We start from the raw sequence: 269,290 nt of genomic DNA, 5'->3' as shown, positions 1-269,290 counted from the left end.
GTTGGACTGTTTAAGTGAAGCAACGTTTGGTTCACTATACCACCTGTGTACCTCACTTATTACTTCTATAAATCGGTGTGCCACCGTTACAGGCACTGGCGTCACGAATCCAAAAGGGACCTTGCCCCAGGGACTCAAAATACCTGTAACATCCAGGGCACCTCATCCACCATCAGGCCTGGTCCCTACATACAGAGCGTGCCCCAGAGGAACTTGTGTCTACCTCTCCTTCACTGCCGCATGCCTGCCCAGGGTTCTCCAATACAGTGAGTAACCCTCGATTGCCCATAACCGTGACCTCACCATCGCAATACCCTGCAGGTCTGGCGTGCTGCATAAATTGGCGTCACGAACAGGATAACGAACATTCCTGCGCCATTGCGGATACAAGAACTGTGTGCTACTATTGCCATAAAGTGACCAAGTCCTAAATGCTTTATTAAAAATTGCTGGGCCAAAGAACTTTCATAATTTGCGGTGTGAAGATTATATTGCATGGACTGTTTGCTGCTTATTTAAGCCACCGCTTGCTGTCAGTGAATAGACAGCGATTTCGCCCACTTAACCCGAGGTGGAGTACAAGTGCGCCTTGTGGGACCGTTTGGCGCGAAAAAGAGGGCTTTGGCGCAAAAAGAACCAGGCGGAGTCATCACCCAGCCAGCAAGGAGGAAAAACGCCGCCCTGTCTGGAGGAAAAGTTGCCGCCTACCTGAGTTCCGGAGCTACGAGAGGCCGCGCCCACCTGCTGACGCTGTACGCAGGACGCTCAACGCCCGTAGCCACGCATCTCGCGAGACTTGGAGCGAGCACCACCGGAGTAAGTACAGACTTAAAACTTTTGCCGGCTCCTCCGATCACCTTACCGGAACCTTCCCGACCCCTGCCAGGGCACCGGAGGGAGCCCCGTTAGTGACAAAAGACTTTTCTGAAAAAAAAAAAGTTATTACCATTGCCGCTCCGGTCCGCTCCGCTACATTTAAAGGGCCATACCCACCTAGCAACGCCATGTCCACACCTGAGGAAATCGGACAGGTGGCCCCAGTCGTGCCTTCTGAAGTATCCACAGCCGACCCTAGGGCCCCTGCCACCGCGGCATCGCCAAGCCTGATGCCGCTAACTATGCCGTACTATTTTGGGGCCCCCTTGTTCCCACGCTATTCAGGGGAAGCCCATAAGTTAAAGGACTTTAGGGAGCAGATACTGGCCTTGTTCCGGCTTTATCCCATAACTGCGGAACAACAAATGGAGATCGCAGGGAAGTCATTTCGTGGCCCCGCTCTGAGAAGAGTAGCCTGGAACAGATCTTTGATCGCTTGGGCACCACACTTGAGGCCAGAACGGTGTCAGAAGTTAAAATGCGTTTCTTCAGCAGAAAACAGCAGCCTGGAGAGTCACTCCGCGATTTTGCCCTGTCCTTACAAGAGACACTGAGAGCTGTAGTCCAAGTGGATCCCAAAGAAGCTGAGGACCCTTAGAGAGCAGTTCATTGCGGGCATTAGTACTGAGAATTTAAAGGGCCAGCTACGGATGTTGTCAGCTCAACACCCCCACTGTACATTTTTGGATTTTAAGGAATTGGCCATCAGCATACTAGGCCAGAACCCTGCTCCAGGGCCAGCAGCCTTCCCAGAACCTCAGGCTTGCCAGCCAAAGACTGTTAATGTGGGACCTGCAGGAGTCAGTCAGGCCACCCAAGCTCCAGTCACAGATGTAGTGGCAGCATTAATGGAGCAAGTGAACCATCTTACTCTAAGCTTAGAGAAGGTGTGTAAGAAGATAGAGGAGTGGGAGAGACCATTGTTACTGGAGGATGAAGGCCCTTTTCCTCCAAGGCTCCCACCTGCCTATAGGGATGTATATCCAAAAGAACCTGATGGGCGACCGAGTTACCGGCCCAGAAGCAGAAAACAGCCTGTCTGCCACCACTGTAGGAAAAATGGACATACTGAATCAATGTGCTGGCAGTTACAACGGGCAACCCCTGAGGCAGAGGACCGCCCCTCGGGAGGTGGAACAGTAGGTCCAAAGGATCCAAGCTGGATGCCTAAGTATGTAGGATCCCGTCCAAAAATTTATATATGTATCAACGGGATACCCTTTGAAGCCCTCTTGGACACTGGGTCACAGGTCACCACCATTCAAAGGCCTGCCTTTGACAAGTTCTGGGATCCAAGTCTTCTCACCCAGCCACCAGAATCCTGGCTAGATATCATTGCCAGCAACGGTAAGCCAGTGAAAGTGCATGGGTATTGGGAACCTACCCTTCAGGTGGGAGAAGCCAACCTGCCACAGCAAGGCGTGATTGTGGTACAAGCAGGAGATAAAGGAGGACACCCTGTGATATTAGGGACTAACGTTCTAAAAAATTGTTACTCTGAAGTGCTTGACGCATTAAATCAAACTATATCTTCAGCCTCACCTGCTTCCAGAAGAGTTATTCAAAAGACTATTAGTGTGCTGTGTGCTCAACAAAGGTTCGCCAACAAGAAAGGAGAAATTTGTACTGTCCGGATCCGGGATAACCGGCCGGTAATTCTGCCTCCAAATTCCCAGATCATCCTGTGGTGCCGTGCTGTGTTAGGGATCCAGGGCCAGGACTATCAAGCCCTAGTGGAACCTATTCCCTTTGAAAATCACCCCTTTATACGGACTGCCAAGAGTCTGGTGACCGTGTCTCAAGGTAAAGTGCCTGTCCGTTTAATTAACTTTGGTGATCATCCCGTTACTCTCCTTAAACACTGCCCCGTTGCTCAGCTTTTCCAGGTGTCTTTCCAGGATGTGATCCGTCTGCCTGCCACGGAGGCGTTCCAGACCACACAGAGCAGCAGCACCCCTACAACATCCTGGTGGGAAGAACTACATGTGGGGGACGAATCCACCCCAAAGGAGCAGATAGAGGGAGTCCTGAAGCTGGTGAAGGAGCACCACCAGGCTTTCAGCAAGCACTCCACGGACTACGGAGAGGTCAGTGTAATCAAACACACCATACCCACTGGCTCTCATCCTCCTATTAAGGAGAGGCACAGACTCATACCGCCTACTACCTATCAGTCTGTGAAAGAGGTGATAAAAGACTCTAATATAATCCGGGACAGTCATAGTCCCTGGGCTGCGCCCCTAGTACTTGTCCGTAAAAAAGATGGCAGCATAAGGTTCTGTGTGGATTACAGAAAAATTAATCAAATCACCCACAAAGATGCATATCCATTGCCATGCATTGAAGAGTCCTTGACTGCCCTGGGGTCATCAGCCTATTTCTCCAGCTTGGACTTAACCAGTGGGTACTGGCAAGTACCCATGGCCCAAGAAGATCGAGAAAAGACTGCTTTCACGACACCTATGGGCCTGTTTGAATTCAATTATATGCCGTTTGGACTGTGTAACGCTCCAGGAACGTTCCAGAGGCTGATGGAACGTTGTTTAGGCCATAGGAATTTTGAGACTGTACTCTTATATCTGGATGACGTCATTGTATACTCCAAGACTTATGAGGACCATTTAAAGCAGTGGTCCCCAACCTTTTTTGCACCAAGGACCAGTTTCATGCCAGACAATTTTCCCAGGGACCAAGGATGGGGGGGGGGGGGGATGGGAGGTCTTGGGCGGGGCTTAGGGGGTGCTGGTCGGCGCTGACTGATTCACGCGCATAACAAAACACAAGGTGCATGTTAAAATACATAACTATTACATTTATTATTTAAATGTGACTCAAAACTGACTAGGGTCTCTGCTGCACTGGTCTCTGCTTCTCTGCTGCACTGGTCTCTGCTGCACTGGTCTCTGCTGCACTGGTCTCTGCTGCACTGGTCTCTGCTGCACTGGGCTCTGCTTCACTGGGCTCTGCTTCACTGGGCTCTGCTTCACTGGGCTCTGCTGCACTGGGCTCTGCTGCACTGGGCTCTGCTGCACTGGTCTCTGCTGCACTGGTCTCTGCTTCACTGGTCTCTGCTGCACTGGTCTCTGCTGCACTGCTGATATTTTCAAGGTGACATGGAAGAGGAACTGCAGGTCATTCTCTCGCTCACTCCCTCAAATACTATCTCAAACTGGAAAGCCGACAATCTCAACCCCCCCCCCCCCCCCCCCTACCTCGGGCCTTCATGTTCATTTCCATTGGTGGGGCAATGATACCTAACCAATCCCTCCCTCACTAGCCCTTTTCAGCTTTCTCATTGGTGGCAGTGGCTGGCCAGCATCACAGTTGGAAGCAAGGAACGCTCTCCTTCCGACCCGCTGTACAGCCGCACGCTGTGTGTGATATGCGCGTCGGGCACGCATGCGTCTGGCGCAGTGGCGTAACTAGAATTCTATGGGCCCCAGGGCAAACTTTGAAATATAGTTAGAAAGGGGGCGACTGACAAAACTTTGGCAATAATAACCATGAGCACCACCGTGCCCCTCATGTGGCCGACGTGGCACGGCGGTGCTCATGGTTATTATTGCCAAAGTTTTGTCAGTCGCCCCCTTTCTCACTATATTTCATTTTGCCCCCACTCCTATATATTTCATTTTTTGCCCCTCTCTGTATATATTTCATTTTCATTTTGCCCCCTCATTATTTGCTGCCCCTGCCCTCATATGGCCGGTGTGGCCCCCCCTTGCTGAATTTAGACATTAGTGCCAGTTATTATAATGTGATATGATATTAGAGCATTGCAGCAAATAATGAGGGGGCAAAATGAAAAGGAAATATATAGAGAATGGGGGAAAAATGAGTAGAGGGGGGGCACTGACAAAACTTTGGCAATAATAACCCGGTTATAATTGCCAATGTTTTGTCAGAGGCCCCCTCTCTACGTATATTTCATTTTGCCCCCATTCTCTATATATTTCCGTTTTTGCCCCTCATTATTTGCTGTTCCTGCCCTCATATGGCCGGTGCGGGCTACCCACTTTCTGAATTCAGACATTAGTGCCACTGATCATCATCTTCCCCCCGTACTTGCTCTGTACTTGCAGGCTGTGGCGGGCTTCAGTTCGGTGCGCAATCTCGTGGCTCTGCTTGCGGCGCACCGCCGTGTCATTCCAGCAGTGATCCCGCGAGACCCGCCGCAGGAGGTCACGGGTCTCGCGGGATTATGACAGGTTATAAAGCGCAGCGCAGGCGCACTTAAAATATAAGGAGGGCCCGACATCCGCACAAAAAAAAAAGCATTTGCGGGGCCGCGGGCCCTCCCCCCTGCCCGTCCCTGTCCTGGTGTCTCACCTCCTCTGTATTGCCGCGGCCCGGCAAACAATCTTCCAGGGCCCGGTCCTGGGCCGCGGCCCGGTGGTTGGGGACCACTGCTCTATGTAACATGGACCCCACAGAGCAGCATACAGCGACATGATGAGGGACTACACTGCGCAGTCCTGAGCGGCAGGGACTCTGCCTGAGATTGATCCAGTTTCCTATGTCTGTCTTGATCTCCTGTGCGCCGGAGTGAGATGCACCAGATATATGAAGAGGCAGATGACTCTTAATAAATGAGACACAGCTCAGGCCCTCCGTGCTCCAGAAACTGAGTTCTCCGCCCACTAGGAGCTGGATTAGACGTTATAATTTATACCGGTTTCTGGTGTAAATTATAGTAAATCTGGTGAAGGCTCCTCTCCTGCGCTTTTTGAGACACTTGAGAATATGGTCAGAAAGCACAAAGTTCGCATATTTTGGTACAAATACAGCATGTGCCATAATTTGCGCTTTTTACCACCATTATTGTACACAGATACACTTCATGATGTGTTTTTTTTTACAGGATTGGGATCCAAAAAGAAGAAAAATAATAATAAAATCAGGGAAGTGAAATATAAGAGGCTAATAATCTAGAGGACATAGAAACCATTGTAGATACTGAGCAGTTGGCAGGAAGCAACATGGCAGCCAGGCTGTGGTGATGTCACAGTGCAGTGATCTAGAACAGGTTCCTCTGTATGACATCACAATGTACAGGAACCTAGAAGACACCTCTGCACAGTCATCTCAGCGCCATTTTCTTTACTTTGGCTCTGGAAGAGTGAGCTAGGTTTAATTTCTAGTATTTGCTTCCTGTCCTTTTTTTCCCTTGATTTTTTTCCTCAAGGCCCAATAATATCAGGGCCACTTGAGGACATTTTCCTCAGATATAGACATCCGGCTCGGGAAACCAAACATGGGATCCCGGGAACTTCGTCAGCTGAACGCAGACAACAACGCGTGGCTCGGTCGGCCCGAGAACGAGGGTAAGTGACACATTGAAGAAAAGTTAGACAGTCTTTGCTTTCATTATCTGTAGTAGGGACAAGTAGTCTAAACTCCAACAGGACACATGGGTGCAACTATGTCATCTGCTGATAACCGAGATGTTAAAGGGTTGGACATTGAGAGGTTAAAGGGAGGAATTTATCACGTCCTGCATGTCTGACATTAAAAAAGTCCCAAAATAGGGATCTGAGACTTTTTGGAGCTTACTTGCACATATGTTTTGATACATTTTGCATTTTAACTCCACTCACTCAAGTGGGTGGGATGGTTAGCCTGTGTAACTGATTTAAGATAGATTCATCAATGGAGACTTTTTGAAGAAAAAAAAAAAGTCCCAAAATGTCTCAATCTTGTTCCAGTGAAGGGGGTACAGAAAGTAGAGGAACATCTCAAAACAGAAATGTTAGACTTAAAATGGCACCACATTTATCAACCATCTTGTGATATTTCATGAATTTGACCTAAACTACAAAACTGACTATAAAAAATTCCCCAGTAGTCTTTGTTGATGTTCTGCTCCATCTTCTACTTTATATGAGGTACGTCGTCTAGTTCGGCGGAGGTCCTGTACATAAGATGACAACTGATGGAGGGTCAAGTGACTAGACACATCAATCAGTCTCCTCCAAACAAATACATGGCACCTGACATCTGTACTTGCACCCCTGGGAGTTTAGTGCAGGTGCCGCTCATCACTGCTCCCATTGACTTCAATGACAATAGCAGTGACGAGCACTGGACTCTACAGTGTGGTTTCATCTGATTGGTGTGGGGTATCCAATTACTGCAAATCAGCTATATATAGCCTGTCCTGTGGATAGGCCATCACTTAAAAAAAGGCTGGACAACCTCTTTAACAGGAGCCAAAAAGTGACCAACTAAGTCACTATGTCCAGGCTACAACAGCAGAGACATGTAGACAGATACATATTGGATATATAGATAATTCTTCATATCCTCGCTCTTTTAGGTCAGACTATTACTCTACAAAGATTAAGATCAGCTCAGAGAAGAGCTCAAGACACACAACATCTTGATGTCTCTGGGTTCAGAGCTCCTCCGCGGCAATTAACATCTGCCAGGGAGAGAAGCCGCTCTCCAATAAGACCTGCAGCGGCCCAAGACCCCCGACCATCTGGGGGGAGCAGCTGGGGGAGTGCTGAGGCCATCACACCTGAATTCCACCATCCTCGGCCTATACCACCAAGCCGCAGGACCAGGGAGATCCAGCCACCCAGGAGGTCTCCAATACACACTGGAGAACGCCTGTATAACATCTTAATTCAGCTGCAGAGGATGGGCACCATGAGACCTCAGGCCATACCACCGCCAGAGCTCCCAACACCGGCTCCACTGGGTGTGCCCCACCAGCCTCCACCAAGCTGCAGGACCCAGCAAATTGGAGCTCTCCCCACAATTACCATCAAAGCGGAGGAGCCACAGTCATGTATAATCTGCCTGACTGATTTCACTAAGGGCGAGCAGGTGACATCTCTGCCTTGCGGCCACATTTACCATCACGCCTGCATCACTCAGTGGCTCCAGAACAACCGCAGCTGTCCCCTATGCCGCAGGGTCTGCTTTTAACTAAGCACAGAACATCTCCATCTTCTGTTACAAACCACCAAGACAGAACACAGCACGGTGCTCCGAGGGGGCGTGAAAACTGCTGTAAGAGTGTTTGGAGTTTGCCCAGGTAAGTGACTTTTACATAACGCAAAATATCCATAATTTTCCCACCAAATCCAGTTGTAGATTAAAAACATTTTTCTTCCATATACACACTGTATTTTATACTATAATAGAAAAGATCCACAGATGTCCTAACATTCTAACCATGTAGTAACAAAGACCTCATTAATAAAGGGGTATTCTGGAGCAACGAAAAGCCGGCCCCATGGGCTGTGAATGTCTGAGAAGAAATATAGAATATTACTCTCACCTTGTCGCTCCTGGTCCTTCGGTGCCCGTTCCCTCACTGCACTCCACTTCCGGCTTGTGTACTCAACACGACAGGAAATAGATGGGAATGTCGCTCCTCCAATCACTGCTGCAGCAATGACTGGCAGAGCGCCATTTCCTGCCATGTCAAGAACACAAGCAGGAAGTGGAGTGCAGCGGGGTCTGGACATCATCACATCGGTGAGGCGAGTATGACATCCTCGATTGTTGTCAAAGATTGCCAGCCCATCAGACCGGCTTTTCACTGTGTCGGAAAACCCTTTTACGCTCTGCTACATCTGTTCATATATATATTTGCTTTTCAGATTCCAACCTAGGAGAAGACTCCATATTGTTCACCATCCAACTCCATGCACAAAAACAGCAATGACAAGACTGATACGGGTGCAGCATCACAAAGGCTACAAATACCACCATGAGTCTTATTATTTTGTGGGTGGACTGCCAGCTAGACCCCCTGGCATCCCTTCCCTTTTGATGTCACAAAGACATGTTCTGGGGATGTAGCACCTGAGTCAGTCTCTGGACCTCCTGATCTGCAAAATTCTTATCTTCATTTCCTTGAAAAAAGACTCGTCAATACCAAATGCATCAGTGGAGAGAGCTGCAAGGCTGTCTTATGTCCTACTACCTGAAGAACATCACCTACAGGTGGGGGACACACTTCCACCCTCTGCATCTAGTAGGCCTACAAGACTTATCTGAACTGCATGGCTTCCTCCAGGCCTTGGGACCTGATATTGTTTCCTGCGACTGGTACCTGATCACGGGTATCCCTTCTCCAAGTTCCAAATTCTTACTCAACCCATCAGTGCCTGACATGGGAACTTGCAAATGGACCATAAGAGACCACGTAACATCTCTGGTCCACCTCCACTGGACTTTACTTCTTGATGAATAAATATTTCTGGTGACTTATCACACTTCTGCTCTTACATTCTTATTGATTAGCAAATGTTTTCTCGTTCTCAATCCTTTTGATCACAGCGAGCTGTTTTCCATTTTCCCCCACCAGGGTGGCAGAACTTGGTCCCTGTATTAAAGTGGTTGGCTGGTTTCCTATATTGGGGACCTACCAGCGAACGTCGGACCTCTTTGGCAATAATAACCCGGTTATAATTGCCAATGTTTTGTCAGAGGACCCCTCTCTACGTATATTTCATTTTGCCCCCATTCTCTATATATTTCAGTTTTTGCCCCTCATTATTTGCTGTCCCTGCCCTGCCCTCATATGGCCGGTGCGGGCTCCCCCCTTTCTGAATTCAGACATTAGTGCCACTGATCATCATCTGCCCACCCCCCCCCCCCCCCCGAACTTGCAGGCTGTGGCGGGATTCAGTTCGGTGCGCAATCCCGTGGCTCAGCAGTGATCCCGCGAGACCCGCCGCAGGAGGTCACGGGTCTCGCGGGATTATGACAGGTTATAAATCGCAGCGCAGGCGCACTCAAAATATAAGGAAGGCCCGGAATCCGCACAAAAAAAAAGCATTTGCAGGGCTGCGGGCCCTCCCCCCTGTCCGCCGCTGTCCTGGTGTCTCACCTCCTCTGTATTGCTGCGGCCCGGCAAACAATCTTCCAGGGCCCGGTCCTGGGCCGCAGCCCGGTGGTTGGGGACCACTGATTTAAAGCACCTGGGTGAGGTGTTTCAAGTTCTTGCTAAATATGGCCTCAAAATCAAGCCGTCCAAGTGCCACCTGCTGAAACCAGCGGTCAAATACCTTGGGCACGTTGTCAGTGCCGAAGGAGTACAACCTGATCTTGATAAACTTGCTGCTGTCCGCAACTGGCCTACTCCTACGACCGTGAAAGAGGTGAGAAGCTTTCTCAGTTTTTTGCAGGGTACTACAGGCGTTTCATCCCGCATTTCGCACAAATTGCGGATCCCATTCAGGAACTCCTGAGGGGGCATCCAAAGAAGAGCCCGAAAACTCCTATTCCTGTTGAATGGAACCAAGAATTGCCTTTCAACTCCTAAAGAAGAAGTTGACTGAACCCCCTGTTCTGGGTTACCCAGATTATCAGAAGCCATTCCACCTCTACACAGATGCCAGTAAAAGGGGCTTGGGGGCCGTGTTGGCTCAAGTGCAAGATAACAAAGAAAGGGTGATTGCCTACGCCAGCAGATCCCTGAAGGGAGCTGAAAAGAACGACCAGAACTACAGTTCTTTCAAGCTGGAATTTCTTGCCTTAGCGTGGGCTGTGACTGAAAAGTTCAAAGACTATCTCGCTGCCACACCATTTGTTGCCTTCACGGACAATAATCCCCTGGCGCATCTGAATACGGCCAAGTTAGGGGCACTGGAGCAAAGATGGGCCTCCCGCCTCGCCAACTATGACTTTGCTGTGAAATACCGGGCAGGCCGCTCCAACGATAACGCTGATGCTCTGTCGCGGCTTCCCACTACAGAGGCCCCAGATGAACTGAGAGATGCCTGGGAAGAAGTGGAAATGCCCGCGTTCTACAATAAATTTGCCCAGCAGGATAATATCCGTACTGAAGATCTCCCTGCTGCTGATCCTCCCTCATCAGATGGTCCTGAGTCCAGAGGCGATCAAGAAAGATGGATTAAGCTCCAGTCCGAAAGTAGAGTCCTCGGTGAACTGCTCGACTTCCTTACCAGTGGGAAAATCCCTGAGAGAATCCGCAGGAAGAGTGCAGACCCAGAACTAGTGAGACTGTAGAGACATCGCCACCAACTATTCCTTCAAAGAGGCCTGTTACTCAGAAGGAGTCTGGATCCAGTGTCCTGTGATAGAGTTTACCAAATTCTCCTGCCACGTCGGGATGCCAGCCTGGTACTGGATATGTACCACAACCAGTCCGGACACTTCGGTGTGCAAAAGACTGAGGCCACCATACGTAGAAGATTCTATTGGATTGGGATGAGAGAAGATATCGAGAAATGGTGCCGAGAATGCACTGCCTGTGCTGTGGGGCAAACTGAACGCCATGACCAGAGGGTGCCTCTCCATCCTATTGTAAGTACAGCTCCTTAAGACTCTCATTGAAATGCTGAGAGCAGTACCCCCTGATACGAGGGGTGATTGGCCTACTCTGTTGCCACAACTTATGTACACTTATAACAACACCATCCATTGTTCCACCGGTTACACCCCGTTCTATCTGATGTTTGGGCGACAAGGGAGATTACCTGCGGATCACTGCGGATGTGATCAACCCACTGCCCAGGACGGATTGGGTAGTGGAGCACCAAAGGCGTCTTCTTAATGCCAAGGAGATCGTGCAAGAACACATGGAAAATGTCCGGGAACGGCAGCAAAAAGACTATGACCAGACTGCCCATGCGGGACCCCTGGCTCTTGGAGACAAGGTATGGTTGAAAAACAATCACCACACCAGCAAGTTGGACAGCAAATGGGAAAGGATTCCCTACATTATTACTGCCATGCTGCAGCCCACATTTACCAGGTCTCCAGAGAAGGAAAAGGTCCCCAAGTCGTTCACAGGAACCGCCTCAAGCCCTGTATAGAAGGAGAACCAGCGGCAGAGGAGATGGAGCCTAAGCCTTCTGAGGATGAGTTGCCGGCTCCACCTATGGACCCTATGCAGGCTGTGGAGAACTTGATCCATGATAAAGAGCCGCTCCACTGGGCCCTCACGCCTTGGTTGAATTTACTTGTTCCTGCTCCCGTTCCTGTTAGTCCTCCGTCTCAGGACATCTTACCCCAGAGAGCTCCTGAAGTAGTTCCAGAGGCGGTGAGCTCCCCTGACCTTCCTGAGTCCAGGCAGGAAGAATCCCTGCCACTAAGGAGGTCCACTCGTTCTACCAGGGGGCACCCACCTGTGAGGTTTGGGGACTACATCATGGGCCCAGGTAGCCCCTCACGGGAAACCCCTGTTTAACCCTTTTGCAAGCCTGGGTACGGACTCGTGTGATCCTTTGAGCCTCCAAGGACTTATGGTTGTTTGCGTTTTTGTGGACTGTTTACATTTAAAGTTTATAATGGACTATCCTGGTATTATTGATACGCTGCACCAGGTCAGCGCCCCTGTTCCCTTACATTATCCTGAGAGAAGAGAACGACGCCCCTTTTCACCATTCCTTTCGGTGACACTGTTTGTTAACCTTTATATTGTTGCTGTGATAATTGCTGTGTATGCCTGTTCTCTATTTTGTCTTTCAGGCTGAAGTATCCAGCCGGGCAGGGCCCCTCCATGTTGCGCCGAGGACGGGCAACGTTATAGCGTGGTGGTATGTAGTGTCCCACTAGGTAAAGGTGGGCACTACACAAGGGTTAATGTGCCTTATTACATTTAATGTCATGTGTATGCATTTTTCCTATGTTAACTGGGTGTCAGGCCTGTCAGGGCGCAGTTTAGCCTCCCGGGCGTTAGAGAGCCCTGGTTATATATAGGTAGGCCCAGACAGGGGAGTGGCAGTGCATTCCAGGGGACTAGAGGAGTCACTTCGTCTACCTGAAGCTCCTGAGGCTAGGATTAGCTCAGTTGAGACACCCCAGTAGCAGGACAGGACCTCCTGAGAGAAACCTGCAGTTACCTTCAAGCCAAGTAAGGATATTTCCAGCCAAGATAAGTAAACTAATAGGCAGAGGAACTATAAAGCAAAGCAAGAATTAATACGGGAGGAAGATATACACTGCTCAAAAAAATAAAGGGAACACAAAAATAACACATCCTAGATCTGAGTTAATTAAATATTCTTCTGAAATACTTTGTTCTTTACATAGTTGAATGTGCTGACAACAAAATTACACAAAAATTAAAAAATGGAAATCAAATTTTTCAACCCATGGAGGTCTGGATTTGGAGTCAGACTCAAAATGAAAGTGGAAAAACACACTACAGGCTGATCCAACTTTGATGTAATGTCCTTAAAACAAGTCAAAATGAGGCTCAGTAGTGTGTGTGGCCTCCACGTGCCTGTATGACCTCCCTACAACGCCTGTGCGTGCTCCTGATGAGGTGGCGGACGGTCTCCTGAGGGATCTCCTCCCAGACCTGGACTAACGCATCTGCCAACTCCTGGACAGTCTGTGGTGCAACGTGACGTTGGTGGATAGAGCGAGACATGATGTCCCAGATGTGCTCAATTGGATTCAGGTCTGGGGAACGGGCGGGCCAGTCCATAGCATCAATGCCTTCGTCTTGCAGGAACTGCTGACACACTCCAGCCACATGAGGTCTAGCATTGTCTTGCATTAGGAGGAACCCAGGGCCAACCGCACCAGCATATGGTCTCACAAGGGGTCTGAGGATCTCATCTCGGTACCTAATGGCAGTCAGGCTACCTCTGGCGAGCACATGGAGGGCTGTGCGGCCCTCCAAAGAAATACCACCCCACTCCATTACTGACCCAATGCCAAACCGGTCATGCTGGAGGATGTTGCAGGCAGCAGAACGTTCTCCATGGCGTCTCCAGACTCTGTCACGTCTGTCAAATGTGCTCAGTGTGAACCTGCTTTCATCTGTGAAGAGCACAGGGCGCCAGTGGCGAATTTGCCAATCTTGGTGTTCTCTGGCAAATGCCAAACGTCCTGTACGGTGTTGGGCTGTAAGCACAACCCCCACCTGTGGACGTCGGGCCCTCATATCACCCTCATGGAGTCTGTTTCTGACCGTTTGAGCAGACACATGCACATTTGTGGCCTGCTGGAGGTCATTTTGCAGGGCTCTGGCAGTGCTCCTCCTGTTCCTCCTTGCACAAAGGCGGAGGTAGCGGTCCTGCTGCTGGGTTGTTGCCCTCCTACGGCCTCCTCCACGTTTCCTGATGTACTGGCCTGTCTCCTGGTAGCACCTCCATGCTCTGGACACTACGCTGACAGACACAGCAAACCTTCTTGCCACAGCTCGCATTGATGTGCCATCCTGGATAAGCTGCACTACCTGAGCCACTTGTGTGGGTTGTAGACTCCGTCTCATGCTACCACTAGAGTGAAAGCACCGCCAGCATTCAAAAGTGACCAAAACATCAGCCAGGAAGCATAGGAACTGAGAAGTGGTCTGTGTTCACCACCTGCAGAACCACTCCTTTATTGGGGGTGTCTTGCTAATTGCCTATAATTTCCACCTGTTGTCTATCCCATTTGCACAGCAGCATGTAAAATTGATTGTCACTCAGTGTTGCTTCCTAAGTGGACAGTTTGATTTCACAGAAGTGTGATTGACTTGGAGTTACATTGTGTTGTTTAAGTGTTCCCTTTATTTTTTTGAGCAGTGTATATTTACCAAGGATTTAAGCCAGCATTTAGGCATCCGGGCCTTGGGATAGAAACCAGACAGGAGTTCTAAAGAACAGTCTACACTATTTCTGAGGAGAAGGTACAACCTGATTCTGAGTGTGTTATGGATTTACCCTCTGATTATCTTGCATGATTAATACCTGCCATCCTGTGAAATAAGCCTGCTTGTGAAGCTTGTGATATAAAGGACTGCATTACCATCTTGATGTACAAAGTTGGACTGTTTAAGTAAAGCAACGTTTGGTTCACTATACCACCTGTGTACCTCACTTATTACTTCTATAAATCGGTGTGCCACCGTTACAGGCACTGGCGTCACGAATCCAAAAGGGACCTTGCCCCAGGCACTCAAAATACCTGTAACATCCAGGGCACCTCATCCACCATCAGGCCTGGTCCCTACATACAGAGCGTGCCCCAGAGGAACTTGTGTCTACCTCTCCTTCACTGCCGCATGCCTGCCCAGGGTTCTCCAATACAGTGAGTAACCCTCGATTGCCCATAACCGTGACCTCACCATCGCAATACCCTGCAGGTCTGGCATGCTGCACTTGCTTCAAGGCACGATAAGCCTGCCCCTTACCCCTCCTCTCTACATTGTGATGGACATCTTGCCGTGATGCCGGGACCGCGCTTTTCATGCGCCGTTCTGCCTATTACAGCGCGATCCCGGCTCCCTCACTCACCGCCTTCATTTTGCAGACTGCGCATGCGCCGTTCAGTTCCATCGCGCTTGCGCCCAGCCACCGTCGCTTGATTACTGGCTTGCGTTCTCCAGCACCTGAAGCCAGTGATCACGCTAAAGGCGAGAAGCGACGGCCGGGTGCAAGCACGATGGAACTGAGCGGCACATGAGCAGTCTGAAAAATGAAGGCGGTGAGTGAGGGAGCCGGGATTGTGCTGTAATAGGCGGCTATGCGCGAGAAGAGCACGGTCCCGGCATCACGGCAAGATGTCCATCACAATGTAGAGTGGAGGGGTAAGGGGCGGGCTTATCGTGCCTTGAAGCAAGGAGGCCGCTGCCCCCTTGACTTCAAGCCTGACTTAGAGAAGAAGCCAATAGACATTAAAACTGCGATTTTAACAAATATGAGGAGACAAAATAAGGAAAGAAAATCTTAGCAACACACTGGGGGATACTTTAAAACGCTTTGACTTATCCAGGCCATTCTGAGATTGTTTTTTCGTCACATATTATACTTCATGACACTGGTAAAATGAAGTAAAAAAAAATCATTTTTATTTATAAAAAAATACCAAATTTGCCCAAAAAAATTTGCAAATTTCCAAGTTTCAATTTCTCTACTTCTATAATACTGTACATAGTAATACCTACAAAAATAGTTATTACTTTACATTCCCCATATGTTTACTTCATGTTTGGATCATTTTGGGAATGAGATTTTATTTTTGGGGGATGTTACAAGGCTTAGAAGTTTAGAAGTAAATCTTGAAATTCTCAGAAATTTTCAAAAACCAACTTTTTAAGGACCAGTTCAGGTCTGAAGTCACTTTGTGAGGCTTACATAATAGAAACCACCCAAAAATGACCCCATTCTAGAAACTACACCCCTCAAGGTATTCAAAACAGATTTTACAAACTTTGTTAACCCTTTAGGTGTTCCACAATAATTAATGGAAAATAGAGATACAATTTCAAAATTTCACATTTTTGGCAAATTTTCCATTTTAATCAATTTTTTCCAGTTGCAAAGCAAGGGTTAACAGCCAAACAAAACTCAATATTTATGGCCCTGATTCTGTAGTTTACAGAAACACCCGATATGTGGTCGTAAACTGCAGTACGGGCACATGGCAGGGCACGCCATACGGTTTTTGGAAGGCAGATTTAGCTGGACTGGTTTTTCTCGCTTGTATCATTGGGGGACACAGGACCGTGGGTATAGCTGCTTGCTGCCACTAGGAGGCGACACTAGGCTGAAAAGTGATAACTCCTCCCCTGCCGGCTATACCCCTTCTATCCTGGAGAGAGCGCATCAGTTTTTAGCTTAGTGTCGTAGGAGGCAGACCTCCCTGCTTAGCAGGGTGGCTTTTTTAGATTTTCTGCATTTTGTTATTTTTCACAGATTTCATGGATGAAGCACAGGCACGCTTGCGTCCCTGTCTCCCTGGAAGGCTGGCCGGTGTTGCTTGTTCCACTTCAATTGCTAAACTTTCCCTTTAAGTACAAGGATAAGGTGTATTGTGCAACAATTCATTACTATTGATGCCCGTTAGGGCTAGATAACACCTATTGATCCTGTACCTACCAATAGCTAAGACATAACTTTTATTGATACTGCTGCTAATACTTAGGTAAGTGACTAACTAAATTAAATGGTTAAAACTTCCAGCAATCACTGGCCTTTCAATGTCGATTTGGAATACACTGTCAGGATGTCACCTGACCAGGGTTATATACTACTGTGTGATTCCACACTAGTGTCTAACTGGCTGCGCGCTGCCCCGGCTTCATTCGGGCCTTCCGATTTCTTTCCGGTCACGCTGTTTTTCTCCCGGCCCATGGGGCGGGCTTCCGCGGCCAGTGGGCACAGGCGGCCTCATTCTTGCACCGATCCAGGTACCGCTGTGTTCGGCTGGCGGTGAGTCCTGGTCAGCCTGCATAAAACTTTAGTTCACGGCTTTGCGGCCTTCTTACAGGCCATACAGGCCTGCCCTCCTCACAGACCGAGCTCTCTATGCCCAGGGCCTGTGTCTGTCACGGATAGTGGAGGATTTCTCACAGTTCCCAATCCGCCCTCCGGGGCTGTTTGTTTGATAATGCTCCAACTGTGCAAAATCCAGTGGAGTACATCTGAAGGATTCCCAATCCGCCCTCTGAGGCTGTTTGGTTGATGATGCTCCAACTGTGCAAATCCAGTGGAGTACATCTGAATGATTCCTAATCCGCCCTCCGGGCCATTTGATTGATAATGCTTCACCTGCAAAAATTCAGTGGAGTATATCTGAAGGTTTCCCAATCCGCCCTCTGAGGCCGTTTGGTTGATAGGGCTCCAACTGCGCATAGCTGGTGTAGAACAACTGAAATTTTTAAGACCTCTGGAAGTTCCCAATCCACCCTCCTGGGTCGTTTGGCTGATAGATCTCCGCCTGCGCAATCCAGTAAGTGGATCTTTAGGAGTTCCATTCCAACCCCGGGGTAGTTTGGTTGTTATGTCAATACCGGCGCGGCCTGCGACAGCCATGGGCTAGAGGCTGAGAGGTGGAACTGCGCACGAGCAGGGCATATTTCCTCCTGGCTCACCTTCGCACTCCCACCCTTCCTCCCTAGGATCACTCAAAACCTGCCCCCTGGAGAGGTTAGTTCCGGGGGAGGGGGGGGGGTTCAGTTATTCACATTCTGACATGAACCCTGTTCAATCTTCCTAGATTACGGTACTGGTGTATACATTACCTCCTTCCATATGCGGTATTCGCACTACTACTGGTTACAGTACTTACCTTTATGTACTACCTCCTTCCTTAGGTGGACTGACCACACTAGCACTGGTCTCAATGCCATCCATAGGTGTCCCCAGCTCCGTAGGTGGCGGAATTGCAGTTCCACTAGGCACAGTACTGTTTGTATGTATTAGTCTCTTGTATAGGTGGCATTATGGCATTCTCACTGCCGTTGCAGTGTTTACGTATACATTGCCTCCTTACTTGGGTGAAGTAATGGACACTTCCCGCCAGGTACTGAACTCGTTGCTGCTGTATGCGTTACCCCCTTCGGTAGGTGAGGTACTTGCACTACCTCAGGTTACAGTACTTGCTTAGGTCGAGTGATTGCTCTGCCACTGAGTGCAGTGCTTACCGTAGTCACCCCCCCCCCCTCCATAGGTGGGGTAATTACACTTCTGTGGATTGTGTTTCTGACTATCGCGCTACCCCCTTCCTTAACCAGAGGATCGCACTACCACTGGATGCTATTCCATCACTCATTTGCCATCACATGCTTCCTGTGGCATTACCCTCTACAAATGTTCCTTTTCGGGGGAATCACTAGCATTTTTTGCGTGCTATAATTTAACTTTGCCACGACACTAGATGCCTGGCTTCCTTCAAAGTGGTCCGTGTCAACAGTCGGTACCTCTTGTACCTGGTACTCTCCTTCTAGTGGCATATGGATACGGCCACGGGATTCTATGGCTACTTCCAGATTGTATCCTTCTGTTCTTCCGGCACGGGTTGGGGGCACGAAAGGGGGGTCTCCCAGCAACACTTATTTGTCCTAGAGACCCCCCATCCCCATGGGCATCCACCGTTCAGGTCAATCACATTATCCAGAATGCTGTGTTCACGATCCAGCAAGCAGAGTATTCCATTGACTATGGATTCTTGTTCACCACTCTTCCTTATCTAGGTGAGGGTGTTATGCTAGCACTCTGCAGTGACCACTACAAGGGGCTTTTCCTTCGCATGGAAAGTCTTCACGCTAGAGCTAGATGATCGTAATCGCTGTAGTGGGGCAGCCCTTCAGGTAAGGGTTCTACCCTACCACTGCTTCGGCGGTTGCTCCTGCTCAGCGCCCTTTTCATGTTACGCTGGCGGAGCATGCGGTAGCTCCTACTGCACAAGGGGTGTTTGCGTCACCATTACACGCTAGGGTTCCTGCTGCACAGCTTTTTTGTCAGGTGCCGGATTCTTCTGACACTGGAATCGGCGACCTCTATGGTGTGGCCTCCTCATCTGCTGGAGTATGGCATTAGCATTACTCTTGTGGCTTCCCTTGTATGGCCTCATCTTCAGGCGGAGTATTGCATTACCTATAGATTCTGTAGAGCGTCAGTCTCGGAGGCAATGGGCTTTAGCTCTGGCCTCTTTCTGGTTTACACTACCTACGAGTGCCTGTTGCTCTGGCAACTGTTGTCCTTCTGTCGTCAACTCAGGCGTGGCGATGGCGTAATTGCCATTGCTGATCAGCACCTACCTTCGAGTGCATTCTACTGGGTAGCTTAGTCCCTGCGACACTGGTCAACCACTAGGTTGCCGTTTTAAGAGGGACTTGGATTTTTAATGGTTGATGCCGTGACACCATCGGTGCTACCTCTCTTCTGATATGAATAATGTCTACGTCACCCCTAGCCAACGGTGGTCATTCTTTCACTGCTCATTCCAGTGGTGGACTGAGAGTCTCCCATGATGGCTAGAGCGTGTGTCCGTCACGCCTTTTCACCGCTATTAAGGGTTTTGTCCCTGGGAGGGAACACACTTTTCCTTCCCTGTCCCTCCTCGAGCTGGATAACTGTTCGCCTTCTCCTCTGTCTGGCTGACCAGTTGCCATGGGTCGTACGACTCTGGAAGCCCGTCTCCATTTTTTCCACGCACCCAGGGTTCCTCGGGTACGGTTGAGGTGTTGGACGTCGTATTCGCACTTCACCCGGCAAGAGTTTTTCTCTCATCTTTGTGCCACTCATCCACCTTTCCAGGCAGGGTTGACACATGGTGAATTTAGGGTCACTGACGGGGCTTCCCATCACCGATGATGCTCTCATTGGCGTTGCCTTTACCTTTCTCCGAGGTATTGGTTCTTTGGCCTGCAGTGGGAAGTTCCCGGCTCAGACGTTTTTTTCTCAGTGGTTTCTCAAGTAGCTTTCTCGCTAGAAATTTTACCACAAGCCCCTACAGCTGTAAGGACATTGGTCTACCAATATTCCGCTTCCTAGGGAGCGTTCTCTTGGCCAGAGGAGGATCCGGCGGACCTGGATTTTAGTTCTACTCCCACAGTTGCGGCCAGAAGCCAGCGTTTTGGTGGCAGTTTTCGGAGTTAATACGCCTTCTTGTTCGTACCTTTTTTCTTTTAGCAGGAACATAAGCAAGTGCTCCGCCCAGTATCCTCCAGAATCTTGGTCTTCCGGGCACACGTTCACCTAGTTTTACCGGGTGTCTTCCTACGGGCGGCTGCTGCTCCAGGCAGCAAGGTCTGGCAGGCGGCAGGCGGTTACGCGTCCTCGAGGCCGTTTTTTCTCCATGGGCGTGTGGTTTGGTTCCCTCCCCGTGGACTGCTTTAGGACGTCCCATGGTCCTGTGTCTCCCAATGATACAAGTGAGAAAACAAGATTTTTGTGAAACTCACCTGTAAAATCTCTTTCTCGCTTAGTTCATTGGGGGACACAGCTCCCACCCAGTAATTTCTGTTTGCCATAAATGCTGGCGTTGAGGAGCCGGTATGGCCCTCAGTTCTGGTTCGATCCGACTGGCATTGGTCAGTTATTGGTTGTTTGCCGTATGTTTTTTTCCTCCTACTCCTATTGCTTGGGCACAAACTGATGTGCTCTCTCCAGGCTAGAGGGGGTATAGCCGGCAGGGGAGGAGTTATTACTTTTCAGCCTAGTGTCGCCTTCTAGTGGCAGCAAGCAGCTATATCCACGGTCCTGTGTCCCCCCAATAAACTAAGCGAGAAAGAGATTTTACAGGTGAGTTTCACAAAAATCTCGTTTTTGACACCATGTCCCATTTGAAGCCCCCCTGATGCACCCCTAGAGTAGAAACTCCAAAAAAGTGACCCAATTTTAGAAACTACCGGATAGGGTGGAAGTTTTGTTGGTACTAATTTAGGGTACATATGATTTTTGGTTGCTCTATATTACACTTTTTGTGAGGCAAGGTAACAAGAAATAGCTGTTTTGGCACTTTTATTTTTTTTGGTAATTTAAAACATTTATCTGACAGGTTAGATCATGTGGTATTTTTATAGAGCAGGTTGTCACGGACGCGGCGATAGCTAATATGTATACTATTTTTTTTATTTATGTAAGTTTTCCACAATGATTTCATTTTTGAAACTAAAAAAATCATGTTTTAGTGTCTCCATAGTCTGAGAGCCATAGTTTTTTCAGTTTTTGGGCGATTATCTTGGGTAGGGTATGATTTTTACAGGATGAGATGACTGTATGATTAGTACTATTTTGGTGGGCATACGCCTTTTTGATCGCTTACTGTTGTACTTTTTGTTATGTAAGGTGACAAAAAATGGTTTATTTAGCACAGTTTTTATTTTTTACGGTGTTCATCTGAGGGGTTAGGTCATGTGATATGTTATAGAGCCGGTCGATACGGAAGCGGCGATACCTGATTTTTCTACCCCCCCCCCCCCCCCTATTTTTTACCAATTTTTTTTATTTATTTTTTCAATTAACTCTATTTTTTGTCCCACTTTGGGACTTCAACTTTTGGGGGTCTAATCCCTTTTACAATGCATTCCAATACTTCTGTATTGGAATGCATTGGCTGTATGAGTAATAGAATGTGTATTACTCATACAGCTTCCGGCCTGTGAGATCCAGGGGGCTGGATCTCACAGGCTTATCACCGGAAGGCAACTCAGATGCCTCAGGAAGGCATCGCGGCTGCCTTCCATGCCATCGGGCCCCCCCTACAGCCGCATGGGGACCCGATGGCACCGCTGCCCGCCGCATAAGGTAAAACCCGATGGCCCTCCCCTCGCATTTAGCCAATCTGCCTGCTCAGTGATTTCATCAGGCACCTTGTTCCGATCACCGTACGCCCTGTATCCTTAAGGACCAGGAAATCAGGGCCTACCGGTACGCCCTATGTCCTAAACAGGTTAAGGTACTGTGGTTGGTTTAATATGTGTTTTCCATGTGACAGGTTGACTTCAAACAAGTAACAGCACAAGTCCTAGAGGCCATCACGGCCTGCAAGATGTGTCTTACAGGGAAATTGGATGAAGTTAAGATTGATCTAGGCCTCTAGCATCAAGACATGCATAACTTGTGTGACAGAGTCCAACATACTGAAGAACGTATATCGCGCATAGAAGATGCAATGGCCACTGTTCCCAGATCTATATTCGAGCTTAATACTAAAGCAGAACTCTGGAAACAGAAAGCAGGTGACATAGAGAATAGTCTCCGGAGAAATAACATAAGAATCATTAGCTTGCCTGAAAGCGGAGGGCTGGACCCCAGATGAGTTTATAGAAAAGTGGATAAAAGTACTTTTCCCGGATGCAAACTTTTCTCTGGCCTTTGCAGTTGAAAGGGCTCACATAGTGCCAGCTAGACCTCCGCCACCTGGAGCCCCATGCTCACAAGATTTCTTAATTGCAAAGATAAAGATAAAATATTGGCTCTAGCCAGAAGACGACAAGAAATCAAATATGATAAAACCAGAGTTTCCATCTTTCCAGATTTTTCCATGGAACTGCAAAAACAACGTGCCATTTTCATGGATGTAAAATGGCAACTGAGAGAGGCCAACATACCATATTCCATGGGATATCCTACAAAATTAAGAGTGGTAGATGGAGCTAGAGCGGTCTTCTTTACCTCGCCTGGAGAAGTTGCTGAGTGGCTAGCTTTATGGCGACGATCACCAAGAAGAGGAAGCCATTGAAACTCTCTGCGGACTGGACATCAGATGGCGCCACTGGACTGGCTAGGCTAAGTTAAAATAGTTTTAAATATGACCTATTATAGCTTCCTGTTTGTGCTATTACATGTTTAACCACTTACTAAGGGCCACCTCAATCATACCTATGTACTTATTTAAATGGAGGTATCATAGTAGTTGCTGCAGCCTGCATGCCTCTGTCACACCATCACCAATGATGGAGGCATCCCGGTTTCACTGACCCAGAGTCTGGTATGAAAGAAGCTACACCAGACACAACGTACCTTCCATGTGTAATATATGGGTAAGGAGTACAGTTTGTATACCCAGTTTTCTAACCACGCACATTTTTAAAAAATTGCATTCTAAGAGCTATAACTTTTTTGTTTTTTCATCAATGTACTTGTATGAGGTCTTATTTTTTGCAGGACAAGTTAAAGTTTTTAATGCACCATTTTAAGTACATGTAATGATTGATTAAAGCAAGCTGTTTAGCTAAAATACCCTTTGTTTAGGTCAGTAAAAAGGCGTATTAGTGGTCACTAAGGGGTTAAGGTTGCTCAAACAATTCTGTTATAACTCATCACAGCCATTGCAGTATGTTTGACTCCTGATACTACATTTACACCTAGGATTCCATGGCTGAGTTAAAAATTCTTTCATGGACTGTTATGGGATTAGGCACTCCACAAAAAAGTTCAATGGTGCTCGCCTTTATTAGAAACTCCAACCCACAAATATTGTGTCTACAGGAGACACATCTTACACCTACTACATATATGGCCCTAAAGAAGCCTTGGGTACAATGGTCCGCACACTCCTGCCATTCTTCTACCTCAAGGGGGGGGGGTCTCTGCTAGTACATAAACAACTAAGATGGGAGGCAAAAGAACTGGTCATTGATACGGAAGGCAGATTTGTCTTTGTTCATGCTCTTATTGACGATGTACAGTATGTTTTACTGGGCGTCTATAACCCTCCCCCTGGTTCCATGCAGATCTTACACCTAGCAGCCATCTTTGCAGCCACTTAGCTACATGCTAAAGTAATCTGCATGGGAGACCTGAATATGATGTTGGATCCTGCGATTGACAGACTTACTGACATGGCAAGCCCATCAAATATAGGGTCTCCCTCGCAGCTGCAGAGATTCTTAACAGAATTTTGGTGGCATGATCTCTGGAGATCTAGATTTCCCCAGTCTAAAGTTTACTCCTGTCACAGTAGCAGTCACAACTCCTTAACTAGGATAGACTATTTACTAGGCAATGAACTCGTATTGTTAAACTTACGGTCCGTAACGTATTTGCCCAGAGGAATATCAGACCACTCGTCAATACTAGGCATACTCGTACGTAGTGCTCCCTCAATAATGTACAGAACAAACATACATCTGTTCTGGCTGAACCTCATGGGATCAACAGACAGGATTACATATCAACTACAAGAGTAAAAACACATGAAAATGAACAATACCACTTTTGCGGGACACATTAAAGGCGTTTTTACGCAGGGCACTACATTCTAGTATATCCTATATTAAAAGGGACACTAAACGCTCAGAAATGGAGCTGGAGTCACAGTGCACCACATTGGAACAGCAGTATATTAGTCACCCGACTGATGCCAATAGATCTGCATAGTTTTTTATGAAACAGAACTGGGAAATCAATCGGCTAAGGCCTCATGCACACGACAGTATTTTTTTAGCGGTCCGCAAAACGGGGTACCGTTGTTCCGTGATCCGTTTCCGTTTTTGTTTCCGTGTGTCTTCCGGTTTTTTTTTGCGGACATGACCTAACCAAAAAAATAAAAATAATAATCAATGTCATTTGAATATCCACACCCAGCAATATAGGTATATATGCTGGGCACATGATTTTTTTTTTGGTGGCCATTTTCTTTACTCTTCACAGGGTACAGAGTTTTCTGTTGGCTGCTTGGCTTTGCTGTCGTTGTATTCTCAGTTTTTTTCGTCTTGGGCCTCACCATGGCGGATGATTCAGAGGAAGAAGTTGTACTGCACTGGCTTGTTTCTCGTCGCTGGGGCCAGCGCTCCCTTTTGGATGAGGAACCGACTAGAAGGCGGCATTTTTGGGTCCATCCCATTGTGTCTCAACGCTACCGGAAAGGACACTTCCATAGCCTTTACAAAGATCTTCGTCTGCATCCTGAGAAGTTCTTTGCGTTCTGTCGGATGTCAGTGGGTACCTTTGATAGTATGCTGTCGTCTCTACGTACTGTCCTTACCTTCATGGACACCAATATGAGGCGCAGCATTACTAGTAGTCTGTTCTATAAGCACCATTGTTTTGTGGCGGCGGACAGAAAATAATCTGGAAGTGCCCCTCCCGAGACCAGGCTCTGGATCCGCCACAGGCATGACCGATTGGATTGGCCCTTCTTATGTAGCTCAATTGAAAGTAGTGGACATATTTAAATATCTAGGAGTCATAATCACTAAACGGCACCCTCAGGCGCTGTCACTTAATATAGGCCCACTAATTGAACACATACGGAACAAATTTAAAAACTGGCGTTCCTTACCTATCTCTGTGGCAGGACGCATTAATTGAAACAGACGGCACGGACGGTCTGGAAAGAGGCTAAATCATTGGCCAAATTCACAGAGGTTGTCTCAGATATACCTTCATGGGACAATCAGTCCTTACCAAACATACAGGTGGTGATGGAATCGGACAAATGGAAATTGGCAGAAACAAATACCCTAGGTGATATCTATGACCAAGGAATTATAATGACTTTCGAAGATTTGGCACAAAAGTATGACATACCACATCATTGGGATCATTATATGATAACATTCTTGAGGGAATCCCTGTTTATGGCACAGCCCTAATACACCAAACTTGACCATGTGGAAAATGCAGATATTTAAGATTACACTTAATCAGTAATTACTTTTCCATGAGCCCATGACAGCACCCTTGAGAGACCGCCTCCATCCAGGACAGGAAACAGGAACTTTCCTGGAGAGCTCTTAAGGAGGGGCACTGCAATTAACCACCAGTTAATTGCGAGAACTTGTCCTAGAAAACATCTAACATAAACTTTTTTTTATATATATACAGTGCTGCCCATAATTATTCATACCCCTGGCAAATTTTGACTTAGTTACTTTTATTCAACCAGCAACAAATTTTTTGACGGGAAATGACATAGGTGTCTCCCAAAAGATAATAAGACGATGTACAAGAGGCATTATTGTGGAAAAAAAAAGCATTTCTCAGCTTTTATTTACATTTGAGCAAAAAGTGTCCAGTCCAAAATTATTCATACCCTTCTCAATAATCAATAGAAAAGCCTTTATTGGCTATTACAGCAATCAAACGCTTCCTATAATTGCAGACCAGTTTTTTGCATGTCTCCACAGGTATTTTTGCCCATTCATCTTTAGCAATGAGCTCCAAATCTTTCAGGTTGGTGGGTCTTCTTGCCATCACTCTGATCTTTAGCTCCCTCCACAGATTCTCAATTGGATTCAAATCTGGACTCTGGCCGGGCCACTCCAAAACGTTAATGTTGTTGTCTGCTAACCATTTCTTTACCACTTTTGCTGTGTGTTTTGGGTCATTATCATGCTGAAATGTCCACTGGTGCCCAAGGCCAAGTTTCTCTGCAGACTGCCTGATGTTGTCGTTGAGAATCCTCATGTATTGCTCTTTTTTCATAATGCCGTTTACTGTGATTAGGTTCCCTGGTCCATTGGCTAAAAAAACACCCCCAAAGCATTAGGTTCCCACCACCATGTTTGACAGTGGGGATGGTGTTCTTTGGGTTGAAGGCTTCTCCTTTTTTTACGCCAAATGAAGGAAACATCATTGTGACCAAACAATTAAATTTTAGTTTCATCTGACCATAACACAGAAGACTAGAAGTCTTCTTCTTTGTCCAGATGAGCTTTTGCAGTGGCCAAGCGAGCTTTTGTATGCCTTATCTGGAGAAGTGGCGTCCTCCTTGGTCTGCATCCGTGGAACCCAGCAGTGTGCAGTGTCCGTTGGATTGTCTGCCTTGAGACATTGCCTCCAGCAGAGCCCAGATTCACCAGGATGGCCTTGGTGGTGATCCTTGGATTCTTTTTCACCTCTCTAACTATCCTCCTGGCCAGCACAGGTGTCACTTTTGGCTTCCGACCACGTCCTCTGAGATATTCCACAGTGCGGAACAGCTTGTATTTTTTTGCTCAAATGTAAATAAAAGCTGAGAATAATATATTTTTTTTCCACAATAATGCCTCTTGTACATCGTCTTATTATCTTTGGCAGACACCTATGTCATTTCCCGTAAAAAAAAATTACTTGCTGGTTGAATAAAGGTAACTAAGTCAAAATTTGCCAGGGGTATGAATAATTATGGGCAGCACTGTATATATATATATATATATATATATTTTTTTTTTTTACAGGCTGAAAGATAGGGTGGGAATAAATCCCTGGTGCTGTCATGGGCTCATGGAAAAGTGATTACCGGTAAGTGTAATCTTAAATTTCCCTTACGCCCATGACAGCACTCTTGAGAGACGACTAGAATAGTATTAGCTTAGGGGGGATTACTGCCTGGAGGACTTTTCTGCCAAAAGATAGCCAGTCTTTAGAGTCTAAATCTAACCTGTAGTGGCGAAAAGAAAAGTACATGGAGACTTCCAGGTAGCAGCTCTACAAATTTATTCCAGAGATGCATTAGCCCTCTCTGCCCACGAGGTAGAAATGGATCTGTTTGAGTGAGCACCAAAACCCAAAGGAGGAGTTCCCCCGCTGAGTAATAGGATAAGGTAATGGCAACCACTATCCATCTAGAAAGTGTTCTAGAAGCATTAAGACCTTTCTACCTCCAAATTGTACAAAAAGTCTAGAGGATTTTCTCCATTGACTAGTGGCTTTCAAGTATTCAGACAGACATTTTTTCGTCTAGACAATAGAGCCTCCTCTCTTTCTCGTTCTTTGGGGACTGAAACAAGGATGGAAGAACAATGTCTTGGGTTCTATGAAACAGGGAGACATCTTTAGGAAGAAAATAAGGATCTGGTTTAATGAGCACTCTATCCTCCAAGATGTTAGTATACGGAGGGGAGGCTGAAAAGGCAGAAATCTCCCCTATGCGCCTGGCAGAGGTAATTGCCACCAAAAAGGCGTTTTTAAACGACAAATTTTTAATAATCAAGTCCTGTATTGGTTCGAAAGGCGGCTCCATCATTCTAGTCAAAACTAGATTAAGATCCCATGGGGGAACTGAGGGTCTGATCACAGGTTTAATCCTACTAATTGCTTTAAATAATCTGTTAATCCATGGATGATTTGCAATTGGGAAATTAAAAAAAGGGCAGAAACTTGTACCTTAAGAGTGCTAGGTCTTAGGTTCTCATTGAGATCCCTTTGTAAAAAATCTAAAATTTAGAACTTAAGGGATCTACAGGGTTTTTTAGAAGTTTAAGAAAGTCTTCCATATTCTGAGGTAAATGGTAGAGGTTACTTTTTTCCTACAGGATAATAGGATAGATACAACTTCCTTAGATAAACCTCTGCGCTCTAGGATTTCCTTTCAAATACCAGGCTGTTAGATGAAGGTGTCTCACTTCTGGATGGAAGACAGGACCCTGAAACAACAGATCCTGCCTGTCCGGAAGAATCCAAGGATCTGTTAATGAAAGCTTCCTCAACCAGGTGAACCATGTTCTCCTTGGCCAGAAGGGGGCGATCAAAAGGATCCTGGTCTGTTCCTGCTTCAGCTTTTGTAACACTCTCGGAAGAAGCCTCAGTGGAGGGAAGACGTACAGAAGTTGATTCGGCCACGGAAGGGAGAAGGCGTCTATTCCTAATCTGAGAATCTTCCGGATTTAGGGAAAAGAATAGATTGCATTTTTTGTTTTCCCTGGTTGCAAACAGGTCTACTTGAGGACGGCCCCAGAGCTGAATTATCTGATTGAAAACTTCTTGGTTTAAACACAATTCTCCCTGGTCTAGAAGGTTTCTGCTTAGATAGTCTGCCAGCTTGTTTTCTGTTCCCTTTAAGTGTACTGCTTTGATAAAGGGAACATAGGGAATAATTAGGGAAAAAATGTTTGCGGTTAAGGACATAAGATTTTTTTTGATCTGGTCCCTCCTTGTCGGTTTATGTAAGATACCACTGTGGCATTGCCCGAGATGATTTTTATTCCCTTTCCTTAGACAGAGTTGAAGGATCCAGCCACCAGATTAAAGATTGTATTACCTGAGGGGTGAGAGGAAGTGGGGCATCCAATGGGGATAGTGATCCCCGCCACTCCTTTAGAATCTGCCATTGAAATGTTCTGGAGAAAAACTGGGCCCAATTGTCAGCGGGTAACATGGAGGTCATCTTGCCTAATACTGCCATTCCCTGTCTGATGGTTTGCTCTTTTGAGGCTACCAGGGACCGCACATCTCTTAATCGGGATATCTTGTGCTGAGGAACCAAACAACGTAGGTTTACTGAGTCCAGAATCAGTCCTAAAAATACACAACTTTGGGAAGGGGTCAGATTTGATTTTCCCCAGTTGATATGCCATCCTAGTTTTGTCAAAATCTGCAATACTTCTTGGATATGAGAGGTTAAAAGGTTTTCCGATTCTGCCACCACTAGAAGATCATCCAAATAAGGGATAACCAAAATGTCTCTTTCCCTTATGTAAGCCATAACCTCTGCCAACAACTTTGTAAAGAGCCTGGGGGCCTGAGATATTCCAAACGGAAGTGCTCTGTATTGTAGATGATGAACTTGGCCTTCCATGGAAACTTCCACCCTGAGATATTTTTGGAATTCTGCATGAATTGGGATGTGGTAATAGGCATCTTTTATGTCTATGGTGGCCATGACACAGTTTTTGAATAGCTGTTTTATTGCGGACTGTATAGATTCCATTCAGAATTTTTTAAATCTTTTTTTAACTGATTTAAGTCTCTCAGGTTTATGATCATTCTGAATGTTCCGTCTGGCGTGGGAACAAGGAAAAAGGGACAAATAAAACCCCCTCCCTTTCTCTGAGTCCGTCACAGGAACTAGAACCTCTTTCTCTAGGAATCCCTTATCCTTCCTATTTATGTTTTCTTGTTGGAAATTTTGTCTTTTGTCTCTATTGAAAATCTTTTTATTTCTACGAAAAAAACTGTTGTCTTTTGGGAGGTCTGGAGACAGGAAACCCTTTTTTGTTATCAGATGCCTTCTCTAGAAGGTCATCCAAAACCGGTCCAAAGTGATAATCTCCCTGGCACGGAATAGAGCAGAGTTTATTCTTTGAACCCGTGTCACCAGGCCATCCCTTAAGCCAAATAGCTCTACTTGCAGAATTAGATAGAGCCGCTGACCTTGCATTTCATTTTAATGCATCCGTGATGAAGTCTACTGCTTTAAGGATGGTGGGGAACACTGCTAATAATTGGTCTCTGGAGTTTTTTTTTTTTTTTATATATGGGACTCCAGTTCTTGTATCCATAGTTTTAACGACCTGGCAGTGGAAGTAGAGGCAATATTCAGTTAAAATGCCTGGGTAGAGGCTTCCCATACTTTTTTGAGGTAGACTTGGGCTCGTCTATCCATAGGATCGTTTGAGGCGCCGAGATCTTCAAATGGCAAAGCAGATTATTTAGATATCTTAGCGAGTGGGGCATCTAATTTAAGAGACCTATCCCAGCAGGAGGACTCAGCCTCTTCAAAGGGGTATTTTCTGTTTACATTGTTTGGAATAAAACATTTCTTGTCAGGTTTTTTCCATTCCTTCTGAATAAATTTTTTAATGTTTTCATTTAATGGAAATACTGTGTTTCCCCTGAAAATAAGACCTAGCCCTATTTTGCAGGGTTTTGGGAGTAGGGCTTAAATATAAGCCCTACTCCAAAAATAAGCCCTAGATAAATTTTATATTTATGGATGTGTGGGTGATTCAGTAGCTCAGGAGCGCTCACTAATGGCTCCTGAGCTGCCAGGGCGGGCAGGACCTCGGCACCGGAAATCTCCGCTCTCCCAGCTGATCGGAGGCAGCAGGAGTTACAGCAGTGCAGGCTGCAAGCACTTAGCCTTCAGTGAAGCTGCTAGCCAGCACATACATCGCGGCTGGCGGCTTCACTAAATGCAAAATTATGCCGGCAGCCGCGCTTCCATCTACCGTATGGGTACATCGCTCGTTCTAACAATGAGGCAGCAGCAGGATGTCCTTCTCTCTGCTGCCTGGAGCTGGAGGTGCTGATTGTTGGTGAGCGCGTCCTGCTCCCTCTCCCGCCTCCACAAATCAGCACCCTGTCATCTCTCTTGCCGGATCTCCCTGGTTTTTTGTTCAAGCATAAATGTGTGATTGTTGTTCATGGAGCCAAAATAAACCCTACCCAGATAATAAGCCCTAACCCTTTTTTCGGAAAAAAATATATGAGACCCTGTCTTATTTTCGGAGAAACACGGTACTCTTGATCTTTTGTGCCCCAGATCACCAAACATTATATCTTGGACATTTGTTCTCTAGATTCATCCACTTCTGGCTCTAATAGCCTTCAGCAGCGATTCCATATCCTCAGGGGAAAATAAAGGTCTACCCTTGGTTTCTTCATCTGAAGATGAGTTTGAACTCTCTAGGATTTCTCCTTGCTCGTTCTCGTCTGAAGAATCTGAATCAGATACCATGGCAGAGTGACCCTGTTTGCCAGAGACTGAAGAAGGGGTTAAACATTTTCATAGAATCCGAAACTTCAGATTTGACAATATCCTTAATGCTCTGAAGCAGAGATGGGGATTCCTCTTCTACCACCTTATCGACACAATGCTGACATAATAACTTAGACCAGGAAGTGGCGAGCTTTTTCTTGCATACAGCACACTCTTTGCCTCTGGTCTTTGTGGTAGCTTTCCTAGGGCCCTCTTTGACACTCTATGATTAAAAATAAGAGAACAAGCCCCTATTAGAAACCTAACAGAGGAAATATAAAAGCTGGGGATTGACCCCCTTACCCCACCAGGAGTACCGGTCTGGCTTCATGACCTTCCTGGACATCTGCGCGCTGACTACTCTCGTCCTCCAGTATAGTAGACAGGGAGAGAGCGTCTTCCATATGGGATACACCGTTGCTTGTAGGCTGGCCGCGCGCAGGTCATGCGGAACAAAACTCTCCTCCCGCCCGCTGCCTCTGTAAGTTGCCAGGCAGAGAAAGGCCCCGGACTTCCTGAACACCGCCAGGAAGATCCGGCGTGATAGCATCACCTCCTGGTAATTCTGGGACTGCCCAGGAACACCGGCCCGATATTGAATCCAGGACCCAGAAGGAGGACCCCAGACTTTGCAGGCGGCTCCTAGTGGATGCTTACGCCGCACCAGGTAACCCCTATTAAAAAAAAAGTGTCTTCAGGGGCTCCTGCAGCCTAAAATTTGCTCTTCACAAAATACCATCCTATCTATAGGACAGGAAACAGGAACTGGTGGTATAGGGACAGTGCCCCTTCTTAAGAGCTCTCCACGAAAGTTCCCGTTTCCTGTCCTGGATGGAGGCGGTCTCTCAAGGGTGCTGTCATGGGCGTAAGGGAAGAATCAGATTCTACCATATATAGTACTAGTATATAAACATCGCAATAAACCTCAAAAGTTTGATAGAGTTTGAGGCCTATGGTGTGGTGCAGCACAAACCATGTACTCAACCTCAAGATTGCGACAAGCTATATCGGCAGCTCGAGTTAATGTGGCTCAGTCGGTTTAGTAGGGATACCTGTACGGATCAAAATCTGCAATAAAATATCTCAGGGAATAGGAAATGGCTGACTTGAGAAAATGTTTAGACGATTGCTGTTCTTTTTCTCTTGTTTGTTTTAAGATCTGTCTGTATTAATGAGAAATGGAGCACATAGGTCTTCTGTCTTATTTTTCTACACTGTATTTGGCTACAAAAATGTATAAGATTGTTGTTGATTTACTTCTGTTAATCAAACAGTTAAAAAAAAAAAAAAGCGTTCCGTTTGGTTGCGTTCCCATCGTGGGCAGAATAACGCTGCAAGCAGCGTTTTTCTGTCCGCGATGTGGTATGGAGCAAGACGGATCCGTCCTGACACACAATGTAAGTCAATGGGGACAGATAATTTTTTTCTGACACAATAGAAAACGGATCCGTCCTCCATTGACTTTCAATGTTGTTCATGACGGATCCTTCATGGCTATATAAGACATAATACAACCGGATCCGTTCATGACGGATGCATGCGGTTGTATCAGTGTAATGGAAGCGTTTTTTGCAGATCCATGACAGATCTGCAAAATACGCTAGTGTGAAAGTAGCCTTATGCTGCAGGCTCAAAATACCTTTGTACACAACCTCACACATGATGTTCATCTGTAACCTGCACTTCATCCCACCTTCTTATTAGGGTCCATTCACACTTCCGTTTTTTTCTTTCCTGATCTGTTCCGTTTTTTGCGGAACAGATCAGGACCAGTTCTGGACCCATTCATTTTTAATGGGTCCTGGAAAAAAAAAAATCGGACAACACAATGTGTGCTGTCCGTTTCCGTTGTTCCGTTCCGCATGTCCGATTAAATATAAAACTTGTCCTATTCTTTTACGCAAAAATCAGATCCTGGTACAATACAAAGTCAATGGATCCGCAAAAAACTGAAGACATTCGGATGTCATTACGTATGTCATCCGTTTTATGCGGATTCCGTTCCTGGAAATTAAATTTTTATTTTATAAACTTTTATTCACTTTTTTTTTTCAATTTTTTTTTCAAAGAAATCCAAACAACTTTATTTGCTTATTGAAATTTATACATTTTTCCGTTTTTTGCGGATCCGCAAAAAACGGATGACATACGGAAACATTTTCAGGAACAACGGATCCGCAAAAAACGGACCGAAATTCGGGATATAGAAAAATACTGACGTGTGAATGTAGCCTTACAGTAGGTTCTGTGGGCAAGATGAGCTCTTCTGACCCCAGATATGTTTAGCACTTTGTTAGTTTGAGAAATTCTTGAAGAAACAAGTATATTAATGTTCCAGACATTAGTGAAAGGTTGCTCTAGAAATGGTGCTTCACATTAAGTGTTTATTGTGAGCTTTAGTTATAGTAGAAAAAGCAGCAGTGTTCAAACCATCACTTATGAATAAACAGATTTTTGATACAAAAGGGATCAAACAGGAATAAGGCATCTGAAATATTAGAAAGGAGAGGCTGCGTCTTTCCTGATCAGTACGGTTCACCAGGGCTGATGTCCAAACGCCAACCTCTCCTGGCACATGCAAAAACTGAGAACAAATATTTTCTTTAGGATTTGTTACATTACAATTGTCTTAACCCGTGAAATAAAACTGAGTAAAACCAGAGGTCAGGGTTTGGTCCTATGTAATATAGAAATACAGTACATGTATGTAGTATGCTGTAGACGCCGATTAATTTATTGCATTACACTGGGTTCACCCAAAATGATTTGTGGAAGTCATAATCGACAAGTATAAACAGCTGATTGTCCTAATTTCCTCATTTAGGCGATGACCTGTGATTTGCTGCATCGGACCAGGAAGTATGGAGGACAGGAGAATGAAAATCTATACATGTGGTGATCACTGAGGGTGGTTTTACACATTGGGGGTCAATTATTAAGACTCTATACCAATGCTGGTGTAAAAACAGTAGTATAGCCCAGTTTTGCAATATATATATATATATATATATATATATACACAGTACAGACCAAAAGTTTGGACACCTTCTCATTCAAAGAGTTTTCTTTATTTTCATGACTATGAAAATTGTAGATTCACACTGAAGGCATCAAAACTATGAATTAACACATGTGGAATTATATACATAACAAACAAGTGTGAAACAACTGAAAATATGTCATATTCTAGGTTCTTCAAAGTAGCTACCTTTTGCTTTGATTACTGCTTTGCACACTCTTGATGAGCTTCAAGAGGTAGTCCCCTGAAATGGTTTTCACTTCACAGGTGTGCCCTGTCAGGTTTAATAAGTGGGATTTCTTGCCTTATAAATGGGGTTGGGACCATCAGTGGCGTTGAGGAGAAGTCAGGTGGATACACAGCTGATAGTCCTACTGAATAGACTGTTAGAATTTGTATTATGGCAAGAAAAAAGCAGCTAAGTAAAGAAAAACGAGTGGCCATCATTACTTTAAGAAATGAAGGTCAGTCAGTCAGCCGAAAAATTGGGAAAACTTTGAAAGTAAGGGCTATTTGACCATGAAGGAGAGTGATGGGGTGCTGCGCCAGATGACCTGGCCTCCACAGTCACCGGACCTGAACCCAATCGAGATGGTTTGGGGTGAGCTGGACCGCAGAGTGAAGGCAAAAGGGCCAACAAGTGCTAAGAATCTCTGGGAACTCCTTCAAGACTGTTGGAAGACCATTTCAGGGGACTACCTCTTGAAGCTCATCAAGAGAATGCCAAGAGTGTGCAAAGCAGTAATAAAAGAAAAAGGTGGCTACTTTGAAGAACCTAGAATATGACATATTTCCAGTTGTTTCACACTTGTTTGTTATGTATATAATTTCACATGTGTTAATTCATAGTTTTGATGCCTTCATAGTCATGAAAATAAAGAAAACTCTTTGAATGAGAAGGTGTGTCCAAACTTTTGGTCTGTACTGTGTATATATATATATATATATTTTTTAAATGCCTGTGCATCTATACGCAGCGTTTTTATGCTGCTCTCGATGCTGGGAAGTGGTTAAGGCAGGGCCATCAGCCCAGGGATGACGGAGGATGTGCAGTGGATATCAAAGACCCTCCTATTCTTCTCAGAAAAATGCCTCCGAACCAAAGCCAGAAATGGATTCGAAAGGAATGGGAAATATAAAAGGAAGGACTTATACATCTTCTTCCCATTGGATCCCACCTCTGACTTTGGCTCCAAAAAACTGCAGTGTTGTTTTCCCAAAAAACACTATTTGTGGAACCACCCTTAGATAATTTTTACACCATTTCCATCCCCCCCCCCCCCAAAAAAAAAAAACCACAAAAAAAACCAGGAAAGGATGCCAGCTGAGAAAAGTTCTCTCTACATTTGTCTTTTCTGGGATCCATTCCTGTCTTTAGTATGGAACGTGGACTGCACAATCCGCTGTAAAGAGTAATATTTCATGCTCCCTCTGTGGACGTGGCTGAAGTAATAAAGTTCATGGTTGCTTTTCTGGCAACTCATGTTTCGACCAATCATCAAAACCTCCCATATAGTGATGAACTCTAAAAAGAAGAAAAGAAAAAAAAGTGAAAGGTTTAGGAACTTTAGTTATAATATCAAATAATTATTTTCTGTAAGAAACTGACAAATGCCATTTGTGTTACGAAACATTTGAGTTTTGCTAGCCCCCCCCGCCCCCTTTTTCTCTTGTTAAAAGAACCCCGACTTCCTCATAGAACTGCAGCTGACTGTATACCACTACACCTTTATCTTCTGTGACTTAAAAAAATAAATCTTCAAGCCTCCCCCATTTGGCCACTGTTGGTGCTGTTCGTTTCTGCACCTGCTATCCATGAATTGTCTGTTGGGTGGTCCCTCACACTCAGTTTCAATGGAATCTCACCTCAGCTACCTCCCACCTAAAACAAACGTCACCAATGGGAGAGGCTAGAAGAAGAATTTCTCTAAGTGCCAGACTCGTAGGATATGCGGCTGCAAAGGTATGCATATTATTACTATATTACTGAGGTATTCTCCTCTAGAAGCATTCATTTTACAGGAGAAAACCTCCATAATATGCTACCAAAGGTGCATCATATAATATGCGCTCTGGGTGTGACCCGAAGTCTATTGAATTACACTGACATAATGCAGTAGATGCCGGTCTTAGGATCACACAGCCTTAGGCCCCTTTCACACGAGCGAGTGCAATGCGTGATGGGAACGCGTTGCGCCCGCAGGGAATCCGGACCCATTCATTTCAATGGGTCTGTGTACGTGAGCGGTTGTTTTCACGCATCACTTGTGCGTTGCGTGAAAATTGCATGTTCTATATTCTGCAATTTTCACGCAACGCTGGCCCCATAGAAGTGAATGGGGCTGCTTGAAAATCGCATCGCATCCGCAAGCAAGCGCGGATGCGATGCGTTTTTCACTGATAGTTGCTAAGAGATGTTGTTTGTAAACCTTCAGTTTTTCATCATGCGCGTGCAAAACGCATTAAATCGCATTGCACCCGCGCAATAAAAAAATGAACTACTGAATGCGATCGCAGACAGAACTGAATAAATTTGCTTGCAAAATCGCGCATTTTTCACTGAACGCATCCGGACATAATCTGCTCATGCTCGAATGCAAGGGGCCTTATAAATCATAATGTTGTGCGATCCTCTCAGGGGAGCAGACTTCAATACGGAAACTCACATGGCCACACGCAGCGAGTTTCTGACATTCAACTCGCTCATCTCTGGCATCCATAGCACAGACAGGCAAGATAGTTTAAAAGAGAATTCTCAACTTAGACATTTATAGCATATATCCACAGGACATGGCATGAATGTCTTGATAGATGCAGGTTCCACCCCTGGGACCTACACCTCCAGAACAGGGGTTCCTCATCTTGCTTGGAGCAGCGGCCGCTGTAAATGGAGAGGTGGCCACATGTGCATTGCTCTCACTGTTCACTTCTACGGGAGCTCTGAAAACGGTTGGACACTCTCTATAATGCTTATCATGACAACCATCAATTTGGAGCTATGCTGCAATCTAGCTAATTTTAGGGATTTTGGGCGTGAGTGGAAGACTCTATTTGAGTGGACAGGAAGTGCTTAAAGTTTACTCACTATTACTAGCCGAGTCAAGGTTCCCCAGATGTATTTAGGTCGTTTTTACACTGCTGCATGGCTCCTACGGTCCCCAACAGATTGTTGACATAGTTGTTTATCTGTGCGATCACTTCCTGCCGCACTGCACTGTGGGTCCCAGCGCAGCACGGCATCTCCCACTTTCTACAGTCTAACATCTCGTCCCTGCACCCGCCCCCCTCATATCGTCCACTCCTCCATCTATCCGCCCCCTTATAGAAAGCTGCATGACCGGTGACGTCACCGGACTGGAGGGGCGTGGCTTAGCGCTATGTCGGCCAGCCTTGTTACCGCCCCTTCTTCAACTCTGCATAATTACTTAGGCTGCCGGTGACGTCACCGGACTGGAGGGGCGTGGCTTAGCGCTATGTCGGCCAGCCTTGTTACCGCCCCTTCTTCAACTCTGCATAATTACTTAGGCTGCCGGTGACGTCACCGGACTGGAGGGGCGTGGCTTAGCGCTATGTCGGCCAGCCTTGTTACCGCCCCTTCTTCAACTCTGCATAATTACTTAGGCTGCCGGTGACGTCACCGGACTGGAGGGGCGTGGCTTAGCGCTATGTAGGCCAGCCTTGTTACTGCCCCTTCTTCAACTCTGCATAATTACTTGGGCTGCCGGTGACGTCACCGGGCTCCCTGAGCAGCCGGAAGAAGGGGCTGCGATCACCTGCAAGGGACCCGGTACGTCACCGGGTCTAAGAAAACAATCACTTCCGGCTAATAATTTCATATATGAAAACTGGGCTTCACAAATATCTGTCAAGGGTAGGACATGCATGTATGTAATATGTATGTCACTATAGTACTATTGCAACCATGTCCCCAATCCCGGACAACCCCTTTAATGAGTTTGTCTTCCTCTACAGAAACCAGTGCATCCAAGCCTTAGGCCAGGTTTACATCACAGTTTAATTTTTTCCATCTACAATAGTGGATCTCAGATGCAAAATGGAAGCTTAAAATACCGGATCCTTTTTTTTTTGTTTGTTTGTTTTTTCTGATGGATCAGAAGAATGGAAAACGAAACGGTGATGTAAACCCAGCCTAACACAGACACACCACTGATATCAATGGTTCTTTTTCCTGCAGAATGAAGACTAGCTGGATACAGCCCCCAGTAATAACAACCAATCATGGTCTTGACCTCTGGACCTTTCATGTGGGAAGGAGTTGTCCAAACTCTTCAAGGCAGGGAGCACATTGAGGATATGCCAGCATCAGCAGCTTGTGACATAAGTGTCACTATAAGACGTTATTTATCCATACGCGTTTTCTATAATCTCACACAAACAACTTACCTACTGTAACCAAGTGATGTTGCTACATCTAAGGCTTTGCCACTTCGAATCCCAGCTAGACAAGAAAAGACCAAGGTGCTGGATTTCTCTGGCAACTTCTCTTTATATTTCTCCTCAAAATCCTTTGGAGTCATTTTAAGGGCAGACATGAGATCTCCCACTAATTCAACAAAAATGGTTAAAATCAGCATACTGTACATAGGGCAGACATAATCAAGGCCTGCAGATATATACTTGAAAAGCTCAACTGGAGACATCACTATGGTAAAAGCATAGACAGGCTGCCCAGGCCATCAATAGTAAATTCCTAGAATATCCCTTTAATGACACTGTTTTTTTTACATTCCAAGAGCCATATTTTAATTTTGTTGTAGTTGTATATGGGCTTGTTTGTTGGCCGAGGTGGGTCACCGATTCAGCCAGTGATTGGCTGGGCAGACTGGCCAAGCTGTACCTGACACGTGGGGCCCAAGAAGAGGAAGTGGAAAGGACAGGGGCCCAAAACAGCTGCAGCCGGGGACAGTTAGGGGGAGTGCTCAATGTGTGGTATTTTTGTTCTCTCTGACTCCATTTTCATTTAAAATGATTGCACTGGAATACCACTTTATTTTTTTGGCCAAGAATAATGGAAAAACAGCAATTTGACCATTTGTTGTTTTCAAAATTCACTGCATGGTGTTCTGTCCCCACATGAAGGCGAATGAAGGTGTAACTGATAATGACTTTGTGACTGGCCTACCTTCGTATCCAAGCAGTGGAGCAGACCGGACCGGCAGATGCTCAGGTTAGATGGATCCAGACATAGACATGAGGATGCAATCAAACGTGGGTTTATTTGATCCAGACATACAGCGATGCAATACAGGAATGCAGTAGATGCTGTGATGTGGATGTCTTTCCTGAGGCTAACTGCTGAGGCAACTGCTGGTCAAAAACTGATGCCTTCACAAGCCGAGGTGTGTGTCTCCAGTCACAAAGAATGCAGCACTGAAAAAGGCTACAGGAAGTGACCAGGCCCAAGGCTGCAAAACCACGCCCAGAGAAAAAACTTTATTTAACAAGAACGAAGGCGTGCAGCATACGAATTCCGGCCAGCAGATGGCAGCAGAGAACAATAGATTTAAACAACATAGGTAAAACAAGAAATAATAATACAGTGCAGAAATTCAATTTGAAAGGAACAGCACACTCCCCGTCTGAAATTCACTTTGGGGATTTCACTATGACGAATGTCCATAAAATATAAACAACCTGTAAAAGAAAACATGTTAGAATGCAAACATAGATAGTCCTGTTTTCCAACTTGGAAAGGAGAAGATCTGCGAAACTTGATACAGTCCTGTTCACCCAGCAGGGACGTTCTCGATGGGCAATATTAAAATGAGTTCGTTGATTGGTCTTGAGAACGTTTTAAGCTCGCCTTTCCTGAAGATCTTCAACTCCACCTTCCGGACCTTGCCATCCTTGCTAGGAAAAACCTTTGAAATTAGTCCGATAGGCCAGTCAATCCTTTCGGTTTGTTGCTCTTTCATGAATACAAGGTCTCCTTCCTTCAAGTTTGGTTTGTTGTGTTGCCATTTTCTTCTTCCTTGAAGAATACTGAGGTACTCCTTTCGCCACCTGTTCCAGAAGTAATCTGCTAGGTATTGTACACGTTTCCAGTGTTTTTGGTAGATGTTGGCATGAGTAAATTCTCCACTAGGTATTAGCGTACTCTCTGTTTTTTGGGTAAGTAGAATAGCCGGAGTCAGTATGGCTGGTGTTTCAGGATCCATAGACACTGGCACAAGGGGTCTTGAATTGATAATGGCCGAAACTTCGGCGAGAAGGGTGACTAGAGTCTCATGTGTGAGTCTTGACGAGTTTACATCCATCAGCATAGAATTTAAGATGTTGCGTGAGATGCCGATCATTCTCTCCCAGGAGCCCCCCATGTGGGAACTATGAGGAGGATTGAAAATCCAGGTGCAACCTTTTTCCGCCAACTGATCTTGAATGGACTTGGTGTCGATGTTAAGTTCTCTACAGGCTCCGATGAAGTTGCTTCCCTGGTCAGACCTCAATTGTTTTACTGGTCCTCTGATTGCGAAGAACCGTCTTAAGGCATTGATAAGGCTGGATGTGTCCATAGATTCTATCACCTCTATGTGAACTGCTCGCACACTCATGCAAGTAAATAGTACAGCCCAACGCTTACTGTTTGCGTGACCGCCGCGGGTCCTGCGTGCGGACACCATCCATGGCCCAAAGACATCTAGGCCAACATAGGTGAAAGGCGGCTCTGTGCATAGTCTATCCGCAGGCAAGTCGGCCATTTGTTGGTGTAGTTGTTTTCCTCTTGCTTTACGACAGTGCACACATTCATGCAGTACTTGGGCCAGCAGACCGTATTTTGCCCTCAGTAATTTGCCTGCCTTGGTGTTCGGCCCTTTCGTGGTAGTGTCAGATTAGCAAGACGGTGATATGATGTTTGCTGGGAATGATGAGAGGATTTTGTTCTGAAATTCCCAGGTGGGCTTGATTCAAACGACCACCAACTCTTAGCAAGCCAAAACTGTCGATAACTGGATTTAAGTTGGCAAGAGGACTTTTTAAAGGAATCTGCTGTTTGTTGTACAAGCACTTCCATTCTATGTTGAAATTTTCCTGCTGGACGTGACGTATTATGAGGTACTCACTATGAGAGATGTTCTCAGCAGAGAAGGGTTTATGACAGGCATGCCAACCATGACAATCTTTATCTTGGTGAGTATTATGATAACATCTTGCAATGTGCACTAACCTTGCAATAGTTCTGACGAGTCTCATCCAGCTGGAGAAACGTTCAAAGCGCTGACAACCGAAGCTGGCAGTTTGCTTTGTCCCAGTGACTAATGCACTAACTTCAGCGCGGATTTCTGGATCATTATCCGGATCCTGGATGCTGAAAACTTCCTGTACACCTTCGTCTGCCTCTCCAAGCAGAAACTCTGGACCTGTAAGCCAAGTAGAGTTAGTAAAGGAACCTATAGACATAGGCCTAGTGGCGTGATCTGCTGGATTAAGTTCGGATGGTACGTAGTGCCATTGTTCAGGTTTGGAGGACCTCCTGATTCTCTCTATGCGGTTACTAACGTACACATAAAATCGCTTGGTCCAATTGTGGATGTAACCTAAAACGACCTTACTGTCGCTGTAATACTGGACTTCAGCTATGTCGACAGCCAGTTCTTGTTGTATGAAATCCGCAATCTCCACTGCCAACACTGTCCCACAAAGTTCGAGTCTGGGAATAGTATGATCGGGCTTGGGGGCTAACTTAGCCTTACCAAAGACGAATCCAACGTGGTTTTGGTTGTTGGGTTCTGTCACCTTCAGATAGGCAACCGCTGCGATGGCCTCCGTGGAAGCGTCTGAGAACACGTGGAGTTCTTTCTTTATGCTAGAGGAAAGTGAGGTTTTAATATAGCATCTCGGGATGTGGATCTCATCCAAGGCACACAAAGATCGCTTCCAGGCTTCCCATTTTTGCTCTTTCTCGGAGGGAAGTGGGGTATCCCAATCCTTGACTGTTTCAGAAAACTGTCTCAGTAGAGATTTACCTTGTATGGTGATGGGCGCTACAAATCCCAGCAGATCAAATAGGCTGTTTACCACTGATAGGACGCCTCGCTTTGTGAATGGCTTGTCTGCACAACTTATCTGAAAACCGAAGGAGTCAGCCGAGAGATCCCATCTGAGGCCCAAGCTCCTCTGCACAGGTGGACTGTCCAGTCCCAAGTTAATGTCCTTGAATCCTGGTGCATGATCGCCTGATCGAAGGCCCTCATAACGGCCAGGCTGTTTGAAGCAATTTTGTGTAGTCTAAGTTTAGCTTGGTACAACATACTTTGAGTCCTTTTGAGCAGATCGATAGCCGCTTCTTCAGTAGGTAGTGATTTGAGTCCATCGTCTACGTAGAAGTCCTTTTCTACAAAGTTTCTGGCATCTTTACCGTACTTAGATTCTCCCTCTAATGCAGTTCGCCGAAGGCTGTAAGTTGCCACGGCAGGTGAAGGGCTGTTTCCAAATACGTGTACCCTCATTCGATATTCTGCCATCTCTGCGTTGGTGTCGTTATTCTTGTACCACAGAAACCTGAGGAAATTCCGGTGGTCCTCTCTGACTACGAAACAGTGGAACATCTGTTCAATGTCAGCGGTGATGGCAACGAGCTCTTTTCTGAACCTCATCAGCACTCCAACTAGGTTATTCGTCAGATTAGGAACTGTGAGAAGGACATCATTAAGCGATACACCTTGATGTTTGGCACTTGAGTCGAAAACAACCCTAATTTGATTAGGTTTCCGTGGGTGATACACTCCAAATGAAGGCAAGTACCAGCACTCATCGTTCTTCCCTAAGGATGGAGCTGGTTCTGCATGGTTGTTGCGAAATATTTTGTCGATAAAGGCGATGATGTGTTCTCTCATCTCAGGCTTACTGTTCATGGTACGCTGAAGAGAGTTAAATCTAGACAGAGCTTGTTCCCTATTGTTCGGGAGTCTTACCCCCCTGGTAGCTCGGAAGGGTAATGGAGAAACCCAGTGATTGGTTTCGTCTTTAAGGAACTCATTGTCCATTATCTTGATAAATTCTCTGTCCTCTACTGACAAAGCTACTTTATCATCGTCCTTGCTTGTGTGAAAGACTAATCTTCCCAAGTTGTCGGCAAAGGGAGGAATGTCGTCAGGTGGTTGTATGAGGTCTGGAGGCTTCTCTTTCACCTCATAGTGATGAGGGCAAGGCTTAATGCAAGTTGTGCGTCCATCTCCACGCACGTACGTTTTGAATGAGTGGATTTTTGGCTGATCCAAGCATACATTTCCTATGACTACCCATCCGAAGTCCAGTCTCTGGGCGTATGGTGCATAGTCGGGACCATTACACTGTTGACGCACCTTGTGTACCCTTAGATTGTCTCTGCCAAGCAGGAGTAGAATCTCGGCGTTGTTGTCCATAGGTGGGATAACGTTGGCTAGGTGCCTTAGGTGTGGATAGTGAAATGCAGCTTCCGGGGTAGGAATTTCATCCCTATGGTTGGGTATTTGATCGCATTCGATCAGCGTCGGTAGAGGTATTTCCGTATTCCCACTGACGGAACAAGCAATGAATCCTTGTGCCCTCCTGCCGCTAGTCTCTATGCGACCCGAGCAGGTGTTTAAGATGTAGGGTTCCGACGGTCCCTTTATTCCAAAGGCTTCAAAGAATTTAGGTCCTGCTAGGGAGCGGTTGCTTTGGTCGTCAATGATGGCATACATTTTTACTGCCTTTTCTGGTAGCCCCTCCGGGTAGACCTTGATTAGGCATATGCGGGCACAACATTTCTCACTCTGGCCCTCCCCACATACGTCCAAGCATGAGCAGGAAACAGCAGTGGCTGTGTTAGCGTGGTTCTGGGGCTCCCCGCCATGACTTTGAGCAGGACTGGTGGTGACGACAGCAGGTGAATCCCTTGTGAGTGTAGTTGGGTGCATAGCTGAGGCATGTCTTTCACTATGACACTCCTCACACTTGATAATGGATTTACAGTCCTTAGCCATGTGCTCCAATGAAGCGCAGCACCTGAAGCATACCCCAAGCTCGGTGAGGACTTTCCTGCGCTCCTGTATTGTTTTGGATCTAAATCCTCTGCATTTGTTCAGTGAGTGTGGTTTTTTATGAATGGGACATTCACGATTGAAGGCCTTGTCTCCTGATGAGGTAGTGTACTGTCTACCAGTGGGTACTGCAGATGATGGTAGGTTAGTCTTTCTAACATTCACGCTGCTCTTAAAGTCTCTGTGTTTATGCACAATACTTTCATACCTTGATGATGGTGTCACTGAGGCTGTAGTATTGAACTCCAGGAAGTCGAGGCTGGGGTCATTCCTCATCTGGGACTGTTCATCGATGAATCTACAGAAATTAATAAATGGGGGAAAGGTGACGTCATGCACTCTTTTGTACCTTGAGACTGATGCCGCCCACTTCTCTTGCAGGCTGTATGGTAACTTCACGACAATTGGGTTCACCCCATGGGCTGTATCTAGGTAGCACAGCCCGGACAGACGAGGGTCTCTTTTGGCAAGCTCCAGTTCCATGAGCAAATCACTTAAATCCTGAAGCTTATGGACATCTTTGAGACTGATCTTGGGGACGTTCTGCAGTCTCCTGAATAGTGCCTTCTCTATTGCTTCTGCACTGCCAAAGGTGCGTTCGAGTCTCTGCCAGGCTGCAGCGAGACCTGCTTCTGCTTGTCCCACATAGACAGTTCTAAGGCTCTTGATGCGATTTGTGGAGCCTGGGCCCAGCCATTTGATCAAGAGGTCGAGCTCCTGCTCTGCGGTTAGGTTGAGGTTGGCGGCTTTGAAGGTTGCCTTCCAGGCTCTGTAGCTCTCCACACGGTCATCAAATTTTGAGAGACTGGTGTTAATTAGCTCTCTGCTCACCATAAACCTGGCAAACTCAGACATATCTGATTTCTCACTGCTTGTTGCCATGACAACTTGTGATGCCCCTGGGGCGTATAGGCTGCGTGGCGTGAAAGGGTGAGATGCTTCCGGGTAGAATGATGTTGCTGCAGGGTTGAGCTGTGGTCTAGCCTCTGTAGATTCTGATGACTGCTGCTTGAGCTGTGGAGGTAGGCCAGGAAACACCTGGTGGCGATCTTGCTGTAATAACTGCCCTTGAGAGGGCGCGTCTGGGCAACTGTTATTGGATTGCTCGGGTGCTGTGGGTATCGCTGGCACTGCAGGTAGAGCTGACTTGGAAGTTTCAGTGTTGTTGGCTTGGACGGTACTGCACACTGGGGGTGTTGCAGATAACTGTTTCAGTACGTAGTCGCTGGTGCGATCAACTGGATCGTCTATCTCCTCTGGTGGTAAGCAGACTGAATCAAAGCCTTGGCTCAATGCTTGCTCAAGTAGTCTTACTTTTGCTAATGCGATTTCCTCTTCCCTCTGTGATTCAAGGATCTTTATTCGAGCCTCTGCTTCCGCTTCTGCCCTCTTGGCTTCTGCCTCCGCTTCTGCCCTCTCGGCTTCTGCCTCCGCTTCTGCCCTCTTGGCCGCCGCCGTCTGTGCTTCTGCCCTCGCAAGGACTTCTTTTTCGACGAAGGAACGCCTCACTTTGGATTGCTCTGCATTTATGCGGGCCTCTAGTAATCTGTCGCTCAGGGTGGAGCTTCTAGAGCATGATGATCTGTAGGACCGCGAGGAATGTTTTGATGAATGCGATCTGTGTGATCTGGTTTCTTGTAAATGAGAGATGCGGAGTTCCACTTTATCTTTAGCATCCAGCACCATGGCGTCTCTTTGTCTGTCTATTGATTCTGCCTTGCACAATTCTGACGGGGCTTCTTCTATATTAGAGTCTTTTAGAAAGGTTATATACCTTGTGGACAGTCTCTTGTATTTTTCATGGGCTGCGTTCAGCCGCCCGACAGCAACTTGTAAACTGGTGGCATCGCCTGAGGAGGACTTAAATCCTGATATGAGGGAGGAAACTCGTTCCCATAGCTCTTCCAGGTTGTCACATAGCTCATCTTTCCTGGTGTGATAATTTTCTGTGATCTTTATTGTTGGTTTGAGAGAGCGCCTTGGTCGCGTGACTTGGTCTGCTGGAAGTGTGGGTTCTACCTCCAGCTCTTCATAATGATCAGTATCAGGTTGCATTTGCTTTGTTTCATCACTGGGGAACTGTACGAGGTCCTTTTCGGCCATTTTGATTTAAGGTGTGCTGTCTCTTTAAGAAAATGAACTTTTGAATTGGGGGCTGAAAATTGCAGTGCGGCTCAGATGAGGCACCCCGATGAGTTTCCCAAGGTGTTTTGAGTGAATTGCGGGGTTTTGGTTTGAGGGAGGCCCCGCGTGCGTGAACAGTTCTTATATCATGCGAGCAAGGGTTAACATAGGATGTAGAAAGTGGCTTGGCGAGTAGTGGAGGACTTCCAGGCGAGAGTATATCTACTGCGGACACGCCGTGCTTCCCCTTAGGCTTGTGGGACATGCACTGTTGCCGGGCAGATTTGCTGGGAGTGGGCCTGTTGCAGGGGAGGTTCCTGAGTGTGGCGCTGGGCTCTGAGGGAACCTGTAGCCGGGCATTGGACATTCAGACGGATATTGACTGAGGTATAAGGCTTTAAGGCAGTTTTTGACTGTTCTGTCCCCACATGAAGGCGAATGAAGGTGTAAATGATAATGGCTTTGTGACTGTCCTACCTTCGTATCCAAGCAGTGGAGCAGACCGGACCGGCAGATGCTCAGGTTAGATGGATCCAGACATAGACATGAGGATGCAATCAAACGTGGGTTTATTTGATCCAGACATACAGCGATGCAATACAGGAATGCAGTAGATGCTGTGATGTGGATGTCTTTCCTGAGGCTAACTGCTGAGGCAACTGCTGGTCAAAAACTGATGCCTTCACAAGCCGAGGTGTGTGTCTCCAGTCACAAAGAATGCAGCACTGAAAAAGGCTACAGGAAGTGACCAGGCCCAAGGCTGCAAAACCACGCCCAGAGAAAAAACTTTATTTAACAAGAACGAAGGCGTGCAGCATACGAATTCCGGCCAGCAGATGGCAGCAGAGAACAATAGATTTAAACAACATAGGTAAAACAAGAAATAATAATACAGTGCAGAAATTCAATTTGAAAGGAACAGCACACATGGTATAAATGACATACCGGTCACTTTATTCTGCACTGTAGGCCATTACAACAAATCTGGAAATACCAACATTCATATACAGTAGTTTGTTTATTATTATTTATTTTTTTAGAAAACAAATTTTTGCGTCACCATATTCTAAAAGCCTTTTATTTTTTGGGGCTTGTTTTTGGCATGATGTGTTGTCATTTTCATTGGCACCATTTGGGGGGCAGATGCGACTTATTGCTTACATTTTTGGATTATAAGACGCGCTTTTTAGCAAGAAAATATCTTGTTAAAAAGTAGGGATCGACCGATTATCGGTTTGGCCGATATTATCGGCCGATATTGAGGATTTTGAACGTTATCGGTATCTGCATCTATTTTGCCGATATACCGATAACGTATTGGGAACACAGAATGCGCTGCTCTCAGCACGTTCTGTGTTCCCTCCGCAGCACAGGGGAGAAGGAAGCAGTGTCTCCTCCCCCTGTGCTGCTGCTGCTGCCGCCAATGACAGAAGAGAAGACAAGAGGAGGGGAGGGGCTGTGGCCGCTGCGCCACCAATGAAGATAAGCCTTTCATTCATTCATATACAGGAGGCGGGAGCTGGCTGCAGAATCACATAGCCGGCTCCCGGCCTCTATGAGCGATAGCTGCGATCCGCGGTAGTTAACTCCTCAGGTGCCGCGGATCGCAGCTACCGCTCATAGAGGTCGGGAGCCGGCTATGTGATTCTGCAGCCAGCTCCCGCCTCCTGTATATGAATGATTGAGAGACTTATCTTCATTGGTGGCGCAGTGCGCCCCCCCCCCCCCCAAGCCCCCCAGTATTAATCATTGGTGGCGCAGTGCGCCCCCACCCCAATCCCGGCCAATAGTAAAAACATTGGTGGCGCAGTGCGCCCCCCCACCCAGTATTACTCATTGGCCACAGGATTACGCAGTGGCCACAGGATCCCCTCTCCCCTGCTCCTCCGATCGGAGCCCCAGCTGTGTAAGCCTGGGGCTCCGATCGGTTACCATGGCAGCCAGGACGCTATTGAAGCCCTGGCTGCCATGGTAAGCTCCATGCTGCTGTGTGCACAAAGCACAGAGCAGCAGGGACAGTGTGAGATCCTATTCACCCTGATAGAGATCTATCAGGGGGAATAGGACAAGGGTTCTAGTCCCTAAGGGGGCTAAAAGTTAGTAAAAAAAAAAAAAACACAAAAATATTAAGTATAAATGAAAAAGACTTATAAAAAAAAAATACACATTAACAATAAACATATTAATTTTCAGCAGATTTGTGTAGGAATTTTTTTTTTTTCTCAAAAATGAAAATTCCCAGAATATCGGTATAAATTATCGGCTATCGGCCTGAAAGTTCACAAATTATTGGTATCGGTATCGGCCCTAAAAAATCTATATCGGTCGATCCCTATTAAAAAGTGCCTATATCGAATAGTCCGCAGACAGAATGGTCCAGCAGTGCCAGACCTCCCTTACTGCTTCCTTCATGATCAGGCACACATCTCTCTCTCTCCCTGCCCGACTCCGATCTGTGTGATCAGTGCAGGGTGAGAACCTGACCTCCCCATGCTGAAGGTCCCCGAGCTGCAGGGAAGGAGATGAAAGTTTGGACTAACTATCTTGAGGACTTCTGAATAAGTGGGAAGAGCCAGACCAGGAGTAGAGCTGTGTGTGTCAGCTGTCCGTGCAGCAGTGCTATATGACATACACTCACCTAAAGTATTATTAGGAACACCATACTAATACGGTGTTGGACCCCCTTTTGCCTTCAGAACTGCCTTAATTCTACGTGGCATTGATTCCACAAGGTGCTGATAGCATTCTTTAGAAATGTTGGCCCACATTGATAGAATAGCATTTTGCAGTTGATGGAGATTTGAGGGATGCACATCCAGGGCACGAAGCTCCCGTTCCACCACATCCCAAAGATGCTCTATTGGGTTGAGATCTGGTGACTGTGGGGGCCATTTTAGTACAGTGAACTCATTGTCATGTTCAAGAAACCAGTTTGAAATGATTCGAGCTTTGTGACATGGTGCATTATCCTGCTGGAAGTAGCCATCAGAGGATGGATACATGTTCTCATTCTGTTTACGCCAAATTCGGACTCTACCATTTGAATGTCTCAACAGAAATCGAAACTCATCAGACCAGGCAACATTTTTCCAGTCTTCAACAGTCCAATTTTGGTGTAGCCTCTTTTTCCTATTTGTAGTGGAGATGAGTGGTACCCGGTGGGGTCTTCTGCTGTTGTAGCCCATCCGCCTCAAGGTTGTGCGTGTTGTGGCTTCACAAATGCTTTGCTGCATACCTCGGCCCATTCTCCTCTGACCTCTAGCATCCACAAGGCATTTTTGCCCACAGGACTGCCGCATACTGGATGTTTTTCCCTTTTCACACCATTCTTTGTAAACCCTAGAAATGGTTGTGCGTGAAAATCCCAGTAACTGAGCAGATTGTGAAATACTCAGACCGGCCCGTCTGGCACCAACAACCATGCCACGCTCAAAATTGCTTAAATCACCTTTCTTTCCCATTCTGACATTCAGTTTGGAGTTCAGGAGATTGTCTTGACTAGGACCACACCCCTAAATGCATTGAAGCAACTGCCATGTGATTGGTTGACTAGATAATTGCATTAATGAGAAATAAAACAGGTGTTCCTAATAATTCTTTAGGTGAGTGTAATATATATATATATATATATATATATATAGTGTATATTAGTGACTTTGACCTCTCTACTTTATTTCACCACCGGGGAAGGTTTAATAAGTAGAACATATATTGTTCTAATTCTTTGTTGTCTAAAAGTCTTATAGTCCGAAAGATACAGTAGTTTTCATTCCAAGAAAATCTGCCCTTACATTTTTTTTCTTTTGTTAATGGAGTTTTTTTTTATTGTGATGTATAAAGTATATTCCTTTTTTTTTACTTCAGATTGTTGCAGTGAAACTGTGTGTACTTTTTGTATTTTTTAACATAAAAAAATTCTTTTGCAAGGAAATTCTTTTTTCTAACAATATAATTTACTTAAAAAGAAATATGTTGGATGTGTGATTATTTGTATAATATACTGCAGTACTTCTGTATTACTGTGTATGTCACACACATGGCAGACCTCAGGGCCTTCATTAGCCCCCTTCGACTGTATTGGAGGGACACTGATGAAGGAAGAATGAGCTCCCTCCCTTTAAGCATGTACATGCTGTGGTCATTATTGACCCTGTCTAAAGAGGTTAATGGATGGGATTGGAGTTATCTCCTATCCCAGCTACTGCAGCAAAGTGTTAGCTCCATGGTAAACCTGATGCCCCAGTGGATGACGTAGAGATGGCTCTAGTGCCATGCAGTACCGCTGATAGCACCTGCAATTTACTCACAGATACTGAAAACAGTATACAGTTACTTCACAACAGCAGAGTCTATAGAAGAACTGCATCCATTGTACCCATTCAGGCCCCTGTATGGACATTCAGCACATCAACACCACTGCAGCCCCAAAAATTCCACTACAGGACTACAGCGTTCATTTTAAATTCAGCTTTTTCTGTATAAGTGTGCATTTTATATCATAACGCCACAAATCTGAGGTTCACATGAGTAAAAACGCAGGGTGCCTGCGGATTGTGTACGTTTCTTCTGCGCGGAAAAACCGCAGCGTAATACAGTACCAATATAGTTTATGAGATTAGAAAAATCTCATACTTTAATTTTTTCTTAAGTGTCAAAATGAACCATGCCGTGTGGATTTTGAAGTCTGCATCATGTCAATGGTTGTAGCGTTTCTCTTGGATTTCACCTTTTTCAATGGATGAGTGAGATCTGCGGCAAATCCACATAATAAATGTGGTAAGTAGTGCGGATTTAAGTGCCTTCTTTTTGTGAGGTTTTGGTAACCCTAAGGGTGGCTGCACACGGTGTAGATTTGTATACAGAAAATCTGTAAGAAATCTGCGCTAAAACCGTACAAATAAAATAAAAAACATAAATCCGCACTATTTAACACAGTTTTCGCATATTTTTTAGTGCAGGTTTGATGTGGATTTTCTGGACATCTCACTCTTTCATTAAAAAGGGTGAAAGCCACAAAGAAAAAAAAAACGCAACAACTGACATGCACAGCAGGTCAATTTTGCCACCTTAGAATAAAGCAAGGCGTCCATGAGAATTGTCTAATCTCAATGCTGGTACTGTATTACACTGCCTTTTCTCAGTATGAAATTTGCATGTAATCTGCACCGTGTGCAAGCACCCTTGCGCCAGATTCACATCACCGTTTAGTCTTCCATTCATCTGATCCGTCAGAAGAACAGAAAAATAAACAAAAAAACGGATCCTGTATTTTAAGCATTTGTTCCGCTTAGGCTACTTTCACACTTGCGTCAGGGGATTCCAGCAGGCAGTTCCGCTGCCGGATCCGGCAATCCGGACACAAACTGATGCATTTGTCAGACGGATCCGGATCCATCTGACAAATGCATTGAAATACTGGATCCATCTCTCCGGTCTCATCCGGAAAAACGGATCCGGTATTTATTTTTTCCCAGAGATTTAAAAGTCTGCGCATGCGCAGACTGGAAGAACGGATCCGGCGATGCGGCAATTTTAATGCCGGATCCGGCACTAATACATTTCAATAGAGATTAATGCCGGATCCGGTGTTCTGTGATATTTCCACTACCCATGAAATTTCCCTACCCTCGTCACTTCCTGTTGTGACGCGGCCGCACCGGACATGACGTTTCCAGCTTTGGAAGGAGGTGTGCCGTGCCGTGCAGGCGCACAACGACGGGGTAGGGAAATTTCACACCAGAGTTGGGGAGAAGGGGCCACCTAATGCGCTTGTGCCTTACCTCTCAGCTGGACACCGGCCAACACTGCGCATGCGCCGGGAGCCTCACCAGCAGAAGAGATCAATCAAGAACCAGCGCAGACGAGACTAGCTCCAGCAAAGGCTCACGGTCGGGGAGTAGTTAGCCGCGCTTGCGCACTGGCCCGTAATTTTTCCCTACCCTCTAACCGCTGGTGAGGCTCCCGGCGCATGTGCAGTGTCGGCCGGTGTCCAGCTGAGAGGTAAGGCGCAAGCGCATTAGTTGGCCCCTTCTCCGCAACTCTAGTGTGAAATTTCCCTACCCCGTCGTTGTGCGCATGCGCGGCACACCACCTTCCAAAGCTGGGAACGTCATGTCCGATGCGGCCGCGTCACAACAGGAAGTGACGATGGTAGGGAAATTTCACGGAACATCGGCATTCCGGCAAGTGTTCAGGATTTTTGGCCGGAGAGAAAAATGCAGCATTCTGCGGTACTGAACTGATGCATCCTGAACGCTCTCCTTTCAGGATGCATTAGGATAAAACTGATCAGTTCTTTTCTAGTATAGAGCCCCTAGGACAGAACTCTATGCCGGAAAAGAAAAACCGCTAGTGTGAAAGTACCCTTAGTTATGCACATTCTGCAACCGTTTTAGCCATCTTCATCCATGCAGGACTTTTTTCCCCATCTAAAAATAACAGATCTCAGATGGAAATGGCCAAAACAGATGCAAAATGTGCAGAACTGAGCGTAATGGATGCTTAAAATACAGGATCTGTATTTTTCTGTCCTTCTGACGGATCAAAAAAACTGAAAACTATGTGAACCTACCCTATAGCGTAAAAAGTTTCTGTAAGGCCTCATGCACACGGCCATTGTTTTGGTCCGCATCCGAGCCGCAGTTTTTGCGGCTCGGATGCGGACCCATTCACTTTAATGGGGCCACCAAAGATGCGGACAGCACTCGGTGTGCTGTCCGCATCCGTTGCTCTGTTCCGTGGTCCCGCAAAAAAAAAAATAACCTGTCCTATTCTTGTCCATTTTGCAGAGAAGAATAGTCAGTTATTCTGAACACACACGAACGCCATCCGTGTTTTGCGGATCGACAATTTGCGGACCGCAAAACATACAACAGTTGTGTGCATGTAGCCTAACCTTGTATCCTTAGTTACAACCTACTTACTAAATAATGTAGACTGATGCATGCAAAATGGGTCCGTTTAGTGGCGTCTATTACCTTATATCTCTGAGCATTGTACTTACATGGGATGTTCATTGATCCCTTAATAATTCCATATTCTTTGACTTCCCACGGCTCCCGAACATCTATGACTACAACGCCATCCTTTTTCAGCAAGACTTTCAGTTCTTCATAGTTGATGGATGTGGTGTGGCTGGCAGAAAAGCTGCGGACAGCGATCCAGCGTGGTCTCAAGGCTGTTATAAAGGGCACAATGTATGTATACATTCATAAGGTTCACAGACAGTAATCACTGGTATGACATATGGCATTGGTTCGGGTGAGTTCGCCACACCTTTTAGGCTACTTTCACACTGGCGTTTTGGCTTTCCGTTTGTGAGATCCGTTCAGGGCTCTCACAAGCGCTCCAAAACGGATCAGTTTTGCCCTAATGCATTCTGAATGGAAAAGGATCCGCTCAGAATGCATCTGTTTGCCTCCGTTCCGTCTCTATTCCGCTCTGGAGGCGAACACCAAAACACGCTGCCTGCAGTGTAATGCTGTCCGTCTGACGAAACTGAGCCAAACGGATCCATCCTGGCACACAATGTAAGTCAATGGGGACGGATCCGTTTTCTATGGCACTATAGAAAACTGATCCGTCCTCAATTGACTTTCAATGGCGTTCAAGACGGATCCGTCATGGCTATAGAAGACAACCGGATCCGTTCATGACGGATGCAGACGGTTGTATTATTGTAACGGAATCGTTTTTACAGATCCATGACGGATCCGCAAAAAACGCTAATGTGAAAGTAGCCTTAGCCTTCCAATGGGCTTTCTTTCAGGAGGGGGTGTATACATGGATACCTGAAAACAGTGTTCAAACATATACTACAACAGATCTGCTCACTTCAATGAGACAAATGAAGTCCAAGATAGAAAACATTGTTTGACCTGTTTTCCGTTCATTTACATCATTTGCGGTACAGAATAGCGCAGTCTACCACCCTGACCCTATACACAGCTGCTACAAGCAACTCCTGCACTTGACAAATGTACTCTCCAATACACCCTTATGCCAGGTGCCCAGGTCTCTTGGCATCGCTGCAGATTGGGGTGGGGGGTTCAATGGCTTCCGGAGTGCTCCAGCGCTAAGAAGCGGCTGTCACTAACTAGCGCTGGCTCCTGCTTCGGCATGATCAAAGGTGACCCCCCCTGTGAACGATCGTAGCTGGGGACCTAGTAAAGGAGGCACCGCCGTTATGCAAACCTGCAGCCCTCCAGCTGTTGCAAAACTACTTCCATCATGCCTGGACAGCATCCAGCTATCAGGGCATTTGTAGTTTTGCAGCAGCTGGAGGGACACAGGATGGGCATCCCTGACCTAGAGGCTCGGCAGGTTAGACGTTAGGGCCAGGTGTGATGCCGTTACATTGCCTGGTCCTGTCAATCACAGTGCAGAGCAATCAGAGCCTCTAGGTGTAACGGCAACGCCCCCATTGCTCCTAGAAGCTCATTTGCATATATCAATACATGATGTTTCTCTGCAATGTGGGCACATATGACCATGGGACAGACACAGGTGCCTTCAGCAGGTACAGATCTGCTGACGGATGCCCTCTAAGGGTTATCTACCTGTAGGAGACCAGGCCTAGAACTGACCCAGTGACCTTGTCACCACTTACAGATAATTGCCCCCCCTTCATGGCATACGTATATCAGCGTTATATACCCGACGTCTCACCCTGGCGAGCTGCCCTCTGCACAGTGCCTCCCCTGGCACACACTGCCACACACAAGCGCCCGAGCCAAGCAGCCATCCTGCCGGTCACCAGTGTCACCTCCACAGATCTGCGGGCGGAGGGGGAGGGGAGAGAGAGCCGGAAATGGCAGCCCACTACTAGTTACTATACGCTGTGCTATAGATATATGCTATATATGACCAGAAAGCCGAATGACACACACAGCTCTGCTATTATTATCACTGTCTCCTGACCCGGCATGCAAATGCCAAAGCTAAATCCAGCTCCAGCATGAGGAGTTTGGCGCCTTCGGGCTTCCGTAGCTGTGTTATTGCTGCGTTCGCAGGCATTTCCTCACGAGAACACGTGGGTTGTAGTGGAGTACAATCAGGAGCCACAACCTTCCCGGCCGGTAGCCTGCATTGTGCCGCAGGTAAGCGGCGGGACCCACCGGGCAGTCACGTGCCAGCCATGTATGACACAGATGAGAGGATGGACCGAAGGGGGGCTTCCCTAGTTCCCCAGCCAACTACCCTTAGTATCAGTGCCAGACCATAGAAATCCCTGGTTTATGTCACCCTCTGCACTCCAGCTGTGATGAAACTACGACTCCCAGCATGCACACTTGCTTAGCTGTTTTTAGAACTGCCATAGTAGTGAATGGAGCATGCTGGGAGTTGTAGTTTCCCCACATCTGGAGTGCCATAGACCATACAATGTAAATGTTTCTTCTGATGGAGGGGCAGTCAGGTGTAAAGGTTGGCATACATCTAAGAGCAAAGTCTACCAAACCCCTCAATGTCAGCGGGATGGCGCGTCTCCTGGCACGGTGAACGTTGGCACGCTGCCACTAGAGGAGCCGACTACCACTTGCTCCTCTACAAGGTGGGCATAAGGCCCATCGTTCAGGGGTCTCCCCACAATGTGTGAGAAATGTCTGCCGAGCAGCGCCATTTCTTCTTCATGTTAGATGTGCAGTTTAAAGGAAATGTGTCCCCAAAATGTTATCTGTCGGTTCAAACCAGACAGCGGCACATATAAAAAAAAAAACATTTCCAAGGGGAAAAATCTAATAAACCAACCAGTTATTCCCTTACTGTCCTAGCTCCCCTACCCCAGCCCCTCCCACTGGTCTCTGTTTACTTGGCTGCAGTGGTAATGTGCACCTACATGAATGCTGAAGCCAACCACTGGCCTCAGTGGTCTTATGTTGTAGATCTCTGAGGCAAGTCATTGGTCACATGAGTACACAAATAGAGTAAGTAATGCCACAGGGCATTTTTTTTTTTTTACCTAACTCACGTGTATATACAGACATGTCACCACTGGTGACGCTGGAAGTGACAAATGTCCAAGGGCCGACTATTAGTTCTTTGGTTATATGAACACGTCCCCTGCTGTTGACCACTTTTTTTTTTTTTTTACTTTCGTTTTAAGCCGATTTTCCACCTTGAGTTAAAGAAAAACTATATATAAACTAAATATAATGTATGAGCCATACAGTAGCGTCTCACAGCTTGGGCTTTCATAGGTCTCACGTATTTTTTTGTCACTTTTAGAAAATAGAAGACATAGTTGCAGCCACCTCCATGCAGAATTCGAGCAGTTTCACCAGTAAATGTGTCTTCTTGCGTGGACATCTAAGAATCCCCTTGACCATTTTTTGTCTCGTAGCTGCAGATGCGAGTAAAGGAGCCATCTTCCCTGGGAGGCGCGGAAAAGACGAGGAGAAGTAGGAGGTCCAGTCGTCCCCCTGATGACGATTCCTCAGATGACCTTATTGGTATGATCAAAGTTCACTGTTTCAATTAATAGTAACAGGAGACCCTCAAAGGGCCATTGGAAGATAGGTTTTCCATAATGCAGAAAAGGATCCTTGGACGTTGTATAACCACGTGCTGCAAAGCTTCATTGAATAATGTATTTATGCATATAGCTATTACTTATGTATACTTGTGAGTCAGGGGGTTCAATGGTTTATACATTTTAGGTAGCACAAGATGTAATGGAGACCACAGGCATTGCGTCCCTTCCATCTGACCTAAATAGGTCCTAAATTCTGATTATTTCCGTGAATCGTGTATGCAACTTCTCTTCAAATATTCAGTTTAGAATTTTATATGCAGCCACTACTTGGGAAGCTTAGAGAAGACGGATCCGTTATTGAGTTCAATGAGAGCTGTACAAATCAGTCTTCAGTAAACTCCACCAAACAGTGGCTGCCAGAAGCTTCTCGTTTTTAAAGCGGTTGTCTGGCCTAATTAAAAAACAAAAAGAAACACTAATGGTTGTCAGGACTTAGAACCAAGAAAGGGACCAAGCAGTGACGTGCCATTCTTGTACACGTGATGTCTGAAGCCGTTGACTGGCTCAAACAGTCTCCTCGCCAACAACAGGACGTAGTAGTGATGTGCTGCTCTTGCACACGTGACCGCTGAGACCATTGATTGACTGCAGCGGTCTCATGACCACAAAGTGGTCCCTCTCTTGGGCACTGCCAAGAGCTGCAGGAATGGAGAGCGGTTTGAAAGCCGAGTTTTACTTCTGAACACAATCCTGCTGGCCATTCGTTTTTTTTTTTTAACCGTGCCGGACAACCCCTTTAATCTCTGTATGAATGAATACTTCTGCAACGTTATATCCAACTTTGTTTCATTTTTCACAGTTTTCAAGATTTTAGTTTGTTGTCAGACAGGATAAGGCCGCATGGTCACTACTGTATCCGTTTTGCAGTCCGCAGATCGTGGATCTGCAAGATTCCGATGTGGTTTGTGTGGCATCCACATTTTTTGCGGAGCTGTTGACTTCAGTGAGTCTGCATTTTGCGCACGTTCTCTCTTCTTGCTGAACGGCCATACGGATGTAGAAAGCAAAAAAACAAACAAATGCGGACCACAGACTGCGTACGTATTTTGCAGACCATAGATGGATACAGTTGTGTGTATGGGGCTTTACTGTGCACCACTAGTCGGACAATGCTCTGCGAGCTAAATACATCTCTGATAGTTTGCGTTAATGTGTAATTCTGCAGTTCAGGCTGTTTAGCTGAGCAAACATTGTCTAGACTGTATAAAATTCTAAATCAACACAAGAAAGAAACAACAACGAAACCTAGCGCACATAGCAGAAAAGAAATCAACAGTGACCATGGTACAAGCTCCCAAAATTATCAGAAAAAAAACCTACATAGAAAAACGGAGCCCACGATGTACCCAGTAAAAAACATGATTCTTTATTATACACAAAAATATTAAAATCACATCATGTAAGGAGAGGTGGCAGAAAATGACGCCATCCCAGACCCACACAAAAAACATGGGACTATGTAAAGAACACTGGCATAAAGTGCACAAATAACCATGTCACAGCAAACAGATATGGGCAAGTACACGCCCTATATGCATTAATAATATATAACGCCAAATGTCCATAACTCACCCTTGAGGAGCGTACGATCAAGGGTGGCGTTACCCCGCCGAGACGAAGCGCACGTCGAGGTAACGCCCCTTTAATTGTGAAGGGAAGCAGTAGAATTCTAGTACTGTATCACTAAAGATGTGCTATAGAATTGGTCAGGCTCAATGGCCAACTCATGAATGGCCTTCTTTAGCTTTGTGCATAGCCTGGTCCCTTCTTCCCTTTGTCTGTGCGATGATTAGAAATTCCTTCTTATTAAAAGAAAATGCTGGTTGGTAGCAAGACCGCCACTGAACTGAACTGCTGCTCTAGCCGTCGGTGGTTAATGGCAGGGCAGCCGGGATTGCTGGCTGCTTTACAGAGGATCTCTGGCCAGGAGACAAGTCCGCTTCTAGTTCCCCATCATTCAGAGCTAATAAGTATCCGCACTCCATTGCTGGGGGGCTAGAGACACCCTTCTTTGGTGCAGTGTTGGCAACAATAGTGCTGGCCAAGCGTAGCAGTCCATACAGGTTGTGGTGTCACATGCTTCCCTGTGGTGTCTCAGCTATATTTAAAGGGTCTGCTATTAAGCCCCCTGCAGATGACCGATGTCTCTGTACGTTGCACAGACGGTGAGGAGGCAGGAAGGTGCGCCATGTACAGACTGGAGCGCTACTCTTTGTGGGGCGGCACTCAGTTCAGTGGGCACCATAGGGAGGAAGGAAGTCTTAACGGGTATGGCCTTCTTGCAGTATGATGGAATATTGCTAGCATATGCCATGACTTTATGATCAGATGGAGTCAGACCTCTGGAACCCTCATTGATCCCGAGAACGATGGGGTCGGTCATGCTGTGTCCCAGTGTTTTTTCCCTGTACAATCATGTGGCTGGGAGAAGGGGACACTGTGCTAACTCAGTGCCGTGACCGTCTAATTGTAAGAATCGGTGGTCAGATCCCATCTGATCATACTGTGATGGCCTATCCTGGCAGTATGCCATCACTTTATAGAATCGGAATACCCCTTTAAAGGCCCACTGATTACAGTGTAGTTTTTCCCCGTACTAGTGAAGTGGTCAATACCGCTAACGTTCACCCCTTGTCCTGGTCCTGCATCAGCAGTGTGTATCGGCACTGTCACTGCTTGTACACATTTTATCTGGCCTGATGCCGCTTTGTTGGGTGACTCTCGTTTCTTTCCAGGTCTGACCTGCCACCATGTGAGCCAAGCAGTGGATGTGACTCGGGTGAAGAAAGCGGTGTCCCAGAATGTGTGGTCCACATGCACAGAATGCATGAAGGAGAGGAGGACACTGGATGGAGAGTTTGCGCCCCCCGACGATGTTTGGCTGTGCCTTAAATGCGGCCATCAGGTGAATGCTAAATTCAGAAGGGGGAAATGTTCTGTGGTTTCCTTATTTGTCACATATATATTTTCTCACATCTACTTATATTCTCAGTTCTGCTGATTGTCAGAAATGTCATTGTATTATCCCTGTCAAAATCAATACCCATAAAGTGTATTGTGATGTATTCGGATGAGTGTTTTATGGGCCAAAACTCGCCGCATTATAGCGATTTATCATGTTGTGCTCTCAGGTACGTTAAAAAAAAGTTTTCCGGGACTTTTTGTTCATGACTTTATCCTCAGTATAGATGATCAATATCAGATTGATGGGGATGAGGCACCCGGCACCTATATATAGTATACAGAGCTGCAGTATCCTGGCAAGGCCACTACACAGTGGATGGATCCTTCTGCTACCAGGTCTGTCCATTGTATAGTTACTGGCTGGTCGAAACAGCTGATCGGTGCATTTGACAGATATTGATCTGATATAGGTCATAGGTTATCCAATATCTAAGTCCTGGAAAACCCTTTTAAAAACCCTTATAGGCAGGGCCAATTTTAATTTTTTATTTTTTCTTCCCCACATTCTAAGGGCTCATGCACGCAAACTTATTTTCTTTCCGTGTCTGTTCCGTTTTTTGTGGACCGTATGCGGAACCATTCTTTTCAATGGGTTTTCAAAAAAACTGAAGTTATTTTATGTGCATTCTGTTTCCGTATGTCCATTCCGCAAAAGAATAGAACATCTCCTATTGTCCGCCCAATGGACAAGGATAGTACTGTTCTATCAGGGGCCAGCTGTTCCATTCCGCCAAATACGGAATGCACACGAACGTCATCCATATTTTTTTTGTGGATTCGTTTTTTGCAGACCACAAAATACATACAGTCGTGTGCATGACCCCTAAGACCCATAACTTTTTACATTTTCCAGTCACATAGCCATCCATACAAGCGCTTAGATTTATGCAGGACAGAAAAATTAGCATTTCATTCACCAAATCTTGTATTGGGAAATGGGAAAAATTGTAATTGAAAAACCCACAATTCAAATTTTCTTTGCATCGTCATGTTCTGACAGCCAAAAGTTTTTTTTAGATTTCTATCTACAGAGCTGTGTGAGGGCCTGTTTGAATTTTTTTTTTTTTTTTTGGGGGTGGTGATCAAATAATAGTGATTTATTATTTTTTTTTCTTTAACAGCGTTTGCCATCAAGGTAAAATATTTTGAATAGTTTGGACATTTTGGGACGCAGCAATGCCTGTTATGTTTTTTTATTGTTTATTTTTAAATTAAAAATTTGTATATTTTTAATATTTAAAAAAAAATAATAATAATTATATATATAGATATATTATTTTATTTTTTTTGTTTACTTTGTCATCGTCATCATGGCCAACTTTACTGTTTCGGGGTGAGGGATAGTAAGTTACCAGAGATCCCAGTGTTCTCTCCATGCCAAAGGCAGGCACAGTCTCTATAGTGTAAGGGTCCATTCACACGTCCGTTGTTTCTTTCCTGATCTGTTCCGTTTTTTGCGGAACAGATCTGGACCCATTCATTTTCAATGGGTCCTGAAAAAAAACGGACAGCTCAATGTCGCATTTTTTTTCAGGACCCATTGAAAATGAATGGGTCCAGATCTGTTCCGCAAAAAACGGAACAGATCAGGAAAGAAACAACGGACGTGTGAATGGACCCTAAGACTGCCACCATATCCCTACTTGAGTGACAACACAATCTATTTTATAATATACTATTTCTACACCTAGGGCTGTAGCGCTACCTCTGAAGGCCAACACTCCTTGAAGCATTTTCGATCTGCACACAGCGATTCTCATTGCATTGCAGTTAACCTCAGTACGTGGGTCATTTGGTGAGTAATAGTTTGCTAACAGACCAACAAGTAACAGTTATTTCTAATGGAAGGCAATTCTTTCTTTACTTTGTCAGTCTAAAATAATAAAAAGGACTATATGTGACGTAACATGCTGTGGAGCCAGTTGTCCACAGCATGTAGGCTCAATACTGTGCTTAATCCATGAGATTTGACATCTTTGCTCTGCTCTGTCGCACAAGGGACAACAGTGAAGCCTGACGGACTCTATTAACTTTTATAACGGGGCCTGTCTAGTGCCACCAAGGTGTCCATCATTTGGAAAGGTGGCACTGTACTCGGTGCTATTTTTCTTGTTAAAAAATGATGGAATCTGCAGTAAAGGCGCCTATACAAATAAGGAGTGTGCCCCCCCCCCCCCCCCCGGTGAATGATAGGGTCTGTATACATGCAGATACATGGCACCCCATCAACTTGTAGTGAGAGAAGTGGGGGAGCACTACTATGGACTAATAGTAGAGTGGACCTTAAATAGAGCAGACCCACATACATTTTTGTAAAAATAATAGTTTTCTTTGTGTATGAAGAGAGTTGAACAAAGACTACAGTATAATCTTGTGTACAGTATTTCTACTATTGACATGCATCACCTATCCAAACTATAGGTGAGACATGCCTGATCACTGGGGACCCCCACAATCGCTAGACCGCAGTGGGGAGGAGATTGAATGGAGTGGCAGATGAGCATGTGTCACGCTGCTCCAGTAGTGCACTCGGCTGTTTCTATCAGCCCCGTAGACCGTTGTTTACCGGGCACCGTGCTATACTTTAGTAGTGGCAATGCCTTGTATTATATCCCACTAGAGCTTCATCCCATTCAAATGAATAGAAGTCCTCTCCAGTCCCAGTCACAAGAGTACAGAGCTGTTCCTGGTAAACAGTGAAGCGCTGCAGTACCTTCAAATAGAAGATCAACGGAGGTTGGGTCCAAACCAGGGGCGTAGCTATAGGGGGTGCAGAGGTAGCAGTCGCTACCGGGCCCAGGAGCCTGAGGGGGCCCAAAAACCCTTGTGCCACATAAGACACTGACATTATAGAAAGTGCATGCTTTTCAATTTACACCTCTGGCTGGAGGGAAAGGGTTAGGTCAAGAATTTGGCATGAGGGGGTGCCCTTTCAATGTTTGCCTCTGGCAGCAGGAAGGCTATGTGCTCACCTGCCCCTTGCCAACAAGCACTAAAGGAATGGGGGCCCAAGCTGAACTCTTGCACCAGGACCCATGAGCCTTTAGCTACGCCCCTGGTCCAAACCTCTGGGTTAGGTGATGCCTGGCATACTCCATGCAAAAAAACTGAGTTACAGCAGCACCTCCAAACCTTATGAAATGTCTTGTGCAAGCTACCATGGCTGATACGCAAATGCATTCAGACACTACATGTAATATCACATTGCTTTATGCGCATAGACATCCAAACATTGAATTGCATTCCTGCTGTGCATCCTGTTCATGCAAATTTAAGCCTTCTCGCACACAGTTTTGATTAAAATCGTGTGGGCTCTTCTACCACACGCCAGTTGGGAACCGGCATAACTTAGCAGCTTCCCACCACCAGAATGCAAAATCTTGCTCCTCTAAGGCCTCATGCATATGACCAGGGATGAGCGAACTTGTGTTTTCAAATTCGGCGTCCAAGGTTCGGGTTATCTAAGAATTCCGTTATGGACTCCGCTACCATGGAGTCGGACCATAAGTTATGGTCCGTGGTAGCGGAATCCATAACAGGGTTCTTAGATAACCCAAACCTGGACCGTATTTTTCCATCTGTGTGCTGGCCACATTTTTTGCAGATAACTCACTGACGCTTTCCTTTCAATACAGTCATGGACACATCTGTAGTTTTGTGGACCTGTGCTATTCCTCAAATTAGAGAACATGTCCTAGTCTGGTCCACATTGTGGGGGAGAATAGTCATTTCTGTTGACAGGAATGACAAAAGTGCAGCGTGTCTGCAGAAGGTATCTTTTGTGGATCTGTTGTTTGCTCACTGAAATCCAGACTTGGTGGTGTACATGCAACATTAATATAGCCGTTACAAATCGGTAACTACTGTGTTAATGCTACTGATTGTCGCTCTCACTTTATGAGTTTCTGAGCATGCCTAAAAGACTTACAATACTGTATGTGGACCTGAAGCTAGGTGCCTGTCTGACCATGGCTGGAAAGTTTAAAGTCTGCCTATTTTCTGCTCTTTGTGGCGAAATTTGTGAGCACAAATCTACTCTCAATAACATGTCTATTATATTATTTTATTAAGTTGTTATGAATGTGATGAGGAGCTTTCAACTCACTGCAATAAGAAGGCTCTTGCCCAGATGCTGGACATTCTCCAGAAACACTCGTCACGCTCCGAGAAAGGTAATGCTTAGAATTATTATCTATTATGGAAGCAATAAAATCTAATCCATTATCATGACATGCAGTTCGGTCAAAGGCTTTTGGCACGAGCTACCCGTCTTGCTCCTCGTATAGTAGTTCATTGTGTGTTAAAGGGGTTGTATGTGTTGGAGAAAGCCCTATCCAAATGCCAGGTCACATGTTAAAGGGTTTGTCCTCTATCTTTAACTAGCTGCACATGTACTGGGAACAGCACATGCATGGAACTAGTATGTCTCATGGTTAAGGATCTATTCACACGTCCGTAGTGCATTGTGGATCTGCAATACACCCGGCTGGCACCCCCATAGAAATGCCTATTCTTGTCTGCAAATGCGGACCGAAAGATCGGCGGCGCGCTACAGAAATGCGGATGCGGACAGCACACTGTGTGCTGTCCGCATCCATTCCGTCCCCATAGAGAATGAATGGGTCCACACTAGGGGTGGGCGATATGGCCTAAAATCTATATTGCGATATAATTTTAAGCATGTGCGATATGCGATATATTCTATATTGGGTTAAACTTTTATTTTTTACTTTTTATTTAATAACAGCCTCCTTAGGGGCTAGAACCCTTGTCCTATTCATCCTAATAGATCTCTATTAGGGTGAATAGGACTTCACACTCTTCCTGCTGCCCTGTGCATAGTGCACACAGCAGCAGGGAGCTGACTATGGCAGCAAGGGCTTGAGTAGCGTCCTGGCTGCCATAGTAACCGATCCGAGCCCCGCGATTACACTGCTGGGGCTCTGATCAGAAGCTGCCACCCTGGGGCCACTGCCACCAATGATTTAATCGTGTGGAGGGGGGGCCCGCAAGTAATATAATGCTTAGAAGAGAGGGAGTAGAAGGGAGGGGCTGTGGCCACTGCGCTACCAATGAATATAGTTAATATGCCTGAATACAAACGTAGCCTGCATGTGCCGGCCATATCCCATACCTGGCCTCTATTACTGCGCGCCGTAATCCGCCGCAATAAACCCCTCAGGTCCTGAGGGGTTAATTGCGGCAGATCACGGCGCGCAGTAATAGAGGCCAGGTATGGGATATGGCCGGCACATGGAGGCTACGTTTGTATTCACACTATGTCAGTGGTACTTTCCGCACTAGATAGACGTGTAGAGGTATATGATCACAACCCAAACATATAATCAGAATATCATGTGAACTGGGTATCTTAAAACATTACTTTTACTATGTAGTTTTTAAAATAGGTTTTGAGTGAACCACATTGTGAGGCAAGATACAAATAAATAAGAACACCACCTACTCATTCCATAAGATGAAATGGAGAAAAAGGCTGGATCTTACCAAATTCAGTAGAGAGATCCACACCTGATGGCGTGATGGTCCTTTCGTGGATGACAGAAGGACATTTGTGACCGGCACTTAGGTGGTAAACGGCAGTGATGGAATCTCCTGTTATGCCCTGGAATAACGGCCCTACCTAGATGGAGGGTTAGGGACTAAACAGTACACCTGCCTACCAAACACAGAGCACCCGCCCTGATAGGGGCGACCCCATACGGAACCTGTCCCTGTATTGGGGCCTATTCCCTATTGTACAAAGCCCTACATGCCATGTTTCGTTCTGAATTACCAGAACTCATCAGGGGACTTCAATGAACTTAAGGGAATGCTAAAGAAAACGGAAACAAAAAGTACACAACAATGGTCACTATCAGTCCTATGTGACTGACTATATATAGAACTAGCTAATAGATCATAAATGTCAGGATCTACTTACTATAATCGACTAAGGCAGGTTCCCCGTCGTATTAGCTGTATGAACTTTTAATAGCAAGTGTCCAAATGCAGGTGTAGAGAAGTGTCCCCTGTCCACCTGTGTCTCACCTCCATTTGTGGTAGTTTGGGAGAGAGCGCGTCACCCGACTCCTCCCCCTGTCACTATTCAACCGGTTCCCGGACATGTCCTAATGGGTGAAAATCCCTCTCATTAAGTCTAAATGCCTCCAACATCATACTTGGGGTAATTTCTCGACATAGTTAATTCAAAATCCCCATATACACTAAATACTTAATATGGTTCCTCCAGAGTGATCGCTGTTCTCATTCAGCCATACACCCCTCTGAGGATACCATATACTCAAACATACTACCCCTTCAGGTTAATGACTCCGTCCCATCTGTACCATCAGATGGGGCAGATGTCTCCTATCGGGGGTTTACGGTCGTTCAGGGTGTCACAAGGGCCAATCATGTTTAGTGACAATAGCCCCCGTGACACACCACGTCCGTCCAAACATACACTATGTTTTCCTTTTTAGAGGTAAAAGACCAAAGGATAGGACTCACCCCCCACTGGCCAGGCCCGGACACCGTAAAAACTGGACAAAAGACTGTATGACATTGGGGACATCAAAATCGATAATTGCGGACCAAGGAGAAACCCCGGTGAGGACATCCCTGGAGAGAGACAATTAAATATTAGTGTTTGGTGAACAACTCAAAAAATTAAAATCATCACAACTAAGTTGGACACAATCTTAAGTTACACAAAATAACAAATAAAGATCCCGTCTACACTTGAGAGGAAGAGACACATTGGATCCCTTATAGAAAGACCCCCAGATTAAAATCTCTATTGAGTCCCCTAGGTTCACGTGTATCGAGCCTATGAATCCATTTTAGCTCTAGTTGTTTAAGGGGGGTCTCCCGATCCCCCCCCCTCCGTAATGGTGGTATCCCATCTATGACCTGAAATCGAAGTTGGGACAAATTATGTCCCAATTTGTCAAAGTGATCTGGTACTGGGAGATCCAAAGCTTTTTTTCGGATCTTGGACTTATGTTGTGTGATCCTCTTTTTTTATCTCCTGTGTGGTTTCCCCCACATAGAGCAGCCCACACGGGCATTGAAGGGTGTAAATGACATATTTACAGGTATAAAACTGTCTAATTTAGTATTTTTTTCCAGTATGAGGGTGTGCAAATGTTTTTCCTTTTATCATGTTATTACAATGGCAACACCCTAGGCAGGGGTAACATCCTATTTGTTTCTGTGGTTGCATGTTTGGAGGTTTATCAGCGTGCACTAACCTGTCTCTAACATTAGGACCTCTTCTATATGAGAATAGAGGGGGATTTTTGAATTCTGGGGTATCTGGAAATGCTTGTGTAAGAAGTTTCCAGTTCTTTCTAATCACCGTAGCTACCTGTCTGCTCAACATTGTATATCTGGAAACAAAAGGAATCCTATTTTGAACACTCAATTTATCTGTGTTCTTCTCGAGCAATTTATCCCTTTCCATTCTATGAGCCCTATCCTGATGTTTATTCGTCAATTGTGTAGGGTATCCCCTGTTGACAAATTTTTTATTCATTTCCCACAATCTTGTCTCCACTTTTTCCTCGTCACTGACAAATCTACGTACCCGTAGGAATTGACTGTACGGCAATGATTTTATCCTGTCTCGTGGGTGTGAACTGTCGTATTGTAGGATGTTGTTTTTGTCAGTGTTCTTCACATGTATGTCTGTGCCCAATTTCCCATCCTGAACACATACCAATGTGTCCAGGAATTGTAGCTCGGTCATAGAACTGACTCTCGTGAATTTTAGAGCTGGATGGATATTATTCAGGTACTCATTGAATGTGTGTAATTCCAGTTCTGTGCCTGTCCATATACAAAAGATATCGTCAATGTATCTCATCCAGCCCCTCACAAATTTGAAGGAGCTGGATGGATACACAAATTGACTCTCTATATAGGACATGTAGATGTTAGCGTAAACTGGTGCGGCGTTAGACCCCATTGCGGTCCCCCTAGTTTGTAAAAAAAATTGGTCCTTAAACTTAAAATAATTACAGGTCAGTATAATCTCCAATAATGTCAGAATAAAATTCACCATTTCTGGTGTATATTCTGAGTCATTCAAGACATGCCTGACCGCCTCCAAACCTTTGTCATGGTCAATGCTAGTATTTAGACTGACCACATCAAACGAGACTAGCCTATCTCCAGGTTCAACTCTTAGTTCTTTCAATTTATGCAAGAAATGGGTAGTATCTTTCACATAGGACAAAGCTCTTGTTAAATATGTTTGAAGTACCCTATCCAAGAACATAGCTGGTCGTGAAAGAACAGAGTTGATGCCGGACACTATAGGGCGCCCTGGCGGATCAACTCTGTTCTTATGTATCTTGGGTAGGGTATACAGTACTGGGGTGACAGGATATGTGACTATCAAGTAATCATGTAGTGGACCATCTATGATATCCTCAGCGTACGCGTCATCTACCAAAAGCTTGATCTTACGAGAGATCTCAAACTTTGGGTCGTGATCAATTTGACGGTAGACCGAGGTATCATTGAGCTGTCTCTTTATCTCACATTCATATTTCACAGTGTCCATAATGACAATAGCTCCGCCTTTGTCGGCTGGCTTGATGGTAATTTCATCTCTATTGCTCAGTTTAGTTAGTATATTTTTCTCTGTTTTAGTGAGGTTAGATCTGAACCTGATCTGTGACCGTTCCCTTAGTTTCTGCATATATTTCTGTACCAATGTAATATATGCCTCAATGACATTGATATTTGGCGGTGGTTGAAACTTACTTTTAATTGAAAGGTTATATTTTTTAAGGGTCATGGTGTTATGTCCACCCTCCTCCTCCCTTTTGGTGGTATCATCCCTTTTTCCTGAAAAAGAAACTTTAAGTCTCAAACGTCTAAAGAAAAGGTACAAATCCACTTCATATTCAAACCAATCTATAAACATGGTAGGGCAATAAGATAAACCCTTATTCAATAATGTCAATTCGGACTCTGAAAAAGAAAATGATGAGATATTTACCACTAGACTATCTACTTCAGTCTGTTCATGACTTGATCTCTCGTTTTGTCCAAATGTCCTATCCGGTTCTGGCCGATCGGTGGTTTCTTTGACCTGGTTGTCACAGTACTTCCTCCATCGCCTGTGTTTAGATCCTCCCCTCCTTTGTTGTCTCGTTTTCTCTGGTTGAGACCTTGACCTAAAAAAGGAGGGTCATCGCTATAGTCCTCAGATGATTCCGGGGTGGTCACGTCTGTATCCGTTCTTCCATCATAGGGTTTGCGGCGTGGTTTCCCTTTAAATTGTATGTTTTGGTTCCTTTGTCGTCCCATGGTCTGCTTTCTATATACTTCACCTCGAGTGTAGTCATCGAGGTCTCGGTGCCATTTTTGCCTCTTGGTGATCTCAATATTATTCCAGTATTTATGTAAGTCAGTATCCAGTTTGGTTTTAATTGCTGATATTTCAGTTACTGATAATAAAGTGCTTAGCTGGTTCTCCAATGCATTGATACGCGTCTGGTTAGTTTCTAACTCAAGTTGCAAATACTCCATATTTAGAAGCATGATGTCCATAGAATAACGATTCGATATCATTTCGAATTTTGCGCAAAATTCGCTATTATTCGGAAGCAGAATTGGTCTAAGATGAGAACGAAGACCCCTCGGAATCCTCCCAGCTCTATAGTATTCCCGGAGGGTAGATTGATGGAGTTCATGGGAAATCCGTACCTTTTTCTCCTGTTCTAATTTACGTTTAATCAGATCAGCTGTGGGTTTATTCAAAAAAGAATCCTCTCCAGAGCTCTCCCCCAGGATCCTAGTCACCTCCTCCTCAGTGTAGACCGAACTTCCTGCTGTTGCCATTTATTTTTTTTAAAAAGGTGAAAAAAATGAAAAAGGTTCTCACCTCTTTCAAAAATATTTTTATGTAAAAAAAAGTCCGTATTTTAGTGTGCACGCTCAGATAAAAGCCATACTGGATATATATAGAGATCCGGCAGCACTACTAGACCCAACTAACAATTGGGCAAACCGTAAAAAATACCTTTAACTGTGGTAGTGGTGGTGCAAGCAGATGGGGATCCTGGCTGATGATCCCAACGTCAGAGAAATACAAAGAAATCCGCAGGACTCGTCATATGTAGAAAATATGGTGTTGGTTTATTCCATAAGAACAGCAAGGTGATGCGACGTTTCGACCGTCCTCGGTCTTTTTCAAGCAATGCAGTGAATATACAACATGTGTCTTTTATATAGTGCCTAGTAAATGTGATTAACCCTCCCCCAGGTGAATCAATACATCCTCATTAATACATAATAGTACTTCACCATACATAATCATCAATAAATAGCTTTCTGGTGCAATGTGCAATCCTGTAAGTTACCTCCTCTATAGGGATGGCATCCACGGGCATCGTTCCCTGTCCGCAAAATCTTCCAGGACATACGTAAAGAACAACCTTCCCTAATTGAAGAGTTTAGGTCCATGATTCACGAAGAAGTCAGATCCTCTTTATCTCAGCTTACTTCTTTACCTAGGGATCCACCCCAGCTAAAAGACAGAAGATAGCGCCCCCCTCTTCCTCAGATTCAGACGGAATAGCTGAAGACGCTTCGTCCTCTAGACCCTGGGACGACGAGGAAGCCTCCTCTGACATAGAATACTCTGAATCTGACAGAAGGTTTTGTTTTTCCTCTGAATGCATGCCAGACTTATTAAAGGCTGTCAGAGCCACTATGGGGGTGGAGGAAGCCCAGAAGTCCCATTCAGTACAGAACGAGATGTTCGGAGGTCTTCGCGTAAAAAAAAACAGCGTTTTTCCTATAAACGAGAATATACGTGAGATGGTCCTCGACGAGTGGTCCAATCCCGAGAAACGCCTGGGGGTACCCAAGTCATTTCGGAATCGACTTCTATTTGATCCAAATGAGTGCAAAATATTTAATGAAACACCTAAGATCGATGTTCAGGTCGCAAAAGTAAATAAGAAGACAGCTCTATCATTTGAGGACGCCTCACAGTTACTCGACCCCATGGACAGGAAGGTGGACAGCTTATTGAAGAAATCCGGGGAGGCCGCAATGTACAATGTACAACCTAAAGAATAATATTGTTGCTACCTCGGTGGCGAGGGCCATGGGGTTGTAGTTAAACGAACTAGAGACTCATATCTGTGACAAGAGCCCTAGGGAGGAGATCTTAAATTCCCTTCCCCTGCTGAAGTCTGCCACTGCATTTATGGCTAATGCCTCGGGCGGAATCCGTAAGATTCGCCGCCAAGGATGCCGGCCTATCCAATGCGGCCCGCCGGGCCTTGTGGATGAAGTGCTGGCCCAAGGATAAAACCTTGTTGTGCTCCATCCCCTTCTCGGGGGAGTACGTCTTTGGCCCTGTGTTAGACCATATTTTAGAAAAGGCGGCAGACAAAAAGAAAGGTTTCCCCGAAGAACGATTTTTTTAAAAGGAAATTTCCCTTTCGTGCCTCCGCTAGTCAGGGTAGGCCCTACAGAGATAAAGGGAAGTCGGGTCGCTGGAGCTACCCCAAGGGTGGCAAGGGAATAGGCACTCCCCTCCCTTCCTCCCAGGGTAAATCTAGTGACAGACAATGACGCCAGAGTCGGGGGGAGATTGAAGAATTTTGTAGCCCTTTGGGTTTCCATTACCCAGAATCCTTGGGCCCGGGAGATCATAAGATCCGGCCTCCAAAAAGAGTTTTCTTCATCTCCCCCAAACCGTTTCATTGTCACTAGTTCCGGCTCATCCTCAGTAAACAAGAAAATCCGGCAGGGAGTCCAGAGCCTTCTAGAGATGGGTGTAGTAACCCAGGTCCCATTGTCACAGGTAGGGCAGGGGTTCTATTCAAACCTGTTCTTGGTTCAAAAGAAGGGAGGCTTATTTCGCACTATCATAAATTTAAAGACCCTAAACAAATTTATAGTCTATCTGAGACTCAGGATGGAGTCTCTGATACCACTGATAGGAAGAAACGCTCTCATGTGCTCTGTAGACCTAAGGGACGCCTACTATCACGTCCCGATCCACCCAGATTCCCAGAAATTTCTGAGATTCGCAATTCGGGATCGCAAAGGCTCAATCCTTCACTTCCAATTTACGGCTCTTCCCTTTGGAATATCATCTGCTGCCAGAGTCTTCACGAAGCTTGTTGTCGAGATGGTGGCCTCCCTGAGGCAGAGGCTTGGTGATCGTTCCATACTTGGACGATTTCCTCATAATTGGGGACAGCGAAAGTCAGCTCAGAGCGAACCTAGACACGTTCCTATCATTCATACGAAATCTAGGCTGGTTAATAAACTTGCAAAAATCAAATCTCCAACCATCCAGTATGATTCAGTTTCTGGGGGTCATTCTAGATTCCCAAGTTCAACACACGTTCCTACCATTGGATCTTTAAACAAAGGTTTCTGATTTTGTCCAACGGTTTCAGAGCAGAAGGTCCTGCACCATAAGGGAAGCCATGACCCTTCTAGGTCTTCTCTTGTCTTGCATACCCTCGGTACCCTGGAGTCAGTCACACTTCCGGATCCTCCAAGCCTGGATTCTCAGAACATGGAACAGGCAGCAGAACTCCCTGAATCACAGAGTGTCCATCCCTCTACTAGTGAAGACCTTCCTAGACTGGTGGACGAACTCGAACAACCTCTCCTTGGGAGTCCCCTGGGAGAAGGCTCCTTACGTTCAGGTCCTAACAGACGCAAACGAAAAAGGATGGAGAGCGAAGGTGGGGGATCATTACTTTCAGGGTACCTGGCCGCCAACAACTCGTTCTCAATCATCCAACTTCAGAGAGCTGAGGGCGGTTTGGGAGTCATTGAAGGCGGCGGAAGACCTCCTCCAAGGCCTACACCTAAAAGTCCTATCCGGCAACATGACTACAGTAGCGTACCTTTCTCGTCAAGGTGGGACAAGATCAGCGAAACTGATGTACATATCAGAAAAAAATTTCAATTGGGCAGAGTTCCATGTAGAATCCATCTCTGCGATTCACCTGAAAGGGGCTCTGAACATAGAGGCAGACTACCTCAGTCGAAATCTAATAGACCACACGGAATGGTCTCTGAATCGGGTTGTTTTTCAAATGCTGATAGACAGATGGGCACCCCTCAAATAGATCTGTTCGCCTCAAGAGAAAATGCGAAGGTACCAACATTCTGCTCCCTAAGTCCACGGGACAATCCTTGGGCGCTGGATGCATTCACAATAAAATGGAATTGGAACCTTTGCTACGCATTGCCTCTGATTCCCAAAATAATCCAGAAGCTCAGCCAAGAACATACAACTCTGATCCTAATAGCCCCTTACTGGCCGAAGAGAAGTTGGTTTCCTTCTCTAAAAAACCTGCACCCAGGAGGGATCTCCTTCATCAGGGACCAATCCTACACCACAACCCGAACTTCCTAAAGTTGACAGCCTGGATCCTGAGGTCCAGATGCTAAAATCTCTGGGTCTCTCCGACCGAGTAATATCCACCCTGAAGGCGAGTAGAAAGAAGGTCACCTATCTACTTGAAAATTTTACGTTACATCTGCTCATCCTGCCGGAGGGGAGGCCATGCTAAATGCCTGTTTTCAATGTTTGTTTGAGGAAACTCAAATGATGACTGTCCATATATGAACAGTGACGTCACTGGAGATTCCTAACCTAACGCACACGTATAACCGAGGCCAGTAATGGATGCCGTATTGTGGCATCCGTCCCCCATAAGCTGTTATACCGTCTGTTAAATGTATTCATTATTTTACTGGATTCTTTGGTTTGGAATAGTGTGGACTTTTGTGCTACTCTAGTGATGTTTACCAGCCAGATAGAGGCCAAAAAGACTGTCTTTTGGCCGGCGTCTGGCAATGGACTCCCAGTGCACATGCTGAACATAAAATGAGATGAGAACAAGCCCCAAGGGTGGGATCACATCACGTTTTTTGCCTCTGTTTGACGTATACATTAGAGGACAAAAAGGATACAAAAACTCTATGGTGAAGGGATGCCTCTGTTTGGCATCAGTCTGAGGCATCCGTTTAAGGTATATGTTAAAGGGATTCTGTCATGACATTTTAGGCCTATAACCTAAACATATGGCCAGGTCCGTCCAAATAGCATGAATCCGAAACTGTACTTATTAAATGTGCCTGTGGCTCTATTAGCACATAAAACGGGTTTTTATAACCTGTCATTCACCTACCTAAGGTGCCCAAAGGGACGTCGCTTCATACAGGGTGCCCGGCTGCAGCCATCTCCGTCTGGTGGCCAGCGCCGCCTTCCCAGTTGAAATCGCCACCTTCCTCACCTCAGCCCCACCTCCGCAATCGTCCGGTCCCTTTGCCAGATCCCGCATGTGCACTAGGCATAACCTGAGGGACCGGACGATTGCGGAGGGTGGCTGAGTTGAGGAAGGCGGCACTATAGACAGGGAGGGCGGCGATTTCAACTAATAAGACGGCGGTGCTGGGCACCAGACGGAGATGGCTGCAGCCGGGCACACTCTATGAAGCGACGTCCCCTTGGGCACCTTAGGTAGGTGAATGACAGGTTATAAAAACCTGTTTTATGTGCTAATAGAGCCACAGGCACATTTAATAAGTACAGTTTCGGATTCATGCTATTTGGACGGACCTGGCCATATGTTTAGGTTGTAGGCCTAAAATGTCATGACAGAATCCCTTTAAACTGCTAGGAAAAACATGATGTGAACCCAGCCTAAGTTATTAAACTAAAACACTTGTTCTTGGTTAAGTGAAGTATAGATCATAACTAATATTATTATCACTTAGTTTATTGGATTTATACTAATACAGAATCCGGGACATGGCTACAAAAAAGTCCCAGTCCTTGCACCTATAACATTGGTAAAAGTGTGGGAGCTGGGTCCCAACATTTCATCCATTCCTTGTACTTCAGCTGTGAAAATGTGCAAATGACATTAGTGCTGCGTGAGAGCCCTCAGTAATTACATTAAGCGGCAGGGATGAGGACGAGCGCTGGGTTCCCAAAAGAATGCTTGCAGCTGTGAGACTCTCACAGCTGATCCCGTGGGCTGGCGGGCCCACCAATCCAAACGTGCTGAGAGAAGGAGCATGTCTGACACTGGAAGAATAAAGCAAGATTGCTTCTAGGGAGAGCCACCCAGGAAGTTGTTGTACACGGGGTTAACAGCCTGGGAGTGGCAGGTGTAATTAGAAGATTTGGCAGCCTGTGGGACTTCCCATGGAAATGTTCATTTGTCAGGCACGCAGCGTGCCACCTGATGGGCTGCTTTTCTGTCACTGCAAGGTGTCTGCTGGTTTCTTCCCATTTACACTGTCCAATACAAAGGATTACAAAAGACTGTATAGAATGAGCATAGGCGTAACTATAGCCATAGCACTTGTGGCTGGGGGGGCCCCCAATCAGGTTGAAGAACATTGTACGTTTCTGAGGGGAATAACAATATAGTGACTTTTTTCCTCTAATTTGGGTTTTCTGTTACGTGGTGCTATTATACATATTTCTTTGGCTGGTTTCACATCATGTTTTTCCCAAAAAACGTATACGTTAACTGATGCCATACAGTGGCATCTATTCACCGTAGAGTTACATTGTAAAAAAAACAAAAACAAAGGTATAAGTTTTTTTTACTATTGTAAAAAGAGAGTATACTTTTTTTATATTTTAATTTTTTTTAACCGCACTGTGCAGGGTACAAGAACGTGGTGTGCTGCCTTTTTGTATCCTTTTTCTTCCCTAAAGTATACGTATACGCCCTCTGGTATTTTCCTCGCTCAGTACTATAATTAGTAGCATCGGAACAGGGAGGAGGAGACTAAGGTTTTGTCCATGGGTATCTTTCTCCCTGAAACCTGGCTGTGACGCTCTGCGCTGCGATTGGACAGCGCTACAGCCAGGAAGAAGGAGACGCCCACTGAGAAAGCCTCGGTCTTCTCTTCATTGTTCCGATACTCCTAATTATAATACAAGGCGCCAAAATCAACGGAGTGGCACAGCAGAAAAACTGGGGGGGGGGGGTCTTTTGAAAAAATAAAAAACAGCCATGGCATCAGTGGGGGCCGCCCTATAAGGTAACACCCTAATTAGACTTTTGCAAAACTGATGAAAGGTCCTCTTTAAGTTTGCATAGCCACAACAACATTGGCACATGTACACTGAACAGCCATAACATTAATGCATCAGGTGCAATGTACTGTGTGACGCCTTTCTATCATAGCCAGCAGTAACTTATTCAGTTGTTCTTTTGTGGGATTAGACCAGACTTGTTAGCCTTTGCTCCTGATGCACATCAGTCAGCTGTGGTTCAGCGGTTGTCCTTCCTTGGACTACCTTTAGTAGGTACTTACCACTGCATACCTGGAACACCTCACAAGACCTGCTGCATTGTAGATTCTCTGACCAGATTGTCTAACCACACTCAGATCAACTTCAAGAACTTACTGGTCACTTGCTTCCTAATATTTCCCACTCCTTGCTCTGCATAGGGTCTTTTTAAATTTTTTATAAAGAAAAAATTGGCTATATACAAAAGAATAAAAAAAGGTTTTTAAAGTGATTAGATGTATGACCCTTGTCAGCCCTAATGGATTGCAAGTGATATACACACATTCATACAGACTGCAATTAAAAGGGTTGTCCGGGTTCAGAGCTGAACCCAGACATATCCCCTTCTCCCCCTACTCAGTCTCCGTGATATGAACATCAGAGCATTTCATGCTCCGATGCCCTCCTTTGCCCTGCGCTGTATCGCGCAGGGCAAAGGCATTTTCTGGAGTCCCGCCTGGGGAAGGCTAGGTGGCGGCTCCCGCCTAGCAGTGAGCCCGGTGACATCACTGGCACTAATGGGCAGGCTTTAGCGCTGCCCTATCTTGTAAAACGGCTAGGGCAGCACTAAAGCTGCCCATCAGAGCTGGTGACGTCACCGGGAACACTGCTAGGTGGAAGCCTCTGCCTAGCAGTGTAAAAATGTATACAAAAAAGCCCTTTCCCTGCGCGATTCAGCCCTGGGCAAGGGAGAGCATTGGAGCATGAAATACTCCGATGCTCATGTGAGGGGGGGGCTGCTTGGGTGAAAATGGGGATATGTCCGGGTTCAGCTTTGTACCTAGACAACCACTTTAATGGAGTGCTGAATAGTAGACTCGATTTGTCAATACTTTTTGAAGTAGGTGCTGTTCTCATACAAACAATTCTTTTGGCAACCATTGCCCTGTGTAAAAAAAAAACTTTAGTCCTAAGGATCAACTGCCAGTCCTTGTCAGCACAACACAATGATGTGTTCGCCAGTATTAGGTGGCAATCTAGCTAATCTTTTGCCACAGAGCTGAAGTCACTATGGAAGAATAGATGTCAGTGGAACCATGCTGCACACGTCTTCAGCCATTCTAGCCTTGCGAGCTTTTGAAAATCTTTGCCCTTTTGAATAGTATTTTTCCACCCACGAGTTAAGACTTCAGGTAGTTTATTGTGTACAGTTCTATGGAGCGAGTACATTTTTTGTTTAATTGAAATATGTTGAGCTGAAAAATTGAAAACCAGACAAGCTATTAATTGTGCTCTTGTGATGTAGACCTTCAGCTGAGGTGAGTTCAATAGCAAGATGTTTGCCCTTGACGCGGCAGTACCTGGGAAAAAGAGCACAATGAAGAGTAATATACAGATTGGAAAAGTGCATTGACGAGATGGACAAACAGTGATTTTTTTTTACGACCGTGTCCTTTATTAATAGTAGGAAATGTTAGTAATTTTCTTTTCGCAAGTTTGAAGGTTTGGATTTATAAAGCAGTGTGATAAAATAACCAACAAATCACTGAAAATGATATAAAAGACAGTTTCAATAACCGAAAATACACTCACCTAAAGAATTATTAGGAACACCATACTAATACGGTGTTGGACCCCCTTTTGCCTTCAGAACTGCCTTAATTCTACGTGGCATTGATTCAACAAGGTGCTGATAGCATTCTTTAGAAATGTTGGCCCATATTGATAGGATAGCATCTTGCAGTTGATGGAGATTTGAGGGATGCACATCCAGGGCACGAAGCTCCCCTTCCACCACATCCCAAAGATGCTCTATTGGGTTGAGTTCTGGTGACTGTGGGGGCCATTTTAGTACAGTGAACTCATTGTCATGTTTAAGAAACCAATTTGAAATGATTTGAGCTTTGTGACATGGTGCATTATCCTGCTGGAAGTAGCCATCAGAGGATGGATACATGTTCTCATTCTGTTTACGCCAAATTCGTACTGAATGTCTCAACAGAAATCGAGACTCATCAGACCAGGCAACATTTTTCCAGTCTTCAACAGTCCAATTTTGGTGAGCTCGTGCAAATTGTAGCCTCTTTTTCCTATTTGTAGTGGAGATGAGTGGTACCCGGTGGGGTCTTCTGCTGTTGTAGCCCATCCGCCTCAAGGTTGTGCGTGTTGTGGCTTCACAAATGCTTTGCTGCATACCTCGGTTGTAACGAGTGGTTATTTCAGTCAACGTTGCTCTTCTATCAGCTTGAATCAGTCGGCCCATTCTCCTCTGACCTCTAGCATCCACAAGGCATTTTTGCCCACAGGACTGCCGCATACTGGATGTTTTTCCCTTTTCACACCATTCTTTGTAAACCCTAGAAATGGTTGTGCGTGAAAATCCCAGTAACTGAGCAGATTGTGAAATACTCAGACCGGCCCGTCTGGCACCAACAACCATGCCACGCTCAAAATTGCTTAAATCACCTTTCTTTCCCATTCTGACATTCAGTTTGGAGTTCAGGAGATTGTCTTGACCAGGACCACCCCCCTAAATGCATTGAAGCAACTGCCATGTGATTGGTTGACTAGATAATTGCATTAATGAGAAATAGAACAGGTGTTCCTAATAATTCTTTAGGTGAGTGTATATCACTGAGGGCAACTTCCTAAAACTGCAGTGGTCTGTGAGGAAAAGAGACAATCAAAGATACACAGTATAATACAAAGATAAACTTATCCGATAGCAGAAGACGTAGACGTAGGCATCCTCCTCTCACAGACCAGCATGCACGGTTAGAGGGCTCAAGGGGGCCATAACTCACTTTTAAATGTATGGTCTAGGGTGGGCTCATGCCCCATAGGTGGATTCGGGCTGCCAGACTGCCCGTCCCGATCACATGATCCTAGTGCATACCACTTTTGGGCATACCATCCACCTACCTCCTCCCCATGTCCTCGCCCCCTATTAGGAGAAACAGATAAGAGTGCTCTCCACGCCCTCAACACGTGGAGCGCATCTGCACAGGTGACAGAGCAACCAGCCCCATTGACATGCGGGATCTCGTATTACACAGCGAGATCCCGCTATACTCTCAAACATACTGTGATCACCTGATAGACTCACGTGATTGCATCCGCAATGGCCTTGCATTCCACCCAGTTAAGTTTTAGGAAGTTGCCCTCAGTGATTATATGATAAAATAACCAGCATTATGGTACACGTAGTAGCAGATTTCATGTGCTTACACTGAAAGTTTGAGAACAAATCCGAATTAATTCTTCATGTCCGTAAATCATGAACATGTGCTTTCCATGTTCCCCATGGGCAGCACATGTATCCATTGATTTTAATATGTTTATTTGCAAAACAACAGTGGCATGCACTACTTTAGTTCATAATATGGGCCAAACACGTCCATTGAAGTCTGTGGATCTGTGAAAACCACTGACAAAACACAGATGAAATCCGCGTTCTGTCAGTGGTTTTCACTGACTGTTGGTAGGAGATGCTCTGGAAATTCCATTTTCAGACTAAGACCTCATACATTCGACTGTATTTTGGATCCACATTTTTTGCAGATCCTTTTATTGCTATGGATCCATAAAAAAAAAAAAAGCACACAGATGTCATCTGTGGGCTGTCCACATCCGAATGTCTTTCCTGCATATTATAGAACTTGTCCGTTTCGGAGACCAGGATAGGCGCTTCTATTACTGGGATTGAGAAAAGTGTGGATTGCAGATGAAAGGTATGCATATTTTCTGGATCCGAGTTTTGCGGATCACAAAACGCATATGGTGGTGGGCATGTGGAATACAGATGACACAAGGAGGGCAAAAGACACAGGGGCCAACAACAGACCCTTCACAGACATTTTCACTGAAAAAAGATGGATCAGAATGGATTTCAGCCATGGATCATGTATGTCCATCAGGTGCTTGACGCAGATTTGTCAGAAAAGGAACAATCTGCAGCATAAATTAACCCTTGGAGTGGATGTTAAATCTGTAACATGTACATTTTTACCATAGATTCCACCCTTTGCAGTACACGGGGTGCAGTCTTTAGCAAATCTAAAAGAAAATCTTCATGTACTGGATTTGCCACTGAATATGCAGACGGTTATGTCCTGTTTGGCGGTAAAGTAGTCTCCCATTAAAGATGTTTTTTTGAATTATTAAAAGAAGTCTTCCCCAAGGAATTGACCTGTGAAACAACTATCCTGTGCACCTTTGCTCCTCCTGCCTTCTCCGCCAGCCCCACCGTCTTTTTGATTGACAGGACTAGGTGGGATACCTATGCGGAAACCTGACCATTTCTGTCAGGAAGGAGAGGGGGCATTGGGAGTAAACAGGAGGGTCAAGGATGTACAGAGTGACTTGGGCCCACCCTCGAGGCACTAAACTGCTCATTTCCATATGGCTTGACAGTAGGCATCACTAAGAGAGAGATATCATTGCCTTCAGCTGAGCTATCCCCACACGGCATTGTGCCAGGTTTAACAGAAAACTTCCTGGTGACAGGCTCTCTCTCTACGTTGCTATTTGGCAAAATGAGCCCATTGAAAGGACAGTCCATCCTCCTTATGTTGCTGATTATGGAGTGCTTTGTGTAGGTGTCCATAACAGCTCTACACATGTAGATAATGTATCAGAGTCTTGTGAGAATGATCACTTCTTTTACCATGTATGATGCCTTATTTTGGTGAACAGATCAACTAATGGTATCATCTTCTGCTTTTGCTACCACTGCTTTAACACACAATAGTAGGCAACTATATTATGTTAAATTCTTTGTTAATATGAGGGTCGATCCAGACCATGAACATAACAATTCCAGTAACTTGATATTACATGCAGTTGCTCTTGACCATTCAGTAATTTATCGGCTACCGTTTACAGGAATTTTTAGTCTGCTAATGAGAGGCATCCTATCCAGTGATGTAGAACAGTTGAGGGACAGCGTGAAGCTGCAGCATAGTGTCTACTATGTAATATTAGACTTATACCCATTTTAAATGCTTGTACCATTTGACCCATGGGTAGTTGCTTAATGTCATCTACACACCAAAAGTTTCCTGTTGGCAGCAGCCTACTGGTCCATTCACACGTCCGTAGTGTATTGTGGATCCGCAATACACCCGGCCAGCACCCCCATAGAACTGCCTATTCTTGTCCGGAATTGCGGACAAGAATAGGACATGTTCTATTTTTTTCTGGAGCGGCGGACCAGAAGTTCGGAGGCGCTCTCCAGAGATGCGGACAGCACACTGTGTGCTGTCCGCATCCATTCCTGCCTCATAGAGAATGAATGGGTCCGCACCCGTTCCGCAATTTGCGGAACGGATGTGGACCCATTCTACGGACGTGTGAATGGACCCTTAGGAGAGCAACAACTGTGGCATTGTTATACACAAGTGGACAAAATTGTTGTTACCCTTCTGTTAAAGAAAGAAAAATCCACAATGGTGACTGAAATAAGTTAAAACTGACAAAAGTAAAAATAAATACATTTTCGGAAAATCAACTAATGAAAATCAGACATTGCTTTTGAATTGTGGTTTAACAGAACCGTTTAAAACACAAACTAATAAAACTGGCCCAGGCAAAACTGATGGTACCCCTAGAAAAGATTGAAAATAATTTGACCGTCAGGACATGATTAACTACGGTGTGTCCTGTAATTAGCTTCATAAGTGTCTTCAAAATTATAATTATTTACAGTAAAGGGTGAAAAGTAGTCACTGTGCTGTTTGGTATCATGGAGTGTACCACACTGAACATTGACCAAAGAAAGCTAAGGAGAGAGTTGTCTTAGGAGATAAACGTGTTAAAGGTAAAGGCTATAAGGCCTCCAAAGATCTCAGCTTGATGTTCCTGTTACTACAGTTGTACATATTATTCAGAAGTTTAAGGTCTACGGGACTGTAACCAACCTCCCTGGACATGGCTGCAACAGGACAATTGATGACAAATTGAAGAGACAGACTATACAAATGGTAACCAAAGAGATTGGAGGTGAACTACAAGGTCAATGTACACCAGTGTCAGATGGCACCATCCTTCGCTGTCTAAGGGTACTTTCACACTAGCGTTTTTCTTTTCCGGCGCTGAGTTCCGTCCTAGGGGCTCAAATCCGGAAAATAACTGATCAGTTTTATCCTAATGCATTCTGAATGGAGAGTAATCAGTTCAGGATGCATCAGGATGTCTTCAGTTCAGTCTTTTTGACTGATCAGGCTTTTCAGAAAACCGTAGCATGTTGTATTTTTACCTCCGGCCAAAAATCCTGAACACTTTGACTGAACGCCGGATCCGGTCTTTTCCCCATTGACTTGCATTAACGCCGGCGCCGTGTGTTCAGTCAAACCGGATCCGGCTTTTGCATGTTAAACCCGAAAAATGTGAAAAAAATGTTAAAGTCCATAAATGGCGGATCCGTTTTTTCCAATGCATTTTTTCATTGTGATCAAAATCCTGATCAGGATTCAAATGTAATCCGTTTTCACGCGGTTTTCCGGATCCGGCGGGCAGTTCCGGTGTCGGAATTGAACGCCAGATTCAAACAACGCTAGTGTGAAAGTAGCCTTAGCCAAAGCAGCTAATGGAAGACAACCGAGGAGGAAACCACTGTTGAAAACAAATCATAAAGCGAGACTGGAATTTGCCAAAATACATATTGATGTGCCGCAAAGCTTCTGGGAGAATGTCCTTTTGGACAGATGAGAGAAAACTGGAACTTTTTGGCAAGTCACATCAGCTCTATGTTCACAGACATAGAAATGAAGGACACAAAGAAAAGTTCATTGTACCTACTGTAAAATATGGAGGAGGCTCAGTCCTTTTTTGCGCTGCTTTGTTGAATCTGACACAGGGCGTCTTGAATCTGTGGAGGGTACAATGAAATCTTAAGACTATTAAGGCATTCTAGAGCGAAATGTGCTGCCCAATGTCAGAAAGCTTGGGCTCCGTTGCAGGTCATGGGTCTTCCAACAGGATAATGACTAGGGATGAGCAAAGTTATCAAAAATTTGATTTGGCTGCTTCACCGAATTTCACAAAGAAATTTGATTCGTTACGAATTACTTCATCATGAAGTGCATTCCATTGTATGTAGCGGGCTCAATGACGGGGAACGGCGATTGCGCTGCACCCCTGTCATTAAACCCATCAGATGCCAGATTCATAGCTGATCGCGGTATCTGATGTTAACATTGAGGCCTTTCAGGGGTTAATCAGTGGTAAGAAAAAAAAATACATACTCGCCTCATCCATTTGCTCACAGAGAGGCCGTCGCGGCCATCTTGGTTGAAGAAACTGCGCGAAATCTCTCAGGTGACGTGATGACATCATCACGCTGGCCAGACGCCAGGGCCCGACGCCACCGCCCCCCTGTAGCGTGCTGGATGTGGTGATGCCACCAGACAAAATATCTATATACTCCTTCCTCCAAATTTTGGTGAGCTTTTTTTTCTCATTGGCTGTGGGCTGGCCGATCGCAGCAGAGAGCGTCAGAAGGTGAAGGAGACTCCCGGACCAGACAACCCCTTTAAGCCAATAGAATGGCCACTTATCTCAAAAACGAGTGCAGTGTTTTGTAGGACAAAGCATTTTTACCGGCTAACGGACAGGGAATAGGCCATTATTTTATAAAAAAATGTGTAATAGTTAGGATTTCTGTCACCTATTCTCATTATGACAATTCTTATGCACAAATCTATGATCACGAATGTAAATAATAAAAGGACGTGGTTTAAATCTGAATAGAAAAGAAAGGCTTATAATTGTATTTTTTACTCATTGCTTCACACATCAGGGAAGACAAATGGGATGTTGGTACTTGTGTGAAGCTGCCATTTAACTATGAAGTGAAATGCGTTTATTGAGTTTCCCCTGAAGACATGGTCCGCTGTGGCAATGCTGTCCATATTTGGTGGCCAGGCAAGGAGAGCCAGGTGGTGCTGCAAAGCATAGCACAGTCAAGCGTGCTCACATCTAACTTTGACATTTGTCATCCTGTACTGCTGCAGGGAAGAGAAAAATCTGCTTTTCCATATGCTTCACATTTCATTTTGCCCGCAGTTTTGGCCAGATGGCTCCTGAACATTGTTTCCTTTAGATGCATTCCCAGATGTTTGTAAAATGCCAATGGAGATAAGGCAACAACTGTGTTACACTGATATTTAAATTATACATATATATTGAAAAATTCCACGGCACTCCCAAAAAGTAAATTAAAAATGGTGTTCTTTAATCGCCAAACAGCGATGTTTCAGTCCTCTTACTGAGCAGTGAGAAAAGTCCCAGTAAGAGGACTGAAACGTCGCTGTTAGGTGATTACAGAACACAAATTTTTTATTTAGTTTTTGGGAATGCTGTGGAATTTTTCAAAATTACTTATTTGGATGTTGGATTGTCTTCGCAGCCGCTGGCACACCACAACAATTTAATCTCTGTGCCGCTCACATCACGTAGAAATATATATACTGTATTTTTCGCCCCATAAGATGCAGGGGGAAAAATGCCCCTGCGTCTTATGGGGTGAATACTAATGAGCTCTTCCATTATGGAAGCGCTCATTAGTACCGGAGGATAAGTGAGCGGTGAAGGCTCTGTACTCACCGCTCCCTGGTCCTCGGCTGTCGGCTGTGCTGTGGCTGCGCTCAGCGTGAGCGCGCTCTGTGACCTCATGCTGTGCACACCAGTTCACAGCACAGCCGACAGCAGGAGGAAGAAGATCTCCGGCGGTGAGGAGTGGCGGTGTCCAGGAGCAGGAGAGGTAAGTGGGTTTTTATTTTATTTGATCTGTGGCATGGAGGCTTATAGATGGCATGGGGGTCCATAAATGGCATGGAGGCTCATAAATGGCACTGGGGCTCATAGATGGCATGGGGGATCATAATGGGGGCTGATAAATGGCATGGGGGATCATAATGGGGGCTGATAAATGGCATGGGGGATCATAATGGGGGGCTGATAAATGGCATGGGAGGCTGAAAGGCCGAAAGGGGGTGGTTTCTCTGCATTCCTCTGACAGGGTCTGATTTTGATGCTAAATGAATGACTGACTTACAGAGCTGTAATAAATAGTGAGTTTTGAGTAAAGCCTTGCTCCTCTCTTGAGGAGAACAATTTCTTTTCTACTGTTTGGGGGCGTGATGTGGGTCCGAATCACCATCCATACATGCATGCTGTCTAAATCTGTCCAAATGTAGTATGCAGACAAAGTTTTGTTATGTGGGTTGTCAGTACCAGCTTGGAGGGGATTCTGCGCCAGGCACCCCCACCAATCAGCTGTTCTATGTTACTTTGTTGTACAGCTACAGAGCACTGTCAGCATTGTAGTGGACCGCGCTCGTTCACTGTACCACTGCTCCCATTGACTTCAAGGTGCTGTCCACTACAATGTTGCTTAAGCAGTATAGGCTGATCGTCGGGGGTGCAGGCTTTTGTACTGTAACATTAATCATTGATTTGCTTGTGTAGGAATAAGATGGTTAGTGAAAAAAAATCACATTTTTAATGTTTATTTTTTTAATATAATGCTTTGCCCCAGCGATAAATTCAATTGTGGCTGGGACATAGTGAAGCATTAAAAAAAAAAAGTTTTTTCTTTTAATTTTCCATAAAGCTATATACCTTTTAACATTCTGTTATAACTCGTATTACCTGGGAAAGCAAGGTCTATTTTTTGGCATACTAGTACCAGATATAACAAGTATTTATATCCTCTAACCATCCATGTACATTTTGTTTGCTTGATATTGTCACAGTCCTCTATGTAAAACACATTTCTACGCTGAACACCAGCAGCGACTCTACAAAATAATAATCTGTTCCAAATTCTATTGCACCTTTCAGTGTATCCCACAGATGCAGCTGTAACCTGGGAAAATGTGTCCGCCTGGGCAGCAGTATCTGGTCAGTGGGGTGGAAATTATTCTGTGCGACTTGTCAGTCTCATTTTATTCCTCTTTAATTAAATGTAGGTTTTTGGAACTTTAATTACACATTTGGTCCATGTAGAACATTCAGGAGAACTCCCTGTGGAGGAGGCTCCTTCCCTCTGCTCTTCAGTGCAGCACAACCTTTGGCATAAACAGTCTATTAACGTAAATTGGTCCCTGCCATGTCCCCAGAACTCTTTAATGAGACTCGCTCTTTAACTCATTAGTGCGAATGGGAGCTCATATGTCAAAAATGTACGTTTCAAGAGTCACCATTCCTGGCATTTATTAAGTCCATAACTCGTTTGCATTGACATGCTGTGCTAATCAATATTTTTAGAGTCTGGATATGTCACTAATGTTCTTATTTAGTGCAATGATAGCGACAGCAAGGAAGTTGCCAGTGGAATTGGAGGCTGCAAGGAATATCTTAATTTCCGTGTTATCTCTAGGCTATAACTTAATGAGACTGTGGCTCCAATGTCCACATTTACAACAGTTGAATAAATGTGCATATGTAATATATTGGAATAGAAATACTTGTTAAACTCCACTGGTTGTTTTTTTTTTTATCTCTCACATTTGGAATCTTGTCTGTCTTTTACTTCTACTTCTTTTTTTATATCTTTTATAAAGAAATGTCACCCTATATTATATTTGGAGTATTTAGCAAAAAAATCCTGTTCACTGGCCCATGTACCCCAAGGCAACTGAGACCAACATATATCAATATAGGACAGATTCAAGATGCCCGCAGTGTTCTGCCTTACTTAGATATTCTGTATACCCATCCTCTCTATTCTCCTGCTTCTGTTCACACCCAGTACGGTATAAGATCATGTACTGTATGTGTAGCTCTATTGTCCTCATGCAAAGATATTCTGCTGGCACGGCAAAAATACAGTGGCATCTGGTGCTCCAGATGCTGCCATGTTTCCAGATGTTTGCAGTGTCATCGGTGTATTTCCTGCTATATCCACCTATTCATGGCAGTATACAAAAAGTAGAATACACCTACAATAAAATAACATGGGTGCTGTCGCTTCCTTTTTTTTTTTTTTTTCTTCTTCATTGCAAACCTGGAATAAATTAATTTCCATTTGGTTTCCAACTCCTGAAAAGATGTACAAGGTTACTATGCTATGCTAATAAATGTATGTATAACCTTAGTGCTTCTACTTTAGGTCACCAGTGCTTGAGAGAGAGCAGAGATGTATTGAGTAGTTAAAGGGAACCTGTCACCTGTACTATGCTGCCCTCACCTATGGCACATAGTGTGGTGACAGTTGGTCTGCCATTTCTGAGCTGGCAGTCAGTACTTTGATGGTACTGAAATGATGAACCTATATGCACTAACTCTGCGAGGGAAGAGAGTCCAATGAGGCTTGCTTCCCCTGCCCTCCCCTAACCGGGGCTGATGACCGGCAGGTTTGTTTCCTGTTATGCAGCTAGTCTTAGTGGACTCCTCTCCCTCACAGTACTGGTGTGTGCTGTAAGGTGCGCCATTTCGGCCCTCTTAGGGCCAGTTCACACATCTGATTTTGAAAAACACACTTAAAAAATCTACGCTGAATGCACACTGACTTAAAGTTAGGCGCGTTTTTTGACGCTGTGTTCAATCGTGTTTTTTTTATGAGGTTTTTTTATGAACCCACAGCTTGGTTTCTATTCCAACCACTTCTTCTTCTAGCCAAGAGCCATTTTGTTTGATCATATACATCACCACATCGGGCTCCAATCTTTCACAAGAAATGCGTTTGTCAACGAAGATTATAATGGATATATCTCGACTGAGACAGTTGCTGCAGGTTTGTCTTAATCATTATATCTTAAAGGGGTTTTCTGGGATTTTGATATTGATGACCTATTCTTAGGATAGTAGACAAAAGTGTTTGTAAAGCAGATCCTCAGCAGCAAATAAACAGAGGTAGCGGCAGCATCTCCAGTGAATCCTTTATTGGACGGACTTTACAGAAAGTGTGCCATAAAACCAAGCAGCAACGTTTCGGCTGTATCCCAGCCTTTGTCAAGCCAGGCTTGCTATTCTTAGGATAGGTCATCAGTATCTGATCGGTGGGGGTCTGACACCTGGGACCCCTACTACACAGCTGTTTGAGAAGGCATCAGCACTCCTTTGAGTGCCGCGGCCTTCTCCGTGCTTGCCAAGCACATCTCTGTACATTGTATAGTGGCTGTGCTGGGTATCACGCTCAGCCCCATGGAGGATAGGTTATCGGTATCAAAATTCTGGAAACCCCTTTTAATTAAAACAATGCAAGTGTCATTTGGATGTGTTGAACCATGTTAATTTTATTTTTACAGGAAGAACACCCCTTCCCTTCAGCCACAAAGGGGTCAATTATTGGTCAATTATATGAAGAATTAAGAAGGTATCTACATACACAGACATATACATATTTTCACTAATTTATTAGTTCTAAGCTATCACAGTTGTGAAACATGTGTACATTAACCCAGAACTATTCATAGTATGAAAAGACACTGAATAGTTCTAGGCTAACACTTCTGTAAAATAATAGTATAAAAAGCACTGATTTAATAGACGTATGCATTCATAGCATAAAAAGGCACAGATTTATTTTACAGTGGTGTTAGCCTAGAACACTCTTCCCCTGGTGTTAGCCATTGTGCTCATGCACACGACTGTAGTCGTTTCTGTGGTCTGCAAATTGCAGATCCGCAAATCGCGGACACCGGCTTTGTGCGTTCCGCATTTAGAGGAACAGAATATTTGGCCCTGTGTAGAACTGTCCTTATCTGTAAGGCTACTTTCACACTAGCGTTTTCAATTCCGCTATTGAGATCCGTCATGGGATCCGTCATTCATTGTCAATGGGGACAAAACTGAACTGAATGAAACGGAATGCACCAAAATGCATTCCATTCCGTTTGGTTGCCCTTCCATCGCAGACCGAATAAAGTTGCAAGCAGCGTTTTTCTGTCCGTAATGTGGTGCGGAGCAAGACGGATCCGTCCTGACACACAATGTAGGTTTTCTCTGACACAATAGAAAACTGATCCATCCCCCATTGACTTTCAACGGTGTTCATGACGGATCTGTCATGGCTATAGAATTGTGTATTGGATGTGGACAAAAAAAATATGGTCATGTGCATGAGTCCTTAAACAGTTCAAAAACTAATTATTCAAATTAAAAGGTTATTCTCATCTCAGACAATGGGGGCATATCGCTAGGATATTGCCCCCATTGTCTGATAGGTGTGGGTCCCACCGCTTGGACCCGCACCTACATCGAGAACGGAGCGCTGGCTTGGCTATTTTCGTCGGGCCCATAGAAGTGAATGGGAGCGGTGGCTGGTCATGCGTTGTTTGTTCCCATTCACTTCTATGGGGAGAGCGCTTGGTGGTGGCCGGATCAGAGTCCTCCAGCCACAACTTTGCAGGGCTCTGTTCCTGATATAGGTGCGGTTCCCAGAGGTGGGACCCGCACCTATGAGACAATGGGGGGCTTATCCTAGCCATGTGTCCCCATTGTCTAAGATCAGACAACCCCTTTAAGTTATCTTTAACCCCTTAAGGACTTAGGGCGTACCGGTACGCCCTGTTTCCCAAGTCCTTAAGGACCCAGGGCGTACCGGTACGTCCTAACTTTAAATCTGTCAATTCAGACCTGCGGTTTGCTGCGTTTCTGGTCCATTCGGGTCTCCGGTGACCCGATGAACCCGAAAAGGACTGTGATCGGTGGTGTGATTACACACCACCAATCACAGTCCGAGCATTTGTGAGAGGCGGTGCTGGGCGTGGTGCTGAATGCCGCTGTCCAGGGTGCTGATTAATGCAGGGAGAGAGGCGCGAGATTCAAACTTCCAGCGCTCCTCCCCTCCTCTTCCTGTTCAGCACCCTTTCCTTTTTTTGCGTGCGCTGACTGGCCGGCACTCTTAGCGTCCGGCCACTGTTAGCGCATCGCCCGCCCCACCGCTGATCAGCTTTGAACTTTTTATTATTATTTTTTTTCCTAATACTTGTCCATTTTTTTTACTTTTTAGTACGTCAACACCCGTGCCCCCGCACATACAATATAGTTTTACACGCACGCACATACACACGCACACACACACACACATACCCATGGCCCGCCGGATGTTCTCGGTGGAGGAGGCATACGCCCAGCTTGCCTCCGACTCCGAGAGCCCCAGTGAGGATGACCCCACGTTCCTCTTGTCATCCGCATACTCCTCATCATCATCTAATGACGATGAGCCCCCAAGGCGGCGGAGACAGGGGCCCCACGTGCTAGGGACCCTGTGGCCCACCCTAGTACAAACCACCCTGGGGCTTGTACTGCTTTCCCGTCCCACCAAATAAGCCCCCTGCCGGTGAACTTAGCTGGTGTCCCCCAGTGGATTTTGAGCCCGAGATTCTGGATTTTGTTGGCAATCCAGGAATCCAGATTCCCACAGTGGGGTTTACTGAAATTGACTTTTTTAGTTTTTTTTTTTAGTGACCCATTTGTGAATCTAATGGTGGAGCAGACGAACCTGTACGCCCAACAGTTCGTTGCTCAGCACCCGGGCTCCTTTTTGGCTAGACCCGGTGGCTGGACGCCGGTCAGTGCAGCCGAGATGAGGACATTTTGGGGCCTCGTGCTGCACATGGGTCTAGTGCAAAAACCCAGTGTCAGGCAATACTGGAGTGGGGACGTCCTCTACCAGACCCCACTCTACAGTATGGCCATGACACGTTTCCGATTTGAGGCCATCCGGAAATGTCTGCATTATTCAGATAATGCAGCATGTCGCCCCGAAGTGATCCTGCCCATGACAGTCTGTATAAGATACGGCCAGTCATCGATCACTTCAGGGCCAAATTTGCGCAGGCCTACGTACCTGGAAGGGAGGTCACGGTTGATGAGTCTCTCGTTGCGTTCAAGGGGAGACTCAGTTTCCGCCAACATATTCCCACTAAGCGGGCGAGGTATGGCGTGAAAATTTTCAAAATTTGTGATGGTTTCTATTATTTTTGGGTGGTTTCTATTACGTAAGCCTCACAAAGTGACTTCAGACCTGAACTGGTCCATAAAAAGTGGGATTTGGAAAATTTCTGAAGAATTTCAAAATTTGCTTCTAAACTTCTAAGCCTTGTAACATCCCCAAAAAATAAAATGACATTCCCAAAATAATACAAACATATGTATACAGACATATGTATTTTATATATACACCGATTTTTTTTTTTCCATCTAAAATACCTGATCTCTGACAGAAAAAATGTCTAGAACAGAAGCAAAATGTGCATTATGGAGGCTTAAAATACAGCATCTTTTTTTCCCTTCATTTTTCTTCTGACGGATCAGAAAAACGGAAAACTAAATGGTGATGTGAATTCAACCTAACTTTTATTCCGAAGTTTTTTTGCAGGAGTGCTTCCCCTTCATAAAGCTGATATTTTCACACTTTACAACCCATTACACCATTAAGTCTAAGTTGAATAACTCCTATAATGTGTTTTTCTCGCCCATATTCATTGGAGGACACAGGAACCGTGGGTATAGCTATGTCCTCTAGGAGGCGTTGACACTAGATAAAGCTGTTAGCTCCTCCCCTGGCAGCTGTACCCCCTCCAGCCTGGAGAGAGAGCTTCAGTTTTTTCTAGTGTCAATAGGAGGCAAGACCTCCCATTTTTATTTTATTTTTTTCTTCTTTTCAGGTGGGAAACAGTGGTCGCCTAGCCTCCCTGTTTTCCCGGGGGAGCACGCCAGCGTTGGTCCGCCACACTGCCTCCTCCCCCACAAGAAGACAAGGTGGACCAGGGCAGCCTCGCTCCCCTGCATCCCACCAGTGGAAGGGTCACCTAGGTCCGCCAAAGAAAGACCCTTCCGCCATACCAGACTCCTGCCACTCCGGAGCCAGCTGCTGAGGAGGTGACCCTGCTGGAAAAGGTGACCTTGCGGGTTCACTTATGGAGGGTGAAGAGGATGAAGATGAAGATGAGGGGAGTACACGGGACTAGTTAAGTATGGAACCCTCTTCCCCCTCCCTCCCTCTTTGGCATATCAAGGGCTAACAGGCACGGCTTCCGGGGGACTTTATTTATCCTAGAAAAAAGACCCCCTAAGGCAGAAAGGGTTAATTCCGCCACCAACGATATCGCGGATGCCTTCTCTCACTCCCCCTCTAGGCCGAAGGCTATTCAAGCTCATAGGGGATTAATGAAAAGAGAGGAGCGCCATGGCCTTTGGGGAATCGCTGTTCTCTCAGCGAAAAGAGAGGAGCGCAGGCGACTCCCCGCAATTCACCACTATATTCTGCCCCTTTCTGGAGCGGGCGCCAAGCGTGCCGCTCCGAAAGGGTTAATGCCGCCACCAACGATATCGCGGACGCCTCGTGCGCCGCGGTGCATTTTTTATAACATGGGACTCCGGCGCAAGCAAACCACAGCAGGACATCTTTTCTCTTTGAAATCTCCGCACCCCCACCCTTCCTCCCTGGGTCACACTCGGACCCACCCTCCCTCCCCGGAGAGGGTCAGTCCGAGGGGGAAGGGGGGGGGGGGATCACTGATTCAGACCCTGACGTTAATCCGAGGCAATCTCCTAAGATTACGTCCACGGTGGCCAGCAGTACTTGTCGTATGCATTGCCCCCTTCCATAGGCGGAGTAATTGCAATACAGTACTTGCCTTATACATTGTCCCCTGCCATAGGTGGACTAAGTACAATAACACTGTTTTCCGTGCCGGGCGTATACATTCCCCCTTCTGTAGGTGGCGGAATTGCATCTCCACTGGGTTCAGTACCTGCCGTACACATTAGCCCCTTCCTTAGGTGGCGGGATGACATTATCACTGGTTACAATGTGTGCTGTATGCATTACCCCCTTACTTAGGTGCAATAATTGCACTCCCACGGGGTACAGGACTCGCCATATGCACTAGTTCCCGCCGTGGGCATTAACCCCCCTTTATAGGGGAGTATTTCCCTACCACTGGCTTAAAGGGGTTATCCCATCATAATGATCACTGTTAAATCTGTTAATGATTTGACAGTGATCATTTTTGTAAATATACTTTATTAACAAATTCCCACCGATTAGGAGAAAATTCATCCCCACTTACCTTATTGTTGTGACTCGGTCTCCCCTGGTTACGACCACCGCTCTTCCGCTAGATCCCGATGGTCGCGCTTGCCCAGAAGACTTCTTCTTTTCTCCCGGCCGGGCCACTCGCTGTCCTGAACGCGCACGCCGGCTCTGTACTATACTGGCCAGAAATAAGTCACATTGCGCATGCGCGGCAGCGTGCGCGTTCAGTCCAGCGCGCGGCCCGGCCGGGAGAAGACTTCAATCAAGATGAAGCCCGCCCCCAGCCAGAATCCAGGAAGTGAACGCGCGGTGGCAGCAGGTAAGTATGAAACTGCTAAGTGGGATAACCCCTTTAAGTACTTGCCGTATGCATTCCACCTTCCATAGGTAGGGTAATTGCACATGGTCACGACTGTCGCGCTATCCCTCTCCATAGGCGGAGTGTTACACTTCACCGTGCTTCTGGCTACATTACCCCCTTCCACAAGTGATCCACTAACTGGGAATACCTAAACACCTCGGGATGCTGCAATTCAACTATGCCATGGCTCTACGTTTCTTCGCTTATTTCAGAAGGGGGCGTGGCAACAGTCGGTACCCGCGGGTGCCCGGTACTCTTACTCTAGTGGCATTTGGGTGCCGCCAGTGGATACAGTGGCGATTTCCTTCTTTTCTTTTGGCGCTGGTTTTGGACATGCTTATAACATCCTCTGTCTTCTCAGGGGGTTGCCTAGCATCACTTGAGTCCTAGAAACCCTTCATCTCCATGGGCCTCCACCGTTCCAGTCGGTCATGATATTGTCTGCATCAATGCGGAGTGCGTACACCATTGCACATATATGGTGAGTACGTTCCAGCGAGTCGAGTGTTCACTGGCTATATTCTCTATCCACCACTCCTCCTTCTCTGAGGAAGTGGTTATGCTGGCACTCTGGTTTAGCTACTACAGCGTGTTCCCCCACACAGGTGCAGCTTTTTCACTAATGCTCGAAATCGTAGTTGCTGCAGTGGGACATCCCCCTCAGGTAGGGGTCCTACTCTGGCGCTAGCTTTGGCAGTTGCTCCTGTTCAGCACCCTTCAAGGTAGAGTTTTTACGGTAGCTCTACTTCACTGGAGCAGTATAGTACGTGGCTTCTACGGATAGTCTCAGGCCTCCCCCTCACTTTGCGCTGACGGGGCAAGCGCTGGCTACTACTATGGGAGTGGTATTTGCGTTACTACTACATACTTCGTTTTTTACTGCACAGCTCATTCGTCAGGTGGTGGACTCTTCTAGCACTGAATTCGGTGGCCTCTGCACGTGGCCCCCTCCTCTGCTGCGGTATGGGGCTAGCAATACAGTGTGACTCCTCTTGCCTGGCTTCCTCCTCAGGCAGAGTTTTTTTGCGCAGCCACTTAATATTTGGCTACTTCTGTATAGCGCAGGTCTCAGATGGGGAATGGGCTTCAGTCCTAGCCTATTCCTCTCCTGTCTTTTCCTCCTCTGGCTCATGGTTCAAAGCCACCATGCAAGCCTTGGTAGCTCCTACGTTACTACCTTTCTCTCATCTGCTTTTGCAGGAGGTATTCGTTTTGTGGCACTCCGGTCCCGACTGGTGGGCTGTGGCGCCCACCACATCCCTCCTTCTCCAGGGAATCCTTCCATTGGTCCTGGGTGTGCTAACGGTATCTACACGACAGATTCCCACCTTTCTCTCCCGAGCAAGAGATCCGCAAGCATGCGGCATGGACACCCTGATGTCTCCTTGACAGGAGTTCTCCCTCCTTACGTGTTTTCCCCTTCCCCCTCCTACCCAGGGTTTTACGGAAGATCAGAATGGAGGGCATTCCGACTATCCTATTCGATCCGGATTGGCCCCATCACGCATGGTACGCTGACCTCGTTCTCCTTCTAGGAGACGTCCCTCGGTCAATGCCACTCAGAGATGACCTTCTTTCTCAGGGACCAGTCTTCCATCAGCATTTAAGGTCTCTTTGTTTGACGGCGTGGCCATTGAAACTGCCATTCAGAGGATTTTCGGCGGATGTCATCCGTACTATGATTCAGGACAGGAAGCCTGCGTCGTCCAGGATCTATTACAGGACTTGGAGGTTCTTCCTGGGTTCTGTAAAATCCAAAATATTCCACCAGTTTGTTTTTCTCTCCCCACGGTCCTGTCCTTCTTCAATCAGGGTTGGACCTTGGTCTGGCCCTTAGTTCTTTGAAGGGTCAGGTGTCGGCGCTTCTATTCTTTTCCAGCTCCCTCTGGCCCCCTTGGGACTTTTTTTTTCAGGGAGTGGCACATATGGTTCCTCTGTACCGTCCTCCTTTACCGCATTGGGATCTGAATTTAGTCCTCTCAGCGCTCCAGGCTTCCCCCCTGGAGCCCTTGCGGGAGATTTCTCTCCGACTCCTGTCCTGGAAGGCAGTTTTTCTGGTCGCTATCACTTCCATCAGACGGGTGTCTGAGTTGGCAGCGTTGTCTTGCAGAGAATCCTTCCTGGTTATTCATAGTGACAAGGTGGTTCGCCGGCCTGTCCCTTCTTTTCTTTCGAAGGTGATCTCTGACTTTTATATTAATGAGGATATTGTCCTTCCCTCACTGTGCCCATCTCCTTTTTTAGCCCTAAGGGAAAGGAGTTACACCATTTGGACATTGTCAGAGCTCTGAAGATCTACTTAGCAGCCTCCGGTCCCTTCCGCCGTACGGATCCCCTTTTTGTCATTCCAGAGGGTCCTCGCACACTAAATTCGGTCTACAATCGCTGAAGCATACCGCGCCCGAGGCAGGGTTCCGCTCTTAGGTGTCACGGCTCACTCCACTAGAGCGGTGGGCGCATCTTGGGCTCGGAGGAATCGCGCTTCTGCTGCACAGTTGTGTAAGGCGGCTACTTGGCCCTCCTTACACACATTCACAAAATTTTACAAGGTGCATACTTTGCATCGGCGGACGCTGCCTAAGGCCGCATGGTCTTGCAGGCGGCAGTTTCTTAGATGCCTGCAGGGATGATTGCTTCCATGGGTCTGTGGTTTTTCCCTCCCTGTGGACTGCTTTTGGACGTCCCACGGCTCCTGTGTCCCCCAATGAATATGGGCGAGAAAAGGAGATTTTTGTATAACTTACCAGTAAAATCTCTTTCTCGCTCTTCATTGGGGGACACAGCACCCACCCAGTATTGTTGTTCGAGCACAGTTCTGGCAGTTGCTGGTTTGAACCCCGTTGGGTCCTTTGGCATGGTTGGTGTTCCATGTTTTTTCTTTGGTTGGCTTGCTTCTCCTTCTGCTTGTGCACAATCTGAAGCTCTCTCTCCAGGCTGGAGGGGGTATAGCTGCCAGGGGAGGAGCTAACAGCTTTATCTAGTGTCAACGCCTCCTAGAGGACATAGCTATACCCACGGTTCCTGTGTCCCCCAATGAAGAGCGAGAAAGAGATTTTACTGGTAATTTTTAAACAAAAATCTCTTTTCTTTTTTTTTACAGCTTTCCAGATAAATTTTATAAGGTTGCCAGTAGAGGCTTTCGACCGTTTGGTTGAAATCTTACAAGTCGATGTAAACTGGAAGGATACAAACATGAGGAGGTACATCAGTCCTACAGAAAGGCTGTTGCAGTGAGTTTATGACATATTAAATTTGAAAAAAAGGTGCCAATCTTTTCCATTTTTAATGAATAACATTAATGTAAAAATGGTCAAGATAGGTATGCTAAAAATTTAATTAATAATTTTATCTTTTTCTCTTTCTTGCACATTTTCCTTCATTTCCAGAGTTGTCAGGTGCACATGCCGCGTGATCTGGCAGCATTTGCATCCCATTCTGATGCCCAATCCGTCCCAGAAGACTTGGTTGCAGGCAGTAGCAGGCTTTCAGTCTGTAGCCAACTTTCCAAATTTCATAGGAGCTGTCAACGATAAGGCTACTTTCACACTAGCGTTCGGGTGTCTGCTCGTGAGCTCCGTTTGAAGGGGCTCACAAGTGGCCCCGAACGCAGCCCTCCAGCCCTAATGCATTCTCAGTGGAGGCGGATCCGCTGAGAATGCATCCGCCTGCCAGCGTTCAGCCTCCGCTCCGCTCAGTGAGCGGACAACTGAACGCTGCTTGCAGCGTTCGGGTGTCCGCCTGGCCGTGCGGAGGCGAGCGCATCCGTCCAGACTTATAATGGAAGTCAATGGGGACGGATCCGCTTGAAGATGACACCATATGGCTCAATCTTCAAGCAGATCCGCCCCCATTGACTTTCAATGTAAAGTCTGAACGGATCCGCTCAGGCTACTTTCACACTTAGAAATTTTTCTAAGTTATAATGCAGACGGATCCGTTCTGAACGGATGCAAACGTCTGCATTATAGGAGCGGATCCGTCTTATGAAACATCAGACGGATCTGCTCTGAACGCTAGTGTGAAAGTAGCCTAAGCTTGTACGTGTGCAGTAGCCACCAAATTCAGGATCACTGTACTTCAACTATAAGAAGTATTTTTCTGTGGTCCTGATGGCGGTAGCTGATGCCACGTACTGTTTTTAGCTGTCGGTCTGCTCCTATGGAAGCACTGCACTGCACTCTCGGACGCTACTGACATCTCAATTTGGGAGGTACAGTTAGATCCTGGAGACTCTAACTCCTCCAAGACCTCTTCCGACCTTTCCACTGATGACAAACCTGCTGTGTCCATACCCACGGAGGGGACTGGATGCCTGGCGGAGAGTGTTCAACTTGAGGCTGAGCCGGGCACATCGCTTCATCGAGTGCAACTTCGGGATCATGGCTAGTAAGTGTAAGTGGAGTGTTTTCACTTGTGCAAATCAGTTGGATCCCACTACAGTTCACTGGGTCATTAAAGCGCCTGTGTATTGCACAACTATGTCAGGGGCTATGACAGCTGTGACATTGCTGAGTCACAGATGGATTTCAGTGACCAACCAGTCAACTTTAGTTTACGGTGTGCATCCAACCACACTGTACAAGTGAGACACCTTTCCGGACTATTACATGACTCTTGATGGTGCCGTGCCCTGGCAACTTGACAGCATGAGTGGTGAGCAGCTTGACCAGGACCAATGGATCCCCCTCATGTCTTCAAGAAAGAAGAGATTTGTAATTGACACCCTGATCTAAGGAGTCTTCTCTCCATAATATACTATTGTTTTAATATTTTATTATGTAATATAGCTATAAAATATATATTTAAAAAAAAAATTATGCTGTCTGTTATTTTTTGTGTAATATGTTGTAAATCCATCTTTTAAATTATTACAACTCAAAAAATAAAAGTATATCTAAATTACTGAAATCCACCACCACACAGACCTAAAATAAATAAAAAAAAATTGTTTGTGAAACTGTTGTCCGTACGTGGTTGAGAAACCATGTTTGGCACACTGCTGGTTTAGGGGAAAGGGAGGGCTTTAAGGATAAAATGAATTATAAAATAGTGAACTAGCAGTGGGACAAATAAGGGGGGGGGGGTTGAGAGAAATATTATCTGTATCAGGCTGTGTGGCGGTGGACACAGGCTGTGGTGGAGGAGGGGTAGTCTCTTCAGACAGCCAGGTAATCATTTCACCCAGTTCCGAAATTATGGGAGCACCGTTGAAGACTGTTGTCACCGTGTGAATAAAACACACAGTTTTGTCGTCTGTCGGGGCACAACTAATGGCAGGATGTTGCAACCCCATATCCAAAAAAAAAATAATCATATTTATTGCTGTCCACCCTCTGGATAAGGGACTGGGCCTCATTTTCAACCTTTCATCATCCTGTCCATTCTCTGGGAGGTCCTCCGAGTGCACTACCAGGTGGAAGAGGTGTGATCCTGATGCCTTGCCCGAGTGGATGCTGGGGGAGCAGCCCCCATATTGATTGTGCTGCTACTGATGCAGTAGATGGATACTTCCCCAGTGACGGTGGAGAGGCCACCCAAGACAAAGCAGTGTTCTCAGAATAGTCCCCTGCGTCTTGAAAAAGATGACAGAGGCTTGCCCACCCTCATGCTGCTGCTCCTCTTGATCTGCAGGGAGCACAGGCACATTAATTGTTTCTTCATAGTTCCCTGAAGATCTATAGAAGAAAAAAAAAGTTAAAATTGTTTTTATATTCTTATAAAATAGAGTATTAACACTCATGGATTGTAATCAATATCTTAAAGTTGAGGGTAAGCTGAGAACACATAATTCAGGATTGCAAGGTGACAGACCTCCAACAATCTGATAATGATGAACTGTCATGAGGATAGGTAATCAATATATTAAAATAAAAAACAAAACAAAACACCATAACAATATAAAATAAAAATACTTACGGCCTTTGTCCCCTTCTGGGCTGTAGGAACAGCAGCGACTCAATGTTCTTGGATGGAGAGGAGCCACTTCTCTGGGCATCTCTTTCAAATTTGAAGAAGCGGTCCTGCACACTCTTCCACCTTTTCTTAACATTTTCCTCTAGAAAAATACAATAATAAATTATAAATTCTTAAGTATTATTTTGGTTTTAAAGTAGTTTTCCATGTTTTTTCTTTATAAAATCCATGGTGGTCCATGTCCATTGTGTCACGGACGTTCCCGTGACGGGTGGCAGGAGATCGGTGAGACTGGCAACACGTGGTTTGGATTAAATCACGTCTGTGTTGTTTCTGGTGCTTGCCACACCTTCTTTCCCCAAGTTTGGCTATTAGGGTCATTTAACCTTCTCTATTTATAGTTGCTTCTCCCACAATGCTGTGCGGTTTATAGCTTCTGTTTGGACCTTTTTGGATAGATTGCGGTTGGATCTCGGCTGAGTTCCTGGTGCTTCCATTGCTCCTTTGTAGTTAAGTCTTTCCTTTCCCTTTTGTATTTTGTTTGGGTTCTGTGTGTTGCAATTCCCTATGGTTTGTATTAGGCCTCGAGGCCTCTAGGAGACTCCTGTTCGTCCTTTGGAGGAACAGGTAGTCTCATCCATGACATTAGTACCAGGGTCCTATAGGGCTGGATAGGACTCTGGGTATTCCTGCGTATGAACTCGCCTATCTTTGGGGTCAGTCAGGATTTTGGTTAGGGTTTTCACTAGGAGGTGTCCATCTTCCTTCCCTAGTTCTCAGGCCTGATTCCATGTCCCCCCCCCCCCTTACCTCCTATTATAAGTGTGGTGTTTCCCTCCCACACTGAAGCGTGACACATTGGTCCCAACAATATGTTTTACCTTATCCTCTCGTTTGTTATTTAGTCATAACAGGATTAAAATGTCATACCTATTGCTATAAAATAACCCTGTGTGAATGAAACGAAGACTGTTATATCAATGGAATGACATAGAATTTATTTATAATAAAGTTAATTTTTTTTATTTTTTTTTAATTAAAAATCCCAGATCAAAAAAAAAAAGGAGAACCCCTTATTGTTTACTAATTTTAATATTTAGCTGACCAATCCTAAGGATAAGTAATCTGTATGATGTTAGTGGAGGCCAGATTTCCTGCACACCTGCTGATTTAGCAATTAGAAGAGTATGTAGTGCCCGTACGGGCGATGTGTTTACAAGTTCGTCTCCTACATCAGTGTTCTTCAACCTTAGTCCTCAGGGCCCAAATGGCAGTAATGTTTTGGGATTTCCTTAGTACTGAGCAGGTGATATAATTGTTAGTGCATCAGGACTTGCCACAGGTATTCATTTTATGGGATATTCTCAAATCATGACCGCAAGTGGGCCCTGAGGACTGGAGTTGAGGAACACTGTCCTATATTACAGTAGTGAACAGTGAAATTACAATTCCTCCATCCCATTCAGGTAAATCAAACAGCTTTCTCCTATTAACTTAAATAGGAGGTACAGTATCTGACAAAAGTGAGCATACCCCTTACATTTTTGTAAATATTTTATTGTATCTTTCCATGGGACAACATTGAAGATATGACACTTGGATACAATGTAAAGTACTCAGTCTGCAGCTTGTATAACAGCGTTGACAGGACTTTTTTTTCCGTCATGTATAATGGAAAGAAACTGAACCGTTATGTGCCCCCATAGACATGTATTAGGACGGAGCAAATCGGAATGCCTCTTAAGGGCTTCCGTTTTGCATTTCGTCCTAGAATTCCGTTATATTCCGTTATCTCTCTGGGAATTAATATAATAAAAATACTTAAATATTACTTTATTATAAATTCATTTCCAAATATCTGTTATTATTTTCTCTAGGGAGCACTCATTAGGGGGAATAAAAGGGCCGCCGTCCTATTAGTACTCACATAACCTGTCCTGATCACACAGCAGGACAAGTTACTTCACAACCCTGAGCTAAAGAGTTGCCTCATCTTCCTCTCCTACTTGTCGGGGATTATGATCTTCAGCTGAATCTCAGAATTGTATTTTATTAATTGCCAGATAACTCCTTTTAAAAAGGACCTGTAACCAGAGATGAGCGAACTTCTGTTTTAAGTTCGGCTTCCGGTTAGCGGAGGATCCCGATATGGATTCCGAATTCCGTTGTGGTCCGTGGTAGCGGAATCAATAATGACCATTATTGATTCCGCTACCACGGACCACAACGGAATTCGGAATCCATATCGGGATCCTCCGCTAACCGGAAGCCGAACTTTAGACGCCGAACTTAAAACAGAAGTTCGCTCATCTCTGCCTGTAACCTCTCCTGACATGTCTGTTTTAGCAACTACTTGCATTCCCCATGTAATAACTTATAATATTATGATGTACCATCCCCTTATTATTCCTGCTAGACCTTATGAATGAAATACAATAAAATTTGTAATGTATTACCCCTGCTTATCTGCTTATGAGTCATATGGGTGGTTGATTGACAGCTATGTATTTATGTAAATTTATGGATAGGGAATGCTACAGTATCAGTCACTGATAAGACCACCCACACTGCTGAGCTCAGAAAGAGATTTAATCATACAACCTTTTCTAATAAAACTATATATCAGTCTGCTCATCCGCATTGCACTGCACTTTCATGGTGACAGGTTCCCTCTAATTTCCCCTGTGATGGTGCTGCACAGAAATCGAAAGCTGATTTCTGCTGGTCCCTGTGGGATACACTTTGATCAGCTTATTATCAAGGGAAACATTTAAAACCTAATTCAGACTGGAGTATTTTCCATCCATGTTCGCAACGGACAGCACACAGACCCATACAAGTCACGCCTCCATTTTTCTACACTGGCTCAGGCGCTGCGCAGAGAAAGTCTCGGCAAGCACAATTCTGGTCATTCTCATGGGACATGGACCTGGAGACCATTGGAAACATTTGTCTATGGTGGTCACTAGGTCCGTGTCCTACACAGATGATTTTTAATACGGCCGCCTGAACCTGGCCTAAAAAGGAGGGATTATCCAAGGTAGAGAATTTATGATATAGAACATATGCACAAATTTAGGTTTGCAGTTTTATATATATGTCTTACAGTTTGTATTGTGTGTCCTCAAGAAATGTGTGTTTTACTTCTAGGTTCCTCTTCAAAGGTCATCTGCTTACAAGAACCAAGTGGTGAAAATATTAGAGAGAAAGCAGCACTTCATATTACATCTGTCCCTGTGAAAGGAATAGCAAACTTGGGCAACACTTGCTTCTTTAATGCTGTGCTTCAGGTAAGTGCTTGAACTATTGCTAAAACAGTGGTCAGCAACCTTCAGCTCTTCAGTTGCTGTGAAACTACAACACCCAGCATGCACATGTGCTTGTTTTTTGGTTTTATAACTCCCATAGAAGTGAAAAGAGGATTCTGAGCGTTGTAGTTTCAGAACAGCTGGAGTGCTGGAGGTTGCTGATCCCTGTGCTAAAACCTTCAAATCAACGCATAGGATCTTTACTGGTTCCTAGAAATTAGATTATTTGGTAGATAATATACTAAAATAAAGCTTTTTAACGTTCTGGTTCTTGTGCAAATAATGGTGATCCTGGTTAGAGGGCTTTTCCAGGTATATATACAGTCAGGTCCATAAATATTGGGACATGGACACAATTCTAATATTTTTGACTCTACACCACCACAATGGATTTGAAATGAAACAAACAAGATGTGCTTTAAGTTCCTTTAACTGAAGACTGTCAGCTTCAATTTGAGGGTATTTACATGTAAATCAGGTGAACGGTGTAGGAATTACAACAGTTTGCATACGTGCCTCCCACTTGTTAAGGGACCAAAAGTAATGGGACAATCGGCTTCTCAGGTGTTCCATGGCCAGGTGTGTGTTATCCCCTCATTATCCCAATTACAATGAGCAGATAAAAGGTCCAGAGTTCATTTCAAGTGTGCTATTTGCATTTGGAATCTGTTGCTGTCAACTCTCAAGATGAGATCCAAAGAGCTGTCACTATCAGTGAAGCAAGCCATCATTAGGCTGAAAAAAACAAAACAAACCCATCAGAGAGATAGCAAAAACATTAGGCGTAGCCAAAATAACTGCTTGGAACATTCTTAAAAAGAAGGAACGCACCGGTGAGCTCAGCAACACCAAAAGGCCCGGAAGACCACGGAAAACAACTGTGGTGGATGACCGAAGAATTCTTTCCCTGGTGAAGAAAACACCCTTCACAACAGTTGGCCAGATCATGAACACTCTCCAGGAGGTACGTGTATGTGTGTAAGTCAACAATCAAGAGGAGACTTCTCCAGAGTGAATACAGAGGGTTCACCACAAGATGTAAACCATTGGCGAGCCTCAAAAACAGGAAGGCCAGATTAGAGTTTGCCAAACGACATCTAAAAAAGCCTTCACAGTTCTGGAACAACATCCTATGGACAGATGAGACCAAGATCAACTTGTACCAGAGTGATGGAAAGAGAAGAGTATGGAGAAGGAAAGGAACTGCTCGTGATCCTAAGCATACCACCTCATCAGTGAAGCATGGTGGTGGTAGTGTCATGGCGTGGGCATGTATGGCTGCCAATGGAACTGGTTCTATTGTATTTATTGATGATGTGACTGCTGACAAAAGCAGCAGGATGAATTCTGAAGTGTTTCAGGCAATATTATCTGCTCATATTCAGCCAAATGCTTCAGAACTCATTGGACGGCGCTTCACAGTGCAGATGGACAATGACCCAAAGCATACTGCAAAAGCAACCAAAGAGATTTTTAAGGGAAAGAAGTGGAATGTTATGCAATGGCCAAGTCAATCACCTGACCTGAATCCGATTGAGCATGCATTTCACTTGCTGAAGACAAAACTGAAGGGAAAATGCCCCAAGAACAAGCAGGAACTGAAGACAGTTGCAGTAGAGGCCTGGCAGAGCATCACCTGGGATGAAACCCAGCGTCTGGTGATGTCTATGCGTTCCAGACTTCAGGTTTTAATTGACTGCAAAGGATTTGCAACCAAGTATTAAAAAATGAAAGTTTGATTTATGATTATTATTCTGTCCCATTACTTTTGGTTCCTTAACAAGTGGGATGCTCATATGCAAACTGTTTTAATTCCTACACCGTTCACCTGATTTGGATGTAAATACCCTGACAGCCTGCAGTTAAAGCACATTTTGTTTTTCATTTCAAATCCATTATGGTGATGTATGGAGCCAAAAATGTTAGAATTGTGTCGATGTCCAAATATTTATGGACCTGACTGTAGGTAAGCCACCATTGGAAAATACTAAAACGTAACTGACCCTAGTGTCAGATTATCATGTACAGGAGAAAGTAAGCAGCAGTGGAACAAAGTAGAATCCATAATGTGAGTATATTGAAAGGTTTGTAGCCATTTAATGTCACATCATTCATTTTTTATATAAGGATACTATGCTATATTTTTTAATGTATGAATATACATGACATATGCAGTATAGCGAAAAGGCTAATATGACATACTGGCCTTGGAGTATTCATAGTACGAAAGCTAAAGCGTCTAAACTTATTGGGGGGAATTTATCATGAGGGGAATATTTTAAGTCAGTTTTCCTTTAGTCTCTGTTGGCTTACCTTATGCCACATTTATCAAATGTCTCATGTTACTTGATAAATGTGTCTTATCCTTAGACCTAACACTTTTGTCTAGAAAAACTACTCCAGTTTTCCTACTACACCCTCCTACTGGAGTGAGATTGTGACTTTTAAAAAAAAGTCTCCATGATAAAGCTGGAGTGAAACTCATTAACGTAGTTGACTGTACCTACGGTACTTTTCCACCCACATTACAAACTGGAGTGAGTGGTGTAAAAATGCAAACATACAACGTTTTGAAGCCAGAATTCTGGAGCGAAGGCATGATAAATCAGGGCCATTGTGAACAGGGCCTAAGCAAAAAAAATAAAAAATTAAAATAGCCACTAGCCTTTGGGCCAGATTTATCATTACACTTACATCTTACTCCACTTTTACATATGTCCAAAGTCACTTTTGGCTAAAGTCAGATTTATTAATGGTCCTTTAATACTGTGATAAATGTGGTTTGACGGTAGCAGTTTATCCTTCAGTAAGCAGCTTTACAAAAGTTGCATGTCTTTATAAAAAAGTTGCATAAGATAAGCATGGTCCTCACGAGTGAAATTTTTTGCGACTTTTTAAATAGTCCCAATAGTAAATCTGTCTAGAGATTCATTTACATAAGAAAACACGCCCACTTTCAGAAAACTGGCGAGCATAGCGCAGAACCAATAAAAGCCGCAAATTTTTGTGCAGTTTTAGCTATTGCGCAAAAATTTGCGACTTTTTCACTCTATTATTTTGACTTTAGTTAATGATAAATCTGGTCCTGTGTGTCTAGCCTGTGTTCACATCTCCTTTTTGCACTATGTTTGGCCGATATGCCCCAAAAATCTTTTAGTGTGTACTAAAATATATGGCCAGCTGTAAGCCTTACATTTGCGTACCTTGCCTATTGACTCCTATGGTGATAGAAAAAAACCTATTAATGCAGTACAGTGTATTACGGGGGGCCACATTTGTGTTGAATCTTGTACTCTACTGCACTTTTGACATACCTTGGGTCTATTAAAAGCAACAAATGTGGTTGACAATAGGAGCATTCCCAGAATAGATGCTGAACACACAGACGTGAACAAAGCCCTGTTCTGTCCCATCATTTAATGTTGGGGAACATTTTGTTTAAGAATGTATTAAGCTTCTATCTAATGGATGGCAAACACGGAAATTAAAGCATTGCTACCACGGTTACAAGAGCCCCAAAATAGGATACATATATTTAAGAATCACTGTATAAGACACCTATAGTACCCTCTACTCAAGCCAGAAAACAAAACTATACATTTTCATTGTGACAAGATTTCCATTATACCGTCTTGTCCAAAAGTGGACATCCTGTTAATGTTCCATAGCTATTTAGTTCTCAATGCTTAGAGGATGGCATGGTAACATCTGGGGTCATTTATCAAACTGGTGTAAAGTAGAACTGGCTTAGTTGCCCATAGCAACCAGATTCCACTTTTCATTTTTGACAACTAAATTGGAAAATGAAAGGTGGAATCTGATTGGTTGCCATGGGCAACCAGCCAGTTCTACTTTTACACCAGTTTGATAAATGACCCCAATAGTTTGTAAGACTGACTGACATCTGTCCATCTAGTTCGGCCTGTCATCCTGCAAGTTGATCCAGAGGAAGGCAAAAAAAAAACTGTGAGGTAGAAGCCAATTTTCCCCACTTTAGTGGAATAAAAAATTCCTTCCCGACTCAAATGAGGCAATCAGAATATCTCCCTGGATCAACGACCCCTCTCTAGTAGCTATACCCTGTAATATTATTACGCTCCAGAAATACATCCAGGCCCCTCTTGAATTCCTTTATTGTACTCACCATCACCACCTCCTCAGGCAGAGAGTTCCATAGTCTCACTGCTCTTACCGTAAAGAACCCTTTTCTATGTTTGTGTACAAACCTTCTTTCCTCCAAACGCAGAGGATGTCCCCTCGTCACAGTCACAGTCCTGGGGATAAATAGATGATGGGATAGATCTCTGTACTGACCCCTGATATATTTATACATAGTAATTAGATCTCCCCTCAGTCGTCTTTTTTCTAAAGTGAATAACCCTAATTTTGATAATCTTTCAGGGTACTGTAGTTGCCCCATTGCAGTTATTACTTTAGTTGCCCTCCTCTGGACCCTCTCCAGCTCTGCTATGTCTGCCTTGTTTACAGGAGCCCAGAACTGTACACAGTACTCCATGTGTGGTCTGACTAGGGATTTGTAAAGTGGTAGGACTATGTTCTTATCACGGGCATCTATGCCCTTTTGATGCAACCCATTATCTTATTGGCCTTGGCAGCAGCTGCCTGACACTGTTTTTTGCAGCTTAGTTTGACTGTTTGACTGTTCACTAAAACTCCTAGATCCTTTTCCATGTCATTGTTACCGAGTGTTTTACCATTTAGTATGTACGGGTGACTTGCATTATTCCTTCCCATGTGCATAACTTTACATACAGTCATGTGAAAAAATTAGGACACCCTTTGAAAGCATGTGGTTTTTTGTAACATTTTTAATAAATGGTTATTTCATCTCCGTTTCAACAATACAGAGAGATTAAAGTAATCCAACTAAACAAAGAAAACTGAAGAAAAGTCTTTTCAAGATCTTCTGTAAATGTCATTCTACAAAAATGCCTATTCTAACTGAGGAAAAAGATAGGACACCCTCACATGTATTCCCTCTTAAATTGGCTCAGATCTCACACAGGTATATCACACCAGGTGCACATAATTAGTAGATCGTTACTCTGCATGTTGAATGAGGCTTGCCCTATTTAAACCTCAGACATTTAGTTTGGTGTGCTCCTGACTGTTGAAGTGAGAGTGAGCACCATGGTGAGAGCAAAAGAGCTGTCAGAGGACTTCAGAAAAAAGATTGTAGCAGCCTATGAGTCTGGGAAGGGATTTAAAAAGATCTCAAAAGATTTTGAAATCAGCCATTCCACTGTCCGGAAGATAGTCTACAAGTGGAGGGCTTTCAAAACAACTGCCAACATGCCCAGGACTGGTCGCCCCAGCAAGTTCACCCCAAGAGCAGACCGCAAGATGCTAAAAGAGGTATCCAAAAACCCTAAAGTGTCATCTCGAGAACTACAGCAGGCTCTGGCTACTGTTGATGTAGAAGTACATGCCTCTACAATCAGAAAGAGACTGTACAAGTTTAACTTGCATGGGAGGTGTGCAAGGAGGAAACCTTTGCTTTCCAAGAGAAACATCGAGGCCAGACTGACATTTGCCAGCGATAAAGTTGACAAAGACCAGGACTTCTGGAATAATGTTCTTTGGACAGATGAGTCCAAAATTGAATTATTTTGACACAACAGCAGAGGACATGTTTGGCGTAAACCAAACACAGCATTCCAAGAAAAGAACCTCATACCAACTGTGAAGCATGGAGGTGGAAGTGTCATGGTTTGGGGCTGCTTTGCTGCAGCAGGACCTGGTCAGCTCACCATCATAGAATCCACGATGAATTCTACTGTGTATCAGAAGGTGCTTGAAGAACATGTGAGACCATCAGTTAGAAAATTAAAGCTGAAGCGGAACTGGACCATGCAACATGACAATGACCCAAAACATACTAGTAAATCAACCAAAGATTGGCTGAAAAAGAAGAAATGGAGAGTCCTGGAATGGCCAAGTCAAAGTCCAGATTTGAATCCCATTGAGATGCTGTGGGGTGACTTGAAAAGGGCTGTACGTGCAAGAAACCCCTCAAACATCTCACAGCTGAAAAAGTTCTGCATTGAGGAGTGGGGTAAAATTTCCTCAGACCGATGTCGAAGACTGGTAGATGGCTACAAGAACCGTCTCACTGCAGTTATTTCAGCCAAAGGAGGTAACACTCGCTATTAGGGGCAAGGGTGTCCTATCTTTTTCCTCAGTTAGAATAGGCATTTTTGTAGAATGACATTTACAGAAGATCTTGAAAAGACTTTTCTTCAGTTTTCTTTGTTTAGTCGGATTACTTTAATCTCTCTGTATTGTTGAAACGGAGATGAAATAACCATTTATTAAAAATGTTACAAAAAACCACATGCTTTCAAAGGGTGTCCTAATTTTTTCACATGACTGTATGTCAGTTTTAAACCTCATCTGCCACTTACCTGCCCAAGCCTCCAATCTATCCAGATCCCTCTGTAGCAGTATACTGTCCTCTTTGGTGTTAATTACTTTACACAGTTTTTGTATTGTCAGCAAAAATAGATATTTTACTGTACAACCACTCTATAAGAAGATCATTAATAATTAACGGTACATTGAAAAGAATAGGACTCAATACTGATCACTGTAGTACCCCACTAGTGACCCCTCCAATACTGACCCCTGTGGTACCCCAATAATGACAGTCATCACGCCAATACTGACCCATGGGGTACCCTACTAGGAAATTGCAAATAGCGTTTTGCAAGATGACCAAATTATTTCTCTCTTTATCAAAAAATTTGTAATTTTGCTTTTGGTGTCTGAACATTTAGATCACTGTTTTTACATACTGTCATCATTTAGCAAACATGGTTATCATCAAATAGGAAACCTTTTTATGTCAACTGATGGTTATTCATAACAGATACAAATCCAAGTTTATGCATGTGGTTGGCTTTTATCCAGTTATTTCTATTTTTAAACTACAATTCAGAACTTTTCTTATGATTTTTTTTCTTCTCCATTCATGTGCAATTTATCAACAGGGAACAGTGTTAAAGTCTGCCTTTTAAAGGAGTTGTCCTCCTTTTATTAGGTGATGGGCTTTCCTCAAGATAGGCCATCACTGGCTGCTCGATAGCAGTAGCCTCAGCACTGGAAGCGGACGTCTCAGTGTATTTTGTAGTGGACTGAGCTAGTCATTCCAGAGCTTTTCCGCGCCAGTGGAAGCAGCACTGTAGTGATGAGCTCAGTCCACTACAAAGTACATGGCGCTGCCTGTTTCTAGAACTGGAGGTATTGTTTAACGGCTGATTAGCTGGGGTGTGAGGTGTTGGACCCCCACTGGATCAGCTTGTGATGGCCTTTCCTGAGGATAGGCCATCACTTACTAAAAGGTGGACAACCCCTTTAAAGTTTGGTTATGTACCTGATAGCAGAGTAAAGATATGTGGTCCCTTTAAAATGTGAACATTTTTAATAGAATTGCATTTTGAACATCTGAGAAATGATATATATTATTTATTTATTTATTGTTTTCAGAATCTTGCCCATACACACATGTTAACAGAAGCACTGTCTGGAATGAAGGAAAGGGATGCAAAATTGAAGATTTATCTTAATGAAGAAAACATGGTAATTATTTAAATTTTCTTGCTGCTGTTACCTTATTCTAACAATTCATTAGGAATACAGGGATATGTCCATAAAAATGGAATTACTAGAGAACTTTGGAGTGTTTATTGCACTGTAAAGTGCTCTCTGCATTGAGCTGCTTCACATCCCTCCCCTTTGATGTGTGTGACAGCTGGAGAACAGTAGACCAGTACATCCCCACAGCCCCATACCTCTTCTACATCCCCGCTTCTCTATCCGAAGACAGAGGAGCCCTGCGTTGTGAGGGAACCAAGCTAATGTTAAAAATCCAGCCTGAGACACCTGCTGGACTATGCACACAGTTAAAGATATAGTCATCCCACAGAGTTAACAACCTTTAGGATGTACATGGGATTGGTAACTTGTCTCTTTGTGTACATTAAACAATAAATAAAGTTTTATACTAACTTTTAATATGTTGTCCCTAACCCCCTAAAAAATCTTTTTCTAATATACTTTATTTATTAGTTTTCTATTTTTACCATACTTTTTCACCCCTAAAGCGCACCATTCACTGGTGCGCTAAAACTCAGTTCCCCCTGCAGCGCTGAGCTGTCAGCGGTGTACGGAGTACTTATTTTATGAATGGGGCCTCAGCAGCGCAGGGAGTATGGACAGGAGCGCTCATTGCTGCTTTTGCCTGTGCTCCCTGGACTATTACTAACTGCTGGCATAGCACATTGGTACCCTGTACCCATGTATTATGCCAGGATTAGCTGAGCTGAGCCGGCTCCTGCTTCTGCCTTCTCCGCTAAGCTAAAAGATGACATGCAGTTCTCTTAGCTTAGCGGAGCAGGCAGAAGCAGGAGCCCGCTCAGCTAATCCTGGCATAATACATGGGTACAGGGTACCAATGTGCTATGCCAGCAGTTAGTAATAGTCCAGGGAGCAGGAGCAGCAATGAGCGCTCCTGCCCTACTCCCTGCTCTGCTGCGGCCCCATTCATAAAATGAGTACTCCGTACACCGCTGACAGCTCAGTGAATGGTGCGCTTTAGGGGTGAAAAAGTACGGTTAAAATAGAAAACGAATAAATAAAGTATATTCGAAAAATATTTTTTAGGGGGTTAGGGACAACATATTAAAAGCTAATATACAAGTTTAGTTACTCTTTAAGTGATATATGCCTCAGTACTTAAAGAACACCTGTCATTTGACCTACACTTTACATGTCAGAGGTGTTGTTTTTGGGGATCGTACCCTGCTTATGTAGCCACTAAAGCCAGTACATCCTTGAGGACCTGCTCACAAAAGCCCTTTTGTAACCGCACCTTGAACGGAGGGCCTTCATGGTGGTCACATACTGTGAGCTTCCCCCATACCTCCCCTTTGCACCACAGGCTACACGGAGGAAATAGAGATATAGGCAAATCTTTTATACTGGCTTAGGTGGACTCTTCTGTGGAGGGAATAATATTTCTAGGAGGGGATTTCAGTCCGGTGCTAGAGCCCTTGATTGACTCATCCACCGTTACATCACTGTTCCCCAATTCATCTGTTATCATGGCAGTTGGTTGATGTCTGCCTTCTGGATTTCTTAATGCATATGTGAAACTAGGCTTAGCCATACCTAATAAAGATGCTATTAGCTTTGATATTAAGCCTATTCTAAACTGTTGGCTAATCCTTTCAGTAGGGTATGTCTGGACATTATAAACAGAGACCAAGTGGGCTTCATACCTGGGATGGAAGCGATAGATAATACTATCAATACCATCATGCTCATATCTCATTTGCAATGCTACAGAGCGCCAATGTGTCTTAAATCAGTCGATGCTAAAAAAGCATTTGATAGAGTAGCCGCTTTGAAACAATTCTGCCTAGGCTCTTGGCTTTTAGAAAAGGTGTTTGCCCTTTGTACACTTTCGACGGCTTATGTACGTACCACCGGAGCCCTAGCTTCCCCCTTTGTTATTAGTAATGGAACACTGCAAGGATGCCCCCTGTCTCCATTACTATGCATCTTGCTAATGAAACATGTGGCTGTAGTGCTATGCAAAATCCCAAACTTGCGCAATTTGCAGATGATCTTTTTTTCTATATATATTGTCACCCTGCATCTATTCTCATCTATTCTCCATGAATTTGACCTGTTTGGATACCTTAGTAACTTTAAAATAAGCCTCAGGTATGTCATTGTGTGCCAGGTGATGTATGGAGCGGGCCTCTGCAGTGAGCTCCATACATGCAATCTGCCGGCTGTATGATACAGCCAGCATCCGGCCGCACGGACAGGAAGTGGCGATCGCGCCGCCCCTGCCATTTGACAACTCAGGTGCCGCAATCAAGGCTGATCAGGGCACCTGTGAAGTGATGCGGCTCCATCTTCCTTCCGATCGGAGCCCCCGCAGTGAAATCGTGGGGCTCTGATCAGTTGCTATGGCAGCCTGGACGCTGCTGAAGTGATCCAGACCTGTCATGGCTTTCTCCATACTGAGCTATGCATGAGGCATAGCACAGAATGGAGAGTGTAAAAATCCTATTCACCCTAATAGATCTCTATTATGGTGAATAGGAGAGGGGATCAAAAGATCGCATGTATGAGGACCTTATGGGGGCTAATTGTTGTAAAAAAAAAAAAAATCAATATATTAAAAGTTTGAATCACCCCCCCTTCCCAATTTTACATATATAAAAATACATAAACAATAAAAAAATAAACATTGGGTGTCGCCGCGTCTGAAAATGTCTGAACTATTAAAATCTTTTTTAAAAATTCTTGTGCGGTGAACGCAGTAACAGGAAAAAAAATGAAAAACACACGATTTGGCATTTTTTTTGTCATTTTATCCCCCAAAAAAATTGAATAGCGGTGATCAAAACGTTGTATATACTACAAAAATGGCATCAATGAAAACTACAGTTCGTTACGCAAAAAAAAACAACCTCTTATAAAGCTCTGTAGACCGCAATATAAAAAGTTAAGGCTGTCAGAATATAGCGATGCAAAGAAAAGTAGTAAAACAAAAAAAAAAACTGTTCAAGTTTGATATCGCCGCATTCGTGTTGAGCCGCAGAATAAGAACGTCGGGTCATTTTTAGTGCATAGTGAACGCCGTGATGTGAAAACCCCAAAAACCTTGGTGGAATAAATTTTTTATTTTTATTTTTTTTTAATTTTGCCACACAAATAATTGTTTTCCTTTTTTCTAATACAAGACATGGTAAATTAAATGGTGGCATTAAAACATGCATCTTGTCCCGTAAAAAATAAGCCCTCATATAGCTATGTTAACGGAAAAATAAAAAAGTTATGGCTTTTGGAACATTAGGAGGAGAAATCAAAAACGTAAAAATGAAAAAAGGCCTGGTCTTGAAGGGTTTAAAACGGAAGTATTGAACATACCTCTTCCTCCCACTTAAGCTCAGTCAGTTCGAAACAACTTCACCTTTCATTGGCATTAATTACCTGGGCATTTGGGCTCCCCTATCCTTAAGCTGTATCACACAGCGGCAATATTTCCTAGATCTGTGATGGCTAACCTCCCGGCACTCCAGCTTTGGTGAAACTACGACTCCCAGCATGCTCCATTCATTTCTATGGAGTTCTGAAAATAGCCAAGCAAATGTGCATCTTGTGAATTGTAGTTTTACCACAGCTGGAGTGCCGGAGGTTAGTCATCACTGCCGTAGGTTATTATACTGGTCTCATTGTGGGTTGCAAAAGTTCTGGGTTAATTTAGAACAAGAACTCTCCCCCATGAAACTTTTAATTTATCCACAAATTATCCACTAGACCGGGACTTATGACTCCACTGATAGGAAACCTAGCTTTCCTGCCAGGTCTACGTGTTGTTGTTTTCTTATCATGGCATTATGTCACCCATCATCGTTTCCAGTCCGTTTTGGTGGACAATCGATTTTCTAATCTAGGGTCTATCAGTTTGCAATGCACAACAGGTAGGAATCTAAGGTTTGAATATGCATAGCTGAAATCCTCAATCACTAATGCCTTCAGAAACATGCACCCCCTAGAGTTAACAAAGTTTGATAAGGTGGTCAAGGAAGGTATATATATATATATATCTCGAAAAATTTGAATATCGTGCAAAGTTCATTTATTCATTTATTTCAGTAATGCAACTTTAAAAGGTGAAACTAATATTTGAGATAGACTCATTACATGCAAAGCGAGATATTTCAACCCTTTATTTCTTATCATTTGGATGATTATGGCTTACAGCTTATGAAAACCCCAAAGTCACAATTTTAAGGTCCCCTTTGCTCAGGGGGTATGGATTAATTAGCTGACTAGAGTGTGACACTTTGAGCCTAGAATATTGAACCTTTTCACAAAATTCAAATTTTAAGCTGCATTAATGCAATTCCTTTTAAGTTGCATTACTTAAATAAATAACTTTTACATGATATTCTAATTTTTCGAGTTTCACCTGTATAGGTTTCTCTAGAGTTTTAGCAATGCAGAAAAGGTTCCCTTCTTTAGTAAATGGGAATCGGATCTTCCGCTCACCTTACTGAAGGGAATGTTCTCAAGATGTGTAAGTTTTCCAGTGGCATCTCTTTAGCTGCTTAGGCTACTGCCCAACTACTCTCCATTGAATTTTTCCTACAGTTTCAGAACTGTGTTGGCGCTGTGAAGCAGAGATTGGCTCCATGCTAAATTTTTGGTGGGTGCTGCGCCATCATCCAAAAGTTCTGGGACAGGGTTTTGACTATCTGTACCATATTCACAGGGAAAACAATTCCTAACACACCTCAGGTGACCTTGCTCTGTCTTATACTTGGGTCTGTAGCCCTGGTGAAAAGAAAACGTATGCTGCAACACTTTTTAATTGTGGCCAGGATGTTGATTCCCAGACATTGGAAATCTAAAATGCCTCCCTCTCTATGTTATTGGGCCATGGAACTTCGCTAGATAATGAGAATGAAAGAGCTGATCTCTGACCATCATGAGAAGTCTGACATTTTCATAAAATATTGGCAACCCAAATTTTCTGTCCTGCTCACACACTAATTGATTACAGTTTTCAAGCTGTTATTGTCTGTATAAACTCTGTGCCTATTATCAGTACCTGATTCCTGCTCCACCTCCTTTGTTGCGATCCCTTGCCTTCCCCTATCTCTTCTTTTCCACTCCTTCCCTATTTTATTATTTTCCCTTCCTTTCTTTTTTCCTTCCCTTCTCAGGGGTTGGAGATAAAAACAGACCTCTTTTTGTAAACCTGTACAACCCATTTAATTTGAATTTTATAAGTTACCTCTGTGTCTAAGTCATTATAAGCTCTGTCACAAAAACAAATCCCCACTATTAGTGATATATTAGAAAATTTATTTGCACAGAACTTTGCAATTTAAATCCAAAAGTCAAGTTGGTGTTCAAGGTTGGACATTAACATTAAAGGGTTAAAGTTTTTAATATTAACGCTGTGCTCCTGAAATTTTTACTAGTTACCAAATTTAGACTAAGATTTTGATTTTGCTGCGGATTAAGCTTGGACTTCAGCCTTCTGCATTTATATGGTGTGAAATCTGCTGTCAAAATCTGCCCAAAAAACTGCCCTACTGCAAATCCAATGTTATTTGTTAAAACCGTATCCACTTTACTGCTGTAAATTTTATGGCTGCAAATCCAGATGTCTGTTAAGTGAACATACCCTAAAAGTATAATTTCTTCATGTAAAATTTCACCCTTTTAGGCCCCTTGCAGACGAGCGTGTCCGGATGCGTCCCGGGTGCATTGCGGCAAACCCGCGCGAGTAGGTACGCAATTGCAGTCAGTTTTGACTGCGATTGCCTTCTGTTGTTCAGTTTTTATCGCGCGGGTGCAATGCATTTTGCACGCGTGTGATAAAAAACTGAATGTGGTACCCAGACCCGAACTTCTTCACTGAAGTTCAGGTTTGGGTTCAGTGTTGTGTAGATGTAATTATTTTCCCTTATAACATGGTTATAAGGGAAAATAATAGCATTCTTTAATACAGAATGCTTAGTACAAGGTCAATTGAGGGTTAATTATTATTTTTTTTTTATTAACTCACCTCCAATTGAACGCGTAGCTGCCGTTCTCCTGTTCTTTCTTCAGGACCTGTCAAAGGACCTGTGGTGATGTCACTGAGCTCATCACATGGTCTAATCACATGGTCCATCACCACTGTGATGGACCATGTGATTGTACCATGTGATGTGACGTCACCACAGGTCCTTTAGCCGGCAGCTCATGATTAAAGAAGAAAGAAGAGATCGGAAACTACTCGATCAAGAGGAGGAGGTGAGTTAATTTATTTATATTTTTTCAACCCTCAATTGACCTTCTACTAAGCATTCTCTATTAAAGAATGCTATTATTTTCCCTTATAACCATGTTATAAGGGAAAATAATAAAGATCGGGTCCCCATCCCGATCATCACCTAGCAACCAATGCGTGAAAATCGCACCGCATCCGCGCTTGCTTGCGGTTTTCACGCAGCCCTATTCACTTCTATGGGGCTTGCGTTGCGTGGAAAACGCACAATATAGAGCATGCTGCGATTTTTCACGCAACGCACAAGTGATGAGTGAAAATCACCGCTCATGTGCACAGCCCTATAGAAATGAATGGGTCCGGATTCAGTGCGGGTGCAATGCGTTCACCTCACGCATTGCACCTGCGCGGAAAACACGCCTGTGTGAAAGGGGCCTTAGGAAGTCTGTCAGCTATTGTATAGCTATTAAACCGTTAATATCGCTGCGTAGGGTACGTTTTAGGCTGCTTTTTGTAAATGAGCGGGAAGGTGCCCTGAGGGCGGTCCCGAACTCTGGCTCTCCCAACTGACCAGTGCCACCACCTTAACTTTGATTAAAAGCTTCACTAATTTATGTTGTCATTGTATTTGGCACGGGACTGCAAACAGCATGAGCCAGAGTTTGTGGAATACCAGCTGACTTGGTCAGTCAAGGCCAAGGGGATGGTGTGGGGCTTTGACTATTCAGGAGAACCATAGCAATTACCGTGAAAGGACCAACCTCAGGTCACTTACGAGATTAATTGCATAATGAATAAAACCTCTCTATCTATGCTATAATCAGGCATTCAACGAACACCAAGATATTCGTTGATAATCTGACAACAATAATTTTTCCTTTCCATACAGGATCCGATAGTCATCAGTCTCCCTAATCCTGGTCCTCTCACATCAGCAGTGGTCTTATTCCTGCACAGTATGAAAGAGCCAGGAAAAGAACCCTTGATGGCTAAAATGCTCTTTAGCCAGCTCTGCTTAAAGTAAGTAATTTTGTAAAGAGCATTTCCACTCACATACAGTATATCTTCATGCCTCCATGTATATTAACATAAGTGATAATTACTGACTAAAATTCAGTTTTGGTCTGTTTTGGGAGTTTGGCAGACTTTCCAGATTGTCAAGTGACTAAAAGAAGCATACTGTATTTATTTAGCCTTGTATCTAAAAGGTAACAAGAGGTCCTCAATGCATTTATCAGTCAGAGAGCTGAAATACCTGGTCATTTATCCTACAAGTGAATGCTAGCTAGAGAGACAAAGTAATCATTTCTGGGGTTGCGTTCTCTTGCGACATTACCTAGAGGTTAAAGGGACACTGACAGGCCTCCTGAGCATATTTAGCTCTTTATATGCCCTCCTAGGTCTTGTAATAAGTTTCCCATTCATATTAGTATTATCCCTGTGCGCATTGTAAACTGTGAAAAATTATCTTTATAATCACCTGTCAATCAACTGTCCTTTCTGCCCAAGGGGCGTTCTTTGCGCCGCATTTGTGCCCAGCCGCGCCCCAACTGCCGGATCCTTAGACACGCTCATCTCATTAGAATTCACTTCGCTGGGCGGTATTTTTCGGTCCCCAACATTCGGAGATCCCGCGCATGCCCAATACAAAGTTACGGCAGGCGCAGTTACGCAGGCGCAGAATGGAGAGGCTAAAGCGGCCTCATAGAAACATAGGGGACGCAGGCGCGATGTGATCCCAGGCGAGCGAGGGAGCCGGGCGCATGCGCAGATAATGCTATTGAGGCCGATGACCGTAACTTCGTATTGGGCATGCGCGGGATCTCCGAATGCCGGGGACAGGAAAATACCGCCCAGCGAAGTGAATTCTAATGAGATGGGCGTCTCTAAGGATCCGGCAGTTGGGGCGCGGCTGGGCACAAATGCGGCGCAAAGAACGCCCCTTGGGCAGAAAGGACAGTTGATTGACAGGTGATTATAAAGATTATTTTTCACAGTTTACAATGCGCACAGGGATAATACTTATATGAATGGGAAACTTATTACAAGACCTAGGAGGGCATATAAAGAGCTAAATATGCTCAGGAGGCCTGTCAGTGTCCCTTTAAAGGCTATTGACACCTTTGCACTGATTTTTCTTTTCATTTGCTTCATAAATGCAAAATTAAAGAGTCACTGTACTTTCACACAATTTCATTCAATAGAGAATGATGTAAAAGGCTGATTTCTAAATCACTTCATTTAAAAAATATGCCTGTGTACACATGATGAAAAGCTGTAAATTCATGGCCGCTAGGGGTCTCACTTCTACCTAATTTATAGTCCACTGCCTGTTGTCAGGCAAGATCTGTCCCTGGTAAGAGAGACATAAAAGACCCTGGAAATGGGAGCGTGTCAGAGCTAGCTGAGTTCCTGAGCCCAGGGTTGCCAACCAGAATTTTTCTTTATTCTGGACAACTGATCCCAAAATCATGGACAGCCAACATTTTTTACGGACAAATTGGAAAACCATAATTAATAATAAAGGTTATAGGTAATCCATCTCTACAGCTCAATGTACTCATTTTCAGCATTTACTGTGAGATGTAAATTGATTTATAATTACCACCAAAATAGTCTAGTCAACTACCACCAGCCTAAAAAAAAAAATCACAGACACATCTATTTATTTTCACACACACAGGAAAAAAGTTGTCTATTTTTATGGACTGTGCAGAAATTTCTGGATGGTTGACAACCCTGCCTGAGCCTGATAAAAGAGCTGCTACTACGCTGCTTCTGAATTCACAAGAGCGTTAACTCCGGAGCTGAATACAAACATAGTGGGAAATAAGGGAAAGGATGTCACGGCAGTATACTGCTGACAGGTTCCACAGAAGAAAGATGCCCCTGCTTGTGAGAGAAATGCATCTAGCTGTGCAGCATTAATCCAAAGTTTTGTGCGAAGCGGCTTCAAATCTAGGATCCAATGCTCGCTTCGCTCATCACTAGTAGAGACAGTAGCAGGGATGAGGTTGCAAATGGCAGATATTTTAGCGAGTGGGGGAAAGCATCCAAAAAAGGCAGCTCGCGCAGGCTATAGATAGGGAGGAAAGCACACACAAGGCAATTTGCAAGTGAAGACAGCAGTATCATGGACATACAGATTCATCATCTATAACTGGGAGGGACACAACAACATGCGAAAAGTCTGGGACTAGAAGTAGGTTGTAATAAAGATTGCAGACTGAAACTTAGTACAACAGATTTTACTCAGGGTAACCCTTAACGTATAATTTTTTATTTTTTTTTGTAAAAGGTATATAGCCTTTTAAGTATCTTAATGCATATTCACTAATGCAAGTGTATCACAATGTTTTATACATGGGAATCTGTCATTCACTGTTGGTTGCTTCTGTTATTTTAGACTCACAGGTAACATGTATTATCAGTAATAATCAGTCTGTGGCCATCTTTATTACTTGATATACACTGTACTCATGGGGTGGCAGCCAATAGCAGGTGGTGATGGTGACGCTAGGGAGGCTCGTCCCCACCGCCTGCTATTGGCTGCCCCCCCCAAACGCCGGATGTGTGTAGAAAGTAAAAGGAGGCCGAGGAAGTGTGTCCTCCTCCAAGTGTCTGACAACATTTTTTTTATAGAGATAACGTGCTGTTTGTAAAACGTCTTGAAAAAAAAAGTTTTGTTTTGATGCGACAGTCACCACCCATGCCTCTAAAATTCATTCAGGCTGACCAAGCACAACGTGCATGCTCGGGTGTGCTGTTAGTCTGAACAGGAATGATGCAGTGTACTGCTTCTAAGAAGGTCTTGAGCAGTTTTTCCTCATACAACCCATCCTATTTACATTGTAGGGTGGGTTTCTGACAGCAGCAATTTTAATATACCACAGTAATTACCCCATTATGCAAAACAAGTTATTTTGCTAATTAACCCGTGGGATACCAGCGCCGTATTTGTGGTTCCACACCACTGCGCTTTTCCTGCAATTCTACCTGCTGAAAGAAGAAGAAAGAAGAAAATCTGGAACTGTAGTGATCTGGAACTTTCCAGTTGCAGCAGTTCCAGATCACTAAACCACCCTCCGTCCCTGTCCCTTAATTTCCAATTTATTACAAGCCTATTCACGTGTGAAAGCACCTCATACACACCCCACACTAAATAAAGTTTTACATATTTCACACGTTACACCCCAATAAAATAAAAATGGCCCGTCCATCCCAACGAGTATACTCATCTGAAGAGGCATACGCCATGCTTGCCTCCGATACTGAGTCGGCCAGTAAGGGAGAAGAGGATGCCACTTTCCTCTACTCTTACCCCCTCATCATCATCATCCAGTGTAGCAGTGGAGACAGCCCCCCAGAGTGACCCCCATATGGACCCCACCCCCTGAGGATTATCAGCCCCAAATTCCTGAGTTTGTGATCAGCTCAGGAATTCAGATAGATTGTTCGGGCTTCACAGAAATTGAATTTTTTTAAATCTTTTTCTCTGAAGATTTTATAAATTTGATGGTAACCCAAACAAATGTATACCCCAGCAATTTATTTCCCAGAACCCCACAACACCATACGCTAGACCCCAAGGTTGGACCCCAGTAGATGCAGCAGAGATGATGACCGTTTGGGGGCTCTTGCTGCATATGGGCCTAGTAAAAAAAAACAACAAAGGTTAAATAGAAAAGCTACAATTTCTGGGGAAATTGTGTGAAGTGTTCTTGGCTCCACCAGTAGTCTACAACTGGAGTGGGCGGAGTAACTGGGTGGAGTGGCTTGAGTAACTGTTGTGTGGTTGGAGTGGCTGGAGTAACTGTGGAAAGGTTGGACTGGGCAGAGTAACTTTATGGAGTGTTTGGAGTGAGTAAAGATGGTAAACATTACACTAACCAATTGATTGATCAAATTTAAAAAGTGCACATAGCAAGCTTGATAGTGAGAAATACATTTCAACTTTTATTTATTTATATAGCACATTTAATTGCAATATTGTTGCCCAAAGTGCTTCACAGTTATATCAAAACATTTATAAAAACATTAGCAGCCGATTTGTGTAAGTGGGCTTGAAACTGGGGGAGTGGTGGCATTTAGAAATCATGTCCTGATTTTTCAGCTCACACTCTAGCTTTTGTCATTCTGCTGGCTGCTCACACACCTGGGTTCCTATGGCAACTCACTCTACAGCAAGGGCAGAAAAGAGTGGTTTAAAACAAACTGTAAATCCTACAGCGAAGAGCTTTATATTGTGAGAATCACAAGACCCAGGCCTACATTTTGATGCATAGTATGTCTCTGAAATATTAAAAATGAAGGCACAGTTGCAGTTTAGAAACTGGCAAGAGTGGAGTTTCAATGAATGTCAATGGGCGGCGTGAGTTGCAAACAAATGGTCATATTGTGAAAACTATCAGGACTATGGCTTAGCTGTGGACATTTTTAGTGGCAGCAGGAATAGCTGAACGTTTTGATATAAGATTTGTGTAGGTGGGCTTGAAAATGGGAGTGGTGGCAGTTTAGAAATCATGTACTGATTTTTCAGCTCCCACTCTAGTTTTGAACATTCCGCCATTCATTCCTATGGGACCAATTTTGCCACAAAAACGCTGATATTTCGTGAACCATTTGGTGAAGTGTTCCACAAAGTAATAGCACACCAATCGGGAACAATCTGCACGTTTCAGTATATTACTGTCTATGTATCGTATTTTTCGCCCGATAAGACGCACCGGCCTATAAGACGCACCTAGGTTTTTGAGGAGGAAAATAAGAAAAAAATATTTTTAACCAAAAGGTGTTCTTTTGGTGGGTTTTGAATTAATGGTGGTCTGTGCATGACACTATTATGGGGGATCTGTGGATGACGCACTGTCATGTGGGGGATCTGTGGATGACGCACTGTCATGTGGGGGATCTGTGGATGGCACTGTTATGGGGGATCTGTGGATGGCACTGTTATGGGGGATCTGTGGATGGCACTGTTATGGGGGATCTGTGGATGGCACTGTTATGGGGGATCTGTGGATGGCACTGTTATGGGGGATCTGTGGATAGTACTGCTATGGGGTGGGAGATCTGTGGATGGCATTGTTATGGGGTGGGGGGGATCTGTGGATGGCACTGTTATGGGGTGGGGGGGATCTGTGGATGGCACTGTTATGGGGTGGGGGGATCTGTGGATGGCACTGTTATGGGGTGGGGGATCTGTGGATGGCACTGTTATGGGGTGGGGGGGATCTGTGGATGGTACTGCTATGGGGTGGGGGATCTGTGGATGGAACTGTTATGGGGGGGATCTGTGGATGACACTGCTATATGTCATCCACAGATCCCCCTCCATAACAGTGGCCCCCAAAATACACCGGCCCTCTGCTCGCCGAATTATCTATAAACATGATTCCTTATCCTGTTATTAAGTTTAACTAATGCTGCGCTCTCCCCTGTCCCCTGTATCCCCACAGCACTTACGAACACGCTTCCATAGCAGGCAGAGCGGACGGCACCAGTAACGTCACTCACTGACGTCGCGCGCCTGCTCTGCCTGCTTCATTCATAAAGTGGGAGGAGCAGGCGCGCGACGTCAGTGAGTGACGTTACTGGTGCCGTCCGCTCTGCCATGGAAGTGTGTTCGTAAGTGCTGTGGGGATACAGGGGCGACATGGGAACAGGGGAGAGCGCGGCGTTAGTTAAACTTAATAACAGGATAAGGAATCATGTTTTTAAATACTGCGGTTAGCGGCAGGGCCCGGTGTAAGAGTACAGTGACTGCACCGGGCCCCGCCCCTAGTTACGGACTCCAGCCCCTCCTCTCTCCCGGCTCATACAGCGCAGTCTGTGATGCTGCAGCGTCGCAGACTGCAATGTAAAATGGAAGCATTCGCCCCATAAGACGCAGGGGCATTTCCCCCCCACTTTTGGGGGGGGGGGGGGGGGAAGTGCGTCTTATGGGGCGAAAAATACGGTAGTGTAAAAACTGTGGGAGGAGTTAGGGTGGTAAATTTGGCTAGAATAATAAGAATATATATGTGAGATAACAGTAAGTGGTCTTGCCATGCAAGAACACTTAATCAGTATTGGAGTGTGGATGTCTTGTATCACACTCCAATTTACAGTAATGCCATGGTCCGTAATCGATTCCAAGAAATTCTGAAATTTTTGCATTAAAACGCTAATGCACAGTGCCCACCCTATAATGACCCCGCATTTGACCATCTGTTCAAAATTAGGCCCATCCTTGACCACTTCGACGCAAAGTTCCCAGAAGTGTAGATAACAGAACAAAATGTCTGCGTAGACGAATCCATATTTTCAAAGGGAGGGTAATATTCTGCCAGTACGTGCCCAACAAGCAGGCAAGGTGTGGCATAAAAATGTATAAAGTCTGTGAGAGTAGCTCTGAGTACACTCACAAGTTCTGGGTTTACGAAGGGGGGGACACCCGGATTGAACCCCCAGAATGCCCCCCGTCCTAGGAGTTAGTGGGAAGATAGTGTGGGACTTACTGCACCCACTGCTGGATAAGGGTTACCATCTCTACGTGGATAATTACTACACCAGTCTACCTCTGTTCCAGTCTCTAGCTTCCAGAGGTACTGTGGCGTGCGGCACAGTACGCAAAAATCAGAGAGGCCTCCCTAGATCCCTGGTAGGGCAACCACTAAGAAAAGGAGAAAGCCGTGCTCTCCTCAATCAGTACACGTTGGCGGTTAAGTACAAGGACAAGAAGGATATCTTTTTACTGACCACCATTCACAGTAACACCAGCTCCCCTGCCTCTGTACAAGGTACCACATTCACTGTCCCCAAGCCAGGCTGCATACTGGACTACAATAACCACATTGGGGGGGGGGGGGGTTGATCTTTCAGATCAAGTTCTAAAGCCCTACAGTGCCACACGAAAAACAAAAGTGTGGTACAAAAAGATGGCGCTGTACAATGCGTTCGTGCTATTTAGATCTAGAGGCCAGACAAGAACATTCCTACAGTTTCAAGAGGTAGGGATGAAGGCCCTAATTTTTTCAAACCAAGCAATGAAGGGTCCCAGTACTTCTGTAAGTTACCATGCCCGAGCTGTACCAGGGCAACATTTCCCTGGTGAAGTCCCCCAAACAGTGAGAACGGGAAGGACCTAAAAAAGATGCAGGGTGTTTTCCAAAAGGGGGATAAGGAAAGACACCATTCACTATTGCGAAACCTGCCCTGAAAAACCTGCCCTGTGCATCGAGGATTGTTTCAGAATGTATCACTCATCCATGGAATAATTTCATCCTTGATGTACCCTGTAATTTTACCACCTTTATATCTGATTTTGTCCACAGAGCTTACATATCCACTTTTTACCAACCACTACATATATTAATTTCTGTAATACACCTGTTTGGTCAAAGGTGCCCTTTCCACCACTTAAAATGTTCGTACGGGGGTGCTCTTTCCAAAATGGGGTTACTTCTTGGGGTTTTTAATTTCTGGGGACCTCAGGAATTATTTAACATGCGACATGTCGCCTAAAATCCATGTCTGTTTATTCAGGCCTGCCAAATCCATATTTTGCACTTTGCCTGTAGAGGCCTGCTGTGCGCCGATACAGCAGGCTATAAGCACATATGGGGTGTCTTCTGAATGGGGAGAAAATTGGGAACATATACTATGGTGCATTTTCTCCTGTAACCCCTTGTGAAAGTGAAAAATGTGGGTGTAAAGCAACTTTTTCTGGAAAAAAATAGTAATTTTTCATTTTCGCAGCCATCTATTTCCTAATTCTGTGAAACGCCTGATGGGTAAAAGTGCTCACTACACCCTTGAAATACTCCTTTAGGGGTCTAGTTTCCGGAATGGGGTCACTTTTTGGGGGTTTACACTGGTATTGGTTCCTCAGGTTGTATTCAAATACAAATTAGCGCCTAAAAACCATTCTAGCAAAATCTGCCTCCAAAATCCATATGGCGCTGCTTTCCTTCTGACCACTGGCACATGCCCATAGAGCAGTATACCGCCACATATGGGGTATTTCTGTAAACTGCAGAATCAGTGTAATGCATATTGAGGTTTATTTTGCTGTTAACCCTTGCAAGTGTTGCAAGAAAAAATTGATTAACAAAAAGAAATCTACCAAAAAAGTGAAATTATAAAATGTAACCTCCATTTTCATTTCATTCTTGTGCAACATATCAAGGGTTAAAGTTTGTAACATCAGTTTTGAATAATTTGAGGGGTGTAGTTTCTAAAATGGGGTCAATTATGGGGGGTTTCCATTACATAAGCCCCTCAAAATCACTTTATAACTGAATTGGTGCTTAAAGGGCTTCTGTCACCCCACTTAAGTGATTTTTTTTTTTTGGGCTAGTTAAATTAGTTATATAGCGATATATGAAAATATAATTGTGTTCCTTACTTTGATCCAGCAGTTTATTCAAAAAACGAAGTTTTATCATATGCAAATTCGGTCTCTACCAGCAAGTAGGGCGTCTACTTGCTGGTAGCTGCTGCAGAAATCCGCCCCCTCCTCTTGTTGATTGACAGGGCCAGCCGGGATCTCCTCCTCCGGCCAGCCCTGTCGGCGTTTCAAAAATCGCGCGCCGGTGTTGAATCGGCGCAGGCGCTCTGAGATGAGGAGGCTCGTCTCCTCAGAACTCCCTCAGTGCGCCTGCGCCGATGACGTCTTCTATTTCGGTGATGTCATCGGCGCAGGCGCACTGAGGGAGTTCTGAGGACACGAGCCTCCTCATCTCAGAGCGCCTGCGCCGATTCAACACAGGCGCGCGATTTTTGAAACGCCGACAGGGCTGGCCGGAGGAGGAGATCCCGGCTGGCCCTGTCAATCAACAAGAGGAGGGGGCGGATTTCTGCAGCAGCTACCAGCAAGTAGACGCCCTACTTGCTGGTAGAGACCGAATTTGCATATGATAAAACTTCGTTTTTTGAATAAACTGCTGGATCAAAGTAAGGAACACAATTATATTTTCATATATCGCTATATAACTAATTTAACTAGCCCCCCCAAAAAAAATCACTTTAGTGGGGTGACAGAAGCCCTTTAAAGAAATGGTTTTGGAAATTTTGGTGAAAATTTGAAAAATTGCTTCTAAAATTTGAAGCCTTCTAGTGTCCTAAAAAAATTTAATGACATTTACAAAATGATGCCAACATTAAGTAGACATATGGGGAATGTTGATTGATAACTATTTCATGAGGTATTACTATCTGTCTTAAAAGTACAGTAATTCAAATTTAGAAAATTGCGAATTTTTCCAAATTTTTTGTACATTTTGGATTTTTTCATAAATAAAAGTATAATATATTGACTCAAATTTATGATTGTCATGAAGTACAATGTGTCACCAGAAAACAGTCTCAGAACGGCTTGGATAAGTAAATGTGTTCCAAAGTTATTAGCACATAAATTGACGCATGTCAGATTTGCAAAAATTGGCGTGGGATTTAAGGTGAAAAGTGGCTTGGTACTGAAAGCGTTAAAGGGATTTATGAATTTATTTGTAATGACATTTTTTCTTTTCCCAGATGATCCCTTTAAATAAATCCCAGGTAAATTATATGTTTTTCTTTGGCCAGACCTGGTGCTGATCATTTCATGTAAACTACCAGAGCATGTAGTTATTGAGTAGCTCTTCTGCGGCTTGTATACCGAGTTCATTTAGCTTGTAAGCCCTATTTTATTATTTGAACAAAACTGGGCAGAAGATGGCTAATCACTTAATCACCAACCTAATTATGTGCTCTGCTGGCTCACAGATGTGGTTCTTCCTGAACGAGGGGACGTTTTGTTCTCTTAAGAGGTTCTGCTGCCAAGCAATAGTGCTTTATTGGTGCTTCTTTCATTCAGGTCAAGTGACACTGTGCAGATAGTTTCTGTTAAAAATGGTTGTTGCTAATAAATTGTGCTCTTGTGTTGTGCTTTGCTAAAAATACGAACAAAAAATTTAACATAATGGTAACAGTAGTAATCAGAATAATCAATGTCTTTAACTAGTAGTTGTTCAAGAACTTTAATTGCCTCTTTTTAATATAGGATCTAAACTGGGATCTCTAATGAATGGGTCCTGGTCCTCGCTTACATTGGGAAAGTGTTTGTGCTCTGCTGAAGCCTGTTCATTTTAATAGATCTTTGTGTACATTTTTCGCTCACCAATGCAGATAGAGAGAAGGCACCACCATACAATTGGAAAGGGAGCGTTAGAGAAACTATGGCCAGGGAAGTCTGGAGCATGTGGCTTCTACAGCCGTGAAGCATGGGACATTATGATGATGAACTGAAGCGTCCTCCAGCAGTTGAAAGCATTAAACTTTTTTGCTCATCATGCATATCCTTTGGAAGCATGATATGCATCTCCAAAAAGGAGTAGTCCACTTACATGAGCGATTGGCTCCATTGAGCAAATCTGTAGGACTGCTACTTGGCATCCACCCTCTCGTTTTTTTACTGTGTGACTTGTTGGATCTTTCCTCAGGAGCATGTTCTTACAAGCAATGATCCCACCTTGGGATTTAATTCTCTCTCTTTCTTCTCTCTCTTTTCTGTCTTCCTCCTCTCTCTTTTCTCTCCTCTCTCTTATGCTTCCATGGGTGAAGGGAAAAATGATAGTTACATATACGTGTAATTTTATTTTTCCAGAACCCATGATGGCACCCCTCTTTATTTCCTAAAAATAACCTGAACCTTTTTAATTGCTAAATGCGCCCATACACATGATGTTTATTTTGCAGGCAAAGGAGGGAATTTACCATAGACTGGCATTTTACGGCGGTCTATAATTTCCAATGCACTGCCTCTGGCAGTCCCTACTTCTAGACTAAAAACTAGGTTAGCTTCGAGCGGACGTAGATTTCAGTCTTCTTTTTAGACAGAAAACTGGCGTAAAAAATAAATTAGTTGGGCCCACTTTCCCCATCCTCGTCTTGCCCCCTTTTCAGGGAAGTGTTGAGGGTGGCATAAAATTGCCATTTTCACCTAGATCTTTGCACAATGGCATTTAAAAAGTTACAGACAAGATTTTTTGTCAGAATGCTGGCTTAGAGTGAATGATAACTCCCCACTTAATCTGGTATTTCATGCCAACAATCCTCAGGGCGACTGTGCTATGACTGCCTTCCACTGGTTTTAATGGTAGGCTGCACTATCATTCATGTGGCCCCATTCTTTGCCACAACTGCACCAATGAAGGATGTGCCCTTTCTGAACGAGGTCGCTCCCATTGAAAACACGTGGCTGCAAAAAAATAATCTGTGTGAACTTGTTATCCAGTTGTAGGGCAGTGCCCCCTCTCTCTCCCTCTGTACTGTCATGGGTTCTACAAAATCAAATTAAGGATGAGGGCAATTTATCATTTTCATTGTTATAGCAAAGTAGATGGATAGTGTCATTTATTAGAAACTTTACAGGCTGAAAGTGGCCATATTGCCAGGATAGGCCTTAACTTTTTAATTAATAGGACTGCGAATATGAGGATCCCCACCATTTCTGAGAGTTAAGTGTGTTGCAGCCCCTTAATGGCAAGAAACTGAAGTACAGCCTCAGTGTGTACTGTACCTAGAAAAACATTAACATTTAGAAGACCTTAATTAATAATCACGGTAAAACCTAATGTTTACTTTGCGAGAATTCATTAATTAGATTTTACCGTCAGCCTTGGTCCTGTTGTGACCCGGTCACCCATGTGAATAGTATGTCGCAACTGGTCTCTTCAGAACTGTGTTTTTGATTTGAGCAAGTCTCAAGCTGCACACCAGGCCTGTCTGATGCCAATGCTGAACAGACCGTGGTGAAATGGCACAGTGACAGTGCCCCCACCACAGCAAGCTGCAGTGCCCACCAGGGTGAGCAGGAGGTTTTATTACTTCCGCCTGCTCACATTAGATAGAAGTTGGCCAGCTACTGCCAGTCTGTTGCTCTTCGTCCTTTGGAGGCATGCATTTTTTTTTTTACTAGCTGCTGAAGCATTCCTTCTATACCAGAGGGACTAGCCATGTACATGAAGGCAATGTGTTGCGAAAGCCTTCACTTCTGGGGAGTGTAGAGCAGCAGAGATACTCTTGGCATCTATATTGTGTTCCATAACTCACATTAATTAACACTGATGTTCAACTGTCTCCAGATTCTCAAATTTTATCTGTATGAGAACACTTTGATTTTAGGAGGGGCATTATTAGTGTTGCGTTTTATAGATTTTTCAGATCAGTAACTGGATCAATACGAAGGGATCATTTGTACTTAAAGAAAAAAAAATATTGCATCTCCCATTAATTACATAAAAATTCTGTGAAATTAAGCCCACACTGGTCTACTGACACATGGACTACAAAAAACTGAATCCAAATCATTAGGGCATAAAGGGGTTATATTGGCTTTATAAAAATTGTAACTTTTACTTTCAGTTGACCCAAGCCAATGACTGCCTGTAGTGGTGATCTCAGTTGGTAGGTAACGTGACCGCTGCGGCTGTTTAGCTTGAGTGATCGCCTACCACCACGGAACATCACAGTGTCCCCCGGTGCAAACAGAGGCCAACAAGGGACAGTGGACTAGCATGGGATTAGAAGATATTAGCTGAGAGGCGCTGAGCTTAGAGATATCATGTTTTCTATTAATTTATTCAGTATTTTTATGTAACCTGTAAATGATGCCAGGATAAAAACACAGTAGTCGCAACAAAACTTAAAGGGTATTTTCATCTGTCACATTTATGGCATTTTAAAAGTGCAGGTTCCACTTCTAGGGCTCAAGCCTGGTGGGAGAATTGGGTTTCACTTCTACCCAATCAGCACACCAGAGAGAAAGAGATTGCATTTGCCTTTTTCCATTGAAGATTGAGTGTTGTGTTAACAGCCTAGTAATTCACATCTCTGATAACCTACAGTGGAAAAAGTTGCATGCATAGACTGACACATCTCTAGCTTATGTAGTCCCTTTTGTGGCCTCTAGGCCTGCCATGGCTGTATACCTGTCAAGGCACAGCCTAATAAATTGCTTGTCAGTTTTCTACTGATGCCCCATATTGTTTAGGTACACAAAGTATAAAAAACAAAAATGAAAACTGAACAGTTCACTCCTGCCCAGGGCGGAGTTAGGGGATGTTAAGGGTACTTTCACACTTGCGTTAAACTTTTCCGATATTGTGTTACGTCATGGGGCTCAATACCGGAAAAAACAGATCAGTTTTATCCTAATGCATTCTGAATAGAGAGCAATCCGTTCAGTATGCATGAGGGTGTCTTCAGTTCAGTCACTATTTTACATTGAAATGCATTAATGCTGGATCCGGCACAAAGTGTTCCGGAAAAACAGATCTTGTTTTGTGGTCTGCGCATGCGCAGACCTTTTAAAAATGTGAAAAAGATAAATACCGGATCCGTTTTTCCGGATGACAACCGGAGATCCGGATCCGGTAATGCAATGCAGATCCGGATCCGTCTACAAATGGTATCCGTTTGCATACAGAACTGCCTGCAGGAATCCAGCAACGCAAGTGTTTAAGTACCCTAGGAATAAATTGTAACTGTGCAGTATGGGCCAGTACTTCTGTACAATGCATTGAATTACTTTATGGTTCACATCATATGTAGTAATAAAATAGTAATTAAATTAAAATTGTAATCTAATTTGATATTTTTGCTGATGACCTTTTTTAATTTTAAAAAGGTAAAACTTAAATTTCACATGGACATAAGTATTCAGACCCTTTGCTATGACACTTGAAATTTAGCTCTTGAAATTTCTCTTTGGCCCCTTTCACACGAGCGAGTTTCCCGCGCGGGTGCAATGCGTGACGTGAATGCATGGAACCCACACTGAATCCTGACCCATTCATTTCAGTGGGTCTGTGTACATAAGCGTTTTTTTTCACGCATCACTTCTGCGTTGTGTGAAAATCGCAGCATGTTCTATATTCAGCGTTTTTCACGCAGCCCTGGCTCCATAGAAGTGAATGGGGCTTCAGTGAAAAACGCATTGCATCCGCAAGTAAGAGCAGATGCAATGCGTTTTTCGCTGATGGTTGCTAAGAGATGTTCTTTGGAAACCTTCAGTTTTTTTATCACGTGCATGAAAAACACATCAAAACGCATTGCACCCGCGCGGAAAAAACTGAACGCAATCGCAGATAAAACTGACTGAACTTGCTTGCAAAATGATGCGAGTTTCACTGAATGCACTCTGAACGCATCCGGAGCCAATCCGTCACGCTCATGTGAAAGAGGCCTTAATCATCTTTGAGATGTTTCTACCCCTTGATTGGAGTAAAGCTGTGGTAAATTCAGTTGATTTGACATGATTTGCAAAGACCTAACCCTGTCTATGTAAGGTTTCACAGCAGACAATGCAAATCAGATTAAAAAACAAGCCATGAGGAGGAAAGAACTGCCTGTAGAGATCAGAGACGAGACTGTGGGGAAGCACAGATCTGGAGTTGGGTACAAAATATTTCTGCCTCACAAAAAATTCCCAAGAGCACAGTGGCTTCCATTATTCTTAAATGGAAGAAGTTTGGAACAACCAGAAATCTCCTGGTGAGCAGGCTGCCCACCAAATTATTCGGGGAGAAGGGCCTTGATAACAGCGGCGACCAAGAACTTGCTGGTCATTTTGGCTGAGCACTAAAGATCCTGTGTGCAGGTAGGAGAAACTTCCAGAAGGCATTCCCCCAATCTGTGCTTTATTGCAGACTGGCTAGAAAGAAGCCTCTCTTCAGTAAAAAAAAAAAATATCATGAAATTTGCAAAAAAAAGTACCTAAAGGACTCTCAGACTGTGAAAAACAAGATTATCTGATGAAACCAAGATTGACATTTTTGTCCTCATTTTTAACCTTGTTTGGAAAAAACGATGAACTGCCCTATACCATCCATACTGTGAAGCATGGTAGCATAGTGCTGTCTGGATGTCTTTCAGGGATCTGATCAGGGTTCAGGAAAAGCTGAATGGAGCAAAGTACAGAGGTATTCTAAATGAAAACCTGCTTGAGTGCTCTGGACCTCAGATCGGACCAAATGTTCACCTTCCAACAAGACAAAGACCCTAAGAACACAGCCAAGTCAACACAGGAGTAGCTTAGGGAAAACTCGAACAGTGTCTTTTAGTGGCCCATCCAGAGCCCTGTCTTGAACCCAATTGAACGTCTCTAGAGAGAGCTGAAAATGGCTGCCTGCTGACGCTTCCAATCCAACCTGACAGAGATTGACAGGATCTGCAAAGAAGAATGGCAGATAATCCCCAAATCCAGGTGTGCAAACCTTGTGGCATCATACCTGAGGAGAGTGGAGGCTGTAATCACTGCCAAAGGTGTTTCAACTAAGTACTGAGTAAAGGGTCTGAATACTGAATATCAATGCAATATTTTAGTTTTTCCTTTACAATATATTAGCAGAGATTGTGAACATTCTTTACATTCTAATTATGGGGGACTGAGTGCAGGTTGATGGGGGAAAAAATGTAATTTGTTTTATTTTAGCACAAGGCTGCAACAAAATGTGAAACAATGGTTCGGAAGACATTTCATTTGTATTTTTCCATGACACTTTTTTCACGTTTTACTTCATTGACCAGCATATTTTTAGTCCTGACATTATGATAGTTGCGACACAGAACTTCTAAAATAATCTGGATTCACACAAGGTCAGAACCAGAAAACTAAACAGAGATGTATAGTTATGAGACTCCTGTTTAAAGGAGTATTCCCATCTGTAGTATATATGGCACATCAGCAGGATATGCTGTCATATAAGCCCAGTAGGTGCGAGTTCCAATCTTCCACATGTTCCACTGCAGTATGCTAGGGCTCATGCACACGACCGTGCTCGGTCCTGCGCAGGCTGCACCTCCCGGACCGACAATGGCTCCGCTGACCCAAACTGACAGCATCATAGGGTTTTGTGATGCAGCGAGTTGCAGTCTGAACACGGGTCTGTTGTACTATAATCACATCATTGTGATGTTTTGCTACATGGGCTGCAAATATTTAATCACACACACTCCATGGATGAAGAGATCATTTAAAGAGCCAAGTTTCTATTTCCTCTGTGGAATTTTCGGCTTCCACCCCCTACCATGCTGGAACCTAAACTAGGAGGATGATTCTCTCCATGGCAACTGTTTAGCGTCTGGTACTAATTCATCCACTGTTAATTTTGTTAGTGTTGCAGCTGTCAGACGTTTTGCTGGGACAGATTGGATATATCGCTACAGGGCCCGTCTGTTTGTTTTCCACTGCTCTGAATATCAGGAGCGCAGATTTTCATTTTTTACTTATCTGGAGAGATAGTGCTTGACATATATTAACCTTTTCATGCTGTGAGCCAACTGAAGCTAGATTTATGACCTAGACCTCCAGTATCAGGTTAAGAAGCTTGCTATGCTGTTGAACTGATTAAAATATATTCCTGCTACAGCCAATAATCTGTTGCATTTCTGTATAAGTACTTAATTCCTTCATGCCACGAAGTGTATTCTTATTTAGAACCTGTAAGGCTAGCTTCACACTAAAGTTAGTGAGATCCGTCAAGAAACAGCCTGCCGGCTATCTCTTGATCCAACATTGCTGGAAACTACCTGATTTCCATCCGGCCCCGGCAAATACAGTGAGGAACAGAAGTATTTGAACACCCTGTGATTTTGCAAGTTCTCCCACTTAGAAATCATGGAGGGGTCTGAAATTCACATTGTAGGTGCATTCCCACTCTGAGAGACAGAATAAAAAATAAAAATAAAAAAATTCAGGAAATCATATTGTATGATTTTTAAAGAATGTATTTGTCTTGCACTGCTGAACATAAGTACAGGGAGTGCAGAATTATTAGGCAAGTTGTATTTTTGAGGATTAATTTTATTATTGAACAACAACCATGTTCTCAATGAACCCAAAAAACTCATTAATATCAAAGCTGAATATTTTTGGAAGTAGTTTTTAGTTTATTTTTAGTTTTAGCTATTTTAGGGGGATATCTGTGTGTGCAGGTGACTATTACTGTGCATAATTATTAGGCAACTTAATAAAAAAACAAATATATACCCATTTCAATTATTTATTTTTACCAGTGAAACCAATATAACATCTCAACATTCACAAATATACATTTCTGACATTCAAAAACAAAACAAAAACAAATCAGTGACCAATATAGCCACCTTTCTTTGCAAGGACACTCAAAAGCCTGCCATCCATGGATTCTGTCAGTGTTTTGATCTGTTCACCATCAACATTGCGTGCAGCAGCAACCACAGCCTCCCAGACACTGTTCAGAGAGGTGTACTGTTTTCCCTCCTTGTAAATCTCACATTTGATGATGGACCACAGGTTCTCAATGGGGTTCAGATCAGGTGAACAAGGAGGCCATGTCATTAGATTTTCTTCTTTTATACCCTTTCTTGCCAGCCACGCTGTGGAGTACTTGGACGCGTGTGATGGAGCATTGTCCTGCATGAAAATCATGTTTTTCTTGAAGGATGCAGACTTCTTCCTGTATCACTGCTTGAAGAAGGTGTCTTCCAGAAACTGGCAGTAGGACTGGGAGTTGAGCTTGACTCCATCCTCAACCCGAAAAGGCCCCACAAGCTCATCTTTGATGATACCAGCCCAAACCAGTACTCCACCTCCACCTTGCTGGCGTCTGAGTCGGACTGGAGCTCTCTGCCCTTTACCAATCCAGCCACGGGCCCATCCATCTGGCCCATCAAGACTCACTCTCATTTCATCAGTCCATAAAAACTTAGAAAAATCAGTCTTGAGATATTTCTTGGCCCAGTCTTGACGTTTCAGCTTGTGTGTCTTGTTCAGTGGTGGTCGTCTTTCAGCCTTTCTTACCTTGGCCATGTCTCTGAATATTGCACACCTTGTGCTTTTGGGCACTCCAGTGATGTTGCAGCTCTGAAATATGGCCAAACTGGTGGCAAGTGGCATCTTGGCAGCTGCACGCTTGACTTTTCTCAGTTCATGGGCAGTTATTTTGCGCCTTGGTTTTTCCACACGCTTCTTGCGACCCTGTTGACTATTTTGAATGAAACGCTTGATTGTTCGATGATCACGCTTCAGAAGCTTTGCAATTTTAAGAGTGCTGCATCCCTCTGCAAGATATCTCACTATTTTTGACTTTTCTGCGCCTGTCAAGTCCTTCTTTTGACCCATTTTGCCAAAGGAAAGGAAGTTGCCTAATAATTATGCACACCTAATATAGGGTGTTGATGTCATTAGACCACACCCCTTCTCATTACAGAGATGCACATCACCTAATATGCTTAATTGGTAGTAGGCTTTCGAGCCTATACAGCTTGGAGTAAGACAACATGCATAAAGAGGGTGATGTGGTCAAAATACTCATTTGCCTAATAATTCTGCACGCAGTGTATTTGAACACCTGAGAAAATCTGTGTTAATATTTGGTACAGAAGCCTTTGTTTGCAATTACAGAGGTCAAACGTTTCCTGTAGTTCTTGACCAGGTTTGCACACCCTGCATCAGGGATTTTGTCCCACTCCTCCACACAGATCTCCTCTAGATCTGTCAGGTTTCGGGGCTGTCGCTGAGCAACACAGAGTTTCAGCTCCCTCCAAAGATGTTCTATTGGATTTAGGTCTGGAGACTGGCTAAACCACTCCAGAACCTTGATATGCTTCTTACGGAGCCACTCCTTGGTTATCCTGGCTGTGTGCTTCGGGTCGTTGTCATGTTGGAAGACCCAGCCACGACCCATCTTCAATGCTCTGACTGAGGGAAGAAGGTTGTTGCTCAAAATCTCACAATAAATGGCCCCATTCATCCTCTCCTTAGTACAGTGCAGTCGTCCTGTCCCCTTCGCAGATAAGCACCCCCAAATCATGAGGTTACCACCCCCATGCTTCACAGTAAGGATGGTGCTCTTGGGATGCAACTCATCCTTTTTTTTCCCTCCAAACACGACGAGTGAAGTTTAGACCAAAAAGTTCTTCTTTGGTCTAATCTGACCACATGACTTTCTCCCATGCCTCCTCTGTATCATCCAGATGGTCATTGGCAAACTTCAGATGGGCCTGGACATGTGATGACTTGAGCAGGGGAACCTTCCGCGCAATGCATGATTTGAAGCCATGACGGCGTAGTGTTCTACCGACAGTGACCTTTGAAACTGTGGTCCCAGCTCTCTTCAGGTCATTGACCAGCTCCTCCCTTGTAGTTCTGGGCTGATTCCTCACCTTTTTTATCATCAGTAATACCCCATGAGTTGAGATCTTGCATGGAGCCCCAGTCCAAGGGAGATTGACAGTCGTCTTTAGCCTCTTCCATTTTCTAACAATTGCTCCAACAGTTGATCTATTTTCACCAAGCTGCTTGGCAATTGCCCCGTAGCCCTTTCCAGCCTTGTGGAGGTCCACAATTTTGTGCCTGGTGTCTTTTGACAGCTATTTGGTCTTGCCCACGGTAGTAGTTGGCTTCTGACTGACTGTAGGGGGGTGTACAGGTGGCTTTAAAGAGCTCAGACAGGTGCTACTAAGTTAGATTAATCAATGGAGTAGAGGTGGACTTTTTAAAGGTGTATAGATAAATTGGTCAGTCAGGGAAGACACCTAACCCTGAATACTGCTCCAACACTAAGAAAATTGAAACTAGAAAGGGGGCAGTTACTAAATAAAACTTCACTTTTAATAAATTTAAGGTAAAAAAGAAAGCCCCTACAGACAAACAGACAAATATTGATGGCTTCAGAGCTCAACTGGTCATGGGTAGAGGACCGTCAAGAGTGTCGAGTATAACCATCAAAAAGGCTGGATGGGTGCCCACACCGTCTAATAGACCAAGGAAGACAAAAACCTATTGTCTCCCTATAATTGAAAGTATATTTCCAAAAATTGGTGCAGAACTAAGTGTCACAGAGGCACCTAAACCGGACTGGGGGGGGGGGGGGGGGTAGGGGGTTAAGAAGGCTCAAGGGGGAAAGGGGTGGTAGGTGTTAAATAACCCTATCAAACCCTACTTGGCCTGGTTCACCCTAAATTTACGGTACTCCTGAAAGGCCCTATGCAGAACATAAATGGAACATGTGCCAGATTCGGGGACAAAAAAAGCTCACAGAGGTTTACACATGAAAAAAAGAAAGGGGTGTCCCGACGCGTTTCCTCAATATAAGCCCCTAGATTCTTCAGGGGACACGGGGCATACAGGTATTACCCGAGGCAGGCGTATGGCTCAGCAATGGGGTGTAACCTAAAACAGAATTTAATTAATTATTTATTTATTTATTAATGAATTTTTTCCAATTTCACGCCATTTGAATTATTTTTTCAGCTCCTCACTACTTTGTATGCAATATTAAATGGTGGCATTATCCCGCTAAAAACAAGCCCTCATACGGCTATGTGAGCTGAAAAATAAAAATGAAAGAGAAGGGAAAGGAAAAATGAAAACCCAAAGGTTTAAAGGAGAGTTAAGGTTGTGTGTTTGTTTTTTTTAATATTTTATTTTTCTTCTATTCTACAATGCTACGTGCCTATTTTTTTAACCATTTCCCGACCAGCGCCATACTAGTACGGCGCTGGCCGGGTCTTTTAAAGATGGTACCCGCTACTGAGCGGAACGGGTGCCATAGCCGCGGGTGACCTGCAGTTTCTTATAGCAGACACCCGCGGCTAATGTCCGCAACCGGCAGTAATGCCAATCGCGGACATTTAACTCCTCAGATGCCGTGGTCAATCCTGATCACGGCATCTGAGTGCATTAAACACCAGAAGTGCGCGCTTCCGGTGATGCTCAGTCTCCCCCGAGTGGTGATCGGAGTAGCCAGAGCTTGTGTGCAGCAGCCCCTGTCTTTGGGAATGACGGTAGGCTGCTGCATAGTATTTCCTATGGAGCCCGTGCCTGTAATAGGGCTCCATAGGAAACTAGCAATTTCCTCATAGACTCCAATGCTAGTGCATTGGGGTCTATGAGAATAGCAATCTAATGATTGCTTGTTATAGTTCCCTATGGGAACTATAAAAAAGTGTAAAAAAAAAAAGAAAGAAAAAAAAACAAAAAAAAAACATACAAATTCAAATCGCCCCCCTTTTCCCAAAATAAAAATAAAAGAACTAAAAAAAATGTATAAAAAGAAATACACATCATGAATGTCGCGATGTGCAAAAACGCCCATAGTATAAAAATATATTCCCCATACGGCAAAAAGCAAAACGGAAAAAAGGGTCAAAATGGCCGATTCTACGTTTTTGGTCTCTTCATTTTCTACAATTTTTTTTTTTATAAAAAGGGATCAAAAAGTCATACACACCCCAGAATGGTATCAATAAAAAGTTCAGATTGCCCCTCAAAAAATGAGCCCCGACACAGCTCCGTACACATATTTACAAAAAATTTATAGGGGTCAAAATATGGCGACAAAAAAATAAAACAGATTTTTTTTATCCAACTTTTTCTTATTATGTTATCAAAATGCAAGAAAAACTATACATATAAGGTATCGCCGGATACGTACTAACCGGATATCGCACATTAAACGTCGTAAATAAAAAAAGAGTAGGACTGTGGTGGAATTGCTTTTATTATTTATTTATTTTTTCCAATTTTACCCCATTTGGAATTTTTTTACCGCTTCCCACTACATCATATGCAATAATAAATGCTGGCGTTGGAAAGTAGACCTTGTCCTGCCAAAAAACAGACATGTGAACAGACAAATAAAAGTTATGGCTCTGGGAAGGCAGGGAGTGCAAAACGAAAACGCAAAAACAAAAAAACCTCCGTGGTAGAATGGGTTAAAGAAGTATCAGATAATTCTTTTTTTCATTGTTTTATAGTTAATTTTTTATTTTTATAGAAATGTAAATTAACAGAGCAAACAATATGAATATATAGTGTACAGTACAAATTCCTTGTATGCATTACAGTGTGCGCCATAAGTAGAGGAAGGGGGGGGTGGAAAATGGGTAAAGGAACAAGAGAAAAAGAGAGAAGGAAGGGGGAGGGGAGGAAAGGGTTCTCCAAAAACATTTTGATGAATATGTAAACCTACACAAAGATGAAAAACACTCACAGTAGGGGTTTACCTTGTGGCTGCAGAGGCAGCAGTCTCAGACATATTCTGACTTAGTATGGAGTAACTACAATGTCATATCTGTTTTGTGTGTGTATGTATTGTGACACAGTGAGGGGTTTTGTCTGGGAAGGCAGGTATTTTCCTCCCAACATGTGCGGCTTGGCTGGTTTCCAACCAGGTGAGGTCAAATGCCGTACCAGAGTTTAAGTTCCGGTCTGGGTTTTGGCAGCACCTGGCTGTCCTTAAATAGGCAGCTGGGATCAGCAGCTGAGTCTCTGTGTTGGGATCTGAGGTTTTGTGCCGGACTGGAGGGCTGAGACCCATGTGCAGGGGGAGCAGGCCCCCTAAAGCCTGCTGTGGACTACTGAAGGCAGAACTGCCAACAAGGTGACTTGTGCAATATGATCTTTCCATTTTGTGTGAATTAACACCAAAGACTGCAAAGTGACGTGTTGTTTATTGCAACTGCCGCAAGTGTGAATAAACACAGAATTTTGAGTTAAGAACTTGTATTTTGAATCTGTACTGCGTCCGCTTACCCTATCTACCAGAGCGAAACCCCACAATTGGTGGAGGATGTGCGCACGTGCAGTGAGTCTGGCGTGAAGGCTGAAATATTTTAATTTATTTTTTTTCTGGGCACGGTTGTAGGTCTTACATCAAACCAGCGAGATTACAACCTGTGTCCCTCGACAAAATGGAAGCTGTCATGAAAACCCTCATGGAAGTTAGCCTGCAGCAGCGGGAGGCTAATAAGCAGCAGCAAGAAACAAACCAGCTGCTGTTACAACATGTGATTGCTTTACAGGCGGCAGGAGCATCCCAGAGCGTCCACGATGCCCGGAAAGTGGTCCGTGCTGAGTTCCACTGCTATGCTCGACCGTCTGTTGGCTGATGTATTCTGGAGGGCTTTGCCAAACCCTCTCCAGCACTGGATGAGCCAGGTGTCTCCTGGTAATGCCCTTGAGATGGCAGATCTAGTGGGACGCTATGAGGCTATCAGGAATCTACAGGGGGGTTCTTTTAGGAGGGGGCAGTCAAACCCCTGAAATCTCCACCCCAGGACCGGCGACTTGTGCCAACAAAACCCCCCCGGGATGTACCCCCTACTGATCCGTCACCAATAGTCTGCTGCCGGTGCCAGGAGCCTGGCCACGTAAGGGCTGACTGTCCCCGTCGGGGTGAGCCCATGGACACTAACTATGGGTACTGCCTCTCATATGCCAGGAAGCTGTGTGCCTCCGGTACTCCAGAGACTATAGACAGTGGCGGTGGTGTTGCTGGACTCAGAGTCTGGTGTCCCTGGTAAGGGCCTCACTGGTTAGGCCTGCTGAGTATACTGGCCGGAAAGTCGGGGTGATGTGTATTCATGGAGACTTTGAAAGACTACCCCACCTATGGTGTCTCTGTCTACGGTTGCCGGCAGGTGGACCCACGAGGTGGCCGTCGTCACCAATCTACACTATGAACTAATAATAGGGAGAGACTTCCCGGGCTTCCCGGCACTGTGGCCTGCTACGAGAATTACCGATACCCATGAGACAGGGGTAACCCTTGCAGAGTGGCCCTGCAAAGGGGGAGACTAGAACCCTGGGAACCCGAGAACGAAGGGCCAGCGGTAGGGGTGACCATCACTTCGGTGGAAGAGGGGGAGACAACCCCGCTAAGTATGATGGTGGGAGACGTGGAGAACTTGCCGCCGGGTCCTGAATTGGCAGTCCTCAATGTCTCCCAACCCTATCCCGAGCCTAGGAAAAATGTGTTAATAGTAGATGGTGAACCACCACAACCTGGGGCAGAGTCAGTGTTTCCCCGTTTTGTGGTTCATCAGGATATGTTGTATCGATAAACCAACTACAGGGTGAGCCTATTGAACAGTTGCTGGTCCCCAAGGCTTATCGCAAACTCCTGTTAGATATAGCCCACCAACACGTTTTCTTGGAGGTCATCTGGGGCTGCAGAAAACTCAAAATCCTATTCTACAGAGGTTTTACTGGCCCAGCATATTCAGAGAGGTGAAAGAGTTTTGTAAGTCTTGCCCGACCTGCCAGATAACTAGCCCCAGCCTCATTTCTGTAGTCCCCTAGTACCTCTCCCAATTATCGAGGTACCGTTTGACCAAAAAGCTATGGATCTCATAGGCCCAGTACCGAAGTCCGCCAGAGGGCATCAACACATCTTAGTCATCCTAGACTACGCCACTCGGTACCCGGAGGCGGTGCCACTGTGACATACCTCGGCCAAACTCATAGCTAAGGAGTTAATGGAGATGTTTTCCCGAGTAGGACTACCTAAAGAGGTTCTGACCGACCAGAGGACCCCTTTTATGTCCAAGGTGATGAGGGAACTCTGTAAGTTGCTGCACATAAAACCACTACGGACGTCCGTTTACCATCCGCAAACGGACGGTCTGGTAGAAAGGTTTAACCAAACATTAAAAAATATGTTGAAAAGGTAGTGTCTAAAGATGGGAAGGAGTGGGAGCTCCTTCTGCCTTATCTCATGTTTGCAATGCGGGAGGTACCCCAGGCCTCTACTGGGTTCTCGCCCTTCGAACTGCTATATGGCAGACACCCTCGCGGTCTCTTGGACGTGGCCAAAGAGGCGTGGGAACAACAACCCACTCCACATAAAAGTGTCATCGAGTATGTTACCCAGCTGCAAGATCGGATAGAGACAGTGTTGCCTCTTGTTAGGGAGCATATAGAGGCAGTTCAGCGAGCACAGAGTCGGGTTTATAATAGGCAGGCTCGGGTCCGGATCTTTAACCGGGGTGATCGGGTTTTGGTTCTGGTACCGACCGTCGACAGTAAGTTCCTGGCTAGGTGGCAGGGGCCCTACAAGGTACTCAAGAAAATTAGAGATGTAAACTACAAGGTACACCAGCCAGGGCGGCGAAAGCCAGAGCAGGTTTACCATGTGAATTTACTCAAACCGTGGAAAGATAGGGAAACCTGTACTGAAGACAGCCCGCAGCCGGATTTTCTAGGAGAAGAGGTTCCGGCCCCTCTGTCTGATGCAAGAGAGGCGGCTGCCACAGTAAAAATTGCTGACAGCCTCTCCTCTGAACAGACTTAGGAGGCCAGGGAGTTTGTTAGTCGGAACACGGATGTGTTCTCGGACCATCCTGGACACACTTCCATAATCCAGCATGACATTGTCACTGAGCCTCAGACAAAAGTTTGGTTAAAACCATGCTGGGTACCCGAAGCTCGGCGACAAGCCATCTCGGAGGAGGTGCAGCTAATGTTGCAGCTAGATGTCATTGAGGAATCAAAAAGTGAGTGGGCCAGTCCTATAGTATTGATACCCAAGCCGGACATTGCGGTTTTGTAACAACTTTCGTAAAAACGATTAACACCAAAGACTGCAAAGTGACGTGTTGTTTTGTGCAACTGCCGCAAGTGTGCATAAACACTGAAGTTTGCATAAACACTGAACACTGAAGTTTGAGTTAAGAACTCTATAACTCTAACTCTATAATATTTCACACACACACACACACACACAGTGGGTAATTGTAGGTTAGTAAATACATGCATTATTTTTATAATCGTCTGTAATTACTAGTCAAGAAGCCACTTACGTGGTTTTATGGCTTAATGATTAATAGCATTATCTAGATTATTTTAAATCTCTTTTTTTACACACTTATCTGGAGGACTTTCTTCCCTTTCTATGGGTGGGCAACAGCGCAGCTCATCAAGCACCTGCTTCTCCCGGGATGCATTGCAATTACATTTTGTTAACCCCCTTCTTCTTGTATAGAAAACAGTCCCTCACATATAGCTGAAGAAATTAGTATGCTATCTAATGCCTTCTCAGTTTTCTTCTCCATTGTCTAGAGAGAGATGTAACTACGGTATATATTTTTTATGAATCTCTAAAAGTTGAGCGAGATGAAGAAATAAATAAATGGATTCTGGACCTCTTCGCTTGCTTATCTATTTAACCACTATTCCAGCACTGAGGGGAGGGGAAGGGAGCAGGAATTGTTAGTTCCCTACTGAATACAGGAGAAGGTGGACCAGAAAGGTAAAAAGCAGGGGGCGCTACCAGACAGGAAAATGTAATGTACTGTATATAAAAAGCCTTACAATATTTTTTATTGTATGTATATTGCAATAATACTTAATGTAAATGCCTGCTTTAAGTAAACATTTGTGACTAGCTGATGCTCCATTCATCTCCATAGGCTGGGTTCAGACCTGAGCGTACGGGATGGAGCGCTCTGTATGCGCGATTGTACGCGCATTTACAGACGCGCCTCCGGAACAAGCGAACGCCCATTGTCGTGCGTTCCCGCTGAAGTCTATGTACGGGAACGCGCGACAAGACGCCCCAAAGAAGCTCCTGTACTTCTTGGGGCGTCGGGCGTTTTACAGCGCGATCGTACGCGCTGTAAAACGCTCAGGTGAGAACCATGCCCATAGGGAAGCATTGGTTCTTGCCTGTTGAGCGTTTTACAGCGCGTAGGAACGCGCTGTAAAACGCTCAGGTCTGAACCCAGCCTAAGACTTTTCTAAGTAAAATAAAATGGAAGATGCAATATCTAATATGAATATACTAGGTGAATAAAATTACACAGACAGTATATTCATAAAAGAGGAAACAATAAAGAGCTACAGTATATACAACAATTGAAGAGGGCAAAGGCAGAGAAGAAAAAAGAATGAAGGGAGCAGTTAAGTGGAGAAAAGCATCAGTGGGCCATGACAAGGGACTCAATGGGATTCACAGGATATCTTCTTGATGTTAAGTTTTTGTGGTGATACCTTTTTGGATAGAATATCGTAGGATCTCCAGTGATGTAGTATCAGAACACAAGCTGCAGTCAAGAAGTATTTCAATATAGACCATTTAATCCCTGCTGAGGAGCCAAGAAGTACCAACTCATTGTTATTCTACCAACCTGACTATAACATACTTGCCAACATTGTAGTTGGTAAATTCTGGGTATGTAATCCTGCTGCAGGAACGGCCAAACCCACCTGGGACTGTCCAGTTATAGATGGGTTTACACAAGCCCCACCCATTTTTGGCCAGGGACAGCCTGAATTTGAAAATTAGGGAAAGTCTCTGCAAATTACAGACTGTTGGCTACTATGTCAAAGATTTCAAGAACATGATACCAAAGTGTATGAATCACTAGCATTTATACCAGGCATTGCCTGGTTGTACTGTATCTATATAAATATTTTCTAAAGCTATTTCTTTCGTAGAAGTACTCATTGTTTTCGTTGGCTCAATTAGAGAGGTAAAGAAAACATCCAGCATTTCTGAAATAAAAATTTTTCGTTATAGGTCCCCATACACATTACTGTATTGTGGCTGAATCTGCTGTTCTCGGTGGGTTCAGCCAACAGTTTAATTTGTATGGGGACTTCCCAACTCACCCCCAACAGATGTTGGAGGCGAGAAAGTTCAGAAGAAATTAGTGGACTCTTCACCCCCCCCCCCCCCCAAATTAAATACACATACACATTTGGCCAAGCCGATGTGTATGGGGTGCTGGTTAGTAGTCGGGAGAGAGAGAACTGATCTTTCAAAGATGGGAGTGCACCTTTGCATAGAGCCTGTTGGATCTTACATATCCCATGCCTTTCAGTCTGCCTCTCATCTCCCTGCATATGCTGTCTAAAAGACAAACAGTTTGTTGCCAATATCAAGCGTCCTAACTACCTGCTACACCAGAGATTCGGCCCCTGTGCTCCTCCTACACAATCCAGCAGGGAGCGCAAGATGTTCTCCGATCATCGGGGGAACGGGGCTATTTTTTATTTTTTTTTATTAACCACTTGCCATCTGGGCCATTTGCCCCCTTCCTGACCAGGCCAAATTTTGCAAAACTGACATATCTCACTTTATGTGGTAATAACTTTGGAATGCCTTTATTTATCCAAGTCATTCAGAGATTGTTTTCTCGTGACACATTGTACTTCATGATAATCATAAATTTGAGTCAAAATATTTCACCTTTTATTTATGAAAAAATCCCAAATTTACCCAAAAATTGGAAAAATTCGCAATTTTCTAAATTTCAATTTCTCTGCTTTTAAAACAGAAAGTGATACCTCATAAAATATTTATTATTTAACATTCCCCATATGTCTACTTTATGTTGGCATCATTTTGGAAATGTCATTTTATTTTTTTAGGACGTTAGAAGGCTTTGAAGTTTAGAAGCAATTCTTCAAATTTATAAGAAAATTGCCAAAACCCACTTTATAAGGACCAGTTCAGGTCTGAAGTCACTTTGTGGGGCCTACATAGTGGATACCCCCATAAATGACCCCATTGTAGAAACTACACCCCTCAAGGTATTCAAAACCGATTTTACAAACTTTGTTAACCCTTTAGGCGTTCCACAAGAATTAAAGGAAAAGGGAGATCAAATTTTTAAATTTCACTTTTTTGGCAGATTTTCCATTTTAATCAATTTTTTTCTTTAACACATCGATGGTTAACAGCCAAACAAAACTCAATATTTATTACCCAGATTCTGCGGTTTACAGAAACACCCCACATGTGGTCATAAACTGCTGTATGGGCACACGGCAGGGCACAGAAGAAAAGGAACTCCACATGGTTTTTAGATGCCATGTCCCATTTGAAGCCCCCTGATGCACCCTTACAGTAGAAACTCCCAAGAAGTGACCCCATTTTGGAAACTAGGGGATAAGGTGCCAGTTTTATTAGTACTATTTTTGGGTACATATGATTTTTTGATCATTCATTATAACACTTTATGGGGCAAGGTGACCAAAAAATTGGTTGTTTTAGCACAGTTTCTATTTATTTATTTTTACAGCGTTCACCTGAGGGGTTCAGTCAAGTGACATTTTTATAGAGCAGATCGTTACGGACGTGGCGATACCCAATATGTATACATTTTCTCATTTATTAAAGTTTTACACAATAATAGCATTTTTGAAACAAAAAAATTATGTTTTAATGTGTCCATGTTCTGAGAGCTATAGTTTTTTTATTTTTTGAGAGATTTTCTTATGTAGGGGCTCATTTTTTGCGGGATGAGGTGACAGTTTTATTGGTACTATTTTGTGGGACATACGCGTTTTTGATCACTTGGTGTTGCACCTTTTGTGATGCAAGGTGACAAAAATTGCTTGTTTTGACAGTTTTTTTTTTTTTTTTTACGGTGTTCACCCGAGGGGTTAGGTCATGTGATATTTTTATAGAGCTGGTTTTTACGGACGCAGCAATACCTAATATGTATACTTTTTTTTCTTTTTAACTTTTTTTTTTCATTCCTTACTTGGGGACTTTTTTTTTTTTACATGTGAAACTTTTTTTTATTTTTTTATTTTCAACCTTTTATTTTAATTTTTTTTATTTTACACTTTTCGTCCCCCATAAGGTCATACAAGACCTCTGGGGGACATTTGCTTCACTTTTTTTTTTTTTTCACTGTTGATTTCTCCTGTAACTGGGGCTGACATAGTAGCCCCAGTTACAGGACAAATGCACCCCTAGAGAGGCTGTACAGCAGCAATCCAGCGCTGTACAGCCTCACAGCAGGGCTGATCGAGGTCTCTGAGAGACCTCACACAGCCCCTGCACTCTCCAGTCCCGGATCGCTGTGTCTGCGGCGATCTAGAAGGCAGGGACACCTGGGCACTGTCCCTGCCTTGTCTTAGGGTTGCCCTGCTGTCACTGACAGCGGGCAACCCGATCAGCAGCTGCACGATTAGCGTGCAGCTGCTATTTCTGAAAGGACGTTCTAAAACGTGCTTTCAGAAATAGACGTCCACCCATAGGACGTTTATATCCTATGGGCGGACGTGAAGCTGTTATCAGTACGAGGGAAGGGGAACTATTGAGGCATAACTACTGTATGGGAGCACTTTGTGTGCATAAATACTGTGTAGAGCAGGGCTGGCCAACCTGCGGCTCTCCAGCTGTTCCCAGGCCCTGGTGTAGGTTGATAGCTGTACGCAGTCTGGGCATGCTGGGAGTTGTAGTTTTGCAACAGCTGGAGAGCCGCTGGTTGGCCTTCCCTCGTGTAGAGGATCTATGGGGGCATGACTTCTGTGTAGGGGACTTAAATACTGTGTGGGGGCACTGTGTGGTTGTTGCTGTTATTGTCCTTAGGCCTTTTTTAAAAGTTGGGAGCTACAGCGCTTTTTACAATACTGTTGACCTATGTTTACCAACCTATGGCTCTTCAGCTTGTGCAAAACTCCAACTCCAATCATGATCATACAACCCGCAGCTATCGGCATGATGGAAGTTGTAGTTTTGCAAAAGCTGGAGAGCCACAGGTTGAAAAATATAGGTCTACAGTGTTGTAAGAAGCAATGTAGTGATTTGTTGCTATGGGATAGAGGCAGAGTGAGAATCAGTGCCTCAGCAGATGCAGTTGCATGCAAGCATCATCAAAAACACATTACTTAGAACCTTCCAGACCCTGCCGGATTGACTTGACAACCCTCAGTATTCAGTATTTTAAGTTGGATCATTAACAGTATTAGGCTCGAGTAGATCGATCTTTGGATCATAGATCCGAAGTCGATTTGTTAAAAAACATTGGGGGGTCATTTATTAACCAGAAATACGTCTATATTAGGCTAATTTCTGGCACAGGTTGCGGTGCAACAATTAGTTGAGCTGCAATCTGTGGCTTTTCCCTGCTCATGCCAGGTCTAAAAAAGTGGGCGTGGTGGGGAAGGGGACGGGCAGGGAGGTCCGCTGGCTTACATTTAGACCGGCGCTGTATGGGTCAAAGTTAAGTTGAGGCCAGCGCCTCTTCGTAACTTCGGCAAACCCACCACACGCTATAGGGGTTATTAAGACCGGGTTCTAAAATGCTGGTCTTAATAAATGACCCCCTTTTGATTTTAATGCGGTTTCTGTAAAGCATTAAAATGTACAGGCTCCGTGTAGCAAAACTTAGTCTTGGCCGAAAGTTGCGCGAGACTTCGGTAAATGACTTCGGTATTCCTATCTGCCTAATTAAAAGCATTTTAAAATAGGAATCCAAAGTCGGGCTTTGGTACTGGCTCATACCTCAGTACCAAAGCCGACTTTGGATTCCTATCTTAAAATATATTTCAATACGCAGATAGGAATACCGAAGTCTTTGGCCGAGACAAAATTTTACATACATTTTAATGCTGTACGGAAACTGTGACATGGCATTTTTACTGGGGAGATAAAAACCTTATAATTAATTTCTGGAGCTGTTCATATCAACAGACATGTCTTCATGCCTAAAGCTGTATCCCATGAAAACAAGGAGACCCCAGATTAGGCAGGGTTCACATCACATTTTGCCATCCGTTTGATGTATACATTGGGGGGGGGAAAGGATACAAATGCGTAGCACACTGCGCCTTTTTATCCTGTAGAGTCCGGTAAAAACCATATACCGGTACATTAATGTATAACTGTTTTTACAGTGGAACTGTATGGTAAAGGATGGCAATGTATGGCATTTGTCTGAGGCGTCTGTTAACATATGCTTTTTTGTATACGTTAACCGGATAGCAATGTGAACGCAGCCTTAGTGAGAGAGTCACGCTGTACAAGAGCTGTGTCTACCTAACAGAGTGGGACATGTCAGGAATGTCTTTTATCATGTGTGTTGTGAAAGGTGTAGAGGGGAAAATGGACCCAAAATTTTGAAAGACCATGAAGAAACTAGTTTGACTATCCTATTGGTCACTGAATCCAACTAGTAGTTTCAAATAAGGTCAACCTGTCCCACTTCAGTTTTGAGTTAAAGTGTATCTTTTACCATGATCAAACCTTTTAAACGAGGCATACTAACTGGTGGAGTTGATTATGGTGATTAATTACTTACACTGGGGACAGGCAGGGGATTAGTGCATGCACAGTGTAAGTAAATGGAGGCCGTTGATTGACGGAACTGGTCACATGACCCAATCTCAGCAGCCATTTTGGTTGCAACTTTCCTGCAATTATTTACTTTAATTCTTTATGCAAATTGCAGACTGGGCCTGGAAAAGAGTCCCGGCCACCTGAGAAGAGTCCTGGTTATTCATGATCTCCTGCCCACCTGCTGATGACTGACAGGCTTCTACCTAGTCTTCTCCCTTTCTGTCTAGGAGAGAACTGCCAATCATCAGCAGATGGGTGAGAGAGCAGGAGATGATGAATAACCAGGACTCTTCTCAGGTAGATCTGACTCTTTTCCAGGCCCGGGCTGCAATAGTTATTATGCTGGTTCTCAGCAACCACCTACTTTTAGCTCATGAGTGACACACCGCTGACATCAGCATTTCTGTCACTATTTTATGCTGTCCTCAGTGAGGTCAGCATCAAGTTGATGACAGGTTCCCTTTAATACTGAAAAAAAAAAAAAAACTTTGGAAAAGATTTTTCTTTTTCTTTGAATTGCCATTTTCTGCCTGCTCCCATAACTGTTTTATATTTCCATCTACACAGCTGATTTAGGGCTTATTTTTTGTGGGGTGATCTGTTAGTAGTTTTTATTGATACCATTTTGGAGTGTATATGATTTTTTTTTTTTTTAAAGGGCTTCTGTCACCCCCCAAAAGTCATTTTTCATTTTTGGGCTAATTCAAATCCTTATAGTGCAATTATTCAGTATATAGTGATCTTACCTTTTTCTGTTGTTTAGTTTCTTTAAAAACCGCACTTTTATAATATGTTAATTACCTTGCTACCAGCAAGTAGGACGGTTACTTGCTGATAGCCGCCGCATCCTCCTTTCAAAAAAACACCCCCCTCCTCTTGTTGATTGACAGGGCCAGCGAGCGCTCTCCTCCTCTGGCTGGACCTGTCTGCAATTCAAATCCTGTGCCTTACATGTCTTTATTCGGTGCAGGCGCTCTGAGAGAAGGACGCTCGCTTCCTCAGCACTCCCTCAGTGTGCCTGCGCCGATGACGTCTTCCCTTTCGGGTTTAGAGGTGACGTCATCGGCGCAGGCGCACTGAGGGAGTGCTGAGGAAGCGAGCCTCCTTCTCTCAGAGCGACTGCGCCGAATGAAGTCACGTAAGGCGCAGGCGCGGGATTTGAATTGCAGACAGGGCCAGCCGGAGGAGGAGAGCGCTCGCTGGCCCTGTCAATCAACAGGAGGAGGGGGCGTTTTTTTGAAAGGAGGATGCGGCGGCTACCAGCAAGTAACCGCCCTACTTGCTGGTAGCAAGGTAATTAACATATTATAAAAGTGCGGTTTTTAAAGAAACTAAACAACAGAAAAAGGTAAGAGCCCTATATATTGAATAATCGCACTATAAGGATTTTAATTAACCCAAAAATGAAAAATGACTTTTGGGGGGTGACAGAAGCCCTTTAACCTCCTCAGGACCGCCGTACGCAGGATTGCGTCTTTGCGGCGGTCCTGTTGTTCTGGGTGGACGCGCCGGTGCGTCCTCTCGCGAGACGCGAGATTTCCTGTGAACGCGCGCACACAGGCGCGCGCGTTCACAGGATCGGAAGGTAAGCGAGTGGATCTCCAGCCTGCCAGCGGCGATCGTTCGCTGGCAGGCTGGAGATGTGATTTTTTTAACCCCTAACAGGTATATTAGACGCTGTTTTGATAACAGCGTCTAATATACCTGCTACCTGGTCCTCTGGTGGTCCCCTTTGTTTGGATCGACCACCAGAGGACACAGGCAGCTCAGTAATATGTTGCACCAAGCACCACTACACTACACCCCCCCCCCCCCCCCGTCACTTATTAACCCCTTATTAGCCCTTGATCACCCCTGATCACCCCATATAGACTCCCTGATCACCCCCCTGTCATTGATTACCCCCCTGTCATTGATCACCCCCCTGTAAAGCTCCATTCAGATGTCCGCATGATTTTTACGGATCCACTGATAGATGGATCGGATCCGCAAAACGCATCCGGATGTCTGAATGAAGCCTTACAGGGGCGTGATCAATGACTGTGGTGATCACCCCATATAGACTCCCTGATCACCCCCCTGTCATTGATTACCCCCCTGTCATTGATCACCCCCCTGTAAAGCTCCATTCAGATGTCCGCATGATTTTTACGGATCCACTGATAGACTGATCGGATCCGTAAAAATCATACGGACGTCTGAATGCAGCCTTACAGGGGGGTGATCAATGACAGTTGGGTGATCACCCCATATAGACTCCCTGATCACCCCCCTGTCATTGATCACCCCCCCTGTCATTGATCACCCCCCTGTCATTGATCACCCCTCTGTAAGGCTGCATTCAGTCTTTTTTTTGGCCCAAGTTAGCGGAATTTTTTTTTTTTTCTTACAAAGTCACATATTCCACTAACTTGTGACAAAAAATAAAATCTCACATGAACTCACCATACCCCTCACGGAATCCAAATGCGTAAAATTTTTTAGACATTTATATTCCAGACTTCTTCTCACGCTTTAGGGCCCCTAGAATGCCAGGGCAGTATAAATACCCCACATGTGACCCCATTTCGGAAAGAAGACACCCCCAGGTATTCCGTGAGGGGCATATTGAGTCCATGAAAGATTGAAATTTTTGTCCCAAGTTAGCGGAACGGGAGACTTTGTGAGAAAAAAATAAAAAATATCAATTTCCGCTAACTTGTGCCAAAAAAAAAAAATTTCTATGAACTCGCCATGCCCCTCATTGAATACCTTGGGGTGTCTTCTTTCCAAAATGGGGTCACATGTGGGGTATTTATACTGCCCTGGCATTCTAGGGGCCCCAAAGCGTGAGAAGAAGTCTGGTATCCAAATGTCTAAAAATGCCCTCCTAAAAGGAATTTGGGCCCCTTTGCGCATCTAGGCTGCAAAAAAGTGTCACACATCTGGTATCGCCGTACTCAGGAGAAGTTGGGCAATGTGTTTTGGGGTGTCATTTTACATATACCCATGCTGGGTGAGATAAATATCTTGGTCAAATGCCAACTTTGTATAAAAAAATGGAAAAAGTTGTCTTTTGCCAAGATATTTCTCTCACCCAGCATGGGTATATGTAAAAAGACACCCCAAAACACATTCCCCAACGTCTCCTGAATACGGCGATACCAGATGTGTGACACTTTTTTGCAGCCTAGGTGGGCAAAGGGGCCCACATTCCAAAGAGCACCTTTCGGATTTCACTGGTCATTTACCTACTTACCACACATTAGGGCTCCTGGAAAATGCCAGGGCAGTATAACTACCCCACAAGTGACCCCATTTTGGAAAGAAGACACCCCAAGGTATTCCGTGAGGGGCATGGCAAGTTCCTAGAATTTTTTATTTTTTGTCACAAGTTAGTGGAAAATGATGATTTTTTTTTTTTATTTTTTTTTCATACAAAGTCTCATATTCCACTAACTTGTGACAAAAAATAAAAACTTCCATGAACTCACTATGCCCATCAGCGAATACCCTGGGGTCTCTTCTTTCCAAAATGGGGTCACTTGTGGGGTAGTTATACTGCCCTGGCATTCTAGGGGCCCAAATGTGTGGTAAGGAGTTTGAAATCAAATTCTGTAAAAAATGACGAGTGAAATCCGAAAGGTGCTCTTTGGAATATGGGCCCCTTTGCCCACCTAGGCTGCAAAAAAGTGTCACACATCTGGTATCTCCGTACTCAGGAGAAGGTGGGGAATGTGTTTTGGGGTGTCATTTTACATATACCCATGCTGGGTGAGAGAAATATCTTGGCAAAAGACAACTTTTCCCATTTTTTTATACAAAGTTGGCATTTGACCAAGATATTTATCCCACCCAGCATGGGTATATGTAAAAAGACACCCCAAAACACATTCCCCAACGTCTCCTGAATACGGCGATACCAGATGTGTGACACTTTTTTGCAGCCTAGGTGGGCAAAGGGGCCCACATTCCAAAGAGCACCTTTCGGATTTCACTCGTCATTTTTTACAGAATTTGATTTCAAACTCCTTACCACACATTTGGGCCCCTAGAATGCCAGGGCAGTATAACTACCCCACAAGTGACCCCATTTTGGAAAGAAGAGACCCCAGGGTATTCGCTGATGGGCATAGTGAGTTCATGGAAGTTTTTATTTTTTGTCACAAGTTAGTGGAATATGAGACTTTGTAAGAAAAAAAAAAAAAAAAGAAAAAAATCATCATTTTCCGCTAACTTGTGACAAAAAATAAAAAGTTCTATGAACTCACTATGCCCATCAGTGAATACCTTAGGGTGTGTACTTTCCGAAATGGGGTCATTTGTGGGGTGTTTGTACTGTCTGGGCATTGTAGGACCTCAGGAAACATGACAGGTGCTCAGAAAGTCAGAGCTGCTTCAAAAAGCGGAAATTCACATTTTTGTACCATAGTTTGTAAACGCTATAACTTTTACCCAAACCATTTTTTTTTTACCCAAACATTTTTTTTTAATCAAAGACATGTAGAACAATAAATTTAGAGCAAAATTTATATATGGATGTCGTTTTTTTTGCAAAATTTTACAACTGAAAGTGAAAAATGTCATTTTTTTGCAAAAAAATCGTTAAATTTCGATTAATAACAAAAAAAGTAAAAATGTCAGCAGCAATGAAATACCACCAAATGAAAGCTCTATTAGTGAGAAGAAAAGGAGGTAAAATTCATTTGGGTGGTAAGTTGCATGACCGAGCAATAAACGGTGAAAGTAGTGTAGGTCAGAAGTGTAAAAAGTGGCCTGGTCTTTCAGGGTGTTTAAGCACTGGGGGCTGAGGTGGTTAATCACTTTTTATTAATTTCTTGGGGAGGTGAAGCAAGAAGAAACAAAAATCGACCATTTAGATTTTTTTCCGTTCACTGTATGGAATAAATACAATTATATTTTAATAGTATGGGCAAATTGGGATGCAGAGATGCAAATTATCTTTATTTTATTGTGTACTTTTTATTTGTAAACTGGGGAAAGGGTGGGTGATTATATTTATTTTTTCAAATTTTTTATTCCCCCTAGGGCACCTGCACAAGCAATCATTATATTCCTTTTCCTATACAACTACTGTGTTTTAATACAGTAATGAATGGGAAATTCACTATATTCCTATGTAGCACTGCCACCTGTAGAACTCCAAAGGAATATACCTGTGATTGGCCAGGTTGTCTCGCAGAGGATCTGACCTATATCGACCAATGAGTGGATTCACAGTTGACCACGGCATCTGAGGAGGGTTAAGTGCCTGTGAGTGGTAATATTGCCGATCGCAGACATTAGGCTCTGCTGTGTAAAGCTATAGCACCCACTCCGCTCTGGAGCAGGCACCAACTCTAATGCGCTGTACTAATCTTCAAACTTGAGAACTTGAAACTCAAAAACCTGCATTCCAGCATAAAAACCTCATCCCATCTGTTAAACACGATGGTTTGGGGCTGTTTTTCTGTATCTGAGCCATTGATGGAACAGTGAATTCTAAATTATACCAGCAAATTCTAAAGGAAAATGTCAGATCATCTGTGAACCGAATCTCAAGAGAATTTGGGTCATGAAGCAGAACGACCCTAAGCGCACAAGTCGCTCTACTAAAGAATAGTTAAAGAAGAATAATGTTAAAGTTTTGGAATGGCCAAGTCAAAGTTCTGACCTTAATCTAATAAAAATGTTATGGGAGGACCTGAAACGAGCAGTTTCTGGGAGGAAACCCTTCAACATAACAGTTAACACCTTAAGGACCCTGCCATTTTTTCACCTTAAGGACCAGACCATTTTTTGCAAATCTGACACGTGTCACTTTATGTGGTGATAACTTTAAAACGCTTTTATTATCCAGGCCATTCTGAGATTGTTTTCGTTTCACATATTGTACTTCATGATAGTGGTAAAATTGAGTCAAAAAATTTCATTTCGGTAACAGCCGGATCTCTGCCGCTGATCGCGGCACTGCACGTGGGGGGGAGGGGGGGGGGGGAGGAAGGACCGCAGGACGAGAATGCTCGTCCTGGGACACTAAGTACCAGCCTTTTAGGACCAGCATTCTCGTCCTGGGTCCTTAATGTGTTAGAGCTGTTTTGAATGGAGGAATGGGCTAAAATTCCTCCATGCCAATGTGCAGGTCTAATCAGCAATCACCTAAAAGATTACTGCACAAGGAGTTCACACCAAATACTGAAAGCAAAGGTTCACATATTTTGCCTCTCAGAGATGTGATATTGGATCATTTTCCTCAATAAATAAATGACCGAGTCTAATATTTTTGACCTATTTTTTGTTTGATTTGGTTATCTTTATCTACTGATTCAGTCTTAGGTCAAATTTATGGAAGAATATAGAAAATTCTGTGTTCTACAGTGTTTGATTTAACATTTGAAGTCTGTCATTACACTAGACACATTCAACATTCAACGTGGCGCTGTTTACGAAAAACAACAAATATGGTTCTCTTCATTGTGCATCGTTGTGGTATTGACTTCAGTGTGAAAAACGTATCTTGTGCGGTTAATTTTTTTCTGTGTTAAAGTAAAGGTGCTTTCCATTAAAAGAAAGAGCTGCTTGCGTATCACTCATGATCGCCCTTCACTTCGTGTCACTATTAGCCAGGGTTATACTGCTGACACTGTACAACAGGTTGCAGCTTACTGGCACTGGCTCCCATATGTCCTCACATCTGTGAGCGGTCAAGTCAGCCCACCATCCCAGCAGTCCAGTCTTCCCAGCATCTTGCTCGGAGCATATTTTCAAGGAGAAAAGAGTGCACATCTTTTACTTGTCGTCTTTCAGTGAATTATAGCAAAACTGCTAACGGATTTTATGAAGTTCCCTCCTCAGTGAACAATGTGATAGATTAACCTCTTAGTGGTGCCTATTATGACCCGTCTGATACCACGTTCCCACAAGCTAGAACTTTTTAAAATGTTAGTGTTGATGTAGCAGCATAATAGTTCTTTTGCCAGATGAGTATTTTCAAATGGTACTATTTTGAAGTACATTAAGTTAGAATTATTTTTAATTTTTTTGTGGGGGCGAGGGAGGGGGGCATCTGTTCTTCCATTGCCCTTGAGATATTTATTCTGACATACACTGTGCGTTTTAAATAACACAATAACTTCATTCTACCAGTTGTTCCAATGATAGCAGTACAAAATCTGTATTGCTTCTACCTTTTTTTTATTTTTTTATTATACAGTTTATTACACATTTTTTTACCTTTTATTTTTTTACTGGTTTCACTAGGGAACTTGAACGTGCAATCTTGCGGTTCAATATATAATAAATTGCTTTGCAAAACGACTTGCAATCTTCTAGGCCCTGTGCCTCCATCATCCCTGCACCTTTAATAGTTAAAAATCAGTCTTTGTTTTTTCTTAAAAATTGGGGATTCTCATAATGTTCATTTGACATGAATCTTGTCATTCGCATTCAGGGAGAAGGTTAGGATACAAGGACAGATAACAATAGGTGCTAGGTGATGAGCTATAAACGTCCTGTATTTCTAAGGCTGCTTTCACACTAGTATTTTTCCTGGATCCGGCAGGGCTCAGCAAAAACGCTTCCGTTACTGATAATACAACCGTCTGCGTCCGTTATGAACGGATCCGGTTGTATTATATTTAACATTGCCAAGACGGATCCGTCATGAACTCCATTAAATGTCAATGAGGGACGGGTCCGTTTTCTATTGTGTTAGATTGTGTCAGAAAAAATGCTTTTTGGAGCATTCTATTCTGTTCAGTTACGTTTTGTCTTCATTGACAATGAATGGGGACAAAACTGAAGTGTTTTTTTCCGGTATCGAGACCCTATGACGTATCTCAATTCCGGAAAATAGAAGCGCTAATGTGAAAGTCGCCTAACTAGTTTGAGCATGAACATTGGTATAAGAGTTAATTTTTGTCATTTTCTGTGTTCATCCGGGAATTTTTCTCTTGAAAGATTTCTGCAATATAACGGTGGCTTTATTTTAGATTATAATAGTTATGCTACATCTTATTAAACATATTTGCTTAAATATGATCCGAAGCTAGTTGCCAAGTTACCAGGAGTAGAGACTATAGCATGTATCTCTGACGGTCGCCCTTCACTTCGTGTCACCATTAGCCGGGGCCCAACCTGTTCTGCTGACACTGTACAACAGGTTGCAGCTTACTGGCACTGGCTCCCATATGTCCTCACATCTGTGAGCGGTCAAGTCAGCCCACCATCCCAGCAGTCCAGTCTTCCCAGCATCTTGCTCGGAGCATATTTTCAAGGAGAAAAGAGTGCACATCTTTTAGCTGTCAGATTCCTGCGAATCAATGCTAATGCTGTCTGGTACTATTCTGGAGGGTGACTTGTGCACAGAACCCAATATAGGAGCTTTCATTTACAAATGCAATCTGAAGCATAATAGCATGCCCTGCTGTAAAGGCTGCAGTTGTATATGTAGATTTCTATTTTACTCTCTTTTGTTGAAGACTCCACAGCGGTGATGATTTTTTCACACTAGGGAGCTTTTTGATCCAGGACTACTTTCCGTATTCATTGGGCCCAAAATTGTGAATGATCACCATTATTATTCTTAATTTATATTTTTATAAACTTTCTGGAAGTGACTATATATTGCTACCATTTTGCAGTCATTTGCACCTTTTTGTGTGGTGCCTAGTCCACCATTTATTTCTAACTCACAAATGCGCACCACTGTGTCAAAGTTAATGCAGATGAAAAGTGGAGCATTTGCCTATATTAACCAGTCTGAGAGCTATGTGTGCCCTGACTGGTTTATTGGTGCTAATATTTAAAAAGAATCTAGTTATTGAGGATTTCAGAACCTATTTTGCCATTCATCATTTTTTCTATAGGCCTTCAAGTGTGCCATAAAAAAGATCCGAAACTATGGGAATTGGGCCAAATTAGAGAGCAGTGATGTGAATGTGTGGAATAGGCTGCCTGAGGAGTTGGTCAGAGCAGGAAAGCTCATTCCCAATACATGCCCTGTATAAAGTTGCCTCTGATGTCATTCATCAAGTGAAAGCATCATTGATGCTGATACCAGAATTATCATTTCTGTGCAGCAGATCAAGGGGTTCTGCTGCCCAGACGCAGGGAATTGGAAGAGGCTGATCCCATAGAGAGGAGGTGATTGCTGCACCTAAATGAGGCTTATTCTTATCGGGAGCGGTTTATTCCCAATTAACCTCTGCCCAGTTGGCCATAAAGGAAATGTGTCACAAAAAACTGTATCTACAACACATCTCCTTTTTTCTAATGTCTTTTTATTTTCTGATTACAGATTTTTTTAAATTCTATTTTCTGAACATGGTTATGGGGGCGGCCATCTTGCCTGAGCTGTTAGTAACAGCATTTAGTAAGCATTAAGAAAACTGCTTTACAGCAGTCCCATGGGCCACAGACACAATGGAAAGGAGGGGACCTCATTGACTTGTATGGGAGAGTTTTCTAGACATGCTCTGTGACCTGTGTAGAAGTCATTGTACAAGGAAAGAATAGATAAGATAAGACAACCACCAATTGTGAATGGTGGATCCTGTCTTATCTATACACAGAGGTGATATCATTACAGGCAGGATTAGAAGGACAGATAAGCAGGTAACTGCAGTAAAGTGATCTGTACAGACCAAGAAGTGGCGCCTATTATTAAACTTAGTGGCCAGTGGGAAAACTGCCGGATTTTATGTTTTTTGTGAAAATATATTGACATGGAAAATTTAAAATAACCACCCAAAATTCTTTAAAAATGTTAAATATAAATACGTAATTTAAATAATAGGTCATTTTCTGATGGCTTCAAAAGATGTGTAGATGATTTCTAGAACAGAATTAGATGACCTCTTATGTAAATGTGTAGAATTCTGGTTTCCCTCATCCTTTCCATGTATCCACATCCTCTCCCATCCTTGAACTTAATGTCTTTTTTTCTCAATCATACTACAACATATGACACATTTTCTTATCTTTGCTTGTATTGTTGACTTGTGGAATACACTTTGAGGAATAGTCGCCAGAGTGTTTTCTTCCACAGTTCCTGTTATACCCTATTTACTACAGCGTGCTGTGCTCATCCAGAGGAATGCTGCTGTGATAATGGTTTTGTATACTGCATAATTGTAGTAGACATTTGATGCTAGAATAGTAAGATAGGTAGGACCAGCATGCCTGGTAAAATCTATTGTCCGGTGCTTGCCTGTCATCTGCATTCTTTCACTGATTGTTTTCCTATGAAACGGTTACACTTGTGTGTACATATGATGTCATCGCTAAACTACACTACCGCAACAAGACTGTTGGGTAGTTCACTGGGAAGCTTTTAATACCTACCTTTACATTATGTGTGATTTGTCAGCTTACATACCTGATTTATCTACTTTATATACAGTGTTTTTCTGCTTTCTATACCATTTTTTTTCAATGTCAGTAAAAAAAAAAAAAAAGAAAAAGCTTCCTAAAGGGTGTTTTCACTGATGTTTCTCTGCACTTTTGCATTTTTGTGACACTTTTCATAGAATACTAGACAAAGCTCTGTACAGGGTGGGCCATTTATATGGATATACCTTAATAAAATGGGAATGGTTGGTGATATTAACTTCCTGTTTGTGGCATATTAGTATATGTGAGGGGGGAAACTTTTCAAGATGGGTGGTGACCATGGCGGCCATTTTGAAGTCGGACATTTTGAATCCAACTTTTGCTTTTTCAATAGGAAGAGGGTCATGTGACACATCAAACTTATTGGGAATTTCACAAGAAAAACAATGGTGTGCTTGGTTTTAACGTAACTTTATTCTTTCATGAGTTATTTACAAGTTTCTGACCACTTATAAAATGTGTTCAATGTGCTGCCCATTGTGTTGGATTGTCAATGCAACCCTCTTCTCCCACTCTTCCCACACTGATAGCAACACTGCAGGAGAAATGCTAGCACAGGCTTCCAGTATCCGTAGTTTCAGGTGCTGCACATCTCGTATCATCTGAAGGCAATCGTCTATGCTGCGAAGATACGAGATGTGCAGCACCTGAAACTACGGATACTGGAAGCCTGTGCTAGCATTTCTCCTGCAGTGTTGCTATCAGTGTGGGAAGAGTGGGAGAAGAGGGTTGCATTGACAATCCAACACAATGGGCAGCACATTGAACACATTTTATAAGTGGTCAGAAACTTGTAAATAACTCATGAAAGAATAAAGTTACGTTAAAACCAAGCACACCATTGTTTTTCTTGTGAAATTCCCAATAAGTTTGATGTGTCACATGACCCTCTTCCTATTGAAAAAACTAAAGTTAGATTCAAAATGGCCCCCATAGTCACCACCCATCTTGAAAAGTTTCCCCCCCTCACATATATTTATGTGCCACAAACAGAAAGTTAATATCACCAACCATTCCCATTTTATTAAGGTGTATCCATATAAATGGCCCACCATGTATATTGTATAGTGGATTTACTTTGTATAGCAGCTCAATCCCATTGACTTGAATGGGATTGAGTCGCCGAAAAGCCATGGATGTAACATCATAGGCCAAAGAAGAGTCCGCAGTGCTCGGCCGAGTGCCCCAGTCTCTTTAAAGGGGTTCTCCGGGAATTAAGAAAATGAAAATGCTTAAATATTTTATTATAAATATATTCCCAAATACCTTTCATTAGTTATAATTGCTTGTTTTCTCTAGGGAGCAATCATTAGGAGAAACAAAATTGCCGCTGCCCTATTAGTACTCACAAAACCTGTCCTAATCACACAGCAGGACAAGTTATTTCACAACACTGAGCTAAAGAGTTGCCTCATACTCCTCTCCTCCTCTGTTAAAGATTGTGATCCTGAATACAGCTGTTAAGATCTGCAGCATTCTGCAGGAATAGAGCTCATGAGGAGACATAAAGTACAAAGAGGACAGACTGTGGTAATGGAGACTGTATACAAGTGCTGTTGCTCATTAAAGCCTTAAAACAGGGCCTGCTTTCATTTTTACTCTTTTGATTTTTCCACCCCACATTCCAATAGCCATAACTTTTTTACTTTTCCGTTCATATATTCATATGAGGGCTTATTTTTTGCGGTACAAGATGCATTTTTTAATGCCACCATTTAATTTACCATGTCTTGTATTGAAAAACAGGAAAAAAATAATTATTTGTGGGGTAAAAACAAAAAAAAAAAAAACCCTCCACAATTCTGACAAGGTTTTGACATCACAGAATTCACTGTGTGCTAAAAATGACATGACATCCTTATTCTGTGGCTCGATATAATTGCGGCGATACCAAACTTGTATAGTTTTTTTTTAGTTTAATTACTTAAAAAAAAAAAAGAATTTAAACCTTTAAAAAAATCAAAATTTTCTTTGCATAGCCATATTCTGACAGCCATAGATTTGGGTCTACAGAGCTGTACGAGGGCTTGTTGGGGGCTTGTAATGAACTTTAGTTTTTATTGGTACCATATCTGTGGTATGTACAACTTACTGACACGGACAGCACACGGTGTGCTGTCCGCATTTTTTGCAGACCCACTGATATGAATGGGTCCGCATGCTATCCGCAAAAAAAACAAAAACTGAATGGACACGGAAACAAACAACGTTCGTGTGCATGTAGCCTTATTCAATTCTTTAAACAGACAACATGACAAAAAATTGTGTTATTCAGTTTTTTTTTTTGTTATGGTGTTCACCCCACAGGAATTAAAAGAAAAAAATATATATTTATAGTTCAAACATTTTCGGATGTGATACCTGATATAGTTTTTTCTTTTTTATCTATTTTTATATGTAAAATTTGGAAAGGGGGGGGGGGGGGGGGTTTAAACTTTTAATATTTTGTTTTTTAATTTTAAAATTTATTTATTTTTTACTTTTTATTTGTTAACTATTAGCCCCCTTAGAAGACTAGAACCTGGGATCTTTTGATCCCTTGTCCTATTCACCGTAATAGAGATCTTTTTAGGCCCCTTTCACACGAGCGAGTATTCCGCGCGGATGCGATGCGGGAGGTGAACGCATTGCATCCGCACTGAATACCGACCCATTCATTTCTATGGGGCTGTTCACATGAGCGGAGATTTTCACGCATCACTTGTGCGTTGCGTGAAAATTGCAGCATGCTCCTCTTTGTGCATTTTTCACGTAACGCAGGCCCTTATAGAAACGAATGGGGTTGCGTGAAAATCGCAAGCATCCGCAAGCAAGTGCGGATGCGGTGCGATTTTTCACGCACGGTTGCTAGGAGACGATCGGGATGGAGACCCGATCATTATTATTTTCCCTTATAACATGGTTATAAGGGAAAATAATAGCATTCTGAATACAGAATGCATAGTAAAACATCGCTGGAGGGGTTAAAAAATAATAATAATTTAACTCGCCTTAGTCCACTTGATCGCGGCCCGGCATCTCCTTCTGTCTCCTTTGCTAAACAGGACCTGTGGTGAGCATTAATTACAGGTAAAGGACCTTTGCTGACGTCACTCCGATCATCACATGATCTTTTACCATGGTGATGGATCATGTGATGTCTGGAATGACGTCACCAAAGGTCCTGTTGCTGCACAGAGATCAGATGAAGACAGAAGGAGATGCCGGGTATCGCGATCAAGTGGACTAAGGTGAGTTAAATTTTATTTATTTATTTATTTTTAACCCCTCCAGCGATGTTTTACTATGCATTCTGTATTCAGAATGCTATTATTTTCCCTTATAACCATGTTATAAGGGAAAATAATACAATCTACAGAACACCGATCCCAAGCCTGAACTTCTGTGAAGAAGTTCGGGTTTGGGTACCAAACACGCGGGATTTTTCTCACGCAAGTGCAAAACGCATTACAATGTTCTGCACTCGTGCGGAAAAATCGCGGGTGTTCCCGCAACGCACCCGCACATTTTCCCGCAACGCCTGTGTGAAAGGGGCCTAAGGGTGAATACGATTTTTACACTGTCCCTGCTGTGCTGTGCTGTGCCTCGTGCACAGAGCAGCAGGGAACATAAATTGCAGGTCTGGAAGGCTTCAGGAGTGTCCAGGCTGCCATAGTAATTAATGGGAGTCCTGCGATTTCACTGCGGGGGCTCCGATCGGAAAGCAGAGGGTGCCGCATCCCTCTGCCTAACTCCACAGATGTCGCGATCAGTGTTGATTGCGGTATTAGAAGGGTTTAGTGACGGGGATAGACGGGATCCCCATTCCCTTTTATTGTGGACGGGTGCCAGCTGTATCATACAGCCAGCACCCTCCTCGTATGGAATGGGCTCACCACAGCAGCCCGCTCTATACAATTGCGGGCCCATTATGCTGTACATGTACGGCATTATGCGTTAAGGGGTTAACCACATTCCTACCACCTCTCTGTACTTCATGTCTTTTCATGAACTTCATTCCTATAGAGATACATCTTATCTGTAATCAGGATCATAATTCCTGACAAGTAGGAAAGGAGGATGAGGCAGCTCTTTAGCTCAGTGTTGTGAAGTAACTTGTCCTCCTGTGTGATTCGGACAGGTTTTGTGTGTACTAATAGGACGGTGGCCATTTTATTTCTCCTAATGATTGCTCCCCTTTCAAAACCAGCCATTGTAACTAATGAAAGGTATTTGGGAATATACACTGCTCAAAAAAATAAAGGGAACACAAAAATAACACATCCTAGATCTGAGTTAATTAAATATTCTTTTGAAATACTTTGTTCTTTACATAGTTGAATGTGCTGACAACAAAATCACACAAAAATTAAAAAATGGAAATCAAATTTTTCAACCTATGGAGGTCTGGATTTGGAGTCACCCTCAAAATTAAAGTGGAAAAACACACTACAGGCTGATCCAACTTTGATGTAATGTCCTTAAAACAAGTCAAAATGAGGCTCAGTAGTGTGTGTGGCCTCCACGTGCCTGTATGACCTCCCTACAACGCCTGTGCATGCTCCTGATGAGGTGGCGGACGGTCTCCTGAGGGATCTCCTTCCAGACCTGGACTAAACTCCTGCCAACTCCTGGACAGTCTGTGGTGCAACGTGACGTTGGTGGATAGAGCGAGACATGATGTCCCAGATGTGCTCAATTGGATTCAGGTCTGGGGAACGGGCGGGCCAGTCCATAGCATTAATGCCTTCGTCTTGCAGGAACTGCTGACACACTCCAGCCACATGAGGTCTAGCATTGTCTTGCATTAGGAGGAACCCATGGCCAACCGCACCAGCATATGGTCTCACAAGGGGTCTGAGGATCTCATCTCGGTACCTAATGGCAGTCAGGCTACCTATGGCGAGCACATGGAGGGCTGTGCGGCCCTCCAAAGAAATGCCACCCCACACCAATACTGACCCAATGCCAAACCGGTCATGCTGGAGGATGTTGCAGGCAGCAGAACGTTCTCCACGGCGTCTCCAGACTCTGTCACGTCTGTCACATGTGCTCAGTGTGAACCTGCTTTCATCTGTGAAGAGCACAGGGCGCCAGTGGCGAATTTGCCAATCTTAGTGTTCTCTGGCAAATGCCAAACGTCCTGCAAGGTGTTGGGCTGTAAGCACAACCCCCACCTGTGGACGTCGGGCCCTCATATCACCCTCATGGAGTCTGTTTCTGACCGTTTGAGCAGACACATGCACATTTGTGGCCTGCTGGAGGTCATTTTGCAGGGCTCTGGCAGTGCTCCTCCTGTTCCTCCTTGCACAAAGGCGGAGGTAGCGGTCCTGCTGCTGGGTTGTTGCCCTCCTACGGCCTCCTCCATGTCTCCTGATGTACTGGCCTGTCTCCTGGTAGCGCCTCCATGCTCTGGACACTACGCTGACAGACACAGCAAACCTTCTTGCCACAGCTCGCATTGATGTTCCATCCTGGATAAGCTGCACTACCTGAGCCACTTGTGTGGGTTGTAGACTCTGTCTCATGCTGCCACTAGAGTGAAAGCACCGCCAGCATTCAAAAGTGACCAAAACATCAGCCAGGAAGCATAGGAACTGAGAAGTGATCTGTGGTTACCACCTGCAGAACCACTCCTTTATTGGGGGTGTCTTGCTAATTGCCTATAATTTCCACCTGTTGTCTATCCCATTTGCACAACAGCATGTGAAATTGATTGTCACTCAGTGTTGCTTCCTAAGTGGACAGTTTGATTTCACAGAAGTGTGATTGACTTGGAGTTACATTGTGTTGTTTAAGTGTTCCCTTTATTTTTTTGAGCAGTGTATTTATAATAAAGTAATATTTGAAGGCGTTCTGCAGTTCTTTTAAACTTATGATCAATCCTCTGGATAGATCATCAGCATCTGATCGGCGGGGGTCCGACACCCGGGACCCCTGCCGATCAGCTGTTTAAGAAGGCAGCGGCGCTCCAGGATCACCGCTGCCTTCTCTCCGTTTCCCTCAGGCCTAGTGACATCACGACTAGTATCACTGGCCTGGGTGGGGCTAAGCTCTGCTCAATTGAATGGCCGTGCCCAGGCCAGTGATACGAGTCGTGGTGTCACTGGGCCTGCGGTAAACAGTGAGAAGGCCACGGTGCTACTGCCAGCACCGCTGCCTTCTCAAACAGCTGATCGGCAGGTGTCCCGGGTGTTGGACCCTGCCGAACAGATGCTGATGATCTATCCAGAGGATAGGTCATCAGTTTAAAAGAACTGCAGAACCCCTTTAAGTATTTTCATTTTCTTAATTCCCGGAGAACCCCTTTAAACTGATCGGCGGGGGCAGGGAAGGAAAGGTCATCAATATTTGAAGGGAATCTGTCACCTATACTGGGCATATATTTCTAATGCTAAAGTACTATTGTGCACTACAACATCATTCAAACCATACCTTTGGTACTTTTAATTGCGTTTTTTTCTGGGGTCAGAAGTGGTGATGAAAGTACCAAAGGGATGGTTTAATTGATGTTGTAGCGCACAGCAGTACTAGCATTAGTTATCTATGCTAAGTATAGGAAACAGACTCCCAGATTCTTTTTACTGTTCATTTCATGCACTGTAGAGGATCCATCCAGAGACGTCACAGAAATCGGTGACGTGGGCGAATCACGCCAACACTGTCACTTTGGTGTTTGTCACACCAAAAATAGATTAGGACCTATTGGAAAATATTGTAGGATATTGGCCAACCTCTTTAAGTCTGTAGTTGCACAAAATCTGGAAAGTCTGCTATAGTGTTTTGGCCAGACTTTTATTTATTTTTATAATAAAGTGGTATTCCCATTATAGACAATGGGGACATATCGCTATGATATGCCCCATGTCTACAATGAGAACGGAGTGGGGAGAGTTGTGGCTGGAGGACCCCTGAGTCCGGCCACCACCAAGCGCTGCTCCCATTCATTTCAATGGGGTCAACGGAAATAGCCGAGGCAGCCCCTAGAAATGAATGGAGGGTGGCTGCGCATGCGCAGTGCTCCCTCCACTATTTTCCCCTCTCCGTTCTCCGTGTAGGTGCAGGTACGAGAGGTGGGACCCGCACCTATTAGACAATGGGGGCATATCCTAGCGCTATGCCCCCATTGTCTGTGATGGCAAAACCTCATTACAACCCTCATGAAATTCTCATGCAGTGCTACGCTTACGCTTTTCCACAGCATTGTGATATTAAACCTGCTATGAATTTGCATCTTTTATAGGGCCCCTCGATTTAAAACTTTCCAGCAGCAAGATAGCCAGGAACTACTGCACTATTTGCTGGATGCCTTGCGTTTAGAAGAAACAAAGGTAAGGTTCGTTCTTTTGTGTGTTTTCAAAGCTAAAAGCTCATGGGACAAAATGACAAAGTTCTGCTTCATGTATAGTGGAAGTCAAACCTTGATAAGCTGATGTATATACACTCATTATTGCCAAGGTTGTGAGGTTATATGAATTACTAAAAAAGTGAAGACTTCAACTAATATTCAGAGCAGATTTAGTGCGCTACAAGAACTGTGGTGCAATTTAGGCTCTAAATGGTACGTCTTGGGCCTTGCCTCCTTTCACACAAAGCTGCCCCCCTTTCTCTAAGCCCTGCCCCCTTGTCGAGCGTGTCAGAAAAAAGTGTAGAAACCCTGTTCCTAGATGTGCCAATTTAAATAGACTTTTGGAGCAGACGAGAACGTCAAATCTGTGAAAACAGTCAATCAGAATCAAAGATTCTCCAATTGGCCTGAATATTGGTATATGACACTCTGAGGTCTCCTAAGGGTACTTTCACACTTGCGTTAAAGGGATTCTGTCACCAGGATTTACCCTACAGAGATATTCATATGTGCCCATCAGTCTCCTTGTTTTGTATTAAATGATCCCACTCTTACTGCTCTGTGTGTCTTTTATTCATCAAAAAGCGATTTGATTGCTATGTAAATTACCTTGATAAGGAGCCCAAGGGGTTGTCCCACGATCCGTTGGAGCCCGGCCGCGCCCATCGTTCCGGAGCCCAGCACCGACTACCAGTTAATTTATTCACTTCACTTGCCCTGACGTCATTCCTTCCAAGCGCCGTAATCTCGCGCAGGTGCAGTGTACACAGTAGTCTGCGCCCGTGCGGACTACTGGCATAGGCTTCGTCGATCCAACTGCACATGCGCCGGCTCCCAGCGCACACGAGATTACGGTGCTTGGAAGGAATGACGTCAGGGCACGTGCAGTGAATAAATTAACTGGTAGGCAAATAAAAGACACACAGAGCAGTAAGAGTGGGATCATTTAATACAAAACAAGGAGACTGATGGGCACATATGAATATCTCTGTAAGGTAAATCCTGGTGACAGAATCCCTTTAAACTTTTCCGGTATTGAGTTCCGTCACAGGGGTTCAATACCGGAAAAAAACTGATCAGTTTTATCCTAATCCATTCTGAATAGAGAGCAATTTGTTCAGTATGCATCAGGATGTCTTCCGTTTAGTCACTGTACGGTTTATGGACGGAGAAAATACCGCAGCATGCTGCAGTATTTTCTCTGGGCAAAATTCTGGAACACTTGCCTGAATGCCGGATCCGGCATTAATTTCCATTGAAATGTAATAATGCCGGATCCGGTATCAATTGTTCCGGTAAAACGGATCCGGTTTCCAGGTCTGCGCATGCGCAGACCTTTTAAAGATGTGAAAAATAATAAATTCCGGATCTGTTTTTCCGGATGACACCAGAAAAACTGATCCGGTATTGCAATGCGTTTGTCAGACTGATCAGGATCGTGATCAGTCTGCAAATGACATGCGTTTGCATACAGTTTTCCTGATCAGGCAGGCAGTTCAGGCAACTGAACTGCCTGCCGCAATCAAACAACGCAAGTGTGAAAGTTCCCTTAAACTCATATTTTTCTCTGTTGTCTTTCTCTCTTTTTTATTTTTTTTAAAGGAATCTGTCATCAACTTTTTGCTGACCTCACTGAGGACAGCAAAAATTAGTGATAGAAATGCTGATTTCAGCGGTGTGTCACTCATGAGCTAAAAGTAGGTGGTTGCTGAGAACCAGCATAATAACTATTGCAGCCCGGGCCTGGAAAAGAGTCAGATCTACCTGAGAAGAGTCCTGGTTATTTATCATCTCCTGCTCTCTCACCCATCTGCTGATGATTGGCAGTTCTCTCCTAGAGAGAAAGGGAGAAGACTAGGTAGAAGCCTGTCAGTCATCAGCAGGTGGGCAGGAGATCATGAATAACCAGGACTCTTCTCAGGTGGCCGTGACTCTATTCAAGGCTCAGTCTGCAATGATTGTGATGTTGGTTCTCGGCAACCACTTACTTTTAACTTATAAATGACAGACTGCTGAAATCGGCTCGCCTGTCTCTACTTTATACTGCCGTTAGTATGGGCAGCAGAACGTTGATGACCAGTTCCCTTTAAATGTTATAAAAATTAATTTATTTATTAATATATGCTGCTTCCATTGCATAAATTGCCTTTCTTCCCGATTTCTGGTTTGTAGCTTGTTTTTGCTCCCATCCTCAGATGTAAACAGTGGCTTTGCTTTCCACTGCCCATTCATATAACATATAAATACATAAGATGCCTAGATTCACCCACCCATCCGTTCAGCAGTGTGCGCTCCCGTCCTTCATGTTACTGCTTAGATTTGCGGTAAGCATCTTGCACATAGGAGAAAGCAGAGTTGTGTGATACTGTGTCCTCTTGCCTCACCACTTTCACTGTGCAGGTGCCCATGGAAGCGTCCAGCACATGCCCAATGTATTCCTGGTCCGCTTCTTTATTTCTATAGCTTTCGGGGCATATGTTTCACTGCACACACTTCCAACACTTACTAAGCAGTGTGCACAGTGAAACATATGTCCTGACAACTGCATATAAAGAAGTAGAGCAGGAGTACTTTGGACATGTTCAGGACCCATTTTTACCAGACATTTGATTATGAGGCCTATAAATTTAACATCACAGGTTTGGTACACAGATTATTAAACGGTAGGAAAATTACAAGGTTATCAATCATGTTAATGCTCCGTGTCTCTGCTGTCCGGAGCGGGGCTTGGCTCTCTTTCACGCTGCGGATTACCCGCATGGCATCCACTCGTGTGAAAGAGCCTTAAGTCATCGTTTGCCGGCAGCAGATTGTATTATCTATTCTGTATGGAGACTAGCAATGGCATTAATGATCGCTCCTCCCCATACTGTGGAGGAGATTGCAGCGATTATCAGGAAGGAACTCTCCTCTCTAGTGCAGACACATTACATACTCATTACATAACTTTAGGTCAGTGTGTTACATTACATACTTCACTGGGGAATAGAAGTATATGTGGAAAGAGAAAAGAGCACAAAGCTTCAAAACTTAAAATACCGGACAGATCTAGATATAGATTGTCTATATGTGACAAAGCATGAGTCCTGGCGATGATTGTGGTGTAAAATGAAAGAGTCCCCATTTTTTTAAATAATTTTATATTTGAACGCAAATGAATATGTAATTGTGGTATGTAAACCAACATTATGCTGTGGTAATGGTTCAAATTCACCTGCTTGATCATCTACCTGTGTGCTGACATGGTTTTGCTAATAGCTGTATAAATCCACTATACAGAGGTCACCTCCACAGTTTGTGAATATGAGGAAAAGAACGGCTGGTGACCCCATTTATGCTTCCAGTGATCTTGATGTCTGTCAGAAAACTACATGCTAAACTTCTGCACTCACCCGTGTAAGAGTCATTTGAAAAGGGCTTTGTGCGTGTGTTCGAGACATTGCCAATACTGGTCAGATAAAGGTTGGATTCCACCCTCTGCCACAATTACAGAGCCTGTTTTACAATAATGGTACATTAGTATGAGCATCCTCTTTATCACCCCAGGGCAGCACAGCGGGGAGTAGCACTACTAAAAGCTCAGCTCTGTTCTTATTCTATCCCCCCCCAGCCTCCTTTTCATGGCAGTCGACGGTGTGACAAAATTAGGATGTCAGGTCTGGGGGTATGTCAAGGCCCTTGAGCACTGACAGTTGTGTCGGTCTTACCCAGCAGTAACCATAGCTGTGGCTGCATTGTCTTCCATGGGAAATCCACAGCTGTGAACCATGCAATTGTAGTGGAGTGTCACAACCATGTGTTTCTTGATGTAAGAATGCCCACAGCAATATGTCTGCCACCAGGATGCTTTTAAAGACATTTACCGTCAGGTGTATTTTGCCTTTGTTTCATTTGCTTGTTTTTAGGTGTAAGCCATTAGAATAGCATTGTGTCTCTGCTCATACTTTACATATTTAAGTGCGTGGCTTTGCTTCATGGTATTAAAAACAAACATTTTTGTCTATCTCCAGAACCAGCTCGCTAAAGTAAAAGAGAGCACAATGCACAAGTGGGGCCACCCTCAAATCACCGGCATCAAAGGGAGCTAGGTGCGGGTCCCACCTCTGGGACCCTCACCTATCTCCAGAACCAGCTCCATAAAGTAAAAGAGAGCACAATGTGCAAGTGGGGCCACCCTCTATTCCCCGGCATCAAAGTGAGATAGGTGCGGGTCCCACCTATCTCCAGAACCAGCTCCCTAAAGTAAAAGAGAGCACAATGCACAAGTGGGGCCACCCTCAAATCACCGGCATCAAAGGGAGCTAGGTGCGGGTCCCACCTCTGGGACCCTCACCTATCTCCAGAACCAGCTCCATAAAGTAAAAGAGAGCACAATGTGCAAGTGGGGCCACCCTCTATTCCCCGGCATCAAAGTGAGATAGGTGCGGGTCCCACCTATCTCCAGAACCAGCTCCCTAAAGTAAAAGAGAGCACAATGCACAAGTGGGGCCACCCTCTATTCCCCGGTATCAAAGTGAGATAGGTGCGGGTCCCACCTCTGGGACCCTCACCTATCTCCAGAACCAGCTCCCTAAAGTAAAAGAGAGCACAATGCACAAGTGGGGCCACCCTCTATTCCCCGGTATCAAAGTGAGATAGGTGCGGGTCCCACCTCTGGGACCCTCACCTATCTCCAGAACCAGCTCCCTAATGTAAAAGAGAGCACAATGCACAAGTAGGGCCACCCTCTATTCACCAGTCTATTCACAGAGTTGGGAAAGTAGCCGAGAGCTGGCTCTGCTATTTCCAGCAGTCCCATTACAAGTAGGCTATTTTCTGAACTCCCATAGCAGTGAATAGAGAAAACCCGCGTATGCGCGGTTTGCTCACCTTCACTTCGGGGGGCCGTTCTAGACATAGGTGTGTGAATCGCACTTATCTGACTTTGATGGCATATCCTAGATAATGCCTTTAAAGTTATTCCTAAAAAAGGAATACTGTGCAATGAGGCATTATTACAGTACACTGTACATGCAATAAAAATAAAAAATGCTGTTTTTTATGTACATTAAATTTTGCTGTCCTGTGTTCTGCTCCACCTTCTCCTGCATTCAGTGGTGGACTAATTTGCTCAATATCTTCCCTGTTCCCTTCTCCTCCCCACAGTGTTGGCATAGTGATCTTATAGTGAACAGGTGAAGCAACCCAGACTCCTTTTGTTCATTCATTCCTTCTTCTAAATTGAAAGAAATATTCATCTGTAGACAGGGGGGAAAGGGTTAACAAAGGTTAATTTCAGTACATCCTGGGATATGCAGGTACTTGATGAGCTGCTGCCTACCCACTGAAATGTAAGCATGTCCTCCAGATATGTGGGTAAAAGCTGTTTTAAAGGGAACCCGTCACCGGGATTTGATGTATAGAGCTGAGGACATGGGTTGCTAGATGGGCGCTAGCACATCCGCAATACCCAGTCCCCAGAGCTCTGTGTGCCTAAATTGTGTTAAAAAACGATTTGATACATATGCAAATTAACTTGAGATGAGTCCTGTCCCTGAGATGAGTCCTGTACATGAGATGAGTCAGGGACAGGACTCATTTCAGGTTCATTTGCATATATATCAAATAGTTTTTTTGGACACAATAAAAGCACACAGAGCTATGGGGACTGGGTATTGCGGATGTGCTAGCGCCCATCTAGCAACCCATGTCCTCAGCTCTATACATCAAATCCCGGTGACGAGTTCCCTTTAAATTTGAGGAATAACCCAAGGATGTTCCTGCTCGATTCTACTTGCAGAATACTGACTGCAAACGCATAGCACACGGACCCCTTAAAGTAAACTGTGCAGAATTATTATTTTTCATTTAAGTGAAAAAGCTGAAAGAAAAATGGGCACCTGCAAATGCCGTATGGCCGTCTACATATGTGCAACATAGAAACATAGAAACATAGAATGTGTCGGCAGATAAGAACCATTTGGCCCATCTAGTCTGCCCAATATACTGAATACTATGGATAGCCCCCGGCCCTATCTTATATGAAGGATGGCCTTATGCCTATCCCATGCATGCTTAAACCCCTTCACTGTATTTGCAGCTACCACTTCTGCAGGAAGGCTATTCCATGCATCCACTACTCTCTCAGTAAAGTAATACTTCCTTATATTACTTTTAAACCTTTGCCCCTCTAATTTAAAACTGTGTCCTCTTGTGGTAGTTTTTCTTCTTTTAAATATGCTCTCTTCCTTTACCGAGTTGATTCCCTTTATGTATTCAAAAGTTTCTATCATATCCCCTCTGTCTCTTCTTTCTTCCAAGCTATACATATTAAGGTCCTTTAACCTTTCCTGGTAAGTTTTATCCTGCAATCCATGTACTAGTTTAGTAGCTCTTCTCTGAACTCTCTCTAGAGTATCTATATCCTTCTGGAGATATGGCCTCCAGTACTGCGCACAATACTCCAAGTGAGGTCTCACCAGTGTTCTGTACAGCGGCATAAGCACTTCACTCTTTCTACTGCTTATACCTCTCCCTATACATCCAAGCATTCTGCTGGCATTTCGTGCTGCTCTATTACATTGTCTTCCCACCTTTAAGTCTTCTGAAATAATTACTCCTAAATCCCTTTCCTCAGATACTGAGGTCAGGACTGTGTCAAATATTCTATATTCTGCCCTTGGGTTTTTACGCCCCAGGTGCATTATCTTGCACTTATCCACATTAAATTTCTGACCATTCTTCTAGTTTTCCTAAATCCTTTTGCATTTGGCGTTTCCCTCCAGGAACATCAACCCTGTTACATATCTTTGTGTCATCAGCAAAAAGACAAACCTTACCAGCGAGGCCTTTTGCAATATCACTTATGAAGATATTAAACAAAATCGGTCCCAGTACAGATCCCTGTGGAACCCCACTGGTAACATTACCTTGTTTTGAATGTTCTCCATTGACTACAACCCTCTGTTGTCTGTCACTCAGCCACTGCCTAATCCACTCAACAATATGGGAGTCCATGCTCAATGACTGCAGTTTATTGATAAGTCTTCTATGTGGGACAGTGTCAAAAGCCTTACTAAAATCTAGATATGCGATGTCTACTGCACCTCCACCGTCTATTATTTTATTCACCCAGTCAAAAAAATCTATAAGATTTGTTTGACATGATCTCCCTGAAGTAAACCCATGTTGTTTTTCATCTTGCAATCCATGGGATTTTAGATGTTCCACAATCCTATCCTTTAATAGGGTTTCCATTAATTTGCCTACTATTGATGTCAGACTCACTGGTCTATAGTTGCTCGATTCCTCCCTACTACCTTTCTTGTGAATGGGCACGACATTTGCCAATTTCCAATCTTCCGGGACGACTCCTGTTACTAATGATTGGTTAAATAAATCTGTCAACGGTTTTGCCAGCTCACCACTAAGCTCTTTTAATAATTTTGGGTGTATCTCATCAGGCCCCTGTGACTTATCTGTCTTCACCTTAGACAGCAAACTTAGAACATCTTCCTCTGTAAAGATACATGCATCAAACGATTTAATAGTCATTCTTTCTAGTGGAGGTCCTTCTCCTTTTTCTTTTGTAAAAACTGAACAGAAGTATTCATTAAGGCAGTCGGCTAGCCCTTTATTCTCTTCTACATACCTTCCGTCCTTTGTTTTTAATTTAGTTATTCCTTGTTTTAATTTCCTTTTTTCATTTATATATCTGAAGAATGTCTTATCCCCTTTTTTCATAGACTGAGCTAGTTTTTCTTCTGCCTGCGCTTTAGAAGTTCTTATAACTTGCTTGGCCTCTCTCTGCCTAATCTTGTAGATTTCCTTATCTTCATTGCTCTGGGTTTTTTTATAATTACAAAATGCTAGCTTTTTATTTTTAATGATTTGGGCCACTTCTGCTGAGTACCACAGTGGTCTCCTCCTTTTTTTGCTTTTACTGACGAGTCTAATGCAATTTTCTGTTGCCTTCAATAATGCACCTTTTAAGTAGTCCAATTTCTCCTGGACTCCATGTAATCCGTTCCAGTCTGATAAGGACTCATTTATGACTAATTTCATTTTTGAAAAGTCTGTTTTTCTAAAATCTAAAACTTTTGTTTTTGTGTGGTGGGACTCTTTCACAGTTCTTATATTAAACCACACTGACTGGTGATCACTAGATCCCAAGGTTTCGCCTACAATGACATCATATACCGAATCCCCGTTTGTGAATACCAAATCCAAAATGGCCTCCCTCCGGGTTGGCTCCTCAACCACTTGTTGTAGAGATAACCCCAGTAGGGAATTTAGAATATCTGTACTCCTGGTAGAACTTGCTATTTTGGTTTTCCAGTTTATATCTGGAAGATTGAAATCTCCCATAATGATAACCTCTCCTTTCATTGTCATTTTAGCTATTTCTTCAACTAGTAGATCATCTAGTTCTTTAACTTGACCAGGTGGTCTATATATCACACCTACACGAGTTACTGCATGGTTAGCAAACTGCAACGTAACCCAAACTGACTCTATGTTGGCCTCACCAACTTGTATTAGGTTAGATTTAATGCTATCTTTCACATACAGGGCCACTCCTCCTCCTTTCTTGCCTTCTCTGTCTCTTCTGTATAAAGAGTACCCTGGTATGGTTATGTCCCAGTCATTTCTTTCATTAAACCATGTCTCCGTAACAGCCACTAAATCTACATTCTCAGATGCCATTATTGACCCAAGTTCATTGATTTTTTTTACCTAAACTGCGAGCATTTGTAGACAGGACTCTGAGCTTATCATTTCTTAACCTCTGTGCTTCTGACCTGTTCTGGCATTGTTTCGGGGGGCAATTGGACTCTTTTATTTTCACTCTTTTGCCCCCCCCCTTCCTAGTTTAAATACTCTTTCGCAAATTCTTGGAGCTGTTCACTAAGTACATTTGTTCCTTTGAGAGAAAGATGCAAACCATCTTTTTTGTACAGTTCCTTTCTATTCCAAGTAGAGCTATCATGAGAAATAAAGCCAAATCCTTGCTCTTGACACCATTTACCAAGCCATATGTTGAACTCCTTTATGCGCCTCTGCCTATCATTCTGAACATTATGCACAGGCAGAACTTCAGAAAATGAAATGGTGGATGCAAAATCCTGTACGTCATTACCAAGTGTGATAAAAGATTTTTTCACCTCTGACACTTCATTGCAAGCCAGGTCATTTGTCCCTAGATGGACAAGAACATCCACGTCCCCTTCCTGCTTTGCTTGCTTAACAATATTAATAATACGTCTTCTATCTCTTCTAGCAGTAGCCCCAGGGAGACATCTCACAAAACCATTTTCTTTAAGCTCCACACTTCTTATGATTGAATCACCCAGCAACAGCTGCATCCTTTGAGACTTCACTTTATCTTTTTTGTTGCATACATTAGACATAGGAGTCGATGGTTTCTCACCCTCTGTGCTTGAGTCCATATCCATGTTGTCCTTACATTCTGAGAGTGCTGCAAATGAATTATGGAGAACCACCGACTGTGGGACATGTCTTCTATTCACCACTCTAAGACTTCCAGAACCTACATTAACCCATCTGCCATTTCTGGGGGTCCTCTGTGGCAGTGGCATTGCAGCAGTCCTAGCTGGAGTTTGTTTAACAGATAATTTAAATATTTCAGCTTTCAAAAATGCAATTTCCTGCTGCAGTAAGGAGAACTGTCTACAGATCTGACAGCATCCGAATCTCCAAAGAGTGGAACATGAAATAAATGCACAACAATTCCTGCACTGAACCAAGTCTGCCATTTTAAAGAGGAGAAAAAAATAAAAAAATAAATTTGTAACTTTAAATCAAACAAATCTTACCTTTTTTTTTTGTATTGTTTCCACCTTCCAGCCTACCTCCTGACTATCTCCTGCAATATCTCTTTACTAGTACTTAATGTAGTACTTTCAGCTAATGAATTAGGCCAGCTAATGAGTCTGTCTCTATATATACACACACTCCTTCCCAAACTCCTCCCCCAGCAACAAATGTAACACCTTAGTGAGCTAGGCTCATTAGCAAACGCACAATAGCAAACAGCTGACCGAATTCCTTACCTCTTCTCAAGCAATGATCAGCAAAAACAACACAGATGAGCCAGTTGGAGACTCTAAGCCAATCTCTTGCAGTATCTCTTGAATCTCTTCAGTCTGCTGCAATATCTCTTTACTAGTACTTAATGTAGTACTTGAAGCTACTACTTTCAGCTAATCTAACAAATCTGAGTTTTACAGGAGGTGGTGACCAAAGTTGGTCAGGATTATGGAAACAACTAAGCTGGCTGTGCTATGCTATTTCTGTAGCTCCCATGCAATATATGGAAACGAGCTGTACCGTTTTCATAACTTGTGAGATGTGGAAATAGGTCAGCTTGCTGTGCTATGCTTATTCTGCAATTTCCATTCAGTTGTGTGGAAGCATAGTACAGGTCCCTTGACTGTTTCTGTAGTTCCAACCACTTCCGGCTGCCACATCCAAGCAGAGGAGGCCCTGTTCAATAGGTAGCTGCAGGTACTACCTCTGGGACCTTCACCTATCAGACGCTTATGGCATATCTGGTGGATAAACCTTAAATGTTTGAGATGAGAATAACCTTGAGGCCTCATGCTCACAACTGTATGTATTTTGTGGTCCATAAACTTTTGATCCACAAAATATGAACGCCGGCCGACGTGTGCATCCTGCAATTTCCGCTGTGCATATAACTTTTATATAATGTAGTTGTCGGATTGTGCTGGACACCAACACTACTGAACATATAACTTTATATAATGTAGTTGTCGGATTGAGCTGGACACCAACACTGCTGAACATATAACTTTATATAATGTAGTTGTCGGATTGAGCTGGACACCAACACTACTGTGCATATAACTTTATATAATGTAGTTGTCGGATTGAGCTGGACACCAACACTACTGTGCATATAACTTTATATAATGTAGTTGTCGGATTGAGCTGGACACCAACACTACTGTGCATATAACTTTATATAATGTAGTTGTTGGATTGAGCTGGACACCAACACTACTGTGCATATAACTTTATATAATGTAGTTGTCGGATTGAGCTGGACACCAACACTACTGAACATATAACTTTATATAATGTAGTTGTCTGATTGAGCTGGACACCAACACTACTGTGCATATAACTTTATATAATGTAGTTGTCGGATTGAGCTGGACACCAACACTACTGTGCATATAACTTTATATAATGTAGTTGTCGGATTGAGCTGGACACCAACACTACTGTGCATATAACTTTATATAATGTAGTTGTCGGATTGAGCTGGACACCAACACTACTGTGCATATAACTTTTATATAATGTAGTTGTCTGATTGAGCTGGACACCAACACTACTGTGCATATAACTTTATATAATGTAGTTGTCGGATTGAGCTGGACACCAACACTACTGTGCATATAACTTTATATAATGTAGTTGTCGGATTGAGCTGGACACCAACACTACTGTGCATATAACTTTATATAATGTAGTTGTCGGATTGAGCTGGACACCAACACTACTGTGCATATAACTTTTATATAATGTAGTTGTCGGATTGAGCTGGACACCAACACTGCTGAGCAGTTGCTTCAACTACTATAGTCATGTTTTTTAATATATAAAGTGAAAAGTGTACTGTGGTTGTAGTTGACTAATTTACCATTTGCATTAGATTTTTTTTATTTTTAGTGTCCTCTTTTTATCAATGTGCAAGTCCATATTGTCTTTGGCTGTAAGTTACATGTTACAGACTGACAGATGACACTAGTGTTTATAGACAGCTGATGTCTCTAATGTATTGTTCTCACCACTTTCTTTCATATGGGACTGGACTGTATTTGTCACTGCTACACGTCCTCCCCTCCCCCATAACTATTCAAAACCTCTTTATGTTTGACCTAAATAAATGGTTTAACGCGCTAATCCCACCAGAGGGGGTTAATTATAGCCCTAAACCCCATTTAGGTTATTCAGCTTAGTGAATTGCCTATCGATTTGTCTTCTTGGTAAATTTTTTACTTTAAAGTCAATAGAAGGGAGGCTATCCACTAATGGGTCGCGATTCCCAACACAACAGGCAATTCAAGAGTTATTTCAATACTTCAACATTTACCTCTTGCCGCCCAAGAAAAATTTCTTCCATCTAGATTGAAAAAATATATATACTTTATTTGATTCATACAATACCTATAAAATCATGTAGATAGAACAACAGCAGGTGAGACCCCTAGAGAGGGCAAAGAGGGAACTGCAGAGTCTGTCAGTCTGAGTGTAATCCAGCAATGAAACCACTATCGCAATATGTCCACAGGAAACCTTATTAGCACCCAGGGCACGATGGCCACATATGGGTTACTTACCAAGCCTATATAAGGGCAGGATAGGAAGTCAATTCATGTCAGTACCGTCTGTGGCACGCCGACTCTGCAGTCGCCTCCTCCAAACGCCGTTTCTCCACACAGGCTTCTTCCGGGGATAAGGAATCAATCAAACACCTCCTCCTTTTATCATCACATGACATCATTAAAACGTTATACAGCACTGTTACCAGTTGTAATTATTCAAAGCATCTGTGGCGTCTCACTTAATGGGCATCAGATCGGACGGGAACCAGTGCGTGCACGCCGTGTCAAGACGAGGCCCATGACGCGTGTTTCATGTGGTGCCCAGGCTCACAGAAAATATATGGTCGTGCGCTCCAGTATGGCAAAAGACTGAAGTAGTGCTCTCCAGCGTGGAGCACAACACACCACACCGGCACCGCAATGGCAGAGAATGGCAGACACAACAAATTGACCCCAAAATAATATATACAATTAGTTGATACTATGGTGTGGATACACCTAAGTCAAATATGTATGACATTGATTCAATATGTAATTGCAGAGAAAAATAACATGATTGTATAAAAGCATAATTGTCAAAGGTAAAATATATATATATATATATATATATATATATATATATACACACACACATACCATTAGTACATATAAAGACTCACATGTAGAAACCACTCAGCACCATATGTGTAGCCTAATCAATAATTATTAAAAAACCAAAAGGAATACATTCCACAGTATATACTGCTCAACCCTATACATGACGTGCATAAAACTATTGTATGTATAATGAATACCACTAGTGCGTGTGCTAATGACCAAACGCCACTATGTTATAGGCCCCTGATCAATAAATACTTGAAATACTAGAAAAATTCATAATAAAACATTCTACAAAATATAGGCCCCCTCTCGATGTATAGTGTGCAGAATTAAATCATAGTGTATAATATGTAATCCACTGTTTAGCAAAAATAAATCATATTTCACATACACATCTATATAAGGGTACTATAAATATACGTGCAACAATGTGATCTACATAGGATATAAAATTGAAAAAATTAATTAAAAAAGAGAAAGAAAAAATGTGCAAGTGAAACATGCAGTGCAACCCATAGTGATAAAGTGCATAGTGCTCATATATACAAATATGGAGACTCCCCTCTAAGGAATATACATATAGTTAAAATACATAATGAATAACTAGAAAAATACCACAGAGTTTTTTTAAAATTAATAATATAATTCATCCGGCGTTCGTGCAATGCCAACAAAAGAACACCGTCCCACCATCACTGTGCCAGTCCATTTTCAAGCCATTCATAAAACCGTCAATCCTATTAAATTCCAAACAGCCACCGATAGAAAAAATCACGACAGCCTGAATAAACTAGATAAAAACACGGAGTTAAAACATGCATAAAAACAGAGGTCAACAGATAAAGAGAAAACAGATCAAGGAGAAACATCAATACAGTATTATAGATATGATGAAAAGGATATTTCTGCATTTAACCCCCCAGGTGCCACACTATCTTTTTTAAGGAAGACATTTTTCTCTAGTGGGGCTGTTGGATAGACTTGATTTCTTCCTACTTATGTATTCATTGACGCCCTGGTCTATAATTTGGTGTGCAACATTTACCTCCTGACAAACCCCTCAGCATTAGGGCTCATGCCCACGAACGTAAGGGCTCCATGCCCGTGCTGCAGTCCGCAATGCATGGGCACACACCGTGGAGCAGCCGCATGCTGATCGCGGACGCATTCACTTGAATGTGGTCCGCGATCCGCATCTGACGGTCCGCACCGCAAAAAAGTATTGCATGCGCTACTTTTTTAGCGGTGCAGAGGCACGGCCAGAAACGCCACAGAAGAACTCTGTAGTGCTTCCGTGGGCTTCCGATCCGTGCCTCCGTTCAGCATCTCCTGGATTGCGGACTCATTGAAGTCAATGGGTCCGTGATGTAGGATGCACTTGGGGCATGAGCCCTTAGGCTGAAATGTTGTATACAGCGGATTAGCTGGCACGCAGCTGGAATTTACTCCAACGGGTTTTATGCTTCTGTATATGGGGCCAGTCCCTGGTTTCACCATGCTCTAATTTTAAATGAATGGAACCTGAACATTGTGGTGTCTCTTTTTCCTAGCTACCCTTAACTTGAAATACAGTATTTATTTAGCAGGTTTTAGTGGATAATTAATATTTTTTTTTCCATTCATCCATTTAACACGGATAAAACACGTTCTAAGCTAAGAGAATTCTACCATTGACCACTATGCTGTTGCTACTACTTGTGCTTCTTCATTTGTCTTCTAGACATCGCTCGGAGATGGGCACCTTGGTAATGAGCATATTATAATGTATCAACACTTGGCAGAGGATGATCTAAGACGGCCTTTGCCATCATGTCATTAGAGAATAGGGCACACGATGCAACTACAGCAGGTCTGGCCTTTCATCTACAAGGCTTTGTTTTCTCAGTATAAAGAATTGACACATGTCCATGACATGTAAATGGCCAAAGATGTTTCTTTCTAATGAGCTCTGTACCAGAAAATGACATACAATATTCCTTTCATGTATGGCCCTTATTGTGTTTAGTTAGAAGAAAGCTTTTTGGTTCAAATTCAATGTCTTTAATATAAATGTGGAACCTCAGGAGATGTAGTTTTATTTATATAGTGTTGTTATGCCAAGGAGTCAGGCTGCTATCAATGACACTGCTATTCTGATGATGGCATCTGCGGGTATATTCTTGTAACTGGTCACGATTCCTTGCACTTACATCAATAAGATCTCAGGATGCTATTCCCTAACATAGTGCCGCCATACTACTGTACTTTAGGGGGAGTTGACATTTCAGGTAAGCTTTCCCTTTTTCTGTTCCGTCTTTTTTTTTTTTTTAAACAGAAAAAAAGAATATGACAGATCCAAGCACCCATTTATTGAGGGGGGTAGTTGTAAAATCATCAGTCTGTATCCGTTCTTGCAGGATCTGCCATTTTACCAGGCAGAAAAGCACAGCCTGCTGCTCATTTGTTTCCTGCAAAAGTGATGTCCATTTTTTTTTCCCCACCGTTGACTTGAATGGTAAGACGGCTCCTAACGGAAGGCCTCAGTTTGGATGCGTTAGGATCCATTTTATAGTCCATTTGTCTGATCAAAAAAGGCAGCTTTTCCAGAAAGTTGAGTTTTAAAGCCGATAAAATACAGTATATTTGTTACTAATTAGATGTATAAGATGAGGTTCGGTACCTTCCTTTATTGCAGCTTTGTATACGTACAATCGGTTACCACTTCATTTATATGTAGTTGAGGCACTTTGCTTTAGGAGTAGGACCAGCAATTTCCTTTAATAAAGGAATCTTTTTCTGTACCAAAACTCCAATTTAGAAGAGTGCATGCCTGACATACACCTCTATACAGGAGGACAAACTGATTTTTGATTTCATTTAGCATTCCTTCCATTTCTAAGCATATGTCTTAAGGTCTTCCCTTTTACAAATAGGGAGATTGACCCAGGTGTCAGACCTTGAGACCTGAGGCTTCAAATGTAAATGACAATTGACGCTTGGCTGTATTGTACCAAACCTAACACTAAGTAATTGCTTTCCTTGAAACCCCACATGCCTGTTCTTTTTCTATTTCTTACTTGTAAAGCTATTATATGGCCTGCAGAGCCCACTTGGCTTCTCTGGATTTGTAGGTAAGGCCAGTTGCTCTACTACATTTTACCTTCTAAAAGCTACTGTTTTTCTTGACTTTCCCAAAACCTACTATGCTTTGAAGAGTCTCAGGAAGACTGGCCATGACAAGGTTTTAGTGTTCTCTGATGCAAAGGGTTAAGGTTAAGAGAAGGTATTACTTGTCCTCTGTGCTGTCTATTTAGATTAGAAGGTATGGTGAGTTATAGCAAATATTTTAAAAATATAACTTGTCTTACTTTTTAATTTGAAGTCAAGCCTGCTGTACCTGTTGAAATCTCATTTGTTATGTGTCCCCAAGTGGCAGCTTTTTTGCAGTATTTTTAATGATGAATAGTGTCCTGAAATTATTAGAAATTTGCATATTAAGAAAGTTTATAATGTCTCACTTAGGCCCCTTTCACACGGGCGAGTATTCCGCGCGGATGCGATGCGCGAGTTGAACGCATTGCACCCGCACTGAATACCGACCCATTCTTTTCTATGGGGCTGTTCAGATGAGCGGTGATTTTCACGCATCACTTATGCGTTGCGTGAAAATCGCAGCATGCTCTATATTCTGCGTTTTTCACGCAACGCAGGCCCCATAGAAGTGAATGGGGTTGCGTGAAAATCGCAAGCATCCGCACTTGCTTGCGGATGCTTGCGATTTTCACGCACTGTTGCTAGGAGACTATTGGGATGGAGACCCGATCATTATTATTTTCCCTTATAACATGGTTATAAGGGAAAATAATAGCATTCTGAATACAGAATGCATAGTAAAACAGCGCTGGAGGGGTTAAAAAAATAATAATAATTTAACTCACCTTAGTCCACTTGATCGTGTAGCCGGCATCTCCTTTGTTGAATAGGACCTGTGGTGAGCATTAAGTACCGTTACAGGACCTTTGATCACGTCACTGCGGTCATCACATGGTACGTCACATGATCTTTTACCATGGTGATGGATCATGTGATGACCGGAGTGACGTCATCAAAGGTCCTGGAATGAATGCTCACCACAGGTCCTGTTCAGCACAGAAAGAGACAGACGAGATGCCGGCAGTGCCAGCAAGTGGATTAAGGTGAGTTAAATTATTTTTAACTTTTTTTTAACCCCTCCAGTGCTATTTTACTATGCATTCTGTATTCAGAATGCTAATAATTCAATCTACAGAACACCGATCCCAAGCCCGAACTTCTGTGAAGAAGTTCGGGTTTGGGTACCAAACATGCGCGATTGTTCTCACGTGAGTGCAAAACGCTTTACAATGTTTTCACTCGCGCTGAAAAATCGCGGGTGTTCCCGTAACGCACCCACACATTTTCCCGCAACGCCCGTGTGAAAGAGGCCTTAGTGGCCATCCCATGCACCTGGAAGTTTTTGTAAGCCATGATTGCTGTCATACCAAAAACAAATCCCTTGCCCCGTTACAATTATAGGTTCATTTGACTTAATTTGGACACAAAGGGGAACATTTACTAAGACCGGCGATTTAGACGCTGGTCTTAGTCCATGTCCGCTGGTGCTTGATGCACCTAGGTTATGTAAAGACGCCGGCCTCTACATAATTTGGACTATGGCCATGCGACTTGCTGAAATATACTCCAGCTCCCCTGCTGGCGTATAGATTTAAGTCATTTTCTATGCCAAAAACAGGTGTAGAAAATGATAAATGAGATGGGCTGACCTGCCCCCTTCCCTGCCCACACCACACCCCCTTTTTCCACCTCCTCGGGGAACGGGGAAAAGTCCCAGATTCGGCCACAAATTCTTTTTGCCAAAAAAAGTCATACTTCGCTTCGTAAATGATCCCCAAAGCTTTTTAATTCTCTCCTGGCCTGTAGACTTAAAGGGGTTGCTCAGGCTACAGATATTGATGACTTCAAAGAGGTGACTGTTTTGTGTTTGACACCTAATGGTTTGTAGCCTTGGTAGTAATATATGAGTTCTATGCTTTGACAAAACCCCTGTGTGTGTGTGTGTGTGTGTGTATGTGTATATATATATATATATATATATATATATATATATATACAGTACAGACCAAAAGTTTGGGCACACCTTCTCATTCAAAGATTTTTTCTTTATTTTCATGACTATGAAGGCATCAAAACTATGAATTAACACATGTGGAATTATATACATAACATACAAGTGTGAAACAACTGAAAATATGTAATATTCTAGGTTCTTCAAAGTAGCCACCTTTTGCTTTGATTACTGCTTTGCACACTCTTGGCATTCTCTTGATGAGCTTCAAGAGGTAGTCCCCTGAAATGGTCTTCCAACAGTCTTGAAGGAGTTCCCTGAGATGCTTAGCACTTGTTGGCCCTTTTGCCTTCACTCTGCGGTCCAGCTCACCCCAAATCATCTCGATTGGGTTCAGGTCCGGTGACTGTGGAGGCGAGGTCATCTGGCGCAGCACCCCATCACTCTCCTTCATGGTCAAATAGCCCTTACTTTCAAAGTTTTCCCAATTTTTCGGCTGACTGACTGACCTTCATTTCTTAAAGTAATGATGGCCACTCGTTTTTCTTTACTTAGCTGCTTTTTTCTTGCCATAATACCAATTCTAACAGTCTATTCAGTAGGACTATCAGCTGTGTATCCACCTGACTTCTCAACGCAACTGATGGTCCCAACCCCATTTATAAGGCAAGAAATCCCACTTATTAAACCTGACAGGCTTACACCTGTGAAGCGAAAACCATTTCAGGGGACTACCTCTTGAAGCTCATCAAGAGAATGCCAAGAGTGTGCAAAGCAGTAATCAAAGCAAAAGGTGGCTACTTTGAAGAACCTAGAATATGACATATTTTCAGTTGTTTCACACTTGTTTGTTATGTATATAATTCCACATGTGTTAATTCATAGTTTTGATGCCTTCAGTGTGAATCTACAATTTTCATAGTCATGAAAGAAAACTCTTTGAATGAGAAGGTGTGTCCAAACTTTTGGTCTGTACTGTGTGTATATATATATATATATATATATATATATATATATGTGTGTGTGTAAAAAAGGCCAAGGCAGCACTCAAATATCCGTGAAAAAAGGGTATTTTATTCACCCATGTGGTAACCGCAACGTTTCAGCTCACTCCATGGAGCCTTTGTCAAGCCATAATACATAGTGCAAAGTCAAGTGCTTATATAGCATACATAATTAACAAAGTGATTACATGATACATCAATATCTACAAAAACAGTGTTAAAAACGATATACAGGAGGATGTGCATAATTATATCTCACTAAAAACAGACAATGAGTCCTAAAGTGCTATGTGCCAATGATGTGTCCATAAATTCATATGATTACAGTGCATAGCATCATTACTCGATATCGCAAAACAGGTGTACATGATCGTGTTAATTAAAAACAAATAATTCATTCAATCGAAGGTTCTCACATGTAGCTTGAGATGGCAGGACCTGGTCGGCGTCTGAGATTACGTAGTGCGCAGGCGTGAAGTGCACCACCTTTGATTTGTGTGCTGCTCTTCAACTTTTTTATACACACACACACACACACACATATAATTTCTTATTGCTTTCTTTTCTCATTAGGCTGACCACCTAATGCTCTATTTTTCCCCCCTCATTATTGTTTTTCCACCTGGACCTGTGTATCAGAAGCAATGTGTGTTTCCAATATGTGTTACTGACCTGCACAAGCTGCAGTTGGGTGTGTCGACTCTGACCTTATAAGAGGAGGTCCAGCAGAAACTCTGGACTTTAAGGGTGCCTTCACATGCCGCTAAAAATCAGTTCCATTCACCTTAATGAGGCTTGCAGAAATCTAAGGCCCCTTTCACACTGGCGAGTATTCCGCGCGGATGCGATGCGTGACTTGAACGCATTGCACCCGCACTGAATCCTGACCCATTCATTTCTATGGGGCTGTGCACACGAGCGGTGATTTTCACGCATCACTTGTGTGTTGCGTGAAAATCGCAGCATGCTCCTCTTTGTGCGTTTTTCACGTAACGCAGGCCCCATAGAAATGAATGGGGTTGCGTGAAAATCGCAAGCATCCGCAAGCAAGTGCGGATGCGGTGCGATTTTCACGCACGGTTGCTAGGTGACGATCGGGATGGGGACCCGATCATTATTATTTCCCCTTATAACATGGTTATAAGGGAAAATAATAGCATTCTGAATACAGAATGCATAGTACAATAGGGCTGGAGGGGTTTAAAAAATTAAATAATTTTAACTCGCCTTAATCCACTTGTTCGCGCAGCCGGCATCTCTTCTGTCTTCATCTGTGCTGTGAGCAATAGGACCTTTGATGACGTCACTACGCTCATCACATGATCCATCACCATGGTGATGGATCATGTGATGGACCATGTGATGAACGCAGTGACATCATCAAAGGTCCTATTGCTCACAGATGAAGACAGAAGAGAAGCCGGCTGCGCGAACAAGTGGATTAAGGTGAGTTTAATTATTTATTTTTATTTTTTAACCCCTCCACCCCTATTGTACTATGCATTCTGTATTAAGAATGTATTATTTTCCCTTATAACATGGTTATAAGGGAAAATAATAGCAATCTACAGAACACCGATCCAAAGCCCGAACTTCTGTGAAGAAGTTCGGGTTTGGGTACCAAACATGCGCAATTTTTCTCACGCGAGTGCAAAACGCATTACAATGTTTTGCACTTGCGCAGAAAAATCGTGCATGTTCCCGCAACGCCTGTGTGAAAGAGGCCTAAGTGCTTGCTGCCCCCATTCAAATGAATAAAATAGATTTTCTGCCACGTGTGAAGGCACCCTTATAGGGGAAACCTGCATAGGATTGTGGGAGAAACTGTTGTATAAAAGGGCACAGCGGAACAGCAAGAAGGGTAGTAGATGATTGTGGATATGCAACAGCCTGAAGTGTAAGGCTTGTGTTGTACAAATAATGGTCTTTTTACCATGTAATTTCTTTATGTTGTAAAGAAGGAACGTTTAAAATAATCTCCTTTGGATTATTGTTCATCAATCAAGGCCTGATTGTCCTTTTGAAAATCCCATGCTTTACAATAACCTATCCTTTTTATTGTTTACCTGCACTTTGCCTCCCTTCTAGCAGCGTGCAGTGCCAGAACAAGCGCTGTGGCCCCTTTAAATAACTGATCTCTACTGATGTGATATTTATGTCCTATCCTGAGGATAGGTTATCAATAGCTGTTGCTTGGACAGCCTCTTTAATTGTTTTCTCCCTTATATTATTAATAAACATCAAGTGGGTTTTATACCCTGTAAAGAAGCGCCTGATAACATTCACAAGATCCTCAATATTTTCACTTATGCAAATAACAAGTCCACTCCAATCACACGTATGGCCCTTGATATAAAGAAGACATTCTATAGCAGTGACAGTGAACCTTTTACAGACCCAATGCCCAAACTGCAACCCAAAAACCACTTATTTATCGCAAAGTGCCAACACGGTAATTTAACCTGAATCCAACACAGTCCAAAAGAGGATATCTTCCATGTACTTTATCATTTACCTATAATGGCCAGCCTACATTCAATGCGCTGCCCATGCCATTCATAGCGCACCCTGCTTTGATGTATGGCTGGAAAAGTCTAAGGCATATTGGTACACCATAGACTTTTTCTAGGGTGCGGGTGTCCACAGAGAGGGCTCTGAGTGCCGCCTCTGGCATCCGTGCCATAGGTTTGCCACCGCTGTTCTATAGCCTTCCTTGGGATTATCTGTTTGCCGTACTGAGTAAAGTGGATATCGGTGATCTATTTGTAGGAGCCTTACGCATTATATATTCCTTCCCCATGGTCCATTTATGTCTGGCAATGCCAGATACTGTGATTTCTAAATGCTGCTGTAAACATAGTCTAACCCTTCCTTTCCCCCTGGGCTTCAGCTATCCTCTTTTGCCTGTTTTATTGCACAAAAGCCTATAGGTTTACATGATTTTATAGGAAAAAATAAACTTATTGAACTTGTCCACTTTTTATCTAAATATAACCATCCATTTTCAGAAGAGTTTAGGATTTCATAAGTATTTTTATTTTGGCGTTGTTATATACAAAGCAGTATCTCACAGGGGAAGAGGACCATCTCTCCAGCGCGCCCTTTTGGAAGTGGCTCCCTATGAATCAAAGTCTGACTTTTTAACAAGCCTTGGGGACATGACAAGGGAAAATGGCCAAGGCAAGTGTAATACCTTGGATGTAGCTTAGGCGGGGTACTGGCTCTCCTTAAAGAGACCAGCTGTGTATCTGGAGACTTAGTGGCAATGCACCATGGTATAGAGACTTGGTGGCAGTCCTCCATGGGAAAATGTATGCAAAGAGCTATCTCCCAGGGAAAGAGAACACAGCTGGTCTCCTTAAGGGGAGCCAGTACCTCACCTAAGCATTCTGTTATCAAAGAGAATAATTCCCTGGGCTTTTCTCTACTGGGACAGTTTATATTCCACTCTTTCAAGGGATTGGGTTGATGTCTCCTATTTATAGTGAACTTAACAAACCCCTGAAGGACTGTAAATGTTAAGATAGGAGGAGAACACCTAGAGTCAGCTTATATTATCCAAGTGGCCTCACTGTAGAAAATGTATTATTAAGAATAGTTGGCAGATTTCTTTAGTAGAAAATGCCTTGTAAATCCTCCATGGAACTTATGTTCCCAATCGTTTGCATGCAATCCCTCTGTTTCCTCCTTTTGTGAACCATGCATCATACATGGTGGGTGTGTTTCGTTGTCAGTGCTTTTGGATCCTCATTCTCTACACTTGTGGCTGGGACTTTTGAGTCCCTTTTTCATAAATTACCCTGCATATGTCTTTTCGGAGATAAGCAAGTTGGTATAAGACATGCTGCCTTTAAATTGGCACGGTTTGTATTACTGGCTGCATGCATTCACATAGCAGCAAAAGGGTAGTCCCCTAATCTTTCAGCCTGTGAATTCATAGCAAGGATAAATAAAATGGTTATCTATTAAAGAACTGACGCCATTAGAACTGGCTCAGTTGGTCTTACTTTATTTTTGTATGAGATGTGGGGTTCTTATGATGAGATGAAGTTGGGGTAGAGCCAGAATTGCTGTGCCTTAATGAAGGGTAAACAACGCGGTCTCTTTCTACCCAATACTGTAGCTACACATTTTATGTATGTCTGTGAGTGAGTCTATTTCACTGTAGGAGAAGCTGGACCGCTCAGCCAAAATCATTTTACATAGACAGCGGAAGTTCTGCTGCTGAACTCCACACTAACCACTTGTGTTTAGTAGATGATTGAGTAAGATCTCTGTTCAGCTATGTGATTAGCCTTTTTCTGCAGTCTGCGACAGTAAGCTGGCAGAGTTTTCTTTTTACGCTTTTCTTCTTTTGTGGACACATCTAACATCACAGGTTTTGTCGTTTTGTAAAGCAAAAGATTGCAGACCTGGCGCATTTTTAGGGCACTGGGGTGTCAGTCATTCTGTCATACCCCTTAGATGCCACAGATACTATTGACCATGGCCCCTAAGGAGAAAAGCAAGGATCAGAATATTCTACGATCCTGGCTATTGTTGGGGGACCCCGTCTGTTATGCAATGCCAAGATCTAGTGTTGATCTTACAGTTCCTGTGCGATCACTATGATGAATGTAGCTTAGTACAAATGCTCCTGAATAAAACTGAGCAACAATCCCTTACCAGTGATGGATCCACAGGTAGACAATAGATACAAAGATAAGAAAGAAGAGTCCTACATCAAGATGCCCTGACCATACCCTGCTCCATGTGCATCGCTTGGAATTCCGTCTTCCTCAGCGGTCTCAGATTCTCTTGATGTGCATTTATCACTCGTATGTCCCTTCATTCTTGGTTATCGACATGTTGTTCTAATAGGGGCATTGGCTGTATTCGATCAACTGTCTATCAGTGTACCACTCCCAGTTTGAGCTGATCTCTTGTAATAAACCATCTACATAATGCAAAATGTTACCTCAGATGCACACAAGTAATTAACCATTGCTGTTTATTTAATCAGCTTGGCCCTATCTGCTCAAAAGTACACAGGTACTTTGCTCCTGTTTACAGATTCCATATACCAGTTAATGGTGGAGTGCAAACTAGAATACTATGGTGCCCTTTGTTCTGGGATGTTATAGTAACTATCTATATTGTGCAAAGTACACATTTAGAGTCATCATACACTTGAAAGGATTATATTGTTCTATAAAGTGTTGGGGTAAACTGTTTTAATTTTTAAAAGCGAAAAATTTATGAAATTTGCATTTACCCATTTTTGCTAGTTTCCCCCTATATAAAACTAATGAAAAATTAAAAATACTGGTTTTGTTTTGGTACCACAGTTAAAGTAGCACTCCCACAAACAATTTTGTTAGACAGCTCCATGATGTAAATTGTAGTGAAGCATCTTACCAGCATCTATATTTTTCAGTTATAACCTCCCTTCTGATCCTTAGCTGTGCTATTTGACCAACAACTGAGACAGAACAGGAAGTCAGTTACTTTTCCATTCATTCCTATGAGACTGACATTGAGGCTGCCATAGAAACACATAGAGAAACTGGCTTCCTGGTCACGTGACATAGCTGAAGATCAGAAGGGAGGTTATCACTCACAAATACAGTCAGTGATAAGAAAATTAGCTTCACTACAGTTTACATCATGTAACTTTCTAACAGATCTGAGAATAAAAATGTATGTGGGAGTGCTACTTTAAATCTTTACTGGAAAAAACAATGTTTACTTTTAGGATGTGTTGTTTCGAAATTTCCCTGAAGGCTTTCGTCCTTAATGGGTTAAGATTTCTTTATTTTTCAGAAAGCCACTTTAAAGTGAACCTCTCACCGCAACATGCAGTGCAGTTTGCAGACAGCATGTTAGAGAGCAGGGGGAAATGAGCAGATTGATTTTTAGTTTTGCGGAAATAGATTTAGTAAAGCTTTTTCACTGAACATCTGTTCTTTCTATACTTAAGACTGCCTTTGTGTACAGCTATCAGTGACTGACAGCTATGTCTGTACACACACTTAAGGCGTGTTTAGACTGCACGAATTAGCAGACAACTATCAGTGTCTGACAGATATCTATGTATACACACTTAGAGAATGCTATCAATCACTGATAATACCTCCCTGTGTACAACTATCAGTGACTGACAGCTATGTATACACACTTGCACAGAGAATGCTATCAATTACTGATAACACTTCCTCTGTGTACAACTGAAGTCAGAAAGAGAAATTACAAATGTTACTGAATCTTTTCCAATAAAACTACATCTGATATAAACAACACAGATTGATATAAACTATATCCGTCTTCTCAGCTTCTGCTATATAACACATTGCCTGCAGATTGCATTGCATTTTGTGGTGACTGGTTCCCTTTAATCTATGTCATGATAGAATTTAGTCATGTCTCAAGACCTATTTAAAGGGTCGAACATTGACTTATAGAATAGCTACCTTACATCTGGTGGTATTAGAGGCAGAGCTTGTTAGGAGCTCATTTGCGTCCCTTTCGTCCAACTTTTTGGAAACAGTTTGGGGAAGGCCCTATATACTCTTCAAGCATGACTGTGCTCCAGAGCGCAAAGCAAGTTCCAAAAAGGCATGGCTGGGTGAGTTTGGTGTGTAAGAATGTGACTAGTCCACACAGAGCCATGACCTCAATCCCGTCAAACACCTTTGGGATGAACTAGATAGGGAGATTGCAAGCCAGGTTCTCTTGTCCAACATGTCTTGTACTGTAGAAAACCTTCCTAGAAAGGCGGAAGCTGTTTTATCTGCAAGGGAGGAGGGAGGGGTAATTCTATGTTAATGCCTATGGATTTAGAATGGTATGTCACAAAAGCTCCTGCAGGTGTAATGTGTAGGTGTCCCAATACTTTTGTCCATATAGTTTGTATGTAGAGTATATGTGTGTGTTTTCGCATAATGGATGAAATAAATATTAGTGCTGGCCATGAATGGAGGACAGTGCAGGAGTACAGTCTTGCACAATCCCATATTAGAGGTTTTACGTTTGCACTATATGATGCATTCGCATTGTAGATATACAGTGGCCCCTCAAGTTACAGCTACCTCAGGATACAATATTTTCAACACACAGTGGTCTTTTCTGGGCTATTGTTACTTGAAACCATACTTAATATACAATGGATAGACACTGCTGATCTGTAGCCCTTATGATTGACTGGAAGTTCCAGCCAAGCATCATGGCCATTTTACTGGTGTAACAGGTGTACTGGTTGTCTAGGAGCACCTCTCTCCAGACCGTGCGGTACTGCATGTTCTTACCTGTGCAAGGAGAAGCTGCTCTCCTGGACACCGGGTCAGAGTGCCTCAGTTTTCAGGTACATTGTGTACTGTAAAGGACCCTGAGGAAGCTCCTTTTCTTTATAGAAGAAAGTCAGTAACAGATACTGAAGGTGGTTTATATAATTTGCGCTATCTGTACTAGTTAGATGCAAAATTTTCTTTAATCTTCATTTTCTCTTACTTTAGGATGACATTTTGGGGATTTGTAACCAATGACCAGTTTTCCATAGAGTTATGGTCTTGGCTTACAATATTTTTACCTTTTAAAGCGAACCTTTCACCTGCATTTCACTTAATAAACTATCAAAAGTACCTTATAGATCATCCTCCTTGTGTTATCATACAGTCTTGTCCCGCTTTTTCACTCCAGGCTGTAATTCCTTCCCTAACCCCGCCTCTATGCAGTCTAATTGACACCCGGCTCAGTCGACGGGACAGCGCTTGTACAGGCATCGGGGACGGCGCATGCGCGAGTCAGTTACAGGACCACGCTTGAGTCCAACGGCGCATGAGCCGTCTGTACAAGCGCGGTCCCAGGGAAGGGCTACCCCCTTGACTTCTATCGTGACTTGTGGAGCTGGAGAAGAGTACTTTATAAGGCGATTTTTTTCATGCATATACATGGCAGAAAAGCGGGACAAGACTGTATGATAACACAATGAGGATGATCTATAAGGTACTTTTGATAGTTTAAGTGAAATGTAGGTGAAAGGTTCACTTTAAATGGTAGCCCTGGAACCAGTTAATATTGTAACTTAAACTGATTGGATCATCTCACACGTCAATGGCTGAACTCAAGCTCTACTATTTCCAGCAGTCCCATAATGGGGAATGGAGCAGTGGACTTGCTCGCCATTCACTGCTATGGGACTTCCGAAAAAAGCCAACCACACTCGCTGTGCATGCACGGTACGCTGTCTTTCACTTTGGGAGACACACCTATCTGACATTGATATGCCTCTATTTTATATTGGATGTATTAGATTGTATTTAATCTGAGCCTCCTGCATAACAGCATGTTCTTCCTCTTACAGCGTATACAATCTGGGATTTTGAAAGCATTTAACAACCCAACTGCTAAAACTGCAGATGAGGATACAAAGAGAAAAGTAAAAGGTACAAATAAGACATATGTATGTATTTATTCCCAGATTGACATAATTTCTTAGCTATTTTCTCTGGATGAAAAAGTCTTAATTACTATTTTTGTCAACATGTAGCAATTTTTTCAACAGTTTGGTATTTTAAGATTCGTGGAACGCTGCCTGCTGTGATCAACATATCATTTTGGGTCTGAAATTTCAAAGCTTCCATTAACTAGTGCTGCCCTGTGAATCTTTAGTGCCATCTAGTGGTTAGTGTGTAATTAATGTAGACTGATTCCATAGTATTCCAAGAACGTGTTGAAACAGATATTCTGTGCTGTTAACCATCAGTATTTTCTGAATTTTTAGCTTATGGAAGAGAAGGCATAAAAGCTAATTTTATTGACAGAATATTTGTTGGTGAATTAACCAGCACAGTCATGTGTGAAGAATGTGAAAATGTAAGTATATCCCATTATACAGCTTTGAAGTAGGAAAAGGAGTAATATCTTGTTAGCCAAGGTGACAGTTGCATAACTTGTCTAATGGAAAATGCTGTAATACTTATAACAGCAATGCCTAATTTTCATGATGTCTGTAACAGATATCTAGAAGTTATTTAGGATGGAGCGAAGTATTTCGGATACCAGCTCCGAGGCCACTCATCAGTGTTCAGTTTTCCGAGCCCACTCTGCAGTGTCTGCCCTCAGAACGACCACCGCCCCACTTACTTATGCTACTTTCACACTAGCGTTTTAGTTTTCCGGTATTGAGATCCGTCATAGGGTCTCAATACCGGGAAAAAAAAAATGCTTCTGTTTTGCCCCCATTCATTGTCAATGGGGACAAAACGTAACTGAACAGAACGGAGTGCTCCAAAATGCATTCCATTCCGTTCTCATACCGGAGAGCAAACCGCAGCATGCACAATAGAAAAACGGATCCGTCCCCCATTGACTTTAAATGGAGTTCATGACTGATCCGTCTTGGCAATGTTAAAGATGATACAACCCCAGGTCTGTTGATAACGGATGCAGATGGTTGTATTATCAGTAACGGAAGCGTTTTTGCTGAACCCTGCCGGATCCAGTAAAAACGCTAGTGTAAAAGTCGCCTTAGGTTGCTTATTTCTAATATTTTCTAACATGAAACGAACAGTGATGCTGTATTTTAGAAAACCAGATTTACTATGTGCATTGAGTAGAGCTTATAACTGGTGATCATGGTTTTGTTCCTCTAGATTTCATCTGTAAATGAAGCATTTATTGATCTTTCTCTGCCAATTATAGAGGGGCGGGTGAGTGAGTCGTCGTCTTCATTTATGGCTTGTGGTGTATTTTAGCAAATGTTAATTTAATGCTATTAATACCCTTAATATGATAATTAGAGCTAGGGTTGGGCGATTTTGGCAAAAAAAATTATCTCAATTATTTCAACTTCATATATCTTGATTATAATTTTTTCTTGCTAAATTAGCTAAATATAAAACATGTCAACTAGCCCAGCCACGGGGTGGCTACTTTTTATAACCCCAAAAAGGAGTACATGACACCCAGGACAGTGAGTGACGATACTACCACACACAGAATGTAGACCATAATCTATAGAACAGCGTCAGCCAAATGAAACTAGAAATCTACGTAAATGATTGTTTCACTCAACAAGCTATTGGACATTACAGGAAGGAAGTATAAGAGGAGAGAACTACAACTCCCAGCATGTCCAGGCCATTATTATCAGAGGACATTACAGGGAGGAGGTATATGAGAAGAGAGCTACAACACGTAACATTTACCTGACTCTTACACTGAATCCATTGCATTCTGCGAGCCAATTTATTCTCCTCCATACAAAGCTCCGCTCCCTCATGTCACATCATCATTACAGGTCCTTCCCTACCACTTCTCTCCTCCACTGCTGAGCTCTGCCCCCTCCTACACTTATTGCATGACGATGACATCATCAAATGTCCTCCAGCACTTGTGCAGCACTATACCAGCACAGTTTTGTGAGTAGTGTTGAGCGAACTTGTGTTTTAAGTTCGGCGTCTAAAGTTCGGGTTATCAAAGAATCGCGTTATGGATTCCGCTACCACGGACCATAACTTGGTCCGTGGTAGCGGAATCCATAACGTGATTCTTCGATAACCAAACCCCGAACTTTAGACGCCGAACTTAAAACACGAGTTCGCTCAACACTATTTGTGAGGAGTCTTTTCAGTCCCTGCACCCGTACCAGGATTAAAGACTCGGGCAGCAGGGACTAAAGAGACTATACAGCCTCTGCTGGTACAGTGTACCGGAAGAAAGAATTTTGATATCATGATTTAAAAAAATAAATAATCAGACACTAAAAGGACTGATTAATAAAATTAGTGTGATTAATCGCCCAGCCCTAATTAGGACTATGAGTTAACAACTATTGTATCATATTGTCGATGCCTTGTCTTATAGGCAGTACCAAATTTACATCTCGGGAGCCTGTAAGCACAGATTGTGTGGCCCTCTTTGACTCCCCCCATCAAGTAGGCTACACCTTAAATGGGAAGGGGTTCTCCAGGCTACAGATATTGATGACCTATCCTTGGACCCCCACCTAATGTTAATGACTCATCCTGAAGATAGATCAATATCTGTAGCCCAGGGAATCCTTTTAATTAATGTATAGCTTTAAAATGGTTTCTCTTCGAAAATAAAGCAGAACCCTGCAATGAGCACTTCTGTACCTATAGGTGAATTTGGACCTGCCTGTAGGGTTGTCTTTCATCATGTATAAGATGGCAGGAGCATAACATGAAAATAATCACACACATGGCATGGTAGGTCCCTGCAGAACTTCTTTTGGCTGGCTGAGCAGTATGATTGTCATTGTGTAAAAAGCTGCTCTCGCTTTGGCGTCACCATGCTCTCATTTTTCCACACTGCCGAGCTCATCGTGATTACTTCAAGGAACACTGTGGGACTAAAAAGGGTTTTTGATTTGAAAGTATATAATTTTCTGTAAAAAAAAAAAAAAAAACTCTCTCAACCCTCCCCTATTTATCCCTGCCTGTGACTGTCTGCTCTACATGCTAATCCACCCTTATACGTTAGACCAGAGACAGGGATGTTGTAACTACTGAATTTACAGCTGTGAATGTCAAACCTTTTCCATTTTGTGATGTTAACTTAGGTCTCCAAACCTGTAATCTGCAGTAGAGGAAACAAAGCAAAAGTCTCTCAGGATAACACATCAGGTCAATGTAAAGACAACTCACCGGGGACGAGGATATACAAGTCAGACCCTGGGTTGAACAACAATGTAAGAATATTTTCCACCTTTATAAAACAATATATCTGAAACTTCATGCCATCAGGTTGAAAAAATATTTGAATAGATGTCTGCCTACGGTACAATCGTTTCCTCTTACGTATTGATGTGTACATATAAACCCGTTCAGTATTTGCTGACTTGGATTTCAGTTTGACAGGATGAAGTAGGCAAAAAAGTTGGATATACAGTGTAATATTCTATTAGAAACGTAGTGTTTATTACCAGTATGATGTTTTAGCACATAGTTTATAAGTAACATAGTTTATAAGGCTGAAAAAAGACATTTGTCCATCCAGTTCGGCCTGTTATCCTGCAAAAAAAAAAACTGTGAGGTAAAAGCCAATTTTCCTCACTTTAGGGGAAAAAACTCCTTCCCGACTTTAATCAGGCAATCAGAATAACTCCCTGGATCAACAACCCCTCTCTAGTAGCTATAGCCTGTAATATTATTACACTCCAGAAAAAAGGCGGACGTCCATCCAGTTCAGCCTGTTATGCTGCAATGTTGATCCAGAGAAAGACAAAATGATCCATTAGTGGGAAAAAAATTCCTTCCCGACTCGAATCAGAATACCTTAACTCCCTGGATCAACGACCCCTCTCTAGTAGCTATAGCCTGTAATATTATTACACTCCAGAAATACATCCAGGCCCCTCTTGAATTCCTTTATTGTACTCACCATCACCACCTCCTCAGGCAGAGAGTTCCATAGTCTCACTGCTCTTACCGTAAAGAATCCTTTTCTATGTTTGTGTACAAACCTTCTTTCCTCCAGACACAGAGGATGTCCCCTCGTCACAGTCACAGTCCTGGGGATAAATAGATGATGGGAGAGATCTCTGTACTGACCCCTGATATATTTATACATAGTTATTAGATCTCCCTAATTTTGATAATCTTTCAGGGTACTGTAGTCCCCCCATTCCAGTTATACTTTAGTTGCCCTCCTCTGGACCCTCTCCAGCTCTGTTATATCTGCCTTGTTCACAGGAGCACAGAACTGTACACAGTACTCCATGTGTGGTCTGACTAGTGATTTGTAGAGTGGCAGGACTATGTTCTTATCACGGGCATCTATGCCCCTTTTGATGCAACCCATTATCTTACTGGCCTTGGCAGCAGCTGCCAGACACTGGTTTCTACAGCTTAGTTTGCGGTTCACCAAAATTCATAGGTCCTTTTCCACGTCCGTTTTACCCAGTGTTTTACCATTTAGTATGTACTGGTGACTTGCATTATTCCTTCCCATGTGCATAACTTTACATTTGTCAGTGTTAAACCTCATCTGCCCAAGCCTCCAATCTATCCAGATCCCTCTGTAGCAGTATACTGTCCTCTTGCATGTTAATTATTTTACACAGTTTAGTGTCATCTGCAAAAAATATTTTACTGTGCAAGCCTTCTACAAGATCATTAAGCCCTTCTACCCCAGGACAGTTTTCGCTCTTCTGCCCAGGCCATTTTTTGCAAATCTGACATGTCACTTTTTGGTAATAGCTTTGGAACATTTTTACTTATCCAAGCCATTCTGAGATTGTTTTCTCGTGACTAGTGTTGAGCGAACTTGTGTTTTAAGTTCGGCGTCTAAAGTTCGAGTTCAGGTTATCGAAGTATCCCGTTATGGATTCTAAATTCCGTTATGGTCCATGGTAGCGGAATCCATAACTGGATACTTCGATAACCCAAACTTTAGACGCCGAACTTAAAACACAAGTTCGCTCAACACTACTCGTGACACATTGTACTTTATGATAGTTATAAATTTGAGTCAATATATTTCACCTTTATTTGTGAAAAATTCCCAAATTTTCATTTCAAATTTCAATTTCTCTACTTTTATAATAGATATCACTACCTTATATAATAGTTATTACTTTACATTTCCAATATGTCTACTTCATGTTTGGATAATTTTGAAACTCACATTTTATTTATTGGGGACGTTAGAAGGCTTAGAAGTTTGAAAACAAATCTTGAAATTTTTCGGAAAATTTCCAAAACTCACTTTTTAAGGACTAGTTCAGGTCTGAAGTCACTTTGTGAGGCTTACATAATAGAAACCACCCAAAAATGACCCCATTTTAGAAACTACAGTAGGTGTTTGTGATATTGTGCTTTTAGCACGACAGCGTCGCGCTGATACTCGGCGACATGGTGCCGAGATCTCGCACTCACTGGAATAGTGACAGCACATCCCAGCAAGCGCGTCATAGAAGCGACGGGAGATCCGACTTGGATTCCCGCCAATTCTACACGTGTGCGGCGTTTGTTATGAATCCTGAGGGGGAAGTCCCCGCCGGATTTTAAATAAAAATCCGGCATGGGTCCCCCCCTCAGGAGCATACCGGGCCCTTAGGTCTGTTATGGGTTGTAAGGAGAGCCCCCCCTACGCCGAAAAAAACGGCGTAGGGGTCCCCCTACAATCCATACCAGACCCGTATCCAAAGCACGCTACCCGGCCAGCCAGGAAGGGAGTGGGGACGAGCGAGCGCCCCCCCCCCCCTCCTGAGCCGTACCAGGCTGCATGCCCTCAACATGGGGGGGTTGGGTGCTCTGGGGCAGGGGGCGCACTGCGGCCCCCCCACCTCAGAGCACCCTGTCCCCATGTTGATGAGGACAGGGCCCCTTCCTGACAACCCTGGCCGTTGGTTGTCGGGGTATGCGGGCGGGAGGCTTATCGGAATCTGGGAGCCCCCTTTAATAAGGGGGCTCCCAGATACCGGCCCCCCACCCTAAGTGAATGAGTATGGGGTACATCGTACCCCTACCCATTCACCTGCAAGAAAAGTGGTAAAAACACAAATAAACCACACAGTGTATTAAAATATTTTATTTTTCTGCTCCGGAGGCCGTCCCCTGTCTTCTTTATTAGCTCTTTTACCAGGGGGGGCTCTTCTTCTTCCGCTATCCCGACGGGTCTTCTCCGCTATCCGGGGGGTCTTCTCAACTCTCCGGGGTTCTCCTTCTGTCTTCTTCCGCTATCCCGACGGGTCTTCTCCGCTATCCGGGGGGTCTTCTCAACTCTCCGGGGTTCTCCTTCTGTCTTCGCCGCTCTCCGTTGTTGACTCGGCGCACCCCGGTTCTTCGTCTCGCGAGATCTCGGATTTTAAATAAAAATTTAGCGAGACGAAGAACCGGGGTGCGCCGAGTCAACAACGGAGAGCGGCGAAGACAGAAGGAGAACCCCGGAGAGTTGAGAAGACCCCCCTGTCTTCTTTATTAGCTCTTTTACCAGGGGGGGCTCTTCTTCTTCCGCTATCCCGACGGGTCTTCTCCGCTATCCGGGGGGTCTTCTCAACTCTCCGGGGTTCTCCTTCTGTCTTCGCCGCTCTCCGTTGTTGACTCGGCGCACCCCGGTTCTTCGTCTCGCTAAATTTTTATTTAAAATCCGAGATCTCGCGAGACGAAGAACCGGGGTGCGCCGAGTCAACAACGGAGGGCGGCGAAGACAGAAGGAGAACCCCGGAGAGTTGAGAAGACCCCCCGGATAGCGGAGAAGACCCGTCGGGATAGCGGAAGAAGAAGAGCCCCCCCTGGTAAAAGAGCTAATAAAGAAGACAGGGGGCGGCCTCCGGAGCAGAAAAATAAAATATTTTAATACACTGTGTGGTTTATTTGTGTTTTTACCACTTTTCTTGCAGGTGAATGGGTAGGGGTACGATGTACCCCATACTCATTCACTTAGGGTGGGGGGCCGGTATCTGGGGGCCCCCTTATTAAAGGGGGCTCCCAGATTCCGATAAGCCTCCCGCCCGCATACCCCGACAACCAACGGCCAGGGTTGTCGGGAAGGGGCCCTGTCCTCATCAACATGGGGACAGGGTGCTCTGAGGTGGGGGGGCCGCAGTGCGCCCCCTGCCCCAGAGCACCCAACCCCCCCATGTTGAGGGCATGCAGCCTGGTACGGCTCAGGAGGGGGGGGGGGGGGCGCTCGTCCCCACTCCCTTCCTGGCTGGCCGGGTAGCGTGCTTTGGATACGGGTCTGGTATGGATTGTAGGGGGACCCCTACGCCGTTTTTTTCGGCGTAGGGGGGGCTCTCCTTACAACCCATAACAGACCTAAGGGCCCGGTATGCTCCTGAGGGGGGGACCCATGCCGGATTTTTATTTAAAATCCGGCGGGGACTTCCCCCTCAGGATTCATAACAAACGCCGCACACGTGTAGAATTGGCGGGAATCCAAGTCGGATCTCCCGTCGCTTCTATGACGGCTCTGTCTCCATCGCGGCAAGCCAGCTCGGCGCTGGCTCCCGCGATGGGGCTCGTAGGTGCTCAATCTCGCCGAGAAAGAGAGCGAGATTGACACAAAATCGGGTTCACCTACTGTACACCCCTCAAGGTATTCAAAACTGATTTTACAAACTTTGTTAACCCTTTAGGTGTTCCAAAAGAATTAATGGAAAATGGAGATGACATTTTAGAATTTCACTTTTTTGGCAGATTTTACATTTTAATCCATTTTTTCCATTAGCAAACCAAGGGTTAACAGCCAAACAAAACTCAATATTTATTATCCAGATTCAGCGGTTTACAGAAACACCCCACATGTGATCGTAAACTGCTGTACGGGCACACGGCAGGGCGCAGTAGGAAAGGAATGCCATATGGTTTTTGGAAGGCAGATTTAGATGAACTGGTTTTTAGATGCCATGTCCCATTTGAAGCCCCCCTTACTGTAGAAACTCATAAAAGTGAACACATTTTGGAAACTACGGGATAAGGTGCCAGTTTTATTGGTACTATTTTGGGGTACATATGATTTTTAATTGCTCTATAATACGTTTTTTGTGAGGCAAGGTAACCAAAAAATTTATGTTTTGGCACAGTTTTTTTTAATTTTTAACAACATTCATCTGATAGGTTGGTCATGCGCTATTTTTATAGAGCAGGTTGTTACGGACGCAATGATATCAAATATGACTACTTTCTATGAGGTTTGTTTCAGTTTTACATAATAAAGCATTTTTGAAGACAAAAATTAGGTTTTTGTATCTCCATTTTCTGAACGCGCTATTTTTTTTATTTTTCTGCAGGGGCTAGTTTTTTGCAGGAAGAGTTGACGTTTTTATTGGTACCATTTTTGGGTACATATGATTTTTTGATCATTAATTATTACACTTTATGGGGCAAAAAGTGACCAAAAAATTGGTTGTTTTGGCGCAGTTTTTATTTATTTTTACAGCATTTACCTGAGGGATTAGGTCATGTGACTTTTTTATAGAACAGATCGTTACGGACGTGGCAATACCTAATATGTCTACTTTTTCTTATTTAAGTTTTACACAATAGCATTTTTGAAACCGAAATAATGATATTTTAGTGTATCCATAGTCTGAGAGCCATAGCTTTTTTATTTTTTGACCAATTGTCTTAGGGAAGAACTCATTTTTTGCAGGATGAGGTGACTGGTACTATTTTGGGGGGTATATGCCTTTTTGATCGCTTGGTGTTGCAATTTTTGTGATGTAAGGTGGCAAAAATTGCTTTTTTGGTGATATTTTTATAGAGCTGGTTGTTACGGACGTGACGATACCTAATATGTATATATTTTTTTTCAAGTATTTCACTTTAGCACAATAATAGCAGTTTTGAAACAAAAAAATGATGTTTTAGTGTCTCCATGTTCTGAGAGCTATATATATATTTTTTTTTTGGGCGATTGTCTTAGGTAGGGGCTCATTTTTTGTGGGATGAGGTGATGGTTTGATTGGTACAATTTTGTGGGACATACGCCTTTTTGATCGCTTGATGTTGCACTTTTTGTGAGGTAAGGTGACAAAAATGTATTTTATTTTTATTTTTTATGGTGCTTATCGGACAGGGTGGATCATGTGATATATTTATAGTGCTGGTCATTACGGATGCGGCAATACCTAATATGTGTGGGGGTTTTTTGTTTCTGTTTTTTATTATAAAATAAGGGGAAAGAGGTGTTTTTTTTTTTTGTTTTTTTTACTTTATTAATTTTATTACCTTAAATTTTATAAAAAAAACACTTTTTAAACTTTTTTTTTCCTTTACTTTATTTCTGATGTTGACTTTTGGGGGTCTGATCCCCTCTGAAATGCATTACAATACATCTGTATTGTAATGCATTGCCTGTTCGTGTACTAGAATGCAGGTCCCGATGCCGTGCAAGGCATTGGGCAGCTTCTGCACGGCATCGGGCTGCCTTCTGACACATCGAGTCCCCGCCACAGCAGCGCGGGCACTCGATGCGCTCGCTGACCGGACACAAACCCCTTCTATGTCGCGATCAGCGCGGACCGCGGCATGGAAAGGGTTAAACTGCCGGAATCGGCTTTTACAGCGATGCCGGCGGATACAGCAGGGGCCCGGCTACCAAGGACTGCCAGGCCCCTGCAGTGATCGCTCGCGCCCGATCACCATGACGTACTATTACGTCAAATCGCGGGAACGCAGTGGCTTCCATGACGTAATAGTACGTTATGTGTCGGGAAGGGGTTAATAAATATATTGTGGAGAATAGGGCCCAATACTAAGACCTGACATACTCCACTAGTGACAGTGACCCAATCTAAATGTGTGTGTCATTACTCACCCTCTGTTTTCTATTACTGAGCCAGTTACTTACCCACATACAGACATTTTCTCCCAGCCCAGGCATTCTCATTTTATATACTAACCTTTTATGTGGTACAGTGTCAAATGCTTTGGAGAAGTCCAGATATACGACATCCATTGATTTGCTGCTGTCAATTCTAGAACTTACCTCCTCATAGAAACTGATTAAATTAGTTTGACATGACCGATCCTTCATGAAGTCATGCTGATATGGCGTTATTTGCTTATTTTCATTGAGGTACTCCAAGATAGCATCTCTTAGAAAACTTTCAAACAGTTTACCCACGACAGATGTTAAACTATAGCGGCCTATAGTTTTCGGGCTCTGTTTTTGGACCGTTTTTGAATATTGGCACCACATTTGCTATGCGCCAATCCTGTGGAACACTCTCTGTCAGTATAGAGTCCTTAAATATCAGAAATAAGGGTCTGGCTATGACATTACTTTACTTAATTCCCTTAGGATACGTGGGTGTATGCCAACTGGTCCTGGAGATTTGTCTATTTTAATCTTTTTAAGACGCCGCTGTACTTCTTCCTGGGTCAGACAGGACACTTTTAATGGGGAATTTACTTTTACATTCTGCATTTCATCTGACAGTTTATTTTCTTCAGTGAATACATTGGAGAAAAATTATTTAATAGCTTTGCTTTCTCCTCATTGCTGTCTGCAACTCCCCCCTCATTACTCTGTAAAGGGCTGACACCTTCAGATTTATACTTTTTTTTTACCATTTATATAATTAAAGAACATTTTATAGTTAGTTTTACTCTCTTTGGCAATTAATCTCTCGGTCTCTAGTTTGGCGGCTTTTATTTGTCTTTTACATATTCAATTTTTTTCCTTATAGTTTTTCAATGCTTCCGTGCTACCCTCCTGTTTTAGTGATTTAAATGCTTTATTTTTGTCATTTATTGCTTTCTTTACAATCCTATTTATCCACATTGTTTTTTTCTTGTTCCTTAACCTTTTATTCCCATACGGTATGTACCTCTCACAATTAGCTTTTAGGATGGTTTTAAAAATATCCCATTTTGTGGCTGTATTTTTATTTTTGAGGACTTTGTCCCAGTTAGTTAGGCCTATGGCCTCTCTTAGTTGGCTAAATTTAGCTTTTTTGAAGTCCTGGTATTTTGTTCCACCCTGAAGAAACACTCTTTTGAATGACAATTGGAAGGTTATTTTTTTATGGTCACTATTTCCCAGGTGTCCCCCAACCTGTACATCTGTTGTTCTGTCAGGTCTATTAGTTAATACTAAATTCAGTGTGGCCGTCCCTCTAGTCGGGTCCTGAATCAGTTGGTAAAGGTAATTGTTTTTGGTTATTGCCAAGAACCTGTATCCTTTATGAGATGTACAGGTTTCAGTTTCCCAGTCTAATATCTGGGTAGTTGAAGTCTCCCATGTATATTTTATTAAATGGTTATCCTATTATAGACCTTTGAGGGATAACCACAGGACATGGCATGAATGCTTGATGGGTGCAGCTCCCATCTTAGGGATCTGCATGCATCTTTAGAAAGGGGATCCACCACCCCATTCCACCCCATCCATGTCGAAGCAGGGAATACACAGAAGTGGCTGCACATGCACCAGGTGAGGGAAGGGAGGGCTGCTTTCAAACAAGACCAAAATTACAGCGTTATCTCCACTACATTGGGAGATATAGCAGTTAGAAATCGAATTGGGAGTGCAAGCAGTGAAACCTTTTACTTTAACTTTCAGCTGCATTCACTGCCAAATTTATTTCTAACAGCTATATCTTCAGATGTAGTGAAGATAATGCTGGCTGCACATATGCACCACTCATATCCCATTCATTTCTGTGGGAATTTCTAAAACAGCCAAGCAAGCATGCTGTACAGTTTCCATAACTCCATTAGAAAGGCCTCTGATATACGTGACCACTTCTCCCAAAGGCACCTATTATACATTTATCGTGTATAACATGGATATGCTATATAAGTCTATAATAGGAAATTAAAGATAAATGACAGCCCGACTCCCCAATAGATCATGATTTGATTAAAAGGACCACATCGCTCTGGAACATTGTGCAGTGGGGTACTACAGCTCTTCCATAGTAATGCAGATCTGTCCCATTTCCCCACTAAATACAGCAGAACACGTCTAAAAGATGCTGCATTTTCCAGTCTCCTTGTGCTGTTAGTCCTGCTTCTTGCATGTCTATTATGCTCACCTTCATCCTGTTCACTGCCAGTGCATACGCTGCCAACAGTGCACCAATAGATGCTGTATTGCAGAAGGAACAGAGAACTGCGGGCGCTTGTCCTGGGTAGAAATGGGATACCAGAGGACACAGCCCCAAGCAGCATAACGGAGACATCCCTTTGATGAGGGTCCAGCATAGGGGTTTATTTTACATGTAGAGAAATGTGTGTTTGCTACTTATCACCTTATGATCATAATCTTGGCAAAAACCCTTCAAATTGTCATAAAAATGTTCCTCATCCTACTGTATGTAAAAATGCGCTTGTTTTATTTTACACTTATGGCTCTACAGTTATATGGCTAGATTTGAAAGAAACTGGCTAACATGTATGTCCTTATCTAATTTATTGTAGAATCAAGTAAATGAAGGACAGAAAATTTGGCACAAATCTACTTCTGACAACAGCAAAAGTGTTGTAATAATTGAGGATGGTAATATGCAGTCTGAACAGTTTGTACAGGAGGCAAAGTCTACTTCTAGGGGTGTGAAGACTGGCAGTCAATCTGATGGCAGTGAACGAGATGGTGAGAGCCAGCTGGAGAGCAGCGGAGATGCGGACAGTGAGGCTTCAGACTGTGAAAGTTCATCAATCCAGAGGGAATCAAAGAGGGAGTGCGATAATCCCAAAAATCATGTAACTTTGGAGAGTCCGCTGTCTACTAATAGTAACATTGACCTTGATGAAGTCCGTGGGGTAATGTCCAAGCTCAACCTCAATCAAGTGGCAGAGAATTTAGACTCCTGCAAAGATGTCAACAGCACAAGCAATCAGCCTTGTTCTTATGCAAAGTGTATGCAATCCCAGGACCCACAAAATGCTTTCCAAACCCTCTCCCAGGGCTACGTAACCAGCTCCAAAGAATGCTCAGTTCAGTCCTGTCTCTACCAGTTTACATCTGTCGAGCTTTTAATGGGGAACAACAAGCTGCTATGTGAGAAGTGCACTGAAAACAGGATGAAGTGTGAAAGGGAGACTCACTCTGCGGGTAACGTGTACTCTAAAACAGAGCGTTTCCAGGGGGGCGCTATGAGGTAGCTCTCAAACATGCCAACTTATGTGACCCATATTTAAAGATTTAATTCATGCATAAATGAAGCTCTACACCATTCTAATATAGCTTGGGATACCCCTTACCTCAAGATATTAGTATGCTGTCAGTGAATGTGAACAATTTTGTTTACATTCACAGTCTGCAAGCTCATACATACCTTGTCCTACGGTTATATTATTGTTTACCAGGCACAGCTCCGAACATGTTGTAGCTTGAGTTTCTTATATTCCATCCCAGTTCTAGTCACTTGAATGGGACTGAGCAGCAGTGAGCTGCAGTACCTCCCAAGTTCACAGAGCTATGTCTGGTGAAGGATGTTAGCACCCCTTCAGTCAGCTAATTGGTGAGAGTGCTGGGCATCAGATCCCCATCCATGTGATATTGATGGCATCTGCTTTGTATAGGATATCAATATCAAATTCATGGAAAATTCCTTTAAAAGTTTTTCTGAGATTCAGATGAACATACATATAGTATGCCCTCTGCATGATAAAAAGACTGCCAGAATATTTTGAATAGCATTGAGGACAACCTACAGGGAATTTAGATGTCTGGTTTATTGGCTTTCAATCTTTAGGCTACCTTTGGAATTTTCTATATTTGCAGATATTTATTTCTGACCTAACATTTTTTCCACTTCTTGTAGAGGAGAATCAAGATCATGTGTACACCAATGCTCGAAAACAGCTCTTGATATCTTCAGTGCCAGCCAACCTCATTTTGCACTTGAAAAGATTCTGTCAGGTATGATGCAAACCTTTGGACATACTGGGGCACACATTTTGTATGCTCATGCAGTGTCCATGCATACATCTATTGCTGTGCATACAAAGGTGTAGATTCATCATAGTCATAGTACTGCACATGTTTCTTTTAACGTGTATGTAGCCTTTGCATTACTCAAAAGTACAGCATAAGGAATAATACTACTTCTGGCCATTGTACAGCTTGTATCTGTCATATTTTGGCAGGTTTCCCCTCTGCAGTCTCTGGCTCTAGTTTGCCGTTCTCCCAGATCTGGTGGGTGGAGACTAGCTGCCATCCACTGCGCAAAGGAAGTAGAGGAGAATCTGCTTCTTAATCTTCTCTCACTCTGAAGCTCTCCCAGGATCATGTAGGACATTATAGAGGAGACCTGTCCTGTATGGATATGAATAAAGCATGTGGGCCCAGATATAACCTTCCTACTTAGCTGCAGCAGTCTCTTTGGTGTCTGGTGGAGTCCTCTCTCACTGAGTTCTTGGTCACTTCTCTCCCCACCCATCTCCATGGACTGGTATGGGATTATGTAATCTGATCTTTCAATGAGCACCAGATCTCACCAAGACAAATTACTCATGAACTTCAGAGATAAAGTTATTTTAGAAAATGAGGGGAAGAAACGGCTGATATCTCTAGAAGAAGGCATTTTTCTCTGATAAGATATATTGCATAGTTTCTTTTAGTCGTTTATAGAATTGATTTGTGAAAAGTTAGTGAAAATTTAACTTCATCCACTGTGGAAAAGTATGAGTGATGGCATTTGTTTTGTTGCAGAATGGGTTCATGCTCCGTAAAATCATTAGGCATGTGGACTTTCCATTCATATTAGACTTGGCTCCATTCTGTTCTGTGAACTGCAAGGTATGCAACAATAACGTAGTGACTTGCTGTGACACAAACTGTTAGTTTATACTGTATGCTTTGCTGAACCTGAAATTTTATTATAGAGAATTGTATTTATTGATTGCCTGAAACATATCTGTGATCTTATAGGCCACGATGGATAAATATCTTCAGTAAGACAGGGCACCTACTGCAGATCCAGACAGCCATGCAGTAGGCAAAGAAGCCATCTAAAATGTATCGTATGGCCAAATTCAGTGGCTGTGCCAGTCATTATTTTCTCTAAGAGCAAAAGTGAAGTAATTTGCTTCTTGGCACAAAGTCACCTAAACAGATCAATGGTGTTTCATGAAGGCATATTGTAATCTAATGAGAACAACCAGAGCATAGCGGGTTGTCTACTAGTGTCTCACAACATGGCACAATTTATTAGCATTAATATCTTCTCTTCACTGTGGAGTTTGGTGCTTGAAAAGATTTTTCATAAGAAAACCCTTTCTTTTTACACCTGTGTAGAATGTGTCCGAAGAAAAGTGCATTCTGTACAGTCTATACGGAGTAGTAGAGCACAGTGGGTCAATGAAAGGAGGACATTATGTTGCATATGTGAAGATCAGGATGCCTTCCAAAAAGCCATTTGAAATAATCAGTGGTGGCAAGAATTCATCAGGTCAGTATCTTAAGTGATTGTCCTTTCAGTATTACTGGACATCTTGTCAGGGGCTATACCCCACCGAAATGACGCAGACACTTGGTGCAGGAACAAAAATGTTATTGCTTCTCACAGAAAGACATGTACACAAGTTTGAAGGGGTATTTCAGGATTTTAATATTGATGGCCTATCCTCAGGATAGGCCTTCAGTATCAGGTTGGCACCCGAGATCCCTGCCGATGAGCTGTTCCACAATAGCTCCAGCGCCAGAACTATGCAGCTCAGTCCATTATGTAATGAACGGCTGGTAACCGCAACGTTGCAGTTGTTGTACAGTAGATGGAGCTGTGGGACAGACCCCTGCCGATCTTGTACAGATGCTCATAAGGTTTGGTGATCAATATTAAAATCCTGGAGTTACCCAGACTTTCACTTGAACAGTTGCAGAAATATCAGCAGGCTCTTGCTGGGTCCCAGAGGACTGCAGCACATCACAAATAATCCAGTTGTCAGGATGCACTCACGATGGCTGGCTCTTTCCTGAACCTTTCATGTGAAATGGAGGCAACCCCTTACCGCAGCATAGCCTGTCTATGCATTATTTGTGCACCATCCTCTTGTAAATGGATACCTTTCCTAGGAATTACCTGACTTCCCAGGTGTGTGTACAGCGTGTAACACCAGGTGCTGAATGTGTTTTTCACGTGCATGAAAAAAAATAATCTGAAAATAACAATCTACATCTTCTAGCAACCAGTAGTGAAAAACACATTGCATCACACAAGCCCCATTCACTTCTATGGAGCCAGAGCTGTGTGAAAAATGCACACTATAGAACATGCTGCAGTTTTTCCTGAACGCAGAAATAATGTGTGAAAAACAACGCTCATGCTCATAAATGGGTCAGGATTCAGCCTGGATGCTATGCCTTTGCTTCACACATCGCACCCGGACGGAAAACTTGCTCATATGAAAGAGGTCTTACTCTAGTACAGCCACCTGTAAGTGTGTCTCCATACTTCCTCCAAACACAGCACTCATTCTTACAGTACAATTCCAAAAAGAAGAAAAGACATGAAGGCCACATCCATATGCTGTGAATTGATCTATTGCTTCTCAGCATCATTTATGCATAGATGCATAAGCCCATTCACAATATCAAGGTGACCTTTTTTGATTGGGTCCCTACTCTAATTTGGTGCAGCACTACGTGGTGACTGCTGCCACAAGCGCAGAAGGTGGTGAGACTCGGCAGCCCAACAGCACCCCTGCTGTCAGACTAAAACCCACTTGCCACTGGGCCCCACCAACCCACAGGCACAGCTCCACAGCAATAACAGCAACCATGCAGTACCGCACCATGTGTACAGATGTCAAAAGCTCAACTTTCCATGTGGTCTCAGAAACTTAACTGAAACCAAGAATGTTTTAACCCTTGTACATAGAGTTGAGCGGACACCTGGATGTTCGGCAGGTTCGGCCGAACTTTAAAAAAAAGTTTGGGTTCGGGACCCGAACTTGACCCGAACCCGAACCCCATTGAAGTCAATGGGGACCCGAACTTTTGGGCACTAAAATGGCTCTAAAATAGTCCTGGAAAGGGCCAGAGGGCTGCAAAAGGCATCAAAATGTGCTTAAGAGCATGACAACTGTTCTGCAAACAAATGTGGATAGGGAAATGACTTAAAATAACATAAAATACAGAAAAAATGAAAATAACAATCTGGATCTAGGAGTAGAAGGTTGAGGAGGCGGTGGATGTGGCGGTGTAGGTTGACGTGGCGGTGTAGGTGGAAGCGGCGGTGAAGGAGGAATAGGTAGCCAACTCTGATTTGTTATTTTTTTTTTTTTTAATTGGGGTATCCCCCAAAATATTGGGACATATAACAAAATAAAACAAAGAATAAGTGCACTTGAGTACAAGAATGGATGGTTGAGGCTGTTATAAATGTCTATTCTGCACAAGGGACGGACAAGTCCTGTGGGATCCATGCCTGGTTCATTTTAATAAACGTATGCTTGTCCACATTGGCTGTGGCCTGTGATAATGCTCTCTGCCGTGCTAAACACACGTTCACACTATACACTGGCTGCAGGGTAGGTCAGCACCTCCAAGGCTGACAAAGCTTTTCCACATTTTGACCATGCTAACCCTGCCTTCTCAGGTGCTGGCTGTGCCCCAGCTGCATTGGCGACCTCTTCCTCCTCCTCTGCCTTCGCCTTGTGCTTCCACTGTGCCCCCGCTGTCAGGTGGGAATGCCATCATCAGCGTGCGCTTGTAAGTCGCTCATCTTCCGATCAGTAACAGATGTTTTCACAAAATTTAGTTCCCTGTCAGCAATGCAGAGCAGGGGTTCATTCACGGCAAAAGGGGGTTCATGTCACCCAGCAATAGAACAGAGGATTTTGAGAGATTTAGGCCCCTGTCACCCAGGCACAGCAGCGGTTCATTCACGGCAAAAGGGGGTTCATGTCACCCAGCAATACAACAGAGGATTTTGAGAGATTTAGGCCCCTGTCACCCAGGTACAGCAGGGGTTTGTATACACCAAAAATGGTAAAATGTCACCCGACAATTGAAAATAAGAATTTATTCAATTTAGGGCACTAAAATTGGCACTTTTTAAAAATTAAAATGGCTCTAAAATAGTCCTTGAAAAGGCTAGAGGGATGTAAAAGGCAGTAAAATGTGCTTAAGAGCATGGCAACTGCTCTGCAAACAAATGTTGATAGGGAAATAACTTAAAATGAAATAAAATAACTAAAAATTAAACTCGGAAAAGGAGGTGGATATGGAGTCAGAGGTTGAGGAGGCGGTGAATGTGGTGTTGTAGGTGGAGGCAGCAATGGAGGAGGAGGAGGTAGCCAACAATGTTTTTGTTTATTTTTTATTGGGGTAGGTAGCCCCCAAAATATTGGGACAAATAAAAAAAAAAGAAAACAAAGAATCATTGCACTTGACTTGAGTACAAGAATGTATGTTTGATGGTGGTATAAATGTCTATTCTACACAAGGTACAGACAAGACTTGTGGGATCCAAGCCTGGTTCATTTTAATGAACGTGAGCTTGTCCACGTTGGCTGTGGACAGGCGGCTGCGTCTGTCTGTAATGACGCCTCCTGCCGTGCTAAAAACACGTTCAGAGAGTACACTGGCTGCAGGGCAGGCCAGCACCTCTAAGGCATACAGGGCAAGCTCTGGCCATGTGGACAATTTGGAGACCCAGAAGTTGAATGGTGCAGAACCATCAGTCAGTACGTGTAGTCGTGTGCACAGGTACTGTTCCACCATGTTGTTCAAATGCTGCCTCCTGCTAACACGCTCCATATCAGCAGTTGGGGCCGATTGTTGCCGCAAGGTGACAAAGCTTTTCCACATGTCGGCCATGCTAACCCTGCCTTCTAAGGTGCTGGCGTTGACACAGCTGCGTTGGCGACCTCTTCCTCCTCCCCTGCCTTCGCCTTGTGCTTCCACTTGTCCCTCGGCGTTAGTCGGGAATGCTCTCAGGAGCGCGTCTACCAGCGTGCACCTGTAGTCGCGCATCTTCCGATCACGCTCCAGTGAGGGAATTAAGGACGGCACATTGTCTTTGTAACGGGGATCCAGCAGGGTGGCCACCCAGTAGTCAGCACACATTAAAATGTGGGCAACTCTGCAGTCGTTGCGCAGGCACTGCAGCATGTAGTCGCTCATGTGTGCCAGGCTGCCCAGAGGTAAGGACAAGCTGTCCTCTGTGGGAGGCGTATCGTCTGCGTCCTCCGTATCCCCCCAGCCACGCACCAGTGATGGGCCTGAGCTGCGTTGGGTGCCACCCCTCTGTGAACATGCTTCATCCCCATCCTCATCCTCCTCCTCATCCTCCAGTAGTGGGCCCTGGATGGCCAAATTTGTACCTGGCCTCTGCTGTTGCAAAAATCCTCTTTCTGAGCCACTTCTAAAAGACTGGCCTGAAAGTGTTAGAGATGACCCCTCTTCCTCCTCCTCGTCCTGGGCCACATCCTCTTCCATCATCACCCTAAGTGTTTTCTCAAGGAGACATAGAAGTGGTATTGTAAAGCTGATAACGGCGTCATCGCCACTGGCCATGTTGCTGGAGTACTCGAAACAGCGCAACAGGGCACACAGGTCTCGCATGGAGGCCCAGTCCTTGGTGGTGAAGTGGTGCTGTTCCGCAGTGCGACTCACCCGTGCGTGCTGCAGCTGAAACTCGACTATGGCCTGCTGCTGTTTGCACAGTCTCTCCAGCATGTGCAAGGTGGAGTTCCACCTGGTGGGCACGGCGCATATGAGGCGGTGAGCGGGAAGGCCGAAGTTACGCTGTAGAGCAGACAGCCGAGCGGCAGCAGGATGAGAACGCCGTAAGCGCGCACAGACGGTCCGCACTTTATGCAGCAGCTCAGACATGTCGGGGTAGTTGTGAATGAATTTCTGCACCACCAAATTCAGCACATGCGCCAGGCAAGGGATGTGCATCAAACCGGCTAGTCCCAGAGCTGCAACGAGATTTCGCCCATTATCGCACACCACCAGGCCGGGCTTGAGGCTCACTGGCAGCAACCACTCGTCGGTCTGTTGTTCTATACCCCGCCACAACTCCTGCGCGGTTTGGGCCCTGTCCCCCAAACACATTAGTTTCAGAACGGCCTGCTGACGTTTACCCCTGGCTGTGCTGAAGTTGGTGGTGAAGGTCTGTCGCTGACCGGATGAGGAGGTGGTAGAAAAGGAGGAGGAAGCCGAGTAGGAAGAGGAGGCAACAGGAGGCAAAGAATGATGCCCTGCGATCCTTGGCGGCGGAAGGACGTGCGCCAAACAGCTCTCCGCCTGGGGCCCAGCCACCACTACATTTACCCAGTGTGCAGTTAGGGAGATATAGCGTCCCTGGCCGTGCTTACTGGTCCACGTATCTGTGGTTAGGTGGACCTTGCCACAGATGGCGTTGCGCAGTGCACACTTGATTTTATCCGATACTTGGTTGTGCAGGGAGGGTACGGTTCTCCTGGAGAAGTAGTGGCGGCTGGGAACGACGTACTGTGGGACAGCAAGCGACATGAGCTGTTTGAAGCTGTCCGTGTCCTCCAGCCTGAATGACAGCATTTCAAAGGCCAGCAGTTTAGAAATGCTGGCATTCAGGGCCAGGGATCGAGGGTGGCTAGGTGGGAATTTACGCTTTCTCTCAAAGGTTTGTGAGATGGAGAGCTGAACGCTTCCGTGTGACATGGTGGAGATGCTTGGTGACGGAGGTGGTGTTGGTGGCACATCCTCTGTTTGCTGGTCGGCAGGTGCCAACGTTCCTCCAGAGGCGGAGGAAGAGGCGGAGGCAGCAGCAGAAGAGGGAGCAGGAGGGGCCTGAGCCCTTTCTTGGTTTTGAAGGTGCTTACTCCACTGCAGCCCGTGTCTCGCATGTAGATGCCTGGTCATGTAGGTTGTGCTAAGGTTCAGAACGTTAATGCCTCGCACAGCGTGCAAACCACTCGGGTCTTGTCGTCAGCACATTGTGTGAAGAAGTGCCATGCCAGGGAACTCCTTGAAGCTGCCTTTGGTGTGCTCGGTCCCTGGTGATGGTGGCCAGTAGCAAGCAAACTGTTTTGGAGACGGCTGCTCTGCTTTTGCACCCTGCTCCCGCTTTTGCTACGCTGTTGGCTCGGTCTCACCACTGCCTCTTCTTCCGAACTCTGAAAGGCAGTGGCACGACCTTCATTCCATGTGGGGTCTAGGACCTCATCGTCCCCTGCATCGTCTTCCACCCAGTCTTCCTCCCTGACCTCCTTTTCGGTCTGCACACTGCAGAAAGACGCAGCAGTTGGCACCTGTGTTTCGTTATCATCAGAGATGTGCTGAGGTGGTATTCCCATGTCCTCATCAGGAAACATAAGTGGTTGTGCGTCAGTGCATTCTATTTCTTCCACCCCTGGGGAAGGGCTAGGTGGATGCCCTTGGGAAACCCTGCCAGCAGAGTCTTCAAACAGCATAAGAGACTGCTGCATGACTTGAGGCTCAGACAGGTCCCCCGATATGCACGGGGGTGATGTGACAGATTGATGGGCATGGGTTTCAGGCGCCACCTGTGCGCTTTCTGCAGAAGACTGGGTGGGAGATAATGTGAACGTGCTGGATCCTTTGTCGGCCACCCAATTGACTAGCGCCTGTACTTGCTCAGCCCTTACCATCCTTAGAACGGCATTAGGCCCGACCAAATATCGCTGTAGATTCTGGCGGCTACTGGGACTAGAGGTAGTAGGTTCAGTAGGACGTGTAGCTGTGGCAGAACGGCCACGTCCTCTCCCTGCAACAGAGGCTCCACCACCACCACGACCATGACCGCGTCCCTTATTAGATGTTTTCCTCATAGTTAGCGTTTACAAAGCAAAGTAAAAAGTGGTTAAGTCTGTTAAAAATAATTAACCGCCAATAAAAACCTTGATGTAAGGTATTGCACTCAATAATTTTTTTTAAACTCTATATGACAGCGGTATTTGTGGCCTAAATGTGACACTCACTTATGCATGTGTAATCCCAGATGTGCAGTATATTAGAGGGTTTTTTCACCCCAGTATGCCAAAGCCGTATTTATGGCCTAAATGTGACAGTCACTTATGCACGTGTAATCCCAGATATGCAGTATATTAGAGGGTTTTTTTTCACCCTAACCAAAAAGCTGTATTTCTGTCCTAAATGTGACAGTCACTTATGCTTGTCTAATCCCAGATGTGCAGTATATCAGAGGCTTTTTTCACCCCAGTATGCCAAAGCCGTATTTCTGGACTTGCAGACATGCAGATAGCCTGTGCAGGTGCACTATCGTTGCATAAAATGGCTGCCGATCATGTATTGATATTGACTAACTGAAGAAAAAAAGTTCGTTTTCAGCAGTAGTTGGCTCAGGGCAGGCTTAAAAAAAATTGCGCACTGCACCCACAAAACACTTTTGCTTGATAAGATTTCTCCCTGATCTTTCCCTCACAGCAGCTGCAGCCTCTCCCTACACTAATCCGAGCAGCGTGACGGGCGGCGCTACGTGACTCCAGCTTAACTAGAGGCTGGGTCACAGGCTGCAGTTGGCCAATCACAGCCATGCCAATAGTAGGCATGCCTGTGATGGCATTTTGGGGCAAGTAGTATGACTCTTGTTCATTGGCTGCTGTGCAGCCTTTCAAAAAGCGCCATAAAAATCGCTGAACCCAAACTTTTATGTAAATGTTCGGGTCCGGGTGCCGAAGACCCTAAAGTTCGGTACGAACCCGAACTTTACAGTTCAGGTTCACTCAACTCTACTTGTACAAGTTGCTAATTAAAAATGACAAATGGGAGGAGTGCTGGTACCAAGAGAAAAAGCAAGGACCTAAGGTGAAATTCCAAAAAGAAGAAAAGACATTGATCACACGTCCACATGCTATGCATCACTATAGCAGTACTACGTTTGCCCCTAAACAAGTTCACCACTGTACTGAGGACTAGTTGCCCCATTTGCTTATTAAGATGGTGTGGTGTTAATAATGGCTCCCGCTGGTTCAACAATCTGTTGTACAACAAAGCTGTACAACAATCTGTCTCTGACTCCACCAGCTTCTGTAGCTGTCTTTCGCTCTGCCTCGAATGATGCCTCTGGGGGTTTCCAAGCTCCAGGTCCTGACACAGTAACCCTCATTTCACATGCCAGTACCTCGGACGCCACATGTTCTCAGGCCACAGTGTTTCAGTGTAAAACATAGATGTTTATTTAGAGGGGATTTGTCCTTATTTCATCCTGCCCATGGTTTAGGGATAATGAAGCTCCTGACTGGATCCTTTCAAGGGGAAAGATCATTTAGGGTAGTGTCAGAAAACTCTGCCTCAGCCAAAGCACTTGCCAGGCCCGGGACCACCCATTGGGCACTTGCAAACTCAGCAATCTCTCTCCATGGTCACACAGGTATATTTCTACATCTGTTTCAGTCCACCACCCCACGCTGTAATTAGTTTAATGGACAGAAAGAAACAGACAGACTCCCTTTAACTGAGAGAAGCAGTAGATTATATATAAAAAATATTTTCTCAATAATGGCATTGGGGGACACAGTACCATGGGTATATGCCCAGCTACCACTAAGAGGCACTAGACATCAAAAAGGTGGGCTATACCCTCTCCACGGCACTGGGTTATTCAGTCTTAGTCTAGTGTCCATAGGAGGCAGATATGACCTGCTCTTTTTTCGCAGGTCTTGCTGCTTTTTTATTGTTTTATTTTTATTCTTTTTTTCTCACTTCTGCAGGTCTCTGCCTGCTGCAGGATGGGGCTCCATCGTGAATTTCCACTTTAGTTGCCCCCCTGCGGACGCGTACTCTGTTACCATCGCCAGTCCCCCATTACTGCATTCCCAGTGGCATGCCGGCATTCCCACAGTCCCTGTGTTGAGTTTGCCGATGGGGTGACCCTGCGGTACCCGAAGACGTCTGACGGTGAGTATCTTTTCCCGTCCCTGTCCTGCCCCAAGGCTCTGGGGTTCCCCAGGTTAGTTCCCTCTGTGGCCTGGGGGTGGTTTTCCTTAGCCGGGGTTCTGGGTGCCTTCTACCCCCCTGTTTCCCGGGGGGGGGGGGATGGGAAAACAGAGCCCCCCAGGGCTCTCCTCTCCTCTTCTCTTCTCCCTGGCCCTCCGTGGCCCTCCTGGCTCCCTCCGTGGCCCTCCTGGCTCCCTCCATGGCCCTCCTGGCTCCCTCCCCGGCCCTTCCAGCTATTTTAGGCCCGGCTTCTGGGCCAGCTAGGCCGCGCTCGTCCTACCCCCTCCTTGGTTTCCCGGGCTTCCTCATTGGCCCCTCCCAGCTTATGGGAGGGGCTACCCTCTCTTCCTAACCTGGCCTGGCGCAGGCTTTTCTGTTGGGGGGGCGGAGCCTCTGCCTGGAAGAAGATGCCTCCATCTTGTTATCTCTTGTGCAACCTCCCTGGTCCCCTCTGCAGCTGCTGCAGCGCCTCTTCGGGAGTCAGCACCTGGGGTCTGGTAAGACCGCCTCTGGCTGGCGTTTTTCTTCCCTTCCCAGCCTCCCCCTCGGCTTCCGAGTCCCCTCCAGTGATTGTGTTTCTCTGGCAGTCGGACTGCTCTGAGGGGATTGGACCTCTGACCTCTGAGGTAACTGACCTCTAGTAATGTCTGCTCTGGGGTGACATCCGTGCACGGGTCATAAAGACACCACTTGCGCGGTTTTCCTGTCCCTGTTTGTGACCGGTAGCCCCCCACCCCTACCCCAGCCCTCTCATGTCGCCCTGACCTAATTCTGTGTCGGTCATGTTGCCCTGACCCACTTCTGTGTCGGTCTCTCCTGACTGGGCCTCTTCCCTGTCCCATGCCATAGGGAATCCTGTCCGACTATCCAAATCTATGGCTGCACCGATTGCCTGCCCAAACTTGCGGCCACCTCTGCCCTCCCAGGAACCCTTCCGCGGATGGGGCACACTTTACTAGGTCCCGCAGACTACCTCGGGTTGTCACATCTATCCTCGGGGTCTGAGGCTGGTTACAAATCCTTCCCTGCCATTCCATGTCCTGCCTCGGGGGACACCTCTGCTCCGATTCTCTCTCGGTAACAGAGCATCAGGCGGTCTTCCACCATACAGATTCTCTCTGGGTGGTTAAAGATTAATGCCCACTGAGGAACCTCTCCTCTTCAGGGTTGGTATCCCCTCTATCGGACTTTCAGACAACGCTCCCCTGGCTGCACACTGGTAAATCAGCCCGCCAGGTGTTTAGCATGCCGGCACACCTACGTGGTGTCCCAAGTACGTACGCCTTCCCCTTCACAGGGGGGTACTTGTACCACTGCCAAATGCTGTACCCAGCACTGTCTGTACCAGGGGCTATATTCTACAGACCCTCGTAGTGTTCGGAGAGTGTTCCCGCCAGGCGCTGTAGCCAAATCAGCCATTCTGGTGCTAGCGTGCGTCACGCAATCATATATACAGAGGGAGCCCTGGTTCTCCAGAGTGAGTGTCTGTAGCCATTACAGTACACTATACAGCTGTATTCTCCCCCTGCAGGCCAGTATAGAGGCCTTCTTCAATTGCCGTAGCTCTTGCACCTATCTGTTCTAGTGTGCATCAAGCAGCTACATTTCTCCCTTCATAGGTAGAGTACTTGTACCGTCTCCAGATGCTGTAATCTGTACACCTGTCCGGTCCTATGGTGCTCCATCTCCAGGGGCTGTAGCCTTTGCACTTGTTATAGGTACACCATGCAGCCACGTTGCTCCCTTCATTGGTAGAGTACTTGTACCGTCTCCAGATGCTGTAGTCAGTACTCCTGTCTGGTTCTCTGGTGCTCCATCTCCAGAGGCTGTAACCATTGCTTATGCCTGGGTCTAGTGTACGCCATGCAGCCCCATTGCTCCCTTTAGAGGTAGAGTACCTGTATCATCTCCAGATTTGCTGTAGCAGTTACACCTCTCTGGTTCTATTTTGCACCATGCAGCCCTATTTCTCCCTTACCAGGCGAGGTATAGAGGCCATCTAATGCGGCAGCCATTACATCTCTCTGGTTCTAGTGCGCACCATGCAGGCATCGCTCCCCTCTTAAATGGAGTTCCGGTACCATCTCCTGATGCTGTACCCTTTACACCTGTCTGGTTTTAAGTCTGCACTACACAGCCGTATTCTCCCCTATTGGTAGAGTACCTGTACAGCCTCCATATACTGTAGCATTTCCAATGCCGTAGCTATGTTCCACTCTCATTATAATGAGCACCATGCAGCCACGTTACTCCTATTATAGGCAGAGTATTTGCAGTATCTCCAGGAGCTATGCCCTATTGGTACAATCTGCGGCTCATACGGCTACTGGGCGTACCCTCCCTTCCCTGGCTCTGGTCTGTGATAGGCAATCATGTGGCCCCACATTCACGTGGAGTGATGTTTTTATCTCCTGATGCTGTATTCATCATTCTTTTCTGCTTCTAGCATACATGGCATACCTGGTATCCATATGTTTCCCCCCTTCCTGGGCAGACTATAGTTGCTTTGTTGGTTTCTTTTTATTGCTGGCCTGTTCAGATCTGACACCAGGTGCAGTTCCTCCTGAACCAGGCCCTCTAGTCTTCTCTTTGTCTGTACTAGGAATGATTTTTCCTCATTGCCTGACGCACTATTTAACAAAAGAATGAAAGAAAACCGCCACTCCCAAAAATCTTTGCTGGTGATAGATTTATTGGTCACTCATATTAGTCACATATGAGTGACCAATAAATCTATCACCAGCAAAGATTTTTGGGAGTGCCGGTTTTCTTTCATTCTTCTGATTTTGGGATTACCTCCACATAAACCGAGCACCCCTCAACCAGTACGCTGTGCCGCCTGACTTCATTACACAGCACTATTTAACAAGACTTCCCAGTCATGTTATACACCAGACAACTGCTCTTTCCCCGTGGACAGGTTGTTGGCTGGCATGCTAGCATTGTTCTTTGTCAACCCTGTAAAGTACTACTGCATGCTGCACAGCCGCGTTACCCCATTTCTTGATGGAGTGCTCGCGTTGTTATTACTGCTTCTTAGTTTTTTTTCACAGAGTTACATAGCACAGTCTTGGCAGAGTACAGGGATCACCACTGGATGTTCTATCCTGCAGGAGTACGCAGCGGGAGTACCAGCCGCTACTGCAGTTTCGGGTCATCGCTGGATGTCCTCCACCATACAGAATCTCTCTGGGTGGCCAAGGACAAATGCCTTCACTGGACGTCCTCTCCGATATGGCTGTGACAGGACTAGTGAGTGCCACACACCTACCTGTGGGTGGACTTTCCGCTGCTTGCTCTGGTATCGAAAATGGTCTCGTAGTTCTGCCCTGGTCCGGGTGTTCTTGGTACTCCCTTATGATTTCTGATTAGTTGTGCTACATGTCAGAAGGGCCGTTCCCTTGGGTCTGGCCGTTCTCTCCACCTGTCAGTTCCTTCCCTGGGGGTTTCATTGCGCTCACCCGGTAGCTGGTTTTCTACAGGTCATTGTAGACTCCCCCCGGGTTCCCCTGCCGACTTCTGCATCCTTTCTGACATATGGATGTTTGGCGATTCTTTTACCAAATCCACGCTGCCGTACTTGCCCCTTCTGGGACAGTGTTACACAGTTTGCTAGTGACTACACTTGGAATGGTTGGTCACTCTTGGCCGATGTTGTTTACTTGATTTTCTGGCTATTGTCCTTAGGTGGTCCGGTTCTGTGGACCCTTCTTGGGCCCCTGACTGGGTAATCCTGCTCTGAGTCCCTGATTCCACTCGTTCGTAGACCATCTAGCTGACCGCTCCCTTCTTGGGAAGCTTCCCGTGACATTCCGACTGCACAGGTTTGGTATGACAGCTGCTTCTTTGGGCCCGGTTTGGTCCATTTCCCTCCTGGGTCCTCATAAGCTTGTTGCCCTCTTGAGACTCTAATATTTCTTTCCATTCCCAGTTGTTTAGTGCTATGGTTTGCAGTTTACATTGTATTGGTCACTTTTGGGCCGGAGTCTTTCCTCTTTTGGAGCATGCTACGGTTTTATCTTTTGCCTGATCAGTCAAAATGACTGAACTGAAGACACCCCGAACGGATTACTCTCCATTCAGAATGAATGGGGATATGCCTGATCAGTTCTTTTCCGGTATAGAGCCCCTGTGACGGAACTCTATGCCGGAAAAGAAAAACGCAAGTGTGAAAGTACCCTTAAGGTGGCCAGGGATATCTCTGGTCTTACATTTCACAGCGATATTATGTCTTTCAGTGGCTTGTTCCTCGCTTCTTCTATAGGGGAAGCAGGTCTTTATGTTCCCTTCTCCTGACCATTACCTAGGACCCCCCCCCCCCCCCCCCACCCTCCCAGGGGTTGACAGTTTTTTTCTCTAGCAGGAAGGGGTTCCCTCCTTCTCATAAGTGTTTATTTTTTCCCCCTTCCTTGCTGTGAAAGGAGGCTCACTCCCTTCCCTTGTGAGTCTTATGATTTCTCTCAAGCGTTTAGCCTCCAGTGCTTCAACTTACGTCCTTCCATATGCAGAGTGCTAGGTCGTTACCAACAGATGTTGCTGTGCTTCTCTCGTGTTTCCTCAGGGGGAGCCCTGGTTCTTTTGGATCCTTCCTCTGTCTCTCTAGTGCACTCTTGGTCAACTGTTGGTTCTCGCGCAGGAAATCTGGCCCTGCTCCTTATCCTCTAGCGCTTTATTTTTCCCACCTTGGGTGGAGTTTGCTAGAGTTTCTCCTGGTCCTGTTGGGTAACGTGTTTTTTCTGCACCTGTGCACCTTTCTTTTTGCATGAGATTTCTATCCCACCCTCGGGGACTGCTTTGGGACGTCCCATATTACTGTGTCCCCCAATGCCATTAACGAGAAAATTGGATTTTTGTACTTAACGTAAAATTAGTTTCTCGTTCAATGCATTGGGGGACACAGATCCCGCCCTCTGTTTTTACTTCTCTCCCTATCTCCGGGTTGCTGTTCTCTTTTCATTTCCTGGTCTAGGACATGTTGGTTCTGTGCCCTTGTTTCTCTCTCCTACTGCTTTTGGTACAAACTGAATAACCTAGTGCTGTGGAGAGGGTATAGCCAACCTGGCAGAGCCTACCTTTTTGATGTCTAGTGCCTCCTAGTGGTAGCTGGGCATATACCCATGGTACGGTGTCCCCCAATGCATTGAACGAGAAACTGATTTTACGGTAAGTTCAAAAATCTAATTTTATTTAGTTTGGAACTTCTGCAATTTTCACAGAAATGCTCAATACATAGGAGAGTAGAACTGTGTGTTTGTACATGTACTGACATCAATAATTAAGTTGTTTATGATGGAAATGTTTTACCTTTCATTTTCTTTGCAGTACTGAAGGACAGAGCCACATCATCTCCCAGTCAGTGGGTATACGTCAGCGATACACATGTACAAATGGTTTCTGAGTCCAGAGTTCTGAGCTCCCAAGCATATCTTTTATTTTATGAAAGATTTGTTTAGATATAGTCTATTATATTACATATCCCAGTGTGTACTTTACAGGCCAGTGCAAATGAGAAAAAAGTGACTGTTCTTTATCTGGACAAACTGTTCTTCAGACTTCCCATCACCACTGTGGAGCAGGTTATATGAAGGTTTGATGCATGAAGCATAGAAGGTTCTCCTGGTTATACATAAAGGAATCTGCATAAGATTGTTGCTTCGCTGGTGGTACTCTACTTGGGCCCGTGTTGTGTGACAGAACAGTAAAAAGTTGCACTGATTTTATCTTTTGCTGTTAAATTATTTATACAGTTCCACGGATGCCATATTTACTGCAGTTTATTGGTAAAAATATATTAATGGCAACTTCACCCCATACAGGTGGATAGTTCAAGTATTGGATCGTTGGGGGTCCGACACCTGGGACCCCCGCCAACCAGCTGTTTGAGAAGGCCCCAGCACTCCTGTAAGCACTGCAGCCTTCTCTGTGCTCGCCAAGCACAGCGCCATCCATTAGATAGCGTCAGTGCTTGGTATGACAGCTCACCACATTCACTTGTATGGGGCTGAGCTGCACCTAGGCCATGTGACCGATGAACATGTCATCACAGGGCCTAGTGAACGCTGTGAGAAGACCGTGGCGCTACTGCCTTCTCAAACAGCAGATCTATCCACAGGATAAGTAAAAAGATCTTGGAAAACCACTTTAATGAATTGTTCTATGAGTATTCCTTCTTAACACCTAAAAGACGACATTTATATGTGGCATCATATGTTTCTATCCTGTATATGAGGGTGATGTAAGGTCATATTTACAGTAGATATATGATTTTCTTCATTGTGCTTTTTTCATATATAAAGAGAGCAGTCTGATTACCAACAGCAACAACTTACTGTGCGACCCACTACTCGTGCAGTTTGTAAATGTGGTGTCACGTAAGCACCTTGAGTTTTACTTGTAAGATGCATGCAATTTTAGTTGCAATAGTCGTTTCATTCTCAGCCTCCCCAACATCATCTGGTGTCAGCCCATACCGAAAATCGTCATCTGTTTTCAGGAAAACTATGGGGTACGGATACTAAGGAGGCCGTGCATCACAAGATTCTGGTGATCTTAGGGAAGTCTGGGGCTTAAACCCTGTAAAGTAAACATGCCAACCCATTTAGCATTATAGTGTCAGGGATATCAAATCTATCTGGTAACCCTGATTAGGATTGGTATTAAGTGTGACTCATCCTCCCCATAGTCTGAAGGAGATAGACTACCTCTAGGATCTGGCTCTGAAGAATGTGTCTGTGGCACATATCAGGATACAGTCTACTGTTCTCCTCCTACAACTCAGGGATACTGCAGACTAGATCAGTACACAAAGGCTTTTGATGATACTCGGAAGGGAAGCGTGCTGAATTAAAGGCCTTATAATACTTATAAACTTATAATGGTGAGATGGGATTGGTTATGTTCATAAATTGTAATCTTAAAAATTAAAATCCATTAAAGGAGTTGTCCAGTTTCGGGATGAAACTGCATAACATTCTGGATCATCCTGCTATAAAGCTGGATCCTGTGCTGCCACTCCAGTTCTCCCAGTCGGGCTCTGTTCACTGGGCTACAACGGTGATGATATGTCAACAACACATGACTGCTGCAACCAATCACAGGCCTCAGAGGTGCACCCAAACAGGCTAGTGATTGGCTGCAGCGGTCGCATGTTGTCGATGTAACGTCACCACTGTAGCTTGGCAAATAGAGGCCACAGGGGAACTGGAGTGGCGGTATAGGTTCCGGCAGGTAAGTACTTTACCATTTCTTTATTGGAGGCTGATCCGGTGGGTTGTCTGATTTTATCCTAAAACCAGACAACCCCTTTAAAGGGAACCTGTCACCGGGATTTTGTGTATAGAGCTGAGGACATGGGTTGCTAGATGGCCGCTAGCACATCCGCAATACCCAGTCCCCATAGCTCTGTGTGCTTTTATTGTGTATAAAAACCGATTTGATACATATGCAAATTAACCTGAGATGAGCCAAAGCTTAAAAATATGACTCTTCTCTGGTCACACAAGTAAGATATGACTCTTTTTATGTTAATTTGCATATGTATCAAAAAGTTTTTTTACACAATAAAAGCACACAGAGCTATGGGGACTGGGTATTGCGGATGTGCTAGCGGCCATCTAGCAACCCATGTCCTCAGTTCTATACCCAAAATCCCGGTGACAGGTTCCCTTTAATATTGCAATGCAGTAGCAGACTTGACAGACTAAACCTAGCCCATATGCATTGTGCATATCGCCCAATAGCACTGACAAAGGCGCAGTGCGAGCAAGCACAAAACCGGTCTACAACCATGGAATTCAGGATGGGAAATGCTTCTCTGACTAATAGAGGGGTTCCTAAAGCTAATTCAGTTTACTGCAGACCCATACATCAGACCTCACAATTAATTCAGTCCCCAATAGAAAACCGACTCCAAGTGTGGAGAACCCCGCTTGGGAAATGGTGCTGTTCCTCCCAAATGGGGGATTTCTTTTTTTACAGGGTATATGGACAGGGGTTGATACACATCATATATATTCATTAGCAAATCCTTTTAAAACTGGATTATTTGCATTTACTGTGTGATCATTATATATATATATATATGTTATAGGCAAGCAATGTTATGTCTGTAAAGTGAAAGCTGCTGTTAATTTTATTAGAAAAAATTCAGCTCCAAAGAAAATCAAGCTAAATCTCAGAGCTAATCTTTATTTTTAGATGTGGTACGTACTCTACACATATTATATTCATAAGCAAATCTTTTTAAAACTGGATTATCTGCATATACTGTGTGGTCATTATATCAATGTGCCTCAATGTGACCTGTAAATAAAAATCTATATTTGACATATAAATGTGTTTTATTGTTCTTATTTAAAAAGGACCCATGGATTACCGGCGTGGTGTTATTTCTGGTTATTTAGCCGTCTGCAGAGGTGTAAACCTTGGACGTTACGCGCAATCTACTCATAATATTCCTGTCTTAACAGTCGAAACAAGAGAATAATGTATATGCTGCCAAAGGGATTTCTAATCTGTAACCAGATTAGAGACTGTTTACAATACCGAGATAAAGATCCTGACAAAGAGATTATAAATCAAAAATATTGCTTCTACTTTCCATTACATGAGAAGAAAGGATGTGTCCGGCCTGGTACAGAAAACACTGAAGGGAAACTGAAGCTAGAACTGAGCCTATAGTTTTCTATGGGATTGTGTATATACTAGGGCTGCAGCTATCGGTTATTTTAGTAATCAAGTATTCTATTGATTAATCCAACAATTAATCGAGTACTCTAATAAGAAAACAAACTAATTAAAAGAACATTTTCCTTTATAAAAATTTGTCAGTCCTCAGCGCCATCAGCCTCTTCCATGCCATCAGCTCCCCTAGTACCATCAGTCCCCTGTGCCATTAGCTCCCCCCCCGTGCCATCAGTCCTCTGTGCCATCTGCTCCCCCATTGCCATCTGCTCCCCCCAGTGCCATCAGTCCTTTGTGCCATCGGCTCCCCCAGTGCCATCAGTCCTCTGTGCCATCAGCCCCTCATGTCTTCAGTCCTCTGTGCCATCAGACATTCCGTGCCATCATTTCAGCCTTTCCATGCCATGTTCCCCACTGCCATCAGCCCCTCCATGCCATCGTCCCCACTCCCCCAGTGCCATGAGCTCCTCCATACCATATCCCCCAGTACCATCAGCCCCTCTATGCCATGTCCACCAGTGCCATTAGCCCCTCCATGTTCCCCCCTCCCCCTGTAATACTTACCTTTCCTGACAGGGTGCGCGGCTGGCCGATATGGAGTCCGCAGGAGAAGTACCGCAGCGTCATCTTCCCAACATGCACTGGGACCTGACGTCAGGCAGCGCACGCTGACTATGTGTGCACGCCAGGCCCAGGACAGTGCAGCGTGCTGCCGACAGGAGACCATGGAGCGGTGAGTGATAGGCTTCACTTCACTCAGGCTCCGTGGTCACATGATCAAAACAATTTTTTTTGTGTCGATTACATCGAGTAATCGTTGCAGCCCTAGCATATACATTTGGTGTGTCAGTTGTTATGCTGAATTACAAATCACTAGAGTTGAGCGAACACCTAGATGTTCGGGTTCGAGAAGTTCGGCCGAACTTCCCGGAAATGTTCGGGTTCGGGATCCGAACCCGACCCGAACTTCAACCCGAACCCCATTGAAGTCAATGGGGACCCGAACTTTTGGGCACTAAAAAGGCTGTAAAACAGCCCAGGAAAGAGCTAGAGGGCTGCAAAAGGCAGCAAAATGTAGGTAAATCCCCTGCAAACAAATGTGGATAGGGAAATGAATTAAAATTAAAAAAATAAAAATGAACCAATATCAATTGGACAGAGGTCCCATAGCAGAGAATCTGGCTTCACGTCAGCAGAGAATCAGTCTCTTCATGCCATAGCAAAGAATCTGGCTTCATGTCAGCAGAGAATCAGTCTCTTCATGCCATAGCAGAGAATCTGGCTTCATGTCAGCGCAGAATCAGTCTTCATGTCATAGCAGAGAATCAGGCTTCACGTCACCCACCACTGGAACAGGCCACTGTCACACATTTAGGCCCCGGCACCCAGACAGAGGAGAGCGGTCCCGTAACAGAGAATCTGGCCTTATGTCAGCGAAGAATCTGTCTTCATGTCATAGCAGAGAATCAGGCATCCCGTCACCCACCACTGGAACAGGCCACTGTCACACATTTAGACCCAGGCAGAGGAGAGAGGTCCCGTAACAGAGAATCTGGCCTTATGTCAGCGCAGAATCTGTCTTCATGTCATAGCAGAGAATCAAGCTTCACGTCACCCACCACTGGAACAGGCCACTGTCACACATTTAGGCCCCGGCACCCAGACAGAGGAGAGAGGTCCTGTAACAGAGAATCTGGCCTTATGTCAGCACAGAATCTGTCTTCATGTCATAGCAGAGAATCAGGCATCACGTCACCCACCACTGGAACAGGCCACTGTCACACATTTAGGCCCAGGCACCCAGGCAGAGGAGAGAGGTCCCGTAACAGAGAATCTGGCCTTATGTCAGCACAGAATCTGTCTTAATGTCATAGCAGAGAATCAGGCTTCACGTCACCCACCACTGGAACAGGCCGCTGTCACACATTTAGACCCAGGCAGAGGAGAGAGGTCCCGTAACAGAGAATCTGGCCTTATGTCAGCGCAGAATCTGTCTTCATGTCATAGCAGAGAATCAGGCATCACGTCACCCACCACTGGAACAGGCCACTGTCACACATTTAGGCCCAGGCACCCAGGCAGAGGAGAGAGGTCCCGTAACAGAGAATCTGGCCTTATGTCAGCGCAGAATCTGTCTTCATGTCATAGCAGAGAATCAAGCTTCACGTCACCCACCACTGGAACAGGCCACTGTCACACATTTAGGCCCCGGCACCCAGACAGAGGAGAGAGGTCCTGTAACAGAGAATCTGGCCTTATGTCAGCACAGAATCTGTCTTCATGTCATAGCAGAGAATCAGGCATCACGTCACCCACCACTGGAACAGGCCACTGTCACACATTTAGGCCCAGGCACCCAGGCAGAGGAGAGAGGTCCCGTAACAGAGAATCTGGCCTTATGTCAGCACAGAATCTGTCTTAATGTCATAGCAGAGAATCAGGCTTCACGTCACCCACCACTGGAACAGGCCGCTGTCACACATTTAGACCCAGGCAGAGGAGAGAGGTCCCGTAACAGAGAATCTGGCCTTATGTCAGCGCAGAATCTGTCTTCATGTCATAGCAGAGAATCAGGCATCACGTCACCCACCACTGGAACAGGCCACTGTCACACATTTAGGCCCAGGCACCCAGGCAGAGGAGAGAGGTCCCGTAACAGAGAATCTGGCCTTATGTCAGCGCAGAATCAGTCTTCATGTCATAGCAGAGAATCAGGCATCACGTCACCCACCACTGGAACAGGCCACTGTCACACATTTAGGCCCAGGCAGAGGAGAGAGGTCCCGTAACAGAGAATCTGGCCTTATGTCAGCACAGAATCTGTCTTCATGTCATAGCAGAGAATCAGGCTTCACGTCACCCACCACTGGAACAGGCCACTGTCACACATTTAGACCCAGGCAGAGGAGAGAGGTCCCGTAACAGAGAATCTGGCCTTATGTCAGCGCAGAATCTGTATTCATGTCATAGCAGAGAATCAGGCTTCACGTCACCCACCACTGGAACAGGCCACTGTCACACATTTAGGCCCAGGCACCCAGGCAGAGGAGAGAGGTCCCGTAACAGAGAATCTGGCCTTATGTCAGCGCAGAATCTGTCTTCATGTCATAGCAGAGAATCAGGCTTCACGTCACCCACCACTGGAACAGGCCACTGTCACACATTTAGGCCCAGGCAGAGGAGAGAGGTCCCGTAACAGAGAATCTGGCCTTATGTCAGCGCAGAATCTGTATTCATATCATAGCAGAGAATCAGGCTTCACGTCACCCACCACTGGAACAGGCCACTGTCACACATTTAGGCCCCGGCACCCAGACAGAGGAGAGCGGTCCCGTAACAGAGAATCTGGCCTTATGTCAGCGCAGAATCTGTCTTCATGTCATAGCAGAGAATCAGGCTTCACGTCAGCCACCACTGGAACAGGCCACTGTCACACATTTAGACCCAGGCACCCAGGCAGAGGAGAGAGGTCCCGTAACAGAGAATCTGGCTTTATGTCAGCGCAGAATCTGTCTTCATGTCATAGCAGAGAATCAAGCTTCACGTCACCCACCACTGGAACAGGCCACTGTCACACATTTAGGCCCCGGCACCCAGACAGAGGAGAGAGGTCCTGTAACAGAGAATCTGGCCTTATGTCAGCACAGAATCTGTCTTCATGTCATAGCAGAGAATCAGGTTTCACGTCACCCACCACTGGAACAGGCCACTGTCACACATTTAGGCCCCGGCACCCAGACAGAGGAGAGGTTCATTCAACTTTGGGTTGCCCCACAATATAATGGTAAAATGAAATTAAAAATAGTATTGAATGAGGAAGTGCCCTGGAGTAGAATAATATATTGTTAAGGGGAGGTAGTTAATATCTAATCTGCACAAGGGATGGACAGGTCCTGTGGGATCCATGCCTGGTTCATTTTTATGAACGTCAGCTTGTCCACATTGGCTGTAGACAGGCGGCTGCGTTTGTCTGTAATGACGCCCCCTGCCGTGCTGAATACACGTTCAGACAAAACGCTGGCCGCCGGGCAGGCCAGCACCTCCAAGGCATAAAAGGCTAGCTCTGGCCACGTGGACAATTTGGAGACCCAGAAGTTGAATGGGGCCGAACCATCAGTCAGTACGTGGAGGGGTGTGCACAGGTACTGTTCCACCATGTTAGTGAAATGTTGCCTCCTGCTAACACGTTCCGTATCAGGAGGTGGTGCAGTTAGCTGTGGCGTGGTGACAAAACTTTTCCACATCTCTGCCATGCTAACCCTGCCCTCAGAGGAGCTGGCCGTGACACAGCTGCGTTGGCGACCTCTTGCTCCTCCTCTGCCTTCGCCTTGGGCTTCCACTGGTTCCCCTGTGACATTTGGGAATGCTCTCAGTAGCGCGTCTACCAACGTGCGCTTGTACTCGCGCATCTTCCTATCACGCTCCAGTGTAGGAAGTAAGGTGGGCACATTGTCTTTGTACCGGGGATCCAGCAGGGTGGCAACCCAGTAGTCTGCACACGTTAAAATGTGGGCAACTCTGCTGTCGTTGCGCAGGCACTGCAGCATGTAGTCGCTCATGTGTGCCAGGCTGCCCAGAGGTAAGGACAAGCTGTCCTCTGTGGGAGGCGTATCGTCATCGTCCTGTGTTTCCCCCCAGCCACGCACCAGTGATGGGCCCGAGCTGCTTTGGGTGCTACCCCGCTGTGAACATGCTTCATCCTCATCCTCCTCCACCTCCTCCTCATCCTCGTCCTCCAGTAGTGGGCCCTGTCTGGCCACATTTGTACCTGGCCTCTGGTGTTGCAAAAAACCTCCCTCTGAGTCACTTTGAAGAGACTGGCCTGAAAGTGCTAAAAATGACCCCTCTTCCTCCTGGGCCACCTCCTCTTCCATCATCGCCCTGTGTTTTCTCAAGGAGACATAGAAGTGGTATTGTAACGCTGATAACGGCGTCATCGCCACTGGCCATGTTGGTGGAGTACTCGAAACAGCGCAACAGGGCACACAGGTCTCGCATGGAGGCCCAGTCATTGGTGGTGAAGTGGGTCTGATCCGCAGTGCGACTGACCCGTGCGTGCTGCAGCTGAAACTCCACTATGGCCTGCTGCTGCTCGCACAGTCTGTCCAGTATATGCAAGGTGGAGTTCCACCTGGTGGGCACGTCGCATATGAGGCGGTGAGCGGGAAGGCCGAAGTTACGCTGTAGCGCAGACAGGCGAGCAGCGGCAGGGTGTGAACGCTTTATGCAGCAGCTCTGACATGTCGGGGTAGTTGCGAATGAACTTCTGCACCACCAAATTCAGCACATGCGCCAGGCAAGGGATGTGCGTCAAACCGGCTAGTCCCAGAGCTGCAACGAGATTTCGCCCATTATCGCACACCACCAGGCCGGGCTTGAGGCTCACCGGCAGCAACCACTCGTCGGTCTGTTGTTCTATACCCCGCCACAACTCCTGTGCGGTGTGGGTCCTGTCCCCCAAACATATGAGTTTCAGAATGGCCTGCTGACGTTTACCCCGTGCTGTGCTGAAGTTGGTGGTGAAGGTGTGTGGCTGACTGGATGAGCAGGTGGAAGAAGAGGAGGAGGAAGCTGAGTAGGAGGAGGAGGAGACAGGAGGCAAAGAATGTTGCCCTGCGATCCTTGGCGGCGGAAGGACGTGCGCCAAATAGCTCTCCGCCTGGGGCCCAGCCGCCACTACATTTACCCAGTGTGCAGTTAGGGAGATATAGCGTCCCTGGCCGTGCTTACTGGTCCACGTATCTGTGGTTAGGTGGACCTTGCCACAGATGGCGTTGCGCAGTGCACACTTGATTTTATCGGACACTTGATTGTGCAGGGAAGGCACGGCTCTCTTAGAGAAGTAGTGGCGGCTGGGAACAACATACTGTGGGACAGCAAGTGACATGAGCTGTTTGAAGCTGTGTGTGTCCACCAGCCTAAATGACAGCATTTCATAGGCCAGTAGTTTAGAAATGCTGGCATTCAGGGCCAGGGATCGAGGGTGGCTAGGTGAGAATTTACGCTTTCTCTCAAATGTTTGTGAGATGGAGAGCTGAACGCTGCCGTGTGACATGGTTGAGATGCTTGGTGACGCAGGTGGTGGTGTTGGTGGTACATCCCATGTTTGCTGGGCGGCAGGTGCCAACGTTCCTCCAGAGGCGGAGGAAGAGGCCGAGGCGGCGGCGGCAGCAGCAGCAGAAGAGGCCGAGGCGGCAGCAGCAGAAGATGTAGCAGGGGGAGCCTGAGTGACTTCCTTGTTTTTAAGGTGTTTACTCCACTGCAGTTCATGCTTTGCATGCAGGTGCCTGGTCATGCAGGTTGTGCTAAGGTTCAGAACGTTAATGCCTCGCTTCAGGCTCTGATGGCACAGCGTGCAAACCACTCGGGTCTTGTCGTCAGCACATTGTTTGAAGAAGTGCCATGCCAGGGAACTCCTTGAAGCTGCCTTTGGGGTGCTCGGTCCCAGATGGCGGCGGTCAGTAGCAGGCGGAGTCTCTTGGCGGCGGGTGTTCTGATTTTTCCCACTGCTCCCTCTTTTGCTACGCTGTTGGCTCGGTCTCACCACTGCCTCTTCCTCCGAACTGTGAAAGTCAGTGGCACGACCTTCATTCCATGTGGGGTCTAGGACCTCATCGTCCCCTGCATCGTCTTCCACCCAGTCTTGATCCCTGACCTCCTGTTCAGTCTGCACACTGCAGAAAGACGCAGCAGTTGGCACCTGTGTTTCGTCATCATCAGAGACGTGCTGAGGTGGTATTCCCATGTCCTCATCATCAGGAAAAATAAGTGGTTGTGCGTTAGTGCATTCTATCTCTTCCCCCCCTGGGGAAGGGCTAGGTGGATGCCCTTGGGAAACCCTGGCAGCAGAGTCTTCAAACAGCATAAGAGACTGCTGCATAACTTGAGGCTCAGACAGTTTCCCTGATATGCATGGGGGTGATGTGACAGACCGATGGGCTTGGTTTTCATGCGCCATCTGTGCGCTTTCTGGAGAAGACTGGGTGGGAGATAATGTGAACGTGCTGGATCCACTGTCGGCCACCCAATTGACTAATGCCTGTACCTGCTCAGGCCTTACCTCCTTAGAACGGCATTGGGCCCCACCAAATATCGCTGAGGTAGTTGGTTCACTAGGACGTGTGGCTGTGGCAGAACGGCCACGTCCTCTCCCAGCACCAGAGGGTCCACTAACACCACCACGACCATGTCCGCGTCCCTTATTAGATGTTTTCCTCATTGTTCCCGTTCACCACAATTTTGAGAATGGCAAATTTGGGAATGCTTTTTCAACCCAGAACAAAAAGTCTGCTTTTACGGTCACTACAAATAACTTGACCAGCTAAAACTGTGCAGATTTGGTTGAATAGAGATGTGAGACCTGTTTTTTTTTTGCGCTGTGTGACAGTTATAGGTTTAATCACAGAATGACACTTCTATCAGCACGCTAGCGTGTGTCTTAGGTTTTTCTGAATGATACTATCAATAACTTCAATGTAAGATTTTCTTTTTGGGATAGATTTCAAGTAGGCCTGAAATACCACAAACTAGTTATTTTCAGAATGGCAAATTTGGGAATGCTTTTTCAACCCAGAACAAAAAGTCTGCTTTGACGGTCACTACAAATAACTTGACCAGCTAAAACTGTGCAGATTTGGTTGAATAGAGATGTGAGACCTGTTTTTTTTTGCGCTGTGTGACAGTTATAGGTTTAATCACAGAATGACACTTCTATCAGCACGCTAGCGTGTGTCTTAGGTTTTTCTGAATGATACTATCAATAACTTCAATGTAAGATTTTCTTTTTGGGATAGATTTCAAGTAGGCCTGAAATACCACAAACTAGTTATTTTCAGAATGGCAAATTTGGGAATGCTTTTTCAACCCAGAACAAAAAGTCTGCTTTTACGGTCACTACAAATAACTTGACCAGCTAAAACTGTGCAGATTTGGTTGAATAGAGATGTGAGACCTGTTTTTTTTTGCGCTGTGTGACAGTTATAGGTTTAATCACAGAATGACACTTCTATCAGCACGCTAGCGTGTGTCTTAGGTTTTTCTGAATGATACTATCAATAACTTCAATGTAAGATTTTCTTTTTGGGATAGATTTCAAGTAGGCCTGAAATACCACAAACTAGTTATTTTCAGAATGGCAAATTTGGGAATGCTTTTTCAACCCAGAACAAAAAGTCTGCTTTGACGGTCACTACAAATAACTTGACCAGCTAAAACTGTGCAGATTTGGTTGAATAGAGATGTGAGACCTGTTTTTTTTTGCGCTGTGTGACAGTTATAGGTTTAATCACAGAATGACACTTCTATCAGCACGCTAGCGTGTGTCTTAGGTTTTTCTGAATGATACTATCAATAACTTCAATGTAAGATTTTCTTTTTGGGATAGATTTCAAGTAGGCCTGAAATACCACAAACTAGTTATTTTCAGAATGGCAAATTTGGGAATGCTTTTTCAACCCAGAACAAAAAGTCTGCTTTGACGGTCACTACAAATAACTTGACCAGCTAAAACTGTGCAGATTTGGTTGAATAGAAATGTCAGGTCTATTTTTTAGGCGCTGGGTGACAGGCTCAACTTGCCCCTGATGTAATATATGGCCAAAAAATAACCAGACTGTTGATGGTTAAATGCACTTCGGTGACACAGGCTCAGCCTGCAGCTGATGTAGTATATGGCCAAAAAATAATCAGACTGTTGATGGTTAAATGCACTTGGGTGAAACAGGCTCAGCCTGCAGCTGATGTAGTATATGGCCAAAAAATAACCAGACTGTTGATGGTTAAATGCACTTCGGTGACACAGGCTCAGCCTGCAGCTGATGTAGGATATAGCACAAAATAACCACACTATCGATGGTTAAATACACTTGTTGATAGCTCGTGCTGGCGCACCACAAGTCACAAAATGGCCGCCGATCACCCCAGAAAAAAAGTGATCTAAAAACGCTCTGGGCAGCCGCAAAAAAGTGAGCAAGTCAATAATAGCACTTCAATGATCCACAGCTACAGATCGATCACAGAATGAAGTCTTTTGGAGGAGTTAATCTGCCTAATCTCGCCCTAACGTCGCAGCTGCAACCTCTCCCTATACTGATCATAGCAGAGTGACGTGCGGCGCTACGTGACTCCAGCTTAAATAGAGGCTGGGTCACATGGTGCACTGGCCAATCACAGCCATGCCAATAGTAGGCATGGCTGTGATGGCCTCTTGGGCCAAGTAGTATGATGCTTGTTGATTGGCTGCTTTGCAGCCTTTCAAAAAGCGCCAAGAATGCGCCGAACTCGAACCCGGACTTTTACGAAAATGTTCGGGTCCGTGTCACGGACACCCCAAAATTCGGTACGAACCCGAACTATACAGTTCGGGTTCGCTCATCCCTACAAATCACACCAGACAGAATAACTATGTTTTGCAGTCTATAGACTCCGGACCTTTGCACTACAGATACAGTTGTGTTCAAAATAATAGCAGTCAGACATCACTAACCTGATCAATCACTGTTTTTTGGTAGGAATTATATTTCTACATGGCAAATAATTTACTAGCAGGTGTAGTAGAGTAATAGAAATCTAACAGACCCAACAGTCATGACATGCATGCTGCTGATTCTGTGTAATTGAATCACTAATTGAAAGGGGCATGTTCAAAATAATAGCAGTGTGCCTTGTCTTTATTGTAGCGGTTCTACTTTGGCAGCACCCGGGCGGGTGCCGTAGGACTTGATATAAGATAATCATTTGTCAGCTTAATCTAATTAGTGGCTGCGACCACTCTTTAATGGTTCGAAATATGTGTCTCTCATAACGAGTGGCTGCGCCCACATTGTATTTGTTGACATTTCATTATGCCATTTTGACAATAAAAATATTGTGAAAAAAAAATAAAAATAATAGCAGTGTGGCGGTGAGTGAGGTCATTCATTCTTTGAAAAACAGGTGGCAATTATTGCCCTTATTTAAGGAAGGAATGTCATTCCAGACATTGTTGAGAAGAACAGCGTACCTTGAATAAAAAGTTGATTGGAGAGGGGAAAACATATAAAGAAGTGCATAAAATGATAAGCTACTCGGCTAAAACTATCGCAAATGCTTTAAAAAGGCAACCAAAACCTGAAAGACGTGGAAGAAAGCGAAAAACTACCATTCAAATGGACAGAAGAATAGCCAAAATTGCAAGGACTCAGCCAACAATCATCTCCAGGAAGATCAAAGAAGGTCTAAAGTTACCTGTGAGTACTGTTACAATTAGAAGACGCCTATGTGAAGCCAAGCTATCTGCAAGAAGCTCCCGCAAAGTCCCACTGTTGAAAAAAAGGGATGTGTTGAAGAGGTTACAATTTGCCAAAGAGCACATTGATGGGCCTAAAGAGACATTTTGTGGACTGATGAAAGTAAGATTGTTCTTTTTGGGTCTAGTGGCCGGAGACAGTTTGTCAGACGACCCCCAAACACTGAATTCAAGCCACAGTACACTGTGAAACATGGTGACGCAAGCATCATGATATGGGGATGTTTCTCATACTACGGTGTTGGGCCTATTTATCGCATACCTGGGATCATGGATCAGTTTGAATACATCAGAATACTTGAAGAGGTCATGCTGCCTTATGCTGAAGAGGAAATGCCCTTGAAATGGGTGTTCCAACAATACAACGACCCCAAACACACCAGTAAACGTGCAACATCTTGGTTCCAGACCAACAAGATTGACATTATGGAGTAGTCAGCCCAATCCCCGGATCTTAATCCAATAGAAAACTTGTGGGGTGACATCAAAAATGCAGTTTCTGAGGCAAAACCAAGAAATAGAGAAGAACTGCGGAATGTAGTCCAATCATCCTGGGCTGGAATACCTGTTCACAGGTTCCAGAAATTGGTTGACTCCATGCAACACAGATGTACAGCAGTTCTCAGAAACAGTCGTTATACAACTAAATATTAGTTAAGTGATTCAAAGGAAAGCAAAATCTTCAAACATTTTTCCGTTTATATAGTTAATGTTTGAGTTTGTAAAGAAGAATACAAACATTGCTATTTTTTGAACAGTCTTAGGGCTCTTTCACACTTGCGTTGTTCTTTTCCGGCATAGAGTTCCGTCGTCGGGGCTCTATGCCGGAAGAATCCTGATCAGGATTATCCCCATGCATTCTGAATGGAGAGAAATCCGTTCAGGATGCATCAGGATGTCTTCAGTTCCGGAACCGAACGTTTTTTGGCCGGAGAAAATACCGCAGCATGCTGCGCTTTTTGCTCCGGTCAAAAATCCTGAACACTTGCCGCAAGGCCGGATCCGGAATTAATGCCCATTCAAAGGCATTAATCCGGATCCGGCCTTAAGCTAAACGTCGTTTCGGCGCATTACCGGATCCGACGTTTAGCTTTTTCTGAATGGTTACCATGGCTGCAAGGACGCTAAAGTCCTGGCAGCCATGGTAAAGTGTAGTGGGGAGCGGGGGAGCAGTATACTTACCGTCCGTGCGGCTCCCAGGGCGCTTCAGAGTGACGTCAGGGCGCCCCACGCGCATGGGTGACGTGATCACATGGATCACGTCATCCATGCGCATGGGGCGCTCTGACGTCATTCTGGAGCGCCCCGGGAGCCGCACGGACTGTAAGTATACTGCTCCCCCGCTCCCCACTACTACAATGGCAAACTTCAAAATGCGTTCAGTGTTACTATGGCACCCAGGACGCTATTAAAGACTGATCCGTCTTCAAATGCTTTCAGTTCACTTGCGTTGTTACGGATCCGGCGGGCACCTCCGGCAAAGGAGTGCACGACGGATCCGGACAACGCAAGTGTGAAAGAGCCCTAATATTCACTTTTCTTCATTTTTTTTAGAGGAACAACACAATTTGATATATTTTTCTTCAAGTTTTGATTTAGAATAGAATGTGTAGTATTCCCAGTGCATTTGTGTGTATGAAAATAAAAGCTATTAGAAGGATTTTGAGCTTTATTCACTTTTTTAAACACACTGCTATTATTTTGAACACAATGTATATCCGTAGTGTCTGTCTCCACCAAAAAAAAAAACAAAAAAACTGGATGTCTAACTCTGGCTGAACTAGATGGATGTATGTCTTTTTTCAACCTTACAAACTACGGGGCACATTTATTAAGACCGGCGTATTTCAGCATATTAAATAACCCCCTATGTTACCTTTGGTCAGAGCACTGGTGGCAAAATTGCAGGGCTCTGATTGGTTGCTATGACAGTCTGGGGACTTGTGAAGGCTCCTAGGCCTGTCATAATGAGCTACCTGAAAAGACATACCCAGCACACAAATATTCAACATTCAAATCACCCCTTTCCCAATTTTACTTAGGCTACATGCACACAACAAAAAAAGTGTCAGTTAAAAACGTACACACTGTCAGTTTTTCACGGCCATTTTGCATCGGTGTGTGCATCCAATTTCTGTCCGTGTGTCCGTTTTTAATGTCCGTTTTGCATTCGTTTTTAATGTCCGTTAAAAACTGATGAATTTGATTGGCAGTTATTTCTAGACTCACCCTTCTAAGAACACCCACAGGATGGTAGGCCCCCAGCTAAAATAATGCCCCCCATAGTGTAGCAATTAATTTTTTATAATGCCCCCAGCTAAAATAATGTCCCCCATAGTATAATATATAATATTTTTTTTTTTTTACTGCTCCCAGCTTTAACCTCTTCCGGACACAGGGCGTCCTGTACGCCCTGTGTATTTCCGATCAGCGGCGGGTGGTGATCGGAACAAGCAGGCACCTTGGCTAAATGCACGGGGGGGGGGGGGGGGTGCCCGATGCCCGCGTGTCAACTCAGACCTGCGGTTTGCGGCTTTTACATGCGGTTGCGGGTGGCGGTGCTATCGGGTCCTCGTGGGGCTGTAGGGGGGACCCGATGGCATGGAAGGCATTGTGCTGCCTTCCGGTGACGAGACTGTGAGATCCAGGCCCCTGGATCTCACAGGCCGGAAGCTGTATGAGTAATACTCACTGTATTACTCATACAGCCAATGCATTCCAATACAGAAGTATTGGAATGCATTGTAAAGGATTAGACCCCCAAAAGTTGAAGTCCCAAAGTGGGACAAAAAATAGTGAAAAAAAGTTGAAAAAAATAAAGTTTTCCCCCAAAAAAATTTAGTTTCAAGTAAAAATAAGCAAAAACTTAATTTTCCCCAAAAAACGTTAAACAAAATTGGTAAAAAATAGGGGGGGGGTAGACATATTAGGTATCACTGCGTCCGTATCGACTGGCTCTATAAACATATCGCATGACCTAACCCCTCAGATGAACAGCGTAAAAAATAAAAACTGTGCTAAATAAACAATTACATCACAAAAAGTACAACAGCAAGCGATCAAAAAGGCGTACGCCCACCAAAATAGTACCAATCTAACCGTTGCCTCATCCCGCAAAAAATGAGCCCCTACCTGAGACAATCACCCAAAAAATATGGCTCAGAATATGGAGACACTAAAACATAATTTTTTTTGTTTTAAAAAAGCTGTTATTGTGTAAAACTTACATAAATAAAAAAAAAGTATACATATTAGGTATCGCCGCGTCCGTATTGACCGGCTCTATAAAAATATCACATATCACCTAACCTATCAGATGAACACCATAAAAAATAAAAACTGTGCTAAATAAACCATTTTTTGTCCCCTTACATCACAAAAAGTGTAATAGCAAGCGATCAAAAAGTCATATGCACCCCAAAATAGTGCCAATCAAACCGTCATCTCATCCCGCGAAAATCATACCCTACTCAAGAAAATCGCCAAAAAACTGAAAAAAAACTATGGCTCTCAGACTATGGAAACACTAAAACATGATTTTTTTTTGCCAAAATGAAATCATTGTGTAAAACTTACATAAATAAAAAAAAGTATACATATTAGGTATCGCCGCATCCGTAATAGGTTGCTCTATAAAAATATCACATAACCTAATCCCTCAGGTGAATACCGTAAAAAAAAAAAAAAATGGTGTAAAAAAAGCAATTTTTTTGTCACCTTACAGCACAAAAAGTGTAATAGCAAGCGATCAAAAAGTCATACGCACCCAAAATAGTGCCAATCAAACCGTCATCTCATCCCTCAAAAAATGAGACCCTACCTAAGATAATCGCCCAAAAACTGAAAAAACTATGGCTCTCAGACTATGGAGACACTAAAACATGATTTTTTTTTTTGTTTCAAAAATGAAATCATTGTGTAAAACTTACATAAATATAAAAATTGTATACATATTAGGTATCGCCGCGTCCGTGACAACCTGCTCTATAAAAATACTCTAGGGGTGCATCAGGGGGGCTTCAAATGGGACATGGTGTCAAAAAAACAGTCCAGCAAAATCAGCCTTCCAAAAAACGTATGGCATTCCTTTCCTTCTGCGCCCTGCCGTGTGCCCGTACAGCAGTTTACGACCACATATGGGGTGTTTCTGTAAACTACAGAATCAGGGCCATAAATATTGAGTTTTGTTTGGCTGTTAACCCTTGCTTTGTAACTGGAAAAAAAATATAAAAATGGAAAATCTGCCAAAAAAGTGAAATTTTGAAATTGTATCTCTATTTTCCATTAATTCTTGTGGAACACCTAAAGGGTTAACGACATTTGTAAAATTAGTTTTGAATGCCTTGAGGGGTGTAGTTTCTAGAATGGGGTCATTTTTGGGTGGTTTCTATTATGTAAGCCTCACAAAGTGACTTCAGACCTGAACTGGTCCTTGAAAAGTGGGTTTTTGAAAATTTCTGAGAAATTTCAAGATTTACTTCTAAACTTCTAAGCCTTGTAACGTCCCCCAAAAATAAAATGTCATTCCCAAAATGATCCTAACATGAAGTAGTCATATGGGAAATGTAAAGTAATAACTATTTTTGTAGGTATCAATATGTATTATAGAAGTAGAGAAATTTAAATTTGGTATTTTTTTTATAAATAAAACTGAATTTTTTTTACTTCATTTTACCAGTGTCATGAAGTACAATATGTGACGAAAAAACAATCTCAGAATGGCCTGGATAAGTCAAAGCGTTTTAACGTTATCACCACTTAAAGTGACACTGGTCAGATTTGCAAAAAATGGTCTGGTCCTTAAGGTAAAATAAGGCTGTGTCTTTAGGAGTTAATAATTCCCACAATGTAGGCCCCCAGCTTAAATAATTTCCCACATTGTGTAAATAATGCCCCTATAGTGGCCCCCGGCTGTTTTAAGTTTCTTTTGACAAAAAAAAACAAATCTCCACTTGATTGCGCTGCTACAGTCTCTTGTCTCTTCATTGAGCAGGGCCTGCGATGTGCGCGATGACGTCACCACACGCTTCCACGTGGCTACGTCATCACGCATATTGCAGATACTTCGGCAGGTCCTGCATAATGAAGAGAGGAGAGACTGCTGCAGTGTGATCAAGTGGATGAGGTGAGGTTTTTTTTAACCCCCTAAATCGCCTTATTGTTACAGTGTACCCGTTTTAACTGCCTATAGATGGGTGCACTCGTTCCATTGATTTCAGTGGCATGTCCTATTTTTGGACGGACACTATTCACTGACCGTTAAAAGAACGGCCATGTAAATAGCACCATAGACTTTTATTAGAGCTAAAAACTTTCACTGTCATGTGCATGAGGCCTTAGAAAATTAAATGAACAATAAAAAAATAAACGTAACTGGTATCGTCATGTCTGAACTATTAAAATATAAAAATATTTTTCCTGCACAAAAAAAATAAAAAAGTTTTTTTGCCATTTTTAGGTCAACTCTCTCCTCTCCCCCAAAAATTAAAACTAAACAAAAAACATTGAATAAAAAGTGATCAAAAAGTTGTTTGTAGTTACTACCAGAATGATACGGTAAATAAAAACTATAGCTCGCCGTGCACACAGCTCTGTAAACAGAAATATAAAAATATTACTGGTGGCAGAGAAAATATCTATATTTTCAAATGTTTTTTTTTTTTTTTAAAAGGAGTAGAATATAATAAAAAGTACATACATTTGGTCACACTGTAATCTTACTGACCCACAGAATAAGTTCTTCATGTTATTGTTGGTGCATAGTGAACACCGAACAGAACCCAAAAAACCTTGGTGGAATTGTTTTTTGGTTTTTCAATTTCACCTGACAAATCATTTTTTTTCCCGTTCAGAACAAGATATGGTAAATTAAACGGTGCCATCAAAAAAACAAACAAAAAAAAAACAACATTTTTTTGAGGAGAAAAAAACCCAGTATTTTTCCTAAAACGCTATGTGTGAAAGCATATTTGTTTGGGATGTTTTTGACAATGCAATTTTTCTGGTAGTACATTTTTAATATTTTCTTTCTCCTATGCTTGAAAATGCCATACATAGAAGATTCTGCCTTTTTAAAAAGAAGATGCAATGGACTTGTGTCAAAATGGAAAATGTGTGAAGAAAGCCTAAAAGGAAAAAATAAACAATTTGTTGCAAAAGTACATATAGGAAACCAGAGCTGGCTTATGCTCGCTCCCATGGTCCTGGCCACCAGAGAGACCGGCACTTTTTTCTACAGTGTGCAAGCACGACCACAGCTGCAGTAAGGATACAAGGTGGCCAGGATCGGAGCTGCCGTGCAGGTATGCCAATGTGCGCTTCTGCAGTTCCGACCACCAGAGAGACCAGCTGCAGCATCCTGTATTTTTGAAAAGATGCAAGAAAGACAAAAAATAATCCACTTACGGTATTTTTTGTCCTATAAGATGCACCTCCCCCACCCCCTAAGTGGTAGCAAAATGTATGTGTCTTATGGGGCGAAAACGATTCTATTATGGAAGCGCTCATTAGTAAAGGAGGACCAGGAAGCGGTGAATGCAGCAGGCTCTGTACTCGCCGCTTCCTGGGATTCCTTGGGGCGCTCGCTGTGCTGTGAGAGCATGAGGACGTCGGTGCTCTGTGACCTCACGCTGTGCACGTATGCTCACAGCACAGTGTGCAGCAGGAAGATGATCGCTGGATGTGAGGAGTGGCGTCCGGAGCAGGAGAGGTAAGTTGATATATATATTTTTTTATCTGATCTGAGCATGGGGGTCATTCACATGGAGGTCTGATTGGAGGACTTATGGTGGTCTGATCTGCTGTTTGAAGAGGGCGGACACTCAGTGACGTCACCGTACATGGCCTAGTTGTAGCTTGCCCTCATTGCAGTGAATGGGGCTGAGCTGCAATACGAAGCACAGCCGCTATGCAATGTATGGTGCTGTGCTTGAAAAGCTGCCTGGAGCCAGCTGCGCTCCCCAGAGCTCCGGCGAGTGCAGCGGCTCCCTGAAACAGCTGATCGGCGGGGATGCCGGGACTTGGACCCCCGCTGATCTGATTATGATGACCTATCCTGAGGATATCTCATCATTAGCTATCAATGGATAACCCTTTTTGCGTATGTTCATATAGAATTGTCTTGCAGTGGATTCTGGCACATTTTATGCCCCAAAATCCACAGCAAAAAAAAGTATGTTATCTCCCCGTTGACTATAATGGAAATCTTCTGTGTAGATTTGGAATCCATGTCACAGAAAAAAAAAATAGCATTTTCACTCTTGGTGTGGAAACCACAATGAGCGAACACTTGCAGATTAGCTTCATGTTAACACAGCAGATTTTCCATACAAATCTGAGAGTGGATTTAGCACCGAAATCTGTGGGATAACTGTGTGTATTTCACCTGCCATTGCTCTTCAAAAGGAATCTGTGCGCCTGTTAATATGCTGATGGTCACCCAGGGAAGTCTGATTGCTTTGGATTGTGGGCAGGCAGCTCGGTTGCCTGGGTTAGTTTTCAGACTAGGCTGCAAAGTTCACTCCCAATCCCTAAAAATGTTCGTCTCGAGGTCCTGAGTAAGCTGGAGGCTTTGATTTATGCCAGGAACATTGCTTTTGATAGGGCTGAAACAGGATTACAATATATGTCCAAATCAGTGCTATTAGAAGGAACAGGAAATATAAAGAAAGGATTTGTACTTTTTGTTGCATCCCCTTCTGCAGGGGCGTAACTACCATAGCGGCAGACCATGGGACCCAGGCCAAGAGGGGGCCCAGTCTTAGTTGGGGTTATCTCCTCTTCTACTGGAGGTGAAAATTTGGTCAGGACTCTACCATCTAAAGGAACAACTTTTAGGCCCCTTTCACACGGGCGAGTATTCCGCGCGGATGCGATGCGTGAGGTGAACGCATTGCACCCGCACTGAATACCGACCCATTCATTTCTATGAGGCTGTTCAGATGAGCGGTGATTTTCACGCATCACTTGTGCGTTGCGTGAAAATCGCAGCATGCTCTATATTCTGCGTTTTTCACGCAACGTAGGCCCCATAGAAGTGAATGGGGTTGCGTGAAAATCGCAAGCATCCGCAAGCAAGTGCGGATGCGGTGCGATTTTCACGCACGGTTGCTAGGAGATGATCGGGATGGAGACCCGATCAATATTATTTTCCCTTATAACATGGTTATAAGGGAAAATAATAGCATTCTGAATACAGAATGCATAGTAAAACAGCGCTGGAGGGGTTAAAAAAAATAATAAAATTTAACTCACCTTAGTCCACTTGATCGCGATGCCCGGCATCTCCTTCTGTCTCCTTTGTTGAACAGGACCTGTGGTGAGCATTAAATACAGGAACAGGACCTTTGATGACGTCACTCCGGTCATCACATGATCCATCACATGATCTTTTACCATGGTGATGGATCATGTGATGACCGGAGTGACGTCATCAAAGGTCCTTGACCTGTAATGGACGCTCACCACAGGTCCTGTTCAGCAAAGGAGACAGAAGGAGATGCCGGGCATCGCGATCAAGTGGACTAAGGTGAGTTAAATTATTATTTATTTATTTTTAACCCCTCCAGCGCTGTTTTACTAAGCATTCTGTATTCGGAATGCTATTATTTTCCCTTATAACCATGTTATAAGGGAAAATAATACAATCTACAGAACACCGATCCCAAGCCCGAACTTCTGTGAAGAAGTTCGGGTTTGGGTACCAAACATGCGCGATTTTTCTCACGCGAGTGCAAAATGCATTACAATGTTTTGCACTCGCGTGGAAAAATCGCGGGTGTTCCCGTAACGCACCCGCACATTTTCCCGCAACGCCCATGTGAAAGAGGCCTTAGCAAATGAGGCAGTGGAAAAATGGCCCAAGGGTTTAGGCAGAAACCCTTCTGTCCTGTGTAGGGGGCCTGGTTTGATCCTTGCTGCCCTTCTGCATTGGTGAAAAAAACGGCAGTGGTGAAAGCATCCTAACATCATTTTTTAAGTCAAAAATGTTGCAGCCAGAAGAATATTTGTTTGGTCTGTGTGTTGGTTTTTTTGCTCTCCCTGTGTCATCCATATTCCACGGACACTGCTAGGCTGAAAAGGGATTTTCAAAGCATCTCCTACTAATGGTCCGTGAAAACCATTGTCAGAACACAGAAGCCATCTGTCAGTGGTTTTCACCGACCCATAGACTTCAATGAGCTTGTTTGGCTGCCATCATTGACCAAAATAGTGCGCTTCTTAGTTTTTTTTCCCTGCTGCTGTGAATACGCACATTAAAATCCATGGGTACATGTGCTGTCTGTGGAGAACATAGTCGGCACAAGACCGGGATTCAATGATGTGTGAAAGCCCTAACCGTTAAATGACACTTAGGGTGGGCTGACATCACGTTTTTGCCCTACGTTTAAGGCTACTTTCACACTCGCGTTTTGTGCAGATCCGTTTTCAATTGCACCATTTGTGTCAGTGAATAACGGATCCGTCCCCATTGACTTACATTGTAAGTCAGGACGGATCCGTTTGGCTCCGTATAGTCAGGCGGTCACAAAAACGCTGCAAGCTGCGTTTTAGTGACTGTCTAAAAAACGCAACGGAGACCAAACGCAGCCAAATTGATGCATTCTGGACGGATCCTTATCCATTCAGAATGCATTGGGGCTGAACTGATCCGTTTAGGGCCGCTTGTGAGAGCTCTGAAATGGATCTCACAAGCGGACCCAGAAACGCCAGTGTGAAAGTAGCCTAACCTATACGTTGGGGGGGAAAAAAAAGATACAAAGGCGTAGTACGATACACTTTTCGATCCTGCAGAGTTCAGGGAAAACATATAATTTTTTTTACAATGGAACTCTATGGTGATGGAAGCCACTGTATGATATCCGTCATCTGTTTAATATATATGTTTTTGTATATGTTAAGCCTCATTCACACGTCAGTGTTCCACGGACGTGTGCTGTACGTGTTCTCCGCGGACAGCAGATGTCCCCATTCATTTGAATGTGTGTATTCACACATCAGTGTTTATGCACGGTCCGTGGGTCCGTGTTTTCAGCACGGATGCATGTCCTATCTTGGTCCGTGTTCCCGGATCCCTCATGCCCATTATAGTCTATGGGTCCATGAAAAACATGGGTGGCATCCGTATTTCACGGATCATTAAGAAGAGATGCTTTGAAAATTATTTTTCAGCTGTTCAGTGTCAGTGAAACACGGATGCCACACGTACAGCAAAAAACGGACCCAACACGGATCTGTCACGGGAGAAAGCACGGATTGAACACGGTCCGTGTTACCACTGATCCAAAACTGACACGGACATCTGCATGAGGCATTATATGTAAAATAAAAATGTGATGTGAACCCAGCCTTACTCCCCACTGCCCAACGTACAGGCAGTGTGAGCGCCAACGGGCAAGAACACATCCACCAGCGCTTGTTTCACAGGCTGATGCAAACTGAATGTGGGAGGAAACTTTTGTTCCTCCCTTATTCAGTTCTATTCCTAGGCTTCTGCATTCATTTAGAGAAATAGAATTGGCTTTGCACACGTCACTGGATGAATTTTAACGTTAGACTGTAAGGATACCTGCACACGGGTGCGGGTAAACGTGCTGAAGATTCATACAGATTTCTGTGCATTTCTGCACCAAAAGCCACAATATGTTACTTTGCAGTTTTTGGTCTGGATTTGATGTGGTTTTGCCACAGATCTCACTCTTCCATTGAAAAGGGTGAGATTTGCACCACAAATCACAAACATAACTGACATGCTGCAGATTTCTAAATCCATATAAAACGAAAAAGCAAAGCATACATGAGATTTGTCTAATATCATACTCTTTGCTCGTACTGTATTAGGCTACATGCACACGACCGTATGTGATTTGTGGCATCCGTTTTTTTTGCAGATCCATTGTAACAATGCCTAAAATGGACAAGAATAGGACATGTTCTATTTTTTTTGCGGGGCTATGGAACGGACATACGGATGCGGATAGCACACGGTGTGCTGTACGCATTTTTTGCGGATCCATTGAAATGAATGGGTCCGCATCCTATCCACAAAAAAAAACGGAACGGACGCGGAAACAAAATACGTTTGTGTGCATGAGGCCTTACACTGCGTTTTTTTTCTTCACAACATCATGCTAAAAAACTGTAATTCACAACATGTGCAGGTAGCCTAAGGGCAAGGCCCAAAGCTTTTAGTAAAGGAAGCTTCTGGAGGCTCTCAGAAGACTTAAAATTGTTGGTACTCTTCCGTTAAAGAACATAAACTCCACAATATGCAACACGTATAGAAAGAGTGAGGGGGCACACACACCAGGGAGACACTAGATAGATGAATAGTTGATATTTAATATTCTAAAAACAAACCCCTAAAATCACATAAAATATACATCAAATAACTACTAATAGCAGCCTATATTGCATGTACATATGATGCCACTAATACAATGAGGTAGTATATACTAGTGGCAGCCTATACAATGCCACTAATACAATGAAGTGGTATATACAACTGTGCAGCTGGTGCAGTGGTCTATACACTACTGTGGGTACGATATATTAAAGTTCGATATATTAGAGTTCATCCGAACAGTATCCCAAATCGTGCGGTGCTGCACCAGGTAAACCAGGTAATGGTGGTAGTATAGGAAGTCCTGAAAATAGCCCCAACAGATGTATCAACTGAGGCAATAATTATGACTGTATGTCAATGTCCGGTATTCAGTGGTAAGTACAGAGATGCGTACAAGTAAAGCGCACAGGCGCTGGCCTCCAGATTACTTACAGTGTCCGGCCGCTTCAGGTCTCCCGGTCTCACCCCTCCTTGCTGCCTGACTGCAGCACGATTTCCCAGGTGGCCGAGCACGGCCGTCTGTGGCGTCCCACGTGACCTGGTGATCTGGGGTTCCGGGCAGACGCTTAGATGACGTCAATGCTTTGCGGCGGTTATTTCAAATCTGGATATAGATTCCTTGCGCTTGCAGTTTAAAGTCCAGTTTCTTTATTCTTTTCTTTGAATCCACGCTCACTCTGTATGCCAACTTTAATATATCGTACCCACAGTAGTGTATAGACCACTGCACCAGCTGCACAGTTGTATATACCACTTCATTGTATTAGTGGCATTGTATAGGCTGCCACTAGTATATACTACCTCATTGTATTAGTGGCATCATATGTACATGCAATATAGGCTGCTATTAGTAGTTATTTGATGTATATTTTATGTGATTTTAGGGGTTTGTTTTTAGAATATTAAATATCAACTATTCATCTATCTAGTGTCTCCCTGGTGTGTGTGCCCCCTCACTCTTTCTATACGTGTTGCATTTTGTGTGGTCCTGAGGGTAGGACTAGAGGGTGAGCACCTATCCATACGTGATAGGGGTGAGCCGCTGCATTCTATTTTACTATAAACTCCACAATAGTCACTGATATAACTTGAAACTGCCAAAAGTAATAACACATTAAAAAAAAACATGAAATCAGTTAATGCAAATGAGACATTGCTTTTCAATTGTGGTTTAACATTAATTTATAAAACAAACGAATGAAACCTTTTGAGGCAATCCCTGCAATTAAGCAATTTCTGTAACTCTCAATGAGACTTCTGCACCTGTCCACAGGTATTTTGGCCCACTAATGTGATGTGCCAAAAAGCTTCAGTTTGTCTCATCTGTCCAAAGGACATTCTCCCAGAAGCTTTGTGGTTTGTCAGTATGCGTTTTGGCAAATTCCAGTCTTGCTTATGATTTGCTTTCAACAGTGGTTTCCTCCTCGGTCGTCTTCCATTAAGTCCACTTTGGTTAACACAGTGACGGATGGTGCCGTCTGACACTGATATACGCACCCCGAAATGCGTTGTCTCTCAATAAACCCGTACTTGTCAAATCCGGTTGTGATTTGCGCCTCACGTCCACCAGCTCGCCAGACCACAAAGGTCGTGACGGGCGCTGTCAGTATTTCTAGCAATTAACGAAGTGGCGACTTGGCCCTCGCCCTTGGTTCTTTTGGACACGGCAGCTCCAACCTGATACCTAGCTAATCCAGCGGACCTTCATCACGGTTGCACCCAATCAGTGCAACCCAAACAGGTGAGCAGCACATATTCACCTTAAATTGAAGAACGCTGTTTCATCTTTACCTATTTACCCTATGAGCGCCTTTCTCATCCTGTGGCCACATATTTGCTGTATTGCCCCGAGTTTCCGGGTGAAGAGTGTTTAACTCACTCCGAGATACGGCGGCTCTAGGTTTTTCTAAAGGGAATCCACCAACGGTAAACCGATAAAAGGGGTCATATGCACCCCGAAACGCGTTGTCTCTCAATAAACCCGTACTTGTCAAATCCGTTTGTGATTTGCGCCTCACGTCAACCAGCTCGCCAGGGCACTGTCAGTATTTCTAGCAATTAACGAAGTGGCGACTTGGCCCTCGCCCTTGGTTCTTTTGGACACGGCAGCTCCAACCTGATACCTAGCTAATCCAGCGGACCTTCATCACGGTTGCACCCAATCGGTGCAACCCAAACAGGTGAGCAGCACATATTCACCTTAAATTGAAGAACGCTGTTTCATCTTTACCTATTTACCCTATGAGCGCCTTTCTCATCCTGTGGCCACATATTTACTGATATACCTTGACCTTGGAGTTCACCCCTATTCTCTTTGGTTACCATTCATATTATCTGTCTCTTCAATTTGTCATCAGTTTTCCTCTTGCACCCACATCCAGGGAGGTTGGCTACAGTCCCATAGACCTTAAACTTCTGAATAGTAAATGCAACTGTAGTAACAGGAACATCAAACTGTTTGGAGATGGTCTTATAGCCTTTACCTTTAACATGTCTGTCTCTCCTAAGACAACTCTCTCCTTAGCTTTCTTTGGTTCATGTTCAGTGATACCAAACAGCACAGTTAGGCCTCGTCCACATTTCCGTTTTTCACTGATGTGTGCTGTCTGCATTTTCCATGGACAGCACACATACCTATTGATTTGAATGTGTCTGTTCACACATCAGTATAATAAATCATGCAGACCAAACATGCCCATTGAAGTCTATGAATCCGTGAAAATAACGGACGCAACATGGATGGCGTCCATTGTGCATCCGTTTTTCACTGAAGACTAATAGGAGATACTTTGGAAATTATCAGCTGATCAACGTCCGTGGATTACAGATGACACAAGGAGGCTAAAAGCGGGCACATGAACCAAACATGGATCCTTCTCGGATGAAACAAGGCCATTTCACGGACTGACATGGAATGACATGGAAATGTGTACTAACTAACTACTTATCTCCCTTTAAATAGGCAGACTGCCTTATTACAAGTTTGAAGACACTCGTTATGCTAATTACAGGACCCACCTTAGTTTACCATATCCCTATGGTTAAAAAATGTTCAATCTTTCCTAGAGGTACCATCAGTTTTGTCCCGGTTAGTTTCATTATTTTGTTTTTTTAAATGATTCTGTTGGACCACAATTCAAAAGCAATGTCTTATTTTCATTAGTTGATTTTCAGTCAATTTGTATTTATTCCTTTTGTCATTTTTTAAGTTATTTCAGGGACCATTATGGGTTTTTCCTTCTTTAACAGAAGGGTGCAGACAATTTTGTACACGTGTGTACATATAGTAAGCTGAGAGTTTGACATGTCTTCCTTGGCAGGTACGATTCCTTACCCCTAGAGCAGGGATCAGCAACCCTAACCACTCCAGCTGTTGTGAAACTACAACTAGTGATGAGCAGCATAGGCAATATTCGAATTCGCGATATTTAGCAAATTTTTGGCCGAATATTCGCCGCAAATTCGAGAATTCGTGATCTCCAGTCATTGTTTACTTGATTGCGAAAATCGTCAATGTAATATAGTCGCGATAAATTAGCGATAAATTCGCAATTAAAATATTCAACACTATTCGCGAATACGAATATATATAGCACTATATTCTAAATATTCACGAATTCGCAAAGTGGCAATATTAGCTATTAAAATTTGCGATTCGAATATTCGCGCTCAACACTAACTACGACTCCCAGCATGCTCTATTAATTTCTATGGAGTTCTGAGAACAGCCACCCAAGTGTGCATCTTGGGAGTCATAGTTTTACCACAGCTGGAGTGCTGAAGGTTAGCCATCACAGTCCTAGAGGGAACTCAAGATTTGAAGCTCACAGGCAACAAGCAAGGTCCCTTATTTAGGGGTCATACCTATATTCTACAGTAATAGCAATAATGATTATCACTAGAGAGGTGTAAAGGCCCGCCAATGTAAAGGGGGAATATTAATCACCAATATTTATGCAAATATCGATAAGTAATATTCATAAATAGGAGGAGCCGTCTATTGATGACTCCACCTATTTATACCTTTAAATAACAATAATACAATACTTTACGCTAATCACTAAACTAGCTGCATGCGCCTTACTGAAATAACTATCGCCAATAACCACACGTTACACAGATAGTTACAAGTAAAACAGGATATTTATTAATATCTAGTACACTACGCACGCAATATACACTCACAATACAGTACTATAAATACAGTACTAAACTACACTACACGGTTCCCAAATTCCACCCACAAACTAACTATACAATACACTCACACAAGTATTAGCAGCCCACCTCCCTGACTACTTACTGTCCCTATGGGGTACGACTAGGTTTAACGGTGGCGCTGCAGGGGCGGATGCAGGCCACAGACACAGATACAGTAATACAAGGGTAAATACCCTGCAAGTGATAGGGGTACAGAGAGGGGGTGTGTATGGGCAGGATGTGGGTAGGTAGTGGATAGGGGTAAGGTACAGTGGGGGTGACAGCAATGCAAGGGTTAATACCCTGCAAGTGAGTGGGGGTTAGGACCAGGGAGAGGAATGGTGGTGAGGGTGAAAGGGGTAGTAGGGGGTGTGGATATCGTTGGTGGGACAGGGTAGGTAAGGGTTAACCAGGGGAATCGTTGGTGGGATAGCGGTAGGGGATAATAGTGATACTTAGCCCTCCAGGGGTATGGCCAGCTCGTCTTCCAGGGGGGGCGGCTCGGCTTCCTTAGCGCCGGCTACGCTCTCCTTCAGGGAGGCCGGTAGGGAAAAATCACTCACTACAGTGCAGAGCTGCCGGATATTTATATCCCGCAGCCCGCACTCCCGGGCCACGGCGCATGTGCTGTGCGCGTGGCACGGCAAAGACATGTGGGCCGGCGCGGTGATATGACGTCACCGCGCCAGCTCGCGCGTCCCTGCACGCGCACAGCAGGGCCGCGCCATTTGCTGACAGGCGGGAGAAGCCTTTGATCTCCCGCCTGCAGCACCTTGCATTCCGGACAGCGCGATAGTAATCGCGCTGCCGGAATGCGCATAATAGAAGGAGGGGAGGTTTCTCCCTCCCTTCTATCATGCATAATTATCTCCAGCAGCGCTGGAGATAATTAGAACAAAGGACTCAGATTCTGTTGAACCTGAGTTCTTTGTATCCATCAGGATGACCGGACCCTTGTCCGGTCATTTTGATGCAATCAGCCAGATTGCATCAGTGTGAATGCTTGGGGCACATTCACACTGATGCACCTGGTCCTATGGAGGGGGATATATGTATAATATACATGTATATGGACGCTTGGGGCACATCCATACACATGTATACACTGATATTGGGGTATATAGGGGACATATACTATACACCTATCAGGGGGCACATATACCTATAAGGGGGCGCATAGATATATATTATAAGGGGGATTATAAGGGGGCACAGCTTCCAGGGACCACATATTTCCCACAGGGGCCACCATGAGCCCCTGTGGGCCACTAAGGGCAGATGTGCGCAGATGCTGGGCACATCTGCGCACATTATCCTATAAAGTGTCAATTAATGCATGCATATATATCATACATGCATGCACGTGTTTGCATGCATATATGTATATATATGCATGCGTCTCAACAAGAGGAATGTAATATATTTCTAACAGATGGAGAACATTTTCATCAGTCAGAAAAGACATCTTCCACACTTAGGGCTGTTTCACACGAGCGAGTCCATTGCGGGAATCACGTTCCGTGTGTGAGTGTGATCCTCTGCTCTGGACTTGCAGGAGCGCGCGGCATTATCATGATTTATAATGCTATGTGCCTCTGCTTGACCTTATTTCTACAGAATCATACTGACAGCTTTAGGTCACTAGGATTCTGTGGAAAAAAGGCCATGCAGAGACACATAGAATTATAAATCATGATAACGTGTGCTCCTGCAAGTCCAGAGCAGAGGATCACACTCACACACGGGGCGTGATTCACGCAATGGACTCGCTCGTGTGAAATAGCCCTTACTGTTGACCGAATAATTGTTTTCAAGTACTGTAGTTTACTCCCTTCACTACCGAGCCACTTTTCACCTTAAAGGGCTTCTGTCACCCCACTAAAGTGATTTTTTTTTGGGGGCTAGTTAAATTAGTTATATAGCGATATATGAAAATATAATTGTGTTCCTTACTTTGATCCAGCAGTTTATTAAAAAAACAAAGTTTTATCATATGCAAATTCGGTCTCTACCAGCAAGTAGGGCGGCTACTTGCTGGTAGCTGCTGCAGAAATCCGCCCCCTCGTCGTGTTGATTGACAGGGCCAGCCGGGATCTCCTCCTCCGGCCAGCCCTGTCGGCATTTCAAAAATCGCGCGCCTGTGTTGAATCGGCGCAGGCGCTCTGAGATGAGGAGGCTCGTCTCCTCAGAACTCCCTCAGTGCGCCTGTGCCGATGACATCACCGAAAGAAAAGATGTCATCGGCGCAAGCGCACTGAGGGAGTTCTGAGGAGACGAGCCTCCTCATCTCAGAGCGCCTGCGCCGATGACATCACCGAAAGAGAAGACGTCATCGGCGCAGGCGCACTGAGGGAGTTCTGAGGAGACGAGCCTCCTCATCTCAGAGCGCCTGCGCCGATTCAACACAGGCGCGCAATTTTTGAAATGCCGACAGGGCTGGCCGGAGGAGGAGATCCCGGCTGGCCCTGTCAATCAACAAGAGGAGGGGGCGGATTTCTGCAGCAGCTACCAGCAAGTAGCCGCCCTACTTGCTGGTAGAGACCTAATTTGCATATGATAAAACTTCGTTTTTTGAATAAACTGCTGGATCAAAGTAAGTAACACAATTATATTTTCATATATCGCTATATAACTAATTTAACTAGCCCCAAAAAAAAAAATCACTTTAGTGGGGTGACAGAAGCCCTTTAAATCCCAGGCCGATTTTTTCAAATTTGACATGTTACTTTATGTGGTAATAACTTTGGAACGCTTTTACTTATCTAAGCGATTCTGAGATTGTTTTCTCGTCACATATTGTAATTCATGATGGTGGTAAAATTGAGTCAAAATATTTCATTTTTATTTATAAAAAATACCAAATTTATAAAAAAATTGCAAATTTTCAAAATTTCAATTTCTCTACTTTTATAATAGATAGTACCGTAATACCTCCAAAAATAATTATTACTTTACATTTCCCATATGTCTACTTCATGTTTGGATCATTTTGAAATTGACTTTTTATTATTTTTGTGACGTTAGAAGGCTTAGAAGTTTAGAAGCAAATCTTAAAATTTTTAAGAAAATTCGAAAACCCAATTTTTTCAGGACTTTGTGGGGCTTACATATTAGAAACCACCCATAAATCACCCCATTTTAGAAACCACCCCTGAAGCTATTCAAAACTGATTTTACAAACTTTGTTATCCCTTTAGGTGCCCCACAAAAATAAAAATAAAATGGGAATGAAATTTCAAAATTTCACTTTTTTCTCTCGCAGATTTCAAATTTTAATCTGTTTTCTGCCACACATCAAGGGTTAACAGCCGAATAAAACTCAAAATCTATTACCCTGAATCTGGAGTTTACAGAAACACCCCATTAGTGCTCAAAACCTGATGTATAGTCGTATAGCAGACTTCAGAGTGGAAGAAGCACCATATGGCTTTAGCAGAGCGGATTTAGCTGGAATGGTAATTGGGAGCTATGTCACATATGAAGACACCCTGAGGTGGCCCTACAGTGGAAACCCCCAAAAAGTGACCCCATTCTGGAAACTACACCCCTCAAGGAATATTTCAAGATGTGTAGTGAGAAAGTTGTCCTCAAAAGGTGATTCATGGAATTAGCTGTGAAAATAAAAAAAATGCACCCCATATGTGCTTGTATACTGCTATATGGGCGTACCACAGGGGTCAGAAGGAAAGGACCACCAAATGCCTTCTGGAAGGCAGATTTTACCGGAATAATTGACAGGCGCCATCTTGCAATTGAACACACCCTGATGTACCCCTACAGTGAATATTTCAAGGTGTGTATGCAGCGTCCCACATTTGCGTGAAAGGGACACTTTAAATCTCTGTATTTATCTAATGTATGGTATTTCCTGTTATCAGGCTGGCATTGTCATTTCACCCATTCACCCCTAGGTAGTGCTGGCACCACATAATATATATAGTTGGGGTGTGTCTAGTTTAGAGAAGGTATAAGAGAGTGGAGTCAGAGTTAGAGGGTGAGGAAGCAAGTTCATGGAGGAGAGAAACAGGCCCAAATCAACATGTAGCTGTTTTCCTTTCCTCTGGGCCATGAACAAGCCTGGAGAAGACAAACACAGCAACCAAGCACCAGACAGTGAGTCTATGTCTAAATATGAAGCAAACCTAGTGAGGGTTACATCTGAATCTAGCTTATGGACCTCATCAGCCCAAGTGCCTGAGAGCAACTTTCCAAGTGCTGGGACACGAATTGATAATTCATTAGTGCGCAGAATTGTCCTTATTCACTACACAAGCCTTCCAGGACATAGTGGAAAACTTAAACCTTTTTAGGAGAGCATCCTGCAAATAATGACGCAGAGAGTTTGCCTGCCACGAGGGACATCGTCCTTATAGGATAGCTCAAGATAAGTAGAAACCAGCATATTTAGTACCAGAGTGCTAGAGATTGAACTGTTACAAGAAGTCTTGCCTGTAAAGTGTTAACCCTTAAAGAGAACTCCTCAATTCACAATTGCCTAAACATGATATAAGGATTACCTCTGTATCAATTTCGGAGTCATCACCTATACCATACAGATGCACTTTATTGATTAACTTAACCAGCTGTACTTAGACAATTGATTTAGTAAAGTTCAACTTGTTTTATAACAACCGACTCCTTCATCATACTACTACTACTACTCTCAACATTTGCACCTAACGGTGCTGGCGTCACGAACTCAGGGGCCCAGCCACCAAAGCACCCTAAACACCTACACCATCAAGGGCACCTCAACTTCCATCTGTCTGGTGTTCCCTGCAATAGAGAGTGCCCTGGAGGATTAAGTCTTCCCATCCATTGCACTGACGGCCCTGGGAAGCTCTGCTAACAAGGAGTACAGGAACTACTACCCCTATCGGCTACTACCCCTCACGTGTTTTCCACTGCGAATCCGGCACGTCGCATGTAGTGGGCACTTTGACCCATCAGGCGTTTCACAGAATTAGGAAACACTTGGCTGTGAAAATTAAAAATGACAATTTTTTCCAGAAAAAGTTGCCTTACACCCACATTTTTCACTTTCACAAGGGGTAACCTTTCACAAGGGGTAACAGGACAAAATGCATCCCACATTTTGTTACCCATTTTCCCCCCAAATACGGCAACACCCCATATGTGCTCAAAAAATTATGTATGGGCGCACAGTAGGGCTCTAGAGTCAAACAGCAAAATTTGGATTTTGCAGACCTGAATTGGCAGACATTGATTTTAGATGTCGCATTTAAAAGATTCCTGAGGTCCCCAGAAATTAAAAACCCCAAGAAGTGACCCCATTTTTGAAAGAGCACCCCCGTACGAACATTTTAAGTGGTGGAAAGGGTACTTTTAAGCAAACAAGTGTCTCGCAGAAGGCAGAAACACTTATTAAAGCATTTCAAAGCACACATTTGTAAAAAATTAAAAATTACTAGCAGACCCCAATTTTTCCATTTTACAAGGTGTTAAAGGAGAAAATGCGCCGCAGTATGTCTCCCCCATTCAGGAAACACCCCATATGTGCTTGTAGCCTGCTGTATTAGCGCACAGCAGGCCTCTAGAGTCAAAGTGCAAAATATGGTTTTGGCAGGCTTGAATAAACAGACATGGATTTTAGCTGCCATGTCGCATTAAAAACATTCCTGAGGTCCCCAGAAATTAAAAACCCCAAAAGGTGACCCCATTTTGGAAGGAGCACCCCCATACAAACATTTTAAGGGGTGGAAAGGGCACTTTTGACCTAACAGGTGTTTTACAGAAATGAATATGTAGTGGTTGGTGAAAAGTGGATCTGTAAGCTATGCCGACTAAATCAGAGATATAAGGTGGTAAAACTAAAGGGTATATCATGGATTAAATTAAATAAATAAGTAATTAAATACTCCATGGATGAGTGGTAGATTCTGAAACAATCTTTGATGCACAGGCCAGGTTTTTCAAGGCAGGTTTCGCAATGGTAAATGGTGTCTTTTCTTATCCCCCTTTTGGAACACATCCTGCATCTTTTTTGGGTCCTCCCCTTTCTCGCTGTTTGGGGGACTTCACCAGTGAAATGTTGCCCTGGTACAACTCGGGCACCGTAACCTGCAGAAGTACTGGGGCCCTCCATTGCTTGGTTTGGAAGAATTTAGGCCTTTATCACCACCTCTTGAAATTGTAGGAATGTTCTTGTCTGGCCTCTAAATCTAAATAGTACCTACGTATTGTACAGCGCCATCTGTACAATGTGCACGGCCAGCTTTTTGTACCACACTTTTGTTTTTCGTGTAGCACTTTAGGGCTTCAGAACTTGATCTGAAAGATCAACCCCGCCTATGTGCCTGTTGTAGTCCAGAATGCAGTCTGGTTTGGGGACAGTGGTAGTGGTACCACGTACAGGGGCAGGGGAGCTGGGGTTCCTGTGAATGGTGGTCAGCAAAAGGACATCCCTCTTGTATTTAACCACCAACATGTTCTCATTGAGGAGAGCACGGCTGTCTCCTTTTCTTAGTGGTTGCCCTACCAGGGTACTAGGCAGGCCTCTCTGATTTTTGCGTACTGTGCCACACGCCACAGTACCTCTGGAAGCTAGACACTGGAACAGTGGTAGACTCGTGTAGAAATTATCCACGTATAGATGGTAACCCTTATCCAGCAGTGCATGCAGTAAGTCCCACACAATCTACCCACTAACTCCTAGGATGGGGGGCATTCTGGGGGTTCAATCCGGGTGCTCCTCCCTTCATAAACCCGGAACTTGAGAGTGTACCAAGAGCTACTCTCCCAGATTTTATACAGTTTTATGCCATACCTTGCCTGCTTGCTGGGCAGGTACTGGCGGAATCTTACCCTCCCTTTGAAAAGTAATAGGGATTCGTCTATGCAGACATTTTGATCTGGGGAGTACACTTCTGAAAACTTTGCGTTGAAGTGGTCAAGGACAGGCCTAATTTTAAACAGACGGTCAAATGCGGGGTCATTCTTGGATGGGCACTGTGCATTATCGTTGTAATGCAAAAACTTCAGTATTTATTTGGAATTGATTACGAGACATCTGCATTCCAATAGTAGAGTAATCTTTGTATTTTTAATAACGCCCATATGCCCCAAAAGGTCATCTCTGCTGCATTTACTGGGGTCCAACCTTGGGGTCTAGCGTGTGGGGTTCTGGGAAATAAATTGCTGGGCATATAAATTTGTTACCATCAAATTTGTAAGATCTTCAGTGAAAAAGATTTAAAAAATAAATTTCTGTGAAGTCTGCACAATCAATCTGAATTCCTGAGTTTCCCACAAACTCAGGAATTTGGGGCTGATATTTCTCAGGGGGTGGGGTCCATGTGGGCTCACTATGGGGGGCTGTCTCCGCTGCTACCCTGGGGCGCCTTCTAGAGGGTCCCTCATCAGCGGATGATGATGAGGGGGGGTAGAGGAGTAGAGTTAAGTGGCATCCTCTTCTCCCTCACTGGCAGACTCGGAGGCAAGGATGGGTGAACGGGCCATTTTTATTTTATTGGTGACTTACGTGTGAAATGTGTAAATCTTTATTTAGTGTGAGGGGTGTGTATGTAGTGTTTTCACAGGTGAAGGGGCTTGTAATAAATGTGAAATTAAATTTAGGAGAAGAAAAAGGAGAATTTTTTTTTTGCAAAAACTTGCAGTGCAAACTGAGCAGACGCAGTCAGTAATGGACACTACTGATCGATGCTCAGTGGTTGCAAAATGCACATACGCAGATGGTGTGTTCGTGCAAAATCCTAAACTGACACTAACTGAAAATTAGGTCTTTTTTAAAAAAAACATTTTTTTTTTAAAACCCTCAAATGTGCAGATGCAAATGAGCACACTACTAATCGGTGCTCTGCAGCACGCACGCACACAGATCGTGCGTGCAAAAACTGTAGTATAAAATGCACGCACGCAGATGGTGCGTTCGTGAAAAAAAACTAAACTGACACTAACTGAAATTCATTATATATATATATATATATATACTGTATATATATATATATAAACTAACTACCACTAACTGCAGGTCTTTTTTCACACACAAAAAATGTTAAAAAAAAACCTCAAATGCAAATGAGCACACTACAGATCGTGCGTGCAAAAACTGTAGTATAAAAATTCCCTACAGTGTAAAAAAGTTAACACTGGCTAAAAATGAACCTATATCTATATATACAGTTGCAAGAAAAAGTATGTGAACCCTTTGGAATTCTATGGATTTCTGCACAAATTGGTCATAAAATGTGATCTGATCTTCATCTAAGTCACAACAATAGACAATCACAGTCTGCTTAAACTAATAACACACAAAGAATTAAATGTTGCCATGTTTTTATTGAACACACCATGTAAACATTCACAGTGCAGGTGGAAAAAGTATGTGAACCCTTGGATTTAATAACTGGTTGAACCTCCTTTGGCAGCAATAACTTCAACCAAACGTTTCCTGTAGTTGCAGATCAGACGTGCACAACGGTCAGGAGTAATTCTTGACCATTCCTGTCTGGTGTGAATCGCTTTCTTGAGGTCATGCCACAGCATCTCAATCGGGTTGAGGTCAGGACTCCAGAAGGTGACTGGGCCACTCCAGAAGGTGTATTTTCTTCCGTTTTAGCCATTCTGTTGATTTACTTCTATGCATTGTGTCGTTGTCCTGTTGCAACACCCATCTTCTGTTGAGCTTCAGCTGGTGGACAGATGTCCTTAAGTTCTCCTGCAAAATTTATTGATAAACTTGGGAATTCATTTTTCCTTCGATGATAGCAATCCATCCAGTCCCTGACGCAGCAAAGCAGCCCCAAACCATGATGCCACCACCACCATACTTCACAGTTAGGATGAGGTTTTGATGTTGGTGTGCTGTGCCTCTTTCTCCACACATAGTTTTGTGTGTTTCTTCCAAACAACTCAACTTTGGTTTCATCTGTCCACAGAATATTTTGCCAGTACTGCTGTGGAACACCCAGGTGCTCTTCTGCAAACTGTAAACGTGCAGCAATGTTTTTTTTGGACAGCAGTGGCTTCCTCTGTGGTATCCTCCCATGAAATCCATTCTTGTTTAGTGTTTTACGTATCGTAGATTCGCTAACAGGGATGTTACCATATGCCAGAGACTTTTGTAAGTCTTTAGCTGACACTCTAGGATTCTTCTTCACCTCATTGAGCAGTCTGCGCTGTGCTCTTGCAGTCATCTTTACAGGACGGCCACTACTAGGGAGAGTAGTGGCCATTTATAATCAATTTGTCTTACCGTGGACTGATGAACAGCAAGGCTTTTGGAGATACTTTTATAACCCTTTCCATCTTTATGCAAGTCAACAATTCTTAATCGTAGGTCTTCTGAGAGCTCTTTTGTGCGAGGCATTATTCACATCAGGCAACGCTTCTTGTGAAAAGCAAACCCAGAAATGGTGTGTTTTTTTTTATAGGGCAGGGCAGCTGTAACCAATACCTCCAATCTCATCTCATTGATTGGACTCCAGTTGGCTGACACCTCACTCCAATTAGCTCTTGGAGATGTCATTAGTCTAGGGGCTCACATACTTTTTCCACCTGCACTGTGAATGTTTACATGGTGTGTTCAATACAAACATGGTAACATTTAATTCTTTGTGTGTTATTAGTTTAGGCAGACTGTGATTGTCTATTGTTGTGACTTAGATGAAGATCAGATCATATTTTATGACTAATTTGTGCAGATATCCATGTCATTCCAAAGGGTTCACATACTTTTTCTTGCAACTGTGTGTGAATATATATATATATATATATATATATATATATTTATATAACGCCTAACTAAAAAAAAAAAAAAAGCGCAAAAAATAATCCCCAGGTGCTGATCAGGCACGTATGCACTGAACAGCACTTGACGATCACAGTTCGCACGCAGAAAAAGTGGTGCAGGGCTGGAAAATTTTAAAAAATAAAATAAAAAATGACCCAAAAAAGCGCACGGGCCAAATAGCGTCCGTAAAAAAAAAGGGGGGGGGGGGGGGGGCGAGAAGGGACAGGGACGGAGGGTGGTTTAGGGATTTGGAACAGCTGCAAATAAATAAAAATTAGAGCAGCAATTCCAGATGTTCTTCTTTTCGTCTTCTTTCAGCAGGAAAGGGTTAGATCGCTGTGGTGGTGCACCACAAGTCCCAGCAAGCCGACAGCAGCACAGAAAAGGACAGAACCTCTCTGCATGCAGTCACCAGCTAGAATGGCTGCATGCCAGGGAGGTTCAGCCCTTTCCTGTGCAGCTATAGTGCTGCCATTGGCTGGAGCGTTGTTCCAGCCAATCGCAGCGCTGGCAGAGGACGCCAAACACTGGTGTCCCCTGCCTCACCTTGGAGGAGACCGATGCTGACTAGTTCAGCACCAATCACCCCTGTACAAGGCCTTTACCACCCCCCTGTAGCTCCATGGATAATCCGGAGCTGTGATTGGCCGGTCTTCAGAAACCGGCGAATCAGGGCTGCAAGGGGGCGGAAAAACCTCCCTGTGCCCGTAGGAAAGATGCGATTTCACTCAGGGATCGGGTGTACACAGCGCCGTACATGTATGGCGCTGGTATCTTACGGGTTAAAAAAAGAAGCGGTATTTAGCAGCTTTCCAGACTGGTATACATGGGCGTTTTTATGACTATATTATTGATGCAACACTCGGATGTCCTGCTGGAGTTATGGCGCTCTAACTGTAGGAGATTCTGGTGCCGTGTCCATAATACGGGAGCAATAAAGCACCACATTATACTTGTATGAAAGCGGCCTTAGTTAAAGCATTAGACTAGGTTCATCAACTTATCATTTTTAATTAGAATTACAGTTTGTATAGGGGAATGGAAAATTATATACCACATAATTCCTAATACTTGTATGCAAAAATGCACCAAAAAAGCACAAGCGGGCGTGACCATTCACACTGAGATGGTTGAATATGCAAGTCAGATGATTTCTTCTATATTCACAGCAAGGTTAGCCTAGATTTCCCAGCAATTCCAAGTATCCAATTTTTTAACGACATCCACACTCCAAACACATCCAGTTCATTTTAATGGGCCACAAAAAACGCGGACAACTAAGTACTGTCCTCATCCGTATGCCAGTTCCACCATCCCACAAAAATATAGAACATGTCCTGTTCTTGTCTGTTTTGCAGACAATAGGCATTTTTAACATATGGCAGAATGAGAAAATGCGGGACACACACAGCCGATATCCGTGTTTTGCGGATCTGCGATTTAATTACTGCAAAACGGATACAGTAGTGTACATGAGGCCTAACAGGGATTGTCTGTCCCCATTCTCTGGTTTTGTCCCCATTTTTTGTTGTAAGTAATGCTACTAGATTTACTATAATTGCGTGTGCACATGGTGCGGAAATTGGTCCAGAAATTGACCTGCAGTGTGGATTTAATGGTTTGTGCGTATTTTCAGTGTACATTTTGCCTTTTAAAATGCAAATGATAAGATCTGCAAATCTGTAACAAAATCCACAAGTAACACATGAATTTTGGTGTAGAAATGCAATGAAAGCAACATGAAAATCCTCATAAACTACACTTCAATATGCATATACCCTAAGGGCTCATGCACATGAACATAGTGGGCGATATGGACTAACATCTATATTGCGATATAATTTTAAGCATGTGCGATATATATCGCAATATTTTCTATATTTCGTGGGGGGGGGGTTCAACATTTTATTTTATTCTTTTAACTTTTTATTTAATAACTATTAGCCTCATTAGGGGCTAGAACCCTTGTCCTATTCACCCTAATAGATCTTTATTAGGGTGAATAGGACTTCACACTGTCCCTGCTTGCTGCCCTGTGCATAGTACACACGCTGCCATGGTAACCGATCCGAGCCCCGCGATTACACTGCTGGGGCTCCGATCAGAAGCTGCCACCCTGGGGCCACTGCCACCAATGATTTTATTTTGTGGGGGGGGGGGGGGGGCCCCCCGCAATTAATATAATACTTAGAAGAGGGGGAGTAGAAGGGAGGGGCTGTGCCACTGCGCCACCAATGAATATAGTTAATATGCCTGAATACAAACGTAGCCTGCATGTGCCGGCCATATCGCATTCCTGGCCTCTATTACTGCGCGCCGTGATCCGCTGCAATTAACCCCTCAGGACCGGAGGGGTTAATTGCGGCGGATCACGGTGTGCAGTAATAGAGGCCAGGTATGGGATATGGCCGGCACATGCAGGCTACGTTTGTATTCAGGCATATTACCTATATTCATTGGTGGTGCAGTGGCCACAGTCCCTCCCCTCTGTTATCATTGGTGGCACAGTGGCCACAGTCCCTCCTCCTCCTACTCTGTTCTCATTGGTGGTGCAGTGGCCACAGTCCTTCCCCTCTTCCTCCTCTCTGTTCTCATTGGTGGCGCAGTGGCCACAGTCCCTCCTCCTCCTACTCTGTTCTCATTGCTGGTGGAGTGGCCACAGTCCCTCCCCTCCTCCTCCTACTCTGTTCTCATTGGTGATCAGCGGCAGCCGCACACAGTGGGGAGGGAGGGAGGGACGGACTCCCTCCTTCTCTACTGTGTCGGCTCAGGAGAACATGGTGCGTGCCGAGAGCGGCGCATGCCATGTTCTACCGGGATATAAACAAAATCTCTATCGTTGGCCAAATTTATATCGTTTATATTGCATATCGTCTATATCGCCCACCCCTACATGAACATATTTTTTTCCGTGTCCGTTCCGTTTTTTTTGCGGCCCATATGCGGAATCATTCACTTCAATGGATCTGCTAAAAAAAAAAAAAAAAAAGATAGAACATGTCCTGTTCTTGTCCATTTTGCGGACAAAGATAGGCATTGGATGCAACATGAACGTCATCCGTACTTTTTGTGGATCCGTGTTTTGCTAACCGCAAAATACATACGTTTATGTGTATGATCCCTGAGGCAGAGATCAGCAATCTTCGGCACTCCGGTTGCTGTAAAAATTCAACTCCCAACATGTAAACATGCTCGGCTGTCCCCACAACTCCCATAGAAGTGAATTGCGCTATCTGGGAGTTGTAGTTCCAGAACATATGTCGTGCCGGAGGTTGCTGTTCCCTGCCCTATGGCCTTATTCAGTACAATGACAGTCTATGGGTGTATTCACACATCTGGACTTTGAAAGGGGTGTGACTACCGGCCATCAAAAAAATGGGACGTCCTATTGTCTCCGTTTTCATGGCCTGAGAGCCCGCATACAATTCAAGGGGGTGTTTAAATGGGGCCTAAGGGCACATTCACATGTAGTTCTTTGAAAGAAAGACACAGCGGGAAATCCACATCAATTTGGTGAATTTGATGTAGAAAATTGTGCAGATTTTTTTGTGTGGACTTCCTGAATTTAAATTTAAATAATGCGGAATAAAAGGTCAGGAAAGGTGGTGGCTCAGCTATTTTCGTCAGCCCCATAGAAATGAATGGGAGTGGGTGGTGCACTCCCATTCACTTGTATGGGGAGAGCACTTGGCTGTGGCCGGACCCATGGGAAACCAAGGGTCTTCCACCCACCACTCTCCCCACTCCGTTCTCGCCGTTGGTGTGGGTCCGCACCTATCAGACAATGGCGGCATATCCTTCCTGGTAATCACCTGCTCGCTAGCGGAGGAGATTGCTGCTATTACATGTATAGGGAGGAGTGATCGCTTATGCCCTCGCTCGTCCCCATACTGAATCATTGTCAGCAGCAGAGTACTGATTACATGGCACGATCTGCTGCCGGCAAGCGAGGATTTTTTTTAACCTGCTAAAAGATTCCGATCACGCAATGAAAGAGCGTTTTCTCATTTATCGGGTAATCAGCGGCAGTATTACACTGCCAGATCATGGCTAACGAGCGTTCATACAAACGGTTGTTAGTGATAATCTGAATGATTATCTTCAGGTGTAATCGGGCCTTTAGGGAGTAGGGTTGCCACCCGTACGGGATAGACTCGGACAGTCCGGGTTTGTAATCCTGTGCCCGGGTACAAGCCTTTCTCAGACCCGGGCACAGGAAGATTAATTTCAAACTGCAGAGACGTATTCTACGCTTGCCTGCCCTCACCTGACAGCTGGTGGGGCGGTGAGTGAGTGGCCGGTGCGTGACTGTCGGTCAGCGGCACCGGCCTCCTGCGTCCGGCGATGAGGACAGGACTGTCAGCAGAGGACGTCAGCTGACTGAGTCTGTCACACTGCCGGTGCGGCGATCAGCTGAGCGAGCCGCTGTGTGACTGTGCAGGAATAGGATATTCAGTGCCTGTGACCTCATCGCTGGAGGCTGGAGCTGCAAGCTAGTGTGGATTTTGGAAGAGCATCAATTCAGATCACATCAGGCGGCCGCGGGCACGATCGTAAAACTTCACATGCGGCTGCTGCTCACAGGCTGTGATTGCTAGCAGGGCGGGCGGGTGGCGCTGTCTTGACTCTTCATACACTCACTCCTCTCCTTCTCTCTGCTAGTGAGTACTAGAGGAAGTGACATCAGAGGGGAAAGGAGCGTGGGAGAGGATAAATCATTCCCAGCAGCCGCCTGCGTGTGGAGCTGCCCCACTCCAGCCCAGCAGCAGTACTTTCTTCTTCTTTTTGTCTAGGAGGGAGACAGTCAGTAAAAAAGGTATTTAAAACATTTGAAGACAGTTTTTAATAAAAAAATATTAATTGGAAGGGGAGGGGGGCAGGTAACCAGTGACATGTTTTGTGGGGGCATCTTTTATGTGCAAAAATACATATCGTCCAAATATAGACATCAAAATTTCATGTTACTGAAGAATCTATTTTATTGATAGTTGTTGTCTAATCGGCAAGTGCTTTGGGGGCTGTCCAGGGTCCCCTTCATCAGGCCCAGAAATGCGCTTGTCGTTTCAATGACAACTATCAATAAAATGGATTTGCACTATAGATGTACTGCCAAACTACCGATACTAATATCGCTGCCAATACAGAGTATTTGGCGAGTACTTGTACTCGCCCAAATGCTCCGATACCTTCCCCGATATTGGAACTTCCGGTCGGAGGGAGATGTCCCTCTGACTGGCAGCGCCAAGGGAGCATACAGCCAACTTCCTTTCCAATCAGGAAGCCGGGAGATGGGTTATCATCCGCTTCCTGATTGGCCTTCCGCTTCACTTGTTGCTAGGCAGCCTGGCTTCCTAACCAATCAGCAAGCTGGGCAGTATGTCATGACTAGCGTCCCGGCCTCCTGATTGGTCAGGAAGGTATGCTGCCTACAAAAAAGTTAATCCGGCTTCCTAGCCAATCACAAAGCGGATTGAAATCATGACTCTCCGCCCCTCTTCTTGATTGGTCAGAAGGCTAGGTTGCCTCTGAAGCTGGTGTTCTTTCACTGGAACGCCGTCTTCACGGGAAGCGGGAAGCCAGGCGATGGGTCATGATCCGCTGCCTGCCCGTTATGATACATACTTTACCAAAAAATTGCCGCGAGGTGCTAAAGTGTTCGGGTTTGGCTTGAAGAAAAGGTGGCAACCCTATTAGGGAGTCTGGGTTCTGTATTCATTTTCTGGTGTGAGGAAGGGGGACATTTACATTATTTGTGATTTAAAAGCAGTAAGTTGAGGGCATGTCCTCAACTCAATAGGGTGTCATTAAAAAAAAAAAATGTTGCCACTTTTCAGTGTTACTGTTGATGGACCTTCTCAGAAGTAAAATGGGGATTGTCCCCATCACTTACACACGGCACTCCAGCTGTGGTGAAACTACGACTCCCAGCATGCCCCATTCATTTCTATGGCGTTCTGAGAACAGCCAAGCAAGTGTGTATCTTGGGAGTTGTAGTTTTTACCACAGCTGAATTGCTGGAGGTGAGCCATCACAGGGATAGGGTATAAGAGCATTGATGGACAATCACAGGAACAGGGTAGAGTGGTAATCGACATGCCCATTGCTGCTCTATTCATTCCCAATAGTTCTACTGGAGAGAGCGGTATTGCACTTGCATATATTACAGGCTTCAGTGCAATTTCTGCTTTGTGAAAGAAGGCTCCACATGTAAGTTTCTGTGATGCCATATCAAATAACCTCTCAATAGCCTTCTCCCATAGTCTCAGATAGTAAACCTCACTCCCCCAGGCTCCATCATTTGGCTGCAGGTCTGCAAATGACACAGTGCTTCTTGCCGTGTGACCAGCAGGTGGCG

At 44.2% G+C, this 269,290-nt stretch overlaps 3 protein-coding genes and 1 long non-coding RNA gene across 4 annotated transcripts in view; 3 read left to right on the top strand and 1 right to left on the bottom strand.

Annotated features, from left to right (window-relative positions):
- The first annotated feature begins 30,672 nt into the window (after positions 1–30,672).
- On the top strand, positions 30,673–35,746 carry LOC120998218. Its single transcript, XR_005778318.1, has 4 exons — positions 30,673–30,682; positions 33,847–33,851; positions 34,095–34,100; positions 35,484–35,746. It is a non-coding gene; the product is annotated as an uncharacterized LOC120998218 (long non-coding RNA).
- Positions 35,747–55,461, bottom strand: TSTD3 (thiosulfate sulfurtransferase like domain containing 3). Its single transcript, XM_040428798.1, has 4 exons — positions 55,264–55,461; positions 53,600–53,773; positions 38,855–39,014; positions 35,747–35,975 (listed from the first exon to the last, which is right to left on the bottom strand). The coding sequence occupies exons 1-4, from the start codon at positions 55,337–55,339 to the stop codon at positions 35,909–35,911; spliced, it is 477 nt and encodes a 158-aa protein (XP_040284732.1). The 5' UTR covers positions 55,340–55,461; the 3' UTR covers positions 35,747–35,908.
- Positions 55,462–55,503: 42 nt separating this feature from the next.
- On the top strand, positions 55,504–225,954 carry USP45 (ubiquitin specific peptidase 45). Its single transcript, XM_040428797.1, has 18 exons — positions 55,504–55,694; positions 56,936–57,044; positions 59,863–60,032; positions 61,783–61,886; positions 64,163–64,263; positions 102,761–102,900; positions 110,425–110,517; positions 117,630–117,760; positions 167,198–167,285; positions 194,684–194,765; positions 195,104–195,195; positions 195,975–196,031; positions 197,906–198,034; positions 207,219–207,852; positions 208,565–208,662; positions 209,455–209,541; positions 210,040–210,193; positions 223,975–225,954. The coding sequence occupies exons 2-18, from the start codon at positions 56,942–56,944 to the stop codon at positions 224,103–224,105; spliced, it is 2,394 nt and encodes a 797-aa protein (XP_040284731.1). The 5' UTR covers positions 55,504–55,694; positions 56,936–56,941; the 3' UTR covers positions 224,106–225,954.
- A 41,679-nt stretch (positions 225,955–267,633) lies between these two features.
- The window catches only part of PNISR (PNN interacting serine and arginine rich protein), a 20,604-nt gene continuing 18,947 nt past the window's right edge, over positions 267,634–269,290 (top strand). The window contains exon 1 of the mRNA XM_040428794.1: positions 267,634–267,751. The gene's annotated coding sequence lies outside the window, so the exon portion shown is untranslated. The remainder of the gene's footprint in view (positions 267,752–269,290) is intronic.

The sequence above is a fragment of the Bufo bufo genome, chromosome 4 (assembly GCF_905171765.1).
Source record: "Bufo bufo chromosome 4, aBufBuf1.1, whole genome shotgun sequence".
In the NCBI taxonomy this organism is placed as follows: Eukaryota; Metazoa; Chordata; class Amphibia; order Anura; family Bufonidae; genus Bufo; species Bufo bufo.
The sequence above is the reverse complement of the archived record's forward strand: the minus strand, read 5'-3'. Positions and strand labels throughout refer to the sequence as shown.

What these genes read in the sequence shown, in the direction of transcription:
- TSTD3 (XM_040428798.1), bottom strand. Translation starts at nt 55,339, where the DNA reads ATGGCTGCTTGGCTCGGGCGCTTGTGTGTGGCAGTGTGTGCCAGGGGA. An exon ending in GCAGAGGGCAGCTCGCCAGG is followed by an intron (nt 53,774 to 55,263) that starts GTGAGACGTCGG and finishes CCTTTATAACAG; the next exon opens with CCTTGAGACCACGCTGGATC. An exon ending in ACATCACTTGGTTACAGTAG is followed by an intron (nt 35,976 to 38,854) that starts GTAAGTTGTTTG and finishes TCTTCTTTTTAG; the next exon opens with AGTTCATCACTATATGGGAG.
- USP45 (XM_040428797.1), top strand. Translation starts at nt 56,942, where the DNA reads ATGCGAGTAAAGGAGCCATCTTCCCTGGGAGGCGCGGAAAAGACGAGG. An exon ending in TTCCTCAGATGACCTTATTG is followed by an intron (nt 57,045 to 59,862) that starts GTATGATCAAAG and finishes GTTTCTTTCCAG; the next exon opens with GTCTGACCTGCCACCATGTG. An exon ending in TGTGTGAAGAATGTGAAAAT is followed by an intron (nt 195,196 to 195,974) that starts GTAAGTATATCC and finishes TTGTTCCTCTAG; the next exon opens with ATTTCATCTGTAAATGAAGC.